This window comes from Megascapheus bottae, chromosome 11 (assembly GCF_031878675.1).
Source record: "Megascapheus bottae isolate mThoBot1 chromosome 11, mThoBot2.hap1, whole genome shotgun sequence".
Taxonomy (NCBI): Eukaryota; Metazoa; Chordata; class Mammalia; order Rodentia; family Geomyidae; genus Megascapheus; species Megascapheus bottae.
Genome location: NC_143519.1, coordinates 47,495,976 through 47,784,333, shown reverse-complemented (window position 1 = coordinate 47,784,333; position 288,358 = coordinate 47,495,976). Strand labels below are relative to the sequence as shown.

The 288,358-nt window shown below is 42.4% G+C and overlaps 1 protein-coding gene and 2 long non-coding RNA genes across 6 annotated transcripts; 2 read left to right on the top strand and 1 right to left on the bottom strand.

The window, feature by feature from the left end:
• The first annotated feature begins 82,397 nt into the window (after window positions 1-82,397).
• Window positions 82,398-123,782, top strand: LOC150057026 (uncharacterized). The gene is made up of 3 exons (XR_016537029.1): window positions 82,398-82,471; window positions 84,475-84,588; window positions 123,762-123,782. It is a non-coding gene; the product is annotated as an uncharacterized LOC150057026 (long non-coding RNA).
• An 8,739-nt stretch (window positions 123,783-132,521) lies between these two features.
• Katnal1 (katanin catalytic subunit A1 like 1) lies at window positions 132,522-202,654 on the top strand. Of its 4 annotated transcripts, none has more exons than XM_090342209.1 (12): window positions 132,522-132,760; window positions 149,814-149,989; window positions 152,894-153,054; window positions 170,010-170,175; window positions 177,414-177,541; window positions 177,895-178,000; window positions 187,437-187,595; window positions 188,923-189,049; window positions 191,280-191,414; window positions 197,304-197,430; window positions 199,658-199,819; window positions 202,472-202,654. In XM_090342209.1, the coding sequence occupies exons 2-12, from the start codon at window positions 149,828-149,830 to the stop codon at window positions 202,641-202,643; spliced, it is 1,605 nt and encodes a 534-aa protein (XP_090198335.1). In that variant the 5' UTR covers window positions 132,522-132,760; window positions 149,814-149,827; the 3' UTR covers window positions 202,644-202,654. The 4 variants fall into 4 exon arrangements, with proteins under 4 accessions (XP_090198335.1, XP_090198334.1, XP_090198337.1 ...); XM_090342208.1 differs by lacking the exon at window positions 132,522-132,760 and adding an exon at window positions 133,091-133,192; XM_090342210.1 differs by lacking the exon at window positions 132,522-132,760 and adding an exon at window positions 133,256-133,352.
• A 10,013-nt stretch (window positions 202,655-212,667) lies between these two features.
• Window positions 212,668-217,703, bottom strand: LOC150057024 (uncharacterized). Its single transcript, XR_016537028.1, has 3 exons — window positions 217,556-217,703; window positions 215,985-216,208; window positions 212,668-213,123 (listed from the first exon to the last, which is right to left on the bottom strand). It is a non-coding gene; the product is annotated as an uncharacterized LOC150057024 (long non-coding RNA).
• Window positions 217,704-288,358: the final 70,655 nt, after the last annotated feature.

Sequence of the window (288,358 nt, the reverse complement as noted above, 5' to 3'; positions counted from 1 at the left end):
TCTGATTTAAATGGAAATTTCACCTTTGGCTAGAAATTTAACGGAGGTGGATGTCTGATCCACTGATAAATGCATTGTAAGGGCCCTTAGGAAACTTCCTTGTAACTTGGCAGGGTGTGATGGCAACTGTGTTTTTGTTTTGGTTTTTTCTTTCCCCAGTTGTGGGGCTTGAACTCTGGACCTGGGCGCTGTCCCTGAGCTCTTCAGCTCAAGGATACTGCCCTACCATTTGCCCCACAGGGCCACTTGCTTTTTTTTGTGGTTACTTGGAGCTAATCTCATTCTTTAGGCTGATGTTGACCGCGATCCTCACATCTCAGCCTCCTGATTAGTGAGGAACACAGTGAACCACTGTGCCCAGCTTGGGATTGTGATAAATCAGTATTGATTTTCATATTTACGCTTTGTGACATTTTTCATGTGACCCTGGAATACTTTTTCATAGTGAAAAGCCTGAAACTAGTTTGGGTATCATACAACAAAAGATATGGGGTAGGTTTCTTTCTCCTCTCCTCTAGCAAAGCACTACTAACACTTGATACAACTTGGGAAATTCCCTAGGGCTCAGCCAAGTTCCCAGGAATAAGGCAAAATGTTGGCTCTGTTGTAGGAATGTCGCCATTTCCTAAAACGGCACAGAAATGCACACCTCACAGTGTGACTTAGCTGCACATTTCCATTATGTCCATTTAACAAAACCTGCCTAGAGATCTAATCTCTTGGCCCTTTAGGATTGTACTCCTAAGGAAATAACCCAAGGAATGGCTGGGCAAATGTATGTGGAGACAAATCCAGTAAGAGAAACTGATAAAGGGCCAAGGTGTACCTCAGTATAGTAGAGGGTGTGCTTGTTCATGAGACCCTGGGTTTGATCTTCTAATACCCAAAGGAGAAGGGGAAAGAACAGGCCTTTTTCAGTGGTGACGCATCACTGGAATCCTAACTACTCAGGAGGCTGAACTCTGAGGATCATGATTCAAATCCAGCTGGGGCAGAAAAGTCCATGAGAATCTCATCTTCAACCAGCCAGCAAAAGGCCAGAAGTAGTAGTATGGCTTAAGTAGTAGAGTATTAGCCTTGATCAAAAAGCTGAAGAAGCCAGGCATGATCAAGGTTCAAAGCCAACCCCGGGCACAAAAGGACCTGAGACTTTATCTTCAACTACCCTCTAGAAAATGGGAAGTGGGGTTTGGCTCAAGGGTAGAGCTGTAGCCTTGAGCTAAAGAGCTCAGGCACAGTGCCCAGGCCAAGTTCCAGTCCCATGACCATGACCCTCCCCCCCAAAAAAGCTAGAGTTTGGATCCGGAGTTCAGCAAACATACCTATGCACAAATGCAGAAAGGAAAATCACTGAAAGGGGAGTTAGATCCTTGCTAATACTTGGATGCATAATTAGATGTGCCACAGTATTCCATAACGTATCAATTTTATTACCTTCTATATCGACAATTCAAGCTCGTTTCTGTTTTTGTCATTTCTAATAGTATTGAAGTGAACAGCTGTACATTTCTCAGGCATAGATACCTAGAAGTGGAATAGCTGAGTCAGAACGCATTTACATTTTGGCCAATATTGATAAGTTGCTCCTCAAAAAGGAATAACACTTAAATATTTAAACAATGCCACACCTCTAGTGGGGCATTATGCTAGTTAATAGGAGATACAGGCCCATGGACTTTCTTCCCACGGTTGGCTTTGAACTATGATCCTCAGGACTCAGCCTTCTGAGTAGGTAGGATTACAGGAGCAACTGGCACCCAGCCTGAATCAGGATTTTTTACTGGAAAGGAAAATAACACAGGATTACTGATTAGGTTGCATAAGTAGACATAATAAAATAAAACAGCCTTAGTACAATTAGTTGTGTGTGTGTTTGCCAGTCCTGGGTCTTGAATTCTGGGCCTGAGTGCTATTCTTGAGTTTTTTGACTCAAGGCTAACACTACCATTTGAGCCTCAGCTCCACTTCTGGTTTTTAGTGGTTAACTGGAGATGAGAGTGTCTGGACTTTACTGCCTGGGTTAGCTTCACACTGTGAGTCTCAGATTTCAACTTTTTCAGTAGTTAGGATTATAGGCATGAGTCATGGGTTACCCAGATTGATGATGATTTTTTAAATTAATATTTTAGCACCTTGAAAATAAATTTCATTTAAAAGATTAGCCAGGTTAATATCCAATTCACCACAAGAAGCAGATTGTGGAGCTGTGGCTCAAGTGGCAGAGTGAGTGCTATCCTTGAGCAAGGAGTTGTAGAACAAGTTCTAGGCGGTAGGAGATGTTATTTGGGAAAATGAAGGAGATTCTGAGACTTGACCTCAGCTGGAATGAAGCTTATTATGGCTTTACTTCCTTGCTGAGGACGGTACTGCAGGGTAAAGGACAGACTCCAAATGTGTTTACAAGTATAATTGTATTTATAAGCTTAAGGAGAAATTAAGATTAGTTCCTTAATTAGAAGCTTTACCATAATTTTGGTTACTGGATTTTATTAGAGATCATCCTCTAAAATGTTCTAAAAACTCCTAAAATCAGCCAGATATGGCTGCATGTGTCTTTAATCTCCAATGCTCAGAAACAAGAGTTGGGAAGATCTTGGGTTTGAGGTTAGTCCAGAGTACACAGTGAGACTGGGTCAGACAAAACAAAACAACCCAGCCTAGTGCTGGTGGTTCATACTTGTAATCCTAGCTACTCAGAAGGCTGAGATCTAAGGCTCCTGGTTGAAAGCCGGCCTCAGCAAGAATTTCTATAAGACTCTTATCTTCAATTGTTTTTTTTTGTTGTGGTTGTTTTTGTTTTTAAAGTATAAGTGTGGCTTAGTGGTAAATACCAGCTATCTGAAGGGACAAAACTCAAGTTCAATTCAAGCCCCAGTACCTGCAAAAGGAAAGAAAAGAAAATGAAAACAAAGACAAAGCAACAAACTTAACTCCTAAAACTGTTGGATGTAGGAAGATATTCCTAAAACTAAAGAAAAACAGAATTCTCCATTGCCACACTCCCAGGTGTGTAGAACCCAAGAAGATTCAAAAGGTTGGAAGAATGAGAACTTAGAATCAACTCAGAGCAGACATAGTTCTGCATCTCCCCCCACCGCCCCCAGTCCCACCCTACCACACTTCCTCACCTAAACTTCAGGGAGCCCTAGGCAGGGAGCAGCCTGCTTGGGCATGGTGAACAAAGTAGGCACATGCAGGCCCAGAGGAGGCTCAGCCATAACCTTTCTACAGAGGGACAAAAGTTGTCACTGCTTTGGAAACCACTTTGGGTCATAGCATTGCTGGAGGCCAATGGGTTCGATTGTTGATGTGCCAGCATCAGACACTGAGTTCAAGTTCTGGTGTATATGTATGTGCGCCGGGGGCAGGGGGGAGTGGTGGTAAATAATCCAGTAACTAAAACATTATTTTTCATGTGCCTATGGCTATTTATATACCTTTCTTGAAGAACTATTACAGTTTACATTTGAATTTGGTTTCTTATCTTGTGTGTGCTTGTTTTATAACAATGACTCATTTATGAACATTCCACTTGAAAACTAATTTCCTTTTTCTTTTCTTTTCTTTTTCTTTTTTTTTTTTTTTGTTGTTGCCAGTCCTGAGGCTTGAACTCAGGGCCTGAGCACTGTCCTTGGGCTTTCTCAAGGCTGGAGCTCTACCACTTGAGCCACAGTACCACTTCCAGCTTTTTCTATGTATGTGGTATAAAGAATCAAACCCAGGTCTTTATGCATGCTAGTCAAGCACTCTGCCATTAGGCCAAACTCCCAGCCCAAAAGCTAATTTTCTTTCTGTTTAATAATCATATTTATCTCTGTCTAATAATCTTTTTTAGTTCGTTCATTTATTTGTTCATTTTTGTAGTGTTGGAGATGCAACCCAGGGCCTAACCACTCAAGAGTAGCCTGGCTCTCATTATACAGTTCTTGTTTTGGTAGCTAATTGGAGATAAGTCTCATAGGCTTTCCTGCCCTTGCTGCCTTCAAACCATGATTCTACATCTCCGCCTGAGAAGCTAGGATTACAGGTGTGAGACACCAGCTCAGGGCTTCTTTAAACTTCCTTACTCTGCATTGTATCCTTTTTAATGTCTTTAGATATTTCATCAAATGAGTGTGAAATACCATAAATTACTTAATCCTGTATTACTAAATATATAACGTGATATTTTTGTATTTCTAATAAGGATAAAGTGACTACCCTTTCTTACATTCATATATTTGTACATGATTATTAGGATATAAACATATTTTTAAAAGTGATATTGCTGAATCAAAGAATGAGCCAAATCTGATGAGTTTTCATCCCAATGTAAAAACTTTTTAAAAAGCTATTCAGAGTCAGGTGACTGATGCCTGTCATCCTAGATGCATAGGAAGTTGAGATCGGAGAGTCACAGTTTGAAGCCAGCCCAGGCAGACAAACCTTTGAGACTGTTATCTCCAATAGACCAGGAAAAAGCCAGAAATGGAGGTGTGGCTCAAGTAGGAAGGCACCGACCAGTCTTGAGCAAAAAAGTTAATCCCAGCATGTACATATGTGTGCCCACATGTGCACACATGCACACACGCAGGCACACACACACACTACTCCAACAATTTTACATGCAGTGTAGGGACTGGCCCATGGTTTCTGAGGTCGCATAAAGATTTAAGCCCATGGTGGTGGGAAGAAATTGTGTAAGTGTGTGTGTGTGTGGGGGGGGGTAACCTTCAAAAGCCAGATAAAAGCCTGAAAGCTCAGGAGACACACTGGGTTGAAATGTCCATTCCCCTTTATGCTTCTCATATTGTATATTGCTCGGGCTAAAGATTAACAGAAAGAGCCTTTACGATCAAGCAATTGCAGAGCTCACAAAGGTGAGTGCAGGGCAGCTGAAATGAGTGGAAAGCTATTTTGCAAAAGTTAGAGCTTTCTTGCTTCTTTTTCTTTTTGGCCAGTCCTGGCTCACCCATGAGAGCCCACAAGCCCTCTTGATTCTGACTGCACCCCTTCAATAGTCTTTGCAATAACCTATACCATTTCTAAAAGGGCCAGGTTCAGTGGCTCACAGGTAGTAATCTTACTACTCAGAAGGCTGAGATCTGAGGATCATGGTTCCAAGTCAGCCCAGGTGGAAAAATCTCTAAGATTCTAATTCATCAGTAAAAAGTGGGCAGTAGAGCTGTGGCTCAAGTGGTACAGTGCCAATCTTAATAGAAAAAGCCCAGGGACAGCATTCAAGCCCTGAGCTAAAGCCCCAGAATTGCTGCAAAACCAGAAACAAAAACAAACAAAACTTCAATTTCTAAACTTATGAAATAGTGTGACAAAATTTTTTTTGGTGGGTCCTGGGGCTTGAACTGGTCCTGGGTGCTATCCCAGAACTCTTCAGCTCAAGGCTACCGCCCTACCCCTGGGCCTGGGTGTTGTCCCTGAGTTCTTCAGCTCAAGGCTACCGCCCTACTCTTGAGCCAAGCCCCACTTCTCGTTTTCTAGAGGTTAATTGGAGATAAGAGTCTCAGGTTCTTTTGTGCCCAGGCTAGCTTTGAACCTTGATCCTCGTATCTCAGCCTCCTGAGTAGCTAGGATTACAGGAATGACCACCACACTCAGGTTCTTTTCTTTTTTGTACACCATTTTTTTTGCCAGTCCTAGGGCTAATGAGTCTTTTTAAATGCACTTTAAATGAGAAAAAAAAAAAAATATATATATATATATATATATATATATATATTGCCAGTCCTGGGCTTGAGCTCAGGGCTCAGGCCCTGTCCTTGGACTTTCTCAAGGCTAGAGCTCTACCACTTGAGCCTCAGCACCACTTCCAGCTTTTTTTCTATGCATATGATACCGAGGAATTGAACCCAGGTCTTCGTGCATGCTACGCAAGCATTCTACCCCTAGGCCAAACTCACAGCCCTGGAAAAATATATTTTTACATATGGTTTTATACCATCAAGTAGGCTCAAGGCTAGAGTTCTACCACTTTTTTTTTTTTTTTTTGGTGCCAGTCCTGGGGCTTGAATTTAGGGCCTGAGCACTGTCCTTGGGCTTTCTCAAGGCTAGAGCTCTACCACTTGAGTCATAGCACCACTTCTGTTTTTGTTTTTTTGTTTTTTTTTTTTTATGTATATGGAACAAAGGAATTGAACCCTGGTCTTTGTGCATGCTAGGCAAGCACTCTTACCACTAGGCCAAACTCCCAGCCCCCACTTTCAGCTTTTTCTATGTATGTGGTACCAAGGAATCGAACCCAGGTATTCGTGCAGGCTAGGCAAGCTCTCTACCACTAGACCAAACTCCTGCCCAAGGCTAACACTTTTTTAGTTAAGCATATTTGATTTAATACAACAGGTCAATATGAAATTGTATTATTTATGATTTTTATATAGTACTATAATAATCTATTACATTGATGAGCATTGGATTTGACATACCTATAATAAGTCTATAAAGTACTGTGAATTTTATTCTTGTGTAGGTGTGTGTGTGTGTGTGTGAGAGAGAGAGAGAGAGAGAGAGAGAGAGAGAGAGAGAGAGAGAGAGAGAGGTAGAACTGGGGCTTATACTTTCCCTATGCTTTTGAGCTCAAGGATAGAGCTCTATCACCTGAGGCATAGCTCTACCTCCAGCTTTTTGATGGCTAATTGAAGATGAGAGTCTCACAAATATTCCATACCCTGGCTGCGTTTGAACCATGATTCTCATAATGCAACCTTCTGAGTAGCTAGGATTACAGGCATGAGCCATTTGTGCCCAGCAAGAAGCTAAAGTTTGAAGATCAACACTGGAAGCTTTTATATTAAAAAAATTATAGACAGTGAACTTCTATAGACAATGACACATAATTAGAAAAAAGATTGATTTGGGAGCTGAGTTGGGACTTAAATGACAGCACTTGTCTGAGTTAAAAACCCCAGAACTGTCCAAATAAAATATTTATTTCTAAAAATTATACTAAAATTTTTTATTGTATAACAATATCAACATAAAACTTGATTTTAAAAATTAATATTTTTGAGAGATTTTTCTAGAGTTTTTTTTTGTGCTAGTCGTGGGTCTTGAACTCAGGGCACTGGGCACTGTCTCTGATTTCTTTTTGCTCAAGGCTAGAGCTCTACCAGTTAAGGACTAGCTCCACTTCCAGCTTTTTTCTTTTTCTTTTACTTTTTGTCTGGTTGTAGGACTTGAACTCTGGGTCTGGGCACTGTCTCTGAGCTCTTCAGCTCAAGGCTAGCACTCTACCTCTTGAGCCATAGCGCTACTTCCAGTTTTCTGGGGGTTAATTGGAAATAAGCATTTCATGGACTTTCCTGCCAAGACTGGCTTTGAGCTACAATCCTTAGATCTCAGCCTCCTGAGTAGCTAGGGTTATAGGTGTGAACCACCAGTGCCCAGCCACTTCTAGCTTTCTTATGATTAATTAAAAATAAAAATCTCATGGACTGGCCGGGAGTTTGGCCTAGTGGTTAAAGTGCTTGCCTAGCATGCACGAGAACCTGGGTTCAATTCCTTGGTACCACATACATAGAAAAAAGCCGGAAGTGGTGCTGAGGCTCAAGTGGTAGAGCTCTAGCCTTGAGAAAGTCCAAGGACAGTGCTCAGACCCTGAGCCCAAGCCCAGGACTGGCAAAAAAAAAAAAAAAAAATCTCATGGACTTTCCTACTCGGGCTGACTGAGTCCGAATCCTCAGATATACATGGTACCAAGGAATCAAACCCGGGTCTTCATGCATGCTAAGCAAGCACTCTACCAGTAGGCCAAACTCCAGCCCAAGAGCCTCTTTTTCTTTGTGCCATTGCTGGGATCCAGGGCCTCGCTCTCCTGCTTAGTTGTTTTGCTCAAAGCTGATGATCTACCACTTGAGCCATATCTCTACTTCTGGCTTTTTGCTGGTTAGTTGGAAATAAGAGTCTCCCAGGTTTAGCCGGGCACAGTGACCCATGTCTGTAATCCTTAGGAGGCTGTAATCCTTAGGAGGCTGAGATCTAAGGATCAAGGTTCAAAGCCAGCCCAGCACAAAAGTACCTGAGACTGTTATCTCCAATTAACCTCTAGAAAAATGGCAAGTGGTGCTGTGGCTCAAGGGTAGGGTGGTAGCCTTGAACTGAAGAGCTCAGGGACAGTGCCCAGGCCCAGAGTTCAAGTCCCACAACTGACAAAAAAAAAAGTCTCCCAGGTTTATCCACTTTAGGTGGCTTTGAACCTCAATCCTCAGATCTCAGTTTCCTGAGTAGCTAGGATTACAGGCTTGAGCTACCAGCGCCCAGTCATTTTTCTACTCAGTGACAAAACCATATATCTAACATATTGGGACTTGGTATAAGGCTAGCTGGAAACAGGCCATCTTATTACTGTGGAGGAAGACGTTGTGAACGCTGAGACTTTGGCAGAATAAACATTAATACATTCTGTGAATGTGATCGATGCTACAGTATCTCCAAATGGGGAGATTGGTATGAGAAGTATAAAACATTTGAGTTTATAGAGTATTTTCTTCTTTTGGATGCTGAGAATCAAAGCCTTGCCTATACCAGGCAAGTACCCTCACCCTCAACTACAATCTCATCACACTGTCAATTTTTAAAGTCAGTATCAGCTTTTGCCACTTTTGGTGGCCCACATCTGTAATCCCAGCACAAGAGGCAGGCATACTGCAAGTTTAATGCTAGACTGGGGTATACAGTAAGATGTTCTTTAAAAAAAAAAAGTCTTTAGTTCCATTAATATATAACAGTAATTTTTGCTAACAGCATCAAATCTTCCTCTGTAAGTCTGAATTCTTTTTTTTTCTTCTAGTACTGGACCTTAAATTCAGGGCCTGAGCACTGTCCTTGGGCTTTAGCCATAGCACCACTTCCAGCTTTTTTCTATGTATATGTCTTCGTGCATGCCATTAGGCCAAATCCCCGGCCCCTGAATTCTTATTAAATACAACAAACTATGTTGGACCTGTCAGTGTAGTTTGTTGAACTAAACTGAGTCTCAACTTTCTCATTCTAGACAGATTTTGGGTGAAATTCTTCTAAATTATTATGCTTGGCATTATACTGTGGTAACTTTCTAGTTACCTTATACCTTTACCTTTGCCTTGTTTCCATGACATGAGATTTTATTAAGTAATGACATATAACATACATCACCAAACAAAACTATAAGGCCACTAGCAGTTAGACACTGATGGCTCACTCCTGTTATCCTAGCTAATCAAGAGGCTGAGATCTGAGAATCAAGTTCAAAGCCAGCCAGGGCAGAGAAGTCCAGGAGACTCTTATTTTCAATTAACTGCTCAAAAGCTGGTAGTACACTGTGGTTCAAATAGTAGAGCCCCAGCCTTGAGCAAAAAATAAAAGCTAAGGAACAGCATCCAGGTCCTGAATTCAAGCCCTGATATAAGCACACAGGCAAACAGATGTGCGTGCGTGCGCACACACACACACACACACACACACACACACACACACACACACACACTAGAAAGTTGAGAAATCCAGTGACTTGGATTAGTAGTCAGGCTGGCTAGTGCTGTTCAGGTGAACCAGGTACCAGACTGGAGTTGGGGAAACTCACAAGTAAACAAAACAGATCCACTGCCTGCCTTCTATTTCAATGGAAAAGACATACAATAAACAAGTTTACAAGTACATTGGTTTGACTGGTGAGTAAGTTATTGAGGTAATCTAGAAAGGCCTTTCTGAGGCCATACTAGGAGAAACTTCACGTTCAAAGTGTATTAGCAGTCACATGTGCTTGCTCAGTTTGGATTGGTTTAGAGGGCTGATGGCTGGTAGTCCCAGCTGCCATGCCCTAGAGAGCCTGCAAGTCAGGAAGAGGCTGAGTGTCCTTCCAGTTCCCAGCATCCTCTCTGTCCTCGTTGGGCTCAGTGTCACGTTCACCCCCTCCAAGGAGCTGGCCATTGGAGCCAGCTCTCAGGATGTGGAGAGCTGCAAATAGCACAGGCAGCTGCCTGCCGTTGGAGGTGGCTGCCCAGGCTGTGTGCCAGCTGCTGCCACTGAAGGAGCCAAGGCCACAGGGGGCCTCCCCACACCCGGCAGAAGCTCGGTGATGGTGGCCTACTCACTACGACAAGTGGTGGCTTTCCTGTCATCTGGGCCCAGGGGTGATTGGAGGGCTGGGGAGGAAGGAAGGGCTGGTGCCTTTAAATGTGTTCTCATAGATCTTCAAGACCGCTCAGGGGTAGGTCAGCAGCAGTAATGGAAAGGGAACCGTGGGGTGGAGGGGTGACACGACAGGGTGAGGAGAGCTGGAAGAAAGAGAGTCAGGAAACCTAGCACAGAGTTCTTGGTATCAGCCTTTTTCTGATCGTTCTTTTTTTCCAGATCACTGACCAGGTTTTCACACATTTATGTTGTGGATGCTGTGCTGGAAATGAAAACCCAGAGCCTTGCACATACTAAACAAGTGCTCTACACCCCATAACTCCCTTAGTAGTTTTCTGTTTCCTCCTTGTGTCTTCTGCCTATAACACTTTTTATTCTTGAGCAAGGCATTGGTGACTCATGCCTGTAAACCTAGCTGTTTAAAGCAAGGCCAGGCAGGAAAGTCTGTTAATTTTTGTGTGGGAGGGAGGGGGTGTGGGACATGGGGCTTGAACTCTGGGCCTGGGCTCTATCCCCTAAGCTCTTCAGCTCAAGGCTACTGCCCTACCCCTGGAGCCACAGCCTCACTTCCTGTTTTCTGGTGATTAATTGGAGATAAGAGTCTCCCTGACTTTAGTGCCTGGGCTGGCTTTGAACCACTCTCTTCAGCTCTCAGCCTTCTGAATAGCTAGGATTACAGGTGTGAGCCACCACACTTGGCAATCCATGAGATTTTCATTTCTGATCACCAAAATGCCAGAAGTAGAACTGTGACTTAAATGGTAGATCACTAGCTTTGAATGAAATAGCTCAGGGACCACCCAGGACCAACCTGAGTTTAATCCCAAGGATTGGCACAAGAAGGTGGGAGGGGGCAGTGGTAAGGGGAGAGGGAGGAGAAGTAGGAGTAGATAAAAAACCTCCCACCCTCCTCTGGACACTTTTTTGTTGTATAGAGCATGTGTAGTCCTGGGGCCTGAACTTAGGACCTGGATGCTGATCTTGAGCTATTTTGCACAATGCTAAGGCTCTACTACTGGAGCCACAGCTCCACTTCAAGCTTTTTGGTAGGTAAGTAGAGATAAGAGTCTCATGGACTTTTGGAAGTGGCGCTGTGGCTCAAAGTGGTAGAATGTTAGCCTTGAGCTAAAGAGCTTAGGGATGGCACCCAGGCTCTGAGTTCAAGTCCCAGGACCTGACCAGAAAAAAAAAAGAGTCTCATAGACTTTCTTGTCAGGCTGTTGTTGAATTGTGAGCTTCAACCAAAAATGTTAAAAATGGTGTGTCCATTTCCTGGAGTTCATGTCAATAGATATTTTGTATGATCAGATGAATATTCTAAAAACTTTAACACATTTAATTGCTATTATACAGACTCTGAACACTTTTAATATGGGTACAATTGACCTTCCAGGGACTGGCATGAATATAATATATTCATGCCAGAGACTTAAGGACTTTCCTGCCTGCACTGGTTTCAAACAGCAATCCTAAAATCTCTGTTTCTAGAGTAACTAGTATTATAGCCATGAGACGCCAGCACCTCACTCTTTTTTGGGCGTGGATAGGAGGGGTTGTCCTGAGGCTTGAGCTCAAGGCCTGGGTATTGTCCCAAAGCTTGTCTACTAAAGGCTAGTGCTCTACCCCTGGAGCCGCAGCACCACATCTGGCTTTTTCCAAGTAGTTTATTGGAGATAAGAATCTCACAGACTTTGCTGCTGAGCTTGATCAAGCTTCTAGTCTTGACCCTTAGATCAAAATCTCTTCAGTAGCTAGGATTACAGGAGTGAGCCACTAGTGTCTGGCTAAGTAACACCCAGCTTAAAAAATAAAAATAAACAAAAACACCTTTTCCCCCAATGTCAGTACTTGAACTCAGTGCCTCATGCTCACTGTGTGTTTTTGCTTACAACTAATGCTCTACCACTTGGGCCATGCCTACAGCCCAGGATTTTGCTGCTTAGTTGGAGGCAGCTTCTCAGACTTTTCTATCCAGGCTAACTTTGAACCTCAGTTTTTCAGGTCTCAGCCTCCTGAGTAGCTAGGATTACAGGGGTGAATCACCAGTGCCCCGCTACAAAAAAAAAAAAAAAAAAAGAAAGAAAGAGAGAGAGAGAGGAAAAAGTTATTCTCTTGAGACCTTGTGACCTAGTGAAACAGAATGTGAGCAGAGTCCTGACTTACTGACATTATGCCCTGGGGGCCTCTGGGGCACTTTTAGCTCTTCTCAGCTTTTGTGAGAAATGAAGAGATGGTGCACACTGAGAAAGGACTGCAGAGTACCACAACAGCCCACAGGAAACTGTAAATGACTATGCCGTTATACTGAACTTTCGTCTTTCTTTCCTCTTGTTTCTTGTTCTGCAACAAGAAAACATGAATGCTTGTATAGACATACCACACATCTCCCACATATACAATATATAAAATATAATGTATGTATGTCTGTATATGTCTGTGTGTATATACATATTTGTATATGTATAAATAAATACTTGTGTGTGTGTGTGTATAACTTATTTATTTATACACACATAGCTAGCTCTATGTGTGAAATCAGGGCCTGGACACTGTCCCTGACCTAGTTAGTGCTCTACCACTTGAACCACGGCTCAAAGTGAGTCACCAGTACCCAGCTTAACACACACACACACACACACACACACACATGCACACACATATATCATTTTTATTTTTGTGAATTTTCTTTTATTTTTATAAAGGTGATGTACAGAGGGGTTGTAATATACATTAGAGCACATTTTTTTCTTGTTTTCTTTTCTTTCATTCTTTTTCTTTTGGTTGATCATGGGGCTTGAACTTCCAGGCCTGGGTATGATTTGTCCATGAACTTTTTTGCTCAAAGCTAGAGCTATACAATTTTGAGCCACTTCCAGTTTCCAGTGGTTAATGAAAGATAAGAGCCTCATGGACTTTTCTGCCTTGGTTGTCTTTGAACCTGAATTCTCAGATCTCAGCCTCCTGAGTACCTTAGATTACAGGCGTCAGCCACTAGAGTCCTGCTATGTTTTTTTTTGGACACGTTCCCTTGCTCTCTCCCAGGTTTACCCTCCTGTCCCTGACACAGCAGATGTGAGCACCACTTGCTGCATTTGTTCACCCTTGGTTCCTCCATTTCTGCATTTCCCATTACCGTTCTAAAGACAGATAAACAAGGAAAAAGAGAAGAAAGCAAGGCCAGGAGTTTGGCCTAGTTGGAGAGTGCTTGCCTAGCATGAAGACCCAGATTTGATTCTTTGGTACCACATACATAGAAACAGCCAGAAGTGGTGCCGTGGCACTGTGGCTCAAGTGGTTGAGTGCTAAAGCTTTAGGACAGTGCTCAGGCTCTGAGTCCAAGCCACGGGACAGAGAGAGAGAGAGAGAGAGGGAGGGAGGGAGGGAGGGAGGGAGGGAGGGAGAGAGAGAGAGAGAGAGAGAGAGAGAGAGAGAGAGAGAGAGAGAGAGAGAGAGAGAGAGGAAAAGAAAAGAAAACAACAACAACGAAAAAGAAAACCTTCTTGTTTTTATTTCCTGGGGTTCATTTTGATAAATTTTGTGCCGTTGCTAACACATTTTTCCCATGTATTTTTTATTGTAATTAATAGAAGGGTTTCTAGTTAATTTGCTTGTTGCTAACACATTTTATGTGTGAAAAATTAAATTTGGCACTGAACATTGACGGCTCAAACCTGTAATCCTAGCCACTCAGGAGGCTGAGATCTGAGGATTGAGGTTCAAAGCTAGCCCTGGGCAGATAAACCCAAGAGATTCTTAGCTCTAATTAACCAGCTGGAAGTAAAGATACAGCTTAAGTATAAAGTGCCAGTCTTGAGCAAAAAAAGCCAAGCAACAATATGAGGCCCTGGCCAGGTGCGGTGGTTCACGCCTGTAATCCTAGCCACTCAGGAGACTAAGATCTAAGGACTGAGATTCAAAGTCAGCCCAGGAACTAAAGACCATGAGACTCTTATCTCCAATTAACCACTAGAAAACAGGAAGTGGCACTGTGATTCTAGGGGTAGGGTCGTAGCTATGAGTTGAAGAGCTCAGGAACAATACCCAGACCCTAGGTTAGGGCAATTGCCTTGAGCTGCAGAGCTCAGGGACAGTGTCCAGGCCCAGAGTCCAAGCCCCAGGATCAACAACAGCAACAACAACAAAATAAAAAAAAAAAGAATATGAGACCCTGAGTTCATGCCCAGTACTGGCACCAAACAATAATAATAACAAAACTCAAGCATTCAGTTGGTATTGAGGAAGCCTCTGAAGAGGCTTTCCTCACAAACAACATGAAACAACAAGAACCAAAGGTTACTTTTCTAGCCATCTCCATACAAGTTGGCAGCTTAATACTGTATGAGATAATAAGATGGACAGTTGTGTGGAAGACACATACTATTCTTATTAATTTTGAATTAAAATTTAAACATCCAGGGGCTAGGAGTTTGGCCTAGTGGTAGAGTGCTTGCCTAGCATGCATGAAGACCCGGGTTCAATTCCTTGGTACCACATACATAGAAAAAAGCCGGAAGTGGTGCTGAGGCTCAAGTGGTAGAGCTCTAGCCTTGAGAAAGTCTAAGGACAGTGCTCAGGCCCTGAGCTCAAGCCCAGGACCGGCCAAAAAAAAAAAAATATTTATTTTTGTTCCAGGTGGATGTTTTATCCCAGGTTTCCTTCTTGTGGTCCAAGATGACTTTAATTCTGTCAGGAACTCCCTGAAGAGACCCAGTAAGAGTGTTATGGACTGGCCTGGAGTGTGGCCTAGTGGTAGAGTGCTTGCCTGGTGTGCATGAAACCTTGGGTTTTGATTCCTTGGTACCACATACACAGAAAAAGCCAGAAGTGGTGCTGTGGATCAAGTGGTAGAGTGCTAGCCTTGAGCAAAATTAGCTTAAGGTCCTGAATTCAAGCCCCAGGACTGGAGGGAAAAAAAGAGTCTAATGGACTTTCCGGCCTGGGCTGGCTTTGAACTGTGATCCTCCGATCTCAGATCTCTCCTGCATAGCTGAGATTACAGGCGAGAATCACTGGTGCCCAGCTGCATTATTGAATTCTATCCTATACCCTTCCTAACAAACTAGATGTTAAATCAAAGTGCTGTTGTTGGAAAGAGATTGATGGTACGTTGTGCCTTTGATCTCATCTGGGGTGGTTGACTGCCTGGAGCTTGCATGAGGTTTTGTGCATCAGAGCCTGTGTATTTGTAACCTCTCTGAAACATTAATGAGGGGTTGGTCCACTTAGCGCTTCAAGCCAGCCTTTTCTGTCTGATGAATCAGCCATAAGGTAGCACTTTCAGGCTCTAAGCTTCCTGGACTCTGTTCCCATTAGAGGCCTGCTAGAAGTTCTGCAGTGGACTCTAGACCTAGGGTGTTATAACCCACTTTCACTGGTTAGCTGGGCCAGGAAAACCTTTGTGCACTGTGTCTATTACTAAGCAAACAATGAAATTAGCAATGGTCTTTAGCCATTAAAACAGGAAACAATGAGCAAATTGAACATCAATTTCCCCCCAGCACAATTATTTCCCCCCAGCACAATTATTTGTTTCTTGAGGTGTATATTTATAAGGGAGCAAAGAAATGACAGCGTCAGAAAATGCAAAGCATCAGAAAGATGCTTAAAACTTTTTGTTCTGATAATTTTATAAAAGAGGGAAGGAAGGGAAGGAAAAAGAAAAAGAAAGAGAGAGAGAGAGAGAGAGAGAGAGAGAGAGAGAGTCCATGAGATTCTTATTTCCAATTAACCAGTAAAAGGCTAAAAGTGGATCTGTGGCTGAAGTGGTAGAGTGCTCTTCTTGAGTGAAAAAGCTAAGGGACAGTACATAAGCCCTGAGTTCAAGTCCCAGAAACAGCAAGAAAAAAAAAACAAGCAAAGAAAGAAAAAGAATTTTAAAATAATTGTTATTATTATAATAATGATGATGTACAGAAAGATTACCATTTTGTAAGTCCTGGAAAGAGTACATTTCTTTCTGGAAAATGTCACACCTTCTCTCACTCTCTCCCAGTTTTACCCTCCTGCTCACACCTATAAGTTGTAGGTAGTTTTTTCTTTATTCTAATGGTTATTTTTAATTTTATTTTTTGTTTATGTGGTACCAAAGAATTGAACCCATGGTCTCATGCATGCTAGGCAAGCACTCTACCCTGAAGCCATATTCCCAGTCGGGATAGTTCATTTTGAAGAAGTGTCCAATGGGTATCACTGCTGAATTTGTTCCCTCTTTGTTCCTCCATTTCTGAGCCTCTCCTTATACTCCCAAAGACACATAAACAAACAGAACAACAATGAAAGAAAACAAAATCAGCCAAAAAAAGAAGAAAATCTTGTTTCCATTTCCTGGAGTTCATTTCAAAAAGATTATTTCTTATATTCAGCTGCAATAGGCATTGTGTCTTTGATCTCACTCTATGGGAATGCCTAGAGTCTGGTATAATTTATCATGTCCTGCTGTGTTTTAGATTTAACTTCTGCAGATTAGAGAAAACATGTGCTGTTTGTCTCTCTGAGCTTGCCTTACCTCACTTAACATGATTTGTTCTAGGTCCATCCATTTCCCTGCAAATAACACAATACTATTCTTTTTCTTTTTTTTGTCAGTCATGGGGATTGAACTCTGGGCCTGGGCTCTATCCCTGGAGCCACAGTGCCAGTTTTAATTTTCTGGTGGTTAACTGGAGATAAGAGTCTCAAGGATTTTAGTGCCCAAGTGTCCAGGCTGGATTTGAACCAAAATCCTCAGACCTCAGCCTCATGAGTAGCTAGAATTACAGGCATGAGCCACCGGCTAGTATTATTCCTTCTAATGACTGTGTGACCCATTTTTTTTGTTCCATTCATCTATTTCAGAATATCTGAGCTGTTTCCATAATTTGGCTACTGTAAATAGTGCAGCAAATAATATGGTGTCTTCATGGTATCCTGGCTTGTGATAGTCTGGGTAGATGCTCAGGAGTGGTATGTCTGTGTGGTAGTGAGGATCTGTGTCTGGTTTTTTGAGGGACCTCCATCCAGATTGCCACCAGAGTGGTTATATTAGTTTATATTCTCACCCACAGTGCAGTAGGGTTCCTTTATCCCACAGCCCTTCGGCTTTGTTGTTTAAATTCATTATGTTGGCCAATCTCACTGGGTTGAGATGGAATTTCAGCGGTGTTTTGATTTGCATTTCCTTCATGGTCAGAGACCATGAATATTTCCTCATGTGTTTTTAGCCATTATTACTTTTTCTGAGAAGTCTCTCATTAGCTTCTATGCCCATTTAGTGATTTGTTTATTAGCTTTGGGTGAGGTTAATTCCTTGAGTTCCTTGTACATTTTGGATATTATGCCTTTGCCAGATATATTGCTGGTAAAGGTCTTCCCCTAGTCTATTGGCTTTATTTATTCATTCATTTATTTTTATTTATTTTTGCTAGTCCTGGGCTTTAAACTCAGGACCTGAGCCCCGTCCTTGGGCTGTCTCAAGGCTAGAGCTCTACTACTTGAGAGATACAGCACAACTTCTGGCTTTTTTTCTATGTATGTAGTACCAAGGAATCATACCTGGCTCTTCATGCATGCTGAGCAAGCACTCTACCACTAGGCCAAACTGCCACCTCCTTATCGGCTTTATTTCTAATTTAGTAATTATGTTCTTTCAAAATCCCACATCCCTAAAAGTGTGAGGTAGGGCTGTTCAGAGGTGGTGCTGAGGTTAGGCTGTTGAGGATGTGACCTTGGATAGAGTATGGGGACACAGGCCCTATTTTTTAGTTTTTTTTTTCCTTTTTCTTTTCTCTCTCTCTGTCTCTATCTCTATCTCTCTCTGTCTCTGTCTCTCTCCTTTTTTTTTTTTTGGTGGATTGTGGGGCTTGAACTCTGGGTTTGAACACTATTCCTGAGCAATTCAATTCAAGGCTAGTGCTCTACCACTTGAGCCACAATGCCACTTTCAGTTTTCTGGTGGTTGACTGGAGATAAAAGGCTCACAGACTTTGGTGCCTGGGCTGGCTTTGAACTGTGATCCTCAGCTCTTGCCCTCCTGAGTAACTAGGATTACAGGTGTGAGCCACTAGCACCAGGCTATTATTTTAGTTTTTAGATATTGTTCCACTATCTTGTCAGGGTGGCCTGGAACTTGTGATGCTCCTGCTTCTGCCTCTCAAATCCTGGGATTACAAGCATGTTCACCACACTTGGGCCTCCTTCTGCTCTCTCTTTTTGCATCCCAGGTGCCATAAGAAAAGCAGCTTTGCTGTGCCTCACCATCAAGCCCCAAAGCAACAAGGCCAACTGACCATGGACAGAAACCTGTAAAGCTTAGAGATAAACCCTTCTGCCTTCCGAGTTGATTATCTCAGGTATTCCGTCATAGTGACAGGAAACTTGCTAACACACAGTTTCCTTCACCAGATAGCTTTCAGCTCCCAGGTGTGCCCCTGGTGGAAAGCCTGTATGTCTCTCTTAAAGGTTTCAGTTTATAATCAGCACAAAAGCAAGCTATTGCCACTTTCAGCCAAATTATTGTCTTCTTAGATTGTATAGGTTTGGGTATCCATAGATCAAGGGTCAGCAAACTTTTCTTACAAAAGTCTATTTATTAATTTATTGTGGTACGTGGGATTGAACAAAATAAAAAAACATACAGATCATACAGATACATATTTAGGTAATGCATGCATTAATAGAGACACTAGATTAGTGTGAGGATCAAATTAGCATTAGCTAGTCACTTTAAAACTTTTCACTGTTGTTTAAATTAGTAGTTTACCCCACTGATGGCAACTGTCAACTTTGTCTGTGTGTGTGTGTGTGTGTGTGTGTGTGTGTGTGTGTGTGTGTGTGTGTGTGTGATGTGGGGTTTAACTCCCATGTACTAGGCAAATGTTCTGCCACTAAGCTATGCCCAAGGCCCAACTTTTCAACCTTATATGTCAATAGAGACATTGGTATTGAAGATTATAGTGACATCCACTGGAGTATACAGTAATAAATAATTTAATTTCTCCATGCTTACTGTTCTAAATTACCTATGAAGCAGCAAGAGATAGTACTGGAGTTACTGGGCAAGATGACGTTATTCACTTCTTATTTAGCAATAAAGTCATTAAAAGGAGAGAGGGTGGGAAGAGGGAGGGCAGGGAGAGAGGGAAAAAGAAGGGGGCAGAAGTGAACAACTCATCATTGTATTTAATTGTTTTGTTGAAGGCTATTAAAAGAGAATAATAAGCATTGTGTGTGCACCTACGTGTGCATACAAATTGGTAGTAGGGGCTCTCTGGCTTTTGTTTGGTGTTTATGTTTATGTTCATGTTCACATCAACTTCTGGCTTGTTTTTGTACTGGTCCTGGGGCTTAAATTCAGGCCCTGGACACTGTCCCTGAGCTTATTTTGATCAAGGTTAGTGTTTTGCCACTTGAGCCACAACTCTACTTCTGGCATTTTGGTGGTTAACTGGGTATTCATGTCTGAAGGACTTTTTTGCCATGTCTGGCTTTGAACCATGATCCTCAGATCTTAGCCTCCTGATTAGCTAAGATTACAGGCATGAGCTACCAGCCAGTCTTACTTCTAGCTTTTTGCTGGGTAATTGGAAATAAGACTTGAGGATTTGTCTGGCTTCAAACATCCATCTTCAGATCCCAGTTTCCTGAGTCGCTCGGATTATACGTGTCCTGTCGTCAAAAATTCATTTTTCCTTATTTTCTGTGGGCAGACAATATGAGTAAAAGCCCTTTTCATAGTTGTAGATCTAGAGAAAATGAGCATCATTAGATCACTACTGTGGGAAATACATACCCACGCTGCTAAATGCTTTGTTAACTATTCAGGGAGTGCTATAAGAGCAAAGAACATGGAAATAATCCTAGCTACTCAGGAGACTGAGATCTGAGGATTGCAGTTTGAAGCCATCCTGGGCAGAAAAGTCCACGAAACTCTCATCTGTCATTAACTGTCATAAAGGTGGAAGTAGAGCTCTGGCTCAGTTGGTAGAGCATCAGTCTCGTGAAGTAAAAAAACAAGGCAAGCAGGAACGTGAGGCACTGAATTCAAGCCCAGTACATATGCACCCCTCCCACCCACATTCACACAAATTCCAGCCTGCCTTGTGGCTCCATTTGTCCATTAAATGGTGGGACATTCCAACAGGGCGTTCACCTGCAACTTGGCAGATGGCTCCTCAGGCAGCTGTGTGTGCTCAAAGTATTTTGCTCATGTGGCTCATGAGAGCAGGAGCTGGCATGCCAGCACACAAATGTGCCTGTCACTATTCTCAAGAGATCATACAGGGGCAGGAAATATGTATATACTGTCTGTTTGGGGACTAGACCAAAGACACAGACAAAGAACCATCTAGAAACCTACAATTATAGAAGTAACTAAAACAGCCTGCAAGAAAGCTCTGTCCAGCTTGTTTTTCTCAGGATAAGTATCAGGAAACTCTGCAATAAAACACCTTTGTGTTGACTGTATTTTCTTTCCAGAGATATCAGAAAAAACTCCATTTTTAAAAGGACACACACTTTCCTTGTTTAAAATCTTCCATGCTGTTCCTCCAACTTAGGTTCTGAATTACATTTTTCTCCCTGAGCCAAGAATACCATGTGCCTTGTGTCTCTTACATGGCCAGCTCCATTTTCCATTTCACAAAAGAGGGGTGTGTGTGTGTGTGTGTGTGTGTGTGTGTGTGTGTGTGTGTGTGTGTGTGTATTTTTTAATTGCCCTGGACTTTGCAGCATTCTTTCCCCCATCCCTCCATTCCGCACCCCCCCCCATCCCTGGTACCATCTTAAGTTGGTAAGAGGAAAAACATTAACTTCATGGAAACCTGGGAAGAGGTCAAGCAACAAATCCAAAACCACATCGTTCTCAGAATACCTGCCTGAGCAGTTTCTTAATCAACTAGAAAGTTGATTCTTGAAACAGAAGGAGATATGTGTTCAGTTTGGAAGTCTCTTAGACTGTTTCTCCGTGGGAATATCACTTCATTTTCACACAATGAAGTAAAAATGGAAATATATTTTTAAAAGTTTACAGAGAGTCAGTCATGGTAGTTCATACCCATAATCCCAGTACTCAGGAGGCTGAAACAGGAGGATTCATTTTGAGTCCCATCTAGGCCATAGAGCAAAACTATCTCAAAAAATAAATAAAAGGAACAGGGGATGTGGCTCACTGGAGGAATGCTTGCCTCATATGTGGGAGGCCCTGGACTCTACTCTCAGAACTGGGGAGGGGCGGGGAATTGTAGAAAAATTTCCTCCTGTGAAATCTACAGTTGGTTATTATTTAGCTGGAAAAGTCTACTTGGAGTCTACCACAAGCTTTTGAAGTTGATTTCTATCCTTTCTCTGCCTCAACAGCGTCACTGTGAGAAAAATGTCCCAGAGGAAAAGATCAACCACTAGCTGACTGGATATTTCTACATTTCTGGACAAAATGACTTTCAAAATATCTCTTCCAGTCCTTTTTTTTTTTTCTGCTGGAGCTTAATCTCAAGGCCTTACACTCTTACTTAGCTGGCTGGCTTGCTCAGCTAGTGCTATACTATTTGAGCTATGCCTTCACCTTGATGTTTTGCTGGCTAATTGGAAATGGAGCTTCACAGACTTTTCTGCCTGGGCTGGCTTTGAACCTTGATGCTACAGGTCCCCACTTCCTGAGTAGCTAGGATTACAAGTGTAAAGACACTGGCTCCCTACAGCCAATCTTAGATGTTTTAATTGTATGAAAGAGGAGGAGAGCAGGCAAATTAAGACTGCTTTCTATACTCTACCATTTAGGACTCCACCTTTTATCCAGCCTAGGTTCAATCCCTGGCTATGACTAGTTCGTTAGTGGCTTATGCCTACAATTCTACTCAGGAAGCTGAGATCTGAGGATCGAGGTTCAAAGCCAGCCTGGACAGGAAAGGCCATAAGATTCTTATCTCCACTTAACCACCACAAATCTACAAGTTGAGCTATGGCTCAAGTAGTAGAGTACTATCTTTAAGTGAAAAAAGCAAAGGGAGAGCATCCCTATTCTGAGTTTAAATTCCAGTACTAGCATACTCTCTGTCTCTATCTCTGTCTCTGTCTGTCTGTCTGTCTGTCTGTCTCTCTCTCTCATATACATGCACGCACGCACGCGCGCGCACACACACGCACACTAGTTTATTAATATAGGCAAAAATTCCCCTTTCATGTTCAGCTGTGTGGAAACTCATGCTCTGAGTCAATTAAATAATCTTTGAAGTTGGTTGGAGTCTCTTCAGGTTCTTTCTTTTTAGCTTTATTGTAAAGGTAATGTACAGAGCAGTGATAGTTACATAAGTCTGGGCCTGGGTGCTGTCCCTTAGCTCAGGGCTAGCCCTCTACCACTTGAACCACAGTGCCACTTCTGGTTTTCTGGTGATTAATTGTAGATAAGAGTTTCATGGATTTTTGTGCCCAGGCTGGCTTTGAACTGAGAGCCTCAGATCTCAGCCTCTGGAGTAACTACAATTACAAGTGTGAGCCACAGGCACCTGGCTATGAGTACATTTCTTTTTGAAGTGTTTCCCCCCACCCCTCCTTCATCTTCTTCCACTTTTCCTCCTCCTAAGGCCCCTCACTCCCTTTCAGGTTCTTTACTGCTTTGAAGCACAAAAATTCTCTTTGCCCTGACTTCATTTAAATTGCATGTTGTGGCCAGGTACTGGTGGCTCACACCTGTAATCCTTGCTATTCAGAAGGCTAAGATCTGAGGATAGGTGCAGCCAGCTTTGACAGGAACGTCCATGAGACTCTGATCGCCAATTAACCACCAGAAAACTAGAAATGGCATTGTGGCTCAAAGTGGTAGAGCACTAGCCTAGAACAAAAGGAACTCAGGGACAGTGCCCAGGTCCAGAGTTCAATCCCCAGGACAAGCAAAATAATAAGAAAGTTAGGTAAATAAATAAATTGCATGTTATATAACCCTAGACCCTTTTGACCCTCCCTGGTCTTTTCCTATCTCCCCCTGCAGCTAGCAGGATAACTCCTGGCTGAGCCCACTGTCAGTTTCCCAGTTACAGAATCTTGGGCCATTCAGAAATCTTTCTTCTTTAGCAGCCTTCACCATCAAAACAAAAATAGGACACTTCAGATGCCTTGTTTGGCAGAATGGGAGTGACTCATCACCTAGGCCAGCCCTCGTCATTCTTATGTGTTAGTGCCTGTAGCTTTCTCTGGTCACTTTGTACAGCAAATTAAATGCTTAGATACTGAAAGTTTAGTCATAAACTGACCATTAAGCTCTGAGGCACCTAATATGGTAATAAAATGGAAAACATGTCTCTGAAACATATCTCCCCAGAAAACACTGGCCATGACAATGACTTAGAAAATCCTTAGAACTCTTAGCAGCTGGGTAACATATCATGTCGCTGCTCGTAGAGATGTGTGGGTTTCTTCTGGCTCGTGACAATCACAAGAACTGGTTCCCTTATAGATAAAAAAGAAAGAATTGAGAAGGGCTGGGACACAGCTCAGTGATAGAGACCTTGTGGTATGTGCCAAGTCTTGGGTTGTAGCACACACACACACACACACACACACACACGCACATGAAAACTTAATTTCTATTATTTATGTATGTATTTATTTATTTATTACCAATTGAAGATAAAAGGGTGGGGCACATGGCTTAAGTCGTAAAGGACCTGCCTAGCAAGTGCAAGGCTCTGAGTTCAAACTTCCATAGTGCCATTCTCATCCCCTCGCACCCCCCCAAAAAAAGAAGACAGGAAAAAAAGAAGACAAACAAGTTGTAAGATGACAATAGCTCCAAAAGGTTTTATTTTATCTTTCAGCACTAGGAGTCAAACCAGGACCTTCCCGACACTAAGTAAGCATTCTACCACTGTACTACAGTCCTAGACCCCCAATTTCTGCAGATTTTAGATATAAAAATGATATTGGTCTCAGTTATTCAAAAATATGAACTTGGACTTTTATGTGCATGTATGCATGCACATGTATTTATGTGTGCTGGAACTAAGGTTTGAACTCAGGGCCTGGGTGATAACCTTTAACTTTTGCATTCAAGGCTGGTACTCAACTACTTGAGCCACAGCTCCACTTCTGGCTTTTTAGAGACAAGTGTCACATGGACTTTTCTGCCTTGGCAAGCTTTGATCCATGATTCTCAGATCTGAGCCTCCTGAGTAACTAGGATTATAGGTGTGAACACATCTCAAGTTCTGAAACTATTGAGTAAGTCTAGGAGAGAGAACAATGTGTGTATGCACACATCACAGGAGAAATCTTCCTACCAATCCTCAGGCAGAGAGAGGCAGTGTGTTTGTTAAGATCTCACAGAGAGGCATACGTGGGGACACAAAAATGTCACCAATCCTGGGCACTGATGGCTTACCTCTGTAATCCTTACTATTCAGAATGTTCTCACCTGAGAATTATATTTCAAAGCGGGGCAGGAAAGTCCATGAGACACTTACCTCCAATTAACCACCAAAAAGCCAGAAGTGGAGCTGTGGCTCAAGTAGTAGAGCACTAGCTTTGAGCAAAAATGCCAAGGGACAAAGCCCAGGCCCTGAGTTCAGGCCCCAGTGTCAGCATACATACACATATGCACATGCACACACATGCTCATGTACACGCATACCCCCGTACACAAACGCACAACACATGCACACACATCATTAGAGATGAAAGGGCAGGTTCATAAAAATAGCAGAGCAGCCTAGAACAATCTAGAGTTAGCAAAGCTAATTTTCATTTCGTGCAATTTGTACTTTATTTTCATTCATGGATGCTATATGAGCCCCCTCATCTTTCATTGTGCCTATTTTCAGCCTAATTAGGAAGACATCCCAGTTAGGCTGGGCCTTCAGGTATTTCCATCTCTAAGTGAATTCAGTGGGAGGAGGGGTTGGGTGGGGGCAGCCAGGATTATCCCAAGTTGTTTTTATCCCTCTTTCCTCTCTGCCAATGGAGCATGCCATGTTCACACTGTTATTCTGTTAGGGTCACCACATCAAATCGATGGCCTTCAAACTCTTCCATGGCAGTCTAAATTTTTGGAAAGCTCAGTAACTTCTAACTGGTTCAGGCTGTAGAATATCTGGCCCACAGACACAAATATTTCTCATATGCTTCTCAGTTGGCTGCCCACAGGCATCTGACTGTGTGGCTAGTTTTGTATGGTCCTCAAAGGATGTTACATATGTGCAAATGGCCCTTGAGAGGACATAGGAACATCCATGATCCAACACACTATTGTCCTACCAGCTCACTCACCTTTGCCTGACTGAAGACTGACAAATGGCTTCTGTTGCTTTCCACAGCATAAGAACAGATCTTTGGGTTTGGGTTCTCCCTCACAAAGAATCTCATTAGCCAAGCTCAAGTGCTAGAACATCACTGACTTGGGAAATGAGAAAACACATACAATTGTGAAACAAGAAGACACACACATACATGTAAAGGAACAATCATATCTTGGGGGCATTTTTTTCACAAAAATGCTGTCTCTTTAAAGTAGAAATGCACATTGTACTTCTTTCTCTGAATTTTGAAAGGGAGCTCACTTTAGTATGCTGAAATCCATTCTTGTTTTAATGATAAAATCCAGCTTCCAGTCCTCTACAGCAGGTCCTGGACTCAACAAAAATCCACAGCTCAATATGAACACAGCAACACTTATTTTTTAATCACATCTTGGAAGATAAGATTATATTTTACCGATAAATTATTCATAGTATTACTCAAAATAAAATATGGAATATGAATGCAAAGTAGAATAATTTTCAAATTTAGCATAGTAGACATTTCAAAAGGAATACTGCCAGGTGCTGGTGGCTCATGCCCATAATTCTGCTCAGGAGGGTGAGATCTGTGGATCATGGTTCAAAACCAGTCAGGAAAGGTGGTGAGACTCTTATCTTCAATTAATTACTAAAAAGCTGGAAGTGGAGGTATAGTGAAAGTGGTAGAGTGCCAAACTTGAACAAAGCAGCCTAAAAAGAGTGAGAGGTTTTCAGTTCATGTCCCAGTGTAGACGCGTGCGCACATGAGCAGGCACATGAAAACACACACACACACACACACACACAAACAACAAACAAACAAACCTGAGTTGTCCTACTCTAGAAGCATCTGGTTCGGGAAAGCCAACATCTGATCTTGGTTAAATCCCCTAAGTGACATGGATCTGTTGATTCAGAATCTGAGGATTGGGATGCAGCTCAGTGGTACAGCACTTGTCTAGCATGCAGGAAGCCCTGGCTTCCAACCCAAGCACCCTATTCCTAAACAAAAAGCAACAGGATAAACAGAAAGTTCCCTAGCTGCATGGGAATGAGCCTTATGTGTATGAGAACCATGTAGACAGGGTTAGGAAAGGCAGTCACCTGGAGGCAAAAGAGGACGGTCAGAGCAACATACTCTCAACAGAAGACACAGGACAGATAACAATTAAACACAGTGGGTGTTCAAGTTGTTGGTTTGTGTGGTCTGTCTTCCCTGACTAGGACATTCATGTGCACAGGGACTGAGATTCTGTCCATTCCTATATCTCTAGCTTTTACATCAGGGCCTGGCTCTTTGACCATGTTCCCAATTATTTGACAAGTGAACATAAGCTGTTTCAGAAGACAAGTTTGTTTAAGAAAACTAAACTCCACAAATAGCTAATGAGCACCTGAACTATTCTTATACCATGCACAGAGCCCATGTGTAGAACAGAAATAACTGTTATGCAAAACTCTGTAATAAGACATGAAAATGTGCTCCGCTGCCATGAAGGAATAAAGGGGCATCTCTGGGAAGAAAATGGTATCAGGAAGTGTAATAAATGATGGGTGGTGGGCCAGGCTCAGAGACTCACACCTGTAATCCTAGCTACTCAGGAGGCTGAGTTGTGAGGATCAAGGTTCAAAGCCAGTTGGGCACAAAAGAACCTGAAACTCTTATCTTCAATTAATCTCTAGGAAACAGGGAAGTGGGGCTTGGCTCAAGGGTAAAGCAGTAGTCTTGAGCTGAAGAGCTCAGGGACAGTGCCCAGGCCCAGGGGTAGGGTGGTAGCATTGAGCTGAAGAGCTCAAGGACAGTGCCCAGACCGAGTTCAAGCCCCATGACCCACAAAAAAAAAAAAAAAAAAAAAAAAAAAAGATGAGTGGTGAGAAAGGAAGAGACTTGAGCCAGAATGATAAGCCCAGGGCTTTGTTCTGGGCTATCTGAGAACTGGAGCCATGTCACTTACCTTTGAATTCAGCATCTATTTCAATTAATGTCTATAAGAAGAGTTTGGTGGTACACACCTGCAATCCCAGAACATGAGAGGCTAAGGTAGGAGAATCATGTGTTGGAAATCAGCCAGGGTTTTACAATAAAATCCTGTCTCAAGAAAAAAAAAAAAAGCCAGGTGCTTATAGCTTATACCTGTAATCTTAGCTATACAGGAGACTGAGATTTGAGGATAACCATTCAAACATTCAAAGCCGTCCCAGGTAGAAAAGTCCATGAGACTTTATTTCCAATTAACAACTCAAAATGCCAAACTTCAGGTGTGGCTCAGCTGGTAGAGTGACTGCTGAGTGAAAAAGCAGAGCAAGAGCAAAAGGCCATGAATTCAATCCTAGCACCAGCATAAAACAAAACTTCTAGTAGCAGAGTGCTTGCCTAGCATGCACGAAGACCAGGGTTTGATTCCTTGGTACCACATACACATAAAAAGCTGGAAGTGGTGCTGTGGCTCAAGTGGTAGAGCACTAGTCTTGAGAAAAGCCCAAGGACAGTGCTCAGGCCCGAGTTCATGCCCCAGGACTGGCAGAAATAACAATAACAACAACAAAACTTACAATAATAATATTACAAATTATATAAATACTTGTGAAGTGGGGTCCAGAGAGGGCACTGGAGCAAGTTAAGGGCCTGCCAGGAAGTCACTAGCTTCCTTCCTGACTCATACACTCGAATGTCTACGACCAGTCCAGTATGGACACTGGCAGAGCAGGGCTGGAGAATGCTGGCTCTTGAGTTAAATATTGAAACCTCGGTACCCTCGACCCTATTTTGGACTTCCTGAATTAAAATCCTGTCCAGGGACCCCTGCATATTGAAGTTTGGACTCCACTGATGTAGTTTGTAGACAAGTGGGAAAAAAAAATCTAAGAAGAGATCCACAACTCGCCACATTCTCAAGTAACTGAAAACACAAGGGCAAAGGACATGATTATGACTATTTTGAATGGTTCCTGGGTACCAAGTCATGTTGAAGATACATATTGTATATTCAATAACTCAAAGAGTTCATATGATGATAATCAGCTAGCATATGGAGAAATAAGCTAGGAAATAGCAAGTAATGTGCCTAACATTGTAAATTCAGTAACTAGCCAAGAATGAAATTCCTGAGCCTCCTAAATGGCCCTGTCATTTAGGGACTTGCAGAATACAGGGAGCCCTCTTCATCAAATGTAGGCAGGCTCTAATTGGTTAGAGATGCCTAAATACATTCCTGGAAATCAAGATTTGAGGATTTAATATACATTAAATATAGACTCTAATGTGTCTGAGTTGAATTTAATGATAACAGTAAAGAGGCTAAGTGTTAGGTGAAGCCACATGTATGTAAGTACATACATATGTAGGTCTGGACCAACTACATTTACAGCGTAGACAATGAGGGCTAGAGGTGGTAGGAGAAAGCCAGAAAGATACGAACTGACCTCCCATATCTAACAGTTGCTCAGACACAGATAACTGATCTGCCAAGGTTGGCATACTATTTCAAAGAGAAGTCCAAAGCGTAGCTTTTCATGTGATGTGAAAGATGTCATTTCTCAAATAATCATAACTAACTCAGAAGTTTAAAGCGTGCTGGGCGCCTGTAATCTTAGCTACTTGGGAGGCTGAGATCTGAGCATCATCCTTTGAAGTCATCCAGAGGAAACTGTGAGACTCTTATCTCCAATTAATCAGCAAAAAGCTGGAAGTGATGCTATGGCCTAAGTGGTAGAGTGCTATCCTTAAGTAAATAAAGCTCAGAGACCCTGGCAATAGAGAAAATAAAATAAAATAAAAAGCCAGGTACAGTGGCTCATGCCTGTAATCCTAGCTACTCAGGAGGCTGAGATCTGAGGATCAAGGTTCAAAGCCAGCCCTGGTACAAAAGGACCCGAGACTCTCATCCCCAGTTAACCTCTACAAAACGGGAAATGGGCTTGGCTCAAGTGTAGGGTGGTAGCCTTGAGCTGAGGAGCTCAGGGACAGAGCCCAGGCTGAGTTCAAGCCCCATGACCCCCCCCCCCCCCCAAACAACAACAACAACAACAACAAAAGAGAACACCTAACCTTCAACTAAACTGGACTGGAAGGCAAATTCAGGCCCGTGGAACCTTTTTAGGAAGATTGTGCTCCTTAAGATCACTAGACCGAGGCCGGGAGTTTGACCTAGTGGTTAAAGTGCTTGCCTAGCATGCACAAAGACCCGGGTTCAATTCCTCGATACCACATACACATAGAAAAAGCCGGAAATGGTGCTGTGGCTCAAGTGGTAGAGCTCTAGCCTGGAGAAAGCCCAAAGACAGTGCTCAGGCCCTGAGTTCAAGCCCAGGACCAGCAAAAAAAAAAAAAAAAAAAAAAAAAACACTAGACCCTTTTCTAGGGAAAGTTACGATCTCTGTGCATCCTGCTCATATGAAGGTATATCTCTATTGTGACTGTTTTTTTTTTAACAGAACGTGCATCACCATTAGCTTTGAGATTTTAAGCAAGTGTATCTGACACACACACACACACACACACACACACACACACTCATTCCACGGTGTCTGTTCATCCCCCCTTATGTCATTCCTGGCTTTTCAGCTTATTTTGAAGGAAAATGAATCTGTGGTTTGAGCAGGTACTTGTCTAAGCTGCGCTGCGCACATGTCCTCGAGGATGACAGGCCCCAGGGGGGGGTTCGACCTTGAGTCCGTCCGTGCTGAAGCTCCAGACGCGCGGTCGGGGGTGCGTTCCATCCAGCTCAGCCCAGCTCCCCCACTGGCCGGTGCCCTCGAGGTCTCCAGCGGGAGATCCGGGCGGAGACCCGCCACTTCCCAGCGGAACAGAATACATTCCCAAACACTCCCGTTCCCAGCCACCGAGTGCGCGTTCGTGCTCTTCACTTCGTGTCCCACTGCTCTGGGTAAATTGGCCGTGGGCTAACTCGGGAGAGTTTGTAGGTTCAAGTATTCGCTCAGCAATGGCGTGGCACTGGGGGCTTTCACAGAGAAACGCGGACGGGGTTCAAGCACGTCCTCTTCCTCCAAGCCTAGGCGAAGACACACGCTGCTTTGGCATCGGGAGAGGCGCCGCGCGCTCAGCCGCCGGAGCCGAGCCCGGCGCGGGATCCCGGGGCGCCGCGGGGCCGTGCGCCCCGGCGGAGGGGGCGCTGGAGGAGGCAAAGGCCCTCGTGAGCAGCGAGATGCCCGGTGTCCACACCACGGGGACGACAGCCTCCAGGGAGTGAAGCCGCCGGTCCTCCACGCGCCGCGTGTCACGCCTGTGGGTTTGGAGCAGAACGGCGCGTCTCTCCCGGAAGTCTACCCGCCGGGCTCCCCAGCTGCGCGGCCACCCGTGTGCGGGGCTCCCCGAGAGAGGCCGCGGCCGCCGCCCCGGGCCGGAAAGGAGGGGAGGGGGTCTCGGCCGCTCCGATCGGGGGTGGGGAGGGGATCCACGGGGAGGGGTCACTCCGGGACGGCTCCAGCTTCGGGGCGAGGTCGCCCTCCAGTTCTCGGGCTGTAGAGAAAGTGAGGAACTCGCACCGCGAGCCCAGCTCGGCAGAGCCGCCGCCCCGTAGCGGCCCCCGAGGGCGTCCGCTTCCTTCCCCCTCCCTTTCTCCCGTCTCCCCCACCTTCCCGCCCCTCCCTCACCTCCGGTTCCCCCCTCCCCTCCCCCACGTCTCCCCTCCCCCACTTCTCCCTCCCCCTCCTCCTACCTCTGCCTTCTCCTTCCCGGTTTCAGCCCCAGCCACCTCGCTTCCTCCCGTCCCCTTCCCGGCGGTTCCCTTCCCTCCCCGTCCACCCTTCCCCCCACCTCTACCTCCTCATCCCCTCCCCCCCCGCGGCCCTTCCCCTCCCCCACCCGCCTTCCCCTCCCCCGCGCCCCCTCCTCGCGAGCTGCGGGCGGCTCTGTGGTTTCTGAGCACACACATTTGGGCAGATTGTGGTTCCTAGGCTCTCGGCCAAGAATTCCGACGAGAAAATGTAGCTGGCGGCCCTCGGGCGGACACCCTTCCTCCTCCTCCCGGGACGGAGCTCCGGGCTGCACCCGGAAAGCCTGGCGCACCCCCGCAAGGACAGCCCCGGCACGGGCCGCCCCGGAGCTTCCCACCCTTCAACTCCGATCCCGCTCCGGAAGTGCAGGCGCCCCGCGGGGACCGGGGGCACAGGACGGGGGCTGGGCGCACCGGGTCGGAGTGGAGCGGGTCGCGTTTGAACAGTCGCGCCGGGAGACTAGGTGGCCCGGTGGCTCCAGGCTGTAATCCTGGCTACTCCAGGGGTGGAGAGCTGAGAATCGAAGTTCCAATTAACCAGCAAAAAAACCGGACGTGGAGCTATGGTCCAAGCGGTAGTGCAGAACACCAGCCTTTAAGCGGAAAATGCCAAGCGAGAGCACGAGGCCCTGAGTTCAAGTCCCAGCACCAGCACGCACAGACACGAGACGATGACCGCGCAGCTGGGGACAGGAAGTGGCCGAGGCTTCCGCAGAGAACGTGAGCCCTTCCAGGCAGGGGCTCGTGGAGAGGGATGAGAATGTGGATCCCCGCGCCGTCACGAGGTCTGCGTTCGCAGGGGACACCCCCGACATCGAGCAGACCCCACAGCACTTCGTAACTCCCAGCTTCCGCGCAGGGCGCCCAGCCTCGCCAACCTGGCTGGCACCCGGCGGGTCCCCGCGGCACACACCGTGGCCACGCCCACACGGCGTCCCGGGCCCTCTGTCCCCGGCCCGCTGTCCCCTGGCCCCTGGCCTGGAGGACGAACGTGCTCCGAAGCTTGACCGCACTGGTATTTTTTCCCTTTGGGGTTGATCCCTTCACCCCCCTCGCGGCGATCCCGCAGCCTCTCATTAGCCAGTCTCAGAATTCCTAGACCCTCTGCAGCAGCTGCTGGAACGACTCTGGAAGGTTAACCCCAGTCTCCTTGTGGCTCATTAGGGAATTTCCCGGGGCCCTTGGCTAGAATCCCCGCGCAGTTACAGAACTAACCAACACGATTAAAAAAAAAAAATCACCCAACTCCCACTCCACAAATACCCAGTCTAGGAAGGAAAGAGCAACACAGCGAGTACTGGGAGAGTTGAATACAGCTCTAGGAACAGGGGGGAAGTTCATCTTGGAACCAGCTAGGCTGCCTGGCTCTATAGTATTTTACAGGGATTTTGTTTTTTTGGTCTGAGCTGGGACTTTGCTTTCACACTCTTTGGCTAGTGCTCTACCAACTGAGCCACACCTTCAATTCCAAGGTGTTTATTTACTCTGGTAATGAAGAAGATGGACGTTGGGAAAAGGATATTAATAACCCAACTGAATGCCTATCGCTCAGTTTCTTTTCAGCAGGTACAAAACGCTTTCTCCTTTGGATAGTTTGTTTGCAAAATTTGAGAGCCTACTAAAGATTCCTTTGGATTCCATTGCTGTTTTTTTTGTTTGTTTGTTTTTTTTTGTTTTTTGTTTTTTTGCCAGTCCTGGACTTGAGCTCAGGGCCTGAGCACTGTCCTTGGACTTTCTCAAGGTTAGAGCTCTACCACTTGAGCCTCAGCACCACTTCTGGCTTTTTTCTATGTATGTGGTACCGAGGAATCGAACCCGGGTCTTCGTGCATGCTAGGCAAGCACTTTAACCACTAGGCCAAACTCCCGGCCCCTGTTTTTTTTTTTTCTTCAATTTTTAGTCCATAACATGGATATACTCATAAGTCACCAAAACATCTCCATCTTTCACCCACAATAACCCAGGAATACTGGACAGGCCCAGTCTGCTACAGAAGTCAATGAGAAAACCCAGCCTCAAGTTTAATGTGTACATGTGTTCTAGCATGGTGTGGAGAAAATCAATGTTTAAGATGCCGTGTGCTGAAATAGTTCAAGGTGCCACCATGGCTCATTTATTTCTAAACCTAGTACAGCTGCTGTGTTCATAAATAACCCTCCTGCTGGAGTCTAGGAAGTTCTCATAGCTAGCCCTTTGCTATTTCTTTATGCTAAGAATTTGAGCCACCAAAGGAGAGCTTACTCCACTTTTACACCCACGCCTTGTTTGGGGATGGGAAAAGGCCTGTGAACCTTAATTTGAGGACCACATGAAAACAGGAATGAGTTTCATTGGTCAGTGCCGCAATAACAGAGGGATGTCTCTGGCCAAGGGGGTAGAATGTCAATACTTTCAAGTTATTGCTGCTCCACAACAAATCTTTCCTCAGGTTGGTCAACACTTCCTGGTTGTTCTTTCTTTTCTTCCTTCTTTTCTTTTCTTTCATTGCTTTTGTTGCTGTGACAATCCTGAAGCTTGAACTCAGGGCCTAGGTGCTGTCCTTGAGGGCCTGAGCTCTGTCCTTGGGCTTTCTCAAGGCTCTTAGAGCTCTACCACTTGAGCCACAGCACCATTTCCAACTTTTGTCTATGTACATGGTACATACTAGGCAAGCACTCTGCCTAATTCCCGGCCCGAGTCCCTGAGCTTTTTTGTACAAGATTAGCATTCTGTCACACAAGCCACAACTCTACTTATTGCTTTTTTGTGCATGGTTAACTGAAGATAAGAGTCTCAAGGATTTTCCTACCTAAGCTGGCTTTGAACCTTGATGCTCAGATCTCAGTTTCCTAAGTAGGTAGGATTATAGACATGAGCCACCAGTACCTGAATTTTCAATTTTTAAAAAATGTTTGTTTTGATAATGCTTGTGATGGAATCCAGGGTCTGGAACACACCAGGTAAATGCTATACAACTGAGCTACCTGACCCTACCCTAGATTTTTTTTTTCTTTTTTTGTCATGATAGCCTCAAGGACTGAAGATGATGATCTAAGGCTGCCCCTATGGGATTCTTCTTTTCCTGAGGCTTAATATCAAGTTTTGCTTGTGCTAAGATGGGTCTAGTTCATTTTCTTTTTGTTTTTCGTGTGTGTGTGTGTGTGTGTGTGTGTGTGTGTGTGTGTGTTGTGTGTGTGTGTTTGTCTATGTGTCTGTAAATCTGTGTGTCTGTGTATATGTGGTACTAAAGAATTGAACCCAGTGCCTCATGCATGCTAGGCGAGTACTCTACCACGAAGCCACACTCCCAGATCCTCTAATTCATTTTCCTTTGCTATGACACAATACACAGAACAGGCAACTTACAATGGCTCTGGTTTAGTTCATAGTTCTGGACGTTGAGCCTACATGTACTGCTGTGGTGCTTGGTGAGGGCCTTTGTAACATGGCAGAAGAAAGGGACAGAGCATGTGAAAAAGAAAAGAAAGCTTGGCTTCTGTGGCTCCTGCCTGTAACCCTAACTACTCAGGAGGCTGAGATTTGAGAAATGCAGTTCACAGTCACCCTGGGTGGTAAAGTCCATGAGACCTATATTGCCAATTAACTGGCAAAAATGTGGAAATGGGCTATGGCTCATGTGGACAGGGCCCAGGCCCTGAGTTCAAGCCCTAGTGCTTGTACAATGAAAGAGAGAGAGGGAAAGAGGGCGACGGAGAAAGAGAGAGAGAGAGAGAGAGAGAGAGAGAGAGAGAGAGAGAGAGAGAGAGAGAGAGAGAGAGAGAGAGAATGAATACCAACAGCCTGTGAGATAAAACTTTAGCCTCCTCCCTTGATACTTCACTCTTTGCTAGTGACTACATTACAAGCACTACCCACTCCTCAGTCCTATTATCGCAGTGCCTTGCATTCTACTGGGTATCATTTCAAGATCACTTCAGAGCCTGTGCAAAAGCAGTGGGGCAACACAGGGGTGTTTGCCTTTTGCACTTGAGACTACATGCAAACAATGGCTGCAGCACATGTCTTACTCTAGGGGAGGGGAGCTTCCAGCCAACTGTCCTACGACAGTGGGGGAGAGATTCTGGTTTTCATACCCCTCCTTTAAAAATTAATGTTTTATTGTTATTGTAAAAGTGGTGTACAGATATAGACATCAGATAATAAATACCTTTCTTTTGGGGCAATATCATCCCTTCCCTCACTCTCAACTTTTTCCTCCCCTCCCCACGCACACACATATTGTATATATAGTTCATTTTCTAGGATGGTTGTTGCATTTGTTCACCCTTTGCTCTTCCCATTCTGTGACCCCTCCCGTGCCCTCCCAAAGACAGAGAAATGAACAAACAAGATAAAAAGAAAAGAAAAACAGCAATGAAGCAAATCTCTTGTTTCCATTTCCTAAGTTCATTTTGATAAATATTATTTTATATTGTCAGAAGCACATAGGCATTTTTTTTAAAGTGAGCGTACTGTTGCTTAAAGGGTTACTTGGAGATAAAAAAAAAAAAGTGTCATGAATTGTCCTATCTAGGCTGGCTTCAAACTTGGAGCCTCAGATCTCAGCCTCCTGAGTAGCTAGGATTATGGGCATGAGCTACCAAGCACCTCTCTCGGCCCCACCTCTGTCATAAAGTTTAAACTCAGGCACTATTCCTGAGCTTTGTTGCCCAAAGCTAGTGCTCTCCCACTTGAGCCACAGCTCCCCTTTTGACTTTTTTGGTGATAAATTGGAGAGAAGAGTCTTATGGACTTTCTTGCCAGGGCTAGCTTTGAACTTCAGTCCTCAGAGCTCAGCCTTCTGAACAGCTAGGATCACAGGCATGAGCCACCAGTTCCTGGCTCTGGGTGGGGAGAATCTTTCTAGCTCTTATGAATAGTAGGAAGTTGATATAAAGGATAGTTGACCCTCACATTGTACCTCCTCATTTTGCAGTAGCTGGATTCCTTTCCATGGCCAGGCTTTTACATCAGCCATCTTTCACCCTCTGAAAACAGTGTGGCACGCATCAGTTTTCTAAACATCTTTTATCTCCCATCACATTTATTGTTTCCAGCTGCTAAAAATTGGCACTCTTCTAAGTGGGTTTGCCCCACCAGTCATCGACTGGCCTTTGTCTCTTGGGATGTGCTGACTTAGTAGGGGAGAGGAGGCAGGTGACAGGAAGCATAATTAGCAGTCTCCTCCCTGGCACCTGGGGATTTCTGTCGTTCAAGTCCCTGGGTGTGTGCCATCCACAAATACAAACCCACAGAGCCAATTACTAACTACAGTCAACTGTGCCTTTGCTTTCAGGAATAGGAAGCTGCAGGAAACTCTATTTCCTAACCCAATTGGCCTTGGATGTGAGGATGTTTTTTGCCTGGTAGGAACCATTCTAAGAGTCAATAGTGTTTGTTTGTTTGCTTGTTTATTTATTTATTGGCCAAGAAATGCTGGCTTTCCAGGATGTTATAAGGAAATGCTTGTCAAGAAACCCTCATGGGTGGCTCTGTCTTTGTCTTTGTCTAAGTTCACACTTATTTTACTTTTGATTGCCACTACTGGGGTGTTTCAACTCAGGGCTCTCCCTTCACTTTTTCACTCATGGCTCCAGTTCCAGCCTTTTTGTGTGATTAATTGGATAGAAGAGTCTCACAGGCTTTCATGCCTGGGCTGGCTTTGAACTTTGATCCTCAGATCTCAGCTTCCCAAGTAGCTAGGATTACAAAAGCCACCCAACTGAGTTAACCTTTTGATTGCGCGTAATCAACTAGAACACAAATATAAAGGGATCTATAAAGGTAATGCAGTGTCTCATGAAACCTGTGGACAGATGGCTTCCACATACCTTGTGCAGCTTCTGCACAGCCAGGGCCCCTTTCTGGTAGCACACCTCAACAACGCCATGTTTATATGTCATCTATGACAGTCCAATTCTGACTTTCCAGGAGAATTGCCCCTGTCTGGGTCAACTGGGTCAACTGGACAGCCTGGCTTCTTGCAATGTGTTTGGAACCAGGTCCCTGGAAACAAACACAGCTAGGAACATTCGTCCTCATGGATGACTGATGATTCTTGGAAGAGTCAGCTGGGCACTGATAGCTCCTGCCTGAAATCCTAGCGAGCTACCCAGGAGGCTGAGATCTGAGCACTGAGGTTCAAAGCCAGCCTGGGCAGCTTAAGCCCATAAAACTGGTATCTCTAATTATGCAAATAGCTAGAACTGGAGCTGTGGTTCAGGTAGGTAGAGCACTAGCCTTGAGTGAAAAAGGTAAGTGACCAGGCAGTGAGTTCAAGCCATAGTTCTCTCCCTCTCTCCCTCTCCCTCTCCCTCTTTCTCTCTCTTTCTCTCAAGCATTCAGGCATACTGAGTGAACATTTTGAATGTCTGACTATTATAGACTCCATTCAGATGATCACACACACACGCACACACACACGCACACACACACGCACACAGAAGCAAGATCCAAGGAGTCTGGAGAAACAATTCAAGCATCACAGAGAAGTCAATTATTTGCCTAACCTCAGAGGTGATTACACTGTCTCCTGTGGAAGGCTGCATTAGTTTACACAGCAGCTTCCTTGCAATCTACCCCAGGCCTTTCTGAGACCATCAAACAAGTGTTTTCATTTTGATAGAACTAGCATATGTACTTTCATCCTGGTGAGGTGTGTTAGCTAACAGACACTGGAAATCAAAGTGGATGGTGACGATGATGACAACCAGAGCATACACTGAGAGCTTGTGCTCCTGCTTAACTTCCTTGCGCATGGCTGGTGCTCTACCATTTAACTCATGCCGCCAGTCTAGGAAGGTTTGGGACTTTTTTTCCTAGGCTGGCTTTGATCCTTCAATATCTCAGCCTTCAGAGCAGCTAGTATTATATGTGTCTGGCTGAAAATGTAAAAAGTGCATGTTTTGAAGTAATGAACCAGCATATAACATATTTACAGTATTTTTACTTATGTGTTTTTGGCAATACTGGGGTTTGAACTCAGGGCCTTGCACACTCTCAGAAGGGGCTCTACCACTTAGTCATACTTATCATCTTTTTTTTTTTGCTTGATTTCCCAGGTAATATCTCAATGCTTTAATTATTATTATTTTTTTTTCAGATAAAATCTTGGCAGGAGCCAGTATAAGATGGTGATTTCTCCTACTATGGCCTCCTCAAGAGGCTGAGATCTGGAAATTGAGGTTTGAAGTCTGCCAGAGCAACCAAATACAAGAGACTCTGATTTCCAGTTAATTAGCAAAAAAACCTAAGTGAATGTGTAGTTCAGCCTGGGGCCAAAGAAGTAAGCAAGAGCATGACGCCCGAGTTCAATCTTCAGTACCAACACATTAAAAAAGGGAAGTATTACAAAAACACCTTTCATTCTGGAAGTACTTAAGAAAGAAAGGTGACTAATAACGTTATCAACTGAATGAATGAATAAATTAATGAGTGGTTCGTTGTATGTTGAAATGTAATCTAGATGACCACGACTAGATCATGACTTTTTTATATGTGTGTGTGTGTGTGTGTGTGTGTGTGTGTGTGTGTGTATGTGTGTGTGTGTGTGTTAGGGCCTGGGCATTATCCCTTAGCTTTTTTCACTCAAGGTTGGTGCTCTACCACTTGAGTCACATTTCTACTTCTGTTTTTTTTTTTTTTGCTAGTTAATTGAATTCTCATTGACTTTTCTGCCTGAGTTAGCTTTAAAATGCAATCCCCAAGGGCCGGGAGTTTGGCCTAGTGGTAGAGTGCTTGCCTAGCATGCACGAAGACCCGGGTTCAATTCCTCAGTACCACATACACAGAAAAAAAGCCGGAAGTGGTGCTGAGGCTCAAGTGGTAGAGCTCTAGCTTTGAGAAAGTCCAAGGACAGGGTTCATGCCCTGAGCTCAAGCCCAGGACTGGCCAAAAAAAAAAAAAAATGCAATCCCCAGGGCTGAGAGCGTGGCCTAGTGGTAGCGTGGGCTTGCTTAGCATGCATGAAGACCCTGGTTCAATTCCTCAGTACCACATACAGAGAAAAAGCCAGAAATGGTGCTGTGGCTCAACTGGTAGAGCTCTAGCCTTGAGAAAGCCCAAGGATAGCGCTCAGGCCCCAAGTTCAAGCCCCAGGACCAGCAAAAAAAAAAAATTGCAATCCCAGGCTTAGTCTCATGAGTAGCTAAGATTTCAGGAGTGAGCTACTGGCACCTAGCTAGAGAATGAATGTTAAGATTTATATATACATGCACTTAAGAAGACAAAATTATTTCCTAAGCCAATCTGCTGTTCTGTGTCTTTTGACATTTATTATTACATTTATTATACATTTATTTGTTTGCTTGAAATAGGGAAACAAAGTGGAAAATCAAGGTGACTGGAAGAGGTAGGGAGAGGGAAAGTGGGAGAGAAACATGGGAAGGAGTAGCAATGTTCAAGAAGTAATGTACCCACTACCTGATGAATGTAAAAGTAACCCCTCTATATATCACCCCGGCAATAAAATACAATTTAAAAAATTAAAAAAAAACACACAAAATTACATCCTGCAGCTGTATACACAAAGGGAAGCAGATTCTCCATGTGGCCAGTATCTGGTATTAAGTGATGGCTTGGACAAGGGGGCAAGTCCAAAGTTGGGCAAAGGAAATGTGACTGGTAAGGTGTAAGCAGAAGTTGGTTTCTTTGTTTGATAGAAGGGCTGGGCTGGGAAGTCAAGGCAGTGCTTATGAAGTTCAGTAAGGTATTAGAGAAGTATCCTTTGTAGGGTGCCTGCTGGATAGTGGAGAAATGCGGGATAGATCTTGGTACAATTAGATGGAATCATAGCTGGAAGAATAATCACTTCCTAAAAGTTTAGGTGCATTCCAGCTTTGATGGCAGTCTCTCCTACCTGGCCGCAGGCCTCTATCCTCATGTCTTTACTCAAAACAATATTCTCATGAAAGCCACAGGCTGAAGGTAGATACCTTGCTGACACAAAGCTGAGAGGAATAGCTTCCATGTTAAGATACTATCCTGAGGGGGCTGGGAGCATGGCTTACTGACAGAATGCTTGCCCAGCATGCACGAAGCTCTGGATTCAATTCCTTGGAACCACATACACAGAAAAAGTGGAAATGGGGCTGTGGCTCAAGTGATAGAGCACTAGCCTTGAGAAAGCCCAAGAACAGTGTCCAGGCCCTGAGAAAGAAAGAAACAAAGAAACAGAAAGAAAGGAAACAAAGAAAGAAAGGAAGGAAGGAAGGAAGGAAGGAAGGAAGGAAGGAAAGAAAGAGAGGGAAAAGCAGAGCAAAAAGCAAGCAAGATAAATCGCAAGTTTTAAAAACCTGAACGAGGTTCATGCCTGTCCTCCTAGCTATTTAGGAAGCTTACATCTGAGGACTGTGGTTCAAAGCCAGACGGGACAAACAAATCCATGAGATTCTTAGGTCCAGTAAACCATCACAAAGTCAGAGGTAGAGCTATGTATGGTTCAAGTGGTAGGACACCAACCTTGAGTGAAAAAGCCAAGCAAAAGCACAGGCCCAGAATTCAAGCCCCAGTAATACACACACACACACACGCACGCACGCACGCACAGAGTTGAGAATAAAGTAATGCATTTTATAAGAGATCTTAACTAGCTAGAGCATGAAGAGAAGACAGAAATCCAACAGGGAAGGCCTATTCTCAGACTTGTAAAGTATGGGTTTTGACCTTCAGGGCCACGTGGTTCTGGCTATCTCTCACCTTGACATTCCTTACCTACAAGCAGTTATCACTGCATGTCTTCCCTCTGTCTCCAGTGCTCACATATTGTATCCTCTTGGTTGAGATACTCCTCCAGTGGCAATCTCCTTATTGACTATTTCCTCTAATGGTTATCTCCTCATTGGCTTTCTCCTACGATGGCTGGCTTCTCACTGGCTTTCTCCCGCAATGGCTATCTCCTCAATAGACCCGTCCTACTTTCTACCCTAAACATGCATTCATGTTTCCCAGTCTATCTACCTTGTCTAGGCACTTATCATCATAGACATTACTTTACTCTTGGAATTCCTCTGTAATTCCTGGAAGGCTGGCACTTTGGTTCCATCTTTTACCTCTTAAGACACCATACAAATACAAGGAGTTTTTTTTTTTCTCATTGTTTGTTTGTTTTTGGTCAGTTGTATGGCTTGAACTTCAGGCCTGGGCTATGTCCCTGAGCTTTTGTGCTGAAGACTAGTTCTCTACCTCATTGACCTACAGCTCAACTTCCAGTTTTCTGGTGGTTAATTCAAGACAAGAGTTCCATGAACTTTCCTGCCCCACTGTCTTTAAACCTCAATCATCAGATCTCAGCCTTCTGAGTAGCTAGGATTATCACCATGAGCCACCAGTACTTGGCCTAGGAATTTATTTATTTTCCTTTTCTTCCTCCTCTTCCTCTTCTTCTTCTTCTTCCTCCTCCTCCTCCTCCTCCACTTCTTCCTCCTCCTCCTTCTCTTCTTCTTCTTCTTCTTCTTCTTCTTCTTCTTCTTCTTATTATTATTATTATTATTGTTATTATTATTTTATTGTAATGTATAGAGGGGTTACAGTTACATTCGCCAGATGGTAAGTGCATTGCTTCTTGCACATTGATACCCCTTCTTCTGTTTTTTCCCCCATTTTTCTCCCCCCAATTCCTCCCAATCATTATTATTATTATTGCTGTTGTTGTTGTCAATAATGGGTTTTGAATTCAAGGCCTTATATTTACTTGGCTTGCTTTCCTAGCTGACTCTCTACCACTTGAGTCATGGTTTCAGCTCAGTATTTACTGGTTAGTTTAGAGATGGATGAGAACTTTTGTGCCCAGGCTTGCCTCAAACCGTGATGCTCTAGATCTCAGCAGCCTGAGTAGCTAAGAGTACAGGTGCAAGCCGCTGATGCTCAGCTTCAATGAACCATTTTTGACATCTTCAAGGAGTAAAATGAATCCAGGCATCAAGACTACAAAGGAAATCATCTAGGAACTGTCTTGAGACTCTAAGTTGGACAGCTTGTGTGAAAGGCTTTTTCCACAGGGACAGAATAAAGCAAGGCTTCAGGCTCCACACTGTCCTGATATTCCTAAGGACTGGAAAGAAAAGAAAGCTATCTGTTGGAGACATTATTCAGATTTGTTTTTCCAGTTCTGTGGATCAAATCAAGTTCCTCTGCCACTGACTTGTATCCTCAAGTGTCAGTGGTTCAGGCCTGCAATCCCAGCTACTCAGGAGGCTGAGATCTGAGGATCAAGGTTCAAAGCCAGCCTGAGCACCAAAGGACCTGAGACTCTTATTTCCAACTAACCTCTGGAAAACAGGAAGTAGGGCTTGGCTCAAGGGTAGGGTGGTAGCCTTGAGCTGAAGAGTCAGGGACACCAACCAGGCCCAATTCAAGCCCCAAGCCACACAAAAACAAACCAACAATCAAGGGTGGCATTTTATCACTTGAGCCACCGCTCCATGTCCTGCTTTTTGCGGGCTAGTTGGAGATAAGAGCCTTTCAGACGTGTTTTCTTGGACTGCTTTCAAATGGGGATCCCCATATCTCAGATTCCTGAATATCTGAGATTATAGGTTTAGCCACCAGGACCTGCCTTTGTTTCTGAGACAGGGACTCAGGTTAGCCCTTCCTGCCTTCATTTCCCGAGTGCTGAGATTACAGGCATATACCACCACACTTCGGCTCAATCGTTTTCTTTTTCTTTTTCAAAGGGCATTAAACTACCAGGAGTCTGATACCTGAGGATCACAGTTTGAAGCCAGCTCAAGCAGAAAAGTGTATAACTCTATCACCAATAAACTTCCAAAAAAACCTGGAAGTGGAGCTGTGAATCAAGTGGTGGGGCATTATCCCTGAGGGGACAAAAATGCTGAGGGGCAGCAGCCAGGCCCTGAGTTCAAGTCCTAGGACTGGCACAAAAAGAAAAACCACATCAAAAAAAAATCACTAAAAGCATGGTATTAACATAGAGTTCAGAAAACACTGAACACAGAGGTCTATGTGTTTTAATAAATTAAAACCAACAAAAATTGTACATAGAGCTATCTCTCACTGGAGGAATAGGGAGAAAAATGTCAGAGTGGAAGAAGTGTAGGCAGCCTGCAGCTGTCTGGACAGCTACTGTCTCCAAGCAAGCCAAGAACCTAGATACGGTCCCAGCATGCCATGGGAAGCTGTGACTATTTCTCTGGTTATAGGATGAGAGAGCTTTTGTTGTATAAACCCCCCCAGAGGTTGGTATTACACAGCTAATGTTCTGTTAACCCAGGAAGTGAGGAAGATGCTCTTTCCTGGAACTCTGAGTTTTTAAAACTTATTTCAGAAAACAAATCTACAAGCCTAGAGTCTGACTACATCAAACACAATCAAGAGTCAGGCACCAGTGACTCATACCTGCAATCATAGCTACTCAGTAAAATGAGATCTGAGGATTGTGGTTCAAAGCCAGCTTAGGCAGATATGTCCTTGAGACTCTTATCTTTAATTATTTAGAAAAAAAAAAAAGCCAGAAGAGGAGCTGTGACTCAACTGGTAAAATGCTAGCCTTGAGTGAAAGAAGCTAAAGAACAGTGTGCCCTGAGTTCAAGCCCCAGGACCAGGATATAAAATAAACTGAAACCACTTTGTACAGCTACCTAAAGATGATAATAATCACAATAAAATCAATCAATTAAAAAAAAAAAACAAGAAAAGGAAAACATGGCTCCATAGAGGTAAACTTGGAATGAGCCTGTGTTCTCTGCCTTCAGTCAGATTTTAGAAGCAAGCAAGGAAGGAAAGCACAAGGGTGATAAATACTGGTTACTGAAGGGCCTATGGAAAACAAAGTTGCCAGGAACTTGGGTCAGTGATGACAGTCCAAACATCAGGATTCCCAATGCTTTCATTCCTTGGTCCCTGTTAGAGGACGGCCAAAGTTCCTGCTTGGCTGCTAGCCTCAGGGGGGACACTGTCATTTAAGCTCCAATGCTTCCATAGGGACTGCATTTTGGTTCCATTCTTGTCAAACCATCAGTAAGATCAAGACACCTGTCAGACCAAGTCAGGCCACATTCCAATAGCTTGTTTACACATTTTAGTTTTACGGGGCTGCAAATGCCTTCAGGGCAGGAATGCATTTGTTAACACCACTGTATCCCAGCAGCCATCACAGCCCTGTCCCAGCATTAGCTCTCAGGAAAGATTCTGTACTCCAAGGCATAAATGACCATGTGTCTCAGATCATCTAAAATAATATTTGTCAACATGAACTCTGAAATGGAAACAACAGGTATATTATTTCTTCTTCTTCTTCTTCTTCTTCTTCTTCTTCTTCTTCTTCTTCTTCTTCTTCTTCTTCTTCCTCCTCCTCCTCCTCCTCCTCCTCCTCCTCCTCCTCCTCCTCCTCCTCCTCCTCCTCCCCTCCTCCTCCTCCTCCTCCTTCTTCTGTTGGGCTTGAACTCTGTCCCTGAGCTCTTCATCTCAAGGCTAGTGCTCTAGCACTAAAGCCACAGTACCACTTCTGGTTTTTCTGGTGGTTTACTGGAGATAAGTGTCTCATGGACTTTAATGCCCAGGCTGGCTGTAAACCATGATCCTCAGATCTCAGTCTCGAGGTGTATTTCTTCATGGTTGTTTTGTGTTCTTCTCTTTTTGTCTTATTTATCTGTCTTGGGGAGTGAAGGAGAGACACAGAAGTGGAGGGTTCAGCAGTGGACACTGTATGAAAATGAACTCTATAACCTGTGGGTGAGGATGGGAGGGCAAAACTAAGGGAAGAGGTGACATCATCCAAAAGTAAAGGTACTTTTTACCTGACTTATGTAACTGTAACCCCTCTCAGTTCATCACCTTTATCATAACAATAAAAAAATTAGCTGGGCACGGTGGCTCATGCCTGTAATCCTAGCTACTCAAGAGGCTGAGATTTGAGGATCAAGGGTCAAAGCCAGCTCAGGCAAAAAGGATCTGAGACTCCAATTAACCTCTAAAAAATGGGAAGTGGGGCTTGGCTCAAGGGTAGGGTGGTAGCCTTGAGCTGAAAAGCTCAGGGACAGCCCCAGGCCAACTTCAAGCCCGCTGACCCACAAAAAAAAAATTAAAAAATTAATGATTATTTGTAAAGCTGGGCTTTGCTCTCTGGGGTGGCAGAGGCAAGAGCAAGATTATTACTTCTAGCCCAGAAGACTGTCTCAAAAGGGGGGAAAGTCTTTAAAATTTTTAGAAATGTTAAATGATTATTATAAAGGTGATATACAGAAGGATTAGTTACACAAGTCAGGTAAAGAATACATTTCTTTTTGGACAATGTTACCTCTTTCCTTGCTCTCTCCCAGTTTTTCCCTTCCACCCCATCCACAAACTGCATAGTGTCTAGAGAGTACCTCATTTGTTTTTAAATTAAAAAAAAAAAAAGTATCCTCACATACTTGTACCAAGTGGTTTCAATTCAGCCTATCAATTTATGAGTAAAATACATCTTGATCAATGGCACCCCTTTCTATAGTTCTCCCCCAACGTTCCCAGCCCCAACATTATTATTTTTTTTAACGTGTGTGTGTGTGTGTGTGTGTGTTGAACTCCAGGGCCTCTTGCTTTTTAGCTCGAGGCTGGTGCTACACGATTTGAGCCACATCTCCACTGCTGGGCTTTTGCCGGTTCCTTGAATGATAGGGTTCTCAGCAGTGCTGGGCGCAGTGGTATCGCCTACCATCCCCGCTAGCCAGGAGGATGAGGTCTGACAATCACCCCGCGAAGCCAGCCCAGGCAGGACGGTCTGTGACTCTCATCTCCGATGAACCATCCAAAAGGCAGGAGAGGAGCGCTGACTCCAGGGCTGACAGCACCAGCCTCGCCCGAAACAGCTCAAGGCCAGCACCCAGGGCTGGGCCCAAATGAACAGGCAGCAGCAGGAGGAGAGGAGGCCGGGTCTGGGAGGCCAGGGACACATCGGGCTGGGCTCCCACCCAGGTGACTGTGATCTGTGGCCGGATCCTCAGGTCCTCAGATCAGGACGGGGGTGAGTTCGCTGTGTGCTCAACCACACGTGCCAGGTGCAGGCCCAGGCGGGACGGGACGCGCTTCCTCCACCCTTCCTTCTCCGGGCCCGGCTTCCTCCCACACCTCCCTTCGGGGGAACTCACAATAGGTTCCCGGGCCAGGAGAGAGACCCCTGCCGGCCACAGGCGGCAGCGCGGCCGCCGCTGCACCGCCCCGCGCAGGCCGGGCTGGGCCGGGCCCTGGAGGCCCCACGTGTTCTGCCTGCAAGCCAGTTCCTGAATAAACTGCCAAGGACACCACATAGCCGCTCCCCCGCCCCCCTTTAATGTGCTTCGGAGGGATTTTTTTTTAATGCACACAGGCCCACAGCACACGGATGGGGGAGGCCAAATGTTCCTCTGCTTTGGCCCTTGGGTGACACCTTAAGCCAGCGGGGCCTGGGACATCTAACTGTTCCCCCAGCTTGCAGAGGAAAAAGAATAACAAAATCCATTCCTCTGCAATCGCGTCCCTGAATAGAAAGCAACACCTCTTTACGTTTCTTTTAATCTGGGCTCTGTGGCGCATGCCTGTAATCCTAGCTACTCAGGAAGCCAAAATAGGATCATGGATTGAGGCCAGACTGGGGGAAAAAAGTCAGAACTCCTCCAGCCCCTTCCCCGCTCCCCTGCAGAAAAAGCTGGACATAGTAGTGGGGTAGGCTTGTTATCTAAAGTACAGTGTGAAGCACACACAGGAAGATCACAGCTCAGGCTAGGGTAAAAAGTGAGACCCTATCTTAAAAACTGCTGAAGCCTGTCTAGCAAGTATGAGGTTCTGAAATCAAACTGTAGTACTGCCCCCAAACCAAAACTCCCTTCCTTCCTTCCTTCTTTCCTTCCTTCCTTCCTTCCTTCCTTCCTTCCTTCCTTCCTTCCTTCCTTCCTTCCTTCCTTGCCAATCCTAAGCCTTGAATTCAGGGCCTGAAGTGCTATCCCTGATCATTTTTGCTCAAGGCTGGCATTCTACCATTTGAGCCACTGCTTGACTTCCAGCCTTCTTGCTGGATAACTGGATAAGAGTCTCCAGGACTTTCCAGAATGGGATGACTTTGAGCTATGATCCCCAGATCTCAGCCTCCTGAGTAGCTAGGATTACAGGCATGGGCTATCAACCCCTGACTAAAATTATTTAAGTTCTCTTAGGCCAACCAAAGTGCAGAGACAACACCCTGACACTCCTAGGAATGGCATCTCTGGCACTGGGGAGGGAAGAGCCTCCAGGCCCCCTTGGAGCTTCTGCTTTGCAGGCGATCTCTACCATCCCCAAAGATCTCTCCCACCTTCCCTTGTTGGAAGGCAGGGGACAGGTGGGGCCAGTGGAGCAAACAGGCAAAGGGCGTGTGAGGCGAGATGCCATAGGCTGGGTGGGTAGGTTCAGGTGCTAACTGTCATGGCCACAGGGAACCACGGGGAATCTCTGCAGACCCGGAGTACACGCATGGAGTGTCTGGCAGTGGTACATGACATGGTTAGAGCTCCCTATGCAGCATCAGCTCTCCTAGGAATGTGTCTGAGACTTGGATTCCTAGGCCCTGCCATAGCCTTTGCTGAATCAGTCTCTATAGGGCCTGGGGATGAATGCAAAGCCTCAGGCCTGCTGGGCAAGAGTCCCATTACTAGGTTACATCTCCAGTGTGTGTGTGTGTGTGTGTGTGTGTGTGTGTGTGTGTGTGTGTGTGTCTTGTATATTGGTACTGGGGCATGAACTCGAAGCCTGCGTACTGCCCCGTAGGTTTCTGGCTCAGGGCTGATTTTGTACCACTTGAGCCATTCCTCCACTTTTCAGCAAAGGCCCTGAATTCAAACTCTAATACTGCCAAAGAAAGAAATACACAAACTAATTGTAGTGCTGTCCTCTGGCTCACTCACAAACTGGTTCTCCTCTCTTACAACCTGCACGTGCCAGGGGTACACCTTTCACTCCTTTATTTGTGTAGCCCAGCTTTAATGTGGCATCTCACCCAGCAGGCCACTCTATCATTCCCTAATCCAGGCCGTGTACAGCTTTAGGGAATATCAGATTTGCTTGGAAGTCTTAAAAAGACTGGGATGGCTGGGCACTGGGGCTCATACCTGTGATCTTAGCTACTTAGGAACCTAAGATATGGAATGGAAGTTGAGTCACTTATGGGTTCAATTCAGGGCCTCACACTCTCACTTGGCTTTTTCTTTTTTTTAACTCAAGGCTGGTGCTCTACCCCCTGAGCCATACTTCTTGCTTTTTGTTGTTTTGTTGTTGTCGTTGCCTTCATTCTTGTTGGACCACAGTCCTCAGACTCCTGACTATCTAACATTCCAACCTTGAGCCACTGGCACCTGGCTTCCTTTGAAAGGTCTTCCCTGGCTTTATTTTCAGTTTTGCACATGATGAGTTTAATGTGATAACAGACAGGATGTCCAATAAATTCCTTGAGGCCACCAGAAATCAGAGCTGGAGGCACCTGTGGTGCAAGGATGAGCTCAGGAAATGAAAGGAGCCAACCAGTTCACCAAGGAAGGACAACCAGAGAGATACAAGAGCTGCTATTGAGGAAGAGAGGAAGTCCAGAAAAAAGAAAAAAAAAAACAGTGGGAGGGAGCTGGCCTGGGGATGTGTTTTCTAAATTAGTTGGGAGCCAATAGGGTTATGAAACTAGCATTTAAAGGATACTAGAAAATGACATTATCCCAAAGATAGTTTCCTAGTGACTTCTACTTAAATTATACATTGGAAAGGGGAGGCAGGGGGATGAGGGTCAGTGATTATGTAAGACGTGAACATGGGAGGAAGCAAGATGAGGGATGGATGGAAATTCCTTGTACTAGTTTCCTACTTTTCTATAAATCTAAACGTAGTTCTGGCCGGTGTTTCGGGGCTCATGTCAGTAATCCTAGCTACAGAGATCTGAGGATCATGATTTGAAGCCAGCCCAGGCAGAAATTCTTATCTCCAATTAACCACCGAAAAGCTGGAAGTAGAGGTGTGGCTTAAGTTGCAGAACAGCATCCTTCCGTGGAAAAGCTACATAAGAGCATGAGGCTCAGAGTTCAAGACCCCTTGTACTAGCACACCCACACAAAGATGCATGAGTACATACATAAATAAAATTAATTCTAAATAAGAAAAGTTTTTTAGAGTGTATTTATTGTATATGTAAGAGGCATGGAGCTCATGGTATAAAATAGAGTTTTCCTATTAGGTATTGGGGAACACATTCACCTCCTCTGATGTGGAAGGCACATGGAGTCACCAGCCTGAGCCAAGATTCCTAGAACTGTTGAGTGCCGGGTGGAGGTTGTGTGGGTTTTATGCTGCCAGGATGGGTAGTGGTGAGAGATGGTTACAACTGGTGTTCCCACAATGCCTTGAGGCAATTAGGTCAGGGCTTTCATTCTGTGGCTCCATGGAGGATGTGGATTCTGGGAGGGAAAAGCATTGGGGCTGGCACAGTGGCAAGATGCATGTTGGGAATGTTGAAGCTGTCACCGTGCCATTCTGTTATCACTTCACAAGCTTTACAGGGGAAGTTCTATGCTGGGGAAAGGGTGGTGTTTGACAGTCTAGGGTTGGGTTATTTCTTTGATTGGGGGAGGGAGGAAGAGGAGCCAATAGTTTCTCTGAAACTTAAAGGCCATATAGGTAGATTCGTAGTCCTCTTTCTCTAGGAGTCCTTCAATCAAGCAACTTAGAGGAATTAAAGGGTTTTTTGGGTGGGAGGGAGAAGGACAAATGGTACTGGAGTTTGAACTCAGGGCATGGCACTTACTTGACTTGTTTGTTCTACTAGTACTCTACTACTATGAGCTATGCCTCTAATCTGACTTTTTTTTTCTGGTTCTTTTGGAGATGGAATTATGTGGACTTCTTTTGCCCAAACTGGCCCTAAACAGTGACTCTTGGGATCTCAGCTTCCTGAGTAGCTAGGATTACAGGTGTGAGCCACCAGCACCAGCTGAATGAAAGATCTGATGACATAACTGCTTCTAACACCTCTACTCTGTCTAGCAGATAGTCCATTCTCATTTAGGGGTGATTTTTCACCTCTCAACCCATAAAAATTTGGTAATGTTTGGAGACATTTCAGTCGTTGCCCTGAGAGGTAGGGGAGTGTGTGTGTGTGTGTGTGTGTGTGTGTGTGTGTGTGTGTGTGTGTGTTATTGGCTTCTAGTGGTAGGAGGCCAGAGGTGCTTCTATAAACCCTAAAATCCCATGTTACCCTCTTTACAACCAAAGGCAAAATTTATATAACTCTAAATGTCAAAGGTTCCAGTGTTGCAGGGCATGGATGCCTCATACTTTTCATTCTAGATACTCTGGAGGCTGAGATCTGAGGATTGTGTTTCAAAGCTGGGCACGAAAGTCTGTGAGATTCTTTTCTCTAATTAACAAGCCAGAAGCTGGAAGTGGAACTATGACCCAAGTAGTAAAGCAAGAAAAGCTCAAGGACAGCACCTAGGCCCTGATTCCAAGCTCTAGGACCAGCACCCAAAACCAAACCAAAACAAAGAAAAAATAGTGCCAGTGTTAAGAGAAACTGTATTAGGGGATTTTGCCAGCTTACGAAAATCCAGGGTCTGTTTCTAGTTATAAAGGTGCCTGAGTGCTTCTCGCAAAAGAGCAGGTATTAAACTTCAATTCTTGGCTTGATTTCAAGTGGATAATTATAACATGCCTACCTGAAATTTGCACGTTAGGTTTCCATGAGTATCTGTCTCATGCTTAAACAAGCCAAAGGTGGCTATATTTTTGAAAACAGGACAACAGTCTCGGGGCTGATTGGGTACAGGTCAGTAGTGGGGTTAAAAAAATTGTTTTATGAAGTGATTGGAAACTTTTAGGGATTAAAAAGCACTAAAACAAGCTGTGACCCCAGCTACTCAGGAGGCTGGGATCTGAGGATTATGGTTCCAAGCTAGCTTTGGGAAGAAACTTCCAGGGGACCCTTATCTCCAATTACCTGCCCCAACACCAGAAGTAGAAGTATGGCTCAAGTGGTAGAGCTCCAGTCTTGAGTGAAAAAGCTAAGCAAGAGCATAAGGCTCTGAGTTTAAGCCCCAATGCCAGCATACACACAACAATAAAATGAACACCAAACACACACACTGGGGATGGTTTCCTTGTTATTAGTTACCAGTAATATTACAGCACTTACTTATCCATGGGCAGGATTCCTATTAGTGCGCATGTCAAAATCAGACTCCTGACCTTTTGTCTAAGCAGGCTCACTGGAATGAATGCTAGCTGTTGAAGCAGGGTGCCCTCCCCTTGCACGTCCTCACGGCTCCAGAGTCTGGGAGAGGCTTGGCACAGGCCGTGAGGAGCTTCAAAGCAAATCTCCAATCTTCTATTTGTATTTGCTGTTCCCTTATTTAGAACAGAGCAGTGCATACTTGTCTGTTGCTTCCAGGCCACAGCAAGCTCTGAAGTTAGTCAATGTTGCTTCACTTCAAGCAAAGCAGAGAGGCTGGAACAAGTTAAGGACCTGGCTCCTCTTTCTTTCCTTCCATTTTAAAGATCATTATCATTTACTGTGATTAAAATTTAAAATCAAAAGCCAGGCTGCAACTTTGATAAACGGAATGGTTATCATGTTAGAAGTTGCACAGAAATTCGTTGGTGTAAATTGATTTGGCATTCCCTCTCCCTCTAACATTATTTAAATGTTCAACAAGCTTAGACAGCTACAGACAAGCTATACATACAAAGGACAGGTTTCAAAATGTATTTCTTTTGGAGGAGTAATTTGTTCATTTCCCCTAGAATTTTTATCTTTTTTTTTTTTTTTGCCAGTCCTGTGCTTGAGCTCAGGGCCTGAGCCCTGTCCTTGGACTTTCTCAAGGCTAGAGCTCTACCACTTGAGCCTCAGCACCACTTCTGGTTTTTTTTTTTTTTTTCTCTATATATGTGGTACCGAGGAATCAAGCCCTGTCTTCGTGCATGCTAGGCAAGCACTCTACCACTAGGCCACACTCCTGGCCCTTTTTCTCTCTCTCTCTCTCTATTTTTTTGTCAATCATGGGGCTTGAACTCTAGGCCTGGGCACCATCCCTGAGCTCTTCAGCTCAAGGCTACGGTCCTATCCCTTGAGCCACAGTGCCACACTAGGATTTTTTATCTTTAGAAAGATAATATTGGAAGCTGGGAATGTGGCGTAGTGGTGAAGTGCTTGCCTAGCATGCGTGAAGCCCTGGTTCAATTCCTCAGTGCCACATACATAGGAAAAGCCAGAAGTGGCATTGTGGCTCAAGAGCTAGAAGGCTAACCTTGAGCAAAAAGAAGCTCAGGGACAATATACAGACCTTGAGTTCAAGCCCCAGGACTGGCAAAAAATTAAAATAAAAAATGGAAAGATAATGTTGGTTTCATCCTTAGAAACCTGGAGTTTTGGGCTGTGAGTATGGCCCAGTGGAAGAGTGCTTGCCTAGCATTCATGAAGCCCTGGGTTGGATTCCTCAGTACCACGGACACCAAAATGTCAGAAGTCGGGCTGGGAGTATGGCCTAGTGACTGAGCGCTCGCCTAGCATGCACAAAGACCGGGATTTGATTTCTTGTTACCAAATACATAGAAAAAAGCTGGAAGTGGTGCTGTGGCTCAAGTGGTAGAGCTCTAGCCTTGAAAAAGCCCAGGGACAGTGCTCAGGCCCTGAGTTCAAGTCCCAGACTGGCAAAAATAAATAAATAAATAAAAATAAAAAATTTTAGAAGTCAGAAGTGGTGCTATGACTCAAGTGGTAGAGTGCTATCCCTGAGAAATCTCAGAGACAGTGCCTGGGCCTTGAGCTAGGCCCAGGACTGGCAAAAAAAAAGAAAGGAAGAAAGAAAGAAAGAAAGAAAGAAAGAAAGAAAGAAAGAAAGAAAGGAAAAGAAAAAAGAAAGAGAGAAAGACAGGCTGGAGTTTCAAAGTATGATGGGATTTTGGATGGTGATGCATGTTTGTTGTTTTCATTTGACATTTCCTTCCTCCCTCCCTTCATTATCTACGAGCTTGTACTGGGACTTGAACTCAGGGCCTGGGCACGATCTCTGAGTTGTTTTTCTTTTTGCTCAAGGCTAGCACTACTTGAGCCACAGTTCCACTTCCAGTTTTTTGGTGGTCATTCGGAGGAAAGAGTCCTGGGCTTTCCTCCCTTGGCTGGCCTCAATTGCAGATCTCAGCCCCCGAGTGGTTAGGGTTATGGGCCTGAAGGCACAAGGCTTTGATCCCATGTTATTTCCACAAGCGCAGCCTTTCATGGGTGAAAAATGTGCCACTAACTTTCATCTTTATTTTACTTAAGTGTTTATTTTACTGTATGATTCATTCAACCATTCTCACCTAGGCTTTCATTTTTTTATTTTTTTTGTCAGTCCTGGTACTTGAACTCAGGGCCTGGGCACTGTCCCTGAAATTCTTCGGCTCAAGGCTAGCTCTCTATCACATTGAGCTCCAGCAGCACTTCCAGTTTTGTTGTTAATTGGAGCTAAGAGTTTCACAGACTTTCATGACCAGGCTGGCTTTGAACTATTATCCTTAGATCTCAGCCTCCTGAGTAGCTAGGATTACAGGCATGAGCCACCAGCACCTGACTTAGTTACTGCTTTTCTTAGGTGCTCCTTGTTAGTTCTGAGAGGACTGGCATCTAGCCAACAGCAAAGATGGCTAGAGTTTGAAATGAGCTTCTGTCTCTTAAGCCATTGCCCTTGACTTTTCTCGACAAATGTGATTGAAAAAACACTAATCATAGTAGCATGTGATACTTAATTGGTTTTATTTAGATATTTTAACTTATTTTTATTATCTCTTTGGCTTAAAAGGCATGGTAGCACATAGAATTCTGGAATATTCTTTTTCTTTAATGAAGAAAATATTTAAAAATGGGTAAGAACGATACCACATGAACAGAAGGCCTGCTTTGAGCAAAAGCGAGCTGCTATATGGTCATTTGGATTTGTCTTCTCTCCAAGTTGAGTGTGTGTGTGTGTGTGTGTGTGTGTGTGTGTGTGTGTGCTTGAACTCAGGGCCTAACCTCTCAACTTGTCTTTTTGGCTCAGGGTTGACACCCTTCCACTTAAGTCATAGCTCCAGTTCTGGCTTTTTGCTGGTTAGTCTTACATACTTTTCTATTTGGCCTGGCTTTGAACCACAGTCTACAGATCTCAGGTTCTCGAGTTAGTGGGATCATAGGTGTGAGTCCCGAGCTCCTGCTGTCCAAGTTGAATTTAGATGGCTGAGCACTTTAGGTTTGTTCTTTCTTGGCTTACACTTTCCCTGCCTGTGGTGTAAGCAAAACACCTTTGAAGTCTAGTTGCACCTCAGACACTGCATTGAATAGGTGTTCCGCTCGTGTTTGGAAGCTCAGGGCTTGGTGGTAGTGGCATGTTTGTGGTGGAGGAAGACTTGAGAGGTGATTTCTTTCCTTGAAAGAGAGACATGTCAATTCTTCTCTGATTCCAGTCACAGCTTGCTAGGGAAAAGAGTATCGTGGAGTGAGAAGCCATTTCCATGACAACGGAGGAGGAAAAACAGCCACCTGTCATTTCTACAGGATTTTCATACCAGCTTGTCCATACTGCCTCCCTTCTTGCTGTCCTATAAACTATTCAGGCTTGAATTCCACTTTCTTTCTTTTTTCTTATTTTTATGCTAGTACTGGGGCTTGAACTCAGGGCCAGGGTACTGTTTTTCATCTTTTGTGTTCAAGGCTGGTGCTCTACCACTTAAGCCATTCTTCCATATCTGGCTTTGAATAGTTCATTGGAGAATTACTTTCCTGCCAGAGCTGTGTGTTTTTTTTTGGGGGGGGGGAGTAGATGAGCCTATTTGGAAAACAAACTTAAAAGATTGATTTGGTACAACGTGCAGGTGGCTTACGTTTGCTCCCTAGCTACTTTGAAGGCTGTGCTCAGCGAAGGAGAAAAGTTTGTGAGACATCAACTGATAACAAAATGTAGAGCTAGGCTGAAGCATAGCCTAGTGGCAGAGTGCTCTTCTAGCACGCATGAAGCCCTGGGTTTGATTCCTTGTTACCAAATACACAGAAAAAGCCGAAGTGGGGCTGTGGCTCAAGTGGCAGAGCACTAGCCTTGAGCAAAAAGTGTCCAAGGACAGTGCCTAGGCCCTGAGTTCAAACCCCAGGACTGACAAAAAAGTATAGCTAGAGGCATGGTTAAAGCAGTAGAGTACCAGCTCCTCCATTAAGCATGTAAGTATGAGGCTCTGAATTCAAATTCCAGTACTACAGGGAAGAGGGAAAAAAATGTTTGATGAATACTGAAGCCCTGGAGTAGGCTGAGCTGGAGATGCCAGTCATCTTGTCTGTGGTCCTAGGTTAAGTGGCCAGTTCATCCAAATTCTCCAAACTCAGAAAGCCATTAAAGAAAGAAACAAGAGGGGGCTGGGAGTGTGGCCTGGTGGTAGAGTGCTTGCCTAGCATGCATGAAGCCCAGGGTTTGATTTCTGGTCTACCACACACACAGAAAAAGCCAGAAGTGGTACTGTGGCTCAAGTGGTAGAGCACTAGCCTTGAGAAAGCTCCAGGACAGTGCCCAGGCCCTGAGTTCAAGCCCTAGCACTGGCAAAAAGAAAGGAAGGAAGGAAGGAAGGAAGGAAGGAAGGAAGGAAGGAAGGAAGGAGCAAGACTCTTCTTCCAGAGAGGGAACCCAAAGATGAGTACCTACCTTGACCTTGACCTTGATTGCAATGAAGAGAGTAACTCAGAGGCTCCGATTTCTTTCTTTTTTCTCCTTCCTTCCCCTTCCTTTTCTCCCTCTCTGCCTCTCTCTCTCTCCCTCCCTTCTCTCTCTCCTTCCTTTCTTCCTTCCTTCCTTCCTTTCTTTCTTTCTTTCTTTCTTTCTTTCTTTCTTTCTTTCTTTCTTTCTTTCTTTCTTTCTTTCTCTCTGAAGCAGTTGTAATTTTTCACCCTTGCCATTATACTCAAGGCTGTGCTAGCTGTGTTAGCTCTCTCTCTCTCTCTCTCTCTCTCTCTCTCTCTCTCTCTCTCTCTCTCTCTCTCTCTCTCTCTCTCTCTCTCTCTCTTTCTCTCTGCACTGGTACTGGTGGTGCTGATGTTTGCACTCAGAGCCTTTGATGGGGCTCGAGCTCCTTTTTCATTTGAGCCAGCCCTTTTCAGTCTTAGGTTATTTCTTCAGGTAGGGTTTTACACTTTTTGCCTGGGCCAAACACAGACTTTGATCCTACCAACGCGGAGACTCTGGGGGTGCACACCACACCTGCCTCTTTGAGGAGGAGCTCTTGCTAACCTTTTCCCTCTGAGCTGGTCTTGAACATCCATCCTCCTGATCCTTGCCTCAGAAATAATTGGAATTTCAGATGTGAGTGAGTGTAGCTGGTCCTTTTGTGGGCTGTCTTGTTTGCTGGTTCTCTCAAGGCTGTCTTTGTCCCCTAATAAGGCTGTCTGCCTGCATTTTGCTGGGGTATAGGAAGGTGTTTACACTGGTGTAGCTGACTCCTGAGACCACAACCATGATGGCACATTTTCTCCTTGGAAGCAGCTTTTTGTGCAGAGGAGAGCAGAAAGGTTCATCTTTTCCAAGTAATTTTCTCAATGCCCACCTGGGCTGGTTCATTTCTTCACCAAACCTAAGTCATTTCATGAGGGGCTCTGGGGCCTAAGATCTCTGAACCTCTCCTAACAACGCTAGTGGTAATTAGCTTGTTCAAGGTCAGGTTTGGGTCCTAAAGGAGGGCACTTGAGAATAGGTGCACAGGGAGGAATGAAAATTCATCTCCAGCCTTGAGATCTGATCACCAAGGAGTCTCTTGCTGTTTCCACTTGACTTTCAGAAGGCCTTTGCTGAGTGTTTACCCTGCACTCAGGGTAGAGATGAATGATTTCTTTTGGATTCTGCTCAAGTGTTCATCCATACCACATTCCATCAGAAGCCTTAGAGACCAGTGGATAGGGAGCTTAGAAGACCCATAGTGAAGCTGCCTCCACTGACAGGTCAGCATGAGGCAGCCCTGCCACCCTCCCCTGTCCTTGCCACCCCTCCCCTGTCCCTACTATCCCTTCCCGGACCCTGCAGCTCTCTGTCTTGAATTATAGTTATTTGTGGGCATGTGTCTCATAGTCTTCCCTTTCCTAGATGATTTGAACTTCATTTTATAATGTGTATTTGCAAATCAAATTGAGCACAATGCCTAGGCTTTTGTCAGTTGCCTAAACCGTTATCCTCCTATATCCTCTGACCACTTGAGCCACAGCTCCACCTATGGTTTTTTGCTGGTTAAGTGGAGATAAGAGTTTCATGGAGGGCTGGGAGTGTGGCCTAGTGGTAAAGTGCTTGTCTTGCATGCATGAAGCCCTGGGTTCAGTTCCACATACACAGAAAATGCTAGAAGTGGTGCTGTAGTTCAAGGTGCTAGCCTTAAGAAAGCCTAAGGACAATGCCCAGGGCCTAAGTCCAAGCCTCAGAACTGGAAAAGAAAAGTTTCATGGACATTCTTTCCTAGGCTGGCTTCCACTGTGACACTCAGATCTCAGTCTCCTGAGTAGCTAGAAACACAGGCATGAGCCACCAGTGTGGGGCCCTGCTGTTTTTCTAATGATTTTCAGCTATCCCCCTTGCATTCACACACACACACACATGCACGCACACACACACATCAGGACATCGGGGCTAGTGATTATTATGGAGCCATATTTTGTGCAGCTAAATTCTGATATCTGCACTATTTTGAGTTGTGAATAACAATGACCTACCCTGAAGCCATGCTACTCAAAAAAAGGTACATCCCCAGTCAGCAAACATACTGCATGTGCAAGCTTTTGCTTTTGCTTTGTTGTTGTTGGAGTTGGAACCTCAAGCCTGAACAGTGCCTCTTAGCTTTTCCACTCAAGGCTGACACTCTACCACTTGAGTCACAGCTCCACTTCCTGTATTTTTTTTTTCTGATTAATTGCAGATAAGAATCTCATGGACTTTCTTGCCCTGATTGACTTTGAGCTATACCCTTAGATCTCAGCCTTCAGAGCAGCTAGGAGTACAGGTCTGAGCTGACTTTTATTTGAAGTGGTCATCTTTCTGTTTCTTTGCTATGGCAGTCTTCAGGTGTGTAAGGGAAAAGTGTCCGTTAAATATCACACCTGGATCTGCCAGCAGATTCAGCTCTTGTTTTGCACACAAAGCTGGCAAGTAATTTAGTCCTTATCAGTGGGTAAGTAAGGGCCTTGGTCCATGCCAGTGAGTGCCAGGAGAGTTTCCCTGGCTGTGCTCACTTTTGTGACTCCTGGCCAGCCCAGGCCAGGGCCTCTGGCAGGTGGCTTTCTTTCACTGAAATGAGGCTTTGTGGGCCAGGGGTCTGTCTGGCAGTTTCACCCCTGTGTCCTGGCCACCTCAGCAGTACCAACAGGTAGATGGTGGATCAGTATTTGTGGAATGAATAAATCCATCAGTGTTCACTTTGCCCAGACTGGAGAGAACGATCACCTCCTCAAAGGAAAAAGCCTCTGGGTGGAGACAGCCCTTGGCAATTGTACCAGGAAGGCTGGTTCCTGCCTCAGCCCTGGACCAGCCAACCATTGTCTAGGTTCCTTCCCTGCCTTCCTCCTGTAATTGAGTCATGGTAGAAAGAATACCCTTAGAGGAGGAGAAAGCATAATACTGCAAAGTGTGTGTGTGTGTGTGTGTGTATGTGTGTGTGTGTGTGTGTGTGTGTAGTGTGTAGAGAGTATTAAAATATATATGGTAAAGTCTTTATCTTCTTGGTAGGAAAAGCAGCCCTCAAGAGGCAAGGCTGTATATATTTGCATGCATATGCATACCCTTGCCCTAACCTGTTAAAAAGGTGATCCAAGTCTCACACTTGGGAGATAAATCTCTTCTCTCCTTTGTAGGGTTTGCTGAGAATACAAATTTATCTATTAATATTCTTGAAATCTAAGGAAAAAATAAAACATGAATGTTATTTGCATGTGGAAAAAAATTTGGTGTCATCACTGGGGCCTGGGTGCTGTCCTTTAGCTCTTTCACTATAGGCTGGCATTCTACCATTTGAGCCACACGTCCACTTCTGCCATTTTACTGATTCATTGGAGATAAGAGTCTATTACATTTTTCCCAGGCTGGCTTTAAGCTAAATATCAGCCTCTAGAGTAGCCAGGATTACAAGCCTGAGCCACTGGTGCCCTGTACATTTGAGAGAAATTTGAATGTCATTTTCAGCGTGTTTCTTCCCCCCCACCCCCATCCCAGTGCTGGATATTGAACCCACAGCTTTGTGTATGTGAGGCAAAACCACACAGTACTGAGCAGCTAAATAACCCCAGCCAGCCTTGTGTGTATTAAAACACAAAATAAACCAGAACTAAAAAAGCATATTTGGAAGACTTTTCCAAGGCAAGAGGAAGAGAAATAGCCAAAGGTAAAATCAATCCTGAACCTCTATTTGAAGAGATCGTTCGATCTACTGTTTTCTCCTTTATTTGTGTATGGCCCAACAGTTTAACTTTCTGTCTCAGAAGGACTAATATGAATTAGAGAAATTAAGCTCCATCTTTTCTCAGGCTCATCGTTCATTTTCCAAAGGGAAAATGGACTCTCACTTCAGAGAACATAAAATCATGTTTGTTTTATGTTCCTCAGAAAACAAGCAGAGCGGCTGGAAGCCCAGGCTCAGCTCAGCAGCCCGGGTTGTGTAACCACTGGCAGAATCACGTTGCAACAGAGGCTTTTACTGCAATAATAAGCTTGATCTTCTTATTCAAATACAACCAACAACCCTGGCCTGCTCGGAATCACATGTCCCAGTCACATGGCTTCCAGACTCAGCAGCTGGCTGACAATCATTAACAAATGCTTACTCCCTGGGAGAAAATGCTGGCTTTAAAGAGAACTCTGGTTATTATTTTTGTTTTTATTTTTAATAGGACAGACAGTCATTGAAGGTACCCAGGGTGGGTGGGTGGAGTGTCTTATTCATGTTCCAAGGAAAGGAAAAGAGCCCACACTCCCTTCCTTTTCTCTAATTTCCCAGAACTTGCCAGATTCACTCTGGGCAGTTGCCTTTTCAAACCTGGAGCAGCTGAAGCATCCTCAGGCCACCCTGGGAGCCAGTGGGGGGGGGAGGGTAGGGGGGGAGGAGGGAGGATGGGACATTTGGTATAGAGCCTCAGCTCCTGTACTTGGAAGGTAGAATTCTGATCTGAATTTAGTAAGAAGCCAAAATGTCTCTTCCTTGCAAAGTGAATGCAACTGGATCCATGGAGCTTCTGAGTGAGTTCAGAGGGGAGGAGGCTCCGGGAATTGGTTGGAGTCACGTTGGGAATTTTCATTACAGAGAGAAAGGCTGGCAGGATAAGGCCTCTTTAAATATTTCTGTGGTCTGACTGTAAATCCCAAGGACCTCACTTACCTGAAAGTTTCCCTGTGGAGCTGTTTGAGTGTGCAAAGAGGTTCCTTTGCTTTAATCTAAGTTGGGTAGTGTTACTGAAGCTTTCAAAAAAAACCCCAACAGAAACAAAAACAAAACCCGTGAAGATCAGGTTGAAGAGTGTTTGACTTTGGTGTGGAATGGAAGACCTTGGGCGGGAATCAACACTTGGTGGAATCTTTGCTAGAAGGAAGGAGATAAAGTTCAGAAGAAAATGCCAGAGCAGAAAACTCCCAACATTTTTTTTTAAAGGTGTGCCTCATATTCTTTCTTTCTTTCTTTCTTTCTCACAACACCTATGCAATTACAATTCAGATTCAGCCTTACCAGAAAAAAACCCACTGGTGTAGCCTGAAGCCTTATATTCTTATTTCATTTAGGACTTTTCAGGGAGAAGAAATACATAGCATGTTCAATTTTTCTAGGTTCATGGTGTCACTGAGATATAATTGTTTCAGGAAATTGAGTTAGGGAGGTTCATTCTCTCTCTTCACTTTTTCTTCACTCTTCCCTTTTCAAAAATCTAAACCATTCTGAAAGGCAGCTAGGGTCACAATGGCTCATGCCATCCTGTGATCTCATTGGGAGGCTAAGATGGGTCCACCCCAGCTTTAGAAAACCAAGTTAATGAGGCTCCAATCTCAACCAATATGATAGGTGTAGATAGCATAGGTAGGAGGCATAAGTAGGAGGATTGTGATCTGAGGCTAGGCATGGACCAAAAGCATAAGACCCTGTCTGAAAAATAATGGAAGCAAATCGGACTGGAGACATGGCCTAAGTGATTGATGGCCTCCCTAGCAAGCATAAAGGCCCTGAGTTCAAACTCCATCTCTCTGTCTCGCTGTCTCTGTCTCTCTCATACACACACACACACACACACACACACACACACACACACACACACGAGTTTTGAACTCAAGTTTTGTAGATTATGGACCAGGTACAACTTAGGAGCCTTTTGGGGGGAAAAAAGAGAATATAAAATTATATATACAAAACTAGGTAAAGTCTCAGAAAATGCAGATAAATAGTACTGGGAGCGGGGGGCTCTGGGCTCCCCTATTCCTGAGCTTTTTTTTTTTTTTTCCTCAAGGTTCATACTCTACCACTTGAGTCACAGCTCCACTTCTGGCTTTTCTTGGTTGATGCTTAATTGGAAGAATAGTAACAGACTTTCCTGCCTCGGCTAGTTTTTAAACATGATACTCATATTTCAGCCTTTTGTGGAGCTAGGATTACATTTAAGAGCCACCAGTGCATACGTGTGTGTGTGTGTGTGTGTGTGTGTGTGTGTGTGTGTGTGTGTGTGGTGGGGATGGAACTGAGACCCTCACACAAGCTAAGCAAGTACTCTTCCTCTGAGCCGTGTTTCAGTCCTAGTGTGCATTCTTGGGTGGGATTTTCTTTTTCTTTCTTTTTGTGCTGATACTGGGTCTTGAATTCAGGGTCTTGGCTCTTGACTTCTTCTGCTAGGGATTGAACCATACCTTTATATCTAGCCTTTTTTGTGACAAGAGCTCATGGTCTTTGAACCAGAATCCTCTGATCTCAGTCTCATGAGTAGCTCGGATTACAGGCATGAACCAATGAATCTGGCAATTAAGTATGTTTTAAAGAATTAAATATGGGGGCTGGGAGTTTGGCCTAGTGGTAGAGTGCTTGCCTAGCATGCACGAAGACCTAGGTTCAATTTCTTAGTACCACACACATAGAAAAAAGCCAGAAGTGGTGCTGAGGCTTAAGTGGTAAAGCTCTAGCCTTGAGAAAGTCCAAGGACAGTGTTCAGGCTCTGAGCCCAAGCCCAGAAGTGGCAAAAAAAAAAAAAAAGAATTAAGTATGTTTTACAGAATTTTCAAGGTTAAGGGTATATAGCCTATGCCTAGCCTGTGCAAAGGCCCTAAATTCAGTCCCTAGCATTGGGTTAATTTTTTAAAATCTAGGGTTGAGAGAAGTTACATAGATTTGTTTGTGGGAAATGTATCTGGACTTTTCTCATGTGGAATAATTCATCGGTATAAATTCCACCTAATACAAGCTTGTTCTGGGACTCTAGGACTGGGCCCTAGAAAGGTTGCCTCTTGGAGCCTGGGCTTCAGGAAACTGGTTCTGGAGGACAGGAAAAAAGGGGAGAAGGTAGAGAATGGCTTTATTCCAGGCTAAATCTATGTGCAGCCCTCTGGCCAAGCTGGATGGCATGCTCATATCTTGTGCTTCTCGGGGTGTATCCCTCTTGTACGAAGGGAGAACCTATTCAAGCTGGAACTCAGAGGCAGAGACATCTGACTCTTGCAGCTGGTGCCTTGGCGGTAGAACTCTGACGCTGCTGAAAGTGGAAGGCATGGTTCAAGTGGTAGAGTGCCTTCCTCAAGGGAAAAAGCTAAGAGACAGTGACCAGGTCTTGAGCGCAAGCCCCAATACTAGCACCAAAATAAATAGGTGGACAGACAGACAGATAGATAGCAATATTCTTTCCTGGTTTTGTCTTCCCATGCTTCTGGCCCTTATCAATGCCACATGTCACTCCTATAATCTCCTGATAGAAGGCCTTTGCCTTTATGTCCCATCTTAGAAGAAAAACTGAGATGGTTGAATCACCGGCTGAACTTGTCAGGACAGTGTTTTGTGTTTAGGGGAGGGGATGGAGGCTGTCAGCCCAGACAATCTGGCAAGGCAATAATTAGCTGGATGTGAAAAGCCCAAGCACAGGAAACAACATCTACCCTCCCAGACAGATAACCCAGCTCATACCCAGTTCTGTGGGTAAGGGGTAATAAGCAGTGCGAACTCCTTAGCTCAACAGTATGGACATTTGGGGCCAGACGTGGGGTGCTGACTGTGTACTGTAGGATGTAGACTAGCATTCATCACTGGCACCCAGGAATCTGTGCACCCGACCCCTTCTTCTAAGTCATGGTAGTCAAAAAATATTTTCAGGCTTGGGGATGTAGTTCAGTGGAGGAGTGCTTGCACAGCATTGTACCTCTAACACTTGAGCCATAGCCCCATTTCCACTCTGAAGAGGTTGTTTGGAGATAAGAGTCTCACAGACTTGCCTGCCTGGGCTGGCTTCACATTATGATCTTCAGATTTCAGCCTCCTGAGCAGTTAGGATTACAGGTGTGAGCCACTGGTGCCAGGTTCTGAGAGTGTTGTTAAAGTCTCCTTTCCTTCTAGTGCCAGGTTCCAGTCCTCTTGGAGTACTGGGAAGGAAGGAGGAAGAGGCAGCACTTTGAATATAGGTGTGTGTTCATTTTTTTCTCAGTGCCAGCTAAACTAGGGGCCAACCTTTAGCTTGAGGGCTGAAGTTTTGAAGTCTGAAATCTGGGTTTGAAGTACCAGTTTGGCCCTGATTAGCTGTGTGACCTTAGACAAATTACTAACCTGTGCCTTAGTTTTCTTTCCTTTTTCTTCCTTCCCTTTTCTCTTTTTTTCTGTGCCAGTCCTGGGGCTTGGCCTCAGGAACTGGGCACTGTCGCTGAGATTCTTTTTCTCAAAGATAGCAATCTACCACTTGAGTGACAGCACAACTTGTGGCTCTTTTTCTGAGTAGTTTGTTGGAGAGAAGAGTCTCATGGACTTTCCTGCCCAGGCTGGCTTTGAACCATGATCCTCAGATCCCAGCCTCCTGACCCAGCAGGGTCCTGCTTCTTGTTTTTGTTACCTTGGCTGTTCTAGGTTTGAATTCATGGCCTTTCCCTTTATAGATAAGTGATCAATCACTAGGCCATACCTCCAGTCCTTAGATTCCTTTACATATCACTGGAGGAATAGATAGCATCTCCATCATAGGGCTGTTGTGAGAAGGAACTGATAACATATGCACGTAATGCACAGCAAGTGCAGGATCAATGGAAGTTAGTTTTTGAATTTCTGGACAAATTTTTGACTTTTGGAAATCATAGAAGTAACCTGGGCGTCAGTGGCACACAACTATAACCCTTGCTACTCAGAAGGCTGAGTCTTGCTTCAAAGCCAGCTTGAATGAGAAAGTCTGTAACACCCTTATTCTCAATTAACCATCAAAACAAGCTGGAAGTAGAGTTGTGGCTTAAGTGGTAAAGTGTCAACCTTGACCAAAAAAGCAAAGGGATAGTGTGAGGCCCTAAATTCAAGCTCAGCCCACTACTCACACACACACACACACACACACACACACACACACACACACACACACACACACACCATATAGGTAAATAGATTTCTGCTCAAGCTATTATTTTATTTATCTAGAAACAATGTACTAAATATGAACTTTCAAAACTTTAGAATTCCCTTTCTCTCTCTCTCTCTCTCTCTCTCTCTCTCTCTCTCTCTCTCTCTCTCTCTCTCTCTTTCTTCTCCCTCTCTGTGTCTATCTATCTATCTTATACAAGGATAGAACCCAGAACCCAGAAATCTACTGCTAAGCTACATTAATGGAAAAACAAGTCATTCTCATTCTTTTTAAGAGCATTTGTGATTATCCACAAAGCTGTGATATGAGACCTGAGTTCGAATCACTGCTCTATCTGCTAACAAGACTGGGATCAGAGTTCTTGGCCACAGCATTCCTGGGCCCAATATATGCTTGCTTTGTTAGAAGCAAATAATAAGGTGCTTTGTAGGACTCTTTAACCCATTTTATCCATGAAGGGTTTGCTAATGCATTCAATTACAAGCAAGAGATGATTTAAAAAAATAAAACAATCTTCAGGTCAGGTGTTCATGGATGACGCCTGTAATCCTAGCTACTCAGAAGGCTGAAATCTAAGGATGGAAGTTCAAAGCCAATCTGGGTAGAAAATAGGATTTTTATTTCCACTTAACCAGCAAAAATCTGGAAGTGAAGGTGTGGCTCTAGTGGCAGAAACACCAGCCTTGAGTAAAATCAACACAAGAGTTAAGGGCCCTGAGTTCAAGCTCTAGTACTCTTCTTCCCCCCCCCCCCCCGCCCCGCGCTCCAATCAGGCCACAGTATACCAATAATCAAATAATATATGTCGCCTTGGGTATGGATTAACTAGGTCAACATCTGAAAGGTAACTGGGTGATAGAGAAAAGCTGCCTGGCCTCTGAAGTCAGCAAGGATCAGAGATAAGGAAACCTAGTGGAGAAAACCAGAAGGAAGAAGTATCCGGGCCTGGAGGGGAGGGCAGGAAGAGTGTCTGGCACACAGAGCCTTCCAGCCCCCTTCTGGAAAAAGCAGGGCACGTATTTGCTTGGAGACTTAGCAGACAGAAGTGCCTGGTGGGCAGATACTCTCTGGAGAAGGCCCTGTCCAGACTGCCTGACTTCAAAGCACTCTGGAGCCTTAGTGAGTAGCAAGTTGCTAGTGAGATTCTTACAATATTTGCAGACTTTATCTCTCACAACGGAATTTTCAACATAGGGAGAAAAAAAAACCCCAAACAACACCTGATCTGTGCTTTGGGAACAAGTAAAGCAGAGAGCATGAGGAGGAGGAGGAACAGGGCTTGGGTTCAGGACACTCCTGTTTGGTGAAAATAGACGTGAGGACTCCAGGCTTCCAGCCCTCCTAGGCAACTGGAATGACAAACAGCACGGAAGCCCTCAGGACTTAGCCTGCGCTGCTGTGTGCAGGAGTTGGGGAACGTGCATGGTCTTGTATTTGTGTGTGACACGGAAGCTCACATTCCCAAACATGGGTGTCACACTGAAAATTCTGAAGGCATCACACACGATCTGGTTTTAACCCAGACTGCCATTCTGTGCTCCTGAAAGACAGGACAAGATGTGACTGCCGGCTGGTGGCTCACGCCTGTCAGCTCAGCTCTTCAGGAGATCTGAGATCTAGAGGATCACACATCCCAGTCCAAGTCAACCCAGACAACAACAACAACAAAAGTCTTTGAGACTCTGATCTTCAATTAACCAGCAATGAAAGGGGCCAGAAGTAGAGCTGTGACACAAGTGGCAGAGATCCAGTCTTGAGTGAGAGAGCAAAGAGACAGCAGCCAGGACCTGAGTTAAAGAGCCAGTACCTGTACACACATGCACACACATGCATGTGCACACACTGAGACTTTCTTGAGCTTTAATTCACCAGGAGCACATAAAAGCAGTTTTGAGCCCCAGCTGTGGCCCTTGCTTTCTTTTCTTCTTCCTTGTTTTAGACTCAAGAAGCCCAACGCTGTGGAACTGAAGTCAAACTACTTTTGGAATGAGAAACGGCTTTAGTCTGCTTTAGGAATGAGAACAAGAATCACCCAGACCTTTGGCCCACAAGCCACCAATGTAAAGTTGCTCCTAAAAACATATATTCATGGGCCGGGTGTTTGGTCTAGTGGTAAAGTGCTTGCCTAGCATGCATGAAGACCTGGGTTCGATTCCTCAGTACCACATAGAAAAAGCTGGAAGTGGTGCTGTGGTTCAAGTGGTAGAGCCCTGGCCCTGAGAAAGCCTAAGAACAGTGCTCAGGCCCTGAGTTCAAAACTTAGGACTGGCAAACAAAAACACATATTCATAAATCTGTATGACTACTGAACAGGTCTTGGACATGAGCTGTGCCAGCTCAGCTTAGGATGCAAAGATGATTTTTTTGTTGTTGTTGGATGTGAGGTTTGAACTTAGAGCCTCAGCACTGTCCCTGAGTGTTTTTGCTCAAGACTAGCACTCTGCCACTTTGATCCATAGTGCTGCTTTTGGTTTTCTGGTGGTTAATTGGAAATAAGAGTCTTACTAACTTTTCTGCCTAGGGTGGCTTCAAATTGTGATCCTCAGATGTCAACCTCCTAAATTGCAAAGATTACAGGTGTGAGCCACTGGTGCCCAGCTGTAAAGATAGCTTATTTATTTTATTTTATTTTATTTTATTTTTTGCCAGTCCTGGGCTTGAGTTCAGGGCCTGAGCACTGTCCTTGGACTTTCTCAAGGCTAGAGCTCTACCATTTGAGCCTTGTCACCACTTCTGGATTTTTTCTATGTATGTGGTACCGAGGAATTGAACCCCGGTCTTCATGCATTCTAGGCAAGCGCTCTACCACTAGACCAAACTCCTGGCCCAAAGATGACTTATTTTTCTATAGTAAGTACTTAACTATTTTAAAAATAGTTAATAATGTTAATAATTAATAATAGTTAATAATAATGTTGTTGTTTGTTTGGGTTATCTTTTGGTGCCATTACTGGGGCTTAAACTCAAGATCTCACACTATTGCTTAACTATTTCTGCTCACTCTACCACTTGTGCCACACCTCCACCTCTGGCTTTTTGCTGGTTTATTGGAGACAGCCTCTTGGACTTTTCTGTCTTGGCTGTCTTTGAGCTGAAATCCTCAGTTCTGTCTCCTGAATAGACAAATTTACAGATGTGAGCCACCTACACCTACATAACTCAAAATAATTGTTGACTTACAGAAAAGTCAAAATAGTTTATAGGGTTTGCATATATTTTCCTCAGCCTCCTCCATATTCTGATAAAAGAGTGTAAACTAAACTACAGGTTTATTGGGGTTTACCAATTTCTCCAATGTTTTTTTCCTCCCTTCCTGTTCCTGCTCCGGATCCTCTCTTTCCTCCCCTTCCCATCTCTTTCTTTTTCTGCTGCTGTAGAGACCTGCATATATTTTTTCACATATATATAATAAACTTTTTTTAACATAAGTTAGGTACACTCAATGGTTAATAACGATCATAGGACCTTGTAATAAAAATTATATGGATGAGGGTCAGGAGTTTGACGTAGTGATAGAGTGCTTGCCTAGCATGCACTAAAGACCTGGGTTCAATTCCTTCGTACCACATACATAGAAAAAGCTGGAAGTGGTGCTGTGGCTCAAGTGGTAGAGCTCTAGCCTTGAGAAAGCCCAAGGACAGTGCTCAGGTCCTGAGCTCAAGCCCAGGACTGGCAAAAAAATTATATGGATGAGATTTCTGTCTTTCTTTGTGGCCCAGCCTGGTTGAAACTGTCAGACTTCCTGCCTCAGCTTCCCAAGTGCTGGGAATATAGTCATATGCCACCATACCTGACCATATTGGCTTTATATTAAGTCTCAGAATTAAAAAGTGTTAGTTGTCCAAGTCTTTTCTGAGCACTCTTTATAGATCCTCACGTGTGTGTGTGTGTGTGTGTGTGTGTGTGTGTGTGTGTGTGTGTGTCCATATTAGGGCTTGAACTCATAGCCTAGATGCTGTCCCTTAGTGTTTGTGCTCAAAGCTAGCACTCTACTACTTTAGCTACATCTCCACTTCTGGCTTTTTGCTGGATAATTGGAGCTTTCCTGCTCAGGCTGGCTTTGAACCATGGTCCTCAGATCTCAGTTTCCTGTGTAACTGGCATCTGATTCTTACAGATCCTCTGGAGTAGACCTAATTCACTGCTCTTCATCCCATTGGGGGATGAAGGTACAGATTCCTGACTTTTTACCCTGACTCTGTTCCTCTTTAGTTCTTGTCTTCACTCTTTGCTTGGCCAATCAGCTAACAACTTCAGAGTAACTAACTCTGGCCCAGTTATAAGGCCATCTACATCTGCACGAATCCTCCCCTGCCTCCTCACGCCCTCCAAAAGGAATACTACTATGAAGATCAGTAGCATTCTTCCGATAAGCCACACAGGCACACCTTTATACCAATTCTCACTTAAGCTACATAGCATCTCCATCAGATTGAGATACTGTTCATTTTCTCATTTTACATCTGGTGAAGCTGAGGCACTGAAGTCCACTGCTTCCCACAGTCATGCTGCTGGGATGTGCATCTGGGGTTTAGGCCCAGATCTGTCTGATTCTACCCTCTGCTCTGGCCCAATCTTCCTATGCCAGCAATGTTCCCAATCCTATCTCCTACCTCGCTCCACTCACCATCCTCTCTCCATGCACTATCCTCTCTCCCCTCACCATCCTCTCTCCACTTACCATCCTCTCTCATACTTCTTCCACTTGCTGCTTCCCTTCTACAGATCACACCACCGAGACACCTGCAAGCTCTGCTGGGAAGCTAAAGTTTCCCGAGCTTGCTGTATTCAGCTAGGCTTTGCCTCTGCAGAGGCATGCATCAAAAGAACCCACAAGCACCTCAAACATTAGAAGCTATCCTCTTCATCCAGGCTTTGAAACCGAGTTTTAGGACCATAAGACCCAAGTCCGGGAGTCCCAAATTAGGTCAGACCACTCACCCTAATAAGCTGAGTAAAGAGACATGGTACAGGTAAGCCGAGTAAAGAGACATGGTAAAGGGCAGAGAAAGGAGATTTAGTCCATGGCAACTATGGGGATACAGTGCTTCAGAATATCTCCAGCCATCTTCTGAGGGACAGACATTGGCTTTACGTTAAATAGGGAGAATTGGGGCAGTGGTGAGAAAAGTTTGCAGAGTTAAAACAGTCCTGAGTTGAAGATACGCTCTGGCTGACCATGAGTTCAGTCATTGTCCCTGAGTCAAGAGATGTAATTTCATTATTACTGGAACAGAATGGGTACAAGGTGGTCTCCCAAGTTTGGGGCTGTTTTCTTTGAGATAAGGAGAAAGCATTGCCTGTTTGAGGAATATGAGCTGCTTATCTGAATCTTCTCTTTCCTCCTGTACACAGATGATTGCAGAGGAACTGCAACTGAGAATAGTGAGTAGCTCAGCTCAAGGGTGCAGATACAAAGTTGGGGGTCTTTAGTTAATTCATAGAACTCGGCAAAACCTTTGTGCGTATGACAATCCTGGAATGGAGATCAAGAAGCTTTTGGCCCATGTAAACTATGTCCACATAAAATGTGAGATCCTATTAAAGAAATAACAAATCAAAAAAGGCTGGGGCTCAGTTTAAGGTTTAGGCAAGCCGAGAGTTTGCCTAGTGGTAGAGGCTTGCCTAACATGCATGAAGCCCTGGGTTTTATTCCTCGGTACCATATACACAGAAAAAGCTGGAAGTGGTGCTGTGGCTCAAGTGGTAGAGTTTTAGCCTTGAGAAAGCCCAAGGACAGTGCCCAGGCGCTGAGTTCAAGCCCCAGGACTTGCAAAAATAAGTTTAGGCAAGAGAATACCTGCTTAGCAAGCCCAAGGTCCAGAGTTCAAACCCAATACTGCAAAACCTAACCAAACAAAACATACTCTTTTCTCTCCAAGGCTGTTCTTTCAGATTTCTACCAACCTCACAGTAACCCAAGCTAGTAACTGGCAGTGGAAAGACTCAGGCTGTGGTTTGAACACTGTTCTGCAATCCACTCCACAGGACACCTTGGGGCTTCCATTTCCCAACCTCAAAAATCAGGATAATGGTTTTGCCACAATACGCCACTTTCACGGCAAATGATCATGCTGGTTGCGTAAAAATATCATTATTGTTATTATTATCACTTTCATCATTATTGTCCTCATTATTAGTAATCATTCTTTCCTGCTGGATACCTTCTTGCCTTCTGACAGTTCTCAACAAACAGCCTGTACATTCTAGAAATTTCTTTGATTCTGTGATTCTTTCTGCTGGAAGGGTTCTGTGATAATCACCAACACCAGTGACCACCAAAGCCCCAGCAAAATCCACCAAGATGTGAAATAAATGGTCAGGACTTCAACTTATGATCATCTTTTCTTTAAGTTTAATCTGTGTGTGTGTGTGTGTGTGTGTGTGTGTGTGTGTGTGTGTGTGTGTGTGTGTGTGTGTTGGTCCTGGGGTTTGGACTCAGGGCCTTGAATTCTTGCTTGGCTTTTTCACTCAATTTACCCATTGAGACACACTTCCACTTGTAGCTTTTTGATGATTCTTTGAAGACAAGAGTCATTTAGCCTTGTCAGCTCAGTTAGTATCAAACCACAATTGTTAGATCTCAGCCTTCTGATTAGCTAGGATTATAGCCTAAGCCACCAGAACTTAGCTTTTATTGGTATTTATGCTCCCCTCACACACATTTGGTAGTGGTGGGGTTTGAGCAGGGCTCCTAAGCCCTTTTATGTTTTAATTGTTGTTGTTATTATTATTGTAATTATTATGACAGTCCTGGGGCTTGAACTCAGGGCCTGAGCACTGTCCTTGGGCTTTCTCAAGGCTTAGCGCTCTACCACTTGAGCCACAACAACACTTCCAGCTTTTTCTGTGTATGTGGTTCCAAGGAATTGAACCCAGGTCTTAGTGCATGCTAGGTAAGCATTTTACCACTAGGACATGTTTCTGGCCCTTTAGTTATTTTTAAAGTTATTTTTCAGGTTTTTTCCCCCAGATTTGAATTTTTCTTGGGACCATGATCCTTTTACCTATATTTCATTCATAGCTGGGATTATAGACATGCACGACCACATGACCACACGTGGGCATATTTCTGAAAAATGTCTCATTAGCTTTTTTGTCTGAGCTGGCCTTAAGCTATAATCCTCCTTATCTACATCCCAAGTGGCTGAGATTACAGACAGATACCATTACATCCAGCCCTACATCTATCTTTTAAATCTAGTATTAGAAGTTTATACATGAGTGCGGTGTAGATAAACCTTTGAAGTAAAAACATTTACAGTCAATGAAGGACTGCGTATAAAAATGGTGGTCCTACAAAACTAAAGTAGAGCTGCCAGCCACCAGTGGCTCATACCTGTCATCCTAACTACCCAGAAGGCTGAGATCTGAGGCTCTTCATTTCATGCCAACAGAGGCAAGAAACTCTTATCTCGAATTAACTAGCAAGAAGCTGGAAGTGGAGATGTGGGTCAAGTAGTAGAGTGCCAGCCCTGAACAAAAAGACTCAGGGGCAATGCCCAGCCCCTGAATTCAAGCCCTAATACTGTCACAAATCAAACAAAATGTACCTAAAAACTCTTGTTGCATGGTGACATAGTCTCTGTCATGACCTCATAGGACTGCTTGTTTGGTTTTGCCAGTCCTGGGGCTTGAACTCAGGGCCTGGGCATTGTCCTTGAGCTTTCTCAAGGCTAGTGGTCTATCACTTGAGCTACAACAGCACTTCCGGCTTTCTCTATGTATGTGGTACTGAGGAATCAAAGCTGGGTCTTGGTACATGCTAACCAAGCACTCTGCCACTAAGCCAAACTCCCAGACTGGAGCGTTGAGTTGTTGAGCCCAAAGACTATCAGTATATTCACCACTGTGTGTATGCATTTGTATAGGTGTACTCATGATTGTGCACTCATGCCAGTATGTACCTCCAAGATTGAAATATCAAAGTAGCACCTGTCAGCAGGTATAGTGGCTATGGTACAGATGTGCCAGCTACTACTATGGAATGCTACCCTGGGTTCTCCCCCTCCCCCCCTCCGCCCACTTCTAACACATCTTTCTGGAAACTGCTCTCTTCCTGAAAGCAAATGAATTGCAATGTTGGGTTCTTGAATGTGTCATTAAGCTTCTTCAAACACAAATACATCGGGTTGGGAATGTGGCTTAGTGGTAGAGTGCTTGCCTATTATGCAGGTAACCCTGGGTTTGATTCCTCAGTACCACAAACACAGAAAAAAGTTGGAAGTGGTGCTGTGGCTCACGTGGTAGAGCACTGGCCTTGAGCACAGAGAGGCTCAGAGATAGAGCTCAGGCCCTGAGTTCAAGCCATAGGACTGAGAACAAAAACGAAAATGAAAACAAATACATCTACCTGAGTCTGGTTCGAGTGGCTCAGGCCTGTAATCTTAGCTACTCGGGAGACTGTGATCTGAGGATCACAGAGGTTCAAAGCCAGCCCAGGTAGGAAAGCCCTGACAGATTCTAATCTCCAATTAATCGGCAAAAAGCCTGAAGTAGAGGTGTGGTTCAAATGGTAGAGCTCCAGCTTTGAGCAGAAAAGCTAAGGGACAGCACTTAAGCCTTGAGTTCAAGCCCAACTACTGACTATAACAAAACAAAACAAGCCAAATCTATCTAATAAGTAAGGTCTACAACGCTGTTATAAAATAACTATCCCTAAACACTCAACAGTCAGAAACCAGCTTCAAATTTACAGCAAAGCACACTTATTGGAAAGAAGTGTGTGTGTGTGTGTGTGTGTGTGTGTGTGTGTGTGTGTGTGTGTGCTGGGACTGGAGCTTAACCTTACGCCTTTCACTCAGGGCTAGAACTCTTCTACTTAAGTCATACCTCCACTCTGGCTTTTTTGCTGGTTAATTGGAGATAACTATCTCAAGGACTTTTCTGCTTGGAGTGGCTTTAAATTGAGATTCTCAGATTTCAGCCTCCCGAGTAGCTAGGCTTACAGGCCTGAGCCACCAGTGTCTTGAAAAGGAGCCTTTGAGGAGAGCTCACTCACTGAGCCCTGGTTAATCTGCAGCCACACTGAGCAGCCAGGGCAAAGGTGAGTCGCCACGCTTTGCAGTGCACTTGGAACTTGACCACGGGAGGACTGCAAAGTTGTTTGCTTGCTCTCTGCAAAACAGGAGGGGTAGGGGAAGTTCAACAATAACCGAAAGATGACTCGCCATTTGTGACAAGGCTATGCTCCACAATCCAGTTGTACAGGACCCCGAACTTCATGATTCATTCACCTACCACAGTGCTGCGCTGCACTGCGAAACCCAAACAACAGTAAACCTCTCTAGTCTAGTTTTTGCCTCTGCTTGAATCTTTCCAAAGCACCACAGCTCAGCCAGGGAGTCATTTCCCATGAACTGGTGATGGGGGTGTCACTGTGGACCTTGTGGTTGTGTCACATGACCCATGAAACTGCCAGAGGCCCGGTGTGCTTCCTGCTACACGGCCTGGCCTTCTGCAGCTGAAGGCACAGGTGCTCTCTCTGTGGCCACCGTCTCCATGGAAACAGGTAGTCCCCAGGAAGGGAGCTCCGCATGTTGACAACACCACCAAGTCAAACTTGGAACCTCAAGGAGTGACTCTGCCATCAAATCATTTTTTCTGCTAAGGGAGTGGCAAGGTCAGGTGTTCACTAACAAAAGTTTGTCTTTGTTTTTGTGCCAATACTGAATCTTGAACTCAGGTTACTATCCTTGAACTCAGGGTGTTATCCCTTAGCTATTTTGTTCAAGTTTTGCAATCTACCACTTGAGCAACACTTGCACTTCTGGTTTTTTTTGGGTGGTCCATTGGAAATGATAATAATCTTTACCAAACTTTGCTTCAAAAGGAGATTCTTAGATCTCAGAGTGCCAACTAGCTAGAATCACAGGCATGAGCAACCAGTGCCCAGCCATTTGTTGGATTTTAGTTATATAGAAAAGAGAGCTAGGGCTGGGCGTTTGGCTTAATGGTTGAGTGCTTGCCTAACATGTACGAAGATCTGGGTACCACATATATAGGAAAAGCCAGAAGTGGTGCTGTGGCTCAAGCGGTAGAGCTCTAGCCTTGAGAAAGTCCAAGAACAGTGCTCAGGCCCCCAAGTCAGTCCACAGGACTAGCAAAAAAAAAAAAAAAAAAAGAGCTACTGTGTGTGTGTTGTTACTAGGGCTTGAACTCAGGACCTGAAGCTCTCACTTGGCTTTTTCACTCCTGGATGACTTTAAAAGCGCTACTTTGTGCATGTGTATATGTGTGTGTATGCTGTAAACTCATGTGCATGCACATACCACTCCTGAAGTTGGAACTCAGGGCCCCATGCTCTTGCTTGGCTCTTTTTTGCTCTCAAGGTTGGCATTCTACCACTTCTAGCCTTTTGCTGGTTAATAGGAGTTAAGAATCCCATGGACTTCCTTGCCTAGCTGGCTTCAAACCGCGATTCTCAGATCTCAGCCTTCTGAGTAGCTAGGAGAAGCCACGAGCTCCCAAGCAAGTATGTTGTTATTTTGAATACTATTGCATACATCATGTATTACAAACCAGATTTATAATCCTACTCACCATAGTCTTTTTATATGTATAAACATACACATATTTAGGCAACTAGTAATTATACTCTTTTCATAAGTGGTGTCACACAAACAAATTTAAATTTACTTTGGTAATGCATCAGACATTTTTCAAACTGCTAGACTAACAGTCATCTTAAACTACATTTTTTTTTTTTTTTGCCAGTCCTGGGCTTGAGCTCAGAGCCGGACACTGTCCTTGGGTTCTTTTTCTCAAGGCTAGAGCTCTACCACTTGAGCCTCAGCACCACTTCTGGCTTTTTTCTATGTATGTGGTACTGAGGAATTGAACCCAGGCCTTCGTGAATGCTATGCAAACACTCTACCACTAGGCCAAATTCCCAGCCCTTAAGCTGCTTTTTAAATACAAGGCATTTTCTACCTTGGGCTAGCTCAGAGAATATGTTCTAGTAAAATTGTAGGTGGGCCTAGTGAAAAAGTGCTTGCCTAGCAGGCACAAAGTCCTGGGTTTGATCCCTTGTACCACATACACAGAAAAAGCTGGAAGTGGGGCTATGGCTCAAGTGGTAGAGAGCTAGTCTTGAGAAAGCCCAAGGACAATGCTCAGTCTCTGAGTTCAAGCCACAGGACTAGCAAAACAACAACAACAACAACAAAATCTATGGGTACTGTCAGCTGGGCACTGATGGCTCACACCAGATCTCAGGAGGTTCACCAGATCATGGTTCAAAGCCACCCAGGCAAGAAAGTCCATGGGACTCTTATTGCCATTTTACCACCAAACCTCAAACTGAAATCAAAAGCAAACAAACAAACAAAAAAACAAAGTGGAGCTGTGGCTCAAGTAGTAGAGCTTTAGCCTTAAGCAAAAGACTCAGGTACAATGCCTAGGCCCAGTACTGCAGGACTGGCACATAAACAAGAAATGCAGGCCATAACCTACAAGAGTTGTGGATGATACTGCCTTAAAGGAAAGCTGGGACTTCAAAACAAGAAGAAGCATTTCCTCAGTTCTTTGTTCCTTGAGAATAAAGGCATAGTTTCTGGATGAGGGGATCTAGTTCCTGCATGGCTTTTAGGGTGCTGGAGGTGTTGAGAGCAGGCCCATTCATCCAGACTAAGTTTCATCTGGGAAATGAGTATCACTGTATGAAGAGTCCTACAGTGATGGGCTTATCCTGGAAGGTCCTTGTTTGCTGTACTTCAGGCAGTTCTTCCAGAAGCCCACTGACAGCTCAGCATGATCCTAAAGAGGAGGGACCATTGTCATGCCCAAGTCATATAAGCGAGGCACGTGCAAGCTGGAAATTTGCTGAAGGTCAACCATCGACAGAACAGCACACCTAGGATTGAGGCCTGGGTCTGATCAAACAGCTTTGTCCTTGCTCAGGGAGACAAAGCATCACCCACATGTTACTCACTTGTGAAAGGTTTGGTTAATATCAGAAGGGGGTACAGAGTGAATGGCATAGGCCAGAGCTGTGTTTGTCACCTCTGTCGGCCATGCTGACAGGCACAAGTGGCCCAATGAAGGCCTAATAGTTCTGTCTGTGTCACCCCTGAGGAATTTGCCCAGATGATGCCCTACAATGGATGAGTGGCTCCAAAAAATGTGGTGTCTATATACAATAGAATTTTACATAGCCATTAGAAAGATAATATTATGTCATTTGCAGGGAAATGGATGGACCTAGAACAATCATGTCATGTGAGGTAAGCCAAGCTCAGAGAGACAAACAGCACATGTTTTCTCTCATATGCAGGAGCTAGATCTAGAATACAGAAGGACATGGTGAATTATACAGGACTAGACACTCACACAGTGAGACCGAGGATACTCTTAGGAGCTTGAAGGCACAATGCCTATGTGCATCCGATCATAAAAGTAGTATTTATAAACACTGTTATCAATGAACTCCAGGAAATGGAAACAAGAGTTTTTCTTTTAAAATTTGTGTTGCCTTTTTTTGTTTCCTTCTCTTTTTTGTCTTGTTTATTCATTTATCTGTCTTTGGGGGTGTAAGGGAGGCACAGAATGGAAGGACAAAGTGTAAACAAATGTAGCAGTGGTCCTTACTAGATCCGATGCTGAAAATGAACTACACAACTTGTGGGTGGGGTGGGAAGGAAAGACTGTGAGAGAGTGAGGAAGGGGTAACACTGCTTCCAAAGAAATGTGAGGGAGGGAGGGATTGGGAAAGAGTGAGGGAACAGAAGATACTGTATGAAAGGAAATGTACTATAAAAATAAATGTACTCACTACTTGATTTATATGACTGTAATCTTTCTGTGCATCACCTTTATGATAACAACAGAAATTTACTAAGTAAAAGAAAATGAAAAATATAAAAGTTTTGATGAATCTAACTGAAGTGCAGGGACCTTTAGAATATAAGAAAAATACAATTCCACCACCCTGAAAGTTGGTAACAAAAACAATGATTTAGACTTGTGGAGTCTTATGAAATAAATAATAAATTCAGGAACATAGTGTAATATATATGTGTATATATTTGCTTTTCTTTCTTTCTCTCTCTCCCTTTCTTTCTTTCTTTCTTTCTTTCTTTCTTTCTTTCTTTCTTTCTTTCTTTCTTTCTTTCTTTCCTTCCTTCTGCCAGTCCTAGGGCTTGAACTCAGGGCCTAGGCACCATCCATGGGCTTTCTACCACTTGAGCCACAGCACTACTTCTACTTATGGCTTTTTCTATGTATGTGGTTCCCAGGACTCAAACCCAGGGCTTCATGCATGCAAGCCAAGCACTCTACCACTAGGCATACTCCTGGCTCAGCATCTTTGTTTTTCATAATGGGGTTTCAACTCAGGGCTTTGTGCTCTTATTTATATTTTCAAGGCTGTTACTCTAGCATTTGAACCATACCTCTATTTTTGCCTTTTTACTGCTTATTTGGAGATAAGATTGCCTGATTTTTTTCTGCCTTGGTGGGCTTCAAATTGCAATCCTCAGATCTCTGGCTCCTAAGTGGCTAAGTTTACAGGCATGAGCCACTGGTGTCTGGCAAGTTCTGATTCTTTAGCTGCTGCAGGATATTGTTAGATATAGCTATCATTCCTTAATTGTGGGACATGGTAAAAATATGTTGCTAGGTGATTTCATTGGCAAGCAACCACCACAGATAGATTAAACAAACTTAGATGATACAGCCTATGATGCCCTCAGACTACATAGTATTGTCTAACTCCCTCTGCTACAATCTGTCCTTCATGTGACTGTCATGAGCGCAAAAGCCAATTGGAGTACAGTGTGAAGGATGTATGTAGCTAAACAAAAGTACAGAAAAAAAAAATCCTAGGGGTTAGGGCTTGCCCCATTCCATTCTAGTCTTAAGCGACCACTGTGAGTTTATAAGCCATCATTGATCAAAATGTCTGAATTTTGTTATATGATACATGACTACAAATGGTGGGTGAGCTTTGTGGCAGATAAGGACTCACAGGAGCTGAAGAAGGGGTGTGTTCTAAGCTCTGGGGATTTGGCCCCTGGGCTCTTCTCTGGAATGTCTCTATTCAATCTACCTATCAACTCACATTCCTCCTGGGGTCAGTTTACAGGCCACTTGCTAAAATTATCATTCTCAATGATTGAAAGGGCTTCTGGGGGCCTCTTCTTTCAAATGTCTGTTTGTATACCTACTGGGCCAGGGAACTCACTATCTCCCAAAGGAAGAATTATCAGGAAACACCTTTGATTTCTTTTTGCCAGTCCTGGGCTTGAGTTCAGGGCCTGAGCACTGTCCTTGGACTTTCTCAAGGCTGGAGCTCTGCCACTTGAGCCTCAGCACCACTTCCGGCTTTTTTCTATGTATGTGGTACTGAGGAATCGAAGCCGGGTCTTCATGCATGCTAGGCAAGCACTTTAACCACTAGGCCAAACTCCCGGCCCAACACCTTTGATTTCTATCCCCATCTTCTAAAACTATTCTGCTTAGTTTCTGCTATCAGCACTCTCTATCATGTATACTTGGGTACTAAACAGTGTCACATGGTGGTAAGGGTTCAGATCTGGAGTTAGAATCACAGTTTCATACTTAGCTTTATCATCTACCAGCTGTGTGATCCTGGCAAATGTAACCAGTGAAAATGTGATTAGTGGAAAGTGGGCCTAATCTCAGTGTCCAATTCAACGATTATGCTGAAGCTCAGGAGGCCTTGCCATGTGGAAAGCTGTCAGTGCTGCTAGAAGTTCTTCTTCTTATTTCCCCCTTGCCTATACTACAAAGTCTCTGAGGGTAGGAATCCCTTCCTCCCTCTATGTGTGTGTGTGTGTGTGTGTGTGTGTGTGTGTGTGTGTGTGTGTGTGTGTGTGTCTGTTGGTACTGGAGTCTGAAGTCAAGGCCTTTTCCTGGCATTTTTGCTGGTCCTTTACTACTTGAGCCTCAGCTCTACTTCTAGCTTTCTGGTGGTTAACTGGAGATAAGAGATTCACAGATTTTCCTGCTTGGATTGGCTTTAAGGCTTGATCTCAGATCTCAGCTTAGATAATGATGTAAATATCTGTCATCAGAATGTTTAAAAATGGAAAACTAAAATTCCTGCAAAAGAAATGGGCAGATCAACCAGCTGCCAGTAGCTCAGGCAGCTGCCCAGTCAGGGATTTTCATGAGATTCTTATTTCTAAATACCAGAAAAAAGGCTAGAAACAGAACTGTGGATCAAGTGGTAGAGTACCAGCCTTGAGCAAAAAAGCTAAGGGACAGTGCCCAGGCCCTGAGGAAAGCCAAAAAGAAAGGCAGGAAATATCAGGCAAATATCATGTAACCCTTTTACTAATTACAATAAAAAAAAAAAAAGAAAGGCAGGAAAGAAGAAAGGAGGGAAGGAGGGTAGGAAGGAAGGAGGGAGAGGGAAGGAAAGGAAGAAGGGAAGAAAGGAAGGAGAGAGGGAGGAAACAAGCAAGAAAAAAGAAAGAAAGAAAAAAAAACAGAGATGGATCAGAAAACAAAGCTTAGAACAGCCAGCCTAGAGCAGAACAGGAGTGGGGCTGGCAGCAAAGAATTAAGCACATTCAGGAGAGAAATGCAGGAAGGGTGAATGCTAATTAAACTCTGTGTGTGTGTGTGTGTGTGTGTGTGTGTGTGTGTGTGTGTGTGTGTGTGTGTATGAGAGTGCAAGAGCGCATACAAGCATGAGAATAATAAACGCAAACCCACGAGGGCGTGTTGATTTAAACAACAACATTCCAGCACATAATATTTTAGGAATCTTGACAAGTCCATCAGTATCTTCTCCTCCTCTCCTGGTCACTAGCAAGGTGGCAGAGACCCAGCTCTCTATGAGATGGACAAAGCCAGCGCTCGCTCCCTGCTGGCTTCCTAGCTGACTGCGTTTTCCTCAAATCTCTTCCTGCCATCCTTTCCCTCTCTTCGAGGCTGCCGATGTTTGTCTGGGACTGGAAATGAGTGCATTCTTTGTGCTTTTCTGCAATGCATCTTCTAAAGGGAAAAACCAAACTAAACAAGAAAGCAAGCTCTGGAGGCTGGCAAAGGCTGACACTGGGTGGAGAGATTGGTGGGAATTCACCTTGGACTACCTTAAGTGAATTCCTTTGGAGGTTACTTGGGAAATCTGAACCAGGAAGAGGAGTTCCTTGCAAAACTAGGTTTCTGAGAGCAGATTGCTTGCAGAGAGCTGGGGACCAGGCCACACCATTCACTTTGGAGATTGCCTGGAGGTGCCAGGCAAAGGCGTCTCTGCCACCCTTCTCTGTACTGTTTGTGAGGAAATGGGATTCTAAATAAGAGCAACGTCGTCAGGCTTGGTTCATCGGATCACCAAGGCCAACTCGCAAATCTGCCTTTGGTGACTGTGACACATGAGAAATTTACAAATGCTACACCATGGGGCTTTGCTCCCCTCTGCACAGTCATCTGTTAAACATTTGCCAGCCACCACTGGGTAGAAATCAGATCCCAGGAACCAGTTCTAGCCTGCTAGACTGAACACAAAGCTTAGCAGGAAACTGGGCAGATACCCAGATAAGGTTAATTGTATTTTGCCCTTTCCTTAATGGGAGCCGGCTCGGACCTAGTTTTTGTGACTCTCTCATTTCAAGGAGTGAAATAAGGGGCTTCCCCCTCCATTTTAACCATGGCTTCTCTTCTTCCCCACCCTCATATGGAGGCAGAGCTTCTCATCTGTTTTCTCCAGTAAAATACACAAAAAGGGAATTTTCTGGTGTTTTAAAAATCAAATAAACCTGGGATGTTCCTGCAAATGGGTGGTACCAGATCTCTGCTTTGGCAGATTGAGGTAGGCAAGAAGGTTCAAGAAGTTGTGGACTGGAGATAGAATTTGGGCTCCAGTCTTTTCAACTTTTTAACAGCTTTTCTGAGGGAGGCCAGAGAGAACACCAAGGTTCACTTCAGAGCCCAGCCTTAGTGGGGCATTGGCATTCCCCCAGGGAGATGTCAAAAATCGTGGAACTATAAGATCCTCTCACCCAACTGACCTATGATTGAATTACAGTGGAGGGGCTATAGCCTGGATATCCTCTAGAAGTCTTGGTTTCTTTCTTTTCTCCACCAGATTAAGAATTAATGAGGCAGAGATAAAGTTTATTTGAATGGGAGATTAAAGGCACCAAAGAAGATGCAAGTAGCCTCTTGCCTCCTAGCAGGCTGATCTAAGCTTTCAGTTAGGACCCCTTCCCTGGGAGGGCTGCCTTGTGAGTGCTCTGTGAGCGCCAGCCATCCTCTTCTGGACAAGAAGAAGAGTATAACTATTGGGGGGTGGGCAGAAAGGGGGAAGGGATTTGGGAATTGGTAGTCTGCTTGCAGAGTGCAAGCAGGGTATCCCTTTTATACCCATCTTGGGCCAGTCTCAACTTTTCTGGTATCTGATTGGATTGCTGTTCACCTCACCCTAAGGTGGGGGTGGGGGCAGCTGCCCCCTTCCCAGGTCTGCTTCAGGGCAGTCAGAGGTGTTGTCTTCACCAAGGCTGTGATCTGTCTTGTGGGGCCCTCAGGAAGCAGAAAGGGGGTTAACTTTCATACTTGTTGTTTACTCTCCCTAGTTGCCTAGGTTATTATTTTTTTTCCCTCTGATTCTCCCTCAGCCTGGCTGCCTAATGGACTATAGCTAGTGGAACCCAATGTGTTCATTGGGTTAGTTCCAAAGACATGGTGTGATGTAACAGAAACAGAATGGGATTTGGAATACAGAACTTTGGAGTCAAGTTCAAGGCAGATGAATCCAGACTATAGACGTAAAGAAGTCAAAAGGTGGCTGGGCTTACTGAGACAGGAAAGTTTCTGAGTGATAGCTCTATCCTTTTGGGGTGATGGTTACAAAAGTGTATACAGATGGAACATTTGTAATCTCAATATATCAAATCAGAAATGCTCTGAAATATTTACAATGCCCACATAACTCTGTAAGTAGAAATTTGCACCCTCAATTTCATGGGACAGTGAAAGAGTAGGTGTGCTAATAAATGTGTAAACACCTTTGGGTTATTATGTATATAAGCTAAATATGAAAATAAATGCATTTCATGTTTAAATTCGGGTCCATCTCTAAGACATTATATATATATATATATATATTTCCAGAAAAAACATAAATCTAAAACACTTGTAGTCCCAGGCACTTTGGAAAAAGGATACCCAACCTGTACCTTTGTCAAAATTCATCAAAATGAGCACAAAGTCTCTGCCTCCTTACATTTGTGATATCTGGGCTTTTCTTCCCTCCCTCCCTCCCTCCATCCCTCCTTCTCTCCTTCCCTCCTTCTGTCCCTCCTTCCTTCCCTCCCTCCTTCCCATCCCTCCTAATTGGCAAGCACTATATCACTTCAGCCATACCTTCAGACATTTTTCTTTTGGTCTGTTTTCTAGGGAGATTCTGTCTCTGCCTCTCAAGTAGCTGAGATTACAGGCTTGAGCTACCATTTCCAGTCTCTGAATTTCCTTGTCTCTAAAATAGAAATAGCACTTAGACTTGTGCTATTGATGCAGGAAACACTAAATAAGTCCAGGCTGGTCAGAATGCATTCTTTGTAGAGCTGGAGGTGTGGGTCAATTGGCAGAGCACTTGAATTCAAATTGCAGTACTGACAATAAAGAGGGATGGAGAGAGAGAAGGAAGGAAAAGCTTTTTGGAGGAATGACTCTGGTAGTAGAGCCATTGCTTAGCAAGTGCAAGGTCCTGTGTTCAAATCCCAGGACTTCCAAGGACGTGCTTTGTAATTTTTAGAGCCTGTATAAGTAGGTGAGTACTATGTAATTGTGTGTGTGTGTGTGTGTGTGTGTGTGTGTGTGTGTGTGTGTGTACGCATGCACACGCTGGTACTGACACTTGATTTCAGGTCCTTAGCACTGTCCCTTCACTTTTTTTCTCTCAAGGTTGGTGCTCTACCACTCGAGCCACACCTCCACTTTGGGCTTTTTGCTGATTAAATATAAGAGTCTCACAGATTTTCCTTCGCAGGTTGGCTTCTAACCACCATCCTCTGAACTCAGCCTCCTGAGTAGCTAGGATTACAGGTGTGAGCCACCAGTGCCTGGCTTCAGCTACCTTCTAGAAAAGACGATTGAGTTGCACCAAGCTTGGCTGTGCCTAGAGACTTCTCTAAGAGATTGGTGTTTATTTATCTATTTTAAGGAGACCCTGGAGATGTCAAAACTGCAGAAAAGCAAATGGAATATGGATTTGCCAGAGAGAGAGAGAGAGAGAAAGAGAGAGAGAGAGACAGAGAGAGAGAGAGAGAGAAAGAGAGAGAAAGACAGAGAGAGAGAGAGAGAGAGAAAGACAGAGAGAGAGAGAGAGCGCAGGCTGGAAGGGAACAGCTGGCAGCTGGGTCTGATGGGCGCCAAGAGGGAGTTGCTAAATGACTGTGAGAGAATCGTGACTGGTGGATGCAGGGAGTTAAAAAAAAATCACATCTTGCCAAACAAATTGGGTCACATTCAAGATGGAGTTCGTCACTGCACAGAGCTAGGAAGGTGGTTTCAGGTTGAAAGCAAAAGGTTTGGGGAGCATGGTGACAGCTGGAAGTGGCAAAGGCCTCTGGGGCCTTTAACTGATAGTTAAGTAAAAACTCTGGCATCTGATTGGTATTTGGGGTGGGGTTTGAAATTGATGTGTATTCCTAAAAACAGTCTTTTTTTTTTTTTTGCCAGTCCTGGGCTTAAGCTCAGGGCCTGAGCACTGTCCTTGGACTTTCTCAAGGCTAGAGCTCTACCACTTGAGCCTCAGCACCACTTCTGGCTTTTTTCTATGTATGTGGTACCGAGGAATCGAACCCGGGTCTTCATGCATGCTAGACAAGCACTTTAACCACTAGGCCAAACTCCCGGCCCTAAAAACAGTCTTAAACTTTAGGTATGAACTGAGAACATAGTGCATAGCACACTGATTTTTTTTTTTCCCTTTAAGAAAAATCCTAGAAGCTAAGCCAGTCCAGAGAAGCAGGAAGATCAAAGTGGAGTTTACCTTCCCATTTCCAGCAAGAAGAGATGACCACCGGAACGGGGCCAACATTCTCCTTGCGTAAGAGGCAACTCAAAAGATGCTTTTGGTGGTTTCTATGAACTAACTAAAAGTCCCCCAACTTTGTATTTGTTCCCTTAGAGCTGAGCCATTCTCAGTGGCCGTCCCTTTGCCATTACCTTGTATGCAGGAGGAAAGAGAAGATTCAGGTAAGCATTTTGTGTGCAAGGCAAACCACCCCTCCAACAGGCAATGTCTTCTCATCATCCTAAAGAACACAGCCCCAAACTCAAGAGACTGCCTAGCTCCTATTCTGTTCCAGTAATAGAATAATAACAATTGTCCACAAATGTACAGAAAAAGGCTGAGCCAGATACAGTCACCTGGGCCACCCCTGTGACTGGGCTGTTTTTATCATGCATGTCTTTCTCTCTCCCTGCCCCTAATTCTCCCTATTTAACCTGAAATTAATGTCTGTACCTCTGAAGATGGCTGGAGATGTACTAAAGGGCTGTCTCCTCATGGCTGTCATTGACTAAATCTCCTTTCTCTGCCTTCACCATATTTCTTTGCTTGGGTTATGAGGATGAGTGGTCTGACCTAACTTGGGACTCCTGGACTTTGGGCCTAGGGTCTGAAAACCAGCTTCAAATGCGTCAGACACAGTCTTTTCAATTTAGAGTCCTTTAATTTCACACAACACAATCCGATACAGTGATTGAATGATGTCCAAGTCAAACCTAAAACAAAACCACTAAAAGAAAGTTAAATTAGGGGGAAGACTTAACAGGAAGAAATACTGTACAAGAGAAATCCGATGTGTGAAATTTTGATATTTTCTCCTCATTATAAAAGTTTCAATGCTCTCTTCTGGGTATATCTGCCAAGAAATGTGATGGTGGTGGAGGGGTTGATGGGGAGGGGGGAAGAAATGCACTGTTTTGATTCTATTACTGTAAAAGCTGCTTTGAGTGAGAAAAATCAGTCGTGGTTTCAACAATGGCCCAGGTTATAAAATTAGAGCCTTATACCACCCAAACAGAGAAAAATATCTTCACCAACATTATTATTATTATTATTATTATTATTATTATTATTCAAGTACTGGGGTTTGAACTCAAAGGTTCTCTCTCCTTCCTTTTTTCCCACTCAAGACTGGTAGTCTATCCCTTGAGCCACAACTCTACTTTTAGCACTTCTGCTGATTAATTAGAGAGAAGAGCCTCACAGATTTTTTTTTGCTAGTGCTGGCTTCAAACCTTGATCCTCAGACCACAGCCTCCTGAGTAGCTACTATTAAAGGGGTTAGCCAATGGTGCCTGCTCATCTAAATTTACCTTAATGTAGTTTCTTATTACACCACCATACTTGCCTTCTCTGGGCATGCCACAGCTTCTGATGCTGCTACCTCTCTTTCCTACTGGAACAAAAGAGGGCTCTGGGGAAGAAGAGTGGGGGAGGCATGGTGAGAAAGCAGGATGTCTTAGACTCCTGCTACTTGTGACTGACAGAGGACACCATTGGACAATGACAGATGCCTGGCATGGGCACACTGGTGCCAATACAGACTGAAGTATGCCTACTTTGGGAAGAGATTTCTCCACTCACGTCTTCCTCTCACTGGAAATCTATGCCTTAAACAAACACCCTCCCATCTGCTAGCCTCTCCTCTACCCCGACTGCAGCCCCAAATTCTAGCTCTCTACCACTCTGTGAATGAGCACACAGTATGTGGGGCCGGGCCCTTTACAGCCTGGCATGGACTCCATCTGTTTCCTGACGGCTGTCTCTTCCTGGTTTTCAGGAATGCTTGAAGATGCAATTGGTCTCCTTTATTTTGGTAGTGCTGTGGTCTGACTCCAGGATCTGTGCTTGCTAGGCAAGTGCTCTAGCATATGAGTCATAGTCCCAGTCCTTTGGCTTGCTGCTTGTTTTTCAGATAGGGTCTGGTGCTTTTGCCTGAGGAGATGGCCTTAGCCAGACAGATTTAGGATTTCATATTAAGACTAGTCTTCTAAGTCTGCAGGTGGACTCCTTGCAGTCTTCTACCTTTCACACTGATGCCAAACACAATTAAACAGATCAAACCAAACATGATCATTGGCTAAAGTTTCTGAGGCTTATCATTTGGAAACGCCTGTTTTCTGTAGAGTTAGACAGAGCAGATTGAATGATTTTCCTACAGAAAACACACATCCCTAATTTTGGACAATAAGAAGGTCCTTAGCCCCACCCCCCATAAGGCTTTAAGCGGAGGGCGTGGTCTTCCTTAACTCCTCAGGTTGCATTCATCCAAAAGGTAAGAGATCAGCTAAGCTTCCCACTTTGGGGGAGTGGAAATAGGGTCCCAGTAGCTGTAGGAAAGGAGGAGCTAGAAATTCCCACAAGTTCCTAGGCTTTTGCCTCGCGGGGTTTCTTCTGTAGGGACTTAAACTCTGACTAGCTTTGAGAAATGGGGGCTGATTCAGGCACTTAGCTGGGGTTCATCAGCACACCTGGCTCTGAGGGCCCAGTGGGCCTCTATTATCTTTCTTTCTTCCTTCCCTATACTTGAACTCAGAGCCTCCCACTCTCCATTCGCTTTTTCACTTAAGGTTGATGCTTTACTTCTTGAACCACCCCTCCATTTTTGCTGGTTAATTGGAGATAAGAATCTCCCAAATTTAAAGCCTAGGCTGGCTGGTTCTCAGCCTCCAGAGCAGCTAGGATTACAGTGCCTAGCCAGGCCTAGTCTCTCTATTTCCTCCCTGTGGGAGCTGTGGTCCTCGCCATTTTTAGCTTAATTCCATCAGGATGAATAGACAAAAACACTTCCTTGGAGCCTAGAGTATGGGGTCCCCCAGGGAGGAAGAAAGGGGCTTCTCATGAATAGGAGAAAAAAAGGACGGTCTATTAGGGCAATCCTCAGTTTAAAGGGGCATAGGCTGGGCTAGGGTGAAAAGAGAGCTGGAAGGGGAGGCAGAGTGGGTGGGGCTCTGCAGGAAGAGCTTGCAGGCATTTACTTGTGAGAGGGATGTTTAAAAAGTTTAGCAGGCAGAGTCTGGTGGTCACAGCTGTCACATGTAACCTCCATCCCTGACTCAAGTCCTGCCTGGCAGTGTGGGGTCTTAGGGTACAGCTGGCAGGGGGAGGCTCTGTCATCACAGTTTCCACTTTCCAAATACCAGCTCTGTCATTTGACAGCCATCAATCAGGAAGCCCAAGTGACAACAGAGATGTGGCTTATGTTACCTGGAGGTCTGGCTTCTTCTTCTTTCTACCCTTGGCTTTTGGGGAAGCAACAGGGAAAGGTGAGGTGCCTGTCTTACTTTCACTTCTGAGTTTCACAGTTGAAAACTTCTGTTCTGTTGAGGATGGGGATGGCATATGCATAGTTTACAAAGGTTTAGAAACCTTATTAGAAACTCTTGAGTTAGCTTCAGCTCCAGTGACTGCTGTCCATGCAAGTCAACCAGTGTCATAAATTTACTTGTCCAGGTGCTTTTTGCAGTAATAATTGAAATGATATATATATTTTTTGCCAGTTGTGGAGCTTAAGCTCAGGGCCTGAGCACTGTCCTTGGACTTTTCTCAAGGCTGGAGCTCTACCCTTGAGCCACAGCACCACTTTCAGCTTTTTTCTATGTATGTGGTGCCGAGGAATCGAACCCTGTGCTAGGCAAGCACTGTATCACTAGGCCAAACTCCTGGCCCCTGAAGTAATATATTTAAAGAAATATGTTTATTTTTTTGTGCCAATACTAGGGCTTCAACTCAGGGCCTCACGCTCCAATGTAGGCTTGTATGTGTGTGTGTGTGTACAATCTTGGCCTTCTACCACCTGAACCACGCATCCACTTCAAGATTTTTTTCCTGGTTAATTGGGGATAAGAGTCTCCCAGACTTTATTGTCCAGGCTGGCTTTGAACTGTGATCCTCATATATCAGCTTTCTGAGTAGCTAGGATTACAGGCGCAAGCCACCAGTGCTCAGTGAGAGCTATGTTTTTGTTTGTTTGTTTGTTTTTAATTGCTTTAGCTCTGGAATCTCCTGTTTCACTGCTGTGCAAGCTGAGGGGTAGCTTTTTCCTCCTCATTACAAAATGCTACTCCCTCACCTCCCTGCAGAATTCCTCATTTCTTAATGAGCCTTGCCATCATTTGAGGAGAAACTACAAAAGAAAAATACTCCCAATCAAACCATGCTGAGACACTTTCTCATCACATCGACTACAAGCTGTGTTCTGATTTTTGGAGATGTTAAAATGGGGAAAATGTGCTTTTAGAATATTATTACAGGAGGATGAAATATGAGGATCATAATTGCAAGCCAGTCCAGGCAAAAAAAAAAGTCTGTGAGATTCCGTCTCCAATTAATCAGCACAAAAACTGGACTGGAAGTATGGCTAAAGTGGTAGAGCACCAGCTCTGAGCAAGAGAAAAGTCTTGGCCTCAAGCCCCTATACTGGAATCTAAAAATTATGAACTTTGGAACATCCATCACCACTTCTCATAAAATCTTCTGATCAGAATTTGCACCATGTGGGGCCGGGAGTTTGGCCTAGTGGTAGAGTGCTTGCCTAGCATGCACGAAGACCCTGTTTCAATTCCTCGGTACCCCATATACATAGCAAAAAGCTGGAAGTGGTGCTGAGGCTCAAGTGGTAGAGCTCTAGCCTTGAGAAAGCCCAAGGACAGTGCTCAGGCCCTGAGCCCAAGCCCAGGACTGGCAAAAAAAAAAAAAAAAAAAAGAAAAAAAAAGAATTTGCATCATATAAGTGCTGTGACTATGTAAATACTGTTCATAGTAAATTGTGATTACATTTCTTTCCTCTTGATGATGAAACTGGCTTCAATTCTCAGAGCATCTATTTATGATTACATCTCTGCTCATGAATATTGTTTCCCTTCAGGAATTAACAATTGCCTTTTCCTTTGAATTGTTTTGGTGTTTCTGAGTAATTCCTCCTCAAGCTTTTCTCAAGATGATGCATACATGAATCATCTCTTAAGGCCTTTTTCCTCCCTGAGGCAACATCTTCCTGGTACAGTCATCTTGACTTAAAATTAGGCTGGTGGAGCCAGGCCCTGGTGGCTCATGCCTCGAATCCTAGCTACTCAGGAGGTTTAGCTCTGAAGATCCACGTTTGAAGCCAACCTGGGCAGGAAAGTCTGTGAGACTCTTATCTCAACTAAATTACTCCAAAAGCTGGAAGGGGGATTGTGGCTCAAGTGGTAGAGCCCTAGACTTCAGCAAAAAGCTCCGGACAGTACTCAGACCTTGGGGTCAAGCCTCAAAACCAACACCAAACAAACAAACAAGCAAAAAAAAAAATCAGGCTAAAGAAGGTTGTAAGAGTGTGTGTGTGTGTGTATTCCCTACCTACCTAAGAATGAATATGATAGGCTTCATTCCAGTTTAAGATAGGTCAACAAACAGTTCCGGAAACAATAGATGTTAATTCACCAACCCAGACTAGTAAACCCTGCCCTGGAGGTCAGATGTAATTGTAAACCTCCCTGACCCTTGGGCAATGACTCTGCCTGTGGGGTGGTTCTAGAGAGGAAGGGAGAAGGGGCCCTGGAGCACTAAAGCCCTCAAGCAACTTTCACTTCAATAAAAACTTGAGAGTTAAAAAGACATCCTTCTTTAGTGACTCACACCTGTAGCCTGTAATCTTAGCTACTCAGGAGGCTGAGGGTCTGAGGATTTCAGTTTGAAGCCAGCCAAGTAGAAAAGTAAGAGAGAGACTATTATCTCCAATTAACCTTCAAAAGGCTGAAATGGTAGATTCCTTTTTTTTTTTTTTGCCAGTCCTGGGCTTGAGCTCAGGGCTTGAGCACTGTCCTTGGACTTTCTCAAGGCTAAAGCTCTACCACTTGAGCCTCAGCACCACTTCCAGCTTTTTTCTATGTATGTGGTACCGAGGAATCAAACGCGGGTCTTCGTGCATGCTAGGCAAGCACTTTAACCACTAGGCCAAACTCCCGGCCTGGAATGGTAGATTCCTATCTTGAGCAAAAAGCTAAGGGACAGTGCCCAGGCACCAGGTTCAAGTCCTACTACCATATATACATATATATTCACACATATATACAATCTCTGATAATTAAATAATCAATTCTAAGAATTTGATAATCGGCTGTAGTAAGTCAGTACCATCTGGCTCTAAAATACCATTGCATTTAGGCTTTTCAAATGATCCTACTGTATTTTTAGTATATTTTTAAAAGTTTTCTTATCACTGTTATTGCCAGTTCTGGGGTTTGAAATCACTGCCTCATTCTTTGTCTCAGCTTGCAGCTCTGCTCCAGCTTTTTGCTAGTTAATTGGAGGTAAAGATCTTATAGACTTTACTGCCTGATCTAGTTTCAAAGCTAGATCCTCATATTTCAGCCTCCTGAGCAGCTAGAATTCACGCATGAGCCACTGATGTATTATTAATGAACTTTTCCAAACTGCCGCTCTGCAGATGACCTAGCCTTGTGTGTTGCTAAATCCATGGCAATCCAGCCAAAAATCACTTGTGCAGAAGGATAGTGCATCCTTGCTTCATTTGAGGGTGAAGTAGAAAGGTTGAGATCAGGTGGGGCGCAGGTAGGTGAGGGGGCAAGCAGGTGATGCTCAGAAGAACACCAGCCCCCTAGCCAAGAGTTCTCACCAAGAGAAGCCATAATTGCACCCACCTTTCTTGTTCTAAGCTGATCAAAAGTTCCCTGTGTTTCCTAGCATTTCTCTGAAGTGCTGCCAAAGAGCTTCTTCTCTAAACACGTATGACCACGCAGGCTCTGTTTAATAACACCAGCTGGCACATAGAGCCTTTCATAAGTGCAAAGCATCTTACCCACAATGCGTCACTCAATCTCAGCTCACCTCAGGGCGGGCGGAGAAGGGAGTGTGTCTACAGCAAAAATAGCTCAGCAAAGCTATACAGGGTGGTGCATGTTATAATTCTGGTACTCCAGAAGTCAGAGGATCATGAATTCAAGGCCAGTCTAGATTGCCTAGCAAGATCCTGTTCTCTCTTCCTCCACCATAAAAAAAGCCAAGAAACATAAACAAATGACAACAGCAAAAAAACCAATATCAGAACCTTGAACACTTTGTTCTGTTTTCTTTGTTTCTTTTCTCTCTCTCTCTCTCTCTCTCTCTCTCTCTCTCTCTCTCTCTCTCTCTCTCTCTCTCTCTCTCTCTTTTTTTTTTTTTTGCCATTCCTGGGGCTTGAACTCAGGGCCTGAGCACTGTCCTTGGGCCTTCTCAAGGCTAGAGCTCTGCTACTTGAGCCACAACACCACTTCTGGCTTTTTTCTAAATATGTGGTACCAAGAAATAGAACCTAGGTCTCTGTGCATGCTAGGCAAGCACTCTACCACTAGGCCAAACTCTTGGCCTCTTTATTCTTTTTCTGCCTCTATCTACTCTAGTAGAGAATGGTCTGGCTTGCTTGAAATACCAAGATCTTTTAAGTTCCTAACCTGTATGATTCTGGTTTTGACCTTTCTGGACCTTCCTCAGCTTCTTCTGTGTGTAATGCCCATGTCAAGTTTGAGCTCTGTGTTGAGCTGATAACAAAAGCATTAGGAATGCTGTTCTGTAGCCTCACTGAATCTTTCTTCCCTCCCTCCCTTTCTCCTTCCCTACCTTCCTTCCTCTCTTCCTTGAGCTAGTATTGAGGCTTGAACTCAGACCTTGTACTCGTGTAATTTTTTCTCTCAAGGTTAATGCTCCACCACTTGAGCCCCACCTCTATTTTCTACATTTTTTTATTGATCAATTGGAGAAAAGTCATATAGCATTTTCTGTCCAGGCTAGCTTCAGGCCATGGTTCGTAGAGCTCATGCTCCCAAATAGCTAGGATTATAGGAGTGAGCCACAGGCACATTCATTCTTTCAACAAGTCTAGTTGATTGTCTTCTGTCAACCTCAGTGTTAAAGCATTCTCACAAACCAGATACTATATAATCTTAGCTACTCAGGAGGCTGAGATCAGAGGATCTTGGTTCAAAACCAGCCCAGTACAAAAGTCTGTGAGACTCTTATCTCTAATTAACTACCAGAAAACCAGAAGTGGCGATTTGGCTCAAGCGGCAGTAGAAGAGCTCAGGGACAGGACCAGGCCCAGAGTTCAAGTCCCATGACTTTCAGAAAAGAAAAGTAGCCTTACAGTCAAATCTCTAGAAGACTATGAAGAGTGGCAGAGTGGCACAGACTCTTCTACTCTTCTCTGCCCTTGTATAAGTGTGTTACATATATATGTATATATATAAATATATACATATATATATATAACATTACTGTGTTGTTTAGGAATAAGGACAATCACAGAATGTCTGTATATGTACAATATAAATATAATTTTGTGTACAAAATTTTGAATATGTATATGTATATATGTATGTATGCATGTATATACATGTGCATATACATATGTGTGTATTTTTTAAAATACAGTATCATGATTTGAACTCCCAGCCATATACTTGGTAGGTAGATGCCTTATAACCTGAGTTACACCCCCAGCTCTTTTTGTTTTTAGGTTATTTGTCCAGAATGCCCGAGGCTGTCCTGGGACAATTGCTTTCTACCTTTGCTTCCTACATAGCTGAGATTACTGGCAAGGAACACCATGTCTGGCTTGTTGGTTGAGATGGAGTCTCACTAACATACATACATACATACATACATACATACATACATACATACATACATACATACATTTATTTAGGCCAGTTCTGGGGCTTGAACGCAAGACCTGGGCACTGTCCTTGAGCTTTCTCAAAGCTAGCACTCTACCACTTGAGCCACAGCACCACTTCCAGCCTTTTCTGTATGTGGTACTGAAGAATCAAACTTAGGGCTTTGTGTGTGCTAGGCAGGTAATCTACTACGAGGGCACACTCCCAGCCTCATCACTAACGTTTTACTCTGGCTGCTTTACTGTGACTCTTCTGATCTTCACATTCAGAGTAGCTGGAATTACAGGTGTGAGTCACAACATTCAGCCTGTTTTTGAGTAGTTTTGATCCGCTGCTGGTTGAATTTATAGATACGGAATGCTTAGCTACGGAAAACTAGCTGTGCATGTTACAAGAATAGATAATATAGTAAGTATTACGACTTTTTTTTTTTTGCCAGTCCTGGGCTTGGGCTCAGGGCTTGAGCACTGACCTTAGGCTTTCTCAAGGCTAGAGCTCTACCACTTGAGCCTCAGCACCACTTCCAGCTTTTTGCTATGTATGTGGGCTACCGAGGAATTGAACCCTGGTCTTCGTGCATGCTAGGCAAGCACTCTACCACTAGGCCAAACTCCCTGCCCCAGTATTACGACTTTTAAAAATCAAATATATTATGAGCCTGTGTTTATGTCATTAATGTGTCAAAATTACCATTTAAAATAATCACATAGGGGTGGGAGGAGGGAAAGTGAGAGAAAAACATGGGAAGGGGTAACAATGTTCGAGAAGTAATGAACTCACTTCCTTATGAATGTAACAGTAACCCCAACGTAGATCACTCTGACAATAAAATTTAAAGGAAAGAAAAGAAATTAAAGCAATAAAATTAGTCACTAAAATTTTAAAAAATGATTGCATGGTACTCTTTTATTTTGTTTGTTATTGTTTTTGCCAGTTCTGGGGCTTAAACTCAGGGCTTAGGTACTGTCCCTGAACCTCTTTGGGTTCAAAGCTAGTTCTCTACCACTTGAGCCACAACACCACTTCTCAATTTTTCTGAGTAGTTTATTGGAGGTAAGAGTCTTAAGGACTTTTCTGCCTGTGCTGGCTTCAAACCATGATCCTTAGATATCAGACTCCTGAGTAGCTAGTATTATAGACATGAGCCACCGGAGCCTGGCGACATGGTATTCTATTTTATAAATGTTACAATTATTATGGAACATAAACTTGTTCTCATATCTCTATTACAAGTAGTACTATGGCCAGGTGCGGTGGCTCACACATGTAATCCTAGCTACTCAGTGTTGGGAGCTGAGTGTGGGGTCAGGCTGGCCCATGGATCTGCATCCCTGAGTAAGATAGCCACACAGAGAAACGAGCTGTCATTTATGACGCCAGGCCTATGAACTTTGAGCTACATCTCAATATTGTGAATCACTTTCTGCTGAGACTTGATTATTAATGTAACACCTGACAGGTTCTTGTTTTGTAGAGACTATATACAACCGGAACTGGAAATTAACGGGCGCTGCGGTCTTGAGCTTGCGGCCTTAGGCTGTCGTCTTGGGCTATATAGCCCTCCCGACCCCATCTGCTACTTGTCTTGTCTTTTCTCATCCTCACCCCCCTAAATCAGGTATCCTGCCTTGCTGCTGGCTGGCTCCGGCAACTCAGGAGGCTGAGATCTGAGGATTGTGGTTCAAAGCCAGCCTGGGCACTAAAGTCCATGACATTCTTATCTCCAATTAACCACTAGAAAACCAGAAGTGGTACTGTGGCTCAAAGGGTAGTATGGTAGCCTTGAGCTGAAGAGCTCAGGGATGGTGCCCAGGCTCAGAGTTCAAGCCCCATGACCGACCAAAAAAATGCTTATGGCTAAATATTTATATCTGTTTTGTCTTTACTTTCTCTCCTCCCCACCCCACAGTCCTGGGGCTTGTACTCTGGGCCTGGGTGCTATCCTGGAGCTTTCTCAAGGCTAGCACTCTAACACTTGAGCCACAGCATGAGTTCCAGCTTTTCTGTGTATGTGGAACTGAAGACCTGAACCTAGGGCTTTGTGTAGACATTCTACCACTAGGCCACGTGCAAACATTCTACCACTAGGCCATGCTCCCAGCCTTTTCTTTACCTTTTTCCCCTTAAGATAAATTAGTAAAAGAGAATGGTTGGGTAAAAGTATATACATATATATATATTATATATATATGTATGTTTTATTTTATTTTAATTATTCTAATAATTTCACTAAGCATATCTTTTAAAAGACTCTCCTATAGATTGCCAAACTGCCTTCCAGAGAGGTTTACTAGTCTATGCACATTGAAATTTATTAGCATGCATATTTCCGTATATCCTGTCAGATCATCTGTAATACTTTAAAAAAAAATGGTCTTGGCCTGTTACTTACATGAGAGACACAAAGATTTTCTTTTTGTTTTGTTTTAAACAGTCAAGTTTACATTCAGGAATTCAAAGCAGCTTGGTGGGGCAGAGCTCTAGAAGAGACCAATCCCAGTCAAGGATGGGGAGAGGAAAGAAGCGAACTACACCGCCCCTCCCAGATCACGTTGAGATGAGGGAACACGTGTGTTCAAGATGTAAAAGAGATGTTCAAATGTAAATCCTCACAGGATTTGGCCCTGTAATTATACTTCTGGGAATTTAGCCCAATGAAAAAAAAACATCTTAGAGAATAGAAAAAGCTTATTAACGTAAGTTTTTTAAGGGGGAAAAAGCTTATTAACATATTGGGGCATGCTGTTATATTAGGTATATAAAATTAATTCAACAGAGAAGAAATAGTTTTAAAAAAACTGGAGTGTGTGAACTCGATGGAATAGTATACAGTTGTGAAATTAGTAATTATAAAATCCATGTAGAAACATAGGGATATATTCACAATAATGTTAAGTGTGAAAAGGTTATGCATTTTTTTTTTTTGCCAGTCCTGGGCTTGGGCTCAGGGCCTGAGCACTGTCCTTGGACTTTTTCAAGGATAGCACTCTACCACTTGAGCCTCAGTACCATTTCCAGCTTTTTGCTATGTATGTGGGGTACCGAGGAATCAAACCCGGGTCTTCATGCATGATAGGCAAGCACTCTACCACTGGGCCAAACTCCCAGCCAGGTTATGCATTTTTTTAGCATTTAAAAATACAAGTTAAACCCATGTAGATACAAATAATAAGAAGTGCTGACAGCAGTGATAGAGTATTTGTTTTAGCTCTTTTTATGTTACCATCACGGAATACCAGAGTTGGAGTCATTTATTTTTAAAGTTTAATGGGGGGATGGTGGCTGTGCTTCTGGGGGGATGGTGGCTGTGCTTTGAGAGGGAGTAGAGGCAGGAGGATCTTGAGTTTGAAGCCAGCCTGAACTTCAGTGAGACCATATCTGAAAAAAAAATATACAAATGAGAGGAAAGGAAAGACAAAAGAGAAGAGTAGAGGAGATCGAAGAAGAGAAGATGGAAAGGAAAGTTCAAGGACATTATGCTGGAAAATGTTCTTGTTAGCTTTTGGTGGATCTCCTGTGCTGATCATGTATGGTGAGAAAGTAGATGGGTGATCTAGTTCTATGTGAAGAGAGAATAGGGCCAAGTTCCCTCGATAGCTTTGTGTGTGTGTGTGTGTGTGTGTGTGTGTGTGTGTGTGTGTGTGTGTGTGTGGCTGCCCTGGGGCTTGAACTCAGGGTCTGAGTGCTGTCCCTGACGGTTTTTGTTTTGTTTTGTTTTGTTAAGGTTGTCACTCCACCACTTGAGCCACAACTTTACTTTTGGATTTTTGCCGTTAACTAGTGAGTCCCACAGACTTTTCTACCCAGGCTACATTGAACCATCATGATCTCAGCTTCCCAAAATCTCAGCTTCCCAAGTAGCTAGGATTACAGCATGAGCCACAGGTGTCCAGCTCGCAGGGAGAAATTTCACTTGAAGGCTTTTATGTGATGACAGTGAGAAGTCCTGGGCTTTTGGGGGGTCATTTATTGGAGATAAGAAATCTGATGGACTTTCCTACCTTGGCCTCACATCTCAATGCCCTGAATAGCTAAGATTACAGGTGTGAGCCACTGGCATTCAGCTTTCATTTTGTTTTTGTTTTTCAGGTCCTAGGGCTTGAGCTGAGGGCCTGAGCACTGTCCTTAAGCTTTCTTGAGGCTAGAGCTCTACCACTTGAGCCACAGCACTATTTCTGGCTTTTTCTGTGTATGTGCTACCGAAGAATTGAACCTGGGTCTTAGTGAATGCTAGGCAAGCACTCTACCACTAGGCCAAACTCTCCGTTGTTAAGTGATTTTTCTGGACCTCTTAGTTGACGTTAACATGATGTAGAAAATACCACAAAACTGCAAGCTTCTGCTATGCACTAAAATCAGACCTGTATGGGTCTTGGCCAGAACTTTTCTTTTTTTTTTTTTGGTGCCAGTCCTGAGGCTTGAATTCAGATCTGGGATGTTCCTGAGTTTCTTTTTACCCAAGCTTAGCACTGAACTATTTAAGTCACAGCTCTACTTTGGGCTTTTGGGGGGGGGTCATTTATTGGAGATGAGAAATCTGATAGATTTTCCTACCTTGGTCCTCAAATCTCAGCCTTCTGAGTAGCTAGGATTACAGATGTGAGCCAATGGCATTTTTTCCCTCCCCCAGGTCTTAGGGCTTGAACTCAGGGCTTGGGCACTGTCCTTGAGTCTCTGTGTTCAAGGCAAGGCAAGTACTCTACCACTTGATCCTCAGACACTTTTAGTTTTTTCTGTTTATATGATACTGAGGAATCGTACCCAGGGCTTCATGCATGCTAGGCAAGCACTCTACCACTAAGCCACATTCCCAGCCCCCAACTTTTCTCCTTCCCTCCCTCCCTCCCTCCCTCCCTCCCTCCCTCCCTCCCTCCCTCCCTCCCTCCCTCCCTGCCTTCCTTTCTTCTTTGGTAGTCTTGGGGCTTAAACTCAGGGCCTGGACATTGCCCTTGAGCTTTCTCAAGGCTAGTACTCTACCACTTGAGCCACAGCACCATTTTTGGCCTTTTCTGTGCATGTGGTAGAAGGAACTGAACCCAGGGCTTCCTACATGCTAGGCGAGCCCTCTACCATTAGGTTATACTCTTGGCCCTTTCTCTCTCCCTCCCTCCCTCCCTCCCTCCCTCTCCCCCCCCCCTCTCTCAATGCCTCAGCATTTTTGCATAAGTTTGGAGCTCTACTACTTGGGTTTTAGCTCTACTTCTTGCCCTTTGCTGGTTAATTTGAGATAAAGCGTTCCCATAGACTTATGCATGAGCTGGCTTTGAACAATGATCCTAAGATCTAGTTTACGGTGTGAGTAACCCCCTTGAGACCTTTCTGTCTCCATCTCCTGGGTATTGGAGTGGCAGGCATAACCACCATGCCTGGCTTTATCCCTATGTTATGTTTTTTTTTTTTTAAAAAAAAACTCAGTCTATAGTCTAGTTTTTAAAGCAAAAACCTGAAGTTTATCCCTTGTCAATGTAGTGGTTTGAAGTCCGCCCAGAGAAGACAAGCTGTACTACATTTTGCTTTCTATGACATCAACCAAAATTGTCAATTATATTTGCATTTCCAGGATATCTAACTGCTAGGGACGACTCATAAAGGGTGAGAAAGTGCACTGAATAACTGCAGAGACCCAGGGCCCAACTGATACAGTCCGTGGTTCCAGTCTGCCTACTAAGGCAAGAAAGCAAGCCTCCTTCTCAGGTCTGCCCACACTTCCCATAGAGCCAAAGAGAAAAAGATTTGTTCTTACAGAATCATTTCCCACAGATTCCTTGTTATATTGAGATGCCTTTTCTTTTTCCTCTTCAAAAATCTAGCAGTCACTGCAGCTCCAACAACTGGAGTCATTTCCGCATTTCCAGGCACCCTTGCCAACTTCTCAGGCAGACACATGTGATTTCAAAGGAAACATCTTTGGATGGATGCTCAGTATTAAAGGAGGATTTGCATAGTTAATCAAAAACATGGAAACAGAGATGTTCATTTTTTTTTTTTTGCCAGTTCTGGGACTTGAACTCAGGGCCTGAATACTGTTCTTGGGTTTTCTCAAGGCTAGAGCTTACCACTTCTGGCCATAGTACCACTTCTGGCTTTTTCTATGTATGTGGTACTGAGGAATCAAACCTGGGTCTTAGTGCATGCTAGGCAAACACTCTACCACTAGGCCAAACTCCTGGCCCTTTTTTCTTCTTTAACATTTTAAAATAGTTATTATAAAGGTGGTGTACAGAGGGGTTCTAGTTACGTAAGTCAGGTAAGGAATATATTTCCTTTTGGACCATGTTACCCCTTCTCTCTCTCTTGCTCTTTCTCTCTCTTTTTCCCTCCCTTTCCCGCTCACAAGCTACATAGTGAATTCTCTCTGTAGTGTCTAGTGAGTACCACTGCTGAATTGGTTCATCCTTTCTCCCTCCATTTCTGTGCCTTCCCATACCCGCCCAAAGATATAAATGAGCAAACAAGACCAAAAGAAAAACAGCAACAAAGAAAAACCTCTTGTTCCCAGTTTTTAGAGCTCGTTTCAATAAGTATTATTTTGTATGATCAGAGGCATAGGCACTGAACCTTTCTGTTCCTCTCCTAAGACACAGTTATTTCTAACTAATGTCTGTTCTTTCTAACCCTTCCTACATCTGTCTCCCAGTCTTTGTGAAGGTAGAGAAAAGTCAAGCAGTGATCCAGCCAGCCAGAGTGTTTTTCTGGTTTTGGTTTGCCTTTTGGTAACCAGGACTTGAACACCGAGCCTTTCACTCTCACTCAGCTTTCTTGGTTAGTGCTCTACCACCCAAGCCACATCTTCACTAGCCACAGCTCCACTTGTGGCTTTTTTTGGTGGTTAATTAGAGGTAAGTCTTGTGGACTTCCCTGACGGGCTAACTTTGAACCATGATCCTTAGATGTCAGTTTCCTGTGTAGCTACAATTAGAGGCACAAGTCACCAATGTCTGTGTATATGGCCTGTTTCCAACACTCCCCCTGCCCACCCAAGTAAACTAAGAGTAGTTTTATCTTTTTGTTTGTTTGCTTGTTTTGCGTGTCAGTTCTAGGGCGTAAATTCAGGGCCTGGGCACTGTCCCTGAGTTTTTCTGCTGATAGTTAGCACTCTACCACTTGAGCCATAGCTACAGTACAGGGTGTGTGTGTGTGTGTGTGTGTGTGTGTGTGTGTGTGTGTGTAATTAGAGCTAAGAGTCTCATGGATTTTTCATGCCCAGCTGACTTCAACTGTGATCCTCAAATCTTAGCCTCCATAGTAGCTAGGATTACAGATATGAGCCACTGGCACCAGTGGTTTTACTTTTTTAAGTGGTTGAAAAAAGTCAAAATTAGAATACTATTGTGTAGAATGTGAAAAATCCCCAAATTCAAATTTAAGTAAATATGTAAATAAAGACACTGGAAACTGATCCTTGCTCATTTATTTATGTTAATTTATTACTATCTATGGCTGCCTTTACATGACAATGACAGTAGTGTGGTAGACCCTGTCATGTCATCAAATCCTAAAACAATATTTGCCATCTGGTCTATCCCAAACATACTGGCTGTCCCCTGTCTCAGAGGTTCCCCCTTATTGGAATCTGTCTCCTCATGTTCCCACTGTCATTTATTCTCAATGCCAAGGTGACAAACCACACAGACTTGGTTGATAACAGTAGAGGTGGATCAACTAAGGTCACAGTTGGGGGGCAGAAGGGGACAAGACACTAGAAGGAGGGGGGCATATGGTCTATGGTCTTTTCTTCCTGTCTCTCTCTTTCCCTTTTCTCCTCCCTCCTTTCTTCCCTCCCCTCCCCCCTTCTCATTTTCTTTCTTTTCTTCTTTGTTTGCCAGTCCTGGAGCTTGAATTTAGGACTTTGGTGCTGTTCCTGAATTTTCTTTCTTTCTTTCTTTCTTTCTTTCTTTCTTTCTTTCTTTCTTTCTTTCTCTTTCTTTCTTTCTCTTTCTTTCTTTCTCTTCTTCTTCTTCTTCTTCTTCTTCTTCTTCTTCTTCTTCTTCTTCTTCTTCTTCTTCTTCTTCCTCCTCCTCCTCCTCCTCCTCCTGCTCCTCCTCCTCTTCCTCTTCCAGCTAGCCCTCTACCTCTTGAGCCACAGCTCCATTTCTGACTTTTTTCTTCTGATAGTTAATTAGATATTAGAGTCTTTTGATAGTTAATTAGATATTAGGCCTTTCCTGCATGGCTGCCTTTGAGCCCTGATTTTCAGATCTCAATCTACTGAGTAGCTAAAATTATAGGTATGAGCCACCAATGCCTGGCTTGCAGTCCCATTTCTTTGTAACCATCTTTAGCATGGGAAATTAAATTAAGGCTCGCTGTTTCCTGACTGTGAGGTGTCATTTGAATCTGGGAAACTCAACCAATTGGACAATGAGCATGTGCATCAAGTAGTCCTCCATTTTGCCCATACTTGGGGATATAAAGGAGAATCAGAACAACCAAGGAAGGAATAGGTTGGGTAAGAGAGAGAGGAAAGAAGATCCAAGCTTGGTTGTGTGTTCAAGTACACAACCGGCCCTAGGAATCTGGGATGGAAAGAGAGAACTTGGGAGCCACCAGCAGGTGGATGGTAATGAACAAAATCAGAAGGGAAGTGAGGGCAGACAGGAAGGGCAGGCCATCTAACATTCAGAAGTTGGGCAGAGAAAGAAGAACTCCATGAGAGCAGGATGTTTCATTTACTGCTTCCTGCTGGAGCTTGGGGACCATGCATAGTGCCTAGGGTGCACAGAAGGCTCAGGAATTACTTGTGGATTGTGTGAGTGAATTCAGACTCCAACAATCCAGCATCCTCTACTCTGAACACATCCCACAATACCAGAAGCACCACATTGCCTGACTCTCTGTCCTCTTCTCCGTCTGCCTTGCCTTCTCTTCTCCTCTCCTTTGTGTTTTCATCTTTGATGTATATGAATCTCCCAGGACCCCAGGCAGCCTGTCTAGAAGCAGTTGCAGGGACTCTGGTGGCTGAACCAGTGGATGAGTCAGTACCCTTCTTTTTGTTTAAATTGCATTTTTACAAATGTTACACTTGTTCCTCTTTTTTGTAAACTGAGCACAAAAGTGGTTCATACCTGTAATTCTAGCTACACAAGAGGCTTTGATCTGAAGATGGTGGTTTGAAGCCAGCCTGAGCAAGAATGTCTGTGATATGCTTATCTCCAATGAACTAGCAAAAAAACCAGAAGTGGAGGTGTGGAGCAAGTGGTCAAGCACCAGCCTTGAGTGAAAAAGCTAAGTGACAGCATCCAACTCTGGAGTTCAAGCCCGAGTCTTGTCACAAAACAATTTCTTTAGTTGATATATGCTTTTTCTACTTTCTCACACACATGCCTTGAGACATGGCGTCATCCATGATCTTAATGAGAAAATGTTTGGCCACACCTCTGGGTAAAGGCAGAGATGCTGCAAGGAGGCTTCACAGTGGTATGAGTCAGGTCACACAGGATGCAGCCACAGGAGCCCCAGTCACTGGTAGGCCATGTTTTTGATGCTATGTTCTGCTCTTAGAGCTTCCACTTAAAAAAAAGGAAAAACTCATGCCTGTAATCCTAGCTACTCAGGAGGCTGAGATCTGAGGATGATGCTTCAAAGCCACCCTGGGCAAGAAGCTACCCTGAGTAAGAAGGTCCATGAGGCTCTTAACTCCAATTAACCAGGAAAAGGCTAGAAGTGGAGGTGTGGCTCAACTGATAGAGTGCTAACCTACACACACACACACACACACACACACACACCCTTAAATTCAAAACCTCACAAGGGATTCCCCATCTGTAACTATCAGATAGGTTGTATTTGGGCCGTACACAGTAGAAAGGAGTCTACAGCAGCTTAATCCAGTGAGGCTTTCTCAGAGATATGTTCGATGGCTATTTTCTTTGCTGGATAGTCCTCATCAGAAGGATGTTGTTGTTGTTGTATTTTCCTTGATGTTGATAATGTGGCTTCAACTCAGGGAATTATACTCTTGCTAGGCTGTTTTTGCTCAAGACTGGTACTCTATCTCTTGAACCACACCTCCACTTCTGGCTTTTTACTGGCTAGTTGGAAATGGGGTTTTGCAGATTTTTCTACATACTCTGGCTTCAAAGCTCAATCCTCAGATCTCAGTCTTGAGTAGCTAGATTATAGGTGTGTAGGTGTGAGCCACTAGCTTATCTGAAAGCTTTTATCTTCATGTTTGTCTCTTTATGATGATAAGATGGCTTCTCAGTCTCTTCCAATGCCAAGAGAAGGAAGGAAGGAAGGAAGGAAGAAAGGCAGGCAGGGGGCCGGGAGTTTGGCCTAGTGGTTAAAGTGCTTGCCTAGCATGCATGAAGACCCGGGTTTGATTCCTCGGTACCACATACATAGAAAAAAAAAAAAAGCCTGAAGTGGTGCTGCGGCTCAAGTGGTAGAGTTCTAACCTTGAGAAAGTCCAAGGACAGTGCTCAGGCCCTGAGCTCAAGCCCATGACTGGCAAAAAAAAAAAAAAAAAGAAAGGCAGGCAGGCAGGCAGGGAGGGTGGGAGGGAGGGAGGGAAACTAACTACCAGAAAAGCAAAACATTTCAAGAAATCCCTAACAGAGTTTCAGCTGAAGCCCATTGGCCAGCATCACGTCCACAGCCATTGTACCAGAGGCCAGGCAAGGGTTATGCAGCATTTGCCACTGTGACTCTATTAGAAAGGAGAAAGGTCATGTGGCGCCTGGGTAAATACCATCAGCTGGCTCTGTGCTTGGTACAGAATAGACATTACAAATATATCTACAACTGCAGCATCGTTGCTCTTCTGTATCATTGGAAAATGTGTTGTAAGTTGTGTCTATACCACAAGGTGGCATGTAACCAAGGGGGAGTCAGAATGAGGCTGGGAAACCTTTGGTTCAATGTGTGCTGTGCAGAAGATTGGACAGGATATTCTACAAGAAGCAGCTGGTGATGGATGACAATGAGTAAGTGGGATGACAGAGCAGTAATCTGTGTCGTAGTCTGTTTCAGGAAGAGCCTGTCAGTGTTTGAGGGGAAGTCCTTCCCTGACTAATGTGTATTGCTGTCTTGCCCTCTGCACTCCCATAGCAGCCTGCTACTCTTTTTTTTTTTTCTTTTTTGTGGGGCTTGAACTTGGTGTGGGCACTGTACCTGAGCTCTTCAGCTCAAGGCTACTGCCCTACCTCTTGAGCCACAGGGCCACTTCCTGTTTCTAGTGGTGAATTGGAGATAAGAGTCTCACATCCTTTAGTGCCCAGGCTGGCTTTGAACCACAGTCCTCAGATCTCAGCCTCCTGAGTAGCTAGGATTACAGGTGTGAGTCACTCTGCCCAGCTACTCTTTTACCTATGCCAATACTGGAACTGGAACTCAAGACTTGGGTTCTGTCCCTTAGCTTTTTCTGCTTAAGGCTGGTGCCCTACCACTTGAACCACAGCTTCACTTATGGCTTTTTACCGATTAGTTGGAGGTAAGAGTCTCCTACATTTTTCTATCCAGGCTGGCAATGAACCTTGATCTTCAGATCTCAGTCTCCTGAGTCACCAGGATTACAGGCTCCAGTCACCAGTGCCTTGGCTCTTTTCAATAAAGGTTTGTAAACTTTCCCTAAAATAGACACATAATGTAATGAAACACATAGACTTTTCCTCATCTAAGTTATCAACATTTTTCTTCTGTTTTCCTCCTCTCTCTTCTCCACTTTCTCTTTCTTACCCCCTATAAATCCTTCTGTTTCCGCTTTCTTTCAGAACCATTATCATACCTGACAAAACTGATGATAACTCTTTAATATGATTTAATACCCCAGGTCATGTTCAAATGTCCACAGTTGTCAGGGTCCTTTGTCCCCGGTCCCTCTCGACTAGTAGGAGGGATGGGGAAAAACACACCCCGACCAGTCCAAGCTGCGAGAGGAGAGGGCCCACTGTCCTCCTGTACTCAGCCTTCCTTCCCTGGAGCATGAACAGAAACTGTACACAGCTTCATCAAGGCAGGAAAATCTCTCTCCAAAAAACCCCCTCCTGAGGAAGTCCCTCCAGCTAATATACCCTTACTCTAGGTCCCAGCAGAGAGTGATAAACAATAACACATCTGTAACCAATGGTAATCAAGTCTTGGGCCCTGCTTCTTGCGCCTTGCCTTCTCTCAGCAAAAAGTTATTAGACCTGGGGTTACTCGGTCCCCAACATCTCTATTATTCTTTTGTTGTTTGTTTGGTTTTTGGTGTTGGTACTAGGATGTGCACTCACACACATGTGACCTAAGCACTGTCACTCATCTTCACTCAAGGTTGGCCCTCCACCACTTGACTCCATCTCTACTTCTGGCCTTTTGGTGGTTACTTGGAGAGAAAAATCTTAGGCATTTAACTTCCTGGGCTGGTTTCAAACCATGAACCTTAGATCTTAGCCTGCCTCCCCCCATCTGTTTTGCCAATCTTAGGGTTTGAACTCAGGGGCTAGACTTCTTTTGCTTAAGACTAATACTCTACCACTTGAGCCACAGCTCCACTTCTGGCTTTTTCTGTTTATGTGGTGCTAAGGAATCGAACCCAGGGTAGGTAAGCATTCTACCACTAAGCCACATTCCCAGTCTCGATCTCAGCCTCTTGAGCAACTGGGATTATAGGTGTAAGTCACCAGCACCAACGACATTGTAAGTTTGTAGACAGAACTAGATCACAGATGCTCTAGGTCTGCAATAGGCATCACTGGTGAAATACAACTTGTGCTTTAAATGTGAGTCACACATTCCGGCATCACCGGTACAATTGTATAAAAATATTGACTATGGTTGACCTTTATGTGAGATGTGATTGTGCTTGTAAGGTTAAGAGAGTTGTATTTATCTATGGGCACTAAAGGCAAATGAATAAAGTATATAAGTATGTTAGCTAAAAGAAGAGCTTATTTTGACTATAAATAAGACAACTTAAACATTTGCTGTCTGCTCCTTTCCTCCTTCAGATAATGGCCCAGCATTCTGCCTTGAGCTATGACCTTCTTAGCATGCCACTCTGGAACAGTGCTCTTTCCTGTCTGCTTTGCATATCGTAGAATAGAATGCATAATCAATATAGTATGCTGGGAATCTTACATTTAAGTAGCCTGTGAGTCATGGGGCCCGCTCAGGAATGCACCTTGGCTTAAGTCAGCTCAGGCTGAAATAACACCAACTGGGTTGCTTAAAACAACAGAACTGTCTTTTCATGCAGCTCTGGATGTTAAAGCCCAAGATCAAGAGGCCAACTAATTTCGTCTCTGCTGAGGCCTGTCTTCCTGGCATGCAGACGAGGATAAGTTGAGATGAATAATGTGCATGTGAAGATGAACCATGAAAATGGAGAGCTTTCTGGTGCTGCAGTCTCTCTTATAAGGACATTAATTCTTATAGGATTAGGGCTCTATCCTTAGGATCTTATTTAATCATTAATTACCCTCCCCCCCCCAAAAAAAAGAAAAACCAGTTTACAAGTAAGTAGAGGCACATTGAGGATTTAGAGATTCATTCAACCTATGAATTCTGGAGAACACAATTCAGTGCATCATGTTGCACAGTTGCCCCTCCTCCAGGACAAAGGGTGTAGAGGAGGGAAATGCTCCTCAGATTAGAAAGAAATCTATCCTTAAGGACTGTGCTAAGCACACAGCTTCAGTGACATAGACTGAAGTTGGGAGGCTAAGTAACTTCTTCCAGCCATCCTGGTACCACTCTCTACCCAGTGCTGAAAAGCTGTGATATAAGAAAGGCCATTCATTGAACTCAGATGTTTAGCTCAAGATGACTAGGAGAACTCTGCTTCACAGAAATGCAGATGGCATAGCCATAGGAAAGCTTTGCATATAGAGAATGCATTGATTAACTCCCTAAGTAGCTTGAATCTGTCTAGGGAACTTTCCATTCTTCCTGGAAAGTTGGGGACAGACCCCTACCAGTAGCTCCCTGCCTCCGACTATAGATCTATTTTCCAGCTTTGTGCAATGTGGACAGACACTGGCCCTCTGCCTTTAGAAATAGAAGAGCTGGGGCCGGAGCGAAGCAGGGCCGGAGCGTGCGGGAGCGAGCCGAGCCAGAGTCAGCGAGGCCGGAGCGAGCGGGGCCAGAGCGAGAAGGGGCCGGAGCAGGGCCAGAGCGAGCGGGGCCAGAAAGAGAAGGGGGCCAAAAAAAAAAAAAAAAAAAAAAAAAAAAAGAAAGAAATAGAAGAGCTGGAGCCAGTGGCTTATGTCAGTAATCATAGCTACTCAAGAACTGAAACCTGAGGATCACAGTAAGCCTGGGCAGAAAAGTCCATAGGACCCTTATTTCCAATTAAACACCAAAAAGTCTGGGGGTGGAGCTAGTGGTTACAATGCTAGCAAAATAGCTCAGGTACAGGTACAGCACCCTGACCTTGAGTTCCAGCCTGAAGATGGGCACCCCCCAAAACAAAAGGAGAGGTAGGGGAAGGAAAGGAGGGGAAAGAGTGAGAAAAGGGAGAGGGAGAGAGGAGGAGGAGAAAAGTGAGAGGAGAGAGGAAAGAAAGAAACCACAGAGAAGACTGATGGTCAGGTGAGGGCAGGGAGCTTGAAAATGTAAAGCAGACAGCCTGGGCCGAGGAAATATGACCCACTTGAGCAACTGAAGCTGTATTGATTGTCTGTGTAGTTCAAGATCCAAGAGATAGGTTTCATTGGCTTAGCTCCTGGAACAAAGGGAATAGCTTTTCCAAAACAAGGGCAACAACACAACTTTCTAAAAAAAAAAGTGCAGGAAAGGCCAGGAGTTTGGCCTACTGGTAGAGTGCTTGCCTAGCATGCACGAAGACCAGGGTTCGATTCCTTGGTACCACATACATAGAAAAAAAAGCTGGAAGTGGTGCGGAGGCTCAAGTGGTAGAGCTCTAGCTTTGAGAAAGTCCAAGGACAGTGCTCAGGCCCTGAGGACTGGCAAAAAAAAAAAAAAAAAAAAAAAAAAAAAGTGCAGGGAAATGCTTCCCCAAGAGTCCCCAAAGTTTAGAAATTAACAACATATTGCGATGTCTTCTCATGTTAGGTAGAATTTCCCCTTGTTAACAAACTAGACCTTGGAAACACGGAGTAGAAGAATTTTTGCTGTTATTCAAGAAGGCACATGGAATTGGCTAGAATTTTAGGGGGTTGAGAAGCAAAAAGTCAGTTGCTGCCATTTCAAATTCTGGTTGGTTTGGTTTTGGTGCTGGTACTGGAACTTGAACTTAGGGTCTCATGCTGAGCCTGGCTTTTTCCCTCAAGGCTGGCATACTACCACTTGACCCACAGCTCCTCTTCCTCCATTTATTTATTTATTTATTTTGCTGGGTTAATTGGATATATGCATCTCATAGACTTTCATGGCCAAATTGACTGCACCTCAATCCTCAGATCTCAGCCTCCTGAGAAACTAGGATTACAGTTATGCGCCATCTGCATCTGGCTTCTCAGGTTGTGTTTCTTCCTGTATTGTTTTCCTCAGTCTCCAGGCAAAGATTGAAGAAGCGGAGAGGATGACACCTGCATACATGCTGGACTGTGTTTCAGGAGAGCATCTCTAGCTTGCGAGCTGAGCACTGTCCTTGGGCTTTCTCAAAGCTAGAGCTCTACCACCTGAGCCACAGTAACACTTCTGGCTTTTTTTTTTCTATGTATGTAGTACCAAGGAATCGAACCTGGGTCTTCATGCATGCTAGGCAAGCACTCTACCACTAGACCAAACTCCCAGCCTGGGACCTGAATCTTTTATAAAGGGCAGCATATGAGTATGCCCTTCCTTTTACTCTAGGAGATCTGAGTGTCACCTGCTGGGGATATAGGCACATCTGTCTTCAAAGTGGGAGCCTTTTTTCTGTCAAGGGCCATTTGGATAATTAGCAGAAGAACATACAAAATACTCAGTACAGGCAGGGGGCAGTGGGTAGCCAAGAACAGCCAACTTACCTGTCTATCCCATCATGTACTTTCTATAGCCTGCAGGCAAAATGTTTGCCACCCCTTCAAGGCAGATGCTATTACCTCTTCAAGGTTATTCTAGAAACAGCCTTCAAAATACAGTCTAGAAGTAACAGCAGCCAATGCCTCTGCTCAGTATATACAGACATGAAAGATCCACAGTGAATTGTGGTATAATAGTAGTGACACATTAGAGTTTAAATTCTTTATATGTGGAATTATAGTGAATAAAAGTTTAGTGTATCCTCCAGACTATGGTGGCTCTTTCCTGTAATCCTAGCTTTTCAGGAGACAGATCTGACGTTCATGGTTCAAAGCCAGCCCAGATAAGAATATGGGACTCATGTCCAATAAATGAATTACTAGAAAACCGGAAGTGGCATTGTGTCTCAAAGTGGTAGAGTGTTAGCCTTGAGGGAAAAAAAGCTCAAAGACAGGGCCCAGGTCCCAAGTTCAAGTCCCATAATTAACAAATAAAAATTTACTGTGTCTATTTTTTTTGTTCCAAATCACATTCTCAACTTTTTCTTTAAAAAATAGCACTCTTGGGCTGGGAGTTTGGCCTAGTGTTAGAGTGCTTGCCTAGCATGCACGAAGACCTGGGTTTGATTCCTCGGTACCACATACATAGGAAAAAAGCTGGAAATGGGGCTGTAGCTCAAGTGGTAGAGGTCTAGCCTTGAGAAAAGTCCAAGGACAGTGCTCAGGCCCTGAGTTCAAGCCCCACAACTGGCAAAAAAAAAAAATAGCACTCTTAGCCAGGCTCTGTAACTCACACCTGTTGTAATCCTAGCTATTTTGGAGGCCAAGATTTGAGCATATTGATTAGAAATCCTGACAAGAAAGTTGATGAAACTTATTCATTAAGCACACACACACACACACACACACACACACACACACACACACACACACACACACACACACACACACTGCCAGAAGTTGGGCTGTGGCTCAAGTGGTAGAGTGCTAGTCTTGAGCCAAAAAGCTCAGGGGCAGTACCCAGGATTGACATAAAAAACCAACACCTCCTCCAAAAAAACACCCCCCTCCCGCAAAAAAAAAACCCCAAAAAGTACCTCAACAACATCTTGCACTCTTAGCTGAGAGCTGGTCATGCCTGCCTGTAATCCTAACCATTCAGCAGGCTGAGACCTGAGGATCCCTGTTCAAAGCCAGACCAGGCTGAAAAGTCTGAGACCTTTATTTGATAATTAGCTACCATAAAGCTCCATGTGGTGGTGTGGCTTAAGTGGTAGGGCACTTGTCTTGGATGATAAAGCCAGGTGGAAGGCCTTGAGTTCAAGCCCTGTATCTGACTGACAAACATTTCTGCCTACCTTAACATTTTTTATGCCTCTAGACTAAGGAAGCTTCCTGAAGATGATCAAGTCTGCTCTGATCATTTCTGATGTTGCTGTCTTCTGTTCTCTCTGGCCTGATTATCCCCATTTCAGGAGTGACTGCAACCCTTTCCTCTTTACAACCTATGCCTCTCTGTCTCTTCTCCTGAGACTTGGAACTGGTTAAGGGGTATAGAGCCACACGGACAGGTTATAAGCAAGGCAGCACTGAAGTATTAGAGTGGTGCTAAAGATCATGCTATTCCTTGTCTAGCGGCCCTTTTAATAATGCCAACCACTCAACACAAAGGGAGAGCTTTCCATCACTGTGATAGAGTACCAAAGGTAAAGAACTTAAGAGGTGGGGAGGTTTGTTTTGATTCATGGTTTTAGAGGTTTTAATTCATGATTCTCTGGGCCTGTAAGGATGCAGTGTGCTGGGGTCACATGATGAAGGAAGCTGCTTGGTTCATACTGGCACAGACAAAGACACTGAGAGAGAAGGAGGGAAGGAGAGAGAGAAGGAGAGGGAGGAAGAGGGAGGGGGGAGAACTAGTCTCTTTAAGGACCAATGACCTAACCTCTTTACTCTAGACCCCGCCTCATATTTTAAGCATTTTAATTAACATATATTAGCTTAACAAGCAATTTCATTATATTTCCATAAATGCCTACAAAGTATTTCAACAGACATTCCTCATCACTATCTCTTATCTCCTGCTTCTTAAAATAATTTCAAAAGGTTTCTTTGAACTGACATGTTGAACTGAAACACCTTTGCTCAACTAAAGATAAAAAGGGTTCATTGTTATATATATATATTACATATATGTGTGTGTATATAAAATATATGACACACACTTTGATCCTATTCACCTTCTTTCTTAACCCACACCTTTCCTGCTGGTACTCACCCCCTGTAAAACAGAGCCTGTTTTACTTTCCAGTCATTCATTAGTTTTTTTCTCATATATACTGATTTATAAAGGGCTTTCACTGTGATAGCTCACATCCATATATTATATTTTAATTAAATTAACTCTATTGTTCTTTTATTCCATTCCTTCTGGAAGAAATATATCCAGGAAATGTTCATATTTGGGGCTAATCTATTTCACTATCATTCACCTTCTAGCCTTCTCTTTCTCTCCCTTACCCCACAAACAGTCCCAGAATTATAATCATGTTTGATAGATATACATATAGTATAGCTTTTAGATCTCGATTCCATATATGAGGGAAAATATGCAATATTTGGCTTGCTGAGACTGGCTTATTTTGCTCACATGATGCTCTTCAATTTCACCCATTTTCCTATAAATGACATAAGTTCATTTTTTCTTTATGGCTAAGTGATATTCCATAGTGTGTGCCTGTGTGTGTGTGTGTGTGTGTGTGTGTGTGTGTGTGTGTGTGTGTAATATCTTCTATATTCAATTTGTCAATTGTTGATTCCAAGGTTTGGCTAGTATTAACAGAGTTGAAATAAAAGTAAACATAAGGGCTGGGGAGTTTGGCCTAGTGGTAGAGTGCTTGCCTAGCATGCATGAAGGCCTGGCTTCGATTCCTTGGTACCACATACGGAGAAAAAGCTGGAATTGGTGCTGAGGTTCAAGTGGTAGAACTCTAGCCTTGAGAAAGTCCAAGGACAGTGCTTAGACCCTGAGCTCAAGCCCAGGATTGGCAAAAAAAATATAAACATAGCTATTCAGGTATCTCTTTTGTATATTGATTTACAGTTCTTTGGATATATGCCCAAGAATGGTATTGTGGGGTCATGGATAGATTTAATTTTAGTTTTGGGAGAATCTCCATACTGATCAGGGCCCACTTCTTAAAGATTCTGCCACTTCCCTATAATGTTTCCATGGGAACCAAGTATTTAACACATGGACCAAAGAGGAATATTTCATTTCATATCCAAATGATAGTAATTACCTTGACCCATAGGGTGCCTGTTGCAAAAAACAAAACAAAAAACAAAAAAAACACAAAAAAACAAAAAAACCTGCTGTATCTTCCATAAGGTGGTAAGGTTGTGTGAGAGGTAGGAGTTCCAAAGCCTTCTGGGCCCCTGTTGCATTTATGGGTGTAATAGCTAGGAAGGAAACCCAGAAGCTAGTGTCCCAGGGATGAGATGACATATGGATCTCTAAGTCTTGGTCCTGATGTATCTAATGGGTTTTTTCTTATTCAAGGGGTAGGGTAACAGAAAATGAGATTTACAGGTTTGGGGAAAAGAAGGCTGTCTCACAAAATGCCTTTTGCCTTCTCATTCATTCCTCAGTTTACCATATGATGTTGTCTTTCTTTGAACTGGCATCACGGTCGATAGAAAGGGCTAATTTGCCTATGTACTGTACCCAAGGGCAGTGGGAACAGCCTGACACTAACCTTATCCATTACCTTCTATGATCTTCCACAACCACGCAGGTTCACAAGAGGGGAGATGAAGCTCCAAGTATTATTCAAGTTAGGGCAAGAAAGTTCCTCAGGAGAACACTTCTGTTTAGTGGCATAAATATTATCACGAATACTCGTGTGCACACACACCTGCATAGAGTCCCATACTTATTTTATTTTTTTGTCATTACTGGTGCATAACAGAGGGCCAAGATTTTCTCTCTCTCAGCTTTTTCACTCAAAGCTGACATTCTACTGTTTGAGCCATAGCTCCTCTTCTGGCTTTTTGCTGGTTAACTGGACTTTCATGGAATTTTCTGCCCAGGGTGGCTTTGAACTATAACCCTTAGATCTTAGGCTCTAAAGCAAGATTACAGGGATAAGCCACTAGTGCCTGGCTGTTCTTTGCACCTCAATATGAGCAGAGTCAAGGTGCATAAGAGCTCCATCTCCACGAATTCCCATATTTATAACATTCTCATTCATCCCTTCCCCTAGCAATTACGGACATAGTCTCTATTGCTATAGTTTTCTCTTTTGAGAATGCCATGTAAATGAAACCACTATAATGATATTCTTTCGCATCTGGCTTCTTTCACCTAGGTAATTCTGCCCAAAGATCATCCTTTTTCCATTATTCTAAAGTCTGTCGGCTGCCAATTGTCTCTCATTTTTCACTCATCTGAGTGCATTTCACTTTCATTCTTGAAAGTATTTTTTTGGAATATAGAATTCCAGGATGATCTTGCTTTTCTTGCAGCCCTTTAGCAATATTGTCTACTTTTTCATCTGTAATCGTTTTAGATGATAATTGTGCAGCAATTTAGTTGCTGTATCCCTATAAGTGTTTACCTTAAGTTTCTGTCATAAGCTTTTGGTTTTTCAGTTGGGCCTAGTCTGTGTGTATGGATTTGTCCTGTGTTTGGGGGTTCACTGAACTTGGTATTTGTATGGATGAAGGTTAAGTGAGTGCAAAAAACAGACATGACAGGCTATTTTAGATAAGATGGAAGCTACAAGGAGGAATCAAACCCTGTCACCTCCTGGTATTCCTATAATAATGATGGGAATAGAGCCACTTCTGCCCAGTCAGTAGTTACTATACTATGGAAAGCAGCTCACCTGAAGAGCTACTGTGAATGGCCTACTGGGCAGGCACTTCCAGTATTCTAAGTATAGAGCCCTGTGTCAGTTGGCATTCTCTTACTATAACACATACCATAGGCAATCAACTGATAACAAGATATGGTTTATTTTAGTTCACAGATCTGGAGGCTCTGGTCCATGATTAATGGGTCCTGTGACTTTGGATCTTGTAGTGAGGCAGTATATGATGGTGAGAGCGTGTGGTAAAGGAAATCCACTCACTTCATAGCTGAGAAGTAAAAAGTGATGGAAGAAGAAAGTAGGATCCCACAATCCTCTTTGAGGACACTCCCTCAATGACCTAACAACCTTCCACGAGGTTCCGCCTCTTAAAGGTACTGCCACCTTCCAGTAGCACCATGTGGGTGACCAAGCCTTTGCCACTGGGTCTTTGGAGGGACATTCCAGACCCAAATTATACCTGCATCTCTTTACAGATCATTTCTAGAACCTTCTTTTCTTTTTCTTCTATTCATGTCTTTTGTCCACCTCATTTTTATGGAGTAATATTATGTTAGAACAGAACCAAGAATCAGAAAGGAGTATGAGTGCTTTTGTGAAGGGGTGAGGCTGGGGAAGTCTACTAGGGGAAAACTGCAGTGCAGAAAACCCTTCACTGATAAAGAGATAGTTTCTTTTGCCAATGTCACCCAAGGGATAAACAGCTTGCCTGCCATAAAATCTCATTAGTCCTGTCAGGTGCATGAAAGAAATGTCAAGATTTGTAGCCCCACTCTGACTAAAGCCATTATCTCAAGACTATCTCAGCAACATGTGATGGGTCTCTTTGAAGGTTCCAATTTACCTGTAGTGGGTTTACTTCCTTCCTCCTGCTAATGAAAATGTTCGGCATATTTTATTGCTTGAAATTTGTTTTCACAGGACTGAAAGTCATAGTGACCCCTCTCAAAAAAGTCACAATACTTTACTGTTCTCCAGCACACGCAATCCTAAAGGCTTCTTCAGTTTATATGGAGATTGATCAGCTCAGGGATTGACAAATAATATCATGTAATTGATATAGTTATGAATTCATTTGTTGTTGGAAAATATGCTGAGAACCTAAGAATGTTTGACAAAAGATAACACAAGTATTATAATAGTTTCCTTTTCTACATAGTTTGGTGATTCAGAGAACATTCAATTTTTCCAACAAGTGCTTTCTGAGTGCCTTGGAATACACGGAATATCTTTGATTGCTCAGAACTTTCAATCTACTTGTGAAGACAAAACACACATGCACACACACAGACATACACACACACACACACACACACTATATATCTATATCTATATCTGTATATATATCAAACAAACCCAAACAAAGGTGTTGAGCAGTGACAGAGCCAGAGACTCTTGGGAAGGAAAAGCCACCCATCTGGACACAAGGCTTGGGGCATGTGTGCTGCTCAGTTTGGGTTGAAAAATAGGTCCCTGGTAAGGTTGAGTATAGATCCTGACAGACATTAAAGGAGAGACCATAGAACTCCTTCTAGGGAAAATGTGAGGGTGGGAGGTTAGTCTCATATTCAGATTGAGTTCCAGAAACAAAAAAGGTTTCAAGAAGATGTATTGGTTTTTTTAAGAAAAGAAAATCTTTTAGAACATTTGTGTGTGTGTGTGTGTGTGTGTGTGTGTGTGTGTGTGTGTGTGTTTGTGTGTGTGCTGGTCCTGAGGCTTGAACTCAGATAAGAAAATAGTTCCAAGCCAAGCATCAGTACTCATGCCTATAATACTAGTTATTCAAGAGGCTGAGGTCTAAGGAACGTGGTTCAAAGCCAGTGCAGGCAGGAAAGTCTGTGGGAGAAATTCTTTGTGTGTGTGTGTGTGTGTGTGTGTGTGTGTGTGTGTATACATGTGTATGCTCATATGTCATGGCAGTAGAAATATAATGAATAAACAAACAAGTAAAAGTAAGATACATTTAGTTGTTTATGATAGTAAATATAGAATATTTCTCTAATTTTTCAAATTTTAGAACTTAGTATTTGTGATCATATTTCTCCCACTAGTACCCAGGTGACATGGCTGTAGCTGATGTTCAGACTATCCTTTGAGTGGTGCTTCTCCATGCAGGATCTCTAACCCTGAGATCCAAACAGACAACATTAACACACGTTACCTGCTGAGTTGAAAGGCACTGAAAAGGTTCTCTAGCCTAATTGTCACTTTGATCAGCTGACAAAGCCTACACTAACAGGATATTCAGCAAATGCAGACAACTGCTGTTGCTCCCAATATTCACAGAAAAAGAATTTTCTTGTTAATTTTATGTAAGAAATTAACCCATTGGTTGATTTTTGGCTATGTTACCGTACATATAACAAGCAATGGCTATCCTTCCAAACTGTAGTAATTTAATACTAGTGAATTGTGACAACTGGTCAACCAAGTCTTTTAACTAGGACTTCAAGCTGTACTTTTTTACCTCTTTGGATCTCCCTCTAATTGTCAACCCTTTTTTAAAACTTTTCTTTCTTTTTTTTGAACTCTGGGCCTGGGCATTGTTCCTGAGCCATTTGGCTCAAGGGACCCTACCCCTTGAGCCACAGCGCCACTTCTGGTTTTCTGGTGGTTAACTGGACACAAGAGTCTTATGGACTTCAGTGCCAGGGCTGATCCTCAGATCTCAGCCTCCTGAGTAACTAGGATTACAGATGTGAGCTACCACGCCTTTCTTTTTTAATACCAGTACTGCGTCTTGAACTCAGGACCAGGGCATTGTCCCTTAGCTTTTTCACTAAAGGCAGATGCTCTACTAATTGAGCCACACCTCCATGTTTGGCTATTAGATGGCTAATCAGAGATAACAGTCTCACAGATGTTTCTTCCTGAGCTGATTTTGAATCACAATCCTCAGATTTTACTATTTGAGTAGCTACTAGGCACAAGTCTAGTCCTGGGCTTTGGCTCAGGGCCTGAGCACTGTCCTTGGACTTTCTCAAGGCTAGCACTCTACCACATGAGCCTCAGCACCACTTCTGGCTTTTTTCTATGTATGTGGTACCGAGGAATCGAACCTGGGTCTTCGTGCATGCTAGGCAAGCACTCTACCACTAGGCCAAACTCCCAGCCCTATTAAACCTATTTTTAAAATTCAACTTTATTGAGGAATAATTTAGGAACAATAAGCTACATTAATTTAAAGTATGAAAAACAGTTCCCCCTCAAAGGATACTGTTCCAAGACTCTTATTGGAGTTTGACACTGAAGAGTACTGAGTTTTACATCTAGTGGGTTTTTTTTTATACTTATGCTATAATAAAGTTTATCTAGGCTCAGTAGGAGATTGACAACAATAGAATAAAACAATTCTAACAATATGCTAAAATAAAACGTATTTGAAACATATTCATATCTGGAATTTCCATTTAATTTTTTTTTCTCCCCTCGGAGAGGTCTTGAATTCAGGGCCAGAACACTGTTCCTGAGGTTTTTTTTCTTTCTTTGTTTGTTTACTCAAGACTGGCACTTGATCAGTTGAGCCACATCTCCATTTCTGACAGTTTTTGGTGGTTAATTGGAGATAAGACTCTCATTGTCTTTCTTGCCTGGGAAAGAAAGCCTCCTGAGTAGCTGGATTACAGGTATAAGCTACTAACATCCAGCTAGGATTGTATGTAAAGAATGATATCTTGCTGGGTGCTCATATTTCAGACCTGTAATCCTAGCTATTCAGGAGGCTGAGATCTGAGGATCACAGTTTGAAGCTAGTCTGGACAGAAAAGTCTCTGGTGAGACTCTAAATTTTCAATTAACCACTCAAAAACCAGAAAACAAAGTGGAGCTGTGGCTTAAAGTGGTAGAGCACTAGCCTGGAGAAAGAAGAGCTCAGTGACAGTGCCCAGTCCCTAAACTCAAGGCCCACAATCAATGACAGACAGACAGACAGACAGACACAGACACAGACACAGACACACACACACACACACACACACACACACACACAACACTAGGTATTTTAAATGTATTAAAAATCTTACTGGAACTTTTCATATAAATACATTTACAAATATGAAGACAGTCTTTTATTGGACTTAAGGTCTTGTTCTTTTTTTCACTTAAACTAAGCTAACTATTTTTGTAGGTGCGAGGGGTAACACATGTATTGTGTTCTTACTGTAAATTGGACATCTTTCCAGTGTTTTTCCATAAAATAACTGCTTTAATCCTCTTGACAACCTAAGGAGAACTGGTTCTGTTGTTTTCTCTCACACTGCAGTCAAGGGAATCAGCGCACAAATTAGTGAAGTTATTGTCAAGCTTAGAAAAGCTACACTTCAGGAGGCTGGGCCTGAGGTCTCAGGGATCGCCCCCACATACTACAGCTCATTCACCTAAGGAATATCTGAACTGCAGGCTGGGCTGAGAAATAAATAGCAGAATTGTAATGAGAGGCTGGAGGAGTCAGTGGAAGGATTTATGCTGTGCCAGAGCAGTTTTGACCTGGACCACATTCTCTATTCAATGAAGGTGTTACATTCAACCAGCACAGGGGAAAGGAGAGTTCATTATCTATAAGGTCTATACTTAAGCTTTTTTTTCTTACAATTTATAAAGAAAAAAAATCAAGCTGGACATTGGTGGTTCATGTCTGTAGTCCTAGCTACTCAGGAGACTAGGATCTGAGGATCGTAGTTCAAAGCCAGCTGGAGCAAGAAAGTCCATGAGACTCATCTCCAATTAACTGCCAGAAAAACTGGAAGTGGTGCTGTGGCTCAAGTGGTCGACAGCTAATCTTGAGATGAAGAGCTCAGGGACAGCACCCAGGCTTAGAGTTCAAGCACCACAATGGACCCCCAACCCCACCAAATAAATCAAGTCTCCAATATGATTAGTCTGGTGTCTGATCTTAATTGTTATTATTATATATAATGTTCTACTTAAAGATCTGGCATTTACCATATGTACCAGATTATTATTTTCTTTAAAGATGCTTAAAAATCAGGTGCATGTTGTTGAGATTTGTATTAAAAATCCCCTCTTTAAATGTAACAAATGCTTCATCTTTTCTGCTTCAATAGCCAGAAATTCTCCCTTGTCAACTTGAAGTTCTTGAAATGATTTTTAGGTTGCCAGATTTCTTTAGTTGGCTCTTCAGGAAGCCAATTTGGTTAGGAAGCCCCTGAGAGTAATGAGGCACCATTTTTTGCACACTCACTGCAACACAATAAAATGCTGTCTAGTTACTGTCTTTGTGGGGTCCCAGAAGTCTGACTGTCATCTCTAGGCAATTGCTGTGCTCAGATGAGGGATAAGCCTCTTCGTCATTTAGATCTCCAGGTTTTGTTGTAGGGAAACACCCATCCTAATTGTTTGTAGACTTGTGAGAGAAGTGATCAAAATGACCAAATGCAGTAAAGCAAACTTTTCCTCTTTGGAGTGATTTCAAAGGATAGTTGAAAGCTAGTCTCTTAGGGATGGTGTCCAGCTCTGAAGGCAGCCCAACCATTTTATGATTTTATTTTGACATTTCTGGTCAGAAAAACAAATGCATAGGTTAAACTAAGAGGAAGTGTTCCTTCTCCTCTGAAGATGCAGTCACTGGATTCTGAATTTTTTTTTTTTTGCCAGTCCTGGGCTTGAGCTCAGGGCCTGAGCACTGTCCTTGGACTTTCTCAAGGCTAGAGCTTTACCACTTGAGCCTCAGCACCACTTCCGGCTTTTTTCTATGTATGTAGTACCAAGGAATCGAACTTGGGTCTTCGTGCATGATAGGCAAGCACTTTAACCACTAGGCCAAACTCCTGGCCCCTGGATTCTGAATTTTATCTGGATACTTTCTTCTGATAACATTTTCTTAAGGAGATATGGCTATGCTAGAAAATTTTAGTAACTAAGAGAGCAAGGTTATATCACTGGATACTGGTAGCTCATAGCTGTAGTCCTTGCTTCTTAGGCGATTTGAGTACCACAGTTCAAAGCCAGACAAGGCAGGAAAGTTCATGAAATTCTTATCTCCAATTAACCACCTAAAAGCCAGAAGTAGAGCTATGGCTCACAAGATAGAGTATTGACCTTGAGCAAAAAAGCTCAGAGACAGCATCCAACCCCAAATTCAAGCTCCAATCCTAGCACAAACAAACAAAAGCAACAACATTAGCAACAACAAAAGGAATATACCACACCTACATTTAGAAATTGATGCTCAGTTGAATGAACCCTGGAATAAGCATCATGTAGAACATATACACCTTATACATACATTAGAATTTGATATAGTATACTATTATTCTAATACTGTGAGATAATTTTAATATAATACTCAACTGGTAATGTACTAGATATTTTCCCTCTAGAATTTGTTTTCTCAAGTTGGAAATGTGAACTCTCTGGGAGTGTGTGTGTGTGTGTGTGTGTGTGTGTGTGTGTGTACCCATATGAATTCAGGGACTAGGTGCTATACTTTGGTTTTTCTACTCAAGGCTGGTAAGCTACCACTTATGCCAGAGCTCCACTTCTAGATTTATGGTAGTTAATTGCAGACAAGAGTCTCATGGACCTTCCTGTCGGTTTGACCTTTGAACCATGATTCTCAGATCTCAGCATTCTGAGTAGCTAGAATTTTAAAAAAAATCTCTGTGGCCTAGGGATGGTGCTGTGGAGTACTCTGGGAAATGGTCTTGGTGATAGGAAGAGGGCTCTGTACTGTACTGTATTGTACTTTATCCATTGTAGACATGCCACTGTACTTTCCTCTAGCAGGGGCAGTTTAGGAAGAGGTGCCGTGGGTTTGATCTTGAGCAGCCCTCAGAGGCCCCTGTATCTTAACTAAACCTCTAGGCTTGGTCACCAGCCTACAGTGCTGTTAGTAGGCACAAGTTTTAGGCGGTGAGGACTAGTGGGAAGAAGTAAGATCATTGAGGTGTGCCCTTGAGAGGGATGTTGGGACCCTGGCCTCCTCCTGTCTCTGATTTCTTGTTGCCATGAGGTTAACAAGCTTCCATATCATCACACATTCTCCCAGGATAGCCTGTGTTCAAAGGAATGAGGCCAAACAGCCATGCATTAGAAATCTCCATAAATCTTTCTTCTTTTTAAGTTGATGATGACAAGTATTTTGACATGCTGTTGGAAAGTTGATACAGGAGAAGTGTCACCTGTGTAATAATTGTGGGGTTTTAGGATCGTTGTGGTTCAAATTCAAGATCAAACTCCTGATTCTCTTTCCCAATTGAATGCAGTATTATCTGATTTATATACATGCATCTCTATAAGAAAGGGGTGGATTCTTCCAGAACTACTAGTTGCTCTTTTATGCTTTTTAGCAGTCATGAAGAACCATGCATAATCTCAACAGCAGACTTCCTGACCTGGCTTTGTAAATGCCAAAACAAGAATACCAAAAATTTGAAAGGACCTCCAGGATAGTGAAACAAAAGCCATATAATGAATGATTGTTGTCATTAAAAAATAAAAAAAAAGAAAAGAATACCAAAAAATGTGTGACATCAGAATTGCTCATGTGAGGCCTTGATAATTGTATGTTTTGATCTCCTCAGGTGGGTCTATTGACTACAGACCGATAATCCCTGCTTTCAGATCAGAATAAGAAAGCGGTGACTTTTCTGCTTGGACTGGTTTCAAACAGCAGTCCTCTGGCTCTCAACCTCTTGGTAGCTAGGATGATGTGTGGGGCACAAGCAGTCAGCCACAAGGTTGTTTCTACGAATGGTGGCAATGAAAGGCAGTGAAAAATAAAAAGATTCCAGCAAAAATTACTGAGTGTTTTTGCTAGAAAATATTGCTAATAATGGCCAACATCTGGATTACCAACTCAGTTATAAAGCACTTTCACACACATTACCTGTATTGTCCTTATAAACTCCCTGGGAGGCAGAGTGATGCCATCATTAAGTACATTTCTTTATGAAGGAAGCTCTGGACAGCTTAAAAATAAGTCCAAGTCCACAGCTTCATAGATAGATAACAGTTTGGGGATTAAAATCTAGATTTCTACTTGTTATCTTTTGCTGTCTATTTATTCTATGATAAATTAGAATCTCAAGCCAAGCACCAATGATTCACACCTGTAATCCTAGCTACTCAGAAGGGGAGACCTGAGGATCACAATTAAAAGTTAACCTGTGTAGGAAATTTCAAGAAACTCTTATCTCCAATTAAGTAGCAAAAGCAGGAAGTAGAGCTGTGGCTTCAGTATAGAGCAGCAACCTTAAGCAAAAAATCTTGGGGGTAGTGCTCTGGTCCTGAGTTCAATCCCCAATATTGGTATACTCCAAACTAGAACAGAATTCCAGTTCTAGTTACTCACTGGCTGTGTGACCCAGGCACGACTGTTTAACTTCTCTAAGCTTCAATTTTTCTTATCTATTTGTATCTGCTGCACAAGACTCCTGGGCGAACAAAGTTAGGTTAAGCACATTATGGACTATAAAACTCAGCACACACACATATAAGCCATTGCTACTATTATTAACTAGAGTAAGAAAGCAATAGTCTGAGAGAGGTCAGGCTATTTATAATGTTGCTATTCTGCTCTTGGGATGTTAAATGAAGCCCTTGGTGTGAGTTGTTACTTTACAGTATCTTATTCTTTTTAATATAGCCTGTTTGGTGTATTGTCTACTCTTAACTCGCCTGATTTGCAGAAATGACCTCAGTTGACTTGGCTCCCTGGACCAAAGAGGTGTCTACAGATGAGACACTAAGTCGATTTTGGCTTCACCCTCCCCTCTCTGAGGCATTCCAGAATTTTCTGGCTCCTAATGGCATCTGAAGCAACTGCAGGACATGTCCTTAACTCCCCTCAAAGGCCAGCCTGAACAGTAACGTCCATGAAATTCTTTTTTTTTTTTTTTAAGGTTTCAATGTAACGTTATTACACTCACTGCAGGACACCGTCGAAAACGTCCATGAAATTCTTATCTCCAATAAACCACCAAAAAGCTGGATGTGAAGCTGTGGCTCAAGTGGTTGAGTACTAGCCTTGAGCAAAAAAGTTTAGAGACAGTACCCAGACCTGAGTTCAAGCCCCAAGACTCTCCACTCCCCCACCTCCCAGCCTCCCATCCCCACACAGTACACACCATGCCATGCTACCTCATTTTGGCTCCCTGAGGCTATTTTGAAGGCCCAGGATTAATCACTGGTATACTTGATGGGCAGTTTCTGTACTCCACATTGGGCCTCATTGTCTGACTGCAGACCTGGGTCAGCAGAGCAATGTCTGAGGCATGTCTGAGGTTTCTCTCATAAAGAGGAAAGAATTAGGAAAACAGTTAGACAAGGGATGGAAGAAATTAGTGCTTTCAATCCACTGTCAGGGAGATATTTAATCCTGCTGAGTCACAGACATAGAAATACTATAATCCTTTCTTCTAAATTCATGCTATTTTTGATCTACTTTTTATTCGGCACTGTCACGTTTCACTTCCCTTTTCATAATTTTCTCCACCAGAATACTCTACATGCAATAGATTTTCAATAACTTTTGACAGAATCAGCTTTTGTTTATGCCATGGTACAACATGTCTGTTTATTAAATAAGTATCACAGACAATTTTGTGCCAGTCTTGGGGCTTGAACTCAAGGATTAGATACTGTTCCTTAGCTGTTTTGCCAGCATTCTACCATTTGAACCACCCTTCCACATCTGGCTTTTTGCTGGTTAAATTTTAATGGAATTTCCTGCTTCAGCTACCTTCTAAGTGTGCTCCTCAGATTTCAGTCTTCTAAGTGGTTAGGACTACAGGCGTGAGCCACTGGTGCCTGACACATTTATTGTTTTGACTTTCTTTCAGACACTACACTAAGGCTGGGGGTTTGCTGTGAAGGTGTGATCTCAATCACTCACCAAGGGACATATTGCTGAAAAGGAAACAAAGTAAAGTACAAATAATATAATGATAATGGTTGGGACATGGTGTTGCACAGGACACATGAAAGAGAAGGGGGCTCAGGGAATAGCGGTATGTGAGCTGATTGTAGCAGGGCAACGAGGAGCTGTGGAGGGGAAAGGTACAGTTGAGGGAAGGTGTGTTTAGGCAGATGTGCTATTGGCATGGGTGTCAGACTGGAGCACAGGAAACAAAAACAAGCAGGGACAAGTCAATAAATATTCTGCACTGGGTCCAGGTTGTATCCTTCCACATCCATGGTATATATATATATATATGTATGTATATATATATCCAAATGTAAATTAAACGGAACACAGAATACTAGAGCTCATGATACCATACAGGTGAGTGTTTTATAGAACTGGTTTCAGTTATGGATAGCTGGTATAGTGTGTATACATTCATAACACTATCTGTGAATCTCTGTTCAGTTATATGTACAAGGGTTAATGGTGAAACCTGGCCAGGTGCCCAGTACCTCACTATAATTCTAGCTACTCAGGAGGCTGAGATCTGAAGAGTGTGCTTCAAGCCAGCCAAGATAGAAAAATTCCTTTTGTGAGTGTGTATGTTTTTGTGCTCACACTTGTCCTGGAGCTTGACCTCAAGGCCTGGACACTTTCCTTTAGTTTTTTTCACCCAAGGCTAGCACTCTGTTGCTTGAGCCACAGCTCTACTTCCAGCTTTTTGGAGATGAATTGGAGGTGAGAGTCTCACAGACTTTCCTGTCCAGGCTGTCTTCAAATTGTGATCCTCAGATCCTCAGATTCTGAATGATTAGCATTTTAGGCTTCAGCCATGGATACTCAGTTTCCCTGAGACTTTTATCTCAAATTAACCAGTAAAAAAAAAAACAAAAAAACCCAAACCCAAAAGTAGAGCTGTGGATCAAGTGGTAGAGCTCTAGCCTTGAGCAGAAAAAACAATGGTGAAAATGGTCTGGGAATGTCTTTTTGTAGACTACAATTATTGCAGCTGAAGCATTTATTACAGGGCGATATGAGCAGATTTGCATTTGCATGAGCAGATTCTAGTACAAGTATTGTCCCCAGGATATGTACAGATAGATTAGTGGGGTTGGAGTGCAGCACATAACAAGTGCTGGGGCAGCTATCTTATACAGCGAGAAGCCATTGTTGAGACTGGCAGATCAATGAGGCATAGGCCAGGACTCTTAATGATCCTGGTGTTTCCATACCAGCTCCGCATGGCCTATCTAGACTTTGAGTGAGAGAGAACTAATCTCTCCCTTTGTTTAGGCCATTGCTATGTGGGTCAGTAATGGCAAGCATGTTGGGGATAGACTCCATGATAGTCTGTGATAATCCCAACTTCCTTATACTGTATTTCTTCACTGTCTCCCAATTTTTCCCTTACATCCCCACCCACAAATTGTATAGTTCATTTTCAACACAGTGTCTAGCATTAGGAATATGTGATCCAATGAATCTTGCAGCTAATAAAAGAAATATCAGTTCATGAGCAGAGTGCAGCAAAAATTTCCTTTTCTTATGCCTATATTGGGACTTGAACTCAGGGCCTTGCGCTCTTACTTGGCTTTCTCACTCAAGGCTGACAGTCTACCACTCGACCCATACCGCCACTTCTGACTTTGTTTGCTGGTTAATTGGAGATAAGAGTTTCATGGACTTTTCTTTATGGGCTGGTTTTAAATTATAACCCTAGCTACTCTAGTTGCGAGCCACCAGTATCAGGCTGAAAATTATGATTATTTTTTTTCCAGTCCTGGGCTTGGGCTCAGGGCTTGAGCACTGTCCCTGGATTTTCTCAGGGCTAGGGCTCTACCACTTGAGCCACAGCACCACTTCTGGCTTTTTGCTACGTATGTGGTACCGAGGAATCGAACTCGGTTCTTTGTGCATGCTAGGCAAGCACTCTACCACTAGGCCAAACTCCCGGCTTCCGAAAATTATTTTTTTTATTAAATAATTTATTAACATTGATTTTTATACCATATTTCAAATGACATGTCTAACAAACAAGTTTTCAAGAAGGGAATCTCTATGAAAACTATTTTTTGACTGGATATGGCATAAATATAGGAGTAATGCAAAAGGCTCTTCATTTCTTTTTCTTGTCTCTTATCTCTTCATGTTCCCAGAAATGACAGCAAGTTACAACTACACTACCACCCATCCCCCAATTTATTCCATATTGCAGGTCTCTGGTGCCCCTTCTGGCTCCTTTCATCATAAATTTTTAATTTCCTCACAGTTGCTTATAAGAAGTAAAGGTACAGCATGTCAAAAAGACATTTCTATATGTCTGAGGGAGATCAGACTTCACAGGAAGCCTGTGGATCATACCCAACTCTGGTGGACACATGCAGACTCCTTGGTATTATCCCTTATAGACTGGACCAGGTCTGGTCTCCAATAAGGGCACCTGCCATCATAGAATTGGGCTTTTGCAGCCATATAATGAGTGATTGCTGTCCTTAATGTACTATGTTATCTCTCATCTCTTTTGCTGTCCCTTGGTTATATCATATTGTTACAGTATTTCACCTGGTTATCTGATATATTGTACTTATACATATTTGTTTATTTGAAGTTGGATAGGGAAGGGAGGAAAACAAGATGAGGGGTGGGGGTGGGGGGAGGGAAATGGAGACCAAGACATGAGAAAGGATATCAATGTTTGTGAAGTAATGCACCTTCTATCTGGTGAATATAATGTAACCCTTCTATTAATTACAATAAAAATATATGAAAAAAAGAATTGGGCTTTTGCATTCCATGAGCCTGAAATTTAGTGGTTTTATATGTTAGCATGGGCCCCTCAGCACTGACTGAGGGTGTCTATCTCTTTAAGAAAGTCCTTAACCCTACTTCCTTCATGTAGGGCTTCTTAAGTCTTTTTGGCTGATAAAACAAGAAATATTTTAGTTCACAATGCTTATTAGCAAAGAGGAAACCAGAGTCCTTCCCAGAGAGAATGTAGTGTAAGGAATTGCACAGATGTTGAGGGATGAAAAATTTATGAAGTGACATGTATATCATAACTGCAAGAGGCAGCTATGACCTCTAGGTTTGAAAATCCAACAGAGGAAAGAACGTTGGAATTATCAGAACCCAGAAGCATAGAGGAGGGGTTCCCCAGAGCTGGAACGCAGACGATTAAAAAGGGGGTACTGCCTGACTGAACTGATAAGGCTGGGGCCGAGGGGAGAGGAAAGCTGATGCAGCTGGTTCTGGAAGCATAGTACAAAGCTGGAGCAGGAAAAGCTTTCTAGGCTAGGGTGAGGCTGACAAGCGTCACAGGCCAACAGCTGGGAACAAGCTGCCCTAATTCAGCCTGTACTGTTCTTATGCCTCCACTAGCCAGAAGACAAAGGAGAAATGTGGTTCACCAAGCTTCAGTCTCACCAGCACAGAGGAGAGGAAGAAGGGAGGGAGAGAGAGAGAGAAAGAGAGAGAGAGAGAGAGACAGACAGACAGACAGACAGACAGACAGACAGAGACAGAGAGAATGGTGAAGTTGAGGCTGAATGTTAACACCTCAATAACTGCTATACTTTACCCTAAACTCTGTATTTTCTATTTCACTTTACCTAGAACTACTTCGCCACATTTGCAGATGCTGGGAGACTGCCATTACACTGACTTCAGGACCTGCTAGTGGGGGCTATGAGTCAGTGAGGAAAATTCTACTCCAGTAGGCCTTCAAGGGTATTGGACTGAGAACTGGAGTTTAGTGCTCACTTCTTCCTGATTCCTCTTAAAGTGACAGTGACTTAAAGGAATAGCCCTGTAAAGGATGTTTCCACTGAACTCAAGCATGGTCCCCATTCCCACAGGCTTCAGGGAGATTCAGGCTTCTGGAGAAGCTGCAAATGCTTTGTTTACACTAGTGTTTATTTCTGATTAGGCTTTCCACAGTTTTGGTTACTCTTGATCAGACAGGATTTGAAAGTATTAAATGGAAACTTCCAGAAAAAATAAGTTTTAAATTACTGATTACAACATATTGCAAGAATTATTATCAGTTATTGTTCATTTACTATGCTGTTTTGTTTTGGACTTGAACTCAGGGTCTGGGCACTGTCCCTGAGCTTTGTTGCTCAAGGTTTGAACTATACCACTTGGGCCACAGCTCCACTTTCAGCTTTTTAGTGCTTAACTAGAGATTACAGAGTTTCCTGCTAGCGCTGGTTTTGAACTGTGATCCTCAGATCTCAGTTTTCTGAGTTAGATTACAGGCATGAGCCACTGGTGCCCGACTACTATGCCTAATATAGCAATCAAACGTTATTATAAGTGTAAATAGGAAAAATAGCATATATCATTTAATAATGCCCTCTGAGGATCTTTAATGCATCTCCCACAGTAAAAGGGGATTACTTTAGTCATATTTGTTATGGGCTGTTTTTTTTGAATAACCACAAATGTACCTTAGAAGGAGAAAAGATAAAAAAAAACCCTATTAACAGTAGATGAGTTGCCAGGAGGATTAGTGGTCCAGAAAGTTCAGGAAATACTGGAGAGTGGAAAAGAGTGACTGGGAAAGAGTCCATGTAAAGGCTTGGATTAATTTTTGCAAAATAGGTAGAATTCAGATGGGGTGAGGGAATGGCATCACAGATGAAGACCACGACAGAAACAACAGAACAGGTAATGAAGCACAAGGCTTACTTTGGTGCAGTTATGGAACCTGGGAAGAAAAACTAAGCAGAGAAATCTGAGAACCTAGGGAAACATCTCACATTAGACCAGACACTAAGTCTCTTCAACAAGAAGGGTGTCTCTTGACCACATGGCTGTGGGAACTGATGCTGAAACTTTCAACTCTGTTTTTTTTTTTTTTTTTTTTTGGTTTCCATAGTGAGTGTAGCACTTCAATGGGTCCAAAGAATCTGGTGAAAATAAACCAATGTTTCAGAATGATCTTTTCTCCTTGCCAACTGTCCCATAGCCTGCAAGGCGTTTTAAGGTTCTGCATCAGTGACTCAGGGTCTCCCTTCATGTGACTGTTACCCCCAGCTCAGTAAAAGCAGCTGTCTGTTGTCACCCATTCTCAAGTGACTTCTCTGGGATCCTGTCACAAAAAAAAACCCAAAACAAAAATAAATTTTAAAAAACTGAGGAAAGTTATGCCCTTAGAGCTTGCCTTTGGAGACATCTTCATGGCTACAGATTGTACTACAACCCCAGCCAGCTGCCTCACACAGACAAGGGAAACCCGATGAGGGATGGATGGATCAGATGAAGCTCATCCCTACTACAGAAGCATGTGTTCAACTGCTACCATTATCAGTATCAGCTTCCCTAGGAGTAAAGGGGAATCTCTTTATAGGCTCATTATACATGCGGAGTTGTAACCAGAGTGACAGGTGACCAGCCCGGGTGTTGCTTCTCTAAGGATGTCATCATGGTTTCATGTTAGGATTTTTGTTCTGGATTTTATGACTTACATGCTATCATTTCTTCAGTACAATATCATCTAAGCTTCTACAGTCTTTGGTTGCCTTTCTTTTTCTAGATAACAGCAGATTCCAGCGATTACCATCTCCTTCCCCATTTATTCTGAGTGGAATAAATCACTACCATTGATGAAATAAAAAAAAATGTTCTTTTTGGTGGTACTGGGGATTGAGCTCAGGGCCTTACACTTGCCTAACAACACTTGAACAATGCCCTAGTCCTTTTTCTTTTAGTTTGCTTTTCAGATAGGGTCTTGTGCTTTTGTCTGGTTTGACCTTGGACTGTGATCCATCACTTCCCAGGTAGCTAGGACCACAAGAACAAATCTCATGCCAAACTTGTACATAATATCTTGATATTTATTGAGTAACCACTGTATGGACTGAATCAAATACAGTAGAATCATCTTATTTGCAAATTTATGCCTATGATTTTAATTAAATGTGATTTAAAAAGATTAAACGAAGAGCCAGGGGTCAGTGGCTCACACCTGCAATCCTAGCTACTCAGGAGACAGATCTGAGGATTCTGGTCAAAGCCAGCCTGGGCAGTAACGTCTGTGAGATGCTTAGCTCCAATTAACTACCAAAAAGCCAGGAATGGAGCTGTGGCTCAGTTTTAGAGTACAAAAGGTGAAGGACAGTGCCCTGAGACCTATAGCAAAACACTGAAAACAAGCCAACAAAAAATTGCATAAAATTTCACAACCAAAAACCTTAAATTCCTGCCCACTCCCCCACTAAGCAACTCAGTTGATGAGAAGCTTTCTGTCAGTCCCATGTTTTAGTCACTTGAGCTTAAATTGTATGACAGGTTGTCTTTCTCAACCCTTAATTTTGTGAAAAATCAGCCTTTTTGGAAAACAAATTTTGCCTCATGTCTATATAAAAGGGAATGTGCAGCTGGGCATGGTGGCTCATGCCTGTAATCCTAGCTACACAGGAGGCTGAGATCTGAGGACTGAGGTTCAAAGCCAGACTGGCACTACAGACCACGCATGTGACCCTTACCTCCAATTAACCACTAGAAAACCGGAAGTGGTGCTGTGGCTCAAGGGGAAGGGCTGTGGCCTTGAGCTGAAGAGCTCAGGGACAGCACCTAGGCTCAGAGTTCAATCCCCATGACCGACAGGCAACAAGGGAAATAAAAGTTGGGGAGGAGGGATGTGTTGAATTTAAGTGATCAAGTGAAAAGGTTCCATTTGTTCAAGGGCTGGCATATTTTTAGTGGAAGTTGGTAGCTTTATGGGAAAAATAAATGAAAACATCCATCTTGCTGTAGAATATGAAGATATATAATGTGGTAAAAATTATTTAATAGCTGGCATCAGAATTCTCTTGGTATAATTTGTGTAGGAAAATACGTGGGGGAGAAAGTTTTAAGGATAGTAGATAATCCTAAAGACTTAGGAGATAGAAATAACTAAAAAAAAATACTGCATAAAAAGTGAAAAGAGGCTGAACATTGGTGGCTCACATCTACAATCCTAGCAATCCAGAAGGTTGAGATGGGGCCTGTGATGTCTATGCTGAAGGACTGGGATAAAAATGCCAAGAGGGAATGGAAGGGAATGGAGTAATTCTAGTGACATTTTTTTTGTCTTTTACATAAAACCTCTCTCAGCTACTTCAAATCTTTAGAAGAGCGTGTTATATAAACAACCAAAGAAAAGGGGTTGCTTTTTACATGAAATGCCAGCAGCAGGGATGTGAGTTGTAGCTAAAATGTGTTCACCAAAAGCAAGAACTCAGAGCCAGAAGTGACCTTGAGATTAAATGTCCCCAGAACTGTGCTGTCTTGGAGAGGACCTGGGCTTTCTCCCAAGAGATGGATAAGAGACTCAAGCTAATTTCACCAAACTCTTTATGCCAGGGTGACCCTAACCAACAACACACTGGCTTGCTATTTTTAATTATTATTAGAAAACGACACGGTTAGTCATTCACTCTTTACCCATCCGTTTTTTTTTCCCTATTGAATCTCTAGAATTCACTTCCTTTCCTCTGGAGATTAGGCCTAGGGATATCTCTATGGATACTATCAGAGCTTGAATTTCAACTATCATGTTCCCTTTGAGGTAAATCTACCTACAATGTTTTATTAGCATATAATACAAGGGATTTCATTTCCGTACATGCATACAATGTATCTGGACCAAATTCACCTCCTCTACACTCTCCCATACCCCAGTTCTGTTCTATTTTTATATGTGCCAGAAAAAAACTACTTCTACCATATCCATCCTCCTTGGTCTTCCCTTTCCTCTTCTTTGTACCTATACTGGAGCTTAAACTCAGGGCCTGGGCATTGTCCCTTAGTCTTTTCACTCAAAGTTGGCATTCTACCACTGGCAGCCACACCTCCAATTCTGGCATCTTGGTGGTTAACTGGAGATGAGTCTTCTGGACTTTTCTGCCCTGGCTGGTTTCCAGCAGTGATCCTGAGGTCTCAACTTCCTGAGTGGGAAGGACTACTGGAGTCAACGTCCTGTAGCTCACTTCTTCAGCACTCCCCTCTCTGGCTGGTACTATTTCCCCCAACAAAGTCTGTTTTACTTTCCTGTTCTTTTTTTTTTTAAATTATTAAATTATTTAAATTGTATTAACTGTACCGAGAGGTTTTGTCATGGTATTACCCTGCTTTTGAGGAAACTTTATCTACAGTGCAATGTACCAGTCCCTATGTTTTGAAACCTGTAAACACACTTCTGTCACCCAGACCCTTTTTGAGATGGAGATGTTTGTATCACTAGGGAACAGTCCCTCATCAGCCAGCGCTCTCCCCGCCCCCTTCTCCTGCTTCATTACTATTTATTTCTCATCAGGCACCTGCATTTTGCAGATTAAAACGTTAAGGATTACAGCGGGGAAATAAAGCCTCTTTAGAAGTGATCATTCACGAACCCCCGTTTACACTACACCGACGACCGCGGGGCTCCGCTCTGGAAAGCCCGAGGCCATTTGCACGTGCTAATCCCCTCGGACTCATCCCGCAGGCCCGCGCGTGCGCTCCATCTTCGGGAAGGATTCGTTCCCATCCCCCCCCCCCCCCCCGAGGCTGGGCGGGAAGGGGCCGCGGAAGGCTGCACGAGGGCCTGCCGAGGGCAGAGCCCGCGAGGGCGGGGAGCCACCCCTCCCCGAGCACCGCGCTCCTCCGGCTACGTGGGGGCCGGAGCGCCAGCGAGGTCGCCGTCCCCCTCCGCGCCCGCTCGTGCCTTCGCGTCTCCCGGTCTCCCCAGTCCCGGCGGCCCGCCGAGGCTCGGTCCGGAGCTGACTCAGAGCGCCGCGCCGCGCGCGCCCCGTTGCCGTAGCAACTGTACGCCGCCGCCGCCGCCGCCTTTTCACGCACGTCGCGAACTAACGGACTCGGCGGCGGCGGCGGTTTGCGCCCCGTTCCCCCACCCCACCCCACTTGGAGCACCTCGCCGAAGGTCCGGCGACCTGTGAAACACCTTAGGTAATGGAGCTGAGGGACTCGGATGCGAACCGGAGGGCAGGGAAGTGACGGGTGTTCAAGTGGACAGTCCCGCCCATTCCCCCCTGCCGGGAACGTCCAGTCCCCGCACCGTGGAGTTCCGGCGGGGATGCGGGCCTCCGAGCGAGGTTGGGGAAACGGGTGAGCGGGCTCTGGATCGCGGGGCATCTTGGGAGTGGTAGTTCGGCTTCTCGTGGAGCTCGCGGACTCGGCGGGATGACTCGCATCAGAGAACTACAAAGCCCAGCGGCCCCAAGAGCCGAGCGGTCGGAGCCTGATAAAACTTTGAGCGGACCGAGAGAGGGAGAGCGAGCGAGCGAGCGAGCGAGCGAATGAATGTGTCTGCCTTTGTCTGGAGGGGGTTCCGGGGTGGTCGTGGAACTGGGCCGTGTGCGCAGGGAAAGGGACGCAGAGGTGAGAGACAACCTCCGCCTCGCGGATCAGCCCGCCGAACTGCTGCGCTCGGGGCCCCACCTCTCCCGGCCACCGCCCAGCGCGGGTCTGGTCGGGGAGGAGACGCCGCCCAGCAGCGGGACCCGGGCCTTTTCTGGGTGCCGCCTCTCGGCGCAGAACCGTACGTACGGCACACTTTTGATGCAAACCTAGAATCCGTGATTGCACAGGTCTTCTTCCCCGACAGGTTCACTACTAGGTATTGAAACACTAGTAGGGTAGCTCAGAGGTATTGACAGATGAATCCCATCCCGCAGTAATTCCTCAGAGGGCCTTTAGGCAAAGGGTAGTTGTCAAAGCGGATCAAAGATACTATTTGGTGCTATTTGGTCGCATGTGTGTATTACATACATATATGGAACATTTTTGCATTTATGCACATATATGTAACATTTTACATTTTTGCATTTTATCTGTTGAGGTTCAACTTACCAGTCTCACCACTGTCTACCCACATTCCGATTCTAATTGGAAGACTCAATTTTAAATGTTTATTAACTTTTAAAGTACAGACTACATATGTGAATATATAAATTGAAGCAGAGCATAGTATTAATTGTATTCTTCACTTAGTCGAGTGGTTTCACAATTTAAAAAGGCCATTCTCAATTTTGTTTTTCAATAAAGAAATGACGTGAATCGTGCCTTCGATCACTAGCGTTGACTCGAGGATTGGTGATAAGGACAGGGGGACTGACATTGAGTCTTTCAAAGTTTTTCCATAAGGAGTTTAAAATTTGGGATTTTTATGGAATGAGTTGGGATATTGTTTGTAGTATTGTGAGGGTTTTGCGTTTTGTATGTGTGTTTAAAAAATGAGCAAACAATTTAAACAATGCTGACATCTGTATATTTTAAAGTTTTATTATTTGTTTAGTGCTGATACTGGGGCATTAGGTCAGAGCCTGGATGCTGCCCCCTTAGCTTTTTCACTCTAGCCTAACACTGTACTTACTTGAGCCACAGCTCCACTTTCTGGTACCTTCCCTCCCTCCCTCCTTCCTTCCCTTCCCTTCTCTTTCTTTTTGCTACTTAATTGCAGATAAGAACCTCATGGACCTTCCTATCTGGGCTAGCTTCAAACTAGGATCCTCATATCTCTGCCTGATGAGTGTCTAGGGTTTTGCTAGACTTGAACAAAAAGGCTCAGAGTCAGTGTCCAGGCCCTGAGTTCAAGCTCCAGGACCGACGTGTGCACTCACACACATACACATACATATATACATGCAGAGGGAGAAAGAGAGAGAGAGAGAGAGAGAGAGAGAGAGAGAGAGAGAGAGAGAGAGAGAGAGAGAGAGAGAGAGAGAGAGAGAGAGAGAGCGAGCGAGAGAGAGAAAGGGAGAGAAAGTGTGTCAGGTACGTCAGCCTCTTGAGGTAAGTCATGATCACAATGACTGATGCCATTCTCCCCATTGGCTAGTGAACTCTGACTTCTGACTGTCTGTTTCTGGTCAGGGGACATCTTTGGAATGAAGTGACTTTTGACTTGTGTTAAAAAGTTGATTAATCTTACATTGGAGAGAGGATGAGGAATGTTATTCTAGGCAAATGATACAAGCAAACAATAGATGTGGAATGAGTGTTTTATAGTTATATAACCTTTGAGGTAATTTTGAATGAAAGACTCTTAAGTGTAGACAGAGATTAGAATAATTGAATTTAGAATTTTTCTTTTCATTTTTTTTTTTTTGCCAGTCCTGGGCTTGAACTCAGGGCCTGAGCACTGTCCTTAGACTTTCTCAAGGCTAGAGCTCTACCACCTGAGCCTTAGCACCATTTCTGTTTTTTTTTCTATGTATGTGGTACCGAGGAATCGAACCTGGGTCTTCGAGCATGCTAGACAAGCACTCTACCACTAGGCCAAACTCCCAGCCCCTTTCTTTTCATTTTTGACTGCTCAAGGCCTCACATTTTCTTGGCTTAATTACTATGTGAATCTTGAGCCATGCCTCAGCTCTACTTTTTTGCTAGTTATTTTGAAGATGGAATCTAGAAGACTTTTTTGTCCAGGTTGACTTTGAACTTTGGTCCAGATTTCAGTCTCAGTTACATTCAAGATAAAACTGACCGTATAAGCTGCCATCTTGGGACAATGTGGCAGAGATACATTTTTTATTATAATTAATAGAAGGGTTACATTATATTCACCAGATAGAAGGTGTATTACTTCACAAACACTGATACCCTTTCTCATGTCTTGGTCCTCATTTACCCCTCCCCCCCATGCCCCTCATCTTATTTTCCCACATTCCTTATCCTATTTCAAATAACCAAATATGCATATATACAAAATATCAGATAACAAGGTAAAATACTGTAGCAATATGAGATAACCAAGGGACAGCAAAAGAGATGGGAGATAACATAGTACATTAAGGACAACAATCATTCATTATATGGCTTTTGTTTTTATATTCTAGAGGTCCTTTCATTTAGCATCATATTGTATGGCCTTATGTATCTAGGTTTTGTTCTATTGCAATCTCTGCTAGGAGAGCCCAAGGTTTCTACTGATTATGACAAATGAGGGAAACTGTTGGGCCTATGTTCCTTTGAGTCTGGCTTACTTCACTTAATATGATTTTTTCTAAGTCTTTCCATTTCCTAACAAATGGGGCATTGTCATTCTTTCTGACAGCAGCATAGAATTCCATTGTGTATAAATACCACATCTTGTTGATCCACTCATCAACTGAGGGGCATCTGGGTTGGTTCCATATCTTTGCTATGGCAAATAGTGCTGCAGTGAACATCATTGTGCTAGTGGGTTTAGTATGTCCTTGTTTCTGGATAGTTGGGTAAATGCCAAGTAGTGGAATTGCTGGGTCATAGGGGAGCTCTTTGTTTAGTCTTTTGAGGAACTGCTATACTGCTTTCCATAGTGGTTAAATGAGTCTGTACTTCCACCAACAGTGTAGTAATGATCCCTCCTGGCCACATCCTCTCCAGCATCTGTTGTTATTAGATTTTTTTGATCCTGGCCATTCTAACTGGAGTGAGGTAGAATCTTAGAGTTGTTTTGATTTGCATTTCTTTCATGGCCAGAGATGTCAAGCATTTCTTCATGTGTCTATAGGCCATTCTTATTTCTTCTTCAGACAGAGATATATATTTTTAAATGATATGTAATATTTTAAAGATGTCATGGGGTTTGGTGTATAAGCAGAAATTCTTGTCATGATAATTTTTGAGAAGCATTTATGGTCTTAACATGCATTTAGATTTTATGTTCCTATATCTAAAGTACTTGAGGTATGAATCAAGGAAATAAATACAAAAGCTTCAATACTGTAGAAACTTCTCTTACATGTGAGCTGTGATTAAGTTATGCTTTTGTTGCTGTTATTCATAGCACATCCTTCAATGTGAAGAGATGAGAGGTATGTGATTTTTCAGTGTCCTGTTTTGATGATAAGTACTCACATAATAGATTAGTTTATTGCTATTAAAACATAAAGCAGGCTTCAGCAGATTACATCTTTAAACTAGCTGCTCAGAAGGTGAAACACAGAGGATCGTGGCTTAGAGCCAGTCCAGGCAGTCTGTGAGACTCCAGCAAAAACCAGGGCTGAAAGTGTAGCATATATGGTAGAACACAGCTGATCAACTTGAGACCCCCAAATTCTGGTATCATAAAATAACCCAAATCATACATTCAGATGGACTGATTTGAGATGTTGTCAAATACTTTCTTGATTGTTTATATTTGTAATACAGATTGTATAAAGTAAATTGAACTTGGACATTGGTGGACATTGGTAGAAACATTTTAAATATATTAAAAATTCAAAGAAATGAAAAATATGAGAAAAAGGAAGTGTGAGAATCAAACAATTTAAAGTGGAAGTTTTTTCTTAGCCTCATGTAGTGTATATACTGGAAGCATAACTGAACAAGACAGATATTACTCACATGAAGTCAGTTTAGAAAGTTTTCCTTTTTCTTTTTTTAAAGAAATATTATTCAAGAAATTCAGTTCTTTTTATATTGTTTGTTTTCCAGTGCTGAGCATTAAATATAGAGCCTTTTGAATGTTAACTGGACATTTTGCCGTTGGCATAAATTTACAACCTTTTTTTTTTTGGGTGCCAGTCCTGAGACTTGAACTCAAAGCTTGGACGCTGTTTCAGAGCTTTTGTGCTCAAAAGGCTAGCACTCTGCCACTTGGGCCTCAGTTTGACTTCCCTGGGGGAAAATTTTTTTTCTATAAATGATAATTTCAAGTGTGCTTGGGTTCTGGTTGCAGCCTTTTTCTTCCTTTTGTAAATTTCCTAATTGTATATTTAGGCTTGGTATGAGATTATTCCAGTAAATTGGGAGCAAGCCCTGTATTTTTTTGTATATAGTGTTGTGTTGTAGAGGATAGTGGTTTTTTTTCCCCCGTCCTGGCACTTGAACTCAGGGTTTGGGCACTGTCCTTGGATACTTTTTGCTCAAAGCTAGTCCTCTACCACTTGAGCCACAGCACCACTTCCGGCTTTTTCTGTGTATGTGGTACTGGTGAATTGAACTCAGGACTTTGTGCATGCTAGGCAGGCACACCCCTGGCTCAAGATAGTGGATGTAAAGACAGGGAGGACGAGGTACTGGTGGGTTTTGTCTATAATCCCACCTTCTCAAGAGGCTACTTTGACGATTGACGTTTGACACCAACTCAGGCAGACAAATCTGAGAGACTTTTTGCCTCCAATTGACCTTCTGCAAAAAGCCAGAAGTGGAAACATGGCTCAAGTGGTAGAGTGCCGGCCTTGAATGAAAAGGCTGAGAGAGTAAGGCCCTGAGGAAGACAGGGAGGTAGGCAAGGAGAATGTAGCTGGGGAGATAGGTTGGTATGAGAGTTTTATATATTGTGTGGGTATGAGTCAGGGATGAGTGAAACATGACTATCAGGAGCCAGAGGGAGGTACCTTTCTTCTTCTTGGTCTGGCCATGAATGTGAGCTTAGCTCTTCTCACTTGGCATAGGAATCTTCCTTGAAGATATATACTTGAGTCATTCTATATAAGGCACTATTATTAATTCATGTCATCAACAAAGTGCAAGAAGATGCTAAATTCATTTATTGAATACATGATAAAATCAAAATAAGAGGACTATTAATAAGTATTAGAGATTAATAAAATGTTCTTTGTCTACTTTAGGTTTAATTTGACCTTTTAAAAGTCCCATAGACTCTTCTAGCTTATATTAAGGGAGATTTTAAAAGATGATAAATTTCAAGATATGGTTACAAATAAATTATATCTCCTAGGAATTTATAATTAATATTGAGTTACTTAATTTCTTGTCTATAAAGAAATATTAGCTACTTCTTTATATTGATGCTGAATATGTAGCAAAACTAATGCTATATATTTATTATATATTAGGAATAATGCTAATGTATTATCTATATGTAATTTATACATTTAAATATATAAGTATATACTTAAAATTTGAAAATGACTTTGCAATAAAGTTATTTTCTTTCTTGTATAGACGGATTAATGAAATTGTCATTTGCTTGAGGTCACAACTAAAAAAATTTGTGCCTGAATTAATACCCAGGGTTTTTTTTGTATTTATATTGCCTTCATAAAATATAAACTCCAATAGTGTGGTTTAGTGAATAATTCTTGGTTGAAAACTCTTTTTCCTTCACCAGATTAATCCCATTGTCTCTATGTTGTTTTCCAGTGTTTGTTTTAGTTGTCAGTAAACTTATTTTTCCTTTGTAAATAATAATCATTTTTCTCTGTTGCTTTAAAAATTCCTTAGTTTTCTATATAGTGAACCTAATTTAAAAGTGAGAAGAATTATTTTTTTTGTGAGTTTTGGAGGATCCTTGCCATGATATTCTTAAATTTTGCCTATCCCCATTTTTTTTTCTGGAATTACTAATGGACTTTGTTGGCATTACTAGGATTTGAACTAGGGGTTTCTAATAGATAGGAACTTACTGTCTTTATTTTTTTTAATCTGGCTTACTTATTCTGGTGTTTTATGTTGCATACTAGGCTGTTTCTATAGCTCTCTCTTATGGCTTATTCATTTTCACTTATGCTAGCATTCTGCCAGTCCACTGAGTTTTATTTCAAAGACTATATTTTAACATCAGAAGTCACTTTAGATGGCTGTAGTGCACTTACTCATTTTAAATTTCTTGTCCATATATTTTTGCATGTACTTATTTTAGATGTAATCAAAATAGATTTTTAAGTGCTTTAGATAATGTCATCATTCTAATATGTGTTCTTTAGATAAGGTCATCATTCTGATATGTGTCCATGTGATTCCCTCATAGTGGACTATTTTTATTATATCCTGCAATTTTAGATGTAATCTCAGTTGAAATATTGTGTCCTGTATTTTTGTGTTTATTTCTGCAAAGTACCTTAAGCACGTAAGCAAATTTTATATACATCCTTTTTCAACAATAAAAAAATCAAGGTAGCCATAAACAGAAATACATAAAATGAAAAAAGCCAAACATCAGAAAACTGGCAAGTGAGGGTTGGGCACTAAATGTTAAAAGAGAGAATTGACTGGGGTGACAAAAATTTTCTTTTTTTTTTTTTGAGGAATAACATAGTACATTAAGAACAACAATCACACATTATATGGCTCTAATCTTTGACAAGGGAGCCAAAAAAATAGAATGGAAGAAAGACAGCCTCTTCAACAAGTTGTGCTGGCAGGACTGGTTAAGCACCTGCAGAAAACTAAAGTTGGATCCTTCTTTGTCACCCTGCACTAGAATTAACTCCAAATGGATCAAAGACCTGGAGGTAAAAGCTGACACACTGAAAACTTTACAGGAAGGAATATGAGATACACTAGGCCTCCTTCGCACAGGTCAAACTTTCTTAATAAGGACCAAGAATCACAACAAATCAGAGAAAGGCTGGATAAGTGGGACTGCATTAAACTGCGGAGCTTTTGTGTGGCAAAGGACATAGCTAGTAAATTAATTAGGAAGCCTACAGAGTGGGAGAAGATCTTTACCAACCAAACAACGGACAAAGGCCTTATATCTAAAATATATCAACAGCTCAAAAAATTGAATCAATCCCAAACTAATCTCCAAAGTAACAACCATCCCATTAAAAAATGGGCCAAAGACTTAAAGAAAGTCTTCTCTGAAGAAGAAACAAAAATGGCCTATAGACATATGAAGAAATGCTCAACATCTCTGGCCATAAAAGAAATGCAAATCAAAACAACTCTAAGATTCCACCTCACTCCAGTTAGAATGGCCAGGATCAGGAAAATGAATAATAACAGATGCTGCAGGGGATGTGGCCAGGAGGGATCACTACTACACTGTTGGTGGGAGTGCAAACTCATTCAACCACTATGGAAAGCAGTGTGGCAGTGCCTCAAAAGGCTAAACATAGAACTCCCCTATGACCCAGCAATTCCACTACTTGGCATTTACCCAACTATCCAGAAACAAGGGCATACTAAATCCACTAGCACAACAATGTTCATTGCAGCACTATTCCCCATAGCAAAGATATGGAACCAACCTAGATGTCCCTCAGTTGATGAGTGGATCAACAAGTTGTGGTATTTGTACACAATGGAATTCTATGCTGCTGTCAGAAAGAATGACAATGCCCCATTTGTTAGGAAATGGAAAGACTTAGAAAAAATCATATTAAGTGAAGTAAGCCAGACTCACAGGAACTTAGGCTCAATGGTTTCCCTCATTCGTCATAATCAGTAGAAACCTTGGGCTCTACTAGCAGAGATCTGCAATAGAGCAAAATCTTGATACATAAGGCCATATAGTATGAAGCTAATTGAAAGGACCTCCAGGATATTGAAACAAAAGTCATATAATGAATGATTGTTGTTCTTAATGTACTATGTTATCTCTCATCTCCTTTGCTGTCCCTTGGGTATCTCATATTGTTATAATATCTCATTTTGTTATCTGATATATTGAATTTATTTGTATTTGGATAATTGAAATTTGATAGGGAAGGGGGGAAAACCAAGACAGGTGGGGGGTTGGGGGGGAGGGTAATGGGTACCAAGACATGTGAAAGGGTATCAATGTATGTGAATTAATGCACCTTCTATCTGGCAAATATCATATATCCCTTTTATTAACTACAATAAAAAATATAAAAAAATAAAAAAGAGAAATAACATAGTACATTAAGAACAACAATCACACATTATATAGCTCTTGTTTCCATATCCTGGAGGTCCTTACCTCTCCAGTGATGGTGGTTCTATTTTATATATTTCTCAGAATGCATCAACTTGTATATTAAAAGTGAATTTATGAATTTGTATGAAAATTGCTCATCAACAAAGGATATTGTTGGGGTCAAAAGGTAGAGTACAGTTACTATACAGAAAAGTGTTTACTGAGCGGAAACATGGGGGATTTACCTTGGGAGCCGTGTATGTTCTCTTCTTTGATGTGGGTTCTACTTTAGGGTTGTGTCAGGTAATTTTCTGAAACTGTGACAAAGTACCTGAGATAACTTCAAGAACAGAAAGACTTATTTTGACTCAACTCTTGAAAGAATCAGTCCATTGCTTTGTGGCTTGTGGCAGCAAAGTACATTATAGCAAGATTGCCTGGTGAGGAAGCCCATTCACTTACTTCTAAGAATGGACAGATATCCCACAGATCCTTCAAGGACATGCCTAGTGACCTGTGATCTCCCAGTAGGCCCCACTTCTTAAACATTCTACCACCTCCTAATAGTGCCAAGTGGAAGAGTTAGCCTACATGCATGGGTTTTGGGGGGATATGCAAGATCCTAATTAAACTTATATATACAATGTCAGATTTAGCTAAGCTGTATGTATGCTTAAGACTTGTATACTTTAAAAAAAAAAGACTTGTATACTTTATTTAGGAGATCTGAGGATCACAATTCAAAGCTGTCCTGACTAGGAAAGTTCAGGAGACATTTTATCTCCAATTAACTACCAAAAAAGCAGATGTGGAGCTGTGGCTAAAGTGGTAGAGTACTAGCCTTGAACAAGAAGAAAAAAAATCTCAGGGGCAGTGCCTAGACCCTGAGTTCAAGCTCTAGGACTGGTGTGCATATGCACATGCGCATGCACACACACATACACATAAATAAGTAAATAAATAGATGAATAAGGAAAAATCTAGAGAAGGGATAGAATATCAAGTTGAGAAAATTTCCAAGCAAACAGCACCCTACCCCCAAATAAACCAAGATCACATATAGAAAAAAGAAAATTTAGAAGACAAGCCTAGGAAGTCTAATACTTGAATAAAAGGTATTTCAAAAGCCAAATAGAAAAAAAAGGAAAGAAATTTATCAATGGGGTATTTCAGAAACTTTCCTAAAATTTAGAACACATTAATTTGTACTTTCTTTTAATGAATGAATGTTGTCCTTAATGTACTATGTTATCTCTCATCTCTTTTGCTGTCCCTTGGTTATCTCATATTGTTACAGTATCTCACTTTGTTATCTGATATATTGGATAAATGCATATTTGGTTCTTTGAAATTGGATTGGAAGGGGAGAAAACAAAATGAGGGGTGGGAGTGGGGGGGAGGGAAATGTGGACCAAGACATGAGAAAGGGTATCAATGTATGTGAAGTATTGCACCTTCTATCTGGTGAATATAATGTGTCCCTTCTATTAATTACAATAAAAATATTAATAAAACAAAACAATTGTACTTTCTTTTGTCTGTTCTGGTCCTGGGCAGTATACATTAGCTTCTTTGCTCATGACGTGCTATACCACTTGAGCCACAGCTCTACTTCTAGCTTTTTGGTGATTAATTGAGGATAAAAGTCTTATGAACTTTGCTTGCCTGGGCTGGCTTTGAACCATAATCCTCAGGTCTCAGCCTCCTGTGTAGGTAGGGTTAAAGATATGGGCCACTGGTCCTGGCTTTAGAATTTTCTTTTATTGGAAAAGGTTGTCCATCCCTTACTGAATTGCTTTGGCAACTTTACTGCAAACTAACTATGTTTGTATGAGTATGTCTGGACTCTGAAGGTGTTCCATTGATTTCTATGTGGGTATGTCATTCCCATGCTGTCTTAATTACTGTAATTTTGTAGCGAAATTTGAAATTAGATAGTGAAAGTTTTCCTGCTTTACTATTCCTTCTCAAATCTAATCTGCTTGGTGCTTTTTATGTTCCCATATAAATTTTAGAATCAACTGGTCAGCCTTTTACAAAAAAGGCTTCTAGGATTTTGATAGAATTACATTGAGTCTGTGAAATACTGTAACAATATGAGATAACCAAGGGACAGCAAAAGAGATGGGAGATAACATAGTACATTAAGGACAACAATCATTCATTATATGGCTTTTGTTTTTATATCCTAGAGGTCCTTTCATTTAGCATCATATTGTATGGCCTTATATATCTAGGTTTTGTTCTATTGCAATCTCTGCTAGGAGAGCCCAAGGTTTCTACTGATTATGACAAATGAGGGAAACTGTTGGGCCTATGTTCCTTTGAGTCTGGCTTACTTCACTTAATATGATTTTTTCTAAGTCTTTCCATTTCCTAACAAATGGGGCATTGTCATTCTTTCTGACAGCAGCATAGAATTCCATTGTGTATAAATACCACATCTTGTTGATCCACTCATCAACTGAGGGGCATCTGGGTTGGTTCCATATCTTTGCTATGGTAAATAGTGCTGCAGTGAACATCATTGTGCTAGTGGGTTTAGTATGCCCTTGTTTCTGGATAGTTGGGTAAATGCCAAGTAGTGGAATTGCTGGGTCATAGGGGAGCTCTATGTTTAGTCTTTTGAGGAACTGCCATACTGCTTTCCATAGTGGTTGAATGAGTTTGCACTCCCACCATCAGTGTAGTAATGATCCCTCCTGGCCACATCCCCTGCAGCATCTGTTATTATTTGTTTTCCTGATCCTGGCCATTCTAGCTGGAGTGAGGTGGAATCTTAGAGTTGTTTTGATTTGCATTTCTTTTATGGCCAGAGATGTTGAGCATTCCTTCATGTGCCTATAGGCCATTTTTGTTTCTTCTTCAGAGAAGATTCTCTTTAAATCTTTGGCCCCTCTTTTAATGGGATGGTTGTTACTTTGGAGATTAGTTTTGGAGTGATTCAATTTTTTGAGCTGTTGATATATTTTAGATAGGAGGCCTTTGTTGTTTGTATGGTTAGTGAAGATCTTCTCCCTTTCTGTAGGCTTCCTATCAGAGAAAGGCTGGATAAGTGGGACTGCATTAAACTGCAGAGCTTCTGTAGGACAAAGGATGTAGCTAGTAAATTTTTTTTTTTTTTTGTGATGTGTATGTGCTGGTTCTGGTGCTTTAACTCAGGGCACTGTCCTCCAGCTTTTTTGCTTAAGACTAGCAAGCCTTCTGCCACTTGAGCTACAGCTTCACTTCTAGCGTTTTTGTGATTAACTGGAGGTGTGTCTTTAGTACCCAGGGAGGCTTTTAATGGTGATCCTCAGATCTCGTCAAAAGTCCTGAGTAGCCAGGATTAAAGATGTGGATCATTTGTGCCTCTCCCTGCAGATGCTTTTAAGTAGGTTGATGACAATCTCTTCTATTCTGAGCTTGCTCTTCACTCCTAACCTGATTTGTGTTGAACTTTGTCAAATGCTTTTTCTCTTATCTGTTGAGATGATTGCATGGTATATATTTTCTTAATATATTGCTTGATTTAAAATATAAACCATCTTAATTTTTTAATTTTATTAACATCAATTAGTTGTACAAAAGGGTTTCATTTTAGCATGTCCATTTATATATACAATACATTTTGATCCTAATCTATCATTATTCTCCTCCTTCCCTACCATCTTGAATTTTTTCCATAAACCTGGACCTCAGTGAATTATCCTTTTTTTTTTTTTTGGCCAGTCCTGTGAATGAGTTCAGGGCCTGAGCACTGTCCCTGGATTTTCTCAAGGCTCGGGCTCCACCACTTGAGCCACAGCACCACTTCTAGCTTTTTGCTATGTATGTGGTACTGAAGAATCGAATCCAGGTCTTTGTGCATATTAGGCAAGCACTCTACCACTAGGCCAAACTCCTGGCCCCTTCATTATCCTTTTTATGTACTGCTGAGTTTCTCAAATGTAAAGAATTTTGTGTCTGTGTTCAAGAAATACATTGATTTTTCAGTTTTGTTATAATGCCTTTGGTTTTGGCCTTCACATGCAAATTAAATGTATTTCTGCCTCTTATTTTTTGAGACAGTTTCCTAAAAATTTATTTCTTCCAAATATTAAGTTCTCAGTAGAATTCACTAGCCAACCATTGAGCCTGGAATATTTTGGGAATACATATGTGTGAGTTTTAAATTACAATTTCAAATTCATTGATATATGTAGGGCTTGTCAGATTCTCATTTCTTTCCCAGTACGTTTGGTGTGTTGTAACCATTATAGAACTTGTCCATTTCATTAAGCCCTCTTCTGCTTTATGATGTCTCTTAGATTGATAGTGTTAGCTTTCCTTAACTTCTGAATTTGATAGTTTTTTTTCCCCTCCCATTTCCTGGCCATACATTCTAGAGATTTACTCATTTTATTGAACTGCCTTGGGAATCTTACTTTTGGACACACTGAAAACTTTTGCATTTTTCTGTTGTTTATTTCACTGATATTTAAAAAATTATATTTTTCCTTTTGTACGTTAGGTATCAGTGACTGCAACCCTTGGCCAAATTCAGCATGTTGTTCTTTTTGTTTTTGCAAGTTTTGGGCTTGAACTCAGGGTCGGAGTGTTGTCCTTGGATGTTTTTTGCCCAAGGCTAACCCTCTGCCACTTGAGCCACAGTGCCACTTCCAGCTTTTTCTGTGTATGTGGTAGTGAGGTATTGAACCCAAGGCTTTGTGTATGTTACACGAGCACTCTACCACTAGGCTATGCTCCTAGCCCAGTATGCTGTTCTTTAATGATCCACGAACTAGGGATGTACGTATAGTTTTAAAATGATTAAAGACATGAAAAAATATCTGTGATGTATAAAAATTAAAGGAAATTCAGAATTCAGTATTGAATAATGAAGCTACATTGGAATAATTGTTTGGATATTGCCTGTGGCTGCTTCATGCTGGCATAGTAGAGTTAAGTAGCAATGTCCAAGACTACCTGGCCTTTTCATGGCTTTACGCTGCTGCTTGGTACAGCATGTGGAGTCTCAAATGCTGTACTTTACACTGTATATTTTACTTTTATTTTCAGGGCACTACCTGTCATGTCAAAACAGGAAGGATGGAAAGGGACATTTAGAATACTGTACTTTAAAAGTCCACTGGGGTATGGGTTATTAAATTAGATAAGAAAACATGGAACTTGTTATGCAATAAAAATAACTGTGCAAAAGAAATTCAAAGTCAGGAAATCACTCAAGAAGCCAAGGATCAGGATTTGAAGCTAGCCTGGGAAGGAAAGACCATGAGACTCTTCTCTACAATTAAAGACCAACAAGCTGCGAGTATAGATGTGGTTCAAATGATAGAACTCTAGCCTTGAGCAAAAGAGCCCAGGGCAAGGCTTAAGCCTGGGAACTGACTATATACATTGACATTGCAACTGGGCACTACACCACAGGATTTATAAATCATAAGAAAAAAATTAATGGTCAGAAAAATTAGAAAACTTAAAAAGAAGTGTAATCCAGTAGAATTTTTACCCTAGAAAATTAAAAAAGAAAATGGTCTAGCTCCTAGTGTAAAATTCTGAGTGTCTGCTAGCCAAGGAAGGAAGTCATTTACCTCTGGCGAGTTAACTAAGTCATGGATTGTAGCAAATACAGAACTATATCTGGAGAAAATAAACTTGTTTAGAATTATTAGCCTGTTGGCATGAACAGTTGCTGGAAAAGTTGAGAACATTATTAATCAATTAGAAGAAAGTAATTTTGAATGGGTTTCCTTGGCTCTTGATGAATTGGCAGAATTAGAAATACTGCTCACTTGTTTATTTAAAAAGTCAATGCTGAGTTTGAGGTTATTGAAGAATTAGTCTTAATGACTAGTGTGTCTGGAACAAATACAGACAATATTTTCCAGAAAGCACTATTGGAGAAGAATGGTGGAAGAGAGGGGACATTGAGAAAGATGCATTGTACTCATAACCTGACTTATGGAGCTGAAACCTCTTTGTAAAACTACATTATCATCGTCATAATAAAACAACCTACTAATTCTGTGTGATCTGGAATGAATAGAATCTGCTAAGATTGGTCAGAACTGATGGTTATAAAATTTTGTGAATATAAGCAAGCTCTGATGGGCTCATTTAGAATGCTGTGGAAATGTAAGTTATTGAAAGGCTGTGGCTTCATTGTGTTATTTCTTAGAATATTTGAATCTCTTAATGGTAAGAAGCCATTAGTTAGAATTTGCTCTTATGGAATCAGCCATTATCAGTTCCTTAATTATATATGTATGTGTGTGTGTGCGTGCGTGCGTGTGTGTGTGTGTGTGTGTGTGTGTGTGTGTGTGTATGCATGCATGCATGTGCTCAGGGCCTCATGCTCTTGCTTAGCTTTTTTTGCTTAGAGCTGGTGCACTAGTACCTAAGCCATACTTTCACTTTTGACTTTTTGTTGGTTAGTTTGAGATATGTCTCTTGGATTGACTTTTTGTTGGTTAGTTTGAGATACGTCTCTGGATTTATCTGCCCAGGCTGGCTTTGAACTGTGATCCTCAGCCTCCGGAGTAGCTAGAATTACAGGTGTGAGGCACTGGTACCCCGTCAGTTCCTTGAATTTTTGTCAGAAATTGAAACTGAATATCCTCAATTGCATTAGGCACATGCAATTTGCTGGTTTAGTAGTGGGAAGGCTTTACCACAAACTTCTAAGTTTATATTAAAATTTTTCTGAACAAGACGAATTGTTGCTAATCATTATTGAATATTGAGATACTAATTTTGCTGCAGATTTGATAATGTTTATTAATGAATTTAACCTAATATTGCAACACCAAACAATACCTATATCAAAACTGACACTTTAGTAGCTATTAAAGTTATTTTAGTGCCAACAGTTTCACACTTCCTATCAAACTATTTTATGTAGCTTTTCATACACTTAAAAGTAAAAACAGGTGAGCTCTCGATTCCTATTCAGAGTTGCCATCCATGCGTTTTCTGAGCTCAGTGTAGTTTCAGCAGTAATTTTCATACTGTATGCAAATGCAAAGGAAATTTCCATATTATAAAATACATTTAGCTGTGCAGTGGAAGTACTGCCATCTAACCTTTAATTGAATGTGATCAATCTGCAATGTAGCAGCATGCTAAGAGGATAACACTAAGAGAAGAATAGATGTTTTAAATGTCTTTTCAACAATGAAGATGCTGAAGGAAATGCTGGTGATTTCATATCTGTTTGTGGCAATACTTCACTGGTATTTCTACTAAAATATTAAAATATTGAAACTTATTGCATAAAAGTATTATACTTTCAAGGAACTTGTCCTTGAAATAAGGGGCAAATAATATGCTAAAACACAAAAGGAAGCAACATTGTTTTTGAGAATGTTCTTGAGTCAGTTGAAATACTTAGAACTAGTTACGTTAATTTTGAGGAAACCTTTTTGAGCCCCCTAAGACTGTGTGTGTGTGTGTGTGTGTGTGTGTGTGTGTGTGTGTGTGTGTGTGTGTGTGTGTGCGCATGCGTGTGCACGTGCCTATACACTCAGGAAGAATCAGACTACTTAGAAACCAAATTTAATTCCTTCAGGACTGCATAGAGAAATATTTTTATTTTCTCTACTAAGTGTATTTATTTCTAGTCTAGGGATTGAAGGTAGTTTGGATTCTTTCTCAGGATATCATCATCTGTATCTCTGGACTTCTTATGCTTCATAGTCTTAGGAGGACAGTACCTTTGCATAGCACTCTTAGGTGATCTTAGAAGATTTTGGGAAAGTTGTAATGAAGTCAGAATTACTGGGCTGGGGGACTTTGGTGGAAACCAGAGCTTATAGGATATTCTTTTTAGCATCTTGTAAAAAAGAAAATTTGATGCTAGTTATTGGTACAACCCCAAAGCTATAGAGGACAGGATTATAGTAAATGTAAGTTAAGAGATGCAGAAAGATTTATATAGTTTAATTCAAAAGTTTTTTGCATAGACTTAAGTTGTAGGTCAGTTCAACTCATAGACATCACATGGACAGCCATAGACTTCTCTTCAGTATGTGTCTTTAAATGTGGCTTTCCACTGATATTAGAAACATTCATGTTTATGTGATATTCATATACTTATCTCAGTGTTGTCAAGAATAAGTTAAATAAAGCAAAGCAGAATCTTCAAACTATATCTTAATATTGCAGCTTGTGGAAATTACAAATGAGCAAGAATATTCATGTCTAATTCATGTAGCTATAATGAAATCAGTAGTCTACAGCTGTATTACTTCCTTCTGTGTTACCTTTTTGGATATTTTTGAATCTTCCATATATTTCCAAAATTGCAAATTTTCTTTAGCTTTATAAGATGGTTTTAGATAATTTTGAAAAGTAAAGGTAACTATTTTGAATTGAAAAGTAGTTTTGAACGGATACTTTAAAGAATGATAATGTTGAAGTCAATGCTAAAATTTAAAAAAGTCATGGTATTTTATTATGTAGGTCTCTGAAAGAAGATGAATTTGGCTGAGATTTGTGACAATGCAAAGAAAGGAAGGGAATATGCACTTCTTGGAAACTATGACTCATCAATGGTCTATTACCAGGGGGTGATACAGCAGATTCAGAGACATTGTCAGTCTATCAGAGACCCTGCTGTCAAAGGCAAATGGCATCAGGTAAGATCACATTGAAGTATTCCATGCCTGAGCACCACAGTAGTCTTATACTTCAGAGATTAGAGTTGGAATATACTGACCATATTTCAAATACAGAGATGAGAAAGTAGTGAGTGCTGTGGCTCAAGTGGTGGAGCACTAGCTTTGAGCTGAAGAGCTCAGGGACAGTGCCCAGGCCAGAGTTCAAGCCCCATGACAAAGAAAAACAAATATACCTATGAATAATATGACTAGTATTTTATTTATTTTGATCATATATTTCATGAAGTATATCTTAAATACATTTAATTCTAATTGAATCTATCTTTATTATTTAAAGGTTTTATAATCAGTTACCTAATTGCATCTGACAATGAAGTTTTGAAATAAGGTTTTTCTACTTGTTATTTACTTTTTTTTTAATGATTTTTACCATTTCATGAAACTTTTCTTTGAAAGTTTCCTTCCAAATACAAATGAGTTAGTAATCTGATAAAAAAAAACATTAATACATTTTGTCTTTTGACTGTACTTGATTATAAAATGGTACAGTTAATAAAAATTTGAATTATATTTCCCCCAGTTAAAACTTAAAATCCTTTAAAATTAAAAGTACAAAGTAAAAAATTTCTTTGAAGTTTCCATTTTATGTGCTAATGCCTTTCAAGTATTTCTCCTAATTTTTCCACTACTGAGTTTCAAGGGTAAATTTGGCTTATTTTCCAACTTAAACATTACCAAATTATGTTGGCTGAGAATATCATACTTATTCTTTTAGTTTCCCCATTCTTTGTTTTACTGACAGGCAGGGTAGTTGGTATATGTTCAATAGTAGCCATTTGTATTTTTATTGCATTTCTTTCATTTGGGTTCTGAAGTTTTTTTTATATAATTGAAAATAGTAGCAGTTGAATTTATCTTGATTTTTCTTTGATTTTGTAGGTTTTCATATTTCCTTTTCAATAGATTGTTCCTGTTAAATACAAGGGAAATTTTTTTCTGTTCTGCTTTAAAATAAAATCTGGTTCCTAGTTAAAAAATAGAATTTGAGGGGCCGGGAGTTTGGCCTAGGGGTATAGTGCTTGCCTAGCATGCACGAAGACCTGGGTTCGATTCCTCGGTACCACATATGTAGCAAAAAGACAGAAGTGGTGCCGTGGCTCAAGTGGTAGAGCCCTAGCCTTGAGAAAATCCAGGGACAGTGCTTAGGCCCTCAGCCCAAGCCCAGGACTGGCAAAAAAAAATAGAATTTGAAAATCAAATTTATGAATATAATTTTAGTATATCTTTGTTTTTGAAATTAGTATGAGCTTAGAGCTTTGAACAGTAATTTCTACATGGTAGGTGCTCTGTTAAGTTTTTTATAGTATAAATTTTTTTTTTTCCTAGTTAGTCATGGGGCTTTTGAACTCTGGGCCTAAGTGCTATCCCTGAGCTCTTCAGCTCAAGGCTAGGGCTCTCCTACTTGGGCCACTGCACCACTTCCTGTTTTCTGGTGGCTAGTTAGAGATAAGAATCTCATGGACTTTAGTGCTCAAGTTGGCTTTGAACTGTGATCCTCAGATCTCAGCCTTCTGAGTAGCTAGGATTACATGCATAAGCCACTGAGTGGCTATAAAATAAATCTTGATGTAAACTCACAAACTTTACCCAGGACTTGAAAAACTTAAGGTTTCTCAAGACAGATTTTAGGTGAAGAAGAATTTAAATAAAAACAGAGTTTAGCACACAGTATTACAGTGCCTCAGGCTTAGACATCCATGTTAAGCATTTCATGTTTAGGTATTGCTGGTTATAATTTTGGCTAATTTTGTTTGAATCTGTAAGTTTCTTAAAAGGATTTAGCATAGTCAACTAATCGGCAAAAAGCCAGAAGTGAAGCTGTGGTTCAAGTGGTAAGGTACTAGCCTTGAGCAGAAAAAGCTAAGAGACATAACCCAGGTCCTGAGTTCCAGTCCCAGTATTGGCATAGATAAAAGAAAGTAGCCAGGCAAAGTGGCTCATGCCTGTAATCCTAGCTACTCAGGAGGCTGAGATCTGAGAATTGTGGTTCAAAGCCAGCCTGGGCACTAAAGAATGGTGAGACTCATATTTCCAATTAACCACTAGAAAAATGGAAGTGGCAGGATGGCTCAGGGGATAGGGTGGTAGCTTTGAGCTGAAGAGCTCAGGAACAATGCCCAGGCCCAGGGGTAGGATGGTAATCTTGAGCTGAAGAGCTCAGAGACAGCGCCCAGGCCTAAGTTCAAGCCCCATGACCTAAAAAAAAAAAAAAAATTAGCATAATATTAGATTTCTAGGAGTGATATTGCTGAATTGCTTTTGAAAAATTATATTATTGATCATCATATTCTTTGATGGGATAGAAATAGAATTCCACTTTGAAAGATGTATAAAGATTTCCCTAATGAGAAGCATACTATTATGGTTTTTTTTGTTTTTTTTTTGTTTTTTTTTCCTTTTGTGGATCATGGGGCTTGAATTCTGCCTGGGTGCTGTCCCTAAGCTCTTCAGCCCAAGGCTTCTACCCCTGGGCCTACCACTCTACCCTTGAGCCAAGCCCACTTCTCGTTTTGTAGAGGTTAATTGGAGAAAAGAGTCTCAGGTTTGGTTCTTTTTTGCCTGGATTGGCTGTTGAAATCCTCAGATTTCAGCTTCTTGAGTAGCTAGGATTACAGGCTTGAGCCACCATGCCCGGCTTTAGTATGTCTTTTTAAAACCACTTGTTGAAATAAGTGTCCAAGGGGAAAAACAAAAATACTTTTTGCCCTACTAGGTATATTTGTCTAGTTTCTTTTGTGTTTTTGAATACGATTTAATTACTCAGAATATTTTCAATGACAATAAGAAATTTTCAAGCAATTTATTATTTGCACTTTGTATAAACATGAAATTGTTTCCAGCATAAAAACTATTTGTTTTAAGGTCCGGCAGGAATTACTGGAAGAATATGAGCAAGTCAAAAGTATTGTCAGCACTTTAGAAAGTTTTAAAATCGACAAGCCACCAGATTTCCCTGTGTCATGTCAAGATGAACCATTCAGAGATCCTGTGGTCTGGCCACCTCCTGTCCCTGCAGAACACAGGTAAACAACACTTTCTTTCATCATAAGGCACTTCTAGGTAATTGATCTCCATGGTGAGGCTTTATTCAAACAAAGTATAAAAAAGCATTTTGTTCCTTTGAGTCTGGCTTACTTCACTAAATACGATTTTTTCCAAGTCTTTCCATTTCCTTACAAATGGGGCAATGTCATTCTTTCTGATGGCAGCATAGAATTCCATTGTGTATAAATACCACAGGCTCCATGGTTTCCCTCATTTGTAGTAATTAGTACAAAACTTAGACTCTGCTAGCAGAGGATTACAATAGCTCAAAACCTAGATACATAAGGCCATATAGGATGAGGCTAAATGAAAGGACCTCCAGGATATGGAAACAGGAGCTATGTAATGAGTGAATGTTGTTCTTAATGTACTATGTTATTTCTCATCTCTTTTGTTATCCCTTAGTTATTCTCATATTGTTACAGTATCTTACCTTGTAATGTGGTATATTGTATATACATTTATTTGTTTATTTGAAATAGGAAAGGGAAGGGGGAAAACAAAATGAGGGGAGGGGAAGAGAAATGAGGACACTGGTGAATATTACTGTAACCTCTCTATTAATTTTAATAAAAAAGCATTTTGGAAAGATAACACATTTAATACATGTTAATAATTCTCACACCTTATAGGTTTGCAGAGTTTGTGTTTGCTAAAAAGCAGAAGTAAATTATCTATATGCTTTACTTTTAGAATGCTTTACTATAATAGTAATATGTCCAACATTTATCAGTTAAGAGAGGTTGCAGTTAGGCACCAATGTCTCAGGTCTGTAATCCTAGCTATGTAGGAGGCTGAGATCTGAGGATTGTGGTTTGAAGCAGCTTGAGCAGAAAAATTCCCGTGAGGATCTCTAATTAACCACACAGAAAACTGGTAGTAGAGCTGTGGCTCAAAGTGGTAGAGAGCTAACCTTGAGCAAAAGAGCTCAGAGAGAGCACCCAGGCCCTGAATTCAGGCCCCAAGACTAACAATATAATAAATACATAAATAAATAAATAAATAAGAGGTTATATTAAAACATGGATAGTTGGTTGTTTTGCTTGAAAAGACTAATGGTTTAAATGAAAAAGTAGAGAAATTGGAGTCATCTTATTGGGCCCATAGTCATTTCCTAGAGTTTTGGTGTAGAAGGAACTTTATATATTTAAGTAGCTTATTGCTTAAGGTCAGATTTCTAAGTATGGTGCTACAGACCTTATCTCCTACTACTTTTCTCTGACATTCTGTGTGTGCCTTATCTGTGTTGTATCTCTCTTTTCTTTCTCATTTTCTTGTTGTCTTATGAAGTATATTCTTTAAGCAGTAACCCTAATCTATATCTCTCATGAGCTTATTTTTTTTCTTGAAGGTTCTGCCCAACTGACTCTCACTTCTGCAGCATTGTTTCCTTTGCTGAGGGTGAAAGTATATTTGAACAATTTTAATGTTGATGCAATCTTTCCATAAGATTAGCAGTTTTCAAGAGCAAGGACCAAGAAACCAAGCAACAGGTTTTTATTGTCAACATAGATTTTGGTATATAGCATGAATTCAACATTGAATGAATAACCCCATCAGTTTTATAAGTGAGGAAATTGAGGCCTGAGAGACCATGACTTGGAAGTTGGGCTAAATTAAGATCTCAAAGTAGATCTTTCTCGCTTTATGTGTCCCTTCCTTCCCTTCCCTTTCCTTCCTTTCTTCTTTTCTTTTTAGTTTTTACCAGTCCTGAGGTTTGAACTCAGGGCCTGGGCTCTGTCCTTGAGCTTTCTCAAAGCTAGCATTCTACCACCTGAGCCACAGTACCACTTTTAGCTTTTCTGTGTATGTGGCAATGAGGTATTGAACCCAGCTCTTTTTGCCTAGAGTGCTAGGCAAGGACTCTACTGCTAGGCCACACTTCTAGCCTGTTTATTTAAATTGTTAGTATAAAGGTGATATATAGAGGGCTTTTGTTGCATAAGTCAGGTAGCAAGTGCATTTCTTCTTTGGAAAGTGGTATTGTGGTCATAGCTGTGATCATCTATTTAACTGACTTCTTGAAGTTTTCTAAGAACAGTTAACAATGAGAAATGGTTAATTTATTCTTTCAATTTTTTCCCATTAACTTAGAAATACTTTTGTGATTCTCACAACAGCTTGAGTATTCTTTTTAAAGGACAATATAGTTTTTCTTCTGCTGTAACCACCTCCAGGTGTTTGGATTAAGGTAACCCTTGATCCCTCAAAAGATCTCTCATTGAATTGTTACCATGGCAGTTCCAAGTAAATACTGAAAAAAGAAAATAATGACATTTTTGTCTATTGATGCTTGAAATTTTCCATACATGAGTATAATACAATATCTTATTTTTTCCTGAAACTCATTAATTCTGAAATATATTTGTAGTTTAATGCTAAAAGCTATTATTAACTTTAAACTATAGGAATACATGTTCTGAATTGTTGCAGTATAGTGATTCATTTTAGCAAGCTGTGTCCACAGATAACAACTGTTACTATTAATAGCTCAGACTGAATAAAAACTATGGATAACATTTTCCCATTGAATAACAATCTAGAAATTTCTCCTCATTAGAGCAGCATTAGCCCAGTTGCTTCCTTTTATTAAAATTTCTTTACCTACCCATACATGTGTTTGACCATATTGTACTTATATTAATCCTTTTCTTGCAATGGAAGTGAAAGATGAATATGCCAGCATGTATTTCTCCAAACCTTCCTCCATAAATTTCCCTTATCTGTAGCCATTGTGTGTGTATATGTGCGTGTGTGCATGCGTGTTTATGTCGTGGTGTGTGTGTGTGTGTGTGTGTGTGTGTGTGTGTGTGTGTGTGTGTATGTGATCCTTTATGGATCAGAAATAGTCAATGAAAACAAAGACTAAATATTTAGTAAAAACATACTGTTACCTGGAAAAAAGAGGCTTATTTCCATATTGTTAGTTACGTTTGCATCACCATGACAAATGACTAAGAGAAAGAATGAAAAATTTAAGACAACTTAAAGATGGAAAGGTTTCTATCAATGGCTTTTTGGTCCTATGCCCTTGGGCTTTTCCTCTCAGCCATCATGTTGGTGGGAACAAGAGGTAGAGGAGAGCTCCTTACCTCATGGCAGACAGGAAACAGGGAAGGAGGAGGGGGAAGGAGGGAGAGAGAGAGACAGAGAGGAAGATACTGAACAAATCTTAAGAGGTTCTACTAGAGAAGAATTTAGGTCTAGTATGTAGAACAGTAGCATGGGATTTGTAGTTTTGAACTTTATGAACAAATCCTTTATGAAAGCAAAACAACATATCTGTCATCAGTTAATAATGTTTTAGCAATATATATGCAATGAAGTAAACCTTATACAGGCTATGCTTAGAAAGTATGTAGCATAGGGTAATTACAATTCTAAGGTTAGAGTTGATATGGAAGATTAAAATTGTGTAATATTTTTCTCATTTTACAAATTTTGTTCCTTCAAGTCACTTAAAGAAATCTATTGAAAATTTTACCTCTATATATCACTATGTATAAAGTTCTGAGAGGGGGATAATGGGCTTGAGTTCATGAGATCTAAGTTTAAAGTGTAATTCTGATGCCTACTTGTTCTATGGCCTTAAATATTTAAAATCTCAAAATGTTTGATTTCACTGTCTGTAAGGTACAGATTTCTAATCTATGGAATTAAGAGGATTTAATGTCTAAGAGGGCAAGTTAAATTTCTAGCACTGACAATCAAACACAACCCTACAAGATTATCCCTCCATAAAATTTCTGTTTTTCTCACTGCAAATTCTGTGTAAATCTTTAGTTTTTTAATTTTAATTTTTAAATTATTTGTGAGTAGTTGTACAAAGAATCTTTATTTTTCTGAAACATTTTGGATCACTCTAGCAGAAAGGCTATCGTTTTATAATTGTCCAAGTCTCGGGAAGTTGGTCATTTTTTGGGGAAAGGGTGGTAGCCAATAATTATTGGTTACTTCTTATTTATTTTACAAGGTTTATCCTGTTTGGACACAACTTCACTGATCTCATTAAGTGGTTACTGTTATTGTGTCCCCATTTTATCATTGCTAGTTTGTTATTGTGAATCTAATGTACAGCTGAGAAAATTCAGCTGGATGCCTATGGCTCATGCCTGTAATATTCAGGAGTCCAAGCAAGAAATATCTGTGAGACTTTTTTTTTTTACCCCCTGAGCTACCCTGCCACTTCCGTTTTTCTAGTGGTTAATTGGAGATAAGTGTCTCATGGTCTTTAGTGTCCAGGGCTGGCTTTGAACTGTGATTCTCAGATCTCAGCCTCCTGAGTAGCTAGGATTACAGGCTTGAGCCACCGTGCCCAGCAGTGAGACATTCCCCCCCCCCCCAACTGTGAGACTTATCTCCAGTTAATCACAAAATGCCAGAAGTGGATCTGTGGTTCAAATGGTAGAGCACTAGCCTTGAGCAAAAGAGCTCAGGGACACTACCAAGGCCCAGAGTTCAAGCTCCAGTACTGGCACCAAAAAAATAAAAATAAAATCAAAACTTATCAAGTTTGTTATTTTTCAAAAGGCATCTGAACAGGAGGTAGCAGAGCCACAATATGAACCTAGATCTTCAGTATAAGAATGAAGAACTAGGGCAGGGAGTTTGACCTAGTGGTAGAGTGCTTGCCTAGCATGCACAAAGACCTGGGTTCGATTCCTCGGTACCACATGTACATAGAAAAAGCCAGAAATGGTGCTGTGGCTCAAGAGATAGAGCTCTAGCCTTGAGAAAGCCCAAGGACAGTGCTCAGGCCCTGAGTTCAAGGCCCAGGACTGGCAAAAAAAAAAAAGAATAAAGAAACTGAAAATGCTTTATAACATAGATTGATACTTTAAATGTAATTAAAGATTTCCCTTTGGGGATGCTATACTAGAATTATTTAAGTCACAAGAAGTGTATAATTTACTTTTTTCTATACAAAGCAATTTCAGGGTTTCAGTTGGTATATTTGTTATTCATTAGTAATTTGGTAGCTCCGTTTGTGGTTCTGTCCTAGTCCCTTCATGGACTTCTAATAGGAAACATCCACTGTCCCCCCCTGCTGTTTGCCAAGGTAATGGGTTTACTGTGGTTTCCACGAGCGGTTTCCTTATGTCGTTTGAAGTTATCCATTGTGTCCTGGATCCACTGAGTTATAATCATACTCATATTTTAAATCGCCAGCAGCTGCTTGGATAAATCAAAACAGTTTTAAAACAAATTAGGTTCATTGCATTAAGTGTGAGGAAATTGACCAATGAAAGTGGGATCCTGATGGGAGGTAGTGGCATTACTAGAATTAAACCCCAAAGAGATAAAGCCTTCAGATCAGTTTTAGTGTCCCAAGTTAATAGTTTTTCTGTATAAGTAGATTTCATATTATATGCTCTCTAATGAGATGATCCCTCTTAATGAGACCTGAAGGTCCAAAACTAAGATGTTCTATATTGAAACAGATTCGATGTACTGTATATTCAAAAAATTATTTATGCAGCTTAAAAATAGATTTTTTGTCTCATTGACAAAAAACTTCTACTACTTAAGTTGTACAACTTAATGGTGTCATACTATCCACCATCAAATACCACAAATAATGAACATATTCATTATCTCAGATACTTTGCCAGTTTTTTTTTTAATGGTGAGAATACTTAAGATTTACATTCTGAATAAAGTTCAAACACACAACATTGCCAGTGGTAAGTCACCTTGCTTTCTTCAGAAATTTTGCTTCTTGCACAACTGAAACTTCGTACAGATTCTAATACCAACCCATGCTTTGGTTTGAATTAGTCTTCCCCCAGTGCTCATGTATTGGAAACTTAATCTCAGTACAGCAGTATTGAGCATTGGGGACTGGATTAGGTCATGAGGGGTAGGCACTCATGGATAGGTAAATGTTACTAACCTGGGAGTCAGTTTGTTATAAAAGCCAGTTGCTCAGTCATGCTCTTTTATCCTTCTACTTTTTGTCATGAGAGATTCAGTGAAAGGACCTTGTCAGATGTGATCTCTTCGGTCTTAGATTTTTTTAACCTCTAGAGATGTAAAAATAAACTTGATTATAAACTTCTCAGGTATTCTGTTACAGTGGTACCAAACAGAATAAGACATCTCATTTCCCTTTCACTTTAGCCCCTGGTAATCACTCTTCTATTTCTGAGTTTGTCTATTTTAGATTCCACGTAGTTGTAAGATCATGCAGAATTTGCCTTAATGCAGTTGGATTTCACTTAGCATAAAGTCTTTCAGGTTCATCCATGTTATTGTAAATTGCATGATTTCCTTCTTTTGTAAGATTAACAATCTTCTGTATATATATATTATTTTTAAAATCTCTGTATTTGTATTTAAAATCTCTGTATTTCGGTTTCCTCACTATTGTGAATGGTGCTGAAATGATACAGATGTCTCTTCGGTATACTTATGTTATTTTCTTTAGAAATACTCAGAAGTGGGATTGCTGGATCATATGATATTTCTTTTTTTTGAGGATTTGCATAGTTATTTCCATAATGACTATACCAATTTGCATTCCTATGTGACAGACTTTAAAAAGTTTACATATCTTTTGGAAGAGAAGGAAGGAGAATACAGTATACAAGTCTAAAATTAATTATTTGGCTTATTCAGACTAGAACTTTAAGAGACCTTATTTCATCAAGGCCTAGGAAAAGTAGATGTTTCTGTGTACATACAAATGGGAAGATTGATTTTTACCAAACTAGGGCTGTTGTATAAAACTTTACAGAAGGGCCTTTTCTTAACTTGATTTCAAAGTTGTTGCCTTAGTTTAGTAGAGTTTATAAACAAATCAAGGCCTAAAAGTTCAGTACTGATGAGAGTAAATTACCATATGAATATTTTCCCTTGGCTATAACTCAGTTATTTTCCTGGTATTAGGTTGGAAATCAAGCTTTTATATTAGTTCCACAGTGATTGAGTAGTCTTCCAAGTTCACTTCTCTTCATATATAGCGGTATTGCCATGTGAAATTGCTTTGAAGTCTTAGGAAAAAAGTGCTATGTCTGATCTGCCCAACATGTATTTGATAAATATTTATCAGATGCTAGGCATTAGGTCTTATAGGCAGTATAGTGGTATTAAAACCCACTGCTTCAAACTAACAAACCAGATGTAGTGCTACATGCCTGTAATCCCAGCACTCAGCATTTGGGAGGCTGAGTCAGAGGATTATGAGTTCTAGGCCAGCTGGGGCTACATAGTGAAATCCTGTCTCAAAAAAAACTGAAGGAAACCAATAAGGAAAAATAATCCAACATTCTAGAAAGCCTGGGCCTAGGGCTTGAACCTAGCAGCTATTCCTGAGATTTTTTTTTGCTCAAAGCTAGTGCCCTACCACTTAAGCTTTTTGGTAGTGAGGTGAGATAAGAGTCCCATTGGTTTTCCTGTCCAGGTTTGCTTTGAATGAGAATCCTCAGATCCTCACCCCCTGAATGGCTAGAATTACAGGCATGGGCAGCTGACGCCGGCCAAGAAATTTACTTTTAACACCCTAAGTTACTTTATCAAATGCTATACATAGATGAAATAGGACAGGAACTAAGAATTGCATGAAATTTTGCAGCTGGGGCACGCTGGTAGCTTTACTGAGGGTTTATTAATGTTACTTCATTTCTTCATAGCCCTACCTAGTCTCAACTTCACAGTCTTCTTGCCTTAGCCTCCTGAGTGCTGGGATTACAGGTGGAGGCCACTGAATGCTGAGTTAACAGAATTGTTAATGATGGAGTGGGTTCAGAGAGTGGGAAGAAAGTCTTGTAGAAGAGGGAGCAGAGAAATCATAAGGTGGCTGGGGACAAGTAAGAGTCCAGGTGTGTTGAGGGAAGAGGAATGGTGGAGGCCTGTGTGCTGCTGGGAATGGTATCCTTTCCTTGGGAGGGAAAGGGCAGCTGACTCACCCGGAGACAGCAGGAAGTTGGGTTGCAGAGAGGTGGGTGTATGTAGCACTCACAACGTATGCAGATTCTTCGTAATCATTTCACAACGATGACCATCTTGAGAGTGAGGACAGAGGAGGCAGGTGTGTTGCAGGGATGGGAGGATATTCTAGATCATCTTTTTTTTTTTTTTTTTCAAGCCTTGAGTCCTGGGCCACTGTCCCTGAGCGCTTCATCTCAAGACTAGCACTCTACCATTTTGAGCCACAGTGCCACTTCCAGTTTTCTGCTGGTGGTTAGTTGGAGAGAATAGTCTCATGAACTTCTTTGTGCTCAGGCTGGCTTTGAACTGTGATACTGTGATCCTCAGATCTCAGCCTCCTGAGTAGCTAGGATTACAGGTATGAGCCACTGGCACCTGGCTCATCTTTTTATTATATGGTGCCTTTATGTAAATTTTCTCTAGAGAACATTTTATGTGGCTCAGTGTCATTCATTTAGAGTTTCCATTTTGACATTTTTTTTTTTCAGCTCAGGGCTTGAGCACTGTCCTTGGGTTTTCTCAAGGCCGAGCTCTACCACTTGAGCCACAGCACCACTTCTGGCTTTTTTCTATGTATGTGGGACTGAGGAATCGAACCTGGGTCTTTGTGCATGCTAGGCCAGCACTGTACCACTAGGCCAAACTCCCGGCCCCCATTTTGAAATTTTAAGTATTAAATAAACGCCTAAAGATTTGGTATTTCTATCTTTTTTATGTTACAGAAAAAGCAACTGAAAGATATAACTTGTAATTCATTAAAGATTTAAACTAAGAAATGGGAACAAACTAGTGGTAAGTCAGCCTTTAGCTCTAATACAGTATTTCTCACTTGTGCTGGAAAACTCTGCCTAATCTCTTTCCCCAGTGGTTTTGCTTTTTTGATCAACTTGATATACAGCTGTCTTCCAAGGTAGCCATTTCCTTTCCCATGACTGTGAGATAGCCTGTCATTGCAACATGGAATTCTTGAGGCTGTTGACTGCCTTTCTGACTTAATAACTGCCCTTGCCTAATTAAGACTTAACTTTTCTTCACTTCCTGATAGTTAAGGTTTACCATCTTCCTTGGAACTTTCTTGAACTTTCTTTTTCTCTTTCCTAGTTTATTTTATGTTGTGCTGCTGCTGCTCCTCCTCCCCTCCTCTCCCTCTGCCCTCCCTCCCCCCCCATTCCTCCCACCCACCCCTGTCATTCCTCCTCACATCGTCCTCCTCCTCCTCCCTCTTCCCCTCTCTCCCTCTACCCCCCCCCCCCCCGCAGTAATGGGGATTCAACTTATAACCTTGAACTCACTTGGCTGATACTCTACTACTTGAGCCATGTTCTAGTCTAGCTTTCAGCTAGTTATTTTGGAGATAGCATCTTATGGACTTTTCTGTCCAGCTGGCTTTGACCTGTGACCTGCAGTCTTCTTGATCTCACTCTCTTGAGTAGCAAGGGTTATAGGTATGAGCTACAAATATCTGGCATTCCTTATTTTTCTTTTCCCCCTTCGTTTTTGGCATTAAAACAGTTTCAGTATGAGTTATATAAGTATTGATTTAATTTTATAGTGCTTAAGACTTGTGCCTCTTTTGTTTAAATGTGTGTGTGTGTGTGTGTGTGTGTGTGTGTGTGTGTGTGGTGTGTGTGTGTGAATGTGTGCCCATGCGCATGCTTGTGCTGGCCCTGGGGCTTGAACTCATGGCCTAGGTTCTGTTGCTGGGCTTTTTTTTGCTCAAGACTAGTGCTCTATCACTTTAGCCATTACTCTATTCATAAAGCTCATGAACTTTCTTGCCCAAAGGTTTTGAACCATAATCCTAAGATCTCAGCCTCCTAAATAGCTGGGACTGACTGGTGACTGACTTGTTTAAACTTTTAAAATGCTTTTTTAAATAATTCAAAACATTCTGTGTTCTATACATACCTTAGACTTGTACAAGTCCAAAGTTTTTTAGAGATAAAATGGAAAAGACAGAGACCTAACTTTTGAGCCAAAGGGAGATCAAAAGGTATAATAAATGTTTGACTTATTTGGGGATGGTAGAAATCTACCATCAGATTAAAGAATTACTAATTAATGTTACTTACCAACCCCCTCATGTCTCCTCTCCTGCTGAAAAGATTGAATGGTTGGTTTAGTAAATGGAAGATTTAGTAGCCCATCAGAATCACTGATAAGAATCTGCTCAGTGCCTCCCTAAAGTCATTGGTGTGGATAATGGTTTGGTGCTAAGAGGACAACTGCTCATTTCTGGTGGGGTTGTGATTGCAGCTTCAGGTCTTAGACTAGTTGTAATTCCTGGTTGTCATCTTAGTTAACTTATATGTTTTCTTAAGCAGTTCTCAACTATAGGAATATTTATTTTATTTTATTTATTTTTATTATCCTCAAGTAGTTGTTGTGGTTCAAAATCAAAATGTGAGTTTAATGGATACAATGCATCTTGATTAATGTCATCTTTCCATTGCCTCAACATTCCCATTTCTTTTTTTTCCCATCACGATGATAGCCAATTTATTTTTATTGATAGTGAAGGAATATTTAAAATAAAGAAGAAACTAGTCCCACAAATGACAAAAAAATAAACTAAGAATAAAAAGTAGTAAAAGAGTAAGATTAGTAGTAATAGTTTTCCTTTAAGAAATATATACATATTTCATGTTTATTATGTTTATATACATAGGGTATTTAAAATACATAGTTGGTGAAAATTTTTTTTCTATGTATGTGGTACTGAGGAATCAAACCTGGGTTTTCATGCATACTAGACAAGCACTCTACCACTAGGCCAAACTCCTAACCCAGTTGGTGAGAATTCTATATAACCAATTCTGTTTTAAATGTATTATGAGATTTTGGGGGTGTGTGCCAGTTTTGGAGTTTGAACTCAGGGCCTGGGCTCTGTACCTGAGGTTTTCCAATCAAGGTTAGTACTCTACCAGTTGATCACTTTTGTTGTTTAATGGAAAATAGGAGTCTTATGGACTTCCCTGCCCAAGCTAGCTTCAGAACTATGATCCTTAGATCTCAGCCTCCTATTGTTAGATTATAGATATGAGCCCCTGGCACCCAGCCATGGAAGTTTTTCTTTTTAGACATAAAAATCTGTGCTAGCTAGGCATGGTGGCACATACATGTAGTTCTACTATTCAGGAGGCTGAGACCGGAGAATTGTGAGTTTGAAGCCAGCCTGGGCTATAGCAGTATTCTATGTTAAAAAAGAAAAGAAAAGGGGCTAGGAGTTTGGCCTAGTGGTACAGTGCTTGTCTAGCATGCATGAAGACCTGGGTTTGATTCCTCAGTACCACATACGTAGAAAAGGCCAAAAGTGGTGCTGTGGCTCAAGTGGTAGATCACTGGCCTTGAGGAAAGCCCCAGGACTGGCAAAAAAATGGTGTACAAAAAAAGAAAAGAAGCTGGGCACAGTGGCTCACGCCTGTAATCCTAGCTGAGATCTGAGGATCAAGGATCAAAGCCACCCTGAGCACTAAAGGACCTGAGACTCCTATCTCCAGTTAACCTCTAGAAAATGGAAAGTGGGGCTTGGCTCAAGGATAGGACAGTAGCCTTGAGCTGAAGAGCTCAGGGACAGTGCCCAGGCCAAGCTAATCTTTTCCATGAAAAAAATTGTAGCCATATCCAAAATAATTAACTTTGGTGGTTTTTTTCTAACTCCTTTCTATTCTTTTATTTATTATTATTATTTTTTTTTGCCAGTCGTGGGGCTTAAACTCAGGGCCTAAGCACTGTCCTTGAACTTTTCTCAAGGCTAGAGTTCGACCACTTGAGCCACAGCACTACTTCCAGCTTTTTTCTATGTATATGGTACCAAGGAATTGAACTCAGGCCTTCGTGCAAGCACTCTACCACTAGGCCAAACTCCCGGCCCTAACTTTGGTGTTTTTAACTTAGTGAGTTGAATATCCTAATAACGAAAGTTGTCCCACATAGTATTGTCTGCAGAAAATTTAAGCTTGAGGAAAATACAGAAAACTCATATCGGTATTTCCTAAAGGGCTCACTTTATTTCTGCAGGTGATAACTTTGCCTAATGAAGGAAGGTTAACCTAATATGCCCTTTTGCATTATATCATCTTATATTAATATGCTTTTTAATATTTTATATTGATACCTTACACTTAATACGAGTTATGTTATTTGTTGAAAGAAGTAGCAAGAAACATTAGAATAGTCTCCTGGTTGTATTTGTTTGTAATCTTCCAATACCAAACAGCTAAAAAATTTCTAAAGTGCTCTTTAGAACTGGAACTTATCACTAAATAGTGAATTCAGTGAACTCACTTGAGTTGTGAAGCCGGTACCACTGCCTTTAGTGGGAATGGTGGATCTGGTCAGAAAATGCCCTGGATGGGTTGGATATTCGTGCTTTGGGGTAAATCTTGACATATCTTGTCTTACTTTACACCATATAGAAAATTAATTTGAAATAGATCAGTACCTAAAGTATGGGAAGTGGTAAAATAAAGCTGTAAGAAAATGTGAAAAGAAAGCATCATGTTACATTTTGACTGAGTTCATATCAGCAGATAATACTTTTTTAGTCTTGGAATCATACTGTTTGAGCTTGTTTTTTTCATTCATAACTATGCTCTTGAGATGTTAGGTTGTATATTGTATTCCATTATATAAATACATAATAATTTACATATCTGTTTCAGAGGATGTATATTTGGGTTTTCAGGTACTTATTATATGAAATATCAATAAGGATATTTACATTTAAGGGGCCAGAAGTGTGGCCTAGTTATAGAGTGCTTGCCTAGCATGCATGAAGCTGGGTTTGATTTCTCAGTACCATATACATAGAAAAAGCCAGAAGTGGTGTTGTGGCTCAAGTGGTAGGGCACTAGCCTTGAAGAAAGCGCAAGAAGAGTGCTCAGGCCCTGAGTTCAAGCCCCAGAACTGGCAAAGAAAAAAAAGGATACTACATGTGACACCGATATTTAACATAGCTTGGAAAGATACTGGATTTCAGAGGAAATTAGGCTTATTGTGCATGTTTTCCATTCTCACAAGGAAATTTCAAATAGGAAGATTAAGCAGTGTAGACATTCTTTATTCTTGTCTTTTGTGTGTGTGTGTGTGTGTGTGTGTGTGTGTGTGTGCGCGCGGCGCGCGCGCAGCGCGCAGCGCGCGCGCATGCGCACGCGACAATGGACACTGTCCCTTTAAGACTAGCACTGTACCATTTTAGCCGCAACTGCACTTCCAACTTTTTTAGTGCTTAATTGGAGATAAAAGTCTCAGAGTCTTTCTTGCCTGGTTGACTTCATTCAATCCTTGATCCTCAGATCTGAACCTCTTAAGTAGCTAGAATTATGAGTGTGAGCTATTAGAGCCTTGTTCACTTGTGCGCTTGTGCATATAAGCATAGCTACCAGAGCTTGACCTCAGGGTCTTACATATTTGCTTAGATATTTCCTTCAGACTGCTATTCTACTACACCTCCACTTCCAGCTTTTTGCTGGTGAGTTGGATAGTCTTTTGAATTTATCTTCCTGGATTGGCTTCAGACCACAATCCTCAGATCTGGGATTACAGGTGTGAAGAACCACCAGTGCTGAGCCCTGGCATTCTTGTAGTTACCTGAAGATCTGACCATTTATTCTCTTTATTTGAAATGCTCTAAGCTCAAATAGTGTCAGTTTGACCACTAGGGCAAAAGTAAGTAAAAGTAAGTAATATTATGCAACTCATTAAAGTCTTTTTAAAGAGAGGCTAGCTTTTTTTTTTTTTTTTTTTTTTGCCAGTCCTGGGCTTGAACTCAGGGCCTGAGCACTGTCCTTGGACTTTTTCAAGGCTAGAGCTCTACCACTTGAGCCTCAGCACCACTTCCGGCTTTTTTCTATGTCTGTGGTATCGAGGAATCGTACCTGGGTCTTCCTGCATGCTAGGCAAGCACTCTACCACTAGGCCAAACTCCTGGCCAAGCTAGCTTTTTTTTTTTAAACAAAGAGTTTTATTGTTTACACAGCCTGGAAGCTGTCACTTAGTCCTTCAAGTGAAGCCTGACATTGTGCAGTGATGCGCTAATGGACAAAGAAGTACAGACAGAATCAAGGATGTCCTTTGAGAAGTTGGCAGGGTGTATTACAAATGTAATATCAGACTGCACTGAGATGGAACTGATGACTTACAAAGTAAAGGCACACTTCCTGTGAGATGTGGGACTTGTCACAAATGGCACGTCTGGTTTGTGGAACAATCCCATTCAGATCTTTATGAGCCCATCAGAATACTGAGTGGCAGGACACGGTCAACAGCAAGCATTTGGAAGGCAGTCTATATACCAGCTTGGAAATAATTCTGCAGCATAGTGTTACCAAGCTGGACATGTGTACAAATGGACTACAACAGGGCTCCTAAATGACTGTTGAATAGCAAGCTGAGGCAGAGAAATTACAAGCTGAGAAAACAGAAGGACCATCTTAGGATTCCCAGCAATTCACCCCCTAGCAGCGAGACCGAATGGGCAAGCTCAGTTGCTACAGAGCTGCCTGGCAGGCATCTGCATGTGCTGGTCTTGCTGTTTGTGAGGCTGGTTGACTGTGTGGTCTAAAAAGCTGGGCCACAGTGACAGGCTATTAATAGCAGGCACAGCTACTAATGGAAGGCTAACTTGATGTGTCCTGAGTGGAAGAGATTGTGGGTCTTTTATTGTCTTTATACCAATGAATCTAACTTAGAAGAAAGATTTATGCATGTACAATAGAAATAAATAGGAGCAAAGTTGTATTTTTCTACTTTCCACTCTTAATGAAAACTGAGAAAACCAAATTTTTGGTCACATTGAAATACTAAAAGACTTGAGTTTCCCCACCCCCTACTGAGGATTTACCATTGCCTTAAAAATGCTGGGCAAGCACTATACCTCAGAACTATATCCCCAATGCTGAAATACTAGGAGTACAGCAATTTATCATTATTCATTTTTTAAGGTTTTATAATAGATTTGGTTTTATTTAAGAAGATAGTATGTCACAGGAAATTTCAAGTATATTTTATAACATTTTGAGTTAATTTAGTAATTAGTAAATTTCAAAGTAAACTCAGAAAACATTATTCATTTTTATTCATTTATTTTACCACTCTTCACATTTTTATTTGAACGGAATATCTAATTTGTATAAAATATCTAGGGATTTCTTAGAACCAATATTGTAATATTGACCTTATAGGCATTATGCTATGAGGCTATTTTCTAGTTTCCTTACAGTGGATTTCTCTTTTTTTTTTTTCTTTTTTTTTTTTTTTGCCAGTCCTGGGCTTGAGCTCAGGGTCTGAGCACTGTCCTTGGACTTTCTCAAAGCTAGAGCTTTACCACTTCTGGCTTTTTTTTTTTCTATGTATGTGGTGCCAAGGAATCGAACCCTGGTCTTTGTGCATGCTAGGCAAGCACTCTACCACTAGGCCAAACTCCCGGCCCCGGATTTCTTTTTCATAACTGCTTATTTTCTTTGTGTCTTCCTGGGGCCAAAATAGTAGAGGCTATATATTACCTAATGGTTGTTCAATGAATGTTTAACTGGACTGAATTGCAAGGCTTATGATGGTACCTGGAAATATAATAGATAAAGTGTAGTTTTCATTAGTTATCTCTAACTGTTTCAGGTAGTAGCCTAATTCCAGCAATCTAAATAGACTGAATTATATTTGTAACATGTTGACACTACCTTTTTGTCCTGAGCTTGCACCTTCATGGCTTTCCATCCAGTTTCTTGTCTTGTTGGTGTCAATTGATTGAATTATGTACTCTGTCACCTTTTATAATACCAAGAATGAAATTCTGATGAGTTCTGTGAATCAAAAAGCATGATTCTGGAAAAGGAATAGTAGATATATGATAGAGATGAAAGCTTAATACACTCATGAACCTAAAGTGCTACAAATACAAGACAGCCATGACAAATAAGTAGAAAGAGAAAAACCATTCAGGAAGGAGTAAAGATTAGTCAAAAAGTGACAACTAAATGCTCAGTGGAGAAACCTTAGCTCTTCACTGTTTGAAGGAGATATGTTTCAATATTAAGTGAAACCAAATATGCCACCTACTATGCATTTTCTTTTTTAAAATAATTTTTTTATTTCAATGTACAGAGAGGTTACAGTTATATTCGCCAGATAGAAGGTGCATTACTTCTCACACATTAATATCCCTTCTTATGTTTTTGTCCCCATTTCCCTCCTTCCACCCCCTCCCCTTATTTTCCCCTCCTATTTCAAATAAACAAGTAAACATCTATATAATATACCAGGTAACCAAGTGGGATATTGTAACAATATGAGATTAACCAAAGGGCAACACAAGAGAGAAAAATATAGTACATAAAGAATAACAGTCATTTATAATGCATTTTCTTTTATACATTTGTAAACATTTCTAAATCACATTGGAGGCCTCTGTAATATTAATGATCTTGTGATTTGGGGCACCCCAAAAGCATGAGTAATATATTTGCACATAAAGTACTTGACTTGTAAGTTACAAGATTTCATTGTTAAGCCCATTGTAATTTGTTGAATGAAATATTGAAGTTTCCAGTATAAATAGAGAAAATAATCTTGGTGGTAAAAAATAAATTAGTAAACTATGTAAACAGTACTTTTATTTTCCCTCCTTTAAAAAATGGATTGTAATACTTAAAAAGCTTACCTATTCTTAATTTAGAACAGGAGTGAAGTTGATTTTCCAACTGATTGTTGATTTTCCATTACATTAACAGTAGTAGGTGGAGGTAGTCTGTGTTGCCCTCTATTGGTGATTAATGGTTAGTTTTAGCAAAGTAACTGAGATCATATGTATCATTTTTATGTATTTCATAATTGTATCAATCAATACACTGTAGAGGAAAAAATATAAAAGCCAGTCTAATAGTTATGGTAGGGAATTAGCAAAGACAGAAATGGAGATTTTGCACTTCATGAATCGATCTTATCAACTAAGGTAGTATCAAAATATTTTTATTGATTAATTTTCATTTTATTTTTGTTTTGTCAGAGCTCCACCTCAAATCAGGCGTCCAAATCGAGAAGTAAGACCTCTGAGGAAAGAACTGGCAGGAGTAGGAGCCCGGGGGCCTGTAGGCCGAGCACATCCCATATCAAAGAGCGAGAAACCTACAAGTAGAGATAAGGATTATAGACCAAGAGGGAGAGATGACAAGGCAAGACTATCTCTTTGTAATTTGCTCACATGAATCTTGTGACTTTGATGCATATTGTGGGTTTTAGTTTTTAATTTTCAGGGTACTCTGACTTTGATGTGGAAGAACTAAAATCTAAGTGGTTTTCAAAACCTTAGTGGTCTTTATATTTGAAGGCCATGCTACAATGCCAATAAGCCAGAAGTAGAATATGTATATACATATATGCATATATGTGTATGTATGTATACTCACACAGGTATAAATGTACTTAGTAAAAGGGATCCTTTTATAGCAGCATTTGAAATATTGTTGGGAGTTTGAAAACTTTTCCAAAAATATTTTAGTAAATATTCTAAACTAAAATGAATGATAAATAAATCATAACTGTAGGAGAGAGTCTTATACAAAGCAAACTGTGCATGGGTAGTTCATGCTTATAATCCCAGCCATTTAGGAGGTGGTATAATTTGAGGGGGGTGAATGTTTAAGCTTAGCCTAGGAAAGTTTCAAGACCCTGTTTCAGAAACAAAATAAAAACCAAGGAGCTGACAAGGCACTTGTCCAGTGTTCTTGAGACCCACCCTGTATTCTATACAAAGTAGCACATACACATGCAGAGAGGGGTGGGGGGAAGAGAGACAGAGACAAGAAAAGACACAAGGAAATGTAGAGAAAGAGAGGAAGGGAGGGAGAGAGAGACAACATTGACAGAATAAGATGAAGGATAACATAGCATTTACTATTTTTTTTGCACGGTGAAGCTTATTTATTTATTTTTTTTGCCAGTTCTAGGGCTTGAACTAGGCCTTAGCACTGTCCTTGTCCTTTTGTTCTCAAGGCTAGTGGTCTGCTACTTAAGGCGCAGTACCAATTCCAGCTTTTTTCTATGTATGTGGTACCAAGGAATCGAACCTGGGTCTTTGTACATGCTAGGCAAGCACTCTACCACTAGGACAAACTCATGGCCCAGCATAGCTTTTACTATTGTTAAGGGTTTTTTCTTTGAAGCTTTGATTTATATGAAATTATATAGAAAACATTTTTTTCATTAATGAGAAAACTTTGCATAGTTAATTTTCTCCTTTTTCTTTTCTTTTTCTTTTCTTTCTTTCTTTCTTTCTTTTTTTTTTTTTTTGAGATAAGAGTCTCAGGTCCTTTTCCGGGCTGGCTTTGAACCTTGATCCTCAGATTGCAGCCTCCTACATAGCTAGGATTACAGGCCTGAGCCATCACATCCGGCCCCATAGTTAATTTTCATTGTGCACATTTACTTACCTAGAAAAATTAGGTGGTGAACATAGTATTGGGTGGAAATCCTGTGCTGTCTCAAAATTGACTTTAGAACTGTAGGTTTTGTTTTTCTTTTTAGTTTATGCTGTACTGGGGATTTAATTCAAGGTCTTGAGTCTGCTTTATTGTAAGTCATACCATTCAGTCACAAACAATGGGAAATAATCTTAAAGCCAGGCACAATGGCTCATGCCTGTAATCCTGGTTACTCAGGAGGCTGAGATCTGAGGATCTTCATTCAAAGCCAGCCCTGGAACAAAAGAATGAGAGACTCTTACCTACAGTTAATCACTAAAAAAATGGGAAGTGGGGCAGTGGCTCAAGAGGTAGGGTGGTAGCCTTGAGCTGGAGAGCTCAAGGACAGTGCCCAGGCCCAGAGTTCAAGCCCCATGACCCTCCAAAAAAAAAAAAAAAAAAAAGAAAAGGAACTAACCAGGATGACAGAAACTTTGATTGATAGAATTTCTCATGCATTGTGTTGTCATAAATGAATGATGATATAGTGAATTGCCACAAAAGTTTCACTAGCTAAAAAGTCAGGATCTGCCCTCAGATTCATGACATATGTATAATGAACAGTTAAATGACATATCCTTAAAAATCATGTACTACATTTGATTTTCAGTATATAAAACTATAGATAAGGGCTCTAGGTAGACCAACTTCTGGGCATTATGAATGTGGAAACTGGTATTTATGTGCATTTCTATTTTTTTTTCAGTTGTGGGGCATGAACTCAGGGCCTGAGCACTGTCCTTGGGCTAGCACTCTACCACTTGAGCCTTAGCACCACTTCCTGCTTTTTTTGGTGTATGTGGTACCAAGGAATTGAACCTAGGGCTTTATGCATGGTAGGCAGGCAGGCATTCTATCTCTAGGCCAAGATTCTGGCCCCTTTATACGCATTTCTACTATGAGAAAAGATTCAAAGATATATTTAATCTCTATGCCTTTATGGGACACCAAAGTGATTTTTTAATGTTTAAAATTTGTAGAAGCTTGTATACTGTAAAATAAACAATCCATCTCATCCTTTTGGAGATTAATGAGTGAAACTAATGAAAGTCATGGCTTTTCTAGCTGGTGAAATTGAGCTCAAGGCTAGTGCTCTACTATTTGAGCCACACCACCACGTCCACAGCCTATTCCCTTCCCTTCCCTCATACCCCCACCCCTTGCATTTTAGAGAATTACAGTAGGGGTCAAGTTCTAATCCTTACTCTGCCATTAGGTTTGAGGCAAACTTTTAGAAAAGACTGAGTTTTCATTAGTCTTTAATCTCATATAACGCAAGAGAAGCATTGTAGCCATGATTTGTTATATGCTTCTTTGGTAGGCACCATTCAGAGTGATTATAAGGGAATTTATGAAAAATAGATCCTACTTCACTTTGTACAGATCAAGTAACTGTAGTATAGAGAGCTGAAGTAACTTGCCATTCTTGCCACAGTATGTAATGGGTTCTGAGGGAACTGCAATTGTGAAGTCACATATCGTTTCCCTTCACCTCAAGATTTTTCACATTGTACTGTTTCCCTACCAAGCTACACTGAAAATCTGAGTTGGATTTGAAAAAAGAACTTCCCAACAATTAAATACTGATCTTTAATTGTGACTCTTACTCTAAGAACAAAATAATCAAGGAGCTCTTGTTAAATGTCAGGTACCTATTTCTGGAGACTATAAATGTTTTTTATTCATAATGTTTCCAAATAATTTTCTAAGTCTTAGTTATTCTTTCACTGACAAATACTCAGAATGTCATTAGAAAATAAGCCCCATTCTTTTCTTTTTAAAGAACTCTCTAGTTGTTTGGAGATAAAAGAGATTTTCGGAGTCATTGTGGAAAGAAAAGAGCCCCGATTAAAAAAACTCATAGAAATTTCATTAGAATTTGAAAGGTGTACTCAGCTTAGTTCTAACTATCTCAGCTATTCAAATATTTATCAGCAGGCTAGAGACTTGAAAACTAAACTGGAGACTCTGATAGGGCTTGAGGCGGCTTAGGTAAACTGCTAACATCCACTTCCATTGAGGCCAGATTTGAAAGTGAATATTGGAATATCCCTTTTGAGGTTTTCTTCCCCTTTTTATCCTTCTTAATCAGGTTTGTTTGTTGCAACCAGCTTATAAACAACAATAACTACAATAACATAAAGTAGAACAGACCAAATAAATCAGTTTATTGTCCATAGTAAAGACAGTATTATCTTGAGAAAATAGGTAAATGCATAAAAATTTAGTTACAAAATCATGTTTATGGGCCAGGAGTTTGGCCCTAGTGGTAGAGTGCTTGCCTAGCATGCACAAAGACCAGGGTTTGATTCCTCAGTACCACATACATAGAAAAAGCCAAAAGTGGTGCTGTGGCTCAAGTGGTAGAGCTCTAGCCTTGAGAAAGCCCAAGGACAGTGCTCAGGCCTTGAGTTCAGCCCTGGACTGGCAAAAACAAAAACAGGATAACATGTGCAGGTAGATTTCAGGATTGAAAATATTTTTCTCTATGTGATGAAATTTTGAAGGCTGCTGCTATATTCCAACTACTTACTTACCTTTATAAATGTAAAAATGTGAGCTAAGAAAATTTACCTATTTTCTTCAAGGTCCCTGGTGTATTGACTTGGCATTTTAGTGTTAGGAACTGTATGATAGAACAACTAGTACTAGCAGGTATAGCAAAACGTTGCTTTTCTTTGGGAGCTCTTACTTTTTTGTCTTTATCTACAAAATTCATTTTGATGCTTTCTGTGTGTATTGATTTGCTTGCTATACTTCTGTGATGTCAGCATTATGCTTCCTGTTTTATGGAGAAGGATGTTGAAGTACCAGAATCCTAGTAATTAGGCAGTGGAGCTAGGACTGGAATCTGTTCACCTGCTGAGCTTTTAATCTTTCGCCATATTTAAGCTTCCTACTTTACTTTAATGTATCATGAATACTTCTTCTGGATAAGGTTAACAGTTCATTTTCTGGGAGATTACAACCTTTTTCTTGTTTTTAAACTGCTGAAAAGCTTCAGGCTAGGTCCAAGCCTACCATGCTGTTTTTTTTTTTTTGTTTTGTTTTGTTTTGTTTTTTTGTTTTGGTTTGGTTTGGTTTTTTTTTTCATTAAAGAATTTATTAACATTGATTTTTCATTTTTTTTTTGCCAGTCCTGGGCTTGAGCTCTGGGTTCAGTACTTGCATACCCAATGCTTTGGACATGGTAATGGAAATATAAACTATATAGACATAAAAACCTACGACTGTATAGACATAATGTTTTATTTCATAAATTGATATGTTTCTATGACATACAAACCCTTAGCCTAATTTTGATTAAGTTCTTAAAACTAAGTTCCAATGATTGTATATAGAGATTCCCTTCTTGAACACTTGTCTGTTAAACTTGTCATTTGAAATATGATGTAAAAATCAATGTTAAGGGGCCAGGAGTTTGGCCTAGTGGTAGAGTGCTTGCCTAGCATGCACAAAGACCCAGGTTCGATTCCTCGGTACCACATGCATAGAAAAAAGCTGGAAATGCTAAGGAACAAAAGGCGCATGGTATCCTTAATATGTGGCTATTAAATCCAAAGAGTACAAGAGCAAGGACTCAATATTTCCATACCCAATGCTATGGACATGGTAATGGAAATATAAACATAACTATATAGATATAAAAAAAAAAGCTGGAAGTGGTGCTGAGGCTCAAGTGGTAGAGTTCTAGCCATGAGAAAATCTGAGGACAGTGTTCAGGCCCTAAGTGTAAAAAAAATAATAATAAATAAAAATAAATAACAGTTCGCATGCTGATTTTTTTGTTGAGTCCTTTTCCCTTTCCTCCATTCCCTGACACTGCCACCAAGATCCACAGGTAAGGCCAGTTTGTACCTCATTTATTTATTTTTACTTCGTGAATAAAATGTGCCTGCCTGTAATACCAACATCTTAGGAGGCTGAGGAAGGAAGATTGTGAATTTGAAAATAGCCTGATAGTGGAACACTTGTCTCAAAAACAGAAAAGCTTCTGGTTTCAAGTTGGTTATCTTTCATTATTGCAGTGCAAAGGAACAATAAAGTCTTATTTGGATGGACCTGATGTGTTAGTCTGTTAAGGCTGCTATAACAAAAGACTTAAGTAATTTATAAGCAATAGAAAGTTGCTCAAGTGGTCGCCTTGGGCAAAAAGTTCAAGGACATTGGCAGAAAAACAACAACAACAAAAAAAAAATATTTCTTAAGTGGTTTCATTGCCAGTATTTAAAGAGTTAAACCTTTTGTGAGTTCAGAGATTTTTATATGTTCAAACATTTATAAATTCTATAGACTAGAATAATAATGCTTAATATTATAACAGTAAAATAAATGATTGAGATAATTGCCAAGAATAACTTGTCACAGTACTGTAAAATACATGTAAGCACTTGTAACAAACAAAAACGTTTTTTCCACAATTTAATATTTTACTTTTGGTCTTTTAGTCTATCCTTTCTGAGTAAAAACATGCACTTGTTATTTCTGTGCAAATAACTGATTCTCAAGTATTGTCAAGATTGCATTTTTGTAAGTTAATGCTGAAGAATAATACTGCTGTTATCTCATGATGAAAACTGTATATGCTTTTAAGTGGAATTTACATTAAAATTAGGTAAATGATAGTCATTGAATTTACGTTATTAAACTTGAAGAACTTTGTTTCACTGAATTATATGGAACAAATGGCCATTTATGAATATTTTCCTTCTCATATATAGGCCTTAGGATATTTTATACAAAAGTGATGTTGCAAACTAAATTGGAGTATTCTCTTTTTATTGATGAAGAGTTGCATAAATTGCACTGTTTGATGAATGATTATTATCTTCTGATATATGTTTAATAATGACTTTTCTGGAAAATATATGTATACACAAGATTTATCAATCTGACTCATAAAAATACATATAGCACCTAATTTGTAAATAACAAAATATCCAATGCTGTTTATTATAAAGTTTTAGAGAACAAAATTCCTCAGGAAGGCAGGAAGGCGTGAGTTAAATTTTCTGCCCTGTTATTTACTAGTAAACTTATGTATTACTTGGTTTTTGTCAGTCTTAGGTTTGTTTTTTTGTGTTTGTTTTGTTTTGTTTTGTTTTTCCAGTCCAGTCCTGGGGCTTGAACTCAGAGCCTAGGCACTCTCCTGAGTCTCTTTGTGCTGCAGGCTTGCGCTCTACTACTTGAGCCAAAGTATTACTTCTGGCTTTTTAACTGAGTAGTTTATTGGAAATAAGAGGCTTACAGACTTATTTTTTCTGAACTGTGGTCCTCAGATCTCATTTTCCTGAGTAGGATTACAGTTGTGAGCCACTGGCACCTGGCTGTTTTCTTTCTTTTTTAATAAAAAGAAAAATATCTACTTTTTAGGGCTCTTATATTGAAATTATAATGTATGTGAGACTTCTCTGCCACATGGTAAATTCTCAGTAGCCAATTTTCTTTCTTGTATGTTAATATTTTGATTATTCACTTAACAGTGCAGGAAATCCTCAGTATTCATCAATCAGAAGTAGGCTTTCTTCTAGTCTATTGGGACCCAGCAGGATCATTTTAATCTTATCTATATTCCCCCTTTCCTATTACCACAATGTAGATGATTACAATAAATTTGACAAATTCATTTATTTCCAATTAATCAGAAACACTATTGTAAATTGTAAGAAACTCTTTTAAAAAAGTGATTATGTGGCTGTTGCTCATTGGCAGAGCACTTGTTAGTATATACCAGGCCCAGAGTTCTATTCCTGCCTCCACCTCTACACCTGTGTGCAAGAGTACATGTACAGAGCGAGAGCGAGAGAGAGAGAGAGAGAGAGAGAGAGAGAGAGAGAGAGAGAATTAAATTATATTATAATAGTTTGAAACCTTGATGATATTCAATAAAATTATTTTGTTATTGACTAGAATTCTTTTTTTCATATATATATGTATATATATATCCCCAGGGAAGGAAAAATATGCAAGATGGTGCAAGTGATGGAGAAATTCCGAAATATGATGGTGCTGGATATGATAAGGATCTTGTGGAAGCCCTAGAGAGAGACATTGTGTCCAGGAATCCTAGCATTCACTGGTTAGTCTTTAAAGTTCTTGAAGTAGGGGAGAAATCAGGTCATAGCTTGGCTTGCTGGGAGTCTTCTCTTGTTATCTGTTAATCTTCTGATTATGCCTTCATCTGTACTGTTCTAATAATTAACAAGGACATTTTACTTGTTAATTTGATTTTAAAATTACTGACAAGGGTTTGTTAATTGAGTAATATATCCTAATTAATAATTATAATATACTTTCACTAATCATTTCATGTAGTATTAGAACAATTTTAGAAGAATAAATTTGTAAGTTAAAAAATTAAATAATTACTTTTGACCATTAATTAAAAGTGGTCCAAAACAAATATTACAGAACTGTTTTGTTCTTATAAAGGGATGACATAGCAGATCTGGAAGAGGCTAAGAAGTTGCTAAGGGAAGCTGTTGTTCTTCCGATGTGGATGCCTGACTTTTTTAAAGGAATCAGGAGGCCATGGAAGGTGAGAATTTGTTAAAATCCTTTTGGTAGAAGACCACTGCTAGCTAGTTAAAGACACTATTGAGGTAGTTTTTTTGTGTTCTGTGCAGTTTGCAAAGGTCAGAGAATGTTTATATATATGCAGAATACCTGGATTTGGATTTGTAGTTGAAGTGTATTACATTTGTGTAGCAGGATAAATGGTTTTAGAAGTGTTTAAAGACATTTCTCTCAGGTACTGGGAATCAGTTTTTTTTAAATTGTTGGGGTAATATATAGAGGGGTTACAGTTATATTCACCAGATAGTAGGTGCATTACTTCTCACACAATGATACCCCTTCTCATGTTTTTGTCCCCATTTTCCACCCCCCCAACCCCTCCCAATCATCTTGTTTTCCCCTTCCCTTTCCTATTTCAAATAAACATATATATATATATATATATATATATAATATACCAGGTAACAAAGTCAGATGCAGTAACAATAGAGATTGACCAAAGGGCAACAAAAGAAAAGAGAAATAACATAGTACATTTAGAACAACAAACACAAGATAAAGCGTTTGTTTTCATATCCTAGAGATACTTTCATTTAGTCTCATCCTATATGACCTATGTACCTAGGTTTTGAGCTATTGTAATCCCCTGCTAGGAGAGTACTAGGTGTGTACTAAATATTACAAATGAGGGAAACCATTGAGCCTATGTTCCTGTGGGTCTGGCTTATGTTACTTAATATGATTTTTTCCAAACAAATGGGGCAATGTCATTCTTTCTGATGTCAGCATAGAAATCCATTGTGTAGAAGTACCACATCTTCTTGATCCATTCATTTACTGAGGAGCATCTGGGTTGGATCCATATTTCACTATGGTAAATGGTGCTGCCAGGAACATGGCATGTGCTAGTGGCTTTAGTATATCCTTGTTTCTGAACATTTGGGTATAAATGCCAAGGAGTGGAATTGCTGGGTCATAGAGGAGCTCTATGCTTAGTCTTTTGAGGAATCGCCATACTGCTTTCCAGAATGGTTGAACGAGTTCGCACTCCCACCAACAGTGTAGTAGTGATCCCTCCTGGCCACATCCCCTCCAGCATCTGTTGTTATTAGATTTCTTGATCATGGCCATTCTAACTAGAGTGAGGTGGAATCTCAAAGTTGTTTAGATTTGCATTTGCTTTATGGCCAGAGATGTTGAGCATTTCTTCATGTGTCTATAGGCCATTCTTATTTCTTCTTCAGAGAAGTCTCTCTTTAGGTCTTTTAATGGGATGATTATTTCTTTGAAGATTTGTTTTGGAGATATTCAATTTTTTTAGCTGTAGATATATTTTAGATAGGAGGCCTTTGTCTGTTGTATGGTTAGTGAAGATCTTCTCCTACTCTGCGAGTTTTCTATACTTAATGGCAATAAGCTAAAGCCATTTCCTCTAAAATCAGGAATGAGATAAGGATGCTCACTCTCTCCACTCCTCTTTAATATAGTATTAGAATTCCTAGCCAGAGCAATAAGGCAAGAAGTAATTTTGAAGGGGATCTAAATAGGGAAAGAGGAAGTGAAATTTTCCCTCTTTGCAGATGACATGATTCTGTATTTAAAGAACCCTATGGACTCTACTCCCAAGTTGCTAGAGTTGATTTGAAACTTTGGCAAGGTAGCAGGGTATAAAATTAACCCTCAAAAATCAACTGCTTTCCTGTATGACAACAACGAGAGAATCGAGGCAGAAATCAGGAAAACAACTCCTTTTGCAATAGCCTCAAAGGAAAAAAAATAGGAATTACTTAACTAAGAATGTAAAGGACCTTTTTGATGAAAACTTTAAAAACCTGAAAAAGGAAATTAAAGCAGAACTAAGAAAGTAGAAAAACCTCCCATGCTCCCGGATTGGAAGAATTAACATTGTGAAAATGGTAATCTTGCCAAGGGCCATCTCTAAATTCAATGCAATACTCATCAATATCCCAATGTCATTCTTTAAGGAAATAGAAGCAACCCAAAATTTCATATGGAATAATAAGAAAAACATATAGCAAAAACAATTCTTAGCAGAAAGAACAGCACTGGAGGAATATCAATACCAAATTTTAGATTCTATTACAGAGCTATAGTAACCAAAACAGCTTGGTAGTGGCACAAGAACAGGCTTGAGGACCAATGGAATAGAACTGAAAACCCAGAAATTAACTCACAGACCTATGGCCACCTAATCGCAGACTTATAGCCATCTAATCTTTGATAAGGGAGCCAAAAAAATAGAATGGAATAAAGACAGCCTCTTCAACAAGTGGTGCTGGCAGAACTGGTTATTCACCTGCAGAAAACTAAAGTTGGATCCTCCTATGTCACCCTGTACCAGGATTAACTCCAAATGGATCAAAGACCTCGGGGTAAAAGCAGATACCTTGAAAACTTTATAAGAAGGAATAGGAGATACACTAGGTCTTCTTGGCACAGGTCAAACTTTCTTAATAAAAACCCAGAAACACTACAAATTAAAGAAAGTTTGGACAAATGGGAGTGCATTAAACTGCAGGGCTTCTGTATGGCAAAGGACATAGCTAGCAAGGTTTTTTGTTTGTTTGTTTGTTTGTTTGTTTGTTTTTGTCAGTCGTGGATCTTGAACTCTGGGCCTGGGCACAGCTATCCCTGAGCACTTCAGCTCAAGGCTACCACTCTACCCCTGGAGCCACAGTGCCACTTCCTGTTTTCTAGTGGTTAATTGGAGATAAGAATCTCAGGGACTTTAGTGCCCTGGCTGGCTTTGAACCTCAATCTTCAAAACTCAGCCTCCTGAGTAGCTAGGATTACAGGTGTAAGCCACCACACTGGGCTCAATTTTGTATTAAATAGCCTATGTCTTATAAGAAAACTTAAATTTCAGTGTTTCCTGCATGTAGTTTCTTTTCTTTTTTTGGAGGAGTGCTGGTACTTGGGGTTCTCACTAGTTTTTGCTCAAGGCTAGCACTCTTATTACTTGAGGTACAGTTCAGCTTCCTGCTTTTTGCTGGATAATTGGAGAAAAGAGTCTCACAGACTTTCTTCTGGCGTGAATTCAAATCACGATCTTCAGATCTCAACCTCCTGAGTAGCTAGGATTACTGGTGTGAGCCCCTCATATATATATTTTTAATACCAGTTTTAGCACTTGTTCGTACATTTGAATTACAAAAAACAAAATGTAAAGACAAACACAGGGTAGCTGAATAGTGATGTCTGCCTACTGCATCTGGTGCTGTGAGTCAATCTTGGCATCTGTTGAATTCGTTTGTCTACCAGTTGTATTTGCCAACTTTTTTTCATAGGTCATTTACCTGTAGTAAAGCAACAATCTCAGATAATTTTCTTCCAATTGCTTAATTACTCAGAAACATAGAATCCATCATTCCATTTATTTGTTATCTTAGAGGCTGATAAAATTGAAGAAAATGTACATATCGTTTCATGTTTGCACTGTTTAAAGTTTGTAACCTTGCAATCTGCTCTAGTAGTCAAAATATTTTGGAAACCATTCCCAACTTTGAACATGAGGTATTAAAAGTAAAGTATATGACAGATAGGTGGGGTTTTTTGTTTGTTTTTTGTTTTTCCTGCCCTCAGTATGAGATCTAGAGTTTGGCCTGACTTCCATCTTTGCTTTTGTTTATTTATTTATTTATTTATTTTTTCATATATTTTATTGTAATTAATAGAAGGGTTACATGATATTTGCCAGATAGATGGTGCATTAATTCCCATACATTGATACCCTTTCACATGTCATGGTCCCCATTTCCCTCCCCTCCACCCAGACTTAGAAAAGATCATATTAAGTGAAGTAAGCCAGACTCAAAGGAACTTAGGCTCAATGGTTTCCCTCACTTGTCATAATCAGTAGAAACCTTGGGCTCTCCTAGCAGAGATCTGCAATAGAGCAAAAACCTTGATACAAAAGGCCATATAGTAGGACGCTAAATGAAAGGATCTCTAGGATATAAAAACATAAGCCATATAATGAATGATTGCTGTTGTTAAGGTACTATGTTATCTCTCATCTCTTTTGCTGTCCCTTGGTTATCTCATATTTTTACAGTATCTCACTTTGTTACCTTATATATCTGTATATATTTGTATTTGGTTATTTGAAATTGGATAGGGAACGGGGGAAAGTATCTTTACTTTTGGTGGGGATAGCTTCCCCAGTGGAGAACTTACAAACTGCAAGTAACTATCTCTAACAGAGGGTGAAGGTCACAGTAAGTGTCACAGTAAATTGTAGAATGAGGGACAAAACCTTAGCCTAGCTGAAGGTGATTATAGTCTGTTGGTAATATTTTTGAACCTTCAAAAGTTAAATGTAAGCACAGTGGCTCACGTCTGTCATCCTAGCTACTCAGGAGGGTGAGATCAGAGAGTTGCAGTTCAAAGCCAGCTGGGGCACTAAAGTCTATGAGACTCTTATCTCCAATTAACCTCCAGAAAACTGGAAGTTGCACTGTGGCTCAAATGGTATAGTGATAGCCTTGAGCTGAAGAGCCTTAGGGACAGCACCCAGGCCCAAAGATCAATCCCCAGGACCAACAAAAAAAATGTTAAATATATTATTAAGTTTTCATTAATGTTATTTTTTAAAGACAAGATCATTAGATGTTTTCAACCAACTTCTCTCCATGGTCACAAAAGTATGATTTTTTACTTTATCAATTAATTTCTTCATGTTCTTTTTTAGTACTTTTAGATGAACTGATAGATGGCACAAACTTAGTTGACTTGCTTGAAAAACATATAGGATTTCAAGTCCCTGGACTGTGAGACTTCTTATATGGAGAGTTAGGCAGCTACAGGTGGCTTTCAGTCAAAGACAATAAAGTCACATACATAGGTTGTGCAGGTTCGTGTGCTCTGGGCTCAGCAAGGGAAGACATAGTATCACCATGGAAGGCTTTCTGCCAGGGGATGTGGGATTTGAAATGAGATTTGTAGGATTGCAAGGATTTTACCATGTTGAAGACATTTCAAATGGTGTAGAGTTTAGGATGATGAGACTTGAGCAGTGGAATGTAGGTGACAAAGTATAAATGCATTGGAAATAGATGGACTGGAATTTTGTAAGGAAAGCACACTGAGTACAGACATGTCTTATGTTATTACACTTTGATTTATTGTACTTCAGTTATTGCTTTTAGAAAAATAGAAGATTTTGGGAAATGCTGCATTAGGAATGTCTATTTTTCCAACAGGTTAGATGACTTTTTAAAGCCATAAAATATTTATTTAAGATATACACATTATTTTTTCTTTAATGTAATACTATTGCCCACTCAATGAAGCACAGGTATAGTATAGACACATCTTTTATATGTACTGGGAAGCCACAACTCTGTGACTTGTATTACTGAGATATTTACTTTATTGTCTGTACCTACACTCACATGCAAGGCATCTCTTGTGTTTATAAAGGGCACAGAACCTGCAAGCATACTGCCTTGGTGTAGTTGTGGCCCTTTCTCACAACTAACTTTGTAGCTTTGAGGAAGTTAACTACATTTCTCTATACTCCATTTTCCTTATAAAATGTAGATCATAATAGCCATCTTATCCAAATAATGTAAAGATGAAATGAATTATGAGTTAATGAAGCCTTGCAACAGCATCTGATAATAGCTAGAACTATGAAAATATATGTACCTGAATTACCATTAAATTGAGTGATTTACCACTCAGCCTATCATAGCACTTTTTAAATGGTACTATAATTTATGTGTGTCTTCTAGATTAAAAGTTTCTTGAGGATTTATGCAAGTCCTCACTGATGTAACTCTTTGTCATCAAGGCCATGCATTTAGTAGGCATTCAAGTAAGTGTACATTGGCCATGTATACATTTATTGAGAATTTACTGTGTGTCAAGTGGTAGATTAAGTGCAGATAAGGATACATAAATAACCACAAGATGCCTGCTCATTGTCTTTGTGAAAACAGGCATATATTATAATGGGGGCAAAGTATTGAGTACAGTATTTACTAAAATCAGTGGTGACTAGTGTTATGGTATAGTAATGAACAAGGTGCTGTAGCAACAGAGAAGAGTATATCTAAATCACGGTAGAAGATACTATCAGGGATGGTTTCCAGATCAGCTGGCTCTGAGCTTCAAAGATGGCTAGAAGTCAGAGTCAGATGAGGGAAAGACTGTGAGGTAGAATGGGTGTCATGTCCAAAAAAATGAAAAGTGTACAAGGACATAGTTAATATGAGTTACATAGGGGGAATCATATTGGTTCAGTGTGGCTGGACGTACAGTGTTTATTGTGGGGCATATTAGTAACAAAAGACATGCTGGAATGAGATATGGACCCACCTCTTATGAAGAGCCTTGTATGCCATGCCAAAGATGTAGAAACAGCTGGATGGCAGTGGCTCATACCTGTAATTCTAGCTACTCAGGAAACTGTGATCTGAGGATGACTGTTGAAAGTCAGCCGGGACAGAATCTTATCTCAAATTAACCACCAGAAGACCAGAAATGTCACAGTGGCTCAAAGTGGTAGATTGCTAGCTTTGAGTGCAAAATCGCAGGGATAGAGCTCCCAGGCCCCTGAGTTCAAGCCCCAAGATTGGCAAAAGAAAGGAGGGGAAGGAGGGAAGGAGGGAAATATACAGGAAAGAGGAGATAGTTGAAGGAGTCTAAGAGGAAATTCTGTGCCATGTCTATGAATTGTTTCTGCATACAGATGGAAATTAACTCCTGTTATTACTACAGGATGGAGAGGGCATTGAAACTGAATGTTGAAAAGAGAAAATGGACCTGGGCAGCGCATATCTAGCTAGAATCCAAGCCCTGCACTTAGCTGTAGCTGTGCCTTAGAGCAATGCCATTAGTATCCCATTTTCCATTGCCAAAATCTTAATCACATAGTTAAAAGCTCCCACCAAAGCACAAATTTTTATATGGCTTATGTTTCAAATACTGGAGGCTTTAGTTTTGTTCTATGGATCAGAATTCTGTAGCCAGTAAAGCATTTGAATGGTTTCTGAGGTTTGAATTTATGAGACTTCAGTGTGCACCCAGAATTTAAAATTAAGCTGATTTAAAATTAAATTAATTTTATCTGCCCATGAAAGAATCAGAAGACAGAACAAGTGTTTAAAGCAGATCCACAAATTCATTTGAAAGTGCAAGAAAAGCGGCAGGAAGTAGGGAGATCTCTAGAGACCAGGGATTCCAAAGAGGATTCCAGTGAAGCCCTGTTGGGTTCTTGGAGGGCTGCTTTTATGATTCAGGGCTCCTCCCATATCACCTCCCCTGGCCTTTGCTCCCATTGCTTGACGATTTGTACATGCTCTGCCCCCACTCATTTCATTTGTTGAGCGGGCACTCAGGGCATTGTGGGAAGAAGCATTTAAACAGGAACTCACCTTATGGGCCAGGAGCCTGAGGCACGATGGGAACAAAAAGGGCAGTGATGGCACACCCATTACCTACCTGCCACATGTTATATTTACCACTTTTTATCCTTATCTACCCCACAGATTCCCTTTCTTTCCCTTAGCACCCCCTGAACCAGCCCGGCCCTGGTGGCTCACGGCCCTAATCCTAGCTACTGAGATGGCTGAGATCTGAGGATCACAGTTCAAAGCCAGCCCAGGCATAAAAAGTCTGTGAGACTCTTTTTTTTTTTTTTTTTTGCCAGTCCTGGGCTTGAGCTCAGGGCCTGAGCATTGTCCTTGGACTTTCTCAAGACTAGAGCTCTTCCACTTGAGCCTTAGCACCACTTCTGGCTGTTTTTTTTTTTTTTTCTATGTATGTGGTACCGAGGAATCTAACCCGGGTCCTCGTGCATGCTAGGCAAGCACTTTAACCACTAGGCCAAACTCCCGGCCCCTGTGAGACTCTTATTTCCAATTAATCACCAGAAAAATCAGAAGTGGCCCTGTGGCTCAAGGCTGGCCTTGAGCTGAGGAGCTCAGGGACAGCCCAGGCACAGAGTTCAAGCCTCATGACTGGCAAAAAACAAAAACAAACAAAACAGAAGCAAAAAAATCCAGAACCTTATCAAACCAAAGTAGAGCTAAGTCAACATTCCTCTTAAAGAATCACTGGTGCGTGCGTGTGTGTGTGTGTGTGTGTGTGTGTTGTATAGAAGCATTAACTATGTATCTCAACTCCCATTAGAAAGATTAGAAGAAAAATTATTCCCTAAGTAACTTTGCTCACTGATGTGTGGGTTTTTTGCTTTTAAAGCTAAGAAGTAATTGAACTTAATTTTTAGTCTATACTTAGTGCTCTTTCATCATGTAATACTATTTTATGCATACTGTCTGGCACATTAAACTGATACAATTGTTGCTAATTAGATTATGTTTGAATCAGCACTGGATTTGATTGTTGTATTAACTCATAAGGGGACCTTTATTTTCAATTAAAAGTGATATGAATTATGAAGGGTAGGATTTGTCCCTTTACAGATATCAAATAAATCTATGATTGGTTCCCTGTGTAATAGAAGGTCATCTTATGCTTTCATAATGTTTAAATAAAGTAGTTACTATTAAATAGTGTGCAAAACTATTTGTAAATGTTTTTACTGGGTTCCTGAAAGGTTCTTTCTAAAATGTGTCAGAAAGTTCTTGGTTGTCCAAACCTTGTATTAGCTTATCTCTGATTACTGACCTGAAACTTCTGGTGATATTAACATTTTTTTCTTGATAATAATGATTTTTTTTTGTCAATCTTGGGGCCTTAACTCAGGGCTTGGGTGCTGTCCCTGAGCTCTTCAACTCAAGGTTACCACCCTACTCCTGGAGCTACAGCCCACTTTAATAATGATTTCTTAAGCTGGGTATAGTGGCTCACACCTGTAAGCCTAGCTAGCTACTCAGGAGGCTGAGATCTGAGGACTGAGGTTCAAAACGAGACATTTATAATTATCTCCAAATAACACTAGAAAACCGGAAGTGGAGCTGTGGCTCTAGGAATAGGGGTGGTAGCCTTGAGCTGAAGAGCTCAGGGACAGTGGCCAGGCCCGGAGTTCAAGCCCCACGACCAACAACAACAATAAAAAAAAAAGGATTTCTTGCCACATGTACTAAGATCTAACTGTGACCATTGATGTAATTGTGTAAATCAATTTTATTTGGTGTGTTTGTTTACATCAGTTGTACTTCAGGGTTGGAAATATTTATGTAATTTTGGTGGGAATGTGGTTTAATTGTAAAGTGCTTGCCTAGCATACATGAAGCCCTACATTTAATTCCTCAGTACCATCTAAACAGAAAAGGCTGGAAGTGGAGCTCAAGTACTTCAAGTGGTAGAGTGCTGGCTTTGAGCAAAGGAAGCTTAGGGACAGTGCCCAGGCCTTGTGTGAAAGCCCCAGGACTGGCAAAATAAATTTTTTAATTTATGTAATCCAACATAAATAGTTGATAATTTATGACAAAACATTTAAATCTGATAAGCCAATTTTGAAATTTCAGGGTGTGTTGATGGTTGGACCCCCAGGCACTGGTAAAACTATGTTAGCTAAAGCCGTTGCCACTGAATGTGGTACAACATTCTTCAACGTCTCTTCCTCCACACTGACATCAAAATACCGAGGTGAATCAGAAAAGTTAGTCCGTCTGCTGTTTGAAATGGTGAGTGACGAAGTATTCAGATCTCAAGGCACTATTTGTGTAGGTGCAGGATGCCCCATGAGCTAGACCTGCTCACCTAGAAATGTTTTTGAACGAGCAGCAGGGTGCTTGTACTTTCACAGTTCTAGACATACTGATAACACTTGCGCTTTGTGGGTGGTTGGTAAGTCTTCAATGCTTCTTCCTGTCTGAAGCAGAATGAGGCCCTTTGGGCATCCTGCCCGCTGTAGTACAAGAAAATGCCCATGTATGGGTTAATCAGTATTTCTTTATGTCTGGTGTGTTGATGGAGCTAGAAACTGATAAGTTCCATTTCAGTAAGGGTTTATAATAATGCAAGTTTGAGTAGATAACTATCTTTAAAAGAATTTGCAGCTGGGAGTTTGGCCTAGTGGTAGAGTGCTTGCCTAGCATGCACCAAGACCTAGGTTCAATTCCTCACTACCACATACATAGAGAAAGCCGGAAGTGGTGCTGTGACTCAAGTGGCAGACCACTAGTCTTGAGAAAGCCCAAGGACAGTGCTCAGGCCCTGAATTCAAGCTCTAGGACTGGCAAATAAATAAAAGGAAAACAACAAAAGAATTTTCGTTATGGAAGTTTCTAAACACAAATGACAAAACAACACAATGAATCTCCATGTATCTACTACCCAGTTTCTTCAACCATATAATTTTTGTTGTTTTCTATTTTTTTTTGGTCATTTGTGGGGCTTGAACTCAGGGCCTTAGGCACTGTCCTTGAGTTCTTTTGCTCAAGGCTAACACTCTACCACATTGAGCCACAGCTGCACTTCCAGTTTTTGATAATTGGAGTTAAAAGTCTCAAAGAGACTTTTCTGCCCAGATTGTCTTTGAACTGTGATCCTCAGATCACAGCCTCCTGAGTAGTGAGGATTACAGGGTGAGCCACCAGTGCCTGGCTAACCATGTAATTGCTAGAGACTGCTTTTTTTTTTTTTTTGGTTGTGGGGCTTGAACTCTTGAGTTTGGACAACTGTCCCTGAGCTCTTCAGCTCAAGGATACTGCCCTATCCCTTGAGCCACATCACCACTTCTGATTTTCTGGTTAATTGGAAATAAGAATCTTAAGGACTTTAGTACCAGGCTGGCCATGATCCTCAGATCTCAGCCTCCTGAGTAGCTAGGATTACAGGCATGAGCCATTGTGCCTGGCTGAGGCTTCTTTTATCTGATGTGATTTATTGGATTAGCTATATGGAGACATTAGAAGTTTCAAGATTTTTCTGTTATTTTAACTGTAACTTTAAAATAGTCATTCTCCTGTTAAATAGATTAAATGATTTCTTGGAAATATTTTCACAAAGGCTAGGTTTTATGCCCCTACCACGATCTTCATTGATGAAATAGACTCGATCTGTAGTCGAAGAGGAACCTCTGATGAACATGAGGCAAGTCGCAGAGTGAAGTCTGAGCTCCTCATTCAGATGGATGGTAATTGACATTTAACTGCTATCTTTCCTTTTTGAGTGATCTAGACTCATACTTTGGAAATTCTCAATGACTATACAAGAAGGCACCTGGAGTTTATTTTTAATCCTTTATTCATCCACTTATTCATGAATTCAAAAGTATTACTGTCTACTAATGAATCACGGAGGTTACAGAGGAAAGGGCTCCTTTCAGTGGTCTTCAAGGAGCTCACTATTACAACACAGGTTCTTCAGATGTAATCTAGAATGCTGGCTAGGAGCCGTGAGACCCTTTGAAAGGATATGCAGAGGGCTGTAGGTGTAGATCAGTGTTAGAGTGCCTTCCTAATAAGTGTGAGATTCTGAGTTTGAGCCCCCCAGTACCACAAAAAAAGTCTAAAAACATTAATTTTCTAGATGCTGTGAAATTTGGGAATATCATAAAAGATGGAAAGCACGAGCAAATGGGAAAATCTAGCTGATCTCTATTTAGCCAGGCACTAAAATGTTTGTTGGTTTCTTCTTACTCATTTCTGGTTTTTGTTTGCTTGCTTTGTTCTGTTTTTGTCAGTTGTGGAGCTTGAACACAGGGCCTAGGTGCTGCCCCTGAGCTTTTATGCTCAGGGCTAGTGCTCTACCACTTTAAGCCACACCTCCACTTTTGGAAATGGCTAATTGGAGATAAAAGAGTTTCACAGGCTTTTCTACTCAGGCTGGCTTCTAACCATGATCCTCAGATCTCAGCCTCCTGAGTAGCTAGGATTACGGACATGAGCCTTCAGCTCCTGACTTACTCATTTCTTTGGACTTAACACACACACACACACACACACACACACACACACACACACACATATAATGTACATATATAACAAAATATGTTTTTTATTTTAGTGAGTCATTGATTTTATTTTAAAATAAATTAACATATTCAACTTTTCTACCTTTTACCCTCATTCCTCTCCCTTTTTTCCTTTCCCCCTTCTCCCCTCACTCCTCTCTCCCCTCTCCCCTTTTTCTCTTCCTTTTTTCCTCTCTCCTTAATTCTCTCTTCCTGTATTGGGGACTGAACTCAGGGCCTAGTGTGTGTTAGACAAATGCTTTGTGACTGGGATATATCCTAGCCCTTTTATTTTAATTTCTAATGGCAAATATTGATACATATATTCTACACACTGAAAAGCTCTTTGGAGCTTTCAGCAAAAGTGCAAAAAGATCCTAAGATCAACAAGTTTGAGAACCATGGCTGTACAGGAAGTAGTGTGTAGGTCACCCATCAACTGTACTTAACATATACAGTGTGTTCTGAATATAGTCTGAAGCATCTGTAAGGCAAAATAATGCACTGAGTCAGTTCCTTCAATGAGTTAACCATTTAACGTCTGATTCAGAATAAGTGAATGACGTATTTGGTGGGATGGATGTTAAGAACATTATATGTTTAAGATTTGAGGGAAAAAAGGCTGAATCCAAATTTTTCAGGACTTCATAGAGACATGTTAATAGCCAATTAATATTTGGAAAGCTTGATTCTTTTTGATAATGATTGACATAGGAGTTTAATAATAAGAGAATGCATATTAAACTGGTTGCTCTAAATTTACTGCCGTGTTACGTTCAGCTACTGAGTCATATCAGTAAAGTGTGATATGTATACCTTTTTATCACTATTTTCAAGAGTTTCTATTGTGTGACTACAAATTCTTTATATTAGTGTTGATAATTAGGTTCATTATAAAATTATTTCTTTTGTTATTTTTCAATATGTTTAAAAATTTTGAAGGACAAAATTCAGGCTACTACATTAAGTAAATATGACTGCTCAGCTGTTCTAATTTCTCGGAGAACTTCATTAATTGGGGTTGTTATGTATAATAATAGCATAATATAAATATTTGTAGTAATTTAAATATTTTTAGGAAGTTATGGTTAAAATAAAAGGGAAAAATTAAAACAGAGCCTAGTTTCTGATGTATTTCTTTTTTTGGAGGTAATAAGCATTTATTTTGCTAAAGAAAAATTGGCTTGTCTTACTGGATTCAAACCCTGCACTGAATTTCATGATTTCTTTTGCTTCCTTGTTTTGTAGCTCTCTGTTAATATGTCTGATTTGGCTACCATATAGAAGTCAAATTTCCCTCATTAGGCTCCCATGAAGCACGGTGGCTAATGTTTAGATACGTTAGCTTACAGGAAGAATTGTTGGCCACAATAAAAACATTGACTGCATTTTCCTCACTGACTGTGTCTAGGGGTTGGAGGAGCCTTAGAAAATGATGATCCTTCTAAAATGGTTATGGTATTGGCTGCCACTAATTTCCCATGGGACATTGATGAAGCTCTGCGAAGGAGATTAGAAAAAAGGATATATATTCCCCTCCCAACAGGTATTGTGCCTTACTTCTTCTGTATTTTGAGCCTTCTGTCACTTCCTGTTATTTTTTCTATTTATCTAAATCTTTATTCCAGTCATTCTGCTTGAAGAAGTTTATAGCATTTTCAAGCCAATTTACAGTAGTTAGAAAGATTCAGGGCCTGGAGCATGGCCTATTGGTAGAGTGCTTGCTTAGCATGCATGAAGTCCTGAGTTTGATTCCTTAGTACCACATACACAGAAAAGGTTGGAAGCGGTGCTGTGGCTCAAGTGGTAGAGCACTGATCTTGAGAAATCACAAGGACAGTGCCCAGGCCTAAGCTCAAGCCCCAGGACTGGCAAGAAAGAAAAAGAAAGAGAGAGAGAGCCACAGTACTCCATTGAAATTCCTTACAGTTCAAAGAAATTCTTGTATTCTGAGCAGTAATTGTATTAATAGATTTGGCAGCACTTAAGGTTTTTCTTTTCAACTTGAGGAACCTTTATTAAATGTTTCCTGTAAATGATTAAAAATAAAGTTCTTGTAGTCTTTTTCAAAATATGTCACTTCAGAAAGTGTAATTTCATCCTGTTGAATGTTGAAAGTTTTAAGTGAGTCTTTTCATTTTGAGGTAAAATTTACATATGGTGAGCTGTATGTAACTTCAGTATACAGTTTGATAAGTTTTGATAAATGTGTCCTCCAGTTTAAATCCTTGAAAGTTTCTATGTATCCAACTAAGTAACTCAGTTGAATGCTTAGCCCATTAAACATTCACTTTAGCTGATTTTTTTTATCATCATTGATTCTTTGAACTTCATACAAATGAAGTCAGAAGAGCATACAACCTTTCATTCTGGCTACTTAACTTTCAATCTCTTTTTGAAACTGATTCATGTGATTCTATATATCAGTAGTTTATTCTTGACTTGATTATATTTCACAATTTATTGTGCTGTTGATGCACAGTTGAGTCATTTCTTGTTTTTGGCTATTAGGAATGATACAAACCTTCTTGAACAATTTTTCCATGGATGAATGCTTTTGATTCTTGTCTTTTATTTATTTATTTAAATTTTAATTGTATTTTATTGTTGGGGTGATGTATACAGGGGTTACAGTTACATGCATCAGGTAGTGGGTATATTACTTCTTGAACATTGATTCCCCTTCCCATATTTTTCTCCCACTTCCCTCTCCTCCTTCCCAATCATCTTGTTTATTTATTTTGGTGCTGGTACTGGATCTTGAACTCAGAGCCAACATGCTGTTTCTTAGCTTTTAGCTTAAGGCTAGTACTCTCACTTAAGCTATACCTCCATTTCCATCTTCTGCTAGTTAATTGGAGATAAGAGTCTAACAGACTTTTGTACCTGGGCTGGCTTCAAATTATGATATTCAGATTTCAGTCTCCTGATTAGCTGCGGTTACAGTTTAGCCAAGCAGGTTTTTTAAAATTATTTTGGGAAATATAAGAATAGGACAGAATAGAATAGAGTAGAATAGATCATAAGGTTGGTACATATTTAGTTTTATAAGATACACAGTAAGTTTCACCATTTTATGGTTACCATTAATAAACAAGAATTGCAGAATCTGCCAAAGTTAGCATTTATTCTAAATTTTGTCTCCCTGTGCCTTCAATTTGTTCTTCTCTGATTACTTAGGATGTTGAGCACATTTTATATGTTTAATGGTCATTGTTATGGCTTTTATATGGTGTTTTATCCCTCTTTTAAGATTAATTTATTGTTTCATTATTTATGTAAGTTTATTATTGAACAAATGCCTTATGAATATTGTCTTCCTGTTTGTAGTTTGCTTTTCAGTATTCTTTATGATGTCTTTTGACAGTATAAATGTTTAAATGTGGTACTATTATTAAGCCTTGCTTTTATGAATAATGCTTTTTATATGTTAGATCTGTGCTTATTCCAAAGCTTGTATCACTTCCATCAGTGACTGAAGTTGGATGACCAGTCCTCTGGGCAGTTCCCCAGAAATCCAGAATGCAAGACCTATATTCCACCCTTCCCTTCCCCTCCCAGGAGAGAAGCCACAGCTGGACATGCAGAGCTATGTGGGCTTTGTATCTGTGGTGTTGTAATGCTACTCCTGCTGTCATAGTAGCCCCTGAGTTCTGGGGATTGAACTCAGGGTCCTGTACATGCTAGGCAAAGACTTTACCACTTGAGCCACACTCTCATTCCTTTTGTTTTTCCTTCTTAGAACTTGGAGCTTTGTGCTTGCAAGGCAAGCAGTCTACCACTTGATCCACAATTCCAGCCTATTTGCTTTTTTTTTTTTTTTTTAAATAATGCCTTGCTTTTTGCACAGACCACTTTGCAAGTCACTGGATTCCTCTGTGTTTTCTACATAGCTGTGGTGACAGTCTTATATCACTACATCCAGATTTTTATTTGTTGAGATAGAACCTTGGTAAACTTTTGCCTGGACCAGCCTATTATTACCTCTGGAGTAGCTATGAAATACAGTGGCCTTGTTTTGATTTTGAGATAAGGTCTTGCTAACTTTGCTTAGGTTGGTCTCAGCATCATCATCCTCAACACACACACACACACACACACACACACACACTGTGTTTCCAGATTATTGGCAGGCACCTGTAAAACACAGATCTAAGCTCTCTTTTTTTCTCAGAGGCCCCTAGATGTCTAAAGTTGACATTCAGATGGGTATCAGGGCTCTAAGTTTGGCAAGACTGAATAGAACCTTTGGGAATTACCATAGAAAGCTAGAGTTGAGCACATGTTTTGTGTTTTTTTCCCCTCTCTCTGGTCATCAAGGCTTTTCTTCCTAGCCTCAGAGAGCTTCATTGTAAGGAGAAGACCTGATGATTGAAACCAAATGACTTCATTACCCATATCAGTGCAGTCCCAAATTTTGAGCTTGCCAGGGTTGCTGTGATATCTTAACTGATTTCTGGCATTCTCATAAAGACTTCCTGAGCCATATATTATTAAGTTACAGCCTCCTCATTCTGAGTAGGAAGCAGTGTCTAAGAACTGTCTTCCTATTCCACTGTCTTATGATGTCAATCTTAGCCTTTATTGTTTCTTGATGTAATAGCAGCTGTCATTGTTTCCCTGTGTGTTGTAATATATGTTTTCTCTCCTGGCTACATCTTGATTTTAAATCAGTTTCATTGATGAATAATGTATACACAATAAACTATCAATTTAAAGTGGATGAGTTTGACATTTTTGTACTATCACACCAGTCAATATGCAGTACATCATTTGTTCTGAAAAGACTTCTGTTTTCCTTTGTACTCCATTCTCTCCTTCCTCTCTCACCTCAGGAACTCACTGATCTGATTTTTAAAATTTTGTCACTACATGCCATTTTGAATTTCTTATAAGTAGCATTCTATAGTCAGTATAACTTAGTGATTCATTTCTTTCAATCAACATAATGATTTCGAATTTCATCCATGTTGTTCTTTCTTTTTTGTGGTACTGGGCTTTGAACTCAGGGCCTTATCTCACTCCAAGTATTCTTGAAGCCCTTTTCTTTCCCCCCTCCAGCACTTAAGTTACCTGTTTCTGTTGGCTATTTTCAAGTCTCTTGATTTATGGGTTACATTTATCTGCTTACTCATGTACTACTGATCTTTAGTGTATGTTCTAGATTATAAGGAGTCTGGGCTGTTGTTTTCCTTGACAGATGTCTGGCAGTTACTCATGTTACATCAGAGAACTAAGAAAACTATTGTGCTGTTCTTCTCTGCCTGGTGGCCAGTGCTTGGAGCCAGTTGCCTGTTAATACCCTGTGTGATTTTATAGTTGCTTACTGTAAGAGGATACTAGGTATCTTCTGAACCTTAAAGCCATATAAAATTAGTAGAATTTTAGCTCACAGATTCTGTCTTACATTGGCTTTCTCAGTCCTTACTCCTTTTTCTGTTCATTTTAATAATTTCATTTTTTGTTCTTTTTTCTTTCTTTTTTTTTCCTGGATCTTGGGCTTGAACTCAGGGTCTGGGTGCTGTCCGTGAATAGTTTTGCCCAAGGTTAGTGCTCTATTACTTGAGCCACAGCTATATTTTGGGGTGACTAACTGGAGATAGGAGTCCTTGGGATTTTCCTGACAGGGCTAGTTTCAAACTATGATTTTCACACCTTAGCCCCCTGAAGAGCTAGGATTATAGCTGTAAGATATCAGCTCCTGATTAATAATCTCATTTCTTAAAACTTATTTTTTGGGGGCTGGGAGTTTGGCCTAGTCGTAGAGTGCTTGCCTAGCATGCATAAAGATCAGGGTTTGATTCCTCAGTACCACACACACATAGAAAAAGCCATAAGTGGTGCTGAAGCTCAAGTGGTAAAGTTCTAGCCTTGAGAAAACCCAAACATAGTGCTCAGGCTGACTTCAAGCCCCAGGACTGGCAAAAAAGTACTAACACCATTAGAGGGAAAATAAAGGTTTTATTATTTAAATTATAACATCAGTTGATCTTTTGCACTTTGAACTTTAAGCAGAAAAAAATGTAGTTAGGAAAACGTGGATGGAAATGGAGTTCTAAGTCATTAACTTTACATCTCTTTCTGCAGGTCATACTAGCCACCTTGTTGTCCTCAAGAAACCAAGACTCTTCAGTCTCTTCATTTTAGTTGTATTTTGATTTTAGACTAACCATCTGAATTATTAAGACATTACAGAGCCTTTTAGACTCAGAATGACTAGATTCCTTTTGTAGTTAGACATGGGTCCTTACATTTTTAAAGTTCAGGGTCTTGGGCTTGCTAAGCAGGCTGTCTGCATTCTATCACACCCTGCCCTTTTTTTGCCCTTTCAAGTAGGACTGGGGTTGTTTTTGGTTTTGTTTTCAACTAGGGCTTGTCTCAGACCGCCATCTGCCCCCCTATGGCTTCTCACATAACTAGGACCACAGGCATGAAACTCAGTTATTGTTACTGAGATTGATTCTCAACTCATTGCCAAACTGGCTTCACATGGTGATCTTGCGCTCCACCTCCTGAGTAGCTGGGAATGTAGGCATGAGTTTTGTTTTCGTGCTTACTTGCTTGTTTTTTCATATATTTTTCATTATAATTAATAGAAGGGTTACATTATATTCACCACATAGAAGGTGCATTACTTCACATACATTGATACTCTTTCTCATGTCTTGGTCCCCATTTCCCTCCCCCCACCCCCACCCCTCAGCTTGTTTTCCTCCCTTCCCTATCTGACTTCAAATAACCAAATACACATATATACAATATATCAGATAATCAGGTGAAATACTGTAACAATATGAGATAACCAAGGGACAGCAAAAGAGATGAGAGATAACATAGTTAGTTGCTTGTTTTTAAATAGAGTGGTATAGCATAGGTTGGCCTCAAACTTGTGATACTCCTGCCCTTCTGAAAGTATAGTACTGATATTATAGATGTATGCTACCATGATCAGCCTTTGAGTACTTTGTGCCAGTTGTTGATTTCTAGGGATGTTGTGAAGCAGCTCTTGAGAGAGTTCTGTCACAACACATTGTGAGTAGTCATTCATAGGAGCTCCACTATATTCAGGCTAGTTCATAAAACTAGCTGTGTGTATGTATGCGTCTGTGTGTCCATGTGTGTATCCTACTGTGGCTTGTGCTCAAGCCTTAGGCTTGTTAGACAGGTGCTATATCACCGAGCTATATCCAACCAAGGAGCAGCATTTCTGGTGCTTGAATACACTAATGTTTTTCCACAGTCGATGAGGATATTTGAAAAGGTGCAAACATGAATTAAGGTGGACTTCATTGATTCTGTGAATTTACCATTAATTGGCAAACTCCACTTACTGACTCTTCTTTGCTTGGTTCTCTTTCTCCTATATATTAATACGTAAGTTCTCAGCAAAAGAAATTTGTAAGTTCCTAACCTTAACAAAAACCTCTTCTAATAGCAAAAGGAAGAGCTGAACTTCTGAAGATCAATCTTCGTGAGGTTGAATTGGATCCTGATATTCAACTGGAAGATATTGCAGAGAAGATTGAAGGCTATTCTGGGGCGGACATAACTAATGTCTGCAGGTAATTTGGCTGTAGATTTTTGCAACTAAGGCAGAGTAGTTAGCCCTTAAACCTGAAAGTAGCTACTTATTTCTTCGAAATATTTTCCCATTTGTAAAATGTTTTTCATTTTCTGTGTAACTTTATTGGTCATTGCTAGATAAATCATTGCTTAACTTTATGGTACCCCTTACTTTTTTTTTTGCCAGTCTTGGGCTTGGGCTCAGGGGCTGAGCACTGTCCTTGGACTTTCTCAAGGCTAGAGCTCTCCCACTTGAGCCTCAGAACCACTTCCGGCTTTTTTATATGTATGTGGTGCCGAGGAATCGAACCTGGGTATTCGTGCATACTAGGCAAGCACTCTACCACTAGGCCAAACTCCTGGCCACCCCTTACATTTTTAAAACATTATTTGAGATAAGATCCTGCTGTGTCATCCAGGCTGGCCTGAAACTCACAATTCTGCCTCAGTCTCCCAAATACAGTGATTATAGGTGGGCATCTCTGCATCTGCCCTCCCTTATGTGTTTATTCTCTTATTTCTAAGAAATGATTGTGTTTGACATGATAATAAGAACTGAATAATCTGTGGTTATTTTAACTTCAGGTTTGTGCCTAGATACAACAGTATAAAGACTATCACTTGTGGTCTTACTTGACCACATGCACATGAAGGTAATCAGTTTAATCCAGGAAAGAAACACACACAGACACCTTTCAAAATTCCCATTGCTATTTAGTGACATTGTAAGTTTTAGACAATTCACATAATTCAGTAAAGATGATATTTTTCTTTTCTCCTTTCCTAACTATACTTAAATTGACCCCAGCAGTCTTTTTTTTTAAAGCTTACCCATTTCTTCTGCAAGTGTTTTTGTTATATGTACATCCAAGTTTAGTGACATTCCTTAAGCTCACAAAAGCTTATATTACTGTAGTAAAACATCTGCAGATTTCAAGTTTTGATTGGTTTTTCCTTCTTCATAGTTTTTTTTTTCTTCTTCATAGTTTTTATGGGAACATGAGTCTTACATTTTTTTTCCTTGCCAGTCCTGAGCTTGAGCTCAGGGCCTGAGCACTGTCCTTGGATTTTCTCAAGGCTAGAGCTCTACCACTTGAGCATCAGCACCACTTCCCACTTTTTTCTGTGTGTGTGTGGTACCGAGCAACCAAAACCTGGTCTTCGTGCATACTCGGTAAGCACTCAGCTACTAGGCCAAACGCCCATCCATTTTTTTTTAAAGCCTTCATATTTATTTACAATTGGTGAACTAGCACTGTAAATTAGCTCAGGAGATGCCTGAGTTTATACCTTTAGTTGTCACAAAATATTCCCTGGAGGAAGTTCTATGTCTGCTATATGTGGATATATTCCTGTTACAGAGAAAGGATTTCCTGGGTTTGCTATCTTAAATGGGGCTATAGACAACCTGTTATTTAAGTTATCTTAGTGTTAGTAATTTATGATTTCCAAATATGTAATTGTATTTCAAAACTTGACTTTAGCTGGGCATGGTGGTTCATGCCTGTAATCCTTGCTACTCAGGAGTCTGACATCTGAGGCTCACGGTTCAAAGCCAGGCTGGGCACTAAAGTCTGTGAGACTCTTATCTCTAGTTAACCATCAGAAAACTGGAAGTGGTACTTTGGTTCAAGAGGTAGGGCGATAGCCTTGAGGTGAAGAGCTCAGGGACAATGCCCATGCCCAGAGTTGTTCAAGTCCCACAACTAACAAAAATCAAAAAACAGAACTTGACTTCAGTCTCCCAACTACTTGTTTTTTTTGAGGTACAGGTATAGAAGATTCAGTACTATCCAAGTTCAGCTTAGACTTTCATGAATATTCATTGATTTTAGTTTTTGTTAGTTGTGGGGCTTGAACTCTGGGCCTGGGCTCTTCAGAGCAAAGCTATCACTCTTCCACTTGAACTACAGTGCCACTTCCGGTTTTGTGGGGGTTAATTGGAGATAAGAGTCTCATGGACTTTTGTGCCTGGGCTGGCTTTGAACCACAATCCTCAGATCTTGGCCTCCTAAATAGCTAGGATTACAGGTGTGAGAGACCAGCGCCCAACGGATTCATTTTAAGTCCCTGTCTTAACCTTTCCTGAAGCCTCAGGGTATCTCTGAAGTGTACAGTTCTCTCATTTAAAATAATCTTTTGGATATTTTCTCATAACTTGGTGACATCAAAAGTGTTGGAAACACTTGTCACAATGGCTGTTGACTGCTTTTGGTATGTTCCTAGGGATGCTTCTCTAATGGCGATGAGGCGGCGCATCAATGGCTTAAGTCCAGAGGAAATCCGTGCGCTTTCTAAAGAGGAACTCCAGATGCCTGTGACCAAAGGGGACTTTGAATTGGCTCTGAAGAAAATCGCTAAGTCTGTCTCTGCTGCAGACTTGGAGAAGTATGAAAAATGGATGGTTGAATTTGGATCTGCTTGAGTTTTTGTCAGCTCTTCCATTTCTGGCAGTTTTGTTCATAAAATATGGAGAAATTCCTGATTTTTTTTTTAAACAGGTTTGCAATTTTCATTGGAGAGATTTCACGTTAGAGGCCAAAAAAAAATACAACTACCAAGATAGATACTAAATACAATTGAGATCTAAGAAGAGCTTAAGTAGAAAGCCCGATCACCTCTCTTCCCTGGCTTTGCACTGATATTTTGTGTACTCATGTGCTAATATTATACACCCAAAGCAGTGTATCAGGCAGGCCCAGGAAAATAGCAACTCCCATTCCAAGAACTTGTTTACAGAAGATTTATAATGATCTGATTTTCTCACTCGCACTAGTTTTTTTTTCTTTTTTTTTAATTGTAATTAGTAAAAGGGTTACATGATATTTGCCAGATAGAAGGTGCATTAATTCACATACATTGATACCCTTTCACATGTCTTGGTACCCATTACCCTCCCCCCACACCCCTTACCCGTCTTGGTTTTCCCCCCTTCCCTATCAAATTTCAAATAACCAAATACAAATAAATTCAATATATCAGATAACAAAGTGAGATACTATAACAATATGAGATAACCAAGGGACAGCAAAGGAGATGAGAGACAACATAGTACATTAAGGACAACAATCATTCGTTATATGGCTTTTGTTTCAATATCCTGGAGGTCCTTTCAATTAGCTTCATACTATATGGCCTTATGTATCAAGATTTTGCTCTATTGCAGATCTCTGCTAGTAGAGCCCAAGGTTTCTACTGATTATGACAAATGAGGGAAACCATTGAGCCTAAGTTCCTTTGAGTCTGGCTTACTTCACTTAATATGATGTTTTCTAAGCGCACTAGTTTTTGTTTTGCTTTATTGTTCACATTTTCTTGCTCTGAACATGAAGGATGTACACTACACACACACACGCACACACATATACACACATACATATATGTACTCTCTGGCTTCTAGCAGCAATGCAGAATTTGAATCAAATTCATGAATTGTCAATAGGATAAGGATAGGAAATAGTGAATTTTCTAATGAAGCCTGTAGTGTACACCTGTGACTTACCTAACACATGACCTCATTGTTACTCTTCCCTCCCGCAGTCCTTCCATTAGGTATTCAGTACTGCCACACTGAGAAATATCCCAAGCCCTGTGGTTTGCTCTGCACTTTGTAGGTTTTTTCTCTAGTCTCGAGTGTATTTTGCTGGTGCTTCTTATATTTGCACACTGGAAAGGTGGGAAGTATATTATGATTATATTAGAGGCACTTCTTCATTCTAGACTTCTAAGGTTGTTTTCACTTTTCTTTCTGTAACTTCAAAGGTTCATAGCTATTATCTTTTCTCAGCTTCAATACTATTTGATTTTTGTTGAATTTGACTTTAGGAGAAATACTTCGGCATTCTAAACAGAATCCAGTATCTATGGCTAATACCAAACAAACACAGTCTTTATGACCTTCCAGCACAAATTTCATAATAAAAAAGATCAAGCAAAGGTAAATGGCTATCACAGCAGAGGATTCTGATGATGGTGCTTGTGGCTAATGACATTTATCCTTCTTGGGGTTTATCAGGCAAACTGTGCGTTAGGGATCGAGCTTTTGAAAAATCTGTATTTGGTGATTTTATGAATTCTCCATTTGGGATAGCACCCAGTGATTTAAAACTGATGTGTGGTGTAGGTGTGCACATACACGCATGCATGCATTCATGCACGCATGCATACACACATATATTTAACAGACACTAAGAAACAGTATCTTAAGACATTTAATTTGTTTCCTTGTAAGAGCTAGAAGTGCTTTTTTCCTGGATAACATATTAGCTTATATATATACATACATATGTATATAGTGAACTCCAGTATTTATCTATTTGATGAATATGAATTGTCCTTATAACTCTGTGGTATAGGTTATAAAACTCAATCATAAGGCATTGTGATTTTATAGTAATTAAGTTAATTCACCTAAAAGTTGAAATGAGTATGGCTTTCTTCTTATTATCTATTTATTTGGTTTGATATAGAGTTCTCACTATGTTACCCATGCTAATCTTAAATTCCTGGGCTCAAGTGATATCTCTGCCTCGGTCTCCTGAGTAGCTAGGGCTATATATATGTGCCATTGTGCCTAGCAGCTTCATTAATAGAATTTTCCAAATGAAATAATAAGTCTGATAGGCTGAGACATGAATTTAAGGCCAACCTGGGCAAAATAGTGAGATCCTGTCCCATATACAATAAAGAAGTAAACCACTAAAATTATCTTGCAGATTGTTACTATCCAGTAGTATATATATATTTTTTTTTCTTTAAGTTCTTAGGAACAGTCATTAAAACGTTGATGTTGTGATTGTTAAACGACAAATGGGTCTCTGTAACATTTTCATTAGTAAATAGACATTTTCTGGGTTTTATTGTATTTATCTTTGCATGCACTGAATTTTTTCCTGAATTCTTCATGGCTAATGATATTGTAATGCGATTCTTTATTATGAGTTAAGCAGTGTTTCAGACTTACATTCCTGGAAGCTTGTCTTTACTGATGTGTTTTTATTTCCTTCCTTTTTCACTTTTCTCTATCAATGGATGAAAAAGACTTTGCATCTTAAACCTTTTAAAGCATCTTGAAGAGATCCCTTCAGATTCTAGCCAACCTTTAATGACCTTTGTGTGTATGTATGCATGTGTATGGATGTATATGTATACATGTGTATACCTTCTCTATCATTTAAAACTGTGTTCCCTTCCCAGAAGGAAAAAGAATTAGAATTGTTTTGTTTTTCTAACAGCAGACACATGATTGAAACATAACTATTTTGTTCCCTTAATTCCTCTGAAAACCTGAGTATTTGGGTGTTCAGCACAGTAACAAACTGACTCCTTATAGGAGGCTGGAACCTCTTAGTCATCCAAGTAGATAACAGAATGATATCACAACATTTACCTTCTGTCAGTAGCAGTGCAGTCATTGCATAATAAATAAAAGTACATGATGGATCAAATGACACCCATCCCCTCAAATACCAACACAGTGTGGAAGGGGATCACATGCTGTGGGCTAGAGCTTCTGTTCAGTTCCTAGGATCATAATTCTACTGTTGTGGTATTTCCCTAATAAAAAGGGGCTGAAATTAGCATTTAATAGGTAAATAGGCATGTATCTAGAAAACCTAATCTGAATAGCCACATAGATACAACAGAGAAAATCTGTGTATGCATGTCTAATTTTTAGTGTCATTGTCACTCTTTCACTTCGTTTTTTATCTGTAGCCTTAACTCTGTTAGACATGAAACGATTATTCATTTCAACTTGAAGTTTACATAGTCTACATTCACTTGATTTTTTTCCTTGGGAAGATGCTGCTGCATCTTTAAATGATCCTAAAATAGTAACCAGTTGACACTCCATTCTCCCTGTATTAAAGAGGTAGCTCTTCGATGCCTTTAGTATTGTTAGTTACTAGTCTTTTAACAGAAAATGTCATTTTCCTTTCATCTTACTGAAAATACATCACTTTAGAATATAGCATGTGGAAGTTAGCTATCTCCAAGAAAAAGTCGCTTATATGAGGAAAAATCATGATTAATAACGTCTTTGTTTTGTTTTTAACTGGTTGATTGCATATTTTGTACATACCACTTAGTTTGTGTTGCACATAATATTTATGTGAATCTAAGAATCTGTCATAACAGCAAAACATAGGAAAATATTGGAAGACAAATTAGTGGGATATAGACATTGAAACTGAAAATAGTTTACTTTCATCTTCACTACTTTTGCAGGAAGCTAAAAACTTGTAATTTCTTAAGTTTATTTATTTATACCTTAAGACTAGACTTTTCATACTAATTTATTTATTTTGGGGCATTTGTTTTTTAATACTGTTTCTTAATGTGGAAAATGAGTATTTAAAAAGTTAAGTCTGTACTATAATAGATGTTTTTACACATTCACTTCATTAATAATTTTTATTTTTTATTATTTCTTTGGGCGGGCTTCTGGACAATACTAGCTTTGATGGTGTTTCTGAAGTTCAGGTGAATTGTTAATAAAACCAGGAAAAAATATTAAAGTAATATAAAATTCTCTTTCTTTTATTTTTCTCATTTCTTGAGAAAATAAAAATAAAACATGGCTATTTATCACTAGCAATGTGTAGGATTGGTACATTTGTTCCCACAAATAGGAAATTCATACTGAGAAGGTTTCCTCTTGTAATCAGGCTTTCATTATTTAAAACTGTGAAATGCACTCTTACTTTTCATCCTCAGAAGTGACTAACTATTGCCCTGTGGGAAACCTACACCTTTGCTCATGTTAATCCTTAGTCTACCTCAGTTACTCATGCTTAGTTTTAGGTAGGGAGGAACTGAATTAAATTCAGCTTGTCATCTCAATAGATTTCTTTTTTTCTCCTTTTCCTCTTCTATTCTTCCTTCTCCTGGTTCAGTTCTCTTTTTTTTTTAAACTTAAGCTTGAATGTTTTTACATTTTTTGTTGTTGTTATTGTTGGTCATGGGATTTGAACTCTGGGCCAGGGCACTGTTCCTGAGTTCTTTAGCCACTTCCATACTTGAATGTTTTTAAAAAGATCTTTGCCATTCTTCCTCTAGCAAAGCCACATATTCTGGATGAAGCCTCTGTGAAATGTACTTTCCCCTCTGTGATCGAGGCTTCATGATAGATATGACTCATTCTAAGCATTTTCTAGCACACACCTTACTGTTTTCTCATACCTATGTAAATACAAACTGCTGTGGGAACATTGCACGTTTATTCTTTGAAAATCGAAATTACTTGAGGAAAATACAAACAAATGGGTAGAAGTCTGTTCATCTGATGGAGCCAGGAGTTGTCTTAAGTGTTCATTACTGTGGCACAGGGTCCAGTGAGAAGACATGTTGTGATAGCTTGTAAGTGTGTTATTAGTTTTGTTCCAGTGTTTGTTCCCAGTATTTAAATGTAATGTAAAGAAAAAGGTATTTCTAATTGTATTTATTAAATACATTTCCCTCCCACTTTGTGTTACTATTTCACTAGTTCTGAGCTTAGTGGGGTTTGTGTACAGGTTGTAATTTGGTCATAAATTGCTAGAGGATTGATTGTCAGGGTTTTCATTTTTAACATGTTGTCAATGATATACCTCTTGCCACAGTGTGAATAACAAACCTCTCATGAGTAGGGGATAACTAGATTTTTTTTTATAAGAACACATTGTAAACTTGGTATTTTATATTTGCTGGTGCATTATACTACTAATTTCAAAAGAGGTAAGATGTGTGGTGTTTCAATTCTGTCTTAATGAATATACTCACTTATTTAGCAGTATTGCAAAATAGATGAATATGGTAGCTTTTGACCTCCCCAAAGCACTTTTTTAAAATGAATGAACAACTTCATCAGTGCTCTTAGGTTTCTAGAAAACTTGAGCAGAAACTACAAAACTCTCATATTGGCTTTTACCAGCACCCCCAGTTTGTCCTTTTGTAATGCATTAGAGTACCACATTTGTTACAAATGAGAAACTCATATGATCCACTATTATTACTAAAATCTGTAGTTTATATTAGGCTTCACTCCATATTATAGTGTTATGGCTTTTGATGAAAACATGATGTTATGTATCTAGCTTTATAGAATAATACAGAATAACTTCACTGCTTCAGAAATCTGTATGTCCTCCCACCCCTTGGCATCCCCCAGTCTTTCTCCTCCTACGGTTTTGTATTTTCCAGAACGTCATACCATTGGAATCTCAGAGTAGTGATATTTTCAGACTGGTGTCAGTATACATGAAACAAATATGTATTTAAGATTCCTCTGTGTCTTTCTATAGCTTGATAGCTCATTCCTTTCATTAGCACTGAGTCCTATCCAGTTTTATATTTATTCACTCACCTATTGAAGGATGTTTTACTTGCTTCTGAGTTTTAACAGTTATAAATAAAGCTGCTGTAAACACTCATGCACAGGGTTTTGTGTGTCCATCAGTTCTCAACTCACTTGAGTAAATACCCCCTTAGCATAACTCCTGGAACATATGGTAAGTGTATTTTTACTTTTATAAGACTCTGTCTCCCAAAGAAGCTATATCATTTTGCATGTCAACAGCCATGGATGAGAATTCATGACCAGTGTTTGGTCTTGCTTATGCTTTGGGTTTTGTCCTAACAGCTGTATAAGTGTGTCTTGTTTTAATTTATACTCCCCTAATAACAAGTGGTGGCGAGCATCTTTTCACATGATGAAAAGTGTATATAGCCCTGGGATACGGAGGAGTGAAGGTCTGTCCTTAGAGCCCTAGTGTGTTGTGTTATTTCTCGAGCATCTGTGATCTTTGAACTTTTCCTTTTGTTCTCAGAAGTGTTCTAGGTAGACCAAGTGTGAACTTGGTGTTTACACATAATTATATTGCCGTGCAGTTGGGTGACATTTCCAGCTGGAAAGCACTTGAAGCAGTTCTGTGGCTGCTCTATTTTCCTTCCTGTGACCATGCGTGATGTTTTGATCCCTTGAAGCATATAAAGGAAAAGAAGTTGGGTGAAGTTATTCAAGCCTATATAATCCTAGCTATCTGGGAGACAGAGATGGTGGGGAGGTCATTGTAGTTCAAAACTAGTTGGAACAACAACAACAAAAGCTCACAGAACTCCCATTTCAACCAATGTTTGGGAATTATGGTATTCTTGTCATCTCAGCATCAAAGGAAAGCACAAATGGGATTGTATTCCATGCAAATCTGGGCATAAAACGAGACCCTACATTGAAAACCAACACAGAGAGAAAGGGCTGGCAGTGTGGCTTGATTGAGTCCCTGCTAGCAAGTACAAGAGCCTGAGTCCAAAAAAAAACGTACATGGGACAAAAACAAGAGACACTTGTGGTTAGAACTTCCCTGCTCTCTTGCCAGTCTTTCCTGCTGTCTCCACGGTATATAGCAATGCTACCTGAGATGTGACATGGTTCCTGGTCACAGAGTGTAGCCAGGTATTGGAAGGTATGCCCAGAGAATCCAGGACATCAGGCAAAACTGAGGGAAGAAGGAAGCTTTGCATGGGGCTTTTCTGTTTCCTGCTAATGGAAAAGGCTGAGGGTCAGGTGGGCCCAGATTCTACTGGCCTGCTTGCCCCTCTCTCCTGACTAGACAGCACACTACATCAGGCCAGGCTGAAGCAGGGACTCTCTGGCATCCTTTTCAGGCTCACTCGGGTGGGAAAGGGATTGAATGAGGAACCGTGCATAGCAGTGGTTACTTTATTCTCTTTGCAGCCAGGTATGGTTGATGGCTAAACACTTCTCTGAGTTTACCTTTCCTACTTGTATCTTTAAGACTTCCAGGCAAGTTTTCACATGTAGCATTAAGAGTGCAAATCAAGAGCAAGTGACAGCTTTCAGATGAAGAGCTGAACCCAAGGATACTTAAAAATATGTGCCTAAGATCATATTCTAACCTAAGAAACATCCTTTATCTATTTCTCATCCTGAAGAGTGCTGCCAAAAAGGCATAAAGACAATCTTATAATATTTGTTATAGGCCTTTCATTTTTATTGATTTATATATTTTTTTTGGTACTGGGGATCAAACCCAGGACATTGCACTTGCGAGGCAAGCGCTTTGCCACTGAGCTACATCCCAGCCCAAGGCCTTTATAAGCTAGCATGATATAGATTGTGCAGTATACCCAGCATTCTGGAGACTAGACCTGTTTAGAATTTGTTCTTTAAAATATTTGCATATGGAAAAATATTTGCATATACATAAATGAGATATCTTGGGGATTGGGACCAAAGTTTAAATCAAAAAATTCATTTGTATTTCAATCTTGTTCACATAGCTTGAAGGTAATCTTACACAATGTGTGTGTGTGTGTGTGTGTGTGTGTGTGTTTGCCAGTCCTTAGGCTTGAATGCCTGGGTATTGTCCCTGTACTTTCTCAAGGGTAGCCCTATACCACCTGAGCCACAGCAGCACTTCTGGCTTTTTGTGTGTTTCATGTATGCTAGGCAAGCACTCTATCACTAGGCCATACTCCCAGCTCTCTTCCACAATATTTTTAGTGCATTTAGCACATTTGCATTTTGACTGACCTGTCACAAGGTCAGTTGTGGCAGGTTCCCATTTGTGGCATTTTTTTTTTTTTGTCAGCACTACAAAATTTTGTGGGTTTTGAATTAGGGATGCCCCATTTATACCAACAGACTGTTTGCCCAAGTTGATAAGAAGTAGAAGATATTGGCATCAAAGGATTGGAATTAACATTTAACAATAGTGTAGGCATTATACTTTTATTGATCATTAAATTTGTACATCTTCCTGGGAACTTGACTAGATGCATGGCTTATAAGAGTGGGAGGAAGGTTGAACCCAGCTCAGTTCTGGAACACATTTCTTTAATATTTTTTCTCTCTCTCTGTCTCTCTCTGTCTCTGTCTCTCTGTCTCTGTCTCTGTCTCTGTCTGTCTCTGTCTGTCTCTCTCTCTCTCTCTCTCTCTCTCTCTCTCTCTCTCTCTCTCTCTCTCTCTCTCTCTCTCTCTCTCTCTCTCTCTCTCTCTCTTTCCTTTTTCTTTTGCCAGTCCTAGGGCCTGAGCATTATCCTTGCGCTTTCTCAAGGCTAAAACTACCACTTGAGCCACACCACAACTTCTGGCTTTTTTCTATGTATGTAGTACCAAGGAATCGAACCTGGGTCTTCGTGCATGCTAGGCAAGCACTCTACCACTAGGCCAAACTCCCAGCCCTGCTTTACCATTTTCAAGATTGCACTCCATGAAGTTAAACACATGAGGTTGTTAATTCTTTGAAATCAGAAGTTGTGTTCCCCTCTCTTCTGAAGTTGTTAGCCACCTTGATCTTCCTTTACCTTCAGTGCCTTTATGCATGCTTAGGAAGCTCACCGAGGTATGTATGTCCTGTTAGTTTTTACATTAGTACTAACAGGAAAAATGAGATGTTCTGTGCCATGAGATTTAAATTGAAGTTGTTCCTACCATTTGATCTAGGAGAGTACATATCTATGTATGTATTTTAGGAAATGAAATACTTGTTTTAAGAGTTTTCATGAATTATATTTAGGCAGCATTCCACATATAAGGCAGCTAACAAAATATGGAGCTCAAAAGTTACTTCTACAATTCCCAGTGCTATGTCATTGTCAACCCCAAGGTCCTGTGCTAGTTGGATGCTTGTCATCAGTTCCAAGGCTCTAATGGAAGCAGCACCCCAGCACTGACTTTAGTTCCCAAAGCCCAAAGTGACTTTCAGTTAGCACATATTAAATCATTTTAAAGTAAAGAAATAATCTTAGGATGACTACTGTATTGCATAACATAAATCTTAAACTATAGTGTTAGTAGTTACTATGCAATTAGGGATGGATAAATTGTGTGTCATTTGGGGGTTGTCCAATACCTCAAGCTATTTTTCAAACATTTTGAAATACATTTTGCAACACTTCTCAACCATATTCTACAAAACATTTCCTCTAATTTTTAAACCCTTGTTTATTTTAGGGAAATTTAATCCATATGCTTCTGTTTCATTTGCACCAACTCCTCAAAGTTGTTTTTTAAGAACAATTTGATTTCCAAGAAGTTCTAGGAACCTTCCTTCTGTTAGCCTTTAAAAGTCTTTTCTCTCATTCAAAACATTTTTTTCCAAGATAAATAAATATGGGTAAAATGTTTTTAGTTCAGTTTACAATGCAGAACCATATTTCAAAATCTACGCTAACCCCGAGTTTAGGATAATAAATTATTGACTTTTACTGTGAGAACTTGGTTCATTTTTTCCTCTTCACAGCAGGTATCAGTAAAGGATTTGCAACAACTCTGTGCCTTTGAAAAACATGAGCATGGGCGCTCTAAACTGTCTCCTAAACTCAAAGGTGAGTGGACCAAATGCATCAAACTAAACTAGTTTGGGAGACTCTGCTACTATGCCCAATTTATGTACATTTTGACACATACATACATATTCTTATCCTGAAGAATGTTTTGTTGTTGTTATTATTTTTACTTGTATAGATGAGTATCCCTTATTGGAAGTATTTTAGTCCAGAAGTGTTTCAGACTTTAGTGTTCTTAGGACTTTAAGATCTTTCTTTATTTAGACTTCACCAGCTAAATATCCCTAATCTGGAAATCCAAAATCCAGGGTGCTTTTTTAATCTGTAACTTTTAGAGCATTCTGTCAATGCTGAAGACATTTCAGACTTCAGATGTTCAGATTGGGTATGCGTAATGTGTACATAGGAACTTTAACAAATTACTATATTGTAGAGTGAATGATTAATTGTGAGGTTTGTATTGTCATCTATTCTTAGAAATGTTTTTCGGGGGAGATTTAGTTCATTGGGTTTTCTTTGCCTAGCAGAGGTTTTTGAGAACAGCTTTTTGTTTTGCTCTAATTGAACCGATTAGTTCAATGTATAAAGCATTTTCAAAAAAGTAAGATTAGTGCAATAAAGATGACAGGAAACATGCTGACTACTATTTGGACAGAATGTCATAAGCCACAGTGAGTGGAAAAGATTTGCAGAAACCAACAAAAACAAGAAGTTGGCTCAAGGCAGCTAGTATCTCAGATGTGTAAGAGAAACAAACCTAAAAAATCAGTTCTCAAAAAAAATGCAATTGACAATAAAAAAAGAAAAAAAATCAGTTCTCAAGGAATTGTATAAAATACCATCTTTGCTAATCATAAGAATTAACCTTCAGTTCTTTTAATGCAAATGATTTAATATTTTCTCCTTTTTAAATTAAAACTTTACTTTCAAAAGTAGAGTATTTCTCCAATATTTCATTTGTTTGTGACATTAATGAACTCAATAGTTTAGGAAAAATTTGACAATGCATACATTTCTTTAAAATTCACTCTCTTCAAGCTAAAAATGCAGTGTCCTGCATTAGGGCTTTGACCTTTTACTTTCTATTTTTCTCAGATATTGTTTTATTATATAAAATTATAAAAAATTAAAGTGAAAAGGTATTATACAATTTGTAAGGCTTTAAAAAGGAATGTTCATAGAAATCAAATCTTAATACTTTTGTCCCACACCTTGGCCTAGGAATCAGTGATAGCATTTGACACCCTTTCATTCTGTCTGTGGGCCAGGACTGTGCACTCAGGAAGAGGCGATAGGAGGTTACAATTCAAGGCTTAGTGTGGGCTATATACTGAGTTTTTGACAAAATTGAACAAGACCCTATCTCAAAAACTCAAAGCTGGGAATGTGGCTTAGTGGCAATATGTCTGCCTAGCATAAGCAAGGTCCTGGGTTCCATATCTGTGCCTACAATAACAACAAAAATTCTGACTGTGTGGCTCAAATGGAAAAATGCCTGCCTAGGAAGTGAGAGCACCTGAATTCAAATCCCATAATACCCTTCCCCACCAGTAAAAAAAAAAAAATACTGTAGTTGTTAGCTTACTACAACTGCTTATAGTTAAAAATGTTTGAAATTGGGGCCGGGAGTTTGGCCTAGTGGTTAAAGTGCTTGCCTAGCATGCATGAAGACCCGGGTTCAATTCCTCGGTACCACATACATAGAAAAAAACCAGAAGTGGTGCTGAGGCTCAAGTGGTAGAGCTCTAGCCTTGAGAAAGTCCAAGGACAGTGCTCAGGCCCTGAGCTCAAGCCCAGGACTGGCAAAAAAAAAAAAAAATGTTTGAAATTGATAGCATTTGTATTTTTGTGAAAAGTATTTTATGAAGATATGCATAAAACAAATTTTAGAGACTAGATTAAGTTTTTTGGCACAAATTATTCCAAAATTGTGAATGATATTTGTAGTGAGAGCTGTACAGTTAAATGGTTTTTTTTTTTTTGGCCTTGGGGGAACAATTTAGGGCCGGTGATTTAGTTTATTTCAGGGCTTAACTTCAGTGCTTATTATAGCTGAAAATTACTCAACAAAGAGTATAGATCCAAGTAGAAGGAAATTTTTGGCTTTAATTGTAAGTCATGAGTTTAATTTTTTAAAAACTCATTTCTTTGTGTTAGGAGCGCTCAGAATCCCATCTTCTGGCCATTCTGAAATATTCAATAAATCGCTGTTAGCTGTGATTATACTATAGAACATCACAAGTTAATTATTGTATCTAGCTCTGTGTCTGCAGCCCTCACCACTGGCTTTCCATCTCTCTCTCTCTCTCTCTCTCTCTCTCTCTCTCTCTCTCTCTCTCTCTCTCTCTCTCTCTCTCTCTCTCTCTCTCTCTCTCTCTCTCTCTCTCTCTCTCTCTCTTCTCTCTCCTCTCTCTCTCTCTCTCTCTCGCACTATTTTATTTTTTATTTCTATGAAAGATCAACTTTTTAATGAGCTTCCTTTTTAATCATGCCCACTAATTATGCAGAAGTTTTTGTTTAACTCTGTCTTTTAAATTTGCATTTTCCTTGATGTCAGTCCTTGCGAATTCATTTGAAGATTGTCCTTTATATTAACAGTTCAAAGTCCACTGAACCTCTTCCTTTGGAAGATTTTTAAAGAAATGAGGAAATTGTTTTAAGTTGAAGTTGCACATATTAGAGTTTTTAATAAGAAACTCAGTGTTTTGGGCAACAAAACTGTACAGCAATGGAAACATTTCTCAATATCAATTTTCTCCATGTAACAGATTTCGTTCAACACGTAATTATTTTCTCATACATCTTTTAAAAGAGGGAAGTTGTGAATAATCGAGGATAAACACTTCACTTTACACAGACAAGTATATGAATATGTGAATTTACACACACAGCAAATGTTTAGCAAAAGTTAATCATTTCGACCCTTATAATGTGTAAGGCCCTCATGTGATATTCTCTAATGAGTTTTATTTTGTAAAATTTCTGAACCGGATGCAGGAAACCATTTCACTGTCAGCCAGCGCCTTGTGATTTCAAATCCTTACCCCGGGATTGGGAGCCAAGGGCAGCCATGGGCTCCGGCTGAGTAGTGGGACTGCCTCAGTGGCCCATTTTAGAAGTGGATTGTGAGCCTCAGTGGTCCGTGCCTGGGGACCTATCCTTCGCCATGCTGTTCCTGATGGGTTGCTAGGAGACTCGATTCACCTGAGCTTTCCTGATACATTCTCCAGGTGAAGCCTTGTCCATTCGCCTTCCGTCTGCCTTTCCCCCTCATGATCAGGAATTCCATCTCCATCCCACTGATAATTTCCTCACCGTTTCTCATTCTAGCTGGAAGAGTCCTTGGCAACTTAGGACAAGTGTGATTCCTGGTGAATTTTCATTTCGTTTTTGATTTCTGACTGTGATATGAATATGCCATTATCAACATTTTTTCTTCTCCTTTTCCTCTTCCCCTTTCTCCTCCTCCTCCTCCTCCTCCTCCTCCTCCTCCTCCTCCTCCTCCTCCTCCTCCTCTTCCTTCTCTGTCTCCTCCTTCCTTTTTGAGAAACAAGTCAGTATCAAGGATCTTTGTCCTAATGTATTTCTTTTGTCTCATGTGAAGAGTATTCCCTGGGGAGGGGCTAGCTCCCTTAGCAACGCAGATAGCTGGCCAGTCTGTGATAATGGGCAGGAACAGTTTCAATGATACAGGGTCAGAATCGATTAAGGGGCTGGGCACTGGTGGCCCACACCTATAATCTTAGCTACTCAGGAGCCTGTACCATGGTTTGAAGCTCGCCCATGCAGGAAAAGCCCATGAGACTCTTATCTTCAATTAACTACAAAAAGCTGGAAGTGTGGCTTAAGTGGTTGAGTGCTAGCCTTGAGTAAAAGAGCTTAGGGATGGTGCCCTGAATTCAAACCCCAGTGCCAACACACACACACACACACACACACACACACACACACACACACACACACACACAAACAAACAGAGCAAACAAAATCCAAATAATATAAAGCAAGTGGGACAGAGATCCTCAATTACCATGGGCAAATGGCTAAGGTGTGGTAGTCAGATTGGAAGCTGGAGGAGGGGGATCCAAACCCTGAAAGGAGGGAAATCCTCTTGTATTCTGCTGTGACTGGGTAAAGAAGATTGGCGGACTACATACACATTTGCTCTTACATGGACTGTCTCCTCTTTGGCCAAAGCATTCTTCTTGCATTTTGTGTAGATACCTATTGAGCCATGAGATACCTTATGATGGTGAGGGAACTTGGACTCTGGAATCAGAAACATAGATACTAGTCCTCACTCTACCACTTCTAAAGTGGTGGGACTTCTCTTTGTCCTGCATTCCCCAGGGGCCCTGGTAGAGAAGATTCAGGTACTAAAGCTAAAGTGCGTATCAGCCTCTGATGCTGGCAGAAGCCCTTGGTAAGTCAGCTGCAAGACTGTGCTAGCGCTGGTAGAGTCAGGCTTCCCCGGGGCCACTTGTTAGACATTAAGGAATGTCTCCAGCTCTTCAGCTGCTGATTAGCCATGGAGAGAGGAAATCCTTTAGTCCCCTGCAGAGCTAGCTCTAACATGCTATCGTAATCTATGACTGACTCTGTCACTACCTCAGAAATAAAGAAATGCATTGATGGACTTGACTGCTGACCTGGACAAGCCTGGGTGACCATCAGGGAGCCATTTCTGTCTCAAGAAGTGGATGACTTCTGTTAGCTCTGCTAAAATTGGGGGCAATCTTTTCTCTGGGCCTGACTATAACCTGGAACTTGCAGTGTTTCAGAAATGATAGGACACTAAGAAGTAGGCCAAAATGTGTGGTGCCTTGTCACTGATTAAAAAATTCAGTCCAAGCTATGTGCAGCTACATCCAGCACTCTCAGCAGTGTGATGTCAACGGAGATCAGTATGCCCTGTCTTCAGTAGAAACAGAAATCAAGCACTGTGCCTCAAGCACTGTGGGAAATTTACAAACTGTACATTGGCTTTCTTGTTGCACATGGAGTCTTTCATTGAGAGAGAATGCCCTTGCTGAAGACTGCAGCAAAGCCAGGTGCTGATGGCTCAGGCCTGTAATTCTAGGTACTGAGGAGGCTGCGATTCTGAAGATGGTGGTTTGAAGCCAGCCAGGCAGGAAAGTCCATGAGACTTATCTCCACTGAACTACCAAAAAAGCTGAAAGCATCCAGGTGCCAGTGGCTCATGCCTGTAATCCTAATTACTAAGATCTGATGATAGTGTTTGAAGCCAGCCTGCACAGGAAAGTTTGTGAGACTTACTCCAATAAATTACTCAGAAAAAGCTGGGAATGGTGCTGTAACTCACGTGGCAGAGTGCTAATCTTGAGCAAAAAACAACACGCAGACCTAGTGTTCAAGCCCCAAGACCAAGAAGCAGAAGCAGAAGAGAGGAAGGAAGAGGAAGAGGAGGAGGAGGAAGAAGAGGAGGAGGAGGAGGAAGAGGAGGAGGAAGAGGAGGAGGAGGAGGAGGAAGAGAGGAGCTGTGGCTACTCAGGAGGCTGAGATCTGAGGATTATGGTTCAAAGCCATTAAGGCCAGGAAAATCTGTAAGACCCTTGTCTCCAATTAAGCACCAGAAAACCACAAGTAGAGCTGTGACTTAAAGTGATAGAATACTAGCCTTGAGTGAAAGAGCTCAAGGGCATCACCCAGGCCCTGAGTTCAAGCCTCATGACTGATTAATAAAAGAAAAAGCTCAGAGACAGTGTCTAGCCTTGAGTTCTTTTCATAAGAGAGGAAAAGCATTATATGATGTGCAAGCTCTGGTTCCACAGAAGGGATTTTCCTTCTACAAGTCTCCTGTAAGGATTCTGTGTGATTCATAGCTCTAGAGGATTGAGCTAGGACTTAGTTTTCCATCTATCCTAATTTGAGTCATATATAAATAGGTTGTTCTATTAGTTAGACATATACCAGATCAGCTCAACTTATTGAGGCCACAATCCACACCCTCAGGGAATGCTAGCAAGGTAGAAAAATTAGCCTAGAGTGCTGCGTTCAGGGTACTATAGGCTCTGTGCTCAAATACCAAATGTCTGTATGAGTCTGGATCACACACGAGGCCCTCCTTTCCTAGTGTGACCTTGCATAAAACAGTGCAGAGGAACACTGGTGTGCAGAAGATACTGCAGGATGCAGGAGAAGCTTGGGTTTCCTATCAGCTTCTAAGCACAAAACCCAGAGCAGAATTCAATGTCTAGTCTGAGAAGGGAGCCCAAAGAAATACAAAACTTCTTTTCATTACCTTGGAGCCAGCAACTGGCTGCTTGTGACAGAAGGAAAGTGGCTGTCTGCTCACTGCAGTCCCTCCCCTCAGCCATGTGGTCAAGGTCATGGTCACAGCGCGCTCTTAGAAGGCTCATTCCTCCATGTTCGGGATGATGGTACCGCTCTCCATTTTAACTTCTTTTCAACTCTCTTCCATTCCTCTAGTTGCTCCTGTAGTCTATTACCCCATCTTGGAGTTGGCTGTAGGGAAGTAGAATTTGTTTTTCCACTTGTGAACCTAACCTCCTTTGAAAATCAAAAGGCACTTCCTAATTTGCAGTTGTGTATTAAATTCACACATTTCAGATTGCAATTCGCACACCCTATTTTACATTACTCACACTTAATAGTAATTTCTTTTGGCTCTTGCCCTCAGACTATAGAAGAATGGAAAAAATAGATTTGAGCTCTTTATTTTGACTTTGTTCACAGATTGTAAACTTAATTAGTTCTCTGGGATTTTTTTTTTCTCTTAAAGTTACATATGCATTCCTCTCTAAACAAAGACTCGTACGTGAGAGCAGGTTCATCTTAAATTACCTTGTCAATCAATTCACTTGGAAAATTCATATGTTTCTTTTTCTCCTCTCTGTCTTAATTTTCTTCATCAACTTGGTATGTGCCCCTGATAGATGTGGCATCCACCCGTGAAATGGTGAGGTAACTTATGTCTTTGAGATTAGGTAATGCTTTGAGATTCATTCGATTCCAGAACTGGAAGGCAACTTACAGATCACTGACTTTACTATTTCTTAGGCTAAGCAAGAGTCCATTTGTCCTATAGAAAGGGAGCATTTTCATGTAGAGGAAGTGCCACAACAAAGAAAATGTAAGCATGGGATGGGCTCTCTGAGTTGAGTAAACACCAGATTTGTTCACCTGCCAGCTCTAGAGTTAAAATCAAGTCTGTAGGCCCAGCAGTTAGGGAGTGATCTGGGGCTCTGGACAAGGAGGCCAGGGTTCTCTTCACCAGACTGGTCTCCAGGTAAAGGTATGGTGGATTGAGGGCCTGGCTTTGTGGCTACATCATGGTGTCAGTGCCTGTGAGATACAGTTGGTGCAACATGTTTGAACAGTAGTACTTCTCTGATGATCTCTATAAAAATTCCAAGGCCTTCACTGCCAGGGGCTTCCATTCTAAGGTATACATTGAGCAAGCTCTACCTGTCTTTTTTTTTTCCAGACATGGGGCTGAACTCAGGGCCTGATCTCTGTTTCTAAGCCTCCCTGACCTCAAAGCTGAATCACAGCACCACTTCCAGCTTTTTCTGAGTAGTTTATTGGAGATGTGTTTGACCCATGATCCTCAGATCTCAGGCTCTTGAGCAGCTAGGTGAGAGCCCCTGGCACCTGGTTTTTACCTGTCATTTTTTAAGTATTGAGCCTATATGCCAGGTGGAAGGTGGTAGCTCAGCTTTCTCAAGGTAAGACTGAGGCAATGAAATAATTCCAGATGCCATTGCCTTGCACCAACATATGTATTTTGTTCCTATGTGTGTGTGTATACACACACACACACACACACACACACACACACACACATATCACCTGATAGCTGTGATTTTGCTCTGTATATCATGCCATTTTAAGATCCTAATGCCTCCAGAAGCATATGTTCTTGCAGCCTAGGGGAAAGTGCAAGTGGCCTCAGAAATAAAAAGATCTAAAACCTGCTTTTAGATACAGACTTGTGTGACTTCTGTTCATGGCCCATTGTCCGAAAAAAGTCATAGATTTCCACCCATTGTCATTAGAATGTGGCAACATTACCCTCTGAGGCATCACCTGGCAACGGGCAAAGAGGTACTATTCTTCAGGAAGAGAGGCGGAACCATTCAGGATCAGGTGATTTCCGCCATGGGACATCACCCCATGCGATCAGACGCCTCACTCAGCTCTCTGGCAAAAGGGGCTGTTCATTGTGGTTTTCAGTTTGCTACTCCTTTTTTCTTCGTAAGTTTTAGGATTGGAAAGTCAGCTCTGGGACTGGGACATTTAGTGACCTTACCTAGGACTCTTGGTCTTTCTAGTAGGGAAGTTGAGGTCACACAGCACTGAATACTTTCCTCACCACATTGACTTGGGAAAACATTGGGCAAAAATATCTCCTTTGCTCACTGGGGAGAAAATGCTTTGTTCTTGGAATTACATCCCTCTGGGAGGTGGAGATATAAAACAGAACCTGAGCAGTCAGTCTGGGAATGAAAACTAGCTCGGTTTTCTCTCCATTTCTTCCCCCTTAGCCACACTTTTGTTAGAGAGAACTCACTTAAATTTATTATTCAGCATCAACATAACACCAGGAGTTGTTTCACTCTGTAATAAGCCACAGTTCCTGCTAAGGCAAATTGCATATCTGTTTTACAAATAGTCTGCACTGTGTGCCAGTTTGATTTAAAATACAACCAATAGGTAGTATTTTCTTCTTTCTGCTTTTTATTTTTTCTTTCTGCTTTCCTTCTGCTTTTGTGTAGGGAAACACTGAGGATGGTAAACTGAGTAAGAGATATTCAGAGGGTATTCTGTGGGTTGCTAATGTTTTCCAAGGTACTCATCTGATTAAAAAAAATAAAGCCAGCCAGCACTGCCTGGGTGAAATGTGGTTAACCTTTATAGTCTCTTGCTGACTTGCTTAGCACCATACATACACTATTCACCGATTTCGAATTTTGAGGTCAATGACTAATGAAATAAAGTAGACAGAAGGACAGAGACAGAGAGAGACGTAGTAGAGGCAAACTAGGTGCTACCATTGCTTTGGGAGGTATAAAACTCACCTCCCAGCTGAGTGTAGTGGCTTACATCTAGAGCCTCAGCTACTAAGCAGTATTATGGTTCAAGACAAAAGAAAGAAACTCAGACTCCAGGTGTGATGGCCTCTCATCCCAACTACTCAGGAAATGTATATGAGAGGATGGTGGTTCAGCCTGCAGGGGGTAGAACAGAAGAGCCTATCTCGAAAATAACCAAAGCAAAAATGGATTGGATGTGTGACGTAAGTGGTAGAGGTCCTGCATAGAAAGCACGAGGGCCTGAGTTCAAACCTCTATATGACCCCCTAGTACCTTCCAAACAATGTACAAAAGTACTTGTTGCTTGAGAAACTCCCTATATAGAAGAAATTGGATGAGCGGATTCCACATACCCCTTCCTTTCCCTAAGGGAAATTCTCAGGGAAGCACCTGCGACTGAATGAATCTTAACTATCTATTTCATATGCTAATTTCTGTTTCATTTGTGACCAACCTAATTTAAATATGCATTTGCATTGGTCAGCATATTAGCAGCAGGCCCTGTGAATCAAGAGTGCTCAGTTCCCGTGGGTTTTCTCAGGCCGCAGATTGTAACCCTGGTTTCTGCTGGTCAGAATAATCTCTCTATATCCCCATCACCGTATCTCAGCTAGCACTTACAGATATTACCCCTTTGTCCCAATGTTTCCTCATTGGCTGCAGTTTCTAATGATCTCTGTGTACAAACTCTGCACCTAATATACCAATGTGATTATCAGGATTACATGGAGAGCGAGCAAGTCCCAACAGCAGTGGTTCATAACTGGAATCCTACCCACTTAGGAGGCTGAAAGATTGTACTCATAGTGCCAACCCAGGCAGGAAAGTTCATAAGATCTCAACCCATAGTTGGGTGAAGTGGTATATGCCTGCCCTCCCAAACTATGTGGGAAGATGAAATTGGGATAATAATGGTAGTAAGCCAGCTCTGGCAGAAAAATCCTTATGCTATGTCTCCACAAAGAGAAGCTAGGTGTGGTGGTGTGTGCCTCGATCCTAGCAACTATAGGGACCCTAAATATAGAGATACACTGGGTCAGGAAGCAAGATCTAGCCTAAAAATAATCAATGGAACACAGGGCTGGATATGTGGTCACCTGTATCCTGAAAATCAGAGGCTCCAAGTTCAAACCTCCTAGTATTGCCAAAAAAATTAAAATACTACATGCCTAACCCTCCTTGAGATCCTGAGTTGGTAGATTTTACAACATCTGAATTTGTGTGTGTGTGTGTGTGTGTGTGTGTGTGTGTGTGTGTGTGTGTGTGGTGGTGGTGGTGGTGGTAGAAGTAGGGTCTTTACCCAAGGCATTGATTGGTAACCTGTCCAATGATATCCTATAGATATGGTAGAGAGCTGCTGCATGGGTGGTGGTCACATGAGTTCTTGATTGGTTGAATATGAGTACCTTCGAGCATATTAATTACTAGTCCTATTCTGGACTTGAAAGAAGTATTGAAAAAATTTTGGCAGTACTGGGGTCTGAACTCAGGAACTCACACTAACTAGGCAGATACTCTACTACTTGAGCCATGCCTGCTACCCTAAGGAAGTCTTTGATACCATTCCATGGAGCCTTGTACTTGAACCCTGTTCTCCAAGAGTTTTCATCAAAAGTGAAGATGAAAATGTCACATTTCCAAATAATCCAGTTCTGGGAAAGATGGGGAATCTTAAAACACCATTCACAAGTAGGATGGATGGAGAGCTGAAATGGGCAATATCAAAGAAATGAGGGCACTCGTAGCTTATAGCCATAATCCTAACTACTGGGACTTGAGGATTACAGCTCAAAAGACGGCCCGGGCAAATAAATTTATCCAAAAGGCCCTTTGGGCAAAAATCCCAAAGTAGAGGTATAGTTCAAATGGTAGAGTGCCAGCTTAGAATAAAAAGGCCCAGTGAGCTGCCCTGAGTTCAAACCCCAGTAGCAGCACATTAAAAAACAGAGGTAGAGAGATGGCATTACAGTGACTGTATGATGAAGGCTTGCTCCACTATGTCTTCTAAGAGAAGCCAACTTTCTCAAAAGTTGGTCATGAGAGTTCCAGAGATCTCTAGACAGGTCAGTAGAACTGGAGTGTCCTCAAGGCTCTAACTCAAAAGTGAGTGAGAGGCCGGGCATGGTCGTTCACGCCTATAATCCTAGCTATTCAGGAGGCTGAGATCTGAGGATCAAGGTTCAAAGCCAGATCAGGCACAAAAGGACCTGAGACTCTGATCTCCCATTAACCTCGAGAAAAAGGGAAGTGACACCTGCTCAGCCATGTTCATCTCTGCACTATTCACAATAGCCAAGAGATGGAAACAACCCAGATGCCCTGCTGTAGATGAATGGATACAAAAAAATGTGCTATATATATATATATATATATATATATATATATATATATATATATATATATATACAATGGAATTCTACATAGCCAACAGACAAGATAAAATAATGGCATTTGCAGGGAAGTGGATGAATCTAGAGTGAATATGTTGAGTGAGAAAAGTCAAGACCGAAGGAACAAAAGGCACATGGTATCCTTAATATGTGGATATTAGACCAAACAGTATAAGAGCGATGACTCAATAGTTGGGCACCCAATGTTATGGACATGGTCTTGGAGATATAAATATAACTACGTAGACATAAAAATCTATGATGGGCTATATACTCTATAGACATAATGTTTTATTACATAGATTAATATGAATCTATGACATACAAACCCTCAGCTTAATTTTAATTATGTTCTAAAACCTAAGTGCCATTGATTGTATATAGAGATTCCCTTCTTGAATACTTGTTTGTTAAACATGACAGTTAAAATATGATGTAAAAATCAATGTTAATAAATTCTTTAATAAAAAAAGAAAAGGGAAGTGGAGCTTGGCTCCGGGGTAGGGTGTAATCTTGAGCTGAAGAGCTCAGGAACAATGCCCAGCCGAGTTCAAACCCTATGACCCATAAAAAAATAAGTGAATGGGAGGAACCCACAAATCCCCACAGCCCCTCAGCATCCACCATTCTCAACCATTTGTGCCCAAGTCCAGCACTCAGCCCAGTGCATTGCAGTTAGGTTAGTCACATCTGTGTCTTGGCTCCTGATCTGTGAAATTCTCTGATGTAGCATCCGGCTTTACCACTCTCCAAGCAACTAGTGCCGTAGTAGCTGCCACAGGAGTTCCTACAGTTGGGGATTTTGTTCCTCTTTCTATTCAAAATTGTATCCACAGGACTAAGAACCAATGTTTGGCCTGAGTAGATCTCAATACATATTTGTTGACAGAATAAATGACACGTAGACATGCTCAATAAATCTCAGCCATTCACTCTCAATGTAGTGCGGCATGTCTCTTAATAAGTTGTGTCTTGGCTATTCTAAAGGCTGTTGGAACTTATCCTCTTTCATTCTTTGGTGTCTTAGTCTTGTGTGTGTTCTCATGTCTGGCTACAGTGGATTTTTACAGAAAAGCCCTAATAAGAGAAAACAAAAAGTTTGGTGATCCTTCATAAAGATGTACCCAATTCACTTGTCAGTCCATTGGCTCTGGGTTCAGATTCTGACCTGGACAGAGATTTATGACTTTGGAAAGAATTTCATTTTCTGGAAGCCTTGGATTTCTCATAAGTGTGAACAAAACACTCCAGAGAGTAGCTATAGGATGTATAACACAAAGCATACTCAAACAATGTCACTATTAGTATTATCCCTCCAAGGCATTAGTTCAAATAGAAGCCACAAGTACAGAGGGCAAAAAACTCTCTGGGGAGAAGCAAAGGAAAAACAAGAAAAAAAGAAATTGGAAATTGCTGAAGGCTTGCCTTCAAGGCTTAATTCTTTTGTATGTCAAAGCACCTGCTCCTGTTAGAGAGTAAGCTCTTGCAGGGGGAGGGCAGGGCGGAGGAAGGGAGCTGAGAGTCCCTGTACTACCTAGGGAGCTCTGGTTTCCATGACAACAACACATTAGATTCTGATGCAGGCACACCTGGCATTCTCAGGTTGATCCACCATATGGCACCTCATATATTTCATCAAGGAAAAAAAATGTGCCTTGACCTCTTCACTATTGTGCACAAACTCATAGTACTGTGCACGCATGCATCCCCACCCACCTACTCCACAGTCACCCAAGCCATGTAAGGCACTGTCACAGAGAACGGAAACACACTTCCAGAAGCCATTCAATCGAACAAAGGGCCAGGGCAGTTATTCTTGCTCCCAAATGATATCTAGAAGAGGGGTACCTGACAAATACATTTGCCTTGTGCTTTTCTGATGAAACGACATAAAATGGGGTCCAGTCCACTAGCTTGCTAATAAAACAGCCCCATCCATCATCTGTCAGAGCAGACTCACACCCTTGATGGTGACTCTGACACTATTTGTAAAAGTGGCCTCCATATAAATGGCCTCTAAGTACTTTGCTTTGAGCCAGTTAAAAAGGAAGAAAAAAGGAGGGGAGGTGTGTGGAAGTGAAAAAACAATGCCTACAGCCTGTAGTTGCCAAGCGATACCGTGGAAGAACTATAGATGCTTAGAGATTTCCTGCTTGACTTCAGAAACAGATGTTCAGAAACTTTGTGTTAAAAGAGATGTCAGAAATTGGGAACAAAAGCCACAGTTTCTTGCGACAAATCAAAGTCTTTTTCAGCAAGTGTCTTCTTGATTGTGTCTCTTCATACCATATTTCCCAGAAAGCCCATCAGAATTATCCATGCATGCTGCTCTAGCCTGCTTGAATGCAGTTGTGCCTTGTATGATGCTGTAAGAGAGATGCTTTAAAGACTATGTCTTTAAAAAAAAACACAGGAAATGTGAGAATTGAGGATTCAGAAGTGTGGACCTACTTATGGTGCTGAGGGTGTGGGGTGGTGTGTGTGTGTGTGTGTGTGTGTGTGTGTGTGTGTGTGTGTTTACACTGCTGAGTAATAATATTAACAACCAAATGCAACATGGGAAAATGAGCTGTGCCCTATGAAGTTTGTACTTGATGTTTTGAAACTGCCTCAGTATGCAAAGTTCCTGAATCATTACTTAATTTTAATTCATGGAAAAGACATTATGCTGAGAGCAATAAAAACTTTTCCTTCCATGTCATGGCAACCTTCTGGCAAGCTCACTGGGTCCTTCTCTCAGCTCCTTCTCCACCTTACTTGGTCAGGAGGTAACTTGGAAATGACCCCTGTAACCACACAGGGAGCTCCAGTCCTCCCAGAGCATCTTTGACTTCCCCTAAATATGTCAGGCATGTCAGACTTTGGATTTCAATCAAGATGAAGTAGCCTAGGTTTTCCTGGCTCCTCTCTTTTACACTTAAAAGACCTAAGACACAATGCCAGATAAGCAAAGTGGGTTCTGTAGGTCAGAGCTATGACCTTCCTAGACCCTCAGGACTGCAGGAATAACAGTGGTGGTTCTTCCAGATTTCCTATGGCTTCCTGTATATTCCAATCTGGACCACAGTCAGAGCTGTGAGCCAAAGTCTCCAACAAAAGCCTGCTCCCTGTTGCTAAAAACACTCAGAGTAGCCTAGCTACCAGAAGTCCTTTTAGCAATGCTCAGCCCTCTGGAATAAAGAACAATGGAAAAAAACACACCCCTGTATTTTCAGTACAGCCAGACAAAGAATGGATTTGCCACACTTCCTCAGAACAACAAAGACCTCATGTCTCACCTGTGGATGATAGATTCAGGGGTACTCTCATTCTCCTACAGAGTGCATTGTGGGGGCTGAGTGAGGAGCCAGTCTTGCATCTACTTCTGTACAGATGCAGGGAGAGCTCTGCTTTCCCAGTCTGAGTCTCAGATGAGCCAAGTTATCACTTACACAGCACCAGAGGGGTAGAAGGAAGTCACTGTGGGTTCCTTGCCACTCCAGTTCTTCCCCTTCTCTGTTGTCAGTAAAGCCCACAGAGAGAGAGCTGCTGTCCCCACCCTGGATCAGAAGGCAGTGTAAGCCAGCTCTCCTCTGGCTCTGCTCCTGGGTATCAGTGAGGCCCAGGGAAAAACTGAGCTCAGGCTCACCCTTGCAATCAAGGGAATCATGATGCCATGATTTTGCTGGGAAGTTATTCATGGGGCTGAGCCATAAATCTGTGAATTCAACAGGCTGAGGAAAACCCAAATGGTTTAAACCAAAGGGTGTGCAACTCATACCCAGACACATCATCATTAAACATTTAAAAGCTCAAGACCGGAAGTGGAGGTATGGCTCAAAAAGAGCACCAGCTATGAGCAAGAAAGCCAAGAGAGGGTGCAAGGATTTGAACTCAAGCCTGGAACTAAAACAAGAGTGGTTTCTTTTAGGGGAGGGAAGGAGGACAGAAACAGGAGAATGGTATCAATGTTCGAGAAGTAATGCACCTACTACCTGACAAATATAACTGAAACCCCTTTATACATTACTCTGACAAAATACATTTTTTTAAAAAAGAATGTTTTTGAAGGTGATCAAAAAGGCTCATTACTTACAGGGAAACTCCAATGTGAATGACAGTGCATTTTCTCTATGAAACTACAGAGGCTGGGAGCATCGGGAAAACATTTTTCCTGTATCAAAACACCACAAATTTCATATGAAGTGGGAATACCTTTCAAGAAGGAAGGAGAGCAACATTATCAAAGAAAAGCTAAGGTTTGCTAACAAACTCATTTTAAGAATGGCAAAGAGAAGTTCTGTTGATGTATATAAACACTGATTTTTCCATATATATATTTTACATTTTTTATTGTAATTAATAAAAGGGTTACATGATATTTGCCATATAGAAGGTTCATTAATTCACATACATTGATACCCTTTCACATGTCTTAGTCCATATATTTTTATTATAATTAATAGAAGGGTTACATTATATTCACTAGATAGAAGCTGCATTACTTCACAAACATTGATACCCATTTTCATGTCTTGGTCCCCATTTCCCTCCCCCCCCACCCCTACTCCTCATCTTATTTTCCCCCATCCTCTATCCTATTTCAAATAACCAAATACTATCAGATAACAAGGTGAAATACTGTAACAATATGGAATAACCAAGGGACAGCAAAAGAAATGAGAGATAACATAGTACATTAAGGACAACAATCATTCATTATATGGCTTTTGTTTCTGTATCTTGGAGGTCCTTTCATTTAGTGTCCTACTATATGGCCTTATGTATCTAGGTTTTGCTCTATTGCACATCTCTGCTAGAAGAGTCCAAGGTTTCCACTGATTATGACAAATGAGGGAAACCATTGAGCCTATGTTCCTTTGAGTCTGGCTTACTTCACTTAATATGATTTTTTCTAAGTCTTTCCATTTCCTAACAAATGGGGCGATGCCATTCTTTCTGACAGCAGCATAGAATTCCATTGTGTATAAATACCACATCTTGTTGATCCACTCGTCCACTGAGGGCATCTTGGTTGGTTCCATATCTTTGCTATGGTAAATAGTGCTGCAATGAACATCGTTGTGCTAATGGATTTAGTATGTCCTTGTGTTGGGGGCCGAGTAACCCCAGGTCTAATAACTTTCTGCTGAGACAAGGCAAGGCACAAGAGGCAGGGCCCAAGTCTTGATTACCATTGGTTACAGATGTGTTATTGTTTATCACTCTCTGCTGGGACCTAGAGTGAGGGTATATTAGCTGGAGGGACTTCCTCAGGAGGGGGTTTATTGGAGAGAGATTTTCCTGTCTTGATGAAGCTGCGTGGTGTCTCTGTGCTCTCGGGAAGGAAGGCTGAGTACAGGAGGACAGTGGGTCTCTCCTCTCATGGCTTGGACTGGTCAGGGTGTGTTTTTCCCCATCCCTCCAACTAGTCGAGAGGGACTGGGGACGAAGGACCCCAATATCCTTGTTTCTGGATGATTGGGTAAATGCCAAGTAGTGGAATTGCTGGGTCATAGGGGAGCTCTATGTTTAGTCTTTTGAGGAACTGCCATACTGCTTTCCATAGTGGTTGAATGCATTTGCACTCCCACCAACAAACACTGATTTTTAAAAAAAGGCAGGAAAAGGCCAGGAGTGTGGACTAGCGGTAGAATGCTTGCTTTGCATGCACAAAGCCCTGGGTTCGATTCCTCTGTACCACATACACAGAAAAAGCCAGAAGTGGTGCTGTGGCTCAAGTGGTAGAGTGCTACCCTTGAAAAAGCCCAAGGCTATTGCCCAGACCCTGAGTTCAAGCTCTAAGACTGGCTCAAAAAAGGGCAGTAGAGGCTGTATTAATATCTCATAAAGAGACTTCAGAACAAAGAAAGTTGATAGGGACATTTCATGATGTCAGAAGGCTAGAAATAAACCAGGAAGACAGAAAGAAATAGGTGCTCTGTTTTTGAAGGCCAGTTTCCTTTTTCTTCCTGGGTCCTTTGAGGACAAGGATCATGCTTGTTGGTTTTGATATGTCCCTTCATCTGTCCTTGGAAGGGCTTAGGAAGTGGTTTTAAGCCAGGTGTTGGTGACTCACACCTGTAATCTTACCTACTCAGGAGGCTGAGATCTGAGGATAATGGTTCAAAGCCAGCCCAGTAGGAAAGGCTGTAAGACTCTGATCCAATTAACCACCAGAAAACCAGCAGTGGAGCTGTAGCTCAACGTGGCAGAGTCCTAGCTTTGAGCAAAAGAGCTCAGAGACAGTGCCTAGGCCCTGAGTTCAAGTCCCAACAATAAAAAAAATGGTTTTAGGTAAATACAGATGGAATAGACTGCAGTTGCAATCTGGCTTACAGATACATAGTATACCTCAACACTCTGGGACCAACTCAGATGGAAAGAGGGAGGGAGGAAGGTAAAGAGGAAGGTAGGATACTGTTGACTTTTTATGGCACCGTGGTAGGCTAATGACTGAGGTGCCTTAAGATGCAGAGCATGCTTGACCTGAAGTATGGTGAGGATTGGCTTCTCCAGCATGATTTTCTTCGCGATTTGGCTGAAATCTCCCTTTGGGTCCTCTGAATGTGGAATCTGCTGTCCAGGTATCCAATGTCACCTTTATCATCTTTATACATCGTTTTCTGAAGAAATGTAAGGTTTCTCATGCAAATAACTTCCCAGCTCTCCTGAGAGCCACATGCAAATTAGACCCCACAGTGACCCTTTGCAAGAACCCATATCCATAAATAACCCCAACTTTAAGACAGGCTGGGGTCAGCCAGCGAACCATTTAATTAAGTAATGTATTGAAATGTACTGTGAGGTCCCTGTCGTGATCGGGCCATAAATCTGAGAGGGGCTGGCCGGGGATACATAGGAAGCATTTCCGTTTGTATGAGTATGATACTTGGTGGTGGAAAGGAAAGGATTTAATGTGGGATATTATGAAAGTCATTGTTATGTTGGGGTTTTTTTTGTTTGTAATTTTGTTATTGCATGGCACCCAAAATTTCTAGACTGTGACACAGGTGAACTCAGCACAGCTTTGCTGTGGCATATGCCAGCAGGTGACTCCAGAGCAAATGGGTTGTGGGTACTGGTGACAGGGGTTAGGAGAAAAAAATAATTGAATCTTGGTTCCAAACCATCAGAATGCAGATCTCTTTGCCGGCCTCCTCCCACACGTGCTCTGATGACTGAATTCATCTGGTTCATCTTACTATGATGTCATCTTTACCCTGATGCCCAGACTTCAAACTTCTGAATTGATTTACCCTGACATCCCTTAGCCTCAGTCTCCCTGTCTTGGGCAGCTTCATCCTGTGACTTTGGGCAGCTTCATCCCATGACCTTGGGCAGCTTCATCAACGACATGCCAGGAAACCCCAGCTGGGCCCACCCCTGCCAGCCAAATGGTGCCTTCTCCTTCCCGTCCTTCACGTATGTGCGTTAGTCTCTTGGCTGGATACCGGCTTGTGCATTTGTCCAGCTGCTCAACATCAGGATTCATCTTGGCTTTCTATGTGTGTGTTGGACGTTCTTTTGGGCCCCTTTGTCCCGGATCACCCACCCTGTGGGTTCTTCTTCAGCTGGAGCTCCCACTGGATGCCCCAGCCTCTCCTGTATCCTTCCTTCTCCTCACTCCCGCTCACCCACGAACAGTCACATCACCCATCCCAGTTAACATTTCCACAATTCCAGATGATAGAGGCCTTTCTGTCCTGAATTCCTCATGGAGGGTCTCAAGCACAGGGCAGCCAAAGGCAACTCTGGAGCCTGGCAAATGTCAAGTTCCAACCCTCACTTCACTTCCACTGTGCCTCTGTGCTTTAGCTTTTCTGATCCATGGAATTGCCATCTTAGGAGACAGAAAGTGTGGTCCCACTAAAAGCTTACCACAGCTTTGTCATGAAACACAGGACTACTGCATATATCAACAAACAGATAGGAGCCTTTATGAGGAAACCAAGCTATCACAGATGGGTTTTGAGATGGTTACACAAATGACAAAGAAAAGAGTTGTTACCAAAGACACATCTTAAAGAGTCCTCTAAGCTTCACTTGCTCTAAGTTGACCTAAAAGTCATTAATTTGGGAGGAAATACAAATGAGCAATACATTATTAGTCTCTCATTAGCTTTCTGGAGTAATGCCTCTGATATGTTGGCTGTGATAACAGTTGCCTAGGTATTACTTTGCAGGAACTTAAAGCCATTGTGTGTGTGTGTGTGTGTGTGTGTGTGTGTGTGTGTGTGTGTGTGTGTGTATCCTGGGACTTGAACTCAGGGCTTAGGCACTGTCCCTGGGCTCAAGGCTGGCACTCTACTACTTAAACCACAGCTCACTTCTGGCTTTTGGTGATAGCTAATTGGAAGTAAGAATCTCATGGACTTTCCTGTCTGGGATGGCTTTGAACTACCATCCTTAGATTTCAACTCCCTGAGAAACTAGGGTTACTGGTGTGAGCCATTGGTACTCTGCTCTTGACGGCCATTTTTGCTGAAGACACGGACATTACAATTGACTCAAATGGGCTAAAAGGCCCAGTCTGTGTCTTCATGATGTCATACCTGTTTCCTGTGCTGCCTTGGCCCTTGAATTAGATTCCTTTCAGCTTTGCATGTAGATACACTAATCATTAAAAAATTGTTTTAAAGTGATACTGTGGCTTAATGTGGGAAAGCCTTGAGCTGAAGAGCTCAGGGACAGCACCCAGGGCCAAGGTTCAAGCTCCACGACCACCACTACCACCAACAAAATGTTTTATCCATGTTCTTCTATCCTGTCCTCATCTGAAGCTCAAGCAGCCACAGCCCTATCATAAGGCTCAGATCAAACCACAAAGCCACAATATTTATGTAAGACAATTCCTAATGCAGCAATTCTTGGGTCATGTCACTACTCATTAGCCTGCAAACCTTAGGCCAGAATGCTGGCACACATGAAGGAAAAGATTTTTTTGAAACTGTGCCCATGACCAATGGACAATTACTAAACTTTAACCAACCTGGGAACATCAATAAAAACCCTTTTGTTAAGTGAATAGTTTAATCAACAATTTGATCAGTGCAGACTCATTTCTGCTCATGAGCTGAAGGCCGAAAAATGGAGCCTTGCTTGTTTCTACAGTATTCACATTACAAGATCTGCTTGTCTTGTGTCAATATCTACCTTAGAGGACTCGGGAAGATTAAATGAATATATCCATCGAAAACATTTAGGACAGTGCTAGGCACATGGTAAGTGCTGGGTGTTTACTATTGTGCCAAGGTTAGCCAATTTTAAGAGTTCATTTCTGTAGTTTTAGGAATGAGTCTCTGGTATCATTCTTGGCACATCATGTCCACTCAGCTCAAGCAAGAAGACTAAAGTAAAACTGGGGTTGATCAATATTTGTGAGTTTTGAAGAACAATCTCTTCACTGAAATCATTGAACTTATTAAACTTAGGTTTAGAAAATGATGAATCTTAAAGAACAACATTCATTCATTCACTCACTTATTCATACCCCTTCTGGGTTTGAACTTAGAACCTAGATGTTCGTGAAATTTTGTGCTCAAAACTAGCATTCTAACCACTACAGCACCAGCTCCACTTCTGGCATTTTTTGGTAGTGAAGAGTTTCACGGGCTTTCCTGCCTAGCCTGGCTTTGAACTTCTATCCTCAAATCTTAGTCTCACGAATAGCTAGGATTACAGGCATGAGCCACCAGCTCGCAGCAATAGTTGATACCACATTTCCTAATTTGTAGTCTGTTTTCTCAATCTGCTGGAGATCTCAGCTCTGAAGCTAAGATGTGCAAGTTGCCACTGTTACTACCTGAGTTGAGCTCTCATGTCTTTCTGGCAGCAGAGGTTCATTGCAAAGGATGCTGGTATTCCACACAGAGAAGACCTTCATTTATGTAGCAATATTCTTGCAATTAGTTTCTTTTCTCTAGCTAAAGAAGGAAGTGCTTCAAAGCCATGTGTCACCTCTGAGAACCTCTAAGTGCTGGTGAAATCTGAAAGCCTCGGCAGGTAGCAGTGTCACCTGAAGAGCCCGGCCTGGCTGGCTGCCATCTCTGCTCCCTCATAGACTGGCCTTTGATCATCCAGGCTCAGCAGGACCTCACAGCCCTCCTCCCTATTGCTGCTGCATCCCATGTCCTGTCAGCACTGCATCTGGGCTGTTGGCTCACACTTTGGCCGGAACAGTCTCCTGTGATCATAGGAGCTACTCTTTATTCCAGTTGCCCTCCAATTCCTGGGGCCTAAGGATGGCAGGAAATAGAAGGTCAAAGGAGGCTTCAAAATAGTGATGCCCAAGTCAGACACTGGTGGCTCACACCTGTACCGAAGGCTACTGAGGAGGCCAACATCTAAGGTTTGTGGTTCAAAGCCAGCCCTGAAAAGAAAGTTTGCAAGACAGTTATTTCCAATTAACAACCAAAAAGAAAGAAAAATGAAAAAAAGGAGAAGCGTAAGTGTGGATCTAGTGATAGAACACTAGCCTTCAGCAAAATAGCTAAGAGATATCTCTTAGGGCCTGAGTTCAAGCCCTAGTATTGATACAAAGCATGAATGAACAGAAGGAAGGAAGGAAGGAAGGAAGGAAGGAAGGAAGGAAGGAAGGAAGGAAGGAAGGAAGGAAGGGTCTAAAACAAGATCCAACACTGAGGAGGAGTTTGCGAGCAAACTATGTTTATGTATAATTGTGTATGTTGTATATTTGTTCATGTGTGCATGATTGCATGTGGGAAAGGCATGGAGCAGAGAGAAATGCAGGAGCCTAGAACTGCATGTAAACATACGGGGCCAGTGAGAGCTGAGGAAGCAACTGTACTAGTCTCCTGGTTGACTCTGGAAACTCAACTGTCAAGTGCATGCAGTTCTGCTGAAGCTCACTAATTTGGGTGGGTCCTATAGCCAGGCTTTGCAGGCTGAAGAACAAGAAGCCTGCCCTCCAGGGCCCCAGCTATTTCTACAGCCTTTGAGGCCAAGAAGACACTGGTCATCATTGCTAGAAGGCAGCCTGTGCACCAGAAAGGACACTGAAGGGTGAGAGATGAGGATCTTGTTAGAAAACAGGCAGAGCTTTGGCATGAGGCTAGACAAGGGTCTACAGCTAACTTGCCTCTAGGATAAGTCAGAATTAACCCATGATTATCTTCGAAGCCTCGTGGTAGAATTTCCAGAGAACTATCCTGGATGGGTTGTACAGAGACATATAATTGCCTATTGTAATCAATTAACTGCTTAGACATTTGTAGTTAATTAAATTAAGCACTTGTTTAATGGTATCCATGCCAGGGATGTATCTGCTCAGAATGCAAATAAGTGTACAACCTGTTCCCTGCTCTAATGTGAATGGCTGTAGTGATGTATCCCTAAACAAATACCACCAGTGCCATCTGATATAAACCTGGAATCACAACTAAGGCTACACAGAAAGGAAGTCACTCACTTCACAGGCAAGGGGCTGGGGTTGAGAAGGTATGACGACTCAGTCTTCACTGTCAATTTGGCTGGTTAAGGCATGCCTAGGAAATTAGCAAAGCATACCTCGTGGAGGGGCAGTGAGGGTGTTTCCAGAGACGATTAGATCGTGAGGGCTCTGACCTAACAATGGATTCATCTTTTAATGCATTATTGGGAGGTGGTAAAAAGTAGGAGGAGGGCTCTGGGGATGTGTTCTTGGAAGCTGTATCTTTCCCTGGCCCTTTTCTATAGTCCCTTTCTCTGCTTCCTGTGAATTGCACACTCTTTCCACGAGTTCCTGCTGTGCTTAAGCACCAGGGGCCAAGAAACCATGGCCTGAACGTTCTGAAGCTGTGAGCCAAAAGAAATCCTTCTTTCCTTAAGTTGTTTCTGTCAAGAGTTTAGTCACCAGGACAATGAAAGTAAGTAATATAAAATGCTTCTTAGATATTACTAAGCCTTGAAAGTTGCATAGGAGGTGGTCAGAAGTGAGAAATAACCATCTAGTCAGTTACAACAGCATGTTCAAAGGCATGGCATGAAAAACTATGGAGTATCTGGGAAATGTCTAGTAGAAGCACCTCAGTTTTACAGCTCTCCACCCATCCTGACCTCCTGATCCAGGGCAGGCAAACCAGGCAGTCATGTCAGTTACATCCAATGAGTAGTAAAGGGATCTGGAAGCCTATCACAGATCTTCAGAATCAGTGCTCTTGGCTCTCTTGAGAATGAATACTTTTGTGTTATAGAGAACAATGCCAGGTGACAAAGTTGTGAAAATACTTTGGAACCTGTATACAAAGAACCTTAGCTGAGCACCAGTGGCCAATGCCTGTAATCCTGGCTATTCAGGAGGCTGAGATCTGAAGATCATGACGTAAAGCCATTCCCAGGCAGGGAGGTCTGGGAGATTCTTTCCCCAGTTAACCAGTAAATATCTGGAAATGGAGCTGTGACTAAGTGGTAGATAAACAGCTTTGAACAATAGAACTAAGGGATAGCACCTAGATTCTTAGTTCAAGCCCTGGTACCCCCCCCACCTCCCCATCCCCCCCCCCCGAAATTTATCTGTCACTCTGCAGTCCATCCTTTTGTGACTTACATCTTATTTCCTAACTTTGTGTTTCATTACATTTCTTTTTTTTAACTGTCTTTTTTGTCTTTTTTTTTTTTTTTGGTACTGGGGATCAAACCCAGGACGTTGCACTTGCTAGACAAGTGATTTGCCACTGAGCTACATCCCAGCCCTCATTACATTTCTTTCTTATCTCTTGTAACTTTAAGGAGAGTGGCAACAGGAGTCTCCGAGTAAGTTCCAGGAACCGAGAACTTCTGTGTTCTGTGTATGTCTGTCCCTATCACTAAAGTTGCTGCTCAGTTGTGTCTATCCCCCGCCCCTCTCTGCCCCTCCCCACACCAAGGAGAGAGACAGCATTGGCAGGTGGCGGATCTCCAGGTTCCTGATTTTAGCACCCAAAATTCAACTCCTTAGTTCATCAGGGTTGGGGACCAACATTCCCAAGACCTGGGAATGTGACAGAGGGGCTGTGACAGGGTGCAGGCCTAATAGCACCAGGGCAGCATGTGGGAGGACAGCGAGGGCCAGCTGGAGACCCTTTCATAGTCTCCTGTAGCTTCCTGTTTAGCACTGCTGCGCTGCCTGCTGCCAGCCTCATCTTGCTCACTGTGCACCTGCTGGGCGGTAAGAACCCTGAATCTCTCCCATGTCCTTGTTCCTTCAGATCTGTGCCTGCTTCCCTTATACCCACACAGCGTCTCCAGAACTGATTCTGGGACCCATTCATCCACTTGTCAACTGCAAGCCCAAGCCTCTTCATTTGATATATTTCATGAAAGGCATGCTCATGCTAAAATGAGCTATCTATACTCAGATTCACTTAAGAATGCTTAGCAGTATTTTGGTCTTTACACTTCTTAGCCAGACACTGACCTGTGATTCCCTAAATAGACTCTCTGTCCAGAATGACCTATCTCGAGGTGTGTAACAAGCTTCTTGAGAATTTATAAAAGAGTCATATCAGAAAAGGAACATTGGACTCCAGAGAGGGCAGACTTCCATTCTACATGGAGGATGATATAATGCAGTGATGTTATGATCTTGTCCTTTGAATTTCAATTTAGTCACAGTATACAGAATTTGCTAACCTCTTCAGTCATGTGTTATTGTGGTGCCGACTTTTTGGTGACTTGGTTTCTCTACCTGTGCCAATAGTGGTCTCAGGAAACAACTGGATCTACCATCCAGTTATAGTGAGAAAGAACAGCACAACTTTCCTAGGCAAAATGCCTAGTTTGCCAGCCCACAGAGCTTTGGAACTTCCTTGCAATTAAATCACCAGCATATATGGGGAGCTCGCTACCATCCTGCTCTTTCTATGGCTCCTGATGAATCAACACAGGGCTGAGGAAAGGACATTTCTAGGAGATGCTGAGGGTCTGCTAACCTTTCCTTCTAAGTGGTTCTGGGTGAGGGCACACAGCCTCTTTCAGTACAAGTCTAAGAGAGGTGTGCTGTGAAAAGGAATACCCAATTCACAAAGTAATTTTGAAAAAAGAATCCACCTGTTGTTTCTTGATAAAACCTACAAAAAACTGTGAAGCTATACCATTTCTTCTGAGCAGAAAGGAAAAGATAGGTGGTGTTCAATTTTTTTTCATCCCTTGGCTAGAGTATAATACCTTTACGTTAACCACAAATGGCTGAGTTCTGAGGATCATTGCTCAAAACTAGCCACAGCAGAAAAGTACATGAAACTCTTATTGCCAATAAAAAGCATAGAGCCAGGAATGGAGTTGTGATTCAAGTGGGATGATGCCAACTTGGAGCTAAACTTGGGGACCACACACACACACACACACACACACACACACACACACACACACACCCCAAGGCATTTGATCACGTAATAATAAAGTTTTAAATGATCATATCGTATTGAACTCATCAATCCTATGAGGCTCTGATGATTAGCAAAATACTGGTTGCCTTAGGTTAACACATAACCTTGCTGAACAGTGATCGATGGACAGGTGTGTACATGAGTATGCATATGTACATATGCACATGTAAGATAACTTTCAAGAGTCTTGTTATCCTCTCCAGGTTCATATCCCCATTCCAAATGCTTTCCTAACTTTTTCCCCCAACTCCTATTATGCCTAAAGGAGCCCAGACTCTACTGCTGAGCAGAGTGTCATTTTTCTAACCTGGCCCCTTTGTACCTCAGAGTTGATGTTTTCCAACAATTAATGTTGTTAGGTGGTCTTAATAAGTTAAGAACAGATTTATAAACATGTGGGTTTCTTATTAGGTTAAAAGTTGTTTGGCTTGAATCTGTTTTTGGTAACCCTTGTGTTTAACCATCTTAAAACCTAATTGTCTTTTTCAACTCAAATAAGCAATTTCCCCCTTTAGATCCAAGAGCTTTCAAGCTTTGAAGATAAAAGAACTGACTGTCCCAGAGTGCTCAGAACTTTCCATGACAAGTTGCTGAGACAGGAAGTGAATTTGCAATCCTTGATGTGTCCCAAAGGGTTTTGTTCTAGAGAGAATGATCTGATCTTGGAAGTGAGGTGACCTGCCTGCCTGACCCCTGCAGGACACCCAGCTCCCTCATAGTTCCAGAGTTAGAAGCAAGCACAGGACAGGGCTGCACTGGCCACTGGACCACTTGAACTGGCCGATTGAAGCTGCCCCTGATAGACCTGTTCCTGAAGCCACACTTCCTCTGTCCGGGTGACCTTATAAAGGGAAATGGCAGCATCTGGTTGAACAATGGGGAACTCAGATTTGTCAATGAAAAGTAAAAAAAAAAAAAAATTAAAGTTTTCCTGTAGAAAAACTTGATTAAAATACAAAATCTAATATAGAAATGTTTTATCTTCTTCATGAGATCCAAAGTACAGTGATCCACACATTTGTCATGCTAAATGGAGCCTAAAGAAGGTCAAAGAAGCATTTAAATATCATTTATTAAGGAATTACGTTTCACAATATTGAGTAAGGAACAAGGCATTAGCAGACAAAGAGCACTCTTCCTGCTCCATGGTTTATTTTCATGCTCATACTATGCTATTAGTTACATGAGAGGAAAAGACACACTTAAAAGCTCTTAACGTATTAAGACATAATCAGATTGCTCTTGCTTGGGAAACTGTTAATATATTTATTCCAAAGTCAGGTCAGAAAGCCACCAAAAGATTATGCAGTTCAGTGGATTCAAACTCTACTTAGCTGTCAGGAACCTTTAGAAACTTTTCGAAACTCTATTCAACTACAGGGATGCATTCAGACCACATATTTGAATTATTTTCATTATCTTGCCAGTACTGGGGATTGAATTCTAGACCTGGGCATTATCCCTGAGCTCTTTTTGCTCAAGGCTAGTGCTCTATCATTTGAGACACAGCACTGCTTTTGACTTTTTCTGTGATTAATTGGAGATGAGTCTCACAGACTTGCCTGCCTGGGCAGGTTTCAAATTTTGATCCTCAGATCTCAGCCTCCTGAGTAGCTAGGATAATAGGTATGAGCTATTGGTGCCCAGCTTTGAAGTTTTAAGGATTCTTGATTGCAATAAGAAGTTGCCAGGGCCAGGAGTGTGGCCTAGTGGTAGAGTGCTTGCCTAGAATGCAAAAAGCCCTGGGTTCGATTCCTCATATACAGAAAAAGCTGGAAGTGGTGCTATGGCTCAAGTGGTAGAATGCTAGCCTCGAACAAAATAAGCTCTAGGATAGTGCCCAGGCCCTGAGTTCAAGCCCCAGGACTGGCAAACAAAAAAAAGTTGCCAATGCAGCTTTAAAATGTCACATGTGCTTGTCTACCAACTTGTCATACAATAGTCTTTGAAGAAATATCCATAGACTGTGGAAGAAAAATGGCCACAGGTAATGAAATGGGGTTTTTAGACCCTAGACCCAAAGTGCAGGAGTATCAAGTGAGGACTACCCATTCGTTGCCATATACCAAATGAAGAAACATGGTGAAGGACAGAGAAGGAAGATTTAGTGCCTGGCAGCCACAGAAGATAGTGCTGCAGCCATATGTAGAGATACCACCATTGGCTTTGGGGAAATAGAGAAAATCGAAGGTGAGAAAGAAAAAAAGGTATTTATTTTTAAGATGATAAGAAGAAAACATTGCCTGGTCGAGGGACAGTTTGCCTTCCCCTTAAGAAGCTTCTCAGAGAGTTTTCTGGAACCCAGTGAGAGTGCGAAAAAGATTGCAGCCAAGAATACATAGTTCAGATCAAAGGGCCAAGATTACAACGTTGGGGGACTTTTAGTTAATTCACGGGCAAAAGCTTCACAGCAAGAAAATCTTTTAAGTTACCTCTTATGGTAATATAGACATCATGTTGTCTTCAAATGGAAACTTGTGGAAGCGACTCACCAGGGAAATGGCTTTGACAACTCGCTCTAGCGACTTCTCAGAAGGCTGAAGGACTTTCCAATTCAGTGAGCATTTGCAAAGTACCCATGGGGCAACAGGCTGTTTTAAGCAGCTGGGGTGGGGTATAGAAGAAGAGTAGAGGACCCATTCCACTCCTGAAGTGCTTAGAAATGACTTGGGTAGCACATACAATAGCTCATCATGACAGTTATTTGAAAAATACATCCAGTTGGGATTATGAACACATGCTTAATGATAAGCTCACTAGGCTCTAGTCCCATTTTGGTTGCAGGCCTTTAATGATCTGGTTTGAATATAGCTGGAGTGTGGCTTCAAGGATCCATGTGTTAAAATTTAATTCCCACTGTGAATTTCAGAAGAGGGTAGAAACTTAATTCACCTGAGATATCTGGATGTGTGGCCTCTGAGAGATGAGTAAGTTAGATAACGTCACCAGAGCAGAGTCCTAAAGACTGGAATCTTAAAAAGAAAAAGAGAGAGAGAGAGAGAGAGAGAGAGAGAGAGAGAGAGAGAGAGAGAGAGAGAGAGAGAGAGAGAGAGAGAGAGAGAAAGAGAAAGACTGGAATCTTGTTGACTTTATGAGAACAGAGAGAGCCAGCCAGGCATCATTGGCTTGAACGCAGGGCCTGGACACTGTCCTTGAGCTTTTTCTTGTTCAAGGCTTGCATTCTACCACTTGAGCCACGGCACTACTTTGGCTTTTTCTGTGTATGTGGTACTGAGGAATGGAACCCAGGGCTTCATGCATGCTAGGCGAGCACTCTACCACTAGGCCACACTCCAGACCCTGCAGCTTCTTATTGTAATCAAGAACCCTTAAAAAAATTCAAAGCTGGACACCGGTGGCTCATACCTAGAATCCTAGCTACTCAGGAGACGGACATCTGAGGATTGAAGTTCAAAGTGAGTCTAGTTAGGAAAGTCCAGGAATCACCTTAGGATTCCATCAGCAAGCAGTCATCACCAGATGTGCCCCTGTGCCCTTGGACCAGAACCATGATCACAAATAAATATAACTTACCCAGTCTGCAGTATTGGGTGATTGACAACAGGAAATAGACTGAGATGGGAAACTGGTATCTACAAATGAAGTTTTGCTTATAACATATGAAAATGTGAAAGCAACATTGGAACTGTATAGTGGACAGAAGTAGAAAGAGTTTAGAAGAATGGTCCATAAAATACATAGAATGCTATAATCAGACCTCTCTGGATGGTTCTGTGAACATCACAAAAGACAGAAGAGGGAAGTTCTAGGATGCCTGTGATCACAATGTTGGTGCAAATGAAGAGTGAAGGAAAGGCCACACAGCCATCACTTTGCAAAGAGCCTGGCTAAACTGTGTTCATACCCTAGTTCTTCATCAGTGATGAAACTCCAAACCGATAAACTGGATTGTCTGGGAGAAGAATTATCTAAACCACAAAGCATTTAGGCTGCCACCTGATTACTCTTATGGGCAGTAATATTTGGGAGCAATGCCTGACTTAAGGGTGAGATGAATAAAGGGGAAGCAGTGGGAAGATTTGAAAACTTCCCAGCTTGTTCATGGGAGGGGTGAAGGGAAAGCACCCATGGCTGAGGCCCACATGCTGAAGAGATCAGCGCAGTTTAAAAGAAGCATCAGGATGATGAGAAATGAGCCCACAGGCACCTCTGAAACTCATGAGGTAGGTGAGCACTGGTGACTCACACCTGTAATCCTAGCTACTTGGGAGGCTGAGATCTGAGAATCAAGGTTCAAAGACAACCAGAGTAGATAATTATGAGAGACTCTTGCCTCCAATTAGCCAGCCAAAAAACAACAAAAAAGGACAAGAGTGGAAGTGTAGCTCAAGTGGAAGTGTCATCCTTGAGGAAAAAAGTGAGAATACCAGGCCCTAGGTCAAGCCCCACATATATACGCACAAAGAAACCCATGATGCCACCCCTGTCTGGACTAGAGACACAATATATGCATGTTTCCAGGAACAGGTCCAGGGCTTCTCTAATGCTCTAATGCCTTGTGCTCGGTGATCCTCAGATTTCAGCTTCCTGAGTAGCTAGGATTACAGATGTAAGCCACTGGTGCCCCACTCCCAGGGGTATTTTGAAGCAGCTTTGGAGAGGGAGTTTGGAAACGCTTCCTCCCTTGATATTTTGGAAGATTCTCTGAAGGATTTAATGTATCTGCTAGAATTAATTCATCTGCTAGGCAGTCACAGCTTTTCTTATGCATCTTTGTTATAGGTCTACCCAGATTTTCTCTCTTCTTGGGTCAGTTTGTGCAGTTCATGTGTTCTGCAATTTTGCCCTTTACATCTAATTTTGCTGATTGTTTATACTATGTCTTTTTAAAAATACTTTTTCTTCCCATGAGGCTGCTACTATTGCCCCCTTTAGTAATTTGAATCTTTCATTTAGTGGGTTAAAGGTATGTTCCATAATTATGATCATCTTTTGGTTTGATTGGTTGGATTTCTTGATTTTCCTATTCTGTATATGACTTTTTTCCCCCTTGAACTCTTATTTTCTTCTCTCTGCTTAGTTTTGAATTAGTTTGTTCTCTTCTTTTTTCTGATTTCTTTATATATATATATATATATTTTTTTTTTTTTTTTGTCAATCTTGGGGCTTGAACTCTGGGTCTGGGTGATGTCTTTGAGCTCTTTAGCACAAGGCTACTGCCCTACTTCTGAGCCACAGTGCCACTTCCAGTTTTCTAGTGGTTAATTGGCAATAAGACTCTCATGGACCTTTGTGCCCGGGCTGGCTTTGAACCATGATCCTCAGATATCAGTTGCCTCAGTAGGTAGGATTGTAGGTGTGAGCTACCAGTGCCCCACCTGGTTTCTTAATTGGATAATTGATCTGAGATCCCTTCAGTGTAAAGTATGCTGGTTGCTAATGGCTCACTCTTCTTATAATCCTAGCTATTCAAGAGGCTAAGATCTAAAGATCTTGAATTGAAGCAGCATGGACAAAGAAGTCAGGGGGACTTCTACCTTCAATTAACCACCAATAAAAACCAGAAGTGGAGCTCAAGTGGTATGGCGCTAACCTAGAGCAAAAAGTTCAAAGACATCCCCCAGGCTCTGAGTTCAAGCTCCAGGACACACACACACACACTCTCTCTCTCTCTCTCTCTCTCTCTCTCTCTCTCTCTCTCTCTCTCTCTCTCTCTCTCTCTCTCTCTCTCTCTCTCTCACACACACACACGTTTGTTTTTGTTTTGTTTTGTTGGTCTTGGGACTTTAACTCTGGGCCTGGGTGCTGTCCCTGAGCTCTTCAGCTCAAGGCTACCGCCCTACTCCTTGAACCACAGTCCCACTTCCCGTTTTCTAGTGGTTAATTCAAGAAAAAAAATCTCATGGTCTTTAGTGCCAGGGCTGGCTTTGAACCTCGATCCTCAGATCTCAGCCTCCTGAATAGATAGGATCACAGGCGCACACACAATGTTCTTACAGCTAATTTTTTGTTGTCAATCCTAGGGCTTCAACTCAGGGCCTGAGCGCTGTCCTTGAGCTTTCTTGAGGCTAGCTCAAAGCTAGCTTCTGTGTTTGTTTGAAGGTCAAGGTCACAGGGTTTACTGGTAGGCAGAAAACATGGACTGAGGAGGGAGAATGGTCAAAGGTAACACCAAGATTTGGGGCCTGAGCATCTGGAAGGTACTGTCACTCTTTCCAGAGTGGGGAAGAGTGGGAAGAGGGGCCAGGCCTGGGAACATGTGTGAATTCAGTGTCCTCACAGAGCTTCTAGTGGGCAGACTTGTGGGTAAGTCTGCTGTTCGAGGAAGGCCTAGGCAAGTGCACGGTTTAGAGTCATCCGTTTGCATGCTCCAGAGTAGGGAGGAGGAAAGGACCAATGAGAGACCAATTGGCAGCCCATGATGAAGGGACAGAGATAGAAACCTCTCAGTCTCTCCTCCCCACTGTCCCTCATGGTGGCTGCCACTGTAGAGATCTCACTCCACCAGCTGTATTGACTCTGATGACCTTGAATAACAAAGAGTAATAAGTTAAAGCAACAGCAGGGGGTGCTACTGAACACCCATGCTGAGCTGGGTCTGGACTTGGCTGATTTCAGTGCCATCACTTTAAAGAGAGAGCAGCAGGGAATTTGGACATTAATTTTTAAAGATCTCTTTATAAAAAAATGAATGGTTGCAATTCAAATAGCTAACCTTCAGTTTTTGGTGAAATGAATTCATGTGGATTAGTTGGTCAAAGGAACATTTGCTGTGTGCTCATTTAACTAAGGCAAGATGAACAGGAAGCAGAAGAGCTGGGGGACTGAACTCACTGAAGTATTCTTGACCCAGGACCAAAGACAACTCAGCATTCAGCCAGACTGACAATGGTAAAGAGAGACTTCGCGTTCTGCATCGTTTCCCATCATTCTCTCCTGGTGTCAGTCAATCCTACCTATCAGCTAGGGAAGTCACTTCCTGTCAGGCCAGCACTTCCAACGTAAATGAGAGCCTTTATTCCTCTTGCTTTTCCCAGAGCCTGGACCCTGCCCTCTCATGGGCTGGAGGGGGGGGGGTACGGATATCTTTTCAATCAGTTGCGACATACGGTTGGCTCCATCTAAGTGAGCTTTCTTCTGCAGCATCTTCTTGCTGCAATCTGTGGTTACAGATTTTAAAGACTTAATAGATGGATGTGTTTTCTATCCCTAAGGAAGGAAGCAAAGATTTCCACTTGGCATTGTTTTCTGCCATCATCTTTTTGTTGTTATTGTTGTCGTTGTAGAAATGGAGCAGAAAATTGCTGCTGCTTCTTTATTGCCCAATTGTCCATGCCACTTCCATCCTTAGAGGGGAAAACTGGTTTTTATTTTTTTGCAACTTTTATTCAAACATTTGGATTATTATTTGCTAAAATCTTCCCTCCTGTTCTTTCCTCTGACCAACCTGAAGTTTTGTGCTGGAAAAATAAACCACTATTTCCCTATCAATAAAAAATTAAGCGCCATTGTCTTCTTTCATTGTAAAACATCCTGCTTTGCCATAGGATATAAACGAAATGCTCATACAACTTTAAATTTCTTTACTGTTCCTGAGTTTTACCTGTGTACCAAACAACACTTATAGATATTACCTTTTCCAATCTTTCTAAAAACAGAGTAAGGAAGCTGTCTTCAATCCCACTTTATTGATAAGGCAACTGAGGACAAAGTACCTGAGTTTCTTTTTTAAAATTTAAAAAATATTTTTGTTGATTATGGGCCTTCGACTTAGGGCTTGGGAGCTGTTCTTGAGCTCTTTTGCTCAAGGCTAGCACTGTACCATGTTGAACCAATGACACTTCCTGTTTTCTGGTGGTTAGGTGGAGATATATGAGCCTCACAGACTTTGCTGCTAGGGCTGGCTTTGAACTGTGACCCTCAGATCTCAGCCTCCTGAGTAGCTAGGATTATAAGTATGAGCCACAAGTACCAGCTACCTGAGTATATTGACTAAGTCCCTGAACAGACCCAGCCCAAGAGAGTTGCATTACTCTTCAGGACATTAATGTTATCTCTTAGTTTTCCAGCTTGTGTGTTTTGCAGAGCAATTACAAGCAGAACCAAGTACGTCATGCTTCTTTTCTTTCTTTTGCCACGATATTTTAATAGTGTGTCAATGACTAAAGAACACTATGTAGATGCATGTGATTGATTACACTGAGAGAAACAGATTTGTATAGGATGGCAAGGCTTAGGGCTCCTTTAGATGGTTTACTATTTATTTTGTTGGTTTTTTTGTGCCAGTCCTGGGACTTGAACCCAGGACCTGGGAACTATCAGTGAGCTTCCATGGTCAAGTCCAGTTCTCTATCACATGAGCCACAGCTCCACTTCCAGCTTTTTGATGGTTAATCAATGATAAGAATCTCACAGATCTCTCTGCCCGGGCTGGCTTCCAACCACGATCCTCAGATCTCAGCATCCTAAGTCGCTAGGATCACAGGTGTGAGCCACCAGTGCCCAGCTTCCATGGTTTACTTTAAAAACACTTCATAGCACTGATTTAATATTCTTTATTTTGTTTGGAAGTACTGGGATTTGGACTCAGGGTCTTGCATTCCCAATTAGCTTTTCTTGCCCATGGTGTACATTCTACCACATGAATCATGCCTCCAGTCCAGCATTTTGCTGGTTAATTGAAGATGGTATCTCCTAAACTTTTCATTCTGGAACTGGCTTTTAACCATGATTAATCAGATCTCAGCTAGGATTACTGGCATGTGTTACCAACCAGCAGGGATGAATTTTGACACTAACGTAAGCTTCATCACTACAAGCTGGACCTGAAATACCCCCAAAAGGCCCATATGGAAAGGTACATGCTTGGAAATTTAACAAAAGCCCTTTATGCTATTAATAAATGTCTATTTTAAACAGATGAGGTTGAATGGCCATATAGGATGAGGCTGAGTGAAATGAGCTCCAGGATATAGAAACAAGAGGTTTATCTTTTTGAATTGATGTTCTTAATCTACTAAGTGAAGTTATTTCTTTTCTCTGTTTTTCCCCCTTATGCTTTATCTCATGTGGTTACTGTATCTGACTTTGTTACCTTGTATATTGTATATACATTTATTTCTTTATTTGAAATTGAGAAGGGAAGGGGAAAACAAGATGATTGGGAGGGGGTGGGAGGAGAGAAAGTGGGAGAAAAACATGGCAAGGGATATCAATGATCAATAAGTAATGCACGCATTACCTGATGAATGTACCTGTAACCCCTCTATACATCACCCTGACAATAAAATACAATTTACATAAAAGAAAAGATGAGCTTTGAAAAGTAGTCAAGTACAGGTTGAAAGCCATTTGTCCATACCAATTTTTCTCTCTATGTACTTACCTAGAGTCAGAGTTAATGAGTAAATCAGGCCCTATAATAGCTAATGGGAAAACTGCCTCACCACAATGATATGCGGAGATAAAGTTGTGGGGTGGATGACTATTACTGTCTTCAGAGCACAGTTAATTGTGGAAATCACAGTGAGGCAGTGGACAAGGAGGAGATTGCAGATAGTCCAAACAAATGCCAGCTGGGCACTTCCGGGGGACCAGAGCTCCACAGCAGGTCTCGTGGGAGGACTGGTGGAAAGTGATGCGACAGCTACAGCGGCCACTCGGTACCCAGTGCCCTCATGGCACTAACCCCTCACAGGAATGAGAAAGCCATTATGAGTCCTGGGTTCCAGGTCAGAAGGTGAAAGTCACGTTGTTAGTGAAAGAACCAGCATCTGAACTTAGGTCTAGCTCTAAAACTCTTGCTGTTCAGGATCCCGACCTGCAGACTGAAGGGACAGAGCAGTGGTCATCAGCTGTGGCACAACCCTGGTTCATGAATCCCAGATTGACCAAGCACAGACATATTTCTTTGTAGTTCTTCATACATAGCTGTGTATTAGGGGCAACTGATGTGTTCTTTCCTGTGTTGATGAGCTCCCGTGTGTGTGTGTGTTGTAGAGTGTGACAGGCCGGTGGTCGCTTCACCTTCCTGTACCAGCAGGTGCTGGGATCATTTTGGTCCAGCAGAGGGCACTACAAAGCCCAGGGACTAGCTAGGGCTTTCCTCTTCCATTGTAGCAATGTTGGCTATGACCCAGGTTCCCACCTGTATGGGAAGGCCCACAGCTGGTGCTCCTTCCTTACTGATAAGGGCAGACACATGGACTTGCAGGCACATTGTAAGCTCATCTTTGTAAAGACAGCCAGGCCTGTTGTAGAGAGAAAGAGGGGATGGGGGGGGGGGAAGAGTGAGAAAAAGGAGGAGGAGGAAAAGAGTGAGGAACAAGGACAAGGAAAAAGCAAGTCTGTGTGTGTGTGTGTGTGTGTGTGTGTGTGTGTGTGTGTGTGTGTGTGTGTGTGTACTGTGACTTTTTCCCCAGCACAGAAATTAGCAGGCACCAATCCCATCTCATTCTAAGCTTGTTTTCTTTGACTCTATCAAAGAAATGAGGTTCTGGAAGTCATTCACAGAGCCGTCATCAGGGCAAACGTGCATGAGAAGCATGCAAGCAAAGGCTCAGTGAGTTTCTTCCCCCTTGTGCAGAGATGAAGCTCCCTCCTTGAAAAGGCCCTGCAATCTCAGCTTGCTCTCACGTTTCCGGAGAACAGGCAGGCTCACCAGGCCGTGCTGTCAGGGTGACACCGGCCACACTGTGACTTCTCTGGGGGCTGTGGAGCTCTTTAGTCCTCTGCTTTCCTCATTTCACAGAGAAAGAAGCCAACAGTGATAAGGTGACATAAGTGGCCAATCATACAGTGAGCCAGGAGACAAGCAAGCACTGGGTCTCAGATCTGAGGCAGGACCAGTCATCCCTCTTGTGGCTTGGTTGCCTTAAGCTTCTCATCAGAGAAACAACAGGCGCCATATTGAAGACATTTTGTTAGACTTCACTGGCATGTCAGGAGCTGGTTGGTTACTCCTGTAATCCTACCTATGCAGAAGACTGAGATTTGAAGATCCAGGTTCAAAACCAGCCAAGGAAGGAAAGTCTGTGGGAGCCATATCTCCAGTTAATCAGCAAAATGCCAGAAGTGAAGGTGTGGCTCTAATGGTAGAGTACCAGCTTTGAGCAGAAAAAGCCAAAGAAGAGCATGAAGCCCTGAGTTCAAGTTCCGATACTGGCATACAAAGGAAAGGAAAAAGGACAAAAAAAAAAAAGAGGAAAGAGACCATGTTAGTTGGTGGCAGCGTGTTGATCAGGGTCAGAACAGTTTCTAGTGTGGTTTTACTGGGAAGCCTTTGTGTGACTTCAAGAAAATCTCCCTGTGACCAGGTGCTTCATTTCAATAGGTTACAATAAAGGAGGACCTTTCATGGCTTTCCAACCTATTTGATGGTGGAAAAAATTCAGACTTGGTGATGTTAGCAAATATTTCCTAGAAATCTGGCATCTATCATGGGTGGAATAGACTATCATTCTAGCTACTCAAGAGGCTGAGATCTGAAGATTGAGATCCAAAACCAGCTGGGACAGATAAATCCAGAAGACTCTTATGTCCAATAACCCACCAAAAAGCTAAAGATGGAGTGGTAGAGTAGCAGTCTTGAGTGAAAAAGCTAAGGGACAGACTCTGGCCCTGAGCTCAAGTCTTCATACTTGCATGCTCACGGATACACGCACGTGTCCGTGCACACACGCACACACACACACACACACACACGGGTAAAAAAGTGGCAATTGCACTCCTTGCAGGGGGGTAAAGGCCAGGATATAATTCACTCATGCACTACACCTTACCAAACCCCAGACTCCCCAGAGACCCTCAGGATCCTCAGGGACATACGAGATTCTCCTCTATTCTGCAGCACACTGCCACATTTCCTACCAGAAGAGTTGGATCTTTTACTTTGTATCCAAACTATATTTACTGGAAGAAAATCTACTGATCCAACCAGCTGCAGGTTGGTGAGGACAAATGTTCTAAATTCAACTGCAGAGGAAACCAATAGATGATGTGCCTGCTGTCTCTGACCTTGCTCTGTTGACCAAAGCCATGTCCAGGAACTCTCCTTCAGTGATCTTTCCATCACTGAGAAATGTGAACCTGGACTGGCCTGGAAAGTTGGGCTTTGGGCTTTCCCCAGTAACCCAATGAGACTTTGTTAAGTCAATGGAGCACCATCGCCGGTCTGAATGCCATGTCCTCCTCCAAGTACACGGGCAGAAATCCCAAACACCACAATGGCAGTGTTGGTATTTGGAGGTAGGGGCTTTGGAAGGTTATAAGTCATGAGAGCAGAGCCCCCAACAGTGGGATTCATTCCCTTATGATACAGGACCCCAGGAGAACCGCAGTTTATATAACTCAGACACAGCAGATCCCCAAATGACACAATATTAGCATTGTCAAAAAATCGCAAAGATATAAATCCCAAATTTCTGAGGAATGTGGCACTCTCTCAAGAAGCACTAAAAGGGTCTAAAGAAGATACAGCAGAATGACAGGAAGGGTGACATTTATCAAGATACATTATACTCATAAATTCTTATACTGAACTGAAACCCCTTTGTACAACTCCTTAAAGATAATGAACCAGAATCAGTGGAAAAGTTTAAATTAAATTAAAAAAAAAAGAAGATGCGGCCCCCAATGTCAAGGCCAGGAGAGTGACCGGGCCAATAGGTCTTTATTAAGTCTAGGGCATTAGCCACAAGTTTAATAGACTTTCCTAAATTACTCATCCTCGCTTGGGATACATAACTGTGTCTACCTTACCAAGGATCTCCTGGTCAGAGTCAAAGTCAAGGTTAAACCAAGGTCAAAGCAGAAGCTTTTTTACAGCTCCAGCTTCAGTTCCAGCTTCACTTCAGGCTCTCAGAGCGCCTAGATGCCCCATGAAGCTTCAGAATAAGAGTCTCTTCCTGCCAAGGTGAAGACAGAGGGACTGGTGTGACCCTGGACTGCTGTATGCCTGGGGTTGCTGACTTTCTGTGTTCCTGGCACAAATAAACCTGAGGCAGGATCTGTTACAGTAAGACAGATCTGTATCTATGTATCTACATCTGTTTATATATCTATGTATAGAAACATATATGTATGTATGTATATATAGAGGGGGGGAGGGAGCACTCAGAGATCTAGCCAGCAGTGTGGGGATACAGGGGGTGTCTATGAGGAACTGACCTTCACCAGAGCCTGGTGGAGTCCTGCTCGTGGGATTTCCTGCCTCCAGAACTATGAGAAAGAAATAATAGTTGTTTATAAGCCACTTGATTTATGATAGTTTTGCTGCAGCTACTCAAGTGAATTATGATATCGATACAGAATAACTTTTTAAAATATATCCATGTGAAGTTGGGTGCTAGTGGCTCGTGCCTGTAATTCTAGTGGATAGGGAAGGCCCCAAGATTCTTGTTTCCAATTAACTACCAAAAAGACAGATGTGAAAGTGTGGCTCATGTGGTAGAGCACCTGACTTGAGTGAAAAGCAGAGCTGTGGGCCTGAGTTCAAACCCAGTATCAACACGTGCGTGTGCGCACACACACACACACACACACACACACACACACACACACACACACACCTCTGTTTGTCTACCGAGTAAGGGTTAAAATCAAATATTCTGACTTCCCAGATTGTAGATTATGGTGGATTAGCCCCACCAACCCTCCTTATTTCTAGAAAAACTGGGTAGAATTTTGTTGGTTTGTTTGTGATGGTATTCTCTGTAGCCCAGGTTGTCCTGACATTCTTGATCCTCCTGTCTTAGCCTCCCAAATTCTGGGATTGCGGGTGTATGCCACTATACCAGATTCTGGATAGAGCATTTTAAAACTCTTTTGATGGTATCAGAAAGCTCCCAAGGTCAAGGGGACAAGGGAGTTCCAGAGACACAAGCCTGCTACTCTGTTCCACTCCCCTGCGGACATGTTTATGGCTGTCAAATTGCCAGTTGACCTGTAGAGACGCTGGCAGGACTCCCAGCAGAACTGGGAAGAGCCAACATTCAAGTTCAAGGTCTGCCAAGGAGGAGGGGGCCGGAAAAACCTTCCAGGGCCTTGAACGGCAGCTCGTTTGCTCCTCGAGGCATAGCGGTGACCCAGAAATGCCTTGCCATTAGAGAGAATGAGAGCAGCCTTGCATCCCTCAGCTCATCCAGGATGGATGGAGGTAACCACTGGAGCTGGGAGTGATTCAGTGGCAACTATAGCCTAGCATTTGAGAGGCCCTCAGAAACCAACAACCATCAAACAAACACAGCCCGGGAAATCTTCCTCAGACTTAGTACCTGCCAAAAGCAGAAGTAAAGTGATTTAATGTCACCAGGACTTCAGATGATCTCTGTCGTCCTCCACTATGAGCATCACGTATTTAAATGTCAGGGACAGATGGGGGTAGGATCCAGGTTGGAGTTGGCCTTGATATTGCCTGAGGGTTTCTGTAGCTGAGTATGTGTTCCCCCAGGAGGCATCCCTTGCAAACAGGTCCTTGTGATGGTGTAAATGGGTTTGCTACAGTGCCAGTATCATACATATGAGCCCATCACACGTCCCTATTTCCTCCACAAGCAGCTGGAGGGTCCACATTATTGTTTTCTGTTTTCTTTTGTGCCAGTACTGGGACTGAAACTCAGGGCCTCACACGCTCACTTGGCTTTTTTACTCAAGACTGGTGCTCTACCATTTGAGCCACAGCTCTACTTCCAGCTCTTTGTTGTTGTTGTTGGTTGCAGGGCTTGAACTCTGGGCCTGGGCTCTGTCCTTGAGCTCTTCAGCTCAAGGCTAGTGCTCTAGCATTTGTGCCAAAGTACCACTTCTGGTTTTCTGGAGGTTAATTGGAGATAAGGGTCTCACAGACTTTCCTGCCGAGGCTGGCTTTGAACCTGGATCCTCAGATCTCAGCCTCCTCTATAGCTAGGATCAGAGGCATGAGCCAGGAGTGCCTGGCTGTTTTCTACGTTTTGCAGAAGCTGAGGTTCTGATCTGCATCTCTTGGACTGTGTCACCTTCTCCAGTCCCATTCCTGAAGGCTATGTGATGGGTACGGGCTGGAAGCGCACTCCCCATATGGTTAGCAGCAGCACTCAGCTAAGGTTTACTAAAGGAGTGTCCCATTGATCAGGCCTCACGTGGGGACAGGACATTTGTATTTAAGCTTCATGCAACCAAGGGCATCTGCGGGACAATGCATCATATCCTTTGACTGAGACCCCTTGGTCTTAGCACCCCAAAGTGAGACTTCATTTTTCAGCATCCTGGAAGGCATGGCTGAGGAAGAGGTCTAAAGAAGGCATTCCTCACCCCGCCCCCCCAGCCCATGGAGGGAGGGAGCCTTGTCTTAATTCAGGTATCTGTGGTCAAATTTTCAGACTGAGTCCTGCAGCTCAAGAAAGCATGCACTCGCTCTGTGAACCTGCGGATGTGCAGCTGTGGGGTGAATGTGGCTTAGAGTAAATAGGGGGACAAGTTCAGTCCTGATCAACTACTTCAGCGGGTCCTTTTACATGGATCTGTATTCCATGTTTACCTGCAGTGCTACACAAGTTTATTGTTCTGCATTCGTGCTCATATTTCTTTTAATTTATTATTATTTTGTGTGTGTGTGTGCGTACGTGCATTGTGCGTGTGTGTGTGTGTGTGTGTGTGTGTGTGTGTGTGTGTGTGTGTGTGTGTGTGCTGGGGCTCGAACTCAGGGCCTTATGCTCTCACTTGGCTTTGTCACTCGAGACTGATGCTCCACCACTTGAGCCACAGCTTTTTGGTGGTTAATTGGAGATAAGAGCCTCACGGACTTTCCTGCCACTGCTTTCCTGCCCCCACTGAGCCTCAGATCTCAGCCTCCTGAGGAAATGGGCTTCCAGGCATCAGCCACTGGTGCCCAGTTATTGTCGGGGTAATGTATAGAGGGGTTATAGCTCCATTCGCCAGGTAATAGGTACTGATACCCCTTGTCATGATTTTATCCCCATTTCCCTCCCCCACCCCTCCCAATCATCTTGTTTTCCCCCCTTCCCTTTCCTATTTCAAATAAACAAATAAAAGTATATACAATATACCAGGTAACAAAGTCAGATACAGTAACAATATGTACCATAAGCAAGCACAGCCATCCCCTCTTGTTCACAGGGCTTATGCTCCGAGACCCCCAGGGGACGCTAATACTGCAGCTGGTAGTGAATCCCCTGGGTATGATATTATTTTGAGATATGCATATAATAATCTAATTTGAAAAATTAGGCACAGTGATAAATGGACAATAAAATAGGACATAACTACATAGTGTAATAAAAGCAATGTGAGTTCCTGCTCTCTCTCTCTCTCTCTCTCTCTCTCTCTCTCTTTCTCTCTCTCTCTCTCTCTCTCTCTCTTCCTCAATACATCATACTATACTAACCTGTATTTTTCTCTAGTTGATCACAAGAAAGCAAGACCACAGATAAGGGTAGATCACTGTACTGTCATCTGGACAGTCTGTTGTGTGGACCCTAAACCTGGAGGAGAGACGAGAGCGTGCCTAACAGTGGTGAATGGAAATCGCATTCCTTTGGTGGTGGGGGCTGGTCAGTGGAGGTGAGCTTTTACAGTGAGCTGGAGGATGACCACAGAAGCCCTCCTCAATGCAATAGTCATAGCACGATGCCCAGGGGTTCTAAGCCATGATGCCCCTGTCTGTGGACAGAAGTGCAAGGTCCAAGGGCTAGCGGCTACTTCCTCCTGGAAGCACCTTTCTTGAGCTTCCCACACGGGACACTCCCTCTCTGGATCTGTGGCCTCTGTTGGAGTCTCTTTCCGTTCTCAACACGCCTTCTAGAGGCCTTCTGAGCTCATGGGAACTACAGATGGTATACGGTGAGTTTAACCTTGGGGTTAATGAAACCAATTGGAGTAAAAATATGCGGCCATTTTAGAGCAAAGAGACTTCCTCTTTTTCCCTCCACAACTGCTCACACACTGAGCTGATTTGTCATTTCAAGGAGAAACTATCATGGCCATTATTATTATTATTATTATTATTATTATTATTATTATTAATGTCAGTCCTTGGGCTTGAACTAAGGATTTGGCTTCTGTCCCTGAACTTTTCTTTTTCTCTCTCAAGGTTAATGCTCTACCACTCGAGCCACAGCTATACTTCCAGTCTTACTTGTGTGTGTGTGTGTGTCTGTGTGTGTGTGTGTGTGTAGTTAATTAGAAATGAGTTTCATGGGATTAATTGTCTAGGCTGGCTTGGACTGTGATCCTTCTCTCTCAGCCTCCTGAATTGCTAGAATTACCAGTACAAGCTTCTCATACCCAAATTATGAATTTTAAAAGTCTCTATCCCTCCATCTTTCTTCAGTGACTTGCTTTGGATTGTCTGGCCCTTGAAATCCTTAAAGATTTGGCTACTTTTCCTCCGCCCTGCCCTTTCCATCCCAGGGTCACATCTTATCCGTACTTTATTCCCATGGGCGTCCACCACCACCCAGGTACCATCTTGGACACTAGCCGCCCTCACATCCTCTTTCCATCCACCAACTTGTTCATCTTCCTCACTGGCTCCTCTTTCTCCTTCCTGTGCCGTTGCCTCAGTACATTTCTCTCTCCAGAGAAGAGCCCTTATCCTGGAAAGTGATGGCCAAAGCATCTCATCTACCTCACGTGGAAGTCAGCTCAGCATTGAGATTCTGTTCTTCCATTCTTCAGGAAGACTCTGAAGACACAGGCAGACACTGCTCTGCAGCAGCAACACAGCAATGCAAACACATCTGGGGATGTTCTCTCCTCTTATCAACTAACCAGGGACACAATAAGCAAGGGAGCAAACGGAATCTCTTCCTGCAAGCATACCCAGTGTGATGAAGAAGAGCCAGCCTCCAGCCCAGGACTCAATGTGATCCACTGTCAAAGAACAGCAGGCACAAAGGCCCTAGGTAGGTATGTGCTGACCTTTTGTAGAAAGCCCTGGATGAGAAGATCAGAATGGATCAGCAGAGCATGGTGAGAGCTGGGATCGGTCCAAACCATCCTGGAGTTGATGTGGAGTCTGGAACAATGGCGTGAGGGGCTATATTCAGATCTGGTATCCATCTCTAACTAGTCTGTGCTTTACAGAAGAGTCATATTCTGTCTTGACCTCAGTTTCCTTATGTGTATGCTAACTGGTGCCTCCCTTATGTGTCTCCATATTCCAGTGGGAATATGGACAGCATTCAGAGCTCTTAGGTGCCAGCTGAAGGCCATGCTACCTGCATTGTGCTTCCAAGGCCTGAGTGATTGTGTAGCAGTGCCTCCCCATCCTTGTGCAGGTCAGAGCCCATCTGGAGGCTGGTACAGTCCTGGACAACACCATGGGGACACAGGAAAGAAGGCAGGCTGGAGAGCTGTTGGGGTCAAGAAGAAGCCAGGTGTTTGGGGCTCATGCCTGTAACCTAATTATTCAGGAGGCTGAGATGTGAAGATTGAGGTTTAAAGGAAAGCCTAGCAGGAAAGTCTATGAGATTCTGATCTGTAATCAACCACCAAAAAGTCAGAAACAAAGCGATAGCTCAAGTGCTAAGTGTTAGCTTTGAGCACAGAAGCTCCAGGACAGTGCCCAGACCCTGAGTTCAAGCCCCAGTAATGGCACAAAAACAAAAAATAAAAAATAAAACAAACAGCAACCAATGTCTGTGGGATGATTTGAAGGTGCAGTGGGGGAAAGGGTCTTCAAGCGGTTTGGGAACTTTGAGTACCCCAGATTAAACTTTCTAGAACCTTCTGTGACTTCCCCAAGGTTATCACAATCTTGGGTAGCAGGGCTGTTTTTTCTGATAGCTGTTTCTGACCCTGTTTTTGCTACACAAACCAGGCTCAAGGACCATAGATCTTGGGGTGCATAGGAAGGAACTTGGGGAAGCACCAGGAGATCAGTCGTTTATGGATCTGTACAGCAGAGGGGAGTCAGATTTTGTCCTCCCTTCTCCCCTCCCCCCCAGTCAGGCACTTTCCTGCCCTTGTCGTGAAGTGAAACACTATGCCAAAATACTAATGGAAAACTCTTCCTGGATTAACAGCCTGCTTTCTCCCATGTCTCTGTCTCTTTGCACAAGATCACCTGAACAGTCAAATTCAAGTTTACCTTGTTGCCAAGTGCAGCCTACTGGCTGCTATGTAAATAACAGTCACCCCCAACCCCCCAGGGCACAGGACTCAGGAGGAAGGGGGCTGATACCTCCTGGGGACCTAACTTCTAACCCACCTTTGCACTCACAAACGCCTTTACAGCTCATTGTGATTTCATAGCCAGCTCTCTGTAGATGGACCTTGTCCTTCCTCCCGCTCCCTCTCAGGGTGACGCAAGGACCCTCTGTCCCCTTGCTGTAGAATGTGTCCTCTCTCTGGGTTGTCATGACAATTCACACTGAAAAGCTGTGTCTGAAGAGGGAACTGCAAAGAAACAGGGAAAAACACTTACTGTAAAAGCCAGGCCTGGCGCATCTGAGGATTTCAATGGCATCAATCCATTTCACAATGGCCTCTTGTGAAAGATTGCAGCTTCTGTCCTTGGCCAGCGGGCAGCTGGGAACTTTGATGTTACCCAGTGGCAAAGCATCAAGTCCAGAACCTATTTCCTCATGTTAATCACAGCAAATGAAGATCCTAATAACCAAATGTGAGTCTTCAAAGTCAGTCCCTTCCCCTGCTTATAATTCATTAAGGAGAATGGATGTGTACTTCCCCAGGTGATAGAAGTCTGTCTCAGTTTTGGGGGTGATCGATGTTGCCTCGATAACAATCGTTTTCCATCCCTTTGTCATTTGCCTTCTGGCTTGACACTGTCTTTTCCTCCACATTGTCCACATCTGTTCAGCATCTTTTTTTTCTTTTAATGTTGGTACTAGGACTTGAACTCAGGGCCTGCACACTATCTCTTAGCTTTTTTTGGCTCAAGGTTGTTGCTCTACCACATGAGACACACCTCTACTTCCTGGATTTGGGTGGCAAATTGACATGAATCTCATGGACTTCCCTGTACTGGCTGGCTTCAAACCTTCATCCCCCAATCTCAGCTTCCTGAGTAGGCAGGATTGCAGGCGTGAACCGCTGGGCCCAGCCAGCAGCCTTTTCTCCTTAATCCTTACAAACATTCCTGTGCAAGAGAAGAAAGAATGGGTAATATCCCCATTTCACAGATGAGTCACCGAGTCCCAGGAAGATCGTCAGGAACTCTGGCTTCCTTGACAGCAAGCCAAGATGAAAGACATTCAATTAGTGAAGTTTCTGGGGGTTTTTTGGTTGTTGTTGTTGAGCTTTCTCTCATCACTAAACAAAAGCAGAATCATTGTGGCTAATCTGAAAAGTAGAGATAAATCCAAAATTAAAGTAAAAACCACTTCAAATTCAAATGCCGGGGTGGACTCCTCACACAGTGGAAGGATTTGTTATCTAAACCTGTTGGTTTAAGACACCAAAGTTTGGCATAGGAGGTGACCCGGGTGAGGAAGGCCTGGGAGCTGCGGGGATGTCCAGGACACGGGGTGACCTAATAGCCCTTGCTTGTTAGATAAAGCAGCAGGGATCACATCATGGCTGGCTTCCCAAAGCACTACCTGGCTACCCAAACCAGAAACAAAACCGAACTGTGGGGATGGGGCCTGGCAGGATGGCACATGTCTACAATCCCAACACTTGGGAGGGAGACATAGGAGATAGGTTCAAGGCCAGCTTGAGCCACACAGCGAGAGCATATTTCAATCAGAACAAAACAAGTCTGTAGAAATAACTATTATCAGGAAATAATTTGTCTTAATCAGCTATCTCTTGAGCTGTCTTGCAGAAGGCTCCATTTGGGGGCATGGCAAGGGAAATCTATAGTTCACTTACCACCTTGGTAGCCGTGTGTGTGTGTGTGTGTGTGTGTGTGTGTGTGTGTGTGTACTGGGACTTGGACTCACAGCCTGTGCATTGTCCCTTAGCTTTTTCACACAAGTTTTGTGCTCTATCACTTGAGTCGCAGCTCTACTTTCTGCTTTGTGTTGGTATTGGGGATAATAGAGTCTCACAGAATTTCCTGTCTGGGCTGGCTTTGAACAGGGTCCTCAGATTTCAGCCTCCTGTGTAGCTAGAATTATAGATATGAGGCACTGGCACCTGGCAGTGGCTGATTCTTCATCCTAGTGCAGATAGCTTTTTGTGATCTCTGTTGTGTTTCTGACTGAGCAAATGATGCTTTTTGAATTCCGCTCAATCTTTCCCCCCTTCTGTGTCACCAGAGCCAACGCACAATAGATGCTCCATAAATATTAGTTGACTGGTTGAAAGGATTAAATAAGTGATATGGGATCTGGCCAAACCTCTCTTGGCTCTGTGCCCATAGAAGGAGCCAATAAGAATGGGCATCGAGGCACAGCTCTTCACTCCAGCCTGGAGGATGAAGAATGGATAATTCTATATATTTTGCACCCATCTTGCTTGTCAGAATGTGAGCCACGTTTCCGGCTCCTCAGTTCCCCGCCCTCTTGCTTCTTCCCCTTGCCAGGCTGGAAACTGCTACTGGTGACAACTGTTGGCCAGCCTGCCTGGCAAGTGGGTCCCCTGTGTGTGAAGCCTTGGCATCACTACGTGCCAGGCTTTGGCTCCTGTGCATTTGAGGCTGGTTGGAGAGGACCCATCGCTTTCAGCATGGAGCCGTGAGAATGACAAGCAGCTGCTTCGTGCCAAGACAACCTTCCTGCCCAAAACGTATGCTGTGTGTCCAAGGGCTCTCAAGACACCTGCAGGCCATGCCAAGTCGCAATAATTAAGCAGTAAGAACCAAACGGATGCATTTGCTGTGGCTTTGTGACAGCCAGATGCCTGGGATGAGAACCAAGGCTTAGGATATTCATTCTGTCTGCCCCACACTGAAAACTGTCACACGGGCACTTCATGGCTGTCAGCGAGGCAGAGCATGGTGTTAACATGGCAGCTTTACCCTAGGGCATCCACACATCACCCTTCCTCCCTCGGTAATATCTTAGGAAAGGCAGGGTGCTAGCTTGGCCTCGGCCTTCCATTACTCATGTTGCCATGCAGCTCTGGGGCCTCATCCATAATGGGTAACATAGGTGGGTCCCATCGTTCTCTGCCCTGTGCCTTGCAGGGTGGGATGTCAGGCCCTGGGAAGGCATTCATTTCTCACATGTCTTGATGGGTCTTCTTATTTCTTTTTCCCAGATGGGAAAACTGAGGCTCACACTTACTTATAAGATAGAGCCAGTCAGTGTAGATGAAGGAATGGAACCTAGATCTTTGGGAATTTAAAGCCTGACCTCTGAACGCTTCCAGGGTTTCTGTGTGTGTGTGTGTGTGTGTGTGTGTGTGTGTGTGTGTGTGTGTGTGTGTGTGTACTGGGAGAGAGTTCAGAGCCTGGGTGCTATCCATTAGGTTCTGCCACTGAGCCCCAGCTTCATTTTCAGCTTTTTGCTGATTAGTTGAAAGTAAGAGTCTTTTACACTTTCTTGCCTGGCCTAGTTTTGAACTATGATCCTCAGATCTCAGCTTCCTGAGTAGGAATTAGGAGTAGGATTACTGTAATGAGCCACTGGCACCTGGCTTCCTGCACCATTATTATTATTATTATTATTATTATTATTATTATTATTATTATTATTCCAGTTCTGGGGCTTGAACTCAGGGCCTGAGCACTGTCCTTAGGCCTTTTCCTTAAGGCTAGTGTTCTGCCACTTGAGCCACAGCATCACTTCTTGCTTTTCTATGTATGTGATACCTAGGAATTGAACCTGGGTCTTTGTGCATGCTAGATAAGCACTCTACTACAAGGCCAAATTCTCGGCCCCTTCCTGCATCTTTTAAACAGCCTCATAATGCAATGTGCAAGTTTTTCAGAGCTGCAGTAGCAAAGTAGTCCACACTGGGTGACTTAGCAAGTTTATTCTTTCACAGACCTGAATGTTAGCGATTCAGGGTCAAGGGGCCTAGATGGATAAGTTTTCTGGAAAGTTCCAAGGGAGCATGGGGTTCTTGTGAAGGAGGCCACTGCTAGTTGCCAGTGGTCCTCAGCATGCCCTCTGTATACACCGAAGTCACTCTAGCCTTCGTGTTCAGCTGCAGCTCTCCTTGGTGGGTTAGTCTTCACAGCCCCTTCTCCTTGTGTAGAACAGTAGGAATCATGTAGAACTGGACCCCACCCTTCTCCAATAGGTCCTCACTTTATTAAAATAATTATACTTGTCATGGTCCTGTCTCCAAGTCAGGTCTCAATCAAAGGCCCTGGGAGCTAGGACTTCACGTACCTATTGGAGAGGAGTGTAATCCACTGACAACAGATGTTATCTTAATTTGAGTCTACATGACATAAAACAAAAGACGCAACTCTAAGATGCAGGCCCTGGAGTGACCCAACCATGAAAGGCAACCCCTCCCTTCCTTCCTCCCTCCCTCCTGCTCTCCCTTTCTCCTTCCTTCCTTCCTTCCTTCCTTCCTTCCTTCCTTCCTTCCTTCCTTCCTTCCTTCCTTTTTGTTCCCAGTACTTGGAATTGAAGCAGGGCCTACACTTCTCAGGCAAACCCTCTACAATTGAGCCACAGTCCCATCATATTGTTTGTATTTTAGCTTTCTTTTGCCAGTCTTGGGCCTTGAACTCAGGGCTTGGACCTTTCTCAGGTCTTTGGTCTTTCTCAAGGCTAGCACTCTACCACTTGAGCCACAGCACCACTTCCAGCTTTTTTCTATGTATGTGGTATGGAGGAATCGAACCCGGGTCTTTGTGCATGCTAGGCAAGCACTCTACCACTAGGCCAAACTCCTGGCCCTGTATTTTAGCTTAGGAAACAATCTTTAAACTCTTGATCCTCCTGTTTCCATCTTCCTAGTATCTGGCGTTACATGAATGAATGAATGAAGGACACTTCTTTCTTTTTTTTTTAATTTTTATTTTTTGCCAGTCCTGGGCCTTGAGCTCAGGGCCTGAATGCTGTCCTTGGGCTTTCCTCAATGCTAGCCCACTTCCACTTGAGCCACAGTGCCATTTACAGCCTTTCCTATATATGTGGTATTGAGGAATTGAACCTAGGGCTTTTTGCATGCTAGGCAAACACTCTACCACTAGGCTAAACTCCTGGCTCAAAGGACACTTTTTTTTTAGTTATACAGCATTCTTTAATAAAATCATTATACAATATTCTTTATTTCGTTAAACAAAGTCTTAGGGTCACAAACACATGGGAGAAATCAACAAGCCACTTTCTAGAATAGATGTGTCCAGAAAAAGTGAAGGACACTTCTTCAAAGAACTGTGGCAGCTCTTCCCTGGACCTCACAAACGAGAATGATAGCTGTTTGCTTGTGTTCTTCTGTAACAGGGATCAGATTTGGGGTTACCTCTGGGAAGGGATAACCGTGTTCTCCAGAATTCTCTTGGATCAAATTTAGTGGAAAAATTAAATCCAGCAGTCTCACCCTGTCACACTATATTCCTCCACCAAAACTCAAAACAAACCCCAACAACTTTCAACTCCAAATCCCCAAATCAAAATAAAACTCTCTCTCCCTCTCTCTCTCCCTCCCTCCTCTCTCTCTCTCTCTCTCTCTCTCTCTCCCCCTCTCTCTCTCTCTCTCCCTCTCTCTCTCTCTCTCTCTCTCTCTCTCTCTCTCTCTCTCTCTCTCTCTCTCTCCTCCCTCCCTCCCTCCCTCCCTCCCTCCCTCCCTCCCTCTCTCTCTCTCTCTCTCTCTCTCTCTCTCTCTCTCTCTCTCTCTCTCTCTCTCTCTCTCTCTCTCTCTCTCTCTCTCTCTCCTGATGCTGCTCAGGCTGCTTTGATCAGGATAACTGTTTGAAGAGAAATGTGGGCTTGACCACGATGGCAGAGATTTGTCAGGAGTGGAAGGGTGGCAGAGACAGGATGATTTATGGCTGGAAACTCAGCTTCATCTTATTACAGAGTAATGAATGGGTTTGCTTGGCAATTAATCACCAAAGCTTTTCCCCTGGGGCTAGGAGAACGGTGCAAACAGTGACAATGAAAAGAGCTGTTCTAGTGGCTTTGGCAGAGGATTCAATGAACACCTCACATTAGGATATCCTGTAGGGATTCAAAAACACCAGTGCTGAGGCAGCACCCCAAGTGTACATAATGAAACTCCGGGGGGAGGAGCTCAGGTGTGTGTCATTTTCTGTGGCTCCCATTGAGAACCGCTGAGCTGTGCAGTCTGACCCAGTCTCTGACGACTTTCAGCACCACTGCCCTACTCACCCGCCATCAGCCCGAGGGCTGACTTCTTACCTCGTTTTCCATTTCCCAACTCAGTTTCCTATCATGTTGGCGTGAACCATCATTTCAACAGGTCATTTGGGGTTCCGTGTGGAAAGACTCTTTACAAAATAGAAAGACAGATCATCACTTTCAAAAAAAACCAATTGGGACAGTAGACCTTCTCAAACTTTCTGTTCCTCAGTTTCCCAGAGTGGGAGCTTCAGGCCATGCGCAGAGAATATTTTACTTGTTAGCTGGTACAACAAATACTGGACAGACACCTCCGCAGCGAGGAAGTAGCCTGCATCTCTACCTCCCAGGTTGCTATAACTGGGTAGGACTTGCAAATGAATTTTTGGATCCGAGGTCCGAAGTCCAGGAGTTCCAAGTTAGGCCTAGCCATTCACCTGCAAATACCAAGTTAACAGACATGGTGAAGGGCAGAGGATAGAGATTTATTACATGGCAGACACAAGAAGACAGCATTTCAGCACATCCTCCGCCATGTTCCTAGGCAAACCTGAATCACTGGCTTCACGTTAAATAGGGAGAATTGGAGTGGAGGGAGGAGAGATGCATAATTAAAATCGTCTCAATAAGATTGGTATCAATGGACTATTAGCGCAATCTTTGTCCCAGGAGGGTTGCCAGAGAGATTGTTACTAACGGAACTGAACAGGAACAAAGCAATCTCCTGAGTGTTGGGCTATTTTCTTTGAGATGATTAGAAGTAGACATTGCCTATGTGAGGGGTGGTTTACCTTCCACACGAGATGCTTCTCGGTGAATTCTGTCTTACTTCCTGGAACCCAAGATGATCGATTGCAAATAGATCTCCGTAGTGACTACCTCAGATCAAAGGTTACTGATTCAAAGTTGGGGGCGCCTCTTAATTCATTAACAGGACCCAGCAAAATTGTCTTTTCAGTTGCCTCTTACAGATTGACCAATGTCAGCCTTTGTGAGGATGTAAGATAGACACACTATTATCTTCTTTAAGCTGGTGTTATGTGGGTTTGTTGCAGTGACTCATGGCTAATCCCCATGATTATAATATAGGGTTTCCAGTTAAGATGAGCAGGTATTAAACCTTAGGCCAGTCAGGAGACCTGTTCTGAGATTCCTTCAGCCAATACCTTCTCTCAGAGCAAGTCTTCATTGAAACTTGAGGTTACCACGGTAGGCCAGCACAAGAAGTGTTTCCCAGCTGCTGAAAATAAGTCCAGCCTCTGATTTATATACCCAGAAGTGGGCAGCAACAAGGGAAGCAGGACCAATCAGGGCAGTCCTTTCATGCTTGCAATACCTTCTCTTACAGGAAGAAAGGATGGAGACTTCTCAGTGGCTACTGTGTGGAGGGCCCACCCACCTGCTCCATACCTTACAGGCTGGGTCAGAGCGGGATGAAGGCCTAAATCAGGAAACAAGGCAGAAGGAACCAGAAAGTGGGGCAGATCTTTTCCAAGAGGGCTCCTCCATATGTGGTGACATTTGTGGTATATTTGCAGGGTCCTTTCTTTCCTTTGCTAATGGGGACAGTGACTTCACCCTCACTTGATGAACAGTAGTGGCAATATAATCCAAGGGTCTAGGTCCTTTTCCTCCTCTAAATAAAGGAATTATGAGGCAGGAAAATGGAGTAGAGATATAGTTTATTTTACAAAGAGAATAAGGCCCCAGAGAAGGTACAGCTGGACAATTGGCTACCAGTAAGCTTGTGTAGGGCCCCAACCAGGAATTTCAGCTGGAAGGCCATGTTGTGCCATATGTTGCCCATCTGCTTCCTGGTCAAGGAGGAAGAAGAAGAGGAGGAGAAGAGGAGGAGGAAGAGGAGGAGAAGGAGAAGAACAGGAGGAGGAGAAGAAAGTAGGAGAAAGAGGAGAAGAAAGCAGAGGAAGAGACAGAGAGGAAGGGCCAGGAGGAGAAGGAAGGGGAGGGCAAGTAGGAAGAGCAGGAGGAGGAAGAGATAGAGAACAGACTTTTCAGAGCAAGAGGTAAAGAGGCGCGCCCAGAAATTGGCAGCCTATTGTAGTACTCATGGGGCCCCTCTTTTATATCCTTTTGGGGGAGTCTCATCAGCTCTGGCATCTGGTTGGGTCACTGCCCACCTCAGGCCAAGGAAAGGGTTGTCTGTCTCCTGCATGAAAGTTTGCTCTGCCGTTCACCAGGGGCTTTGCTTCTGTTGGAGCTTTTAGGTGGGTTTCTGGGTCTTCAGGAAGAGGAAAGGGCATTGCCAGGCACGCCCTCTGTCCCTTCTTTCCCCAGTCTTCAGTTAGGGGGCAGAGCACAGGGATTGTTTCTCCCTAGCTCCTTGGTCTCCCCCCTTTTCGTTTCTCCTTCAGGGGCTGCCACAGGACTGCATCTGCTTCAGTGGCCTCTGGTAGAACTATTTAAGAACAGAAACCCAGGGGCAGCTGGGCTCGAGGCAGCTCAGAGCAGACAGGCTTTAAGAAGGCCTTGAGTGGAAGGGAACCTTTGAGGGGGTGGGGGAGGGGGCCTTGGGAATGTGGGAGGTGAGAGAAACCTCACAGTGCAAGCCCTGTGCAAATGCCACCCCTAAACTACATCTGGGTGCCACCCGCTGAGGGTGCACAATGCTGAGCTCTGTTCCAGCCTGCTGTGCACCCCGCCTCTCCCAGCCCACAGCAAATAACTCCCAGGCTGCTTTCAGCTGTGGGGAGTCTGTTTATCATCACCCTGGAGGTTGAGAATACCCGGCGCCTCTGTTCATACCTCTGCCAGACTGCACCCCCTACCCGCCTTAACGACACGCCTGGCACCTTCCTTTGTCTCTTTTCCTATGAAGGAACAAGACACCCATGCAAATGGCCCCATGGTTTATGAATGAAGGCTCTATAAAATCCCAGCGCCTGCCTGGTGTTCCCCCATGGCAGGGAGGGGGGTGGGGGAAGGAAGCCTGAGGCTGAATTGCGGAGCCAGGCTTCAAAACAGCCTGGTTGCTGTGCAAGGGGGAGTTGGCGGGCAGGGTTGGCAGGATGGCACGTGTGTGGCTCAGTCTCAAAGACTGAATGGTGTCTCTGGAGAAGTCGAGGGAGATTCGTCAACTGCTTCAAGATCTTGTTTTTATCAAGATGACTCTGTGGCTGGGAAACCTGTGGAGTCACACAGCAGAGACTCTAAGCTAGTGTTTCAGACCACAGACACGTGTTTTCCTAGCCAGAAATGAAAGGATTTGTTCTTCCATGGCTGAGTTCTCTTCTTCTTGCCCTTCCCTCCCTCCTGCGCCCAAACCCCATGACAGGAAGGAAGAGATGGCCCTTTAGATCAAGTGAGAATCGCTCTGCCTCTCACTTTTTTTTTTGTCTAAAATGTTCAGGAGCCTTTCTCAGGTTGCCTGGGATACTAAATGACTTAACCACTTTGAGCTGAGAGTATGATTTAAAAAACAACAACAAAAAAAGGGCCTTTACTGGTGAACAAAAGAGTTATCTCACAACAGACCATTGCTAGGGTCTGAAAGAAATCTAGCCAGGCCAGAGAAAGCAGAAAGCAAGCCATTGAAGATACTGGTCAAAGGAGGAGCTGGGGCCTGGTGCTGGTGACTTAGGCTGGTGAGGAAAGTCCAAGAGACCCCATTAACCACTAGAAAACTGGAAATGATACAAATATCTGCAATGTTGTCAGTCATTCAGAATTGGGGGTTCACAAGCCTGCATCTCTTCTACCTCCCACAGCACATTTTATTTGTCTACACAATTTTAAACAGCCCGAAGGGCGAAGATTAGTTTGCTTCTAACAATAGTGAGCTTTCACTTCAGGCAGACCTTTTAATCTCTCTGCTCTGGTATTTTTTCTTTTTTTTTAGGTGAGAATGGAAATGCTGAACTGTGAGTTATCTGGTTATCTACTTAATGTTCTATGGCTCTAAAACATATACACATATATGCATATATCTATATATCTTATATATATAATATATATACACAGAAAGAGAGAGAGGGGGAGAGAGAGAGAGAATGCGCACAAAAAAAGCTCAGTGACAATGCCCAGGCCCTGAGTTCAAGACACACACACACACACACACACACACATGTATGTGTGTGTGTATATATATACACATATATGTATATATATATATGTATATCTGATTGTTCCCAAACAATCCATTACTTAGTAAGTAGTTCAGCACCATGACAGGCACCAGTGATTAAAATGGTAGCCCTGCTCTAGAACCCAACAGGAGCAGACCTAGATAAGATGTGTAGCATAGAGAGGTCAAAGGTATTCTGTAATTGCCACACATGTTGCTATAGGAACTTCAGAAAGTGCTAAAGTACTAAAGTTTTTTGTTTGTTCGTATTTTGTTTTCTGCCAGTCCTGGGGTTTGAACTTGGAGCCTAGGTGCTATCCCCGGGCTTTTTTGTTTGTATGTTTTGGTCAAGGCTATCTCTCTACCACTTCTGGCTTTTTGGTGGTTAATTGGAGATAAGTCTGAAGGACATGATGGCTTTGAAACGGGATCCTCAGATCTCAGCCTCCTGGATAGTGAGGATTACAGGTCTGATCCCTGGCTCCCAGCTGTGTGAAGGTTGTGAATGTGCTCTCTGCTCCCTGCTCCCTGATTTCATGCATTGACAATTTAACCCTGAACCTCTGTTAGTGGTTCTTGGGAGATGGCACCTTTGGGAGGAGATAGGCCTCGAGGGCATTCTCTTATGAATGGATACAGCCACTCATGAATGAAGGGGCTGGTGTTACCACTGGAGGGTTCCCGCTGACCCACTCACTGGGTCTACATTATGTGATGGCCTCCACCATCTTACAGTGCAGCGGCGAGGCCCTCATCAGACACTGGGCTGCTCTTGGACTGTGACTCTCCAGGTCATGAGTTAGAACAATCTTTCCTTTCATAAAAGGAAAGTTTCAGAAAATGGACTACACAAGAGTTGGAGGAGGTCCAGGGGGCTATGTGCACTCTGTCTGGAGGTAAAGACATACCCTAAAGGGACCCGTACTGAGCAGACTGAGAGATGAGGAGGATGAAGAGTGTTTATGGACAGGCATGCTGATGTGCTGGGGGCCGAGTAACCCCATGTCTAACTTTGAGCTATATTGTTGGTATTGTAAATTACTTCCTGCTGAGAGGCAAGGCAACATGCAAGTGTTATTGCTTTGAGGCAAGGGGCAATAAGGCAAGGTGCAAGAGGCAAGGCACATGAGGCAAGGCGCAAGAAACACGTGGCCCTCCCTGTCCCACCCACCTTTGTGCTATATTAGCTGGTGGGACTTCCTCAAAAAGGGGTTGGGGGTTAGAATTCCTGGCTTGACGGATCTCCCTGACGGGTCTGTTTGTCCTCCGGGGAAGGAGGGCTGGGTGCAGGCAGTCAGGCCCTCTTCTCTCTTGGCGTGTTCTGATCGGGGTGTGTTCTGATCGAGAGGGACCAGGGATGAAAGACCCGACACTGATGTATAATTGTAATCCCAGTTACTTAGGAGGCAGAGATAGGATGATGTCAGCCAGGCCTAGCATGGTAAGATCATGTCGGAAAGGCAGGCTAAAAATTAGCAGAGGCGCTAGGAGCATGGTCTGGGTGAGTCAAGCTGGGAGCCTGAGTTCAACTCCAGTATCTCCCAGATGAAAGGAAGGACGGAAGGAAGGAAGGAAGGAAGGAGGGAGTGAAGGAGAGAAGGAGGAAGGAAGGGAGGGGAAGCATTTGGATTCTATAAATTGGTCACTATGAATAGGAGAGGGGTGAAGAGGAAAATTCCAGAACCTGAGGCCAGTTCAGAGAGACTTTGTGCAAAGTGACACAATTAAATATGGATTCTAAGATCATTCCACAGAATGTGTAGAGGCGATTTTGGAAAAAGAGGGAAGCAGAAAAAGGGCTGGCCCCTAATTGGTGGCAGGAAAAAGACAGTTGAGATCCAGGCAACCTCAGATACCTTGGGGATGGCGGCGGGGTCAGCGCTTCCAGAGGTCAGGTTAAAAAGCCGAGTAGAGTCACCATTGCCCTGGAGAGGGGTTGGAGGAGAGGAGAGGGCTCAGGGCCCGGATGGGGATGTTGTGCCCACGTTTGGGGCTTACTGGGTTGAAGGTGGCACTGTGGATGAGGTGTCCAGCAGAGAGCTCAGGCGTGTGCTTTATAGAAAGTATTTGTTCATTTTTACTAAGTAGCTGTACGAGGGGGTTTCAGTTCCAGAAGTGAGATTATGAGGACAGTTCATCTTGCTCAATGCCGATCCTTCCATCTTCCTCCCCATCTCCTCCTATTCCACCCTGACAGTGGGCTGTGCAGTTTTTACATAATGTACACTGAATATAATGGCTGTTCCCTTCTAACGGATGCCCCCACAAGGTTTTTCCCCTTCCTGGTGTTCATTTTGTTAACTAACCCACTCGTGGTTCTCAGGAGTTGCACCAGCAGGCCCCTTCTTTAAGTGGATTAGTTAGGCAGTTTGACTGTGTCTATATACATATGCATATGGCCTTGTAGATGTTTTCATATAGGTTTATAATTTAGATAACTTCCACATATGACAGAAAGCACGTGCCAAGCCTGACATGGGCTTTCGTGTTGTGAATTCACCTGGACCAAAGCCACCTACCTGGGATTGGACACATAGGCAATTGCCCCAGGGGCGTGAGCACACACAGATGACAGCGGCCCCAGAGCCAGCCTTGGGGATGTTAGCCTGAGGAGATGTAGTGTGGAAGAAAAAGAGGAGGAGAGATGGGAAACTCAAGGGGGAAGCCAGTTTTGAGAGGGACAATCCTGTCCTGTGAGCCCTAACCCAGTCTTTCAGTGTAGACCCTGAGGCTTAATCCCTTCAGACCAACCACACCTCTTAAAGGTCCCACCACCATCTCTCAATACTGATACACTCCAGCACAGGAATCACTGGGATACGTATCCTACCCAAGCTGTGGCTGTTACTTTAAGCGTGTCTCTCCCCTGATGGTCTTATCATTTATTTGTTGGTAACCCTTGCTCAAGTCAACAATGATGTCAGTGGTTGGAAAATTGCAATCTCTTCTGGATTTCACTCATGGTTATTTCTAAAGTTCAATGAATTATTCATCACCTGTTAACCATCAGTGTTGTTTTAGGTGTCCATGTTATCCTAAATTCAGTCAGTGGGAACCCTTTCAGTCTGTCTCTTGTGTAGTTGTTTTTTTTTTTTTTAAGATTTTTTTAAAATTTATTTCAGATGTCATGTTTAACAAACAAGTATTCAAGAAGGGAATCTCTATATGTAATCACTGGTACATACATTTTAGAACATAATTAAAATTAAGCTGTTTGTATGCCATAGACTCCTGTGTAGTTTTGACACGGTCTCCTTTGTATGAATATGTTCTTGCTTTGTTGTTGATGATGATGATGATGATGCTAGGATTTGAATTCAGGGCCTGCGCTTTGTCCTTTACCTTTCTGGCTGAAGGGTGGCATTCTACTACTTGAGTCATAGTTTCACTTCCAGTTAATTAAGGGTAAGAGTCTCACAAACTTTCCTGCCATAGTTCTTTTCTACAAGTACAGAACGAGCTAGCAGCCATGAATGAGTTTTACAGTAATAAGCACTCTAACACTCATACGTTGTTGAAATAACATTTCCCACTAAAAGATACCAGAATTCCTTAGAAAACTAGCCAGGTCCGACCTGGGACAAGAAGGGTACCAGGTGAGCCTGGGACATTTTGGTATTTTAAAAAAGCAAGAAAATAGCAGGTCACACATTAACTGCTCATATTTATGGTGTGCTTGTTCCTTTTCTCCTAGAGTATAAGGCATTAGATAAAGTTATGATCTGCACAGAGTAGGTGCTCAGTTCAGCCTTGCTGTGTGGGGGAAGAGCAGGGAAAAGGTGTTTCTTTTGTTCTTGCAGAGGACTGAGTCCTATCCAGAATGTTGGCTTGGTGTCTTCCTTTCTTTGGGAGGGGTCTTAACGCTTCATAACCCTCCAAATTAGGAAATTCTCTCTGCTTGGCTAGGCTCATCTTTGTTCTCTCTGCATCACGGTTCTAGTGGAAGAAGCATGGCATAGCGGTTGAGACTCTGGGGGTTCAGAAGGCAGTTACATCTGGGTTTAAATCCAGGTTCTGCAACTTGCTGGCTTTGCAAATCTCAGCGAGTGACTTAACCTCTTCAAGTCTCTTTCCTTGGTTGTCATCTAGGGAATCTTACTGAGTTGTGGGAATTCAAGAAGATGATCCAAGTATTTTTCACAGGGCCCAGCGTCTACACAAACCAGGCCCAGCGGGGGGGGGGGGGGGGGCAGAGGGGGAGGGCGGCAGCAGAAACTAGTTTCCAAGGCCACCAATGGATGCATTTGGGATTGCTGCTTTAAAGTGTCCTGGATTATTCACCTCCAGTCTCAGGCAGACAGGGAACTGGGGCTCCCCTCCCCCCTCTACCCCGCTACTTTGGGGGAAAGGTCACAGAGATGAGCCTCTCTGGATGCCTTGTTGGCCATCACCAGTGAGATGCTGTGCCATCCTGGTAGCTGCAACCAGCTCCTCGTGGCATGTGATGGTCATCAACTGCTGCTGCTTTGAGATAAGGAGAAGCCACGAGGCCGCTGCTCTGCACACGAGCTATTTTTAGATTTCTGGCTTCATCACAACCCTGGAATTTCCTATTTTTCTTCCACTCTTCCTTTTTTTTTTTTTTTTTTTTTTTTACAAAGAGGACAAGTCAACCTAAAACACGGAACAAATAATAGATCAGAGACAGCAGTGGATCCAAGAGTCAAGTGGATGTCCGTGGTGCGAAGCTGATGTTCCAAGACCTCTTCAGGGTATCGGGTTTTATTTTATTTTATTGCTTGGTACTGGTCCTAGGGCTTGAACTCAGGGCCTGGGCACTGTCCCTAATCTTTGTTGCTCAAGATTAGTGTTCTGCCATTTGAGCTGCAGCTACACTCGCAGCTTTTCGCTGATTAATTGGAGATTAAAGTCTCATGGACTGCCCGGTCTGGCTTCTAACCACAATTCTCAGATCTTAGGCTGCTCAGTCGCTAGGATTACAGGCAAGAGACACCAGCTCCCAGCAGAACCCTCGCTTTTGCTACAGGGATCCCAACTCAGGCTCCTGGTTGAGGGTACCTTCTGGGATCACCTTCTGGGAGGCATAGGAATCCTTCTAGCATGTCCAATAGCTTGGTCCAGTGCTATATTTGCAGGGTGTGGATAAAGGTGGCCATTTAAGGCCTGACCACCCTGTAATCAACTGTCTCCATTCAACAGGGTGCAGGTGTGTCTTCCTGCGCAGAGGCAGACAAGGTCGGCACCTCATCCAGGACCTCGGGTCAAAGGTTGGTACAATCATAAAACCTTCAGCTCCTTTATCCAGCAAGGATGCCAAGGGTCTGTGTACATGGGGACTTGTCAGCAAAACTGCTGCACCTGGCTGTGGCCGGGACGTGTGGCCACATGCGCGTGCGCGCACACACACACACACACATATATGCAGAGTGTTAATGGCTGCACTAGGTAAGCAAGGAAGAAAAGCAGTGGGTTTCTGGGAAAGACCTTGGTAGTGGACAACACATGGTTGATTCTACAGGAAGGAAGGAACAGAGGGAGGGAGAGGAGAGAAACCAAGAAATCTCAGCCATTGGCTTAATTACAAAGGGGTGGTTAATGGCATGGGACTTCTTTAATTATGGTCCACCAGGGCGGGCACAAGATGCGATGCCCTCCAACTCCCTGGGCTGTTGATCCTGGCCCTGGGCTGCTTTGCCTCCCATTCAAAGGCTGATCTCCCTAAAAGCTAGGCACCCCCTCTCTCCCCACCTCCAACCAAGCCCCTGGGAATTTCATCAGGACTGAGTATTAATCACACCCCTGTGTGCTGAGGGCCTTGAGAAGGGTTGGTTCTTCCCCAGCAATTCCTGTAGAGGCAAAGGCTAAGGAAAGATTTATTTCCAGAAGGTGGGGGAGGGCCCTTGCCAAAGCTAGCTTCATAGCAGCTCATTCCAGAAGCTTTTTGCTTAAACAGGGGGAAGCTGCCCTCTGCTGGCCGCAGCCTGTAACGGCATACACAGCAATGTGAAAGAGTGCCAGATGTGAAGATTGTCCGGCTCTTCATGTTTTAGCAGATTTGCTTTTCTCTTTCTTCTCCTACTTTACTTCTTTCTTGGTGCCCCATTACTCCCCATTTCTTCTACTCTGAACACAACTCCTTTCAATTTCAACAATTGCCCCTGTGAAGGCCAGTTAAATATTAACTGACTGGAGCCAGTGATTTCTCTATAATCGTAGCTAATCCAGTGGCTGAGATCGGGATCAGGGTTTGAAGCCAGCCCTAGCAGGAAAGTCCAAGAAACTCCTATCTCCAGTTGGCCAGCAAAAATCCAGAAGTAGAGATGTAGCTCAAATGGTAGAGTACTAGCTAGCCTGGAGTGGAAAAAGCCAGGAAAGAGCACAAGGTCCTGCATTTAAATCCCACCTCCACCCCCCCACACACAGAGTTTCTTTATCAGTTAACAATGATAGGAAAGAAAAGAAATACTCACAAAACCACCCGATTCAAACTCCTTCCCCTGATTCAAACTCCTTTTTAGAACTGTTTATTTCCATGCAACAGAGAAAGGATTATCCCTTGGGGGTGAGGGAGAATATGCTTCATCATGACGGTGGATGTATTTATTTCTAACTGAAAATTGACAAGAAGTTTGTGGGTATGTCTGATAAATGTCTGCTCTTCTGATTGAGTGCACAGGCTGACATGGATAGGAGGGTCTTGAGATCATGGAGAACCCTGAATTGTGCCTCACACTGATGTCTGAATTGAGATCAAGACTCTTCATATCTTCCTCGGGACTTTCTCCACATCCATGTCTTGTGATGGCCCTCATGTAAGCCAGATTGGCCTTCCCTCCCTAAATTGGTGGTGGGGTGGGGGTGGGGAGAAGGAAAGGAGTCTTAACTGTTTCTCTTGTGCTCAATTGTCATTAGAGATCTTGAGCATGCGCTCCTCTAGTGTATGTACATGTTTTCACAATGGGCCCTTAATATCTGCAGGCTATCTCCATAGTCAACTGACTACAGACCCTAAATATTTGGGAGGTTCTGTAAAATTACATCTAGGTAGAACATGCGTAAACCTTTTCCTTGTCATTTTCCCCTAAATGATACAGCAGAACAATGATTTATGCAGCATTTTTGTTGTATCAGGTATGTGTTCTTGTGTGACTGTGTGCATGTCTATATGTGTGTGCCAATACTAGGGTTTGAACTGAGAGCCTGAGTGCTGCCCCTTGGCTTTTTCACTCAAATCTGCTGCTCTATCACTTGAGCCACACCTCGACTTCTGTTTTATTTTGATTTTTTTGGTCAGTTAGAGATAAGGAGTCTTGTGAATTTGTCTGTCCAGTCTGACTTCAGATCCTAACATCTCAACCTCCTGAGCAGCTAAGATTATAGGCTTGAGCCACCAGTGCTCAACCTAAGTCAGTATTCTTCTAGCAACAGAAAATTAAAGCAGAAATTTTAGTTTCATCTTGCTTCATTTCAATAGATCTGCTTTGTCACCTGTCTCAGAGATCATGTCTCTCCAGAGTCTGGATAGTGTCAGATTCTCCAGGCTTTAACTTTTTGCCTCCTCTTGTCTTGTCCTGGACATCAGAGGGCTTGGAAAGTTGTGCCAAGTTAGCAGCATATAGCAATGGCTCAGCAAGGTCAGCGACTCTCCTGCGTGTTGGATCTACTTCCTTCTCTAGAGCTGGATATTGATTTCCAAGGCCACAGGGGCTCCACCCTGGGTCTGGCTGACAGTGAGGGACTGCAACCAACCCGGCCAGTGAACATTCTGGATAGGTTATGATTGCAACTTTATATTGATCTATAACAACGATCACTGTTGCATGCATTTCTGGACTTCATGTAAGCAGAGGTTTAATCCTTAAAATCAATTTACAATGGCTGGATGTGCACACCGAGTCTGGAAGGTGTCAGAATGCTCATCACAGATCCCACAGACCCTGAGAGCAGAAGACAATCCCATGAAGACAAATCGACAGCAGGATGAAACAAGGAGAAAGCCAGGGAGGCGCTAAGTGGAACCACAGAATGAAAGGAAGTGAAGCAGCAGAGAGGGATGCATGGACCAGTGAGGAGTATTCATGCCCAACGGCAGAATGCACGTGACGGCCGGGGGACAGTGCATGTGAAACTGGGGTTTTCAGATCCCAGCCCCAAAGTCCAGGAATCCCAAGTTAGATCTGGCTACTTGCCCCTGTATACCAGATAAAGAGATTTCTGTCGTCAACCATCTTCACAAGCACAGACCTTGGTTTCAGGTTAAATGGGGAGAATCTGCAGTGGGTGAGAGAGGTATGCAGAGTTGAAGCAGTCCACGACATAGGCGTGGCCTGGCTGGCCATGGGCTTTGTCCGTAGAAGAGTTTCAGAGAAGTTACTGGAGCAAAATAGGACTCAGGTGCTCTTCCAAGTCTTGGGCTCATTGGTGTAAGATAATAGAAGACATTGCCTGTTGGAGGGTTTGCCTTCCTCACAAGGCATTTATTCTAAATCATCTTTTTCCTCCTGCACACAAGGTGGTTGTGGAGTGACTGCAGCTCAGATCCAAGGGCACACGTTCAAAGCTCGGGAACTTTCAGTTACTTCACGGGACCCAGCTAGTGAGTCTTTCTACTTTTCTGACCATGGGACTTGAATTCAGGGCTTAGGAGTAGTTCCCTAAGCATTGGTGCTCAAGGCCAGAACATTACCACTTGAGACACAGCTCCACACCTGTGGGGCTTAATTAGAGATGAAGGGTCTCACAGACCTTCCTGCCCAGGCTGGCTCAGATCTCCTGATTAGCTAGAATCACACGTGTGATCCACCAGCATTCAGTAGCAATGAACCTTGAAAGTTGCTTCTTACACATGGAGTAACAGCCTACTGTATACTTGTGCCAGGCACTGGGGCTGCAGGAGTTGCCCTGGCTGGATTGGCAACACTTGGGCCCCATCTCTGGTTATTTGTGTTTTGGAATTAGCTCTGATGTGGAGGCCACGATTCCTGGAACTTCACGGGTCACTTGGAGACGCCACAGCATGTATCCTGGACACCCTTCAAGTCCATCATGTTCCAGATGTGGTCTTCTGCTCCATCTCTTGGTCCACCTGAAGGCAAGGTTCTTTCTGACCAGTAATTCCCATGTCTAAATGGACATTTAAAGGGAGGGAATGAGGGCTCTGCCATTCCACTTGATATCATGAGGTAAACAAAATGAGCCCAGCCTGCAGCTATACATAGCATTTAGGTTGGCCTGAGACAAGGTGAATGCTAAAGAGACTTGGGGCTTCCCACACTCCACCCCCCCTGCCATATGGTGGCTGGGCATAGGATAGAGGCCCCTCTCCAGCTTCAGGGAGATGTAGGTAGGGAGGAGTCTTTTTTGCATTGGCTGGCTTCAAACCATAATTCTCAGATCTCATCCTGTTGAGTAGATAAGGTTACAGGTGTGAGCTGCCAACACCCAGCTGGCCTGACTTATTAAAGATATAGTTTTTTTATCCGTGGTCTTTTGGAAAGGGGTGCTCTGGATTGAACTCAAGGCCTTGCATGTGCTAGGCATGCGCAGTAATAGCCCCTAGTGACAAGTGGTCTCTTCCTCCCACAATTCCATAGTCTTCCATCTGGCTTTGCCTCCCTCTGCTGCTGCCACCTTCCCTCTCCCCCAATAAGCTTGGCCTACAAATTCCCTGAATAGGTTCATTATGGCTCATGCTTCCAGATGGCTGCAACACGAGCTGCAAAGACGGGTGAGCAGGCGCTCCTGGGCTGGGGTGGTACAGAGGCTCCAGTGCATTGTCATTCTCTGGCTGTTTGGCTGCCTTTTTGGGGTTGGATTTGTAGCTTGGGCCTCAGCCAGGAACTGAGCCTGATCACACTGTGAGTATAGTGCAGGCCAGGGAGCCAGAAGGAGACTCCTCTCGGCTGTGCCCTCTGCCAGCTGGAGGGAACTGCCTTCTGTGGCAAAAGCTAGGGCCACACTGAGGTGAAAGGGCACTCTACTACTTAAGTTGCTACATCTCAAATACTTACTTTTTTTTACATTCATATTTTTCATATATTTTTATTATAATTAATAGAAGGGTTACATTATATTTGTCAGATAGATGGTGCATTAATTCACATACATTGATACCCTTTCTCATGTCTTGGTCCCCATTTCCCTCCCCCCCACCCCTACCCCTCATCTTGTTTTCCCCCCTTCCCTATCCAATTTCAAATAACCAAATACACATAAATTCAATATATCAGATAACAAAGTGAGATACTGTAACAATATGAGATAACCAAGGGACAGCAAAGGAGATGAGAGATAACAGTACATTAAGGACAACAATCACTCATTATATGGCTTTTGTTTCTACATCCTAGAGGTCCTTTCATTCAGTGTCCTACTATATGACCTTTTGTATCAAGGTTTCGCTCTATTGCAGATCTCTGCTAGGAGAGCCCAAGGTTTCTACTGATTATGACAAATGAGGGAAACCATTGAGCCTATGTTCCTTTGAGTCTGGCTTACTTCATTTAATATGATTTTTTCTAAGTCTTTCCATTTCCTAACAAATGGGGCGATGTCATTCCTTCTGACAGCAGCATAGAATTCCATTGTGTACAAATACCACATCTTGTTGATCCACTCATCAACTGAGGGACGGGTTGGTTCCATATCTTTGCTATGGTAAATAGTGCTGCAATGAACATCATTGTGCTAGTGGATTTAGTCTGACCTTGTTTCTGGACACTTGGATCGATGCCAAGTAGTGGAATTGCTGGGTCATAGGGGAGATCTATGTTTAGTCTTTTGAGGAAAAGCCATACTGCTTTGCATAGTGGTTGAACGAGTTTGCACTCCCACCAACAGTGTATCAAATACTTACTTATTTTGCATCAATTATTTGTCAGACCGGTCTCCTCCTTTTTGTCTGAGCTAGAGTCAGATCTTGTTTGACCTAAGTTAAACATGACTCCTAAGTGGTTGGGATTACAAGCATGAGCTACAGTGCCTGTCCTGCTCTGTTTTGTTTTGTTTTTTAAACTCTTTAAACCACTCATGTCTCTTAGCCAAGGCTTTCCAGCTGCAAGCCTGTGTTCTCTAACTAGAACAAGACTAGATCAAATTCCTTCCAGTTCCCATGATGGGATGTAAAGAAGAAAACAAAAATCATAGAAAAAAGACATTTTCTTCTTTTCATTGGAGTTTTTATTTCGATGAGAAAACAAAAACCTTTGGGTCATGAAGTTTTGGAATAACCAATAAAACCTTTCAGGCTGAGTTATTTTACATGTCATTCCCAAGCTCTGGTCCCGTGGACAGCTTGGAGGGTTTTATGGATCTGATCCTTGCAGTCCCTGAGCTGTGGGAACATTCAGTACAGCCCAGCCACAGGCAGCAGCGGAGAGCATTCCTGTGCTTTCCCAAGACGTGTTTATTGTCCTGCCATGGCCTCGCCCTGTGCAGAAGGATCTGTGCCAAGCCCAGAGAATGAGTCACATTTAGTTGGTACTTTTTTTCTCCATCGTGGTGTTTTGTTCAAGCAGGGTTTACAAGGGGACACGCTACCATCCTTATGCAATGTCTAGGAATGGGAGAAATGACTGGAAGCGTGGATGGGAGAGGCAACACACACACACACACACACACACACACACACACACACACACACACACACAGGCTCAAGACAAAAGGATTCTCCAATGCAGTTGGCTACCAGTGTTAATGTACAGAAGGCAGAAAAACATCTCTCCAGAGTACAGAGTTCATACATTGCTGGAGAGGACAAGAAGAAAGCAATGTTTGTGGAGCATCTACTCACTGCCAGCATTACCACACATGTGAGTGGAGGAATGCATCCCCTGCTTAGGTAGAAGGTGCCACCAGAGCTGCACATTCAGATTCACTAGACATGGGTCCCTGGCAAACTGCCTAGTTACCTGTGCCTCTGTTTCCTTATCTGTAGGGATAAGAGTAGTCACAGCTGGGCACAGGACATATGGCTGTAATTCCAGCTGAGGAAGGAGGCTAAGGCAGGAGGATCACAAATTTGAAGCCAGTCTAGGCAATATGGCAAAACTCTGCCTCAACTCCCCCCTCCCTGTCCAGCAGTAACAGCCAACCACCAGTGTTCATTGTCATAAGAGTCTCAAAATAATTAGACAAGGTAACAGTGGAAATGACTTAGCATGCTCTCTAGCTAATGCTATATGCTCAGTAGGGGGTCAGTAATCATTTTTAACACACTCTGGGGTAATCATCTTCACAAAATCCCTTTGCAGTTGGCAATGCTGGCTTATTTTATGAATAAGCACTCTGGCGGAATGCTGCCTATAAACCTAGCTACTTAGAGGGCTGGGATCTTCAGGGATTGTGATTTGAAGTCGATTGGGACAAAAAAGCCAGAAAGACACTATCTACCATGTAACCAACAAAAAATTTGGCTAGAGGCGTGACTCAAGTGGTAGAGTGCCAGCTGAGCAAGTGTAGAGGAGAAGGGATAAAGGAAGGCAAGGGGGAGGGGGGAGGAATAGGAGAAAAGGGGGGAAGGAGAGGGGAAGAGGGAGAAGAGGGAAGGGGAGGGGAGGAGGAGATTAGGAGCACACAGAGCAACTTGGGCTTTCTACTGTTTTCTCTCCCTCTGCAGAAAGAGGCGCTGCTCTGAGTGTGAAACACGAGCACGGCAGTTCCACAGAGCGCTCAGAGGTCATTTCCAAACCACACTGCATTTTCTCCACCAGAGATTCAAAGTGTGATGTGAACATCTCAGCCACACACCTGGCTCCCCACAGTCCTCAGTCAGGCTTGGAGCTCCCACTTTCTGCAGGCTGGTCTGCCTCAGCTCCACCTGGGCTGAAGTCTGTGCATTTCCTGGTGTCTCCCCTGAACAGCCATCCTTCTATCTCACCTGGAAAAGCACACAGCTGACTGGCCTGCCCACCCTGGGTTCACTCACTGACTGCAAGCTCATTCAGCACAGCTGCACCCTGGCTCCATCCGGGCACTCAGAGCTGGTGGTCTCTGATGTCAGGCAGTGTGCCTCTACCCAGAGCTCTGTCAAGAGCTGGATGGAGAAGAATAGAATGATTTAGGTCTTAAAAGTGGGAACTCCTGATCACAAACTTAACTCTGGGCTTCAGATCCGGGACTTCCAGGGCTCATAACCTCCCTTGCTACCCCAAATACACAGCTTTGTATAGGCTCATGTATATTTTTCTACAAAGAATAGATAACATTTTTACTAAGCTTCTCCAAGAGTACACACCTAAAAACTCCTTTAATATATAAATATATAGTATATATAAATTTATATATAAATTACATATAAATAGGTAGCATATAAAATTATATGCAATTATTATCCTTCAACAGTTTGATACAAAGGGGTTTCAATTCAATATGTAAGTTTATAAATGCGATGCTCTTTTTTTCTTTTTCTTTTTTGAATTTTAAATTATTTGTACAGAAGTTTCAATTCCACAAATCAGATTGGGAGTAAAATGCATTTTAATCCCTGTTACCCCTTCCATCATTTCCCCCATTGTTCCCAATAGGACTCGTCCCATTAAGTTATTCAAACTCTCAAGAATTATGCTAACTGGGCACAGAGGGAGCTACTCAGAAGGCTGAGATTTGAGGATCCAGGTTCAAAGACAGCCCAGGAGGGAAAAACTGTGATACTCTTATATCTCCAATTAACCACCAAAAAACCCTGAAGTGGAAGTATCTGCAAGTGCTACCCTTGAGTGAAAAAGCTAAAGGACAGTGCCCAGCCCCTGAGTTCAAGCCCCAATTCTAACAGGAGAAAAAAAAAATAAATGACAACTCTAGACAAATGAAATTGCTGAATCAAACTTCATTGGATTTAGTTATTTCCCTACCTCAACTATGTACCCTATACTTGCTTTGCTCACATTCCCCCCACCCCTTGTTTCCTATCATCAGATTCTGCTGGACAAAATGAAAAAGCAGTGCTTTGTTTTGTGGTATCCCTTGCTCTCTAAATTGGAGGAATTTTGTGTATGCTTCTGGCTTTATAACCCACATTGGGCTCTTCATGAAACCGTCCTCTTTCCTATGCTCATAAGTCATCTAGTTAGTATTCAGGTCTACCATTGCCTTGGTAATGGATGGGGAGCTTAAGATTCTTGTTTATTTTGCTCCAAGAAGCAGAGGGTTCAGTTAATCATTCCTACCAGTTCATGCACACTTCATCATTGGCTCTTGCAGGGCCCAGCTCATAATTCACTCATTTATCCTTGCATGCATGGATTTTGGAGTTCTAGTCTCTATTTATTTCCTCTCCCCCTCACAGGCAAGCACTTTTAGGTGCTCGATGTAGGCTGTGATGTTCAGCTATACTTCATATAAACCTGTATATAATTTTTCTTATTATTGTTAAGCAGTTTTCCACATGTCATTGGTCAGTGACCACACCCTCTGAACCACACCCTCATTCCTCGCAGTGGGTTGATTGGCAAAATTCTCCAGTGTTCTAGATGCCAACCCTTAGCCATTTCTGCTATCTTAAGGGTCTTCTCTAGGTTTGTTTCTGTCTGACAATTGGCCCTTTTTCGGAGCAAGCCTTTGACTGGGATGGATCCAAACCCATTATATGGTCACCTCACACTTTGTGCCAGCGTGTGGCTTTGTTTCTGGGAATGGTTCTCCACATTTTGGACACCAGGAGCCTCTCTGGAGCTCACAACCACATCACACTGAATGTGACAACCCAGGAAACACACCACTCCAGTGGGCTGTCTTCCAAGTGGGCTCAGACCCCTTTCTCTTGTTTTCCTCAGGCCTGCCTCCCTTCTTGATTGCCTCATTCCCGCCCCATGTGGTACCCACATTTCTTCCCAAAGGGCCAGCCCCTCCTCCCTTAACAAGATCTGGCCATCTCTCAACCACCACCTCTTCAAACAGGAGACCAGAAACTCTGGTGAATCCAGCCTTTGAATCCTTCCTTTCCACCCTTTTAGCCACATTAAAATAAAAACTCAAGTCATTGCTGGAGCTCATTCTCTCATTTCATTCGTGTGGTGTGGTGCTGTTCCTTCTCCGGGGAGAAGTGTCCATTTGATTTTGCTCGTGGCTCCTGGGTCAATGCTTTTAGTAGGCATCTCATAAATACTCTTCTCTCTCCAAATTCAAGCTGTTGCCAAAGACTGATGACTTAAGCTTCCAGACCTTTTTAAAAATGCATTCCTTCCTCTGCATCTCCAAAGCCACATCCTTGCCTGGGTTTAGTCCCTGTCCACGCCTGCGCACATGCGCATGGATGTTTACTACCTTTTAGCCTTCCTGTCTGCCTTACCCGCCTGGGTGAGGGCTGGGAGCTTCTGTAATAGCCTGCGGCCTGGGATCTCTGGTTAAGCAGGGACCATACACCTAACCCACGTGCATTGGGGGGACTTCATATCCCTTTGAAATTTTCATGCTTTTAACACTTGGCTGCTCTGTCTGCTTCAGCTGTGCTAGGGCGTCACCACTTTCTTTTCTTTCTTTCTTTCTTTCTTTCTTTCTTTCTTTCTTTCTTTCTTTCTTTCTTTCTTTCTTTCTTTCCGTCTTTCTTTTTTTTTTTTTGCCAGTCCTGGGCTTGAGCTCAGGGCCTGAGCACTGTCCTTGGACTTTCTCAAGGCTAGAGCTCTACCACTTGAGCCTCAGCACCACTTCTGGCTTTTTTCTATGTATGTGGTACCAAGGAATTGAACCTGGGTCTTCATGCATGCTAGGCAAGCACTTTAACCACTAGGCCAAACTCCCGGCCTCTTTTTTTTTTTTATATTGGTTTATGGGGCTAGAACTCAGCCTGGGTGTTGTCCCTTGAGCTCTTCAGCTCAAAACTACCAACCTACCCTCAAGCCAAGCCCTACTTCCAAGTTTCTAGAGGTTAACTGGAGATAAGAGTCTCAGGTCCTTTTGTGCCTGGGTTGGCTTTGAACTGTGATCCTCATCTCAGCCTCCTGAGTAGCTAGGATTACAGGTGTGAGCCACCTCACCGGGCCTAGGGGTCACCACTTTCTCTGCTGTCCATTTACCCACAGAGTGTGTGCTTACAACTGTTGTAGTTTACAACTGTCATTGCTAACCATGGCCTTTCTGGACTATTTAGAGAAAACTCTGGGTCCTTCTTTTGGTGAATGTGTCTCCTGAAGTGTGGTGTGCAGAAACAAAAAGAAAACTTCATCAAATAGTGAAGGATGGGACCGATCTCTCCTCTCCTCTCCTCTCCTCTCCTCTCCTCTCCTCTCTCCTCTCCTCTCCTCTCCCCCCTCTCCCCCCCTCCCTCCCTCCCTCCCTCTCTCCCTTCCTCCCTCCCTCCCTTCCCTCCTCCTTCCCTCCCTCTCCCTGAGAGCTTCTGAGATGGCTGTTATAACATCACACACTTGGTGGATTAACCCAGTAGAAATTTATTTCCTTACAGTTTCAGTTTCTAGGATTCAGCATCACCGTGGGCTACCATTTGGATCTGGAATGGCTCAGGAGTTTTAAAGAGCTGGTGCCTGCTTGCCACTAGAAGCTGGTGGAACCCTGAAGCCGCAGGAGCTAGAGGGGAGTTTGGGCCTATTTGGGGGTGTGGCCTTGGAGAAGACTCATGGGAGGGCTGGTTTCAATCCCTGTGTCTCCTGGCTGTCTTGAGGGGAGCAATTTCCTTCACCATACGCTCCTTGCTATGACATGCCATTTCACCACAGCTTCCAAAGGAACATTGTCGTCAGATGGAAAGCTCTCTTAGTGACGCGGGAGGGGCACAAACCTGATGGCAGCTTATTTTTGATTCCATACATCAGCTTTCCATTTGCATAACTGACCTAAATAGATGACAGGTTTAGTTTGGGTCACAGTTGCAGAGCATCCTGTCTATGATGGATGACAACTTTGGAAATGCAGACAGAAACGTTCTCAAGATCCTATCTTGGAAAACAATACAAATCTGGAAGTATGCCTCAAGTGGTAGAGTGCCAGCCTAGCAAGCTTAAAGCCCTGTCTTCAACCCCCCCCCCCCACACACACTATACAATGATGGTTAATACCCACTTGGATGACCCAGGCTAATCTCCTGCCCTAATCACACCTGCCTAGCCCTTGTCTACACAAGACAACCCCATCCACTGGAGAGAAAAGGGGAGAGAAGAAGCCTTTCTCCCTACCCAGCACAGGGACCATGGCTGACACCCCATGACAAGGACTGATTATGAGAGAGAGAGAGAGAGAGAGAGAGAGAGAGAGAGAGAGAGAGAGAGAGAGAGAGAGAGAGAGAGAGAGAGAGAGAGACAGAGAGAGAGAGAGAGACAGAGAGAGACAGAGAGAGACAGAGACAGAGAGAGAGACAGAGACAGAGAGAGAGAGAGACAGAGAGAGAGAGACAGAGAGAGAGAGACAGAGACAGAGAGAGACAGAGAGAGAGAGACACAGAGAGAGAGAGACACAGAGAGAGAGAGACACAGAGAGAGAGACACAGAGACACAGAGAGACAGAGAGAGAGACACAGAGAGAGAGACACAGAGAGACAGAGAGACAGAGAGAGAGACAGAGAGAGAGACAGAGACAGAGAGAGACAGAAAGAGGAGAAAGAGAGACAGAGACACAGAGACAGAGACATAGAGAAAGAGAGACAGAGCACAGAAAAATTGATTTAATCAAAATCATGCATGATACAAGGATGTTCAAGAAAAACGGTCAGAGTGTGAGGGACAAGGCTAAGTGCACGCTGAGTCCGGTGAAGAATGGGCCACCCTATACAGATGTAATGTGACTCACAGTGATGGGCTGAGATCAGGGACCCAAAGGGGCCAGCGTGCTCAAATTCCTCCCTGGACTCGGTATAGAAGGTAGCACACCCATCAGTGGAGAGATGTACTTCTAAGGAAGGCAATTAGAGAATTCTCAGGTGTTCAGGGTAGCCTATTTGGTAATAATATGTGCTAAGCCCAGAGAATTCATGGATGCCAGAGACTGGAGTCTGGCTATCTTGGGGAAAGCATTTTTTCAATCTATCCTATCCCTACAAAAACCATCTTCACACCTCCTTTTCTGTGCTCACTGCCTACTGTTGGGCATATCCTGAGAACATTTGTATTTACAGATCTAATTAATTTGCATTAGTGATACTGCTTGCTTGGTTCTGACTATAGTATCTACTCCTGTATAAATGACACATGGTTAGCTTTAAGCCACTCTTTCAATTTTGTTGACCTCTTCTGAGATCTATCCATCAAACATTAGGAACATCTACAAATGAACGAAATATATACATTTAAACTTAGTAAGCACTTGCTTTGTTTTATCAGTGACTAAGATGTTTAATGGCCTCCTGAAAGCAGAGACCTGTGGTCTACCACCAGAAACCTCTCTACAGCTTCCATTAAAATCTGTGCCTTGTCAGGCACTAATGGCCCACACCTATAATCCCTGCTACTCAGGAGGCTGAGATGTGAGGATCATGGTTCAAACAGAGCCTGGGCAGGAAGGTATATGAGACTCTTACCTCCAATTAGCAGTCCAAAAGTAAAGATGTCACTAAAGTTGACCAGCCTTGAGCAAAAAGCTAAGGGACAATGCCCAGGCCCCAAGATCAAGCCCCAATTCCAGCAACACACACACACACACACACACACACACACACACACACACACACACACACACGGTATGGGAACATAGAGGTTTAGTATTTGGTAAGTAAGAATGGTATGCTTTGGTTGACTTTGATGTTAGGCTCCTTAAGAAAGGTTACTCTTTGCTGGGTATTGATGGCTTATGACTACAATCTTAGCTATTCAGAAGGCTGAGATCCATTGGACTGTGGTTCAAAGCCAGGCTAAGCAGAAAAAGCTTTGAGACTCTATTTGCAATTAAACAGCAAAAATTTGAGCTAGAAGCAGAACTCAAGTGGTAGAGCACCAGCCTAGCAAGTAGACTTGAGTTTAAACCCTAGCACTGCCAAAAATATTTCAGCAGTCATTCCAGCTTTGGTGGGGGGGGAGGAAGGGGGCAGTTTTGTAGAGATAAGAATTTCAGACTTTCCTGTCCTGTTTGACTTCAAACCACAATCCCCAGATCTCAGCCTCCTGACCGCCAGTGCTTGGCTCACTTTCTTAATTCTTTATCTTCCAATTATTTCATAACAATTAATAAGCATGAGTAAATGCTTGATGATGTGAATTAAAAACCCTTAGACAAAGACCAATGCATGCACGCCCTTCCATACTCAAACAATGCAGATTTAGGATCATGCTTTATCTCCATTTGTAGGGCACCTCTGCTCCCCAGATCCAGTTTAATCTCAGGGTTCTAGGGATTTTCTTTCTTTTTTTTTTTTGCCAGTCTTGGGCTTGAGCTCAGGGCCTGAGCCCTGTCCTTGGACTTTCTCAAGGCTAGAGCTCTACCACTTGAGCCTCAGCACCACTTCTGGCTTTTTTCTATGTATGTGGTACCTAGGAATCGAACCCCGGTCTTCTTACATGCTAGGCAAGCACTCTACCACTAGGCCAAACTCCCGGTCCTAGGGATTTTCTTCTTGCTGGCTCCCTGCAGCTTCTTTCGTGAGATTCCTCCTGGTCAGTGTGGCGTCCCCTCTGTGGTCAGTTATTACATGCCACACCAATGAAGTGCCTGACTCAAGGCAGCCAAAATCTCAGGCATTTTCTGCATTTATACGTTTTATTAAGGAAACAAAACACAAGGTTGACCTCCGCTGGAGTTTGAATGGGTATCATCCAAGATTCTTTTTTAATCACTGGCTGGGGGCCGGGTGATTCACACCTGTAGTGCTAGCGACTCAGGAGGTTGAAATTTGAGGATCTCAGTTCAAAGCCAGCCTGGGCAGGAAAGTCCATGAACCTCATCTCCAATTAAGCAAAGCCAGAAGTGGAGGTATAGCTCAAGTGGTAGAGGACCAGCTTCAGAGTGAAAAGATTAAAGGACAGCACTCAGAGCCTGAGTTCAATTCCCAGTCCCAGCACACACACACACACACACACACACACACACACACACCACAAACTTAGTCACCTTTGTGAGATTTAAGGGCAGACTCCCATGAATGAGATTAGTGCCCTTACAGAAAAGAACCAACAAAGTGCCCTCCTCCTCCCTCCAGCTAGGACACCTCTAGAAGGTGCCCTCTTCTGTCGCCAGCACTTTGTTTGACCTTGGACTTCCTCGGCCTCTAGAATAAATTTCTGTTGTTGATAAGCCACCCAGTTATGCCCCCCCCCTTCCTCTCCAGCAGGAATTAAGGCTCCTGTTTGGAGTTTGGGACCTGTCTCAGAGATTGATATGAAGTCGTTTCCAGCAGACGAATCAAAGCTGTTCTGCGAGCACTGATTTGGCTCTTGTCCCCCAGCCCTCACCGCGCAGGGGCCCCAGCTTTGTGGAGATTCGGGATCTTTGAAGGGAGGACTCATTCCCTGCCAGCGTGTTCGTGGCTCCGGGAGAGGAAGCCGGCACTGTCACACTCGTCCTCACACGAGGACAGATCCGGTTGCTATTCGGGGTCCCTGGACCCCTAACCCTCTGTAAACCTGCCACCAGACCCCGGGACACCCAGCGGAGGACCCCTCAACCCCTCCTTAAACCCCAGCATCCCCGGGCAGGCGCTGGGCGCCGGCGTCCACCAGGGGACGCCCTGGCACCTGTCTGCGGGCGGCCTTGCTCAGGGCAGCGGTGGCGGCGGGGTGCGACAGTGCGCGGGGACCCCCGCGTGCTCCGCGCCGGAGGCGGCCCAGCCGGTGGGGAGGCCTGGCGGGGCAGGGCAGGGAGGGGGACGTGGGGAGGTGGGGGCATGGAGGGAGGGGCGTGGGGCGTGGGGGGCCGGGTGGGGGCCGTGGGGAGAGGGGGGCCGTGGGGGAAGGGGGGCGTGGGGGAAGGGGACCTGGGGGCGGGGCGTGGGACCTGGGGGGCGGGGGCGGACCCCGGCGCGCTCCACCCCGGCGCGCTCCACTCCGGCGCGCTCCACTCCCGCGCGCTCCACTTCCGCGCGCTCCACTCCGGGGCGCACGTGGCGGCGGGCGGGGTGACGGGCGGCGCTGGCCGGCGGGGGCGCCCGCTGAGCGGGTCGCGGAGTCACTAATGGTCCCGGGGCTCCGCCGGCGCCTCCCGAAGCCGCCTGCGCCGGGGGAGGAAATGGTCCTGCCCAGAGATTGATCTGGAAATGGCTGCGTCGGCGCTGCGGTTCCAAGGAGCCGGGCTGGCTGCCTCCTGGCTGAGGTCCTTCCGTGTCCAGCCGGGAAGCCCGGCCTTCTCCTTCTTTCCTTTCCTTCCTCGTTCTTCCCTCCTTCCCCACGCCCCACCCACCCCGTTCCTCCCTCCCTCCATCTCGTCAGCCCTCCTCCGCGTTCCCTGGCCAGCGGCAGCCTCTTATCCTCATGCAGGGGTTGGAATCAGAGGTCGCTGGGAGCAATCTCTCGACTTTGCGTTCGTTCCTGGACGGACTCCCAGCGGCGCTGCAGGCGTCGGAGCGGGACCCGGCTCCTCCTGCGAGTGTGAAGGGAGAGAGGAGGTCTGAGTTCCCGAGCTTGGTGCCATTCATACCGGGCCTGGGTGCTGACTCTGGGCCGTTTTGCTTAAGGCTGGTACTCCACCACTTGAGTCACACCTCCACGAATGGCTTTTCCATAGTTAACCGGAGATGACAACCTCATAGACCTTCCCGCCCGGGCTGGCTTGTAACCACGACCCCAGCCTTCTAAGTAAACAGGATTTATAGGCGTGAGCCACGGCGCCCAGGAAAGTCAGTGTGGATAGCCACCTAAGGAAGTTCGGGAATTGGCTCAGCTGTGGCTTTTGGAAGTGACCAGGGCAGATATCCAGTGCCAGGTGCTGTGCCAAGTCCCGTACACAACAAATGCCTTTGATTTTGTCTGGCAGGACAAGGTCAGGGTCGCAGGAGTCGGGGCCACTTACATGTGTAGTCAGTGCAAAGGCAGAACCACCCTGCGCCTTCGGGAGGGGCCTCCGCTCCCCTCCGAGAGGTCCTCCAGGACGTGGCTTCCAGGGGTGGACTGAAGAGAAAACAGTCCCCCAGCTGTTGAGGATGAGGAGTGGGAAAGCGTGCAGGAACCACTCTGCACAAAATGAGGGGAGTGCAGAATTTCCGTGTGACCAGAACATCCTGACACTGGCTCAGCTGGAAAGAAAAATGTGCATTCATTATGTAGGGCTGCCCTGACAAGACCCCACAGGCCGGGCGGTGTACACGAGCGAAATGTGTTTTCTCACCGTGTTGGATGCTGGATCCGGAGTTCAAGCTGTCGGCGGAGCTCACTGCTCCTGAGACCTCCCGAGAACCCCCTCCTTGCTCTTCTCCCTGTGGTTCTTGGATTTGTTATCAAATTTCCTTAAGTGTACAATCACTCGGATCAGGACCTATCCTGAAGCCATCCTTTTAATGTACCCCATTAAGGAATGTGTCCAGGGCTTACATTTCAAGGTCCCAGGGTTTAGGACTTTAACGTGTGAGACTTGCTCAGGTGGGTGATGGAGAAGATTCAGCCCTTAGCAGAGGCCCATGGAAGTTTTAGCCACAGAATGCCGCACCCTGCAAAGTGCACTACTACTGCACATTCAAATAAGCTCGTTCTTATGCATGCCCCTAAACATCTCTCCTAAAAACTTTTGCCGTGAGAAAAAAGGATCTAAGTTGCCTATTCATTGTTTCCAGAGTCATGAGTTTTTGGTTCGGCTCAAGAAAAATCATGTGTGAAATCCAATAAAAGAGAAGTCTTTATTGCTCAACCACTTTTGAAAAATGCCTGTTACGCAAGCCAATATTATTTTGCCCCCTTCCTATCAAGTCTCACGAGTTCCTATGAAACCAGATCTTTTGGAAGCAAAGGCTGGAGACCTGGAAAGTGTAGTGCAGCCTAGAAGACACTAGGTGGCGCCCAGGGTAGCAAGAAGGACACAAAAATGCAGGCATGAAGTCTCTTGATCTGGTTTGAATGGAAAATGTGTCCAGTCATTCTTGAAGCTAGATTTCTTCAATCAAAATGAAGCCTACTGCTCTCACTCCAGTGGGAAAGTCAGAGGTGTGTGTGTGTGTGTGTGTGTGTGTGTGTGTGTGTACTTGCATGTGCATGCCCTGTGCACATGCATCTGAATAAGCATTCTGTAATCTAGCTATCATGATTGAACCAGGCTGCAAGGTTAAATTAGTTAATTAATTAATTATACCTGTTCTAGGTATTGAACAGAGGATCTGGGTGCTATCCTTTAGCTTTTTCATTTAAGGCTGGAACTCTACTGATTAAGTCACACTTCCACTTCAGGCTGGATAATTGGAGATGAGTCTCATGACTTTTCTGCTGGGCTGGGTTTGAACCTTTTCTTTTTTCCATAGTCACCTATTGTCATATTCTTTTTTTTTATTAAGTTTTTTTGTGTCAGTTGTGGGGCTTGAACTCAGGGCCTGAGCACTGTCCTTGGACTTTTTTCAAGGCTAGAGCTCTATCACTTGAGCCACAGCACCACTTCAGCTTTTTCTATGTATTTTGTACCAAGGAATTGAACCCAGGCCTTCATGCATGCTAGGAAAGCATTTTACCACTAGGCCAAACTCCTGGCCCTAAATTAAGATATTTTTTTTATTATTAAGTAGTTACACAAAGGAGGTGGGCTTTAACATGCCATTTAACAAAGCAACTTATACGTACAATATATCTCAATCAATGTCTGTCCTTTCAA

Bases quoted from the DNA above. Each gene is read 5' to 3' on its own strand.
- Katnal1 (XM_090342209.1), top strand. From the start codon at position 149,828: ATGAATTTGGCTGAGATTTGTGACAATGCAAAGAAAGGAAGGGAATAT. The intron at 187,596-188,922 runs GTGAGTGACGAA...ATTTTCACAAAG, and splicing joins TCCGTCTGCTGTTTGAAATG to GCTAGGTTTTATGCCCCTAC. The intron at 191,415-197,303 runs GTATTGTGCCTT...CTCTTCTAATAG, and splicing joins ATATATTCCCCTCCCAACAG to CAAAAGGAAGAGCTGAACTT.